Source organism: Triturus cristatus, chromosome 9, assembly GCF_964204655.1.
Source record: "Triturus cristatus chromosome 9, aTriCri1.1, whole genome shotgun sequence".
NCBI classification, from domain to species: domain Eukaryota; kingdom Metazoa; phylum Chordata; class Amphibia; order Caudata; family Salamandridae; genus Triturus; species Triturus cristatus.
Genome location: NC_140592.1, coordinates 1,276,784,227 through 1,277,072,584, shown reverse-complemented (window position 1 = coordinate 1,277,072,584; position 288,358 = coordinate 1,276,784,227). Strand labels below are relative to the sequence as shown.

Below are 288,358 nucleotides of genomic sequence, written 5' to 3'. Positions count from 1 at the left end.
TGGTACCGAAATTGACAAATAGAGTCTATACACAAGAAGACTTTGAGTGTTTTTATGTTGTCGACAGATTGGCATTACGGTTGAATGCTGCACTAACCACGAGGACTCACACAAGGAGCCTAATGGTGACCTCAATGATTGAGCTGGTACGCGAGGCCATGGCTCCACGAGGGTAATTTAGTAATTTTCTATAGATCCAACAGAGAGAGATCATGTTGATCTAGGAAGAAAGGGTGAACATAATGGTAAAGTGTTGTGTGTGTTTGTTCATTTTTACTTTTGGCAGTCTCCGAATGTGACTCTAAGAAGTGTCCCTATCGTGTGCCAAGCGACTGTTGTTGCCCTGACGAAATCGCCAGAAAGACTCCAGGCGATGAAACATGTTGGCATGTAAGAACGGTATGCATATTCTGCAACCTTTTTAAGCATTGAAGTAGGTGCACTCCTAAGGCGGAATAAAGTTTGAACCTATAGAGGGTGTACCTTTTTCACTTTTTATTCTTCACTATTAAGTCGCATCACTTGCCTACGAATTTTTCGTTGGTTTTATTTTGTGGACACCTCGTTTATTACTTTAGAGCGTGATGGCTACCGATGATGAGAAGAGTGGGCAGAGCTGACGAGTACCAGCCAGCAGGCTCAATTGGGGTTGCGCACGTGAGGTGCCATCACGTCTCTCTCACATTTTTTCACATTTATGTATCTATTCACGTTTCTCTCACAAGGTAATTGAATTGAGAAACTCCTGGTGTACTATACATGAGTTTAGACACTTTGACGATCATTTGGGAGACTGCTTGGAGTAAAATCTTTTACCGTTTTTAAAAAGTGAAGGTGGCTAACTAGTTGGTAACTACCCAAAAATTTTCAAATCAAGGGGAGTATAAAATACCTATAAGGTTTGAACCAATTTGTATGGCCTGTAAACCTTCGGAAACCTAGGTCTTCGTAGTAATAGATTGTCTGAGTGGAGGGCGACCTGGTTTTTTTTTTTTTTTTTTTTTTTTCCCCTCTACAGCTCCTTACTGTATACATCGGATACAACAACACAAGGCATCAGACACAACAACACAAGGCATCAGACATAACAACACAAGGCATTAGACAAAACAAAACAAGGCATCAGACACAACAACACAAGGCATCAGACACAACACAAGGCATTAGACACAACACAAGGCATCAGACACAACAACACAAGGCATCAGACACAACACAAGGCATTAGACACAACAATCCTCAAACCACCAAGGAGCTGTAGAGGAATTACAATCAGGTCGTCCTCCACTCAAATTGCTAAACAACATCAACAAGACCTGATATGTTCGGGCACTTAATTCTATTTACTTTCCTTTCTGCGTAAAAATGGGAGTTTACTTTGTCCTTTCAGAACAATCCTATATATAGTGTATGTGTTGTCCCTACTCATACTGGCCCTCTTTACTTCTTTTTATTTTTCACATTTAAAAACCCAAAATTAACCAACCTCTGAGTCACCAGTCACCGTGTTCAAATAAAGTCCCCTGTACTATAACAGGTGTGTACCCCAAGAAGGTACGTCAATCTTAATGAGAAAATGTGAAAAACAAGATAGCACCTCACGTGCGCACCACCAGAGGAGCTTGCTAGTTATTTATTGCCAGAAATGCTCACGTCTCTCATCATCGGTTGCTATCTTGTACAAAACAAACAGTGTGGGTGTCCAGAAAAAGAGTGGAAAATGACCACAACCTCCAAACAATTACTCTGTCCCTAACAAACCAAAGTCAAGAAACTGGCTTATCATTTGAGAAGGCTGACAGGGCACTCATCAAAACAAACTGAGATCATGGCATTTTTAGAATCGACAACAGAATCAGCCCTGAGTGAGGGCTGATATGGAAAATCCATGGTGGATATCTGGCCCCGTCTCTGTACCTCATTAATAGATCACTTTCAGGTAAAAACAACAACATGGGGTAACCCTATCAGGCCAGCAAAAACCAGGTGGTACTCACACAGGTTACATCTCCAAAAGAAGGCACTTAACCAAGCCCCAAAGGCTATTTACAAACAACGAAAGTGTACTTTTAAATATTCTAAATGGTGCTTACTGAATCGCTTGAGAAGAATATGTAGAAATGAAGTTTGGAAGGCAAAAAGGCTACATCATGAAGAAATATGGACAAAGTTGCATTACGCCATTCAACATACAATTTGAAAGTATTCTGGGGACCTATCAACGGTCTTGAATATGGCAACAAGAGAGCAAATATCTGCCAATATTTCTGAATCTGAATCCGAATGGACGTCCTTTATCTTCAAACTGCACGGGGTTTCTTTAATAAATGATACAGGACCAAACGCCGAGCAGTATATGCCAGCCCCTCCAACCAATACAAAGGAAACGGATATTCTCATGAAGAGGAACCACTAGTAATTGAGTCTTTACAGGAGGAGACGGTAATAACAGCTGTTAGTAGGATCGGATCAAACGGGGCGCCAGGCCCTAACGGGATCCCCAATGCCATTTTCAAAGTTAAAAGAGAACTGTGGTCAGAAATCCTAATCCCACTGTTTAAAGAAGTTGTAACATCCAAATTGGTCCCAGAATCTTGGCAAGGAAGCATAATACAGCCAATCTACAAAAGTGGCCCACCTGATAACCCGCAAACTATTGGCTAATAGCCTTTACTGAAGTAGAAACAAAAACCTTTGCTACATGTCTACTTAAAGACTTGGAAGAGTGGTTGTAGGAAAGTAATATCTGCTTTCATGGTCACTCCCACTTTTTGCTGGTGTCATTATGTTTTACTGACTAGTCTGACTGGGCTCCTGGTAATCAGGACCCCAGTCTCTGTGCTTCTTCCATAAATTGGACATGGTGAGTGCTTAGGTACACTCCAGATTGGCTACTAGTGTACCCTTGTAAGACCCTAGTATATGGTACTAAGGTACCCAGGGCATAAGTACCCCAGGGGTCTCTCATGGGCAGAAATACGCATTATGCCTCCCATGGGGGACAACTCAAACTGTGGCTACAGACCTGCCATTGCAGCTTGTGTAAGCTGATGCTAGCACCACTTGCAACAGATATAAGTTTCCTCCTTGTACCTGAGGGGGAAACAACCTTTACAACGCAGTCATTGCAATGCACTACCTTTACAATGCAGTCATTACAACGCAACATCCTTTACATCGCATGCCATTACAATGCAGCCATTACATTGAATGTCACTACAACCCATGTCATTACAACGCATGTCACTACAACGCATGCCATTACAACACAATATAAGGTAAGTAATGGGAAATAGTAATTTTTACCCTTACACTATCCAACACTTACCCTACTGTTGCCCTAAAAGTAATATGTGTTATAATGGTATGCCTTGTAATGGTATGCATTGCAATGGAATGCGTTGTAAATGTAGTTTCTAAAAATGCATTGTGATGGCATGCGATGTAAAATCATGCGTTGTTATGGATGTTGCGATGTAAAAACTGCGTTGTAAAGGTATGCGTTGTAAATGTTTGCGTTTTAACAACATACATTCATCTGAGGTCACTGCGCTTAAAACTTATAAGTCACCCCTAAGGCAGGCCTTTCAATCCTGAAGGCAGGGTGCTCGGTTATAAGTTTGGTGCCCTTCGTACATACTCCAGTTGAAACCAGTTCAGGGAGACTTTGGCTCCCGCTCTGGCCTAAAACTGGATAAAGGACATAGGAATATCCTCCCCGCTGTCCAGCCCCTCCTCCGGGAGGGACCCCTGAATCATCCCAACCCTTTCTTTAGGGTACTTAAGGGCTTACCTGTGGGTGGTCCCTAGATTAATCGTGAGAAATGATTCAGATCCAAAACCACTTAATCTTCAACCGTCTGGGCACTTTAGACTTCGTTGGACTTCGGTTTGGGATCCTAAACTGCAACTGGAAAGACTCCTGCTGCTCCTTGTTTTGTCGTCCTGCCAGTCTTTTGCATCGTCTGTGCTTGTGCTCCATACATTTTCTTCTTCAGGCCTGTGGACATCCAAGACACTTGATGGAATCTCACTTGAAATGAAGGAGTCACTTCCCTGCATCTACAGGCACCGTAACAAAGCTGACCCGTCTGCTGTTCCTGAGCTCATACGGACTCTGAAAGGTTCAGCAACACAGGTCATGGTTCTGCAACTCCCTCAAGGCTTGCACTGTCTTCGCAGCAAGTTTGAATCCAGTATCCCTTGTCGGAACTGCTGGAGCAGTACCCCTGTACACAGCGTCGACTTGCCATTGCAAAGGCTTGTTGTCTTTCTTTACCAGATATCTCCGGGCTCCAAGAAGCTCCAGCCTCAAGCATCTCCTGCAGTCAAGATCTTTGCCTGCACCGCATTCTTTCCACCGGGGCCTGCATCCTTTGGTGAGCTGCTCGAGGTCCTCTTGCGACTCCTGTGCCTTTGGCCCGTGGGTCATCTTGAGGGTCTTCTTTGGCTCCAGTGGGCTCTTCTGCTTTGTCGGGGCCTGCTCTAACTTACCTGCTCATGGTGAGTCACTTGGAACTTGATGGTCCTGACTGGCACCTTCTTCGATGGGTAAAGACCCCAAAATCCTTGATAATCTACAAATCAAAGTTTTTAAAACTACTTTTAGAATCCTGAGAAATGCAGGGCACGCTAATATTAGACTAGTATTCGGCCTAACACACCAAACCTTAGAGAGACAATCGGTTTAAAAAAAAAATGTATACTCATTATTTTATCTGATTCCGGCACTCTTGTAACACTTTTAAGTCCCAGCCTTTTGAACATTTGGATAGAAATAAAACTGGTTTTAAAGAGATACAAAATCAATCAGCTAATTTCTTATCATCTATATTGGATAATGAGGAAATAAAAAGCATGATTGGTCAGTCAGCAACTTGTATAACAAAACTGAGCCCTAACTTTACGTAACTTCCTATTTAAAACCACATATAAGAGATACATTTCTCAAGCTAAGATTTGGCCGTTATCTGACAAAAGACTATGTGGTCTTTTCAATTAAACATTTATACATATTGTATGTATCTGCCTCCCGCTGCGACAGGAGAGGCAAACACTGATAAAATTGATCTTTAATGAAAATGGGGTTGGAATGTGTCGCCATGCAATTATATTTTGTCTTTAAGGGAATTCTATTTGTTAAATAATCCAATTTATAAAGTATATTCTTATAGCAGAAAAAATGTTAAAGAAGGTCTACGAACTGTCCTCTGGATAGAAGTGGTGAGCAGTCTCAACCTGTGTCCATACATTTACTTGTAGAAACCAAGTCCCGCGACCTCCGCTCCTAGCAGGTCCAGCAGGTCCTGGTCTCAATCCAGGACATCGGACCACCGGTGCATTAGCTGCTGCTCAGTGAGTCAGAGCTGAGAGTGGCAGTACACTGTCCAGTGCACCCTCGCCTAACATTGCCAGCACTCCATGAGTCTGTACCCAGACCCAGGCCTGCCGCCTGCTGCCAGGGTGGAGAGGAGGTGGTGCTGGCCTGGCAGTTCCGGCTGGGCTGTTCCCATGGGGCAAAGGGTCAAGACTGATTTGCATATGGCTGGGTTCAAACTGGAATGGCATGGTGAGCACAAAAACGATGGATTTAGGCCCAGATCTCTGTACTGGGGTGAATGTATGACATTGTTCTGCATTCTGTCCATCAATTCTTGTTTTTGCATTTGTCACCCCAAGTTGGACAGGTAAGCCCAGACGTGGGTCCCGTGCTCTCCATGCCACTGGAGTCAAGCTATCCTGGCTGAAGAGGGGTGAAACCCCGAAACCGGTCCTAGGATTCTTGTTTCCAGTCCAGGGAGGACCAGGCCTGGCAGTTCGGCCTGGACTGTTCCCATGGGGCACAGGGTCAAGACTGATTTGTATATGGCTGGGTTCAAACTGGAACGGCATGGTGAGCAAAAAAACGACGGATTTAGGCCCAGATCTCTGTACTGGGGTGAATGTATGACATTGTTCTGCATTCTGTCCATCAATTCGTGTTTTTGGACATGAAAGACCAGCACTGCCACCACCACTTCAGAAAATAAGGCCCGGGCTGCACCCCTTCCTGGTGCAGCCTTCCCCAAGGAAGGCAGTTGCTGCTCCTTTTTTTTGCAACCTTCTCTGCCAAGGCGCTAGGGGGGAGTGGAGGAGAGATTAAAAAAAACAGGAAAAACAAGAAAGGAAAGTAAAAATAAGAAAGTAGAGCAAAACAATTAACAGCCTCATGCATCAAGCCAAAATCCAGTCGGTAAAATACTGATTCGCTAATAGCTCCCGGTATTGAGTTAAAAATACCCAATCCCAATGCATCAACCCAAAAGCAAAAATCGCTATTTAAGGAATCCTTAAATAGCGATTCCTTAAATAGCGATAGCATTTAAGGAATCCCAAATTGAGATTCCTTAATTTAAGGAATCTCAATTTGAGATTCCTTAAATGCAATGCATGAAAGTTAAAAAATTAGCGAATTCGCTAATAGGGGGAGCAAATTACCATGAAGATGAACTGCATGGTAATTTGCTAAAAGTTTGAAAAATGCACTTTTGTGCATTTTTCAAAGTTTCATGTTACGCACACACATGCCCTTAGAGCATGTGTGTGTGCAACATATGTGCACATATCATTTTCAGGGGTGCAATAGGGTGTCATTTTGACACCCTTGCACCCTTGAAATTGCATGAGCAATTTGCGAGAACCTACTGGTACTCGCTATTTGCTCATGCAATCTCCAATTCATTCCTATGGGCATGGAGGCCCATAGGAATGATTGGGATGGCATTCCTTAATTGCTACTCGCAATTTGCTAGTAGCAATTAAGGAAAGTTAAGGAATCGCTATTTGAATAGCGATTCCTACATGCATAGCCTTTTGCTATTCCTTATTAGCGATTCCTTATTTTTCGCTAATAAGGAATCGCAAATGGCATTGTTGATGCATGTGCCCCTAAAAGTACAAAACGCGCAAAAAAACACACAATAAACTAGAAAAAATTTAAAATACACAGTCAGAAAGACAAAAAGTGAAATAATAAATAAAATTCAGGGGGAAAAGTTTTATAAGAGAAGGATTAAATAGATTGAGATAGGATGAAAATTTAGGCCCCAGCACCATAAAAACAGAGTGAGACACAAAATGGACTTGTCCATGCAAACCGCGTGGTGCAGTTCACACAAAATGTATGCCCGAGAACACACTTCGTGTTAACGTATGGCATAAACGTCACACAAACGGGCAGGACAAGGGAACTCTCTCCGATCGCTGAACTCTGCGTAGCGCTGCAGAGGTTTTTTGGCATAGCGAGACTATGCACACTCTGCACGGGCCTATTCAGGAGGGGCTGCAAGTTAGAGGAGAGATAGACGAGCCATATGCTGCTTCAGGAGAGCCTGCGAGATGGAGGAGAGATGGACAAGCCATAAGCTGCTTTATGAGAGGATGAAAAATGGAGGAGAGATATGCAAGACATACACTGCTTCAGGAGAGGTGGAGGAGAGATAGATGAGCCAGGTACTGCTGCAGGAGATGCTGCAAGCTTTAGGAGAGATTGATGAGCCATGCACTGCTTCAGGAAAGGTTGTGAGCTCAAGGAGACCTCAACGAGCCATGCACTGCTTCAGGAGAGGCTGTGAGCTGGAGGAGAGATTGACGAGCCATGCACTGCTTCAGGAGAGGCAACAAGCTGGAGAAGAGCTAGCTGAGCCATGCACTGCTTCAGGAGAGGCTGTGAGCTGGAGGAGGGATAGAGAGCCATGCACTACTTCGGCGGAGGGTGCGAGCTGGAGGAGAGATAGATGGGCCATTCACTTCTTAAGGAGAGGCTGCAGGCTCGAAGAGAGATAGACAAGCCATGCACTGCTTCAGGAAAGGCTGGGAGCTGAGGAGAGATAGACAAGCCATGCACTGCAACAGGAGGGGCTGCGAGCTTGAGGAGAGATAGATGAGCCATGCACTTCTTAAGGAGAGGCTGTGAGCTCGAAGAGAGATAGACGAGCCATGCACTGCTTCAGGAGGGGCTGGGAGCTGAGGAGAGATAGACGAGCCATGCACTGCTTTAGGAGATGTTGTGAGTTGAAGGAGGGATAGACAAGCCATGCGCTGCAACAGGAGAGGTTGCGAGTTGGAGAAGAGATAGACGAGCCATGCACTGTTTCAGGATAGGCTGCGAACTGGAGGAGGGATACAGAGCCATGTGTGGTATCTTCCTTCACTCATTTCTTATGATGTAAGTTCTATAGAACATAGAACTTAGAATGTAAGTATGTTCTCTTCTGTCAGTTATTGCCTGGTAGCTGATGGATGACGTGTTATTAATAAACCCTCATGAATTAATCAAACTTGTGTCATATATTGATTAGAGAAACTTTTCACTGGCGACGAGCGAGGGATGAGAAAAGGAAGGGACACCTCAACATCAAGCTAAAGAAGATTTTCCAGGATTGGTTACCATGTCATGGTGATTTAAGAAAACTTTAGTCGGAACTGTGAGGAGATATGATCTCATGATCACTTGTGTTTGGCAGGAGGATCGGACCCGCAAGATACTGTAGAAAAATAATTTTATTTAAGCGGACGAAGGATTTTGAAGGGCTAGCGGTTGGAGTACACTGCACGTGGACGCCGCGAGTTCAAATAGTTGGTCAGCGCGAGGAGTTCAAATAGTTGGTCAGAGCGAGGAATTCAGTGTGAGCGCATAAGTGAAATAGCCACGAGTCAAGCATTGTGTGCTCGGACGACACGCGCGCCAAGGCAGATTGTTTTCAAACGTGTGTGTAAGCGAATAATTTAAAATACATTACAGCGGGAGTTTTAAAAAGAGAAATACTACGTACTGCATTGTTGGAGAGTTGATCACAGCAGTTCTGTGTGAAAGCTGCGAAGCTGACGGAAGAATCGGAAGTGTTCATTGGTGATTTGGTGTGTCGTGCGTGAAGATCATCTGTGACGGGCACACCAGGATGTTTATCTGAGCGTGTTACGTGAAGATCATCGGTGACGCGCACACCAGGAAGTGCAGTTGGGAAGTGTTTAAAGAGAAATTGATGTGTGTTGTGTGAAGATCATCGATGATACGCACATCAGGATGTTGATCTGAGCGTGTCATGTGAGGATCATCGGTGATACGCACACCAGGTAGTACACCTTTGAAAATTAAAAAGCTGTCACGCTAGAAATACTGGTGATACACACATCAGGAAATGAAATTGTAGAAAAGTTGTGTATCACGTGATAGTCAAAAGTGACATGCACATCAGGAGGAGCATTGCTGGTAGTTCTACAGTTGTCTAGTGGGCATTGTTGGTGATGCACACATGAGGAAGTGATATTAGGCAACTTTAAAGGAATTGTAATTCTCTTTGTAAAAAAAATATATATATTAATGCTGAAGGAAGTATTTCAAAGTAAATTATATATCTATATGAGTATTACTTATTTAGTTAAAGTACATGTAACCATTATAAATATATTTCAATGTATGATTTAAGGAAGTTTAATTTTCTTTAAAATTTAGAATAAATTATATAGTATTAATTTTTCTTTTTTTTTGCTTTAATGCATTTTAGAAATACAAAATAAGTCATGCAAAATGTAACTGCTCCACCGTTTTTTTTTACTAATCCTGGTGAGCCACTTGTTAAATGGAACAAGTGGAAAAAGATTTTTGCACATTATGTAAAGGTTTGTGGAACAAATGTAAGTGCTGAAAGAAAATATTTTTTGCTTTTACACTGTTTAGGTGGCGAAGGTCAGGAAGTCTTAGAAGATGTACCTGATTTGACCACAGAAGAACAAGGGAATTAAATGAGTATGAAATTTGGATTCTTCAATTAGACAAACATTATCTGTCTAGGCTCAACACCATTATGGAAAGGTATCATTTTGGTTTAAGAGAGCAAGGAAAAGAAGAATCTGTAGAAGATTACTTAACTGGGTTGAGGAAGTTAGCTGCTAGCTGTAGGTTTGGGGGAGCCATTGAAGAAAGAATATGAGATCAATTTGTATTGCAGTGCAGGGAAGGTACAATACAGGAAGAATTATGGCTTAAAGATTAACCACTCTTGGAAGAAGTAATATCCATAGCAAAAAGGGTTGAACACATGCTTAAATGTGTTAATGAACTAAAGTGTGAAAAAAGTAAGACCCCATCAGCTCTGGAAGAGGTAGAGGAAAATGTTTGCTTGGTAAAAACTGAAACAGTATTGTCTAAAGGAATAGAAAAAGAAGATGCTTTTAAGACTACTTTTGAGTGTTTTCGTTATGGGAGGTCAGGACATAAAGCTAATTCAAAAACTCGTCCTGTGTTGAGTTTTGTCTGTCATGGTTTTGGGAAGAAGGGACATTTCATTAAGTTTTGTAAATCCAAACAAAAGAAGTTTCAAAGTAAAGATATAAAAGAAGTAATTTGTCAGGTCAGTGAGAATAAATCTACAGATCATCCTATAGGAAGAGTAAAGATTGATGGGGTTGATCTTGAGATGAAATTTGACTCTTGCTCTCATCACACAATAATTTCTAAAGAAACTTTCTGGAAATGGAAAATTACTCTTAAAAGAATGGATGTAAAACCAGGAGGTTATGGAGGTCAACCCATTAGTATGTTGGGGTACTTTGATGCTTGTAATGAGATGAAAGAGAAGATGATAGTTGGCAAAATGTATGTGTCTAAACAAGGTAATGGGTATAGGTGATGGGTTACTTGGTTGGCCACATCAACGTTTGTTGGGGGTTACTTTAAATCCCAATGCTGATCCACAAGTACAAGTTCAAGGTGTGGAAAGTAAGTCAAACAATTTTGTGACAGAATTTCCTCTTTTGTTCAAAGATAATTTAGGTTGTTTGAAAGGTTATAAACATAGCATCAAATTAAAAAATGGAGCTGTACCTTCCGTGGCTAAAGTTAGGAGAATTTCACTTGCTATTCAGGAGAAGGTGAAACATGAATCAGAAAAACTACTCAAACAAGATATCATTACTCCTGTGGAAGCTTCAGAGTGGTTGGCGCCAGTTGTGGTCCTGAACAAACCCAATGGTGATATCAGACTTTGTGTAGACCTTAGATCACTTAACAAAGAGGTAGTTGTGGATAAGTTTCCTCTGCCTAATATGGATGAAATTATGTCTACTTTGGGTGGTGCAAAATTCTTTACAACTTTAGACCTTATGCAGGCTTATCATCAAATAGAACTGACGCAGAGTTCACAGGATCTTACAGTATTCATCACTTCAATGGGGGCTTTCAAATATAAGAGAATGCCGTTTGGCCTGGTATCGGCAGCATCAGTTTTTCAGAGGGTAATGTCTTCTATTTTGAAAGGTATAAAAGGAGTCAAATATTATCAAGATGATTTACTTATTTTTGGTTTGACTCAACAGGAGCATGATGTTAATGTGAGACAAGTTTTATAGAAACTTGAAAATGCTGGTCTCACTTTAAAATTTGAAAAATTGAAGTTTTCAGTAAAATAAGTAAATTATTTAGGTCATTGCATTACTGCCACAGGTATTATTCCCAAGAAGGAACTAGGTGATACTATTTGTAATTTGGCATCTCCAAAAACCAAAGACGAGGTTATTTCATTCCTTGGAATGATTGAATATTATGCTAAATTTGTAAACAACTTAGCGAGCAAATCATGTAACATGAGATTGTTACTTGGTAAGAATAAAGAGTTTATATGGTCAAGTAAATGCCAAAATGAATTTAATGAGTTGAAAAAGAATTTAAAACATGCCCCCAGTTTGCAATCTTTTATTCCAGCAGAGGAAACTTCAATTGTTACTGATGTAAGTTCTAAAGGGCTTGGCGCTATTTTAAAACAATCTAGGGATGGAAAAGAATATCTTATTGCATGTGCATCAAGGAGTCTACGTGGAGCTGAGATAAATTACTCAGTAATTGAAAAGGAGGCATTGGCTATTTACTGGGCACTTAATAAGTTTCGAAATTTTGTTTGGGGAACTTGTTTTAAGATATGTTCAGATCATAAACCGTTAAAAGAGGTATTTTTCAAAAAAAGGTTTAGATTTTTATTTCTTCTAGGATAAGACGTTGGGTAATTAGTCTTCAGGAATTCAACTTTGTGGTAGAATATCTTCCTGGTGTTGATAATACCACTGCTGATTGTCGTGTCTAGTTTCTGATGTAGAAGAAGAAGATTTATTGGATGAGGTTTTGGATGATGAGGTGAGTGTATGTGAAATAACCTCTGGTGGAGTGGAAAAAATAACTTAAAAAAGATAATAAACTTATGAAAGTAATGAACATGATGCAATCTCAAGTTTTATTTGACAATTCTTTGTCGAAGATTTGGTGCATCATTCATGATGAATTGTCTGTTGATAATGGTATTTTGTCAAGAGGTACTAAATGAATTCCTCCCATATCTTTAATAAAAAGATTCATTGAAGAAGCACATGCAGGTCATTTAGGGATAGTAAAAACAAAGGAAAGATTGAGAGCCAGTTTCTGGTGGCCTGGTATGGATATTGAAATTGAGAGGGAAGTTAGAGAGTGTTTAAAATGTAAAGTAAGTGATAACATTCTTACTCCTCGAACTTTGCCCATGGTCTGCCAATAATCCATGAGATGACATTGATATTGATATTGTTGGTCTTCTTAGTGGAGAGCATCGTACACCTTATTTAATAGTCTTGATTGATCTGTATTCCAGATGGGTTGAGGTATCATGTGTTTCTGATGTGACTTCTGCGTGTGTTATATCTTTTCTTCAGGATGTATTTAAAAGAAAGGGTTTTCCGATAAGTATTTTGTCAGATAATGGTCCTCAATTTTGTTCTGGGGAAATGAATGATTTCCTATTGTCATGTGGCATTACACATAAAAAGTGCTCAATCTATCATCCAGAAACTAATGGTGCAATTGAGAGATTTAATAGGGTGATAAAGGAAAATATTCAGCTTTCAAGAGTTAATTCATTGAATTGGAAAGAAGAGTTGCAAAAATGTATTTTAGCTCATCGTTTTATGCCTCACACCACTACTCGCAAGTCTCCTTTTGAGTTATTCAAAGGAAGGACTCCTAATACAAGGTTGTGCCCAAGTTGGATGTCTTGGGATAAAGGTATAAAGGATAATAGTGTTGGTATTTGGAGAAAAAGAGAGGAAAGTTTACAACTAAAAAACAAATTGAATTTTGATGTAAGAAAAAGGGTAAAACCAGTTGTTGTGAAAGAAGGTGATTTAGTTTGTTTTAAAGCTCCTGTAGGTTCTATGACATGGTCTAAATTCACTGTTCCTTTACGTGTAACTAAGTGTTTAAAAAATGCTGTTAAACTATAAAATGCGAAAATTTGGAATTTAAATCTTGTTATTCTTAGAGCAATCCCTGACAAAACTGTACTTGGAAATATTTCATCTGATGCCTCGGAAAACTTTTCTGACTCAAATCCAAGACGAAGTTTTCGCAAGACAACTGTCCCATTTTATTTTAAAGAATATGTTAAGTAATCTCATTTTGTTTTCTGAAATTGTATCATTTATCTTTATGTATGTTTATGTTTATATTATTTACACATCTTAATATTAGAAGGGAGATGTGTGGTGTCTTCCTCCACTCATTTCTTATGCTGTAAGTTCTATAGAACATAGCACATAGAATGTAAGTATGTTCTCTTCTGTCAGTTATTGCCTGGTAGCTGATGGATGAGGTGTTATTAATAAACCCTCATGAATTAATCAAACTTGTGTCACATATTGATTAGAGAAACTTTTCACCATGCACTGCTTCAGGAGAGGCTGCGAGTTGGAAGAGGAAAAGATGAGCCATATGCTGCTGCAGGAGAGGCTGCAAGCTTGAGGAGAGATCGATGACCCATGCACTGCTTCAGGAGAGGCTGGGAGCTGGTGGAGAGATACTTTATCAATTACCATGCACTGTTTGTGGGGTGGGGGCATGGATGTCTTCAAGCCCCTGTCAGCGGCAGTCTTCTTCAGACAGGCTTTTCCTCTCTTACCTTTTCTGCGCATAGCCTGCCATTTTAATGTGATATTCTGAAGAGCACTCTTACAATTTAGTAATAAAGGATTTTTATGAGACGCATTTACTGAAGCAACATGACTCCACTTTGCACTCTCAGCTGGCAAAGCCACGGTCTGTGGAGGGGGGGGGGGGCAGCGCACTGTCAAGGGGATGTTCTGATTGAGAGGGTGCTGGTCCTGACCCCTCCTACTCCAGCACTTGTGATGGTGACGTAGTAATCCTACTCTGCTTATGTGCAACATTGTAGCCATCTGTGTTCTGCTCCTTTCCTGTCCCTGTAGGAGACTGGAGTGATAACTGAAGGGAAGAAAGGCCTCAGTAACGGGCACGAGTCGCTGCTGAGGTCCCACGGGGTTAGTCAATGCAGCACATAAGAATCAAGCCAGGTCTTCTGCAGCAACGATAGGGGGTAGTGATTGGATAGTTTTTAAGAAGTGCTTCCTTCAAAAACTAATTGGCAGCTGTACACTCTCTGATTTATTAAGCCTGATGAAAGTAGTTTCCACTGTTGTAGTGAAAGCAAGAGTTTCCTTGCCCTTGTTGTGGTGCTCCACATGTCCCGAGATCTTCAGAGACTGTTTCTTGTTGAACCTGCAAGGGTTGTAGTGAGAGGTAGGCTTCTCCCCTCTTCAATTCAGGACCAAAGTCAACATTCCCCACCCAACAAGACTGGCTGGGTATACAGGATTACCTCCCGTCCCTCCCTCACCTTCCTTCTTTACAAATGAGGCTCCGCCTCCCTCTAGACCTACTCCCAGCCCAGAAAAACTCCACCGGCCCCCACCTCCACCTGTTCTTTTTTGTCTCCCTAGGTGAGACTTACCGTTCGCTTTCTCTCTGTGGCGGTGCCGGGGAGTCTTTAGATTGGTTCTCTCTGTCGGCGGTGCCATCGGTAGTGTTCTCCCAGTGTGCTGTGTCTCCACGGTCTCCTCATGGTCGAGGGGTGGAGCACTTGCACAGGAAGCCGTGACGGAGTCGGCAGTCCTCCTGCAGCTGGGCTGTGTTTCCGGCTTGAGGCTGCAAGGCAGCCTTTATGGTGCACATCGATTGCGACCCAGTAGGCCAGGTTTTTGATCCGTTATTTATTTATTTTGGGCATATTGTAATTTTCTACTGATTGGGAGAATTTTTAGTGGTGATTTTTATCAGTTGCCGGCATGGTCGATTCTCAGCCATATAGTGGGGTTGCTGAGCAGTGACTTCTGCAGTATGTTGCAGTCATTGGTCGCAAGAGGTTGTTTAAAAGGAGCAACCTGGTGTCCTTTTCTTCTTCATCATTTTCTGATGGATCTCCAGTCGCCCTGAAGCGCCCTAGAAGCCAGGGCCCAGTGGGGGCTGAAGTGCCTCTCATGTCTAAAGAGGCGGTGCGGGCATGATTGAGGCTGCTTTGATCAGAGCTCTGCAGGCTCAGACGGTGCCTTCTGGTCCATCCCTTCCTCGTCCATTGGATCCCATGGGTGACTTATCCGCATCAGATGGTGAGGGTCCTTCTACCGCCTCTGGCGGAAAGTATGTCTCCAGGGAGGAAATGTGGGACATTCTGGCTCATGTACAGGACGATTTCGGTTTTCCTCTGTTCCAGCTAGGCGAGGACTGTGGGACTCCTTTTCCTCAGTTCACTAAGCCCTCCAGGTTGGACATGCCCTTTCATGGCCCAGTGAAGTAGATAATGCTGAGAGAATGGCGTGAGGTGGACAAGTTGATGGTACCTCGCTTTCATCAGAAACTTTACTTGTTGAAGGGGGACAACTCCTTACCTCATAATGTACAGTTGGTCTCTATCCTGGCCACGCCGATTGTCAAGATGGCTATTCTGCCTGAGGATTGCACCCTGACAGTGCGCATCCCAAACATCAGATTAGGGCAATTCCCTATGGAGAAATGTTACGGGCGCGGCGTAATTGTAGTGAGGACAACCAATTCAGGGAATGTATAAAGGATATGGAAAGGAGGTTCACCCAAAGGGGCTATGATAAAAGAGACCTAGAGGTGGCTACACAGAGGGCTCTCAAGATAAAACGCGCATCCACCTTAAACCCCAAAAAAACTAAAGACAAGTCTAATTTGATTAGGATGATAACGGATTTTAATCCTATAAGTTCAATTCTCTATAGGAGTATGCACAAGCACTGGCATATCCTGAAGGCGGATAGGACCCTACGGGAATTTCTGTCAGACAAACCACAAATCACATACAGAAGAGGGAGAACGTTGGGTACAATTTTGAGTCCAAGCTACCCGAGAGAGGCTGAGAAGGAACAATGGCTTACCCAAATGAGTAAGGGTTTTTTTAAATGTGGCCACTGTGGGATGTGTAAACATGCGAAAGATAAAACTAAACAATTTCAGTATAATGGTAAACAAGTATATGATATTGTGACTAATATTAATTGCAGTACTAAATTTGTTGTATATGTAATTAATTGTACGTGTAAGCAAATATATGTGGGAAGCACAATAAGGGCTCTTAAAGACAGGATTGCTGAACATTGGAGAGCTGTAAAGAACAATGATCAAAGATATCCAATTGCTGAACATATACAAAACTGTACTTCGCAAGGTTTACATAAATCATTTCAATTTTGTGGTATTGAGCATGTTAAGAGGGAAGCGCGTGGAGGGAATAGAGAACTCGCACTGCGGAGGCATGAGGCAAGATGGATCATGCGCTTGAGGGCCGTGGAGGATGGTCTTAATTATGACCGTGAGTTACAGTATTTCCTAGGCGAATGAGAGATTAATGGAGGGGTCAGTATGTGAAAAAGAAAAAATGATAAGCAGATTTAGTGTTGGTTTGTTGGAGTTGCGATGTTTCCTCGAGTTGGTAGTTATTTTCTAGCTGTATGTGTCATGCAGTTCCTAGTAAATTCTGCATGGGTACATATGTCCATGTTATACTGTATTAGTGACTAGTAAAACGGAATTAAAGAAGAAAGATGTATAAGCTTTATTTAACTAGTGAAGAATGGGAAGTTGTCACTTAACGTGTGATAGTCAGGAGTAATTTGGGTCGTTTCACTTGGTGTTTAGAAACACCACATTTAATTTACTTGTTGCTACAACAACAAAAACGATTTACTCCGGAAATGTATTAAAGTTGCCTTGATAAGACAGGCATTACTGTTTAGACCGTAGCATGGTATACGATTATGGTGAATTTAGGTACTTAAATTGTAGGTATGGCGGGGTTAAACTAAAAATAGTAATGGCCACGAATATTTACGTGGATCACTGTATATATTCGATTTAAATGATAGGCCTGATTTGACAGAGTTAGTAGCTCTTTGGTTTCATTTATATGATTGAAACCTATCCTAAATGGCGCCCGAAAAATGCGTGTTTGGTTTCACTCGATACCATTGAAACCTATCCAAAATGGCGCTCTTTAAACTACGGAGGAGTCACCTCGTTTATGTTGCTGGTGTGGATAAACAGGGGTAGGAAACGCGACGCGAGTAGACGCGAAGAGTGTTCCTTATCCGGGGACGTTGTCAGTGCAAATAGTAAGTAAGAGTAGACTTTTATAAAAGACCATTGGGGGGTGCCGTTTAGTATTGTTAGGATTCTAACCAAGAATCTGGTGATTATCATTATTCATAGGTCTCCGTACTTCAGAGACTTGGATGTACAAATTTGACGAATACTGCAAAAACAATTGCGCTAATGGTCACGAACAGTGTTCAATGAAAGCAGGTGAGACTATACTTCAGTCGTTTTGAGACATGTGGCCTGACTGACATAATATCTTGTAGTGCAGTGTCATTTAGAGCATAATTTGCTTTTTAGGTAATTGTGGATAACAGAAAAAGACCATTAGGAAGGAATTAAGGACAATATTGCTATCAAAGTGCATTAAGGTATGTTATATTATTAAGAATATTTTGTGTTTATCCTCGCCAGCCTTGCCTCTTGTGTTCCGCAGTGTGTTTGACTAGGTGTTTTTTGTACTTTTTGGAACTTAGGAGACAGTTACAAAAGATTAAGGTACCAGTTGGTTTTATTTAGAGGCATGAATATTTGGTGTGGTTCACTGTTGGGAGAATGGTGCCATCACGAAAGTGCTTAGTGTTCACTGTTACAATGGTGGATGATTTTCTGGAGTGGATATTCAATCGATGGGTCTAAGTTTTTAATATATTAATTATATGCAAATATGTGATTATAATAATAGTGTGAAGTCACACAGCATGTTTTTTCTTTTGCACATGGAAATAATGTGGGCTATTGGACATGAAACAAGTGAGTTTCTATACTCCAATGTATATTATTTATTGCTTCCAGCCCTGAGGAAGTCACATGGGTTAATCCCTATCGACGAAACGCGTTGGGAGTGGAAGAATGTTATGAATAAAAGAAGTTTGGAGATTCAAATGAAAATAAAAGAAGAAGAGAAGCCCACATCAATGTGTATTTAGTTTTGTGACAGTAACAGGAAACGTTGTTGGTTAATTTGCGAGTGCTTCGACACGAGAAAATACCTGGCCAACTGGATCCTGTTGAGTTGGTCTCTGGCGTCTCAGAGTCCATTGTCTCCTCTACCAATGAATGTCCAGATTCAGGAGGAGCTCTCCTGGTGGCTCTGCCAGCGTCATCTTCTGACCAGGATTTCCTTGGTTCCCCCGGCTCTGCTTGTGGTGACTTCGGATGCCAGCCAGTCCGGGTGGGGGGCATGGCTGGGGTCATAACTAGTTCAGGGGTGCTGGTCCCTGCTAGACTCCCAGAGGTCTTCGAACTGGAGAGAGTTGCAAATGATTTGGCTGGCCCTGAGTCACTTTCAGGACTCTCTGCCGGGCCATTGGGTGTTGGTTCAGATGAACAATCTGGTAGCGAAGTCCTATGTCAACAGGGAGGGTGGGACCAGGTCCAGGTCCTTGAACTTGATTGCCAGCAACATCTTTCTGTGGGCACAGGTCTGGGTACTGAGTCTGTCTGCTCTGTACATTCAGGGGGTGGAGAATGTGCTGGCTCCTTCCCAGTTTGTTCTACCAGTTGGTTGGTCGGTGGGACCTCCCTGTGGTGGATCTGTTTGTGGACACGGAAAATTCCAAGGTGGACCTGTTTTGTTCTCTGGGCCGGTGTCCCATGGCTCTGGGAGTCGACGGGTTGACCTCTCCTTGGCCTTCTGTATGGTATCCCCCCTTTTCGGCTTCTACGGGCCTTTCTAGTTCAGGTCTGAAGGGACTGTGCTCAGGTGGTGTTGATTGCACCCTGTTGGCCTAGGGCAAATTGGTTTCCTCTCCTGGCCCGGTTGTGGTGCTACCGGGAGTGGGTCCTTCCTGTGGTTCCGTCTCCTTTGATGTTTCTGGCCCATCCCATGCGCACCTTGAAGAAGTTACTCTTGGCAGCCTGCCGGCTGAGCAGCAGGGCTTAGCTGGTTTAGGGGTTCCTGACCATTTAGCTGCTACGTTTCAGGCTTCTCGTAGATTCTCTACTCTTCTATCCTATGCTGGACATTGGAGGGCCTTTTCGGCCTGATGTGCTGTTAAGGAGGTTGATCCCACGGTGGCTGACCTCTTTTTGGTGATGCAGTTCCTACAGGATGGGGCTCATCTGGGGTTGTCAATGACGTCTCTTTACGTGCAGTGGGCAGCCATTCAGGTTTTTCTGGGCTCTCGGTGTCATTTGAGGGATGACGGGGCCTGAGGCCTCGGTTTTTTCAGGGTCTGTTGAACTTGTTTCCTCAACCTATTAAGTCCTTTCCTTCTTGGAACTTGCATCTTGTCTTGGATGTGCTTTCGGGTCATCCTTTTGAGCCACTTGAGGGTCTTGAGTTGAAAATCTGACAAGACAACTTTTGGAATCCTAAGTTGTGAATGATGGAAGAATTATCTTTCAGTATTGGCTTGTTTTAATGGGACGAAGCCCCCAAAACAGTCATAGGAGAGTTATGGCAAACTCAGTCGCAGAAGGTTTGGCTCTTCCACTTTCATAGATGTCAAGGTGAATTCTTGGTTGAAAGTTCACTCCTGCTTATTTCCAAACAGGGACCACCGCTCACCGACACCTATCTGTCATCTCCCCCCAAGTACAGTTTGAGAGGCTTGAGAGCCAACAACTAATATATGGATCATCCGCTGTCAGAAAAAGAGGCAGTGGCACTTGTTGTGTCAACAGAGCAGGTCTTTCATGAGTAGCATCCTGTTTGACAGCTGTTAATGAGGAGGGGGCTGAGGATTCGGAGCCATTTGTTTATGGTAGGGCCCTCCAATCCGTGGCATGTCACACATCTTCAGGGTGTGGGAGGGTCTTCCAATCCATGGCATGTCACACCTCTTCAGGGTATGGGAGGGCCCTCCAATCCGTGGCATGTCACACCTCTTCAGGGTATTGGAGGGTCTTCCAATCAGTGGCATGTCACACCTCTTCAGGGTTTGCGAAGAGGGGTGACTGAAAGTTAGTGAAGCTTGTATCAGGCAACAGTGGTAGATGTGATTTTTAATGCGTTTTAATCCATGCAGTGACTTAGAAATATTTCTAGAATTATTTCTTGAGATGTTTGAAATAGGAATCCATGGGGCAGATTTACAAGAACTGGCGCATCTCTACATATTAGCAGAGATGTGTCAGTTCATTTGCGGTACATAAAAAAACCCTTGCGCCCCCATGGATTCCTCGCATTTACATTGCAGCGCACTGTGGTGCAAGGATAGACAGCTGCTTGACGCATCTTTTGGCATACAGGCAGCGCATTGCTGGAGTTGTGTTGCAAGCACAACGCAACTCCAGCAATGGTTAGGTATGCCTATTCCTAACATGCTGCGTCACTCCTTACGCCTACTTCAGATTTCACTGCGTCACTTTTACAAGACTTTCTCACGTGTGAACGCCCACCCTGCATACATTATACCTGACGCAGGTATAAAATAGCGCAGGGCTTTACAACGTGACGTATTTCCCTAGATGCATCACGTTGTAAACATGTCGCAACGTGGCGCATTGTTTACGATGCCGCTGCATCACAGAAGTGACGCAACAGCAGCGTAAAGTTGTCGCAAGGGGCTTGTAAATCTATCCCCATGTTTGTTAATGATTTTTATTTATCGTAAATACTATAGTGACATGCACCTGGTGCCATTAGTTGTTCACAAGCTAGACTTTTAAAAAGAGTGTGCTTTAAATCCCTGCAGACTTACACAATAGTTGCTTGTGAATTTACAGGGATCAGGGCCCACTCAGCCATGAGCTGCCCATGTGTTTTAATCTGAGCATTCTGCAGCCTGACCTTGCTGTTACAGCTACACCTAAACATGTAACAAGGAGATGGCCGTAATGCGATTAGGAATCTCAGCTCATGGTGATAATTTGCTCTGCATTCCAGTTTATAGTTTTTCAATCAACTTCTACTCTAGGCTGAGGTCTGTCCTTTGCAAATCATTCGATAGGTCAGAGCACAGCCCAGAGTCATTACCAATAACTGAGATGAATTCTGGAATTCCTCCATCACTTTATTGTTGGGAAACTTGAGTGCTGGGGTCATCATGTCTGTGAGGAGAGCAGAAGAGCTTTAGGCTCCATCAATGTCTCCCCTACGAGACCTTTAGGGTGGATTGAAGGATTCTAAAGGTGAAACTCTTGTTCCTACCACAGTTGGTTGTGGAATTGGAGTACCTCTCTACCTGCAATCTTCCCTCTGCTGCCTATTTCAAAGATGCAGAACACGTTCCTTGGTTTCCAGATCCTAGGAGGACGCTGATTGGTTACAGAGAGTGGTCCAAGGAAATAGAGTTCACTCAACTATTTGTTTGTCACATAACAACAAAGCAGGGTAAATCAGTAAGAAATCAAATGATTTTTGCATGGGTCACCTTCTGTCTGAAACTATTGTGACTTGGCCAGCAAAGATTCTCCTGGAGCATTTGGGGCCAACTCCTCAGAGGTAGGGGTGGGCGGAATTTGCGAAATTAACTTTCGCAAACTATCGCGAAAATGCTGAAAATCTCTGCAAACACGCCGGAAATATCGCAAAGACGCGGAAGTTTTTTTCCCGCCTGTTCGCGGTATTTTTTGCGTGTTCGCGGCTCGCCAACTTACCCATGCGGTTGCTCACGGGCGTGGCCATCTTGTTTTCACTTGTCCCGCCCTCTCGCAATGCTTACTTCCTGTTCCGGGTCGCGCAATGCATGTTCGCGCCCGTTCGCAGTAGATATTTCCTGTTCGCGACCGCTTTTACTTGATCGCGTTGCTTTTTGCTTGCTCGGGGAGAAAATATCGCGCGAACTTGCACACGTGGTCGCAATGGGCGCGGCCTTCTTATTTTTCACTCTATTGCATGTTTCTGGGGCCTGATTTTGAATCCTCCCGACATCTTTTCAATCCTTTGTTTAAAGCCACTTTTTTTTTATCTTTCTTATTTATTATTTCTCTAACGATTTTCCTGCCTCTATATTTTTGGTTTTTGTCTACTTTTTTTTGTTTTTTAGCTACTTTTTCTCTCTTTCTATTGCCTGCTATTTATTTCCTTTACTTCTTTAATTTTATTACCTTTTCTTTCCCGCCCCGTCCCAGAACCATGTCAAAGGGTAGGGCTGGTCGCCGCAGCCAGAGCCGCGACCGCCTTCCTTGCGGAAGGCGGCGCCCACAAGGGGTGTAGGCACAGGCCTTATTTGGGGAGGTGGAGTTGGCTGCACTCATTTTCTTTGTGCAGCGCCACCTCCCATCAACCCTGGCAGCAGGTGGCAGGCCTGGGTCCGGGTACGGCCTCCGGGAGCGTCGGCAGCGGTGGGGGAAGGTGCGCCGGGCAGTGTTGCACTTCTCTGGGGTCCGGCGCACCCAGGCGCAGCTGACGCACCGGTGGTCCGACATCCTGGACCGTGAGCAGGACCTGCTGGACCTGCTAGGAGTGGAGGTCCCGGGGCTTGGCGAGTAACTATTTAATTATGACTACTTTGTGTCTGTTGTTCTGCTCTGTGTTATATATTGCGAATATCTTTTTTTCTTCCAACCAGCTAGAATGTTGCTGCTTACATTCCAGGTTAATTACGTTTAAAAGTCTTCTGTGATTATGACACAGGTGCTCTTCTGCGCTACTACTAATCTTGTTTGCAATTTTGCGTTTGCGCTCGCTTAGCGTGATTCTGTAAGAGTTTATTTTAGAGAAATTAAGTTACGTAATGCTACAGTGACTCTAGTCCACTCCTTACTTTGTCCTGTCACTAAGAGATAGGGGCGGATTGATACTTAGGTTTAGGTACTTTGTATGAGTTTCTAATTTGTTAGTGGTATGCGTGATGCCCCCTCAGTCACGTGACGTGCTGCTAGTACGCCAGTCTTTATTAGAGCCTTTTCTAGTTTGTTCAATGAGTGGTGGTAATTGGCTTAGCACTAGCAGAACATCAGCATCAATCAATCAACCCAAAATTTGGTGTATACAAAAAATGTAGTCATGTGTCCTCCATTTGACCATATGCATTGTTGAGGAATAAATGAAGTGGAAATGCATACTTAATGTACAATTGGCATGCCTGGAATAAGTGGGCTAGGTCGGGTGGTACGTCGTACTTAGGCTTAGTTGTAACTTAGTATTCTGGAATCAGAATGGAAGACTGGATTACTGTTAATAAATAGTAACTTAAGTAGTCGATCTGCGAATCCCCCGATACTACTTGTTGACCAGATGAGATCGGTCAATTTAGTTATTGCAATTGTTGTTTACATAAGTGTTTTTTGACCGTTCTTTAAAAATATTGTATTTGTTTGACACCATCCATCAATGTTTGTCTCTTTCTTATATCTTTCCTGTCCATCAGCACCCAGGGGCAGACAGACAGAGAGTGGGCAGTCGGCGGGACAACAGTCCGAACACCACCACCAGGTGTGTCGCCACTAGTCACTGCCCGGCTGGAAAAAAAATGTTGATTTATTGGTAAGGTAAGTGTGCATTGTAATGTTTTCCAAAGTATCGGGCAAGGCCCGGTCTGTAATTGTAGATGGAAAACCAAAGGGGATATTGAGAAACAAAGTTGAAACAAATGCACAAGTTATGGTGTAGTGCAACAAGAACACTTTCCGAGGTGGCATGTATGCATCATCTCTACTCTAGTCTGTTTCCAGCATTGACCTTCAACAATAACAGGAGAGAGCAGGCCCACAGTGACAGGCCTGACGGCACGTTGCTTAGCAGTAGCACATCCTACGTTTAGACTTTAGAGTATTTTTTATTTTTTTTTAAAGAGTTGGACAAAGGCAAAGCACATTATCCATTCCAAACATAGCATTTTACAGTTTAAGTTAGTAAATCAATGCACCGCAGTCATCCCACCGCTACACTCTATTCCACTTCTACACAGACATTTGGGTCTGCTGTGGTTGTTGTTGACGTGTTTACCTTTAGGCTTTTAAGTTTTATGCCACTCATGAAACGTCCTCCTGACTTCATCATCATCTCCAATACTTTTACTGACTGACTGTGAAGATCGGCCTGCAGTAGAAGTAAAATTGTTATTACACAACAAGAGTAGAAATATTATTGACTTGAGTCAGTCTTTAGTGTGTACAGAAAGATAGATTACTAGTACACTTTGACTTCACTTTGTGCACAACTAACAAACAACGAAAACACAAACACCAATCGCTCAGAGTCAGGTGTCCAATGCATGCCATTAATTGTCATTACCTGTTCCTTCTCATCTTAAGTTAATGGGCCGTCTATTTCGCCATCATCATCATGGACGGTGCTGTTGTGTCAATCATACTCATTGCACAGATTGAGTGTGTCCCCTTCCTGTATTGAATTAAAAGCAATGTATCACCAAGCTGCAGGAGAAGTACACATTTCTTATTTGCAAGAAGGAGAAAATTGAATTCACCTTGAGTTAAGTTTAGTGTGTTCTGTAGAAAGATGATTAGTGCACAATTACATAACTTCATGCACAACAAAATCATTCAGTCTGCGACTCTGCGTCCAATGCATGGCATCAATCATTACCTGTTCCATCTTATTTTCAGTTAATGGGCAGTCTCTCTCGGCTCTGAAAGGAGGATAGCTATAGTAGTCATCTGATTCATGCTCCACTTCTTTTGGCATGACTAGGAAAGTTTGAATTTGTTCTTCTAGTATTTACCATCATCCAATCATCATTCATGAGGGCAATGGATTTGGGCGGGAGATTCAGTATGATGGAACGGAGGAGCTGGATTCAGAGGACTGTACTGTCGAATTGCAGACACCTGAAACTTGTATATTAAATAAGAAGACGGTGGTAATGGATTTGTTGTGATTCACAAGTTTGTAACCGGAACGACAGACACACAAATAAAGGGGGGAAAAAAGGGAGGAAGACAGTAAGTGCAAGCCTAATTGTCAGGGAAGTATAGCTCGTCCTCAAACTCTGGGGGGTCAGCCAGTAGTAGGTAATCATCATGTGACACACTACTTCCGTCACCTGAGCCGCTGTCCTCATCTTCCTCCATTGCTTCATGTATTGTGTATTCGGTGGTATGAAGTGCTGATTCATTTTGATCATTGTTAACCTCTCCACGTTTTTGGGCGAGAGACTGGTCCTTCTCAATGTTACAATGGAACCAGCAGCACTGAAAACACATTTGGAAGAGACACTTGCGACAGGGCAAGCCAGATAGCTTTTCGCCAGCCTGCTGAGCAGTGGCCATTCTGACCTTTTCCTATACCAATACTGCAATGGGTTTTGATCAATGTACACCTCTGTTGGGTCGTCCAGATAGGCCTGTACCATCCGCTCAATGTTCAGGGGTGCTGCTGGTAAGCTTTCATGCTCTTTTCTCTGTCTATCAGCACTGTGCTTATTAATGCCTAACTGTACATACCAATCGTCTAACGATTATACTGGGCCTAATGATCCAGTTATTGTTGCTGTTGTTAATAGTGATGCTGAGTGTTGTGATCCAAACGCACTGCCCTCAGCCGACAAAGTTGCACTTGATCCTGCATGCCCTGCTGCAGTGCTTCTTGTGGGTTGATCTTGCGGGCTTTTAATTTGTTTTCCAACTTACTGGCTGCTTCAGCTATACAAGTTTTGTAGCGGGCAACATCAATCTCGGAAAAAGCAAAGAATGTCTTCAGTCCAAATTTTGCACGTGGATCCAGAATTGTGGCACAAATGTAATGTTCTTGTGACAACATTTTATTTTGTATCCTTACATTTTCAGCTAAGCGCCGGGATAAGCTCTCCACCAAGTCATGGGCTTCCCTTTTGTCCTCTACACCTTTGTATGATTCAGACACATTATTCAGCTGATGCTCTAGCATTTGCAATAATGGGATTGCTTGGCCCATTGAACAGTCCTCCTTGCTGACTTCACTTGTGAAGACCTCAAAAGGACAAAGCATCTCAGTCAGGCATTTAATTAGGCTCCATCTCAAGGTTCATGCCTTTAACAGTAGCATCCCCGCTTCTGTTCCAGACATATTCATGGAGTGACCTGTACTGCTCATACAGACGATCAAGCATGTAATACGTTGAGTTCCAACGTGTTGCCACCTCCTGGATGAGTGCCTTGACTGGCATCTTATGTTCACGTTGGAAGATCCTCAGCTGCTTCCGAGCTTTAAAAGAATGGCTGAAATGAGTGCATATTCTTCGGCAGATGGCCAGTAAATGGCTGACTATGGGTTATTTTTTCAGAAAGTCTTGAACTATAATGTTTATGCAGTGCGCCAAACACGGAACCCTGAAATAGGAACCAAGATCCATGGCCTTAAGTACATTACTGCCATTGTTTGTGGCAACAAAACCAATACTTAGTCCTCTTGGCCGCAGCCATTTCAAAACCTTGCTGCGAAACTCGTCTAAAATGTTTTCAGCCGTATGAGATTTCTCCATGGCGAACATGGCTACAGTTGCATGTTTCCGAGGCCCTTTAAAAATCGCAGCTGTGTCAACAGCACCTCGTGCAGATAGTTGATCTTTAACCCCCACAAAAGAGATCCAGTGTGCAGTGATACACATGTAATCTGTGGCTTGGCAACTGGTCCACATGTCTGTTGTCAGGTGGATATTGTGAACAGCACTCTGCTGCAAAGCTTGTCCAACCAATTCCAGCACACCATGATGTAGTGCCGGAACAGCAATTCTTGCGAAATAGGACCGGCTGGGAACCTTCCATTTAGGGCAGATGGCTGACACAAATTCAAGGAAACCCACCCCTTCCACAAATGAAAAAGGAAAAAGGTCCAGTGCTAACATTTTAGCCAGCTTCGCATTGTACAACATTGGGTGGTTGCGTTGGAACTGCCCCTCCAACCTAAACATGCTCTCAATGGTAGGCTGGATTACTTTCATTTGTGGTGCTGTTTTCATTAACCCACTTAGGCTCAACGACACAGTATGTCTCATTGCGGTACTCGGTCGCCTTGGTGTCTCAGCCTGACTCTGAGTATGGCTCTTACTGCAGTGCCACTCAGATGTTACTGAGGAGGATGTGGGCGGAACCACTGCACTACTGGGGACAGGGCTAAAAATGCCTCCCTCTTCTTCACCTTCCACCGCAATAATATCTCTCTCTGATTCTTCCTGACCAACTTCAATGGGTTGAGTTTTTCTACTTTCTTTTAACTGAAGTAGGTGATTCTCCCACACGATAGTGTGGTGTATTCTGAGATGACTTGCTTGGCCTCCGGTACCATAGTTTGTACCAAGCTTATCCCTCCGAACACCTTGCCGACAAATTGAGCATATAGCAACGTTTTCCTCCTTGGTGCTAACAGAAAAGAAGTCCCAAACTGGGGAGGAGAACTTTCTGGCACTGCTGGATGTGCCACTTTCAATACCAGATGAACTGGAGGGTGTGCTGTGACCCTGTGCACCTAGACTGTGACTTTTACTACCACTACCTACTGAGATGGTTGAGCTGGATGTACGTCCCTGCCGGGCCTTGGAAAATATGGCAGCTGGAGGTAGTGGTGGTGTAACCTGTGTTGGTGATATCCGTGCTACATCCCGCTCAGTAGCAGCCTTTCTGGATAGGGTGAGAATGTTGGTCTCCAATCCCTTTGGGGCGGGAGTAATGTGCGTGATGACTGGCTCGTCTTCATTAACAACATCACCCCCCTCTTCTACATCTACCTCCATAACTCTAAGTTTTTCTGGGACCTTCCTTTTCAGAAGCATTGTCTTGTGGCATATATCACTCTCAGACTGAGCTGGTGGGTGCCAAGTGGCATCACGATCATCAGAAGCGGGGCTTGAAGAAGAAGATGATGGACTATGCCTCCTTTTCCTTGCTGGTGGTCTGGAAGACAATAGATCTTCTGAAACAGTGGTTTGACATTGCTCCACTTTGTCTGCAGGAAGCTCGATTTCCTGAAATGCCCCTACGTCAGGAGCAACAACTACTATGGTGCACTGATGCGGCTGCTGCTGCTCTTGTTGCGGCTGCTGCTGTTCTTGTTGCGGCTGCTGCTGTTCTTGATGCGGCTGCTGCTGTTCTTGTTGCGGCTGCTGCTGTTCTTGTTGCGGCTGCTGCTGTTCTTGTTGCGGCCGCTGCTGTTCTTGTTGCGGCCGCTGCTGTTCTTGTTACGGCCGCTGCTGTTCTTGTTGCGGCTGCTGCTGTTCTTGTTGCGGCTGCACACTTATCTGCTGAGTTTGCGCCTGTGTTGATTGTGTACTACTTCGCGATAATGACATTTCTTCAACATCGCTGCTCGTTAGTAGACTGGCTACCTCTGCGACACTAAAGCCCTTGGGCCTAGGTTGGTGGGGTTGGACCGCTGGTGCTGAGGTGCTGCTCCCAGCCTGGTTCCCGGACAACGCTGCTGCAGGCGTAACTTTTTTGGTGCCAAAAAAAACATTGTCCAGCACACCACCAGTCGTGGTTAATGGCACTTCCTTTTTCTGTTCCTTCTTCTCACCGGCAACTTTCATGGTACTGGACCTGGTACCTTTCTTTGGGGCCATCTTCTTCAGATGTCAGGCAGGATGCAGATGCACAACAAGTTCTGGTCACACGTGGACGTGATGCGCAGCAGGACTTCTGTCTGGCTGGCAGTACAACGGGTAGCCGGGTGATGCTGATGACACCTCCTCCTCTGTCTTTTGTTCACCTAAAAGCAAATAAGCCAGGAGAAGAACATCAGTGAAATGTTGCATTTGTTGTTGTGGTTCAGGTACTTAGTGCTGTACTAGTGCAAACAAAAGATAGTCTAGCCATTTATGACTTTTTTTTTAACAAGGGCAATGTTATACTACTGTGTACAGTCACACACTACACTCTCAGGAAGGATAGGAAAGTTAATAAGAACCACCAAAATAAAAATGTAATGGAAGGTGGGGTGGACCCTATTTGCCATTAAATTATTTGAGCATCTCAGCATCCATGGAGCTGCTGCTGGCAAAGGGGGTGGATGGATGGAAGCAGTTAGCAATAGGAAAACCATGAAGGCCTATATGGCAAAAGCAGGACACTAATAACTCCCAACACAAAAAAAGGCCACCAGCCACATGGACACTCACAAATAACAAACAAGCAGGGGGCCTGGGAAACACCAGGAGCTGACAAAAGGCCTATAAAAGCCAGGTAAAGAATGCATGCTAAAGCACACTGCTCTGCCTTTTTAATGCAACAAAATTCAAATACGAACATTCACAGGCCCCAGAAAGGTCTGCAGGGTGCATGCATTGCACACCAACACACACCAGACACACACAACAAAAGCATGTCTTTAAGACAACCAACATCAGAAAGCCCACCCCAAAAAAACACACTTCCCCATCTCAATCCAATACCATCCATGCCCTAAATGATGTCTAAATTCAACAGACCACACAGAAAACACTTGATTAATAAAGCTGTGGCTACCTGCTCTGATCCTAGTGGATGAAAGCAGGCATGTTGGCAGACAAGGCCAGGCAAGCTTGCAGGCCTAGGCTTCAAAATGGCCACCAGCCACATGGCCAGGCCCAACAACATCAGAAAGCCCACCCCAAAAAAACACACTTCCCCAACTCAATCCAATGCCATCCATGCCCTAAATGATGTCTAAATTCAACAGACCACACAGAAACCACTTGATTAATAAAGCTGTGGCTACCTGCTCTGATCCTAGTGGATGAAAGCAGGCATGTTGGCAGACAAGGCCAGGCAAGCTTGCAGGCCTAGGATTCAAATGGCCACCAGCCACATGGCCAGGCCCAACAACATCAGAAAGCCCACCCCAAAAAAACACATTTCCCAACTAATTCCAATGCCATCCAGGCCCTAAATGATGCTTGAAAATGAAATACATTCAAAAAACACCAAAGGAACAGTTGCTTCATCATGCACACACCCATGAGGTCATGACTAGCTCGGGCCTACTACTGACTACTACTACCCACAACATTTTAAACAAAAAGGAATGATGATAGTTACCAACAATAAATTGTAGTTACAACAACTGCAATGCCCACAATCAAACAGACACAACAACCACTTACTTGTAAAATATCCAAATAAAAAATCCTCAAATCCAATTGCAATGATGCAGCAGACAAAAAGAGTGATCTTTCCAGCTCAAAATCCAAAGGCAGAATGAGCAGGAGATGGACAATGCACTGGGAGGAGCCTGCTGGACAGGAACAGGAAGTTGGAGATTCTGTGGCACTTCCTCCCTCTCCCCACCTTTTTAAAAAAGGACTCCTTGCACAAAAAAGGACAGCCAAATGTCAATCTGAGGAGTTGTTTTCATCCAAAATCATCATTTGCAGAAGGTTTCATGCTGCTAGAGCTGATATTCTTCTCCAAATTGAAAATTTTACATGTTTGAGTTCTCGAGCGTCACATTACTTCAGCCGGATGTCGATGGCGTGTCCAAAATGACTTGATCGCGTTTTCTCGCTCCCTGTCGCGTTGGATATGACGTGTTCGGGGTCTCTTTCTCCTTTTCGCGTTCGATTAGACGTGCCCGCGTCCTCACGCTCTCGCTCGCGGTGGAGAATGACGTGTTTGAGATCTCAATCTTCTCATACTCTCGCGGTGCATGATCGCGAGAATAAAGACGTGATCGCGTGACAAATGACGTGATCGCGCGACAAATGACATTAATGCGGGCGCGAACTGTCGCGAGACAGCGCAAAATGGCTACCAACAATCCAACATCTCTTGGAGAATGTGACCGGGTCGGGAAAACTTGTCGGCGAACGCGGGGATTCAGGTAAGGCGATCGCGGGCACGCGAGAATGTATTTTTTTACAACGTGAGCAAGAAAAAAATTACCGCTAAGATGCGGATTGCGGAAATTTTGACATTTTCGCGCTTTCCGCGGAACGCGAAAATGCCAAATTATCGCAATTTCCGCGAGCAGAACGGAATTTTGGCCCAGGCCTACTCAGAGGAAGAGCTGTTTCACCCTCTTCAGAGGCTTAACAATGACTGCTGTTTGTCAGTCTCCAAGTTGGGCCTTCACCCCAGCTTCAAAAACCGCTCACTTTGAGACCAGGTGGAATCCTAAATTTCCCCCTGTTCATCTGTCCTACTCGGGTGAGTGTGAATTGTACATACATTTTCTTAACTGAGTCAGGTGTCTGGGAAGAGGGTTCTCATGAGAGCTTTGCACTGTGACTCCTCTGCTGTGTGACAGTCATTATGTGCTATAACATGCACCCTTCTTTGTCTCCTCCAGCCCACTGATAAAATCCAGGAATGTCGTCCTGTGTTGGCTGTACTGCAGATTGAATAAAAGCATTGGAGCTCCAGTGGGTCAAGTGGTCAGACGGTAGTTTGGAGGCTAAGCTTGAACTTGTAGCCAAGGTGAGTCCTGCCTCCTGGGAGACCCCCTCTTTTCCTGATCTATCTGTTCAGACAGAGCAGAATCACTAAATTGGGCTGCACCAGATGATCGTTGGGTACCATCCAAGTATCTTTTCTCTTACACAAGGCTAGGTTTGTGGAAAGACACTCTTTCTTTTTCTATTTACATCTTCAATCTCATGAATTCAGAAGCAACAGCAGCCGTGAACGCATATATTCAGCAAAAGAGATTACTGCCGCTTCCTTGACACTTGCTTTTCAAAGACATCAAAAATCAGCAGCGTTGCTAAGGCAAGATGGCTAACCTTTAACCTATGTCTAGAACATTCCACTGTGGAGCAATGTGGGCACCTTACACCTACATCAAGATCATCTGGCAGTAGAGCATTGTTCGTACCTTTCACCTATATCTAGAACTACCCGCTGTGGGGCAATGTGGGCAACTTTCCCCTTCATTCAGAACACCCAGCTGGGGCAATGTGGGCACCTTTCACTTACACCCAGAGCACCCCAGTGTGAAGCAATGTGGGCACCTTTTACCTACAGGTCCATATCCCTGTGGGAATATGGATCACCTTAACAATGTGGAGGTTTCTCCTTTCATCTGCATGAGCCATCTGAGAGGTCTGTGGTCAGTTTGGACAAGGAAGTTAGCACCAAACAGGTGTGGTCTCAGCTTCTTCAGGGACCAAACCACCGCAAAGGCTTCCCTCTCTATGGCACTCCAACCCTGATCTCTGGGGAGAAGCCTCCTGTTTATGAAAGCATCGGGTTAATCATTGCCATCATCATTGGTCTGGGATAGGACCATTCCTATCCCATGTTCAGAAGCATCTGTCTGAACTATGAACTGGTTGGAGTAATCTGAAGCTTTTAGAATGGGTGCTGAGCACATTGCTTCTTTCAGGGTGTCAAAAGCCTTTTGCCAGCTCACTGTCCAGTTTACCTTTTTGAGCTCCTTTTTAGAGGTCAATTCTGTGAGGGGGCCACAATGGACCCTTATCCCTGCACAAACCGCCTGTAATACACAGTCAAGCCAAGGAATGCCCTGACTTGGGTCTCGGTGGTTGGAGCTTCCCAATCAAGAAATGTCTGGATTTTGGGCTGAAGTGGTTGAAATTGACCTCCACCCACAAGGTGGTCCAGGTATACAACCTTGCCCTATGTGGCACTTGCTTGCCTTGATAGTGAGGCCTGCGCTCTGCAGAGCCTCCAAGACCTTTAGGTGGATCAGGTGATCCTGCCAGCTGGAGCTAGAGACAGCGATATCATCAAGATAGGCAGCACTATAGGCTTAAAATCCAGCAAGGACGTTATTCACCAACCTCTGAAAGGTGGCAGGGGCATTCTTCAAATCAAAGGGCATCACAGTAAACTGGAAGTGCCCCTCTTGAGTGGAAAATGCTGTTTTTCTTTTGCTCCACAGGTCAGACATATCTGCCAGTGCCCTGATATGAGATCAAAGGTACTCAGATATGTGGCTGCCCCTAAACTGTCAATGAGCTCATCAGCACTTGGAATTGGATGGAAATCTGTCTTGGTAACTGCATTGAGGCCCAAGTAGTCCACACAAAACCTAATTTATGTATTTCCACCCTGGGAATGAGGCTTGGGGACTAACACAACTGGGCTGGTTCAGGGGATCTCCGAGGGTTCAGTGACACTCGACTCCAGCATCTTACTTACCTCCACTTTGATGCTTTCCTTAACATGGTCAGACTGCCTGTATATTTTGTTTTTGACAGATAGGCTGTCACCAGTGTCCACATCGTGTGTATACCAGTTAGTCTGACCAAAGGTCAAGGAAAAGCGCTCAGCAAACTGAGTCAGGACTTGCCTGCAGTCAGTCTGCTGTTGAGCAGTGTGGGTGTTTAAAAAGACCACTCCATAATCTGACGCATCTTTAGGGTTGTGAGAGAGGAGGTCAGGGAGTGACTCGCTCTCTGTCTCCTGTTCCTCATCATTAACCATAAGTATGGTCACATCAGCCCTGTCATTACAGGGTTTAAGGTGATTTAGATGTATCATCCTCTTAGGGTTTCAACATGTGCCAAGGTCCACCAAGTAGGAGAGCTCCTCTTTTCTCTCAAGGATAGGGTAGGGTCCAATCCATTTGTCCTGGAGGGCCCTGGGTGGCACAGGCTCCAAAATCCACACCTTCTGCCTTGGTTGGAACTCTACCATGGCAGCCTTTTAATCATCAAGGTTTTTTTTGTTTTGTCATGTATTTAGCCATCCTAGAATAAAGGCCAAGTACATAAAACACAATTCCTTGTGTTGGTTCCCTCCAGGGAGTCCAAACAAAAGTTTAATGGGAGAAACCCCTGCTCCCTTTTGTGGCACCTCTCTGTAAGCACAAAAGCAGGCAAGGTAGTAAACCATCTCATTTCTTTCTGTGTTTTTCAGGGAGTCCACCAATCATGCCTTTAAGGGTCATGTTAAATCTTTCAACAAGCCCATTTGTCTGCGGATGGTATGGTGTAGTGAACCTATAGGTCACCCCACACTGAGCCCACATATGTTTCAAGTATGCAGAACATGAAGTTTGTACCTCTGTTTTATACTACCTCCTTAGGAAAGCCAACCCTAGCAAAAAATACCTAAGAGGGCCTTGGCCACTGCAGGAGCAGTGGTGGTCCTTAGGGGAATTGCCTCAGGGTATCTGGTGGCATGATCCTCTACTGCCAAAAATAATTTCTTCCTGTCACTGTTGGAGGGTCAAGGGGACCATCCATGTCGATTCCTACCCTTTCAAAGGGTATCCTAACCACTGGAACAAAAATTAAGGGAGCCTTTAGGTGGCTGCTTGCCTTGCCATTGGCAGGACTGGTGGCACAGGAGTTGCAAAACTCCTTCACTTTCTGGGACATTCCTGGCCAGTAGAAGTGGTTGACTAACTGACTCCATGCTTTTGTCTAGCCAAGATGCCCACCTAGGGGAATGTCATTGGCCAATGCTAGGAGAATCTCTCTACACTTCTGAGGCCCTACCACTCTTCTAGTGGCACCAGGATTGGGGTCTCTGGCCTCTGAGTATAGGAGTCCCTCCTCCCAATAGGTCCTTTGGAAACCACTGACACTTCTCTTTTCCTGATCAGCAGCTTGCTGCCTCAGGCTTTCAAGAGTGGGACAGGTTCTCTGCCCTGGGCACATTTTTTCTCTAGAGGATCCTCCTGGACGCAAAAGCTCCCCCGTGTTAGGCCCGAACTCCTGGGACTCAGTTCCCTCTGGGGCTGACACGTCTTCTCTCTGAGGAGAGGGGGCTTGATCTGGTGTCTGTATAGAAGTTGGTTTCCCAGGCTTCTGCCCTTTCTCTTGGAAGGTTGGTTCATAATTTCAGGCTCCAACACTTCTTTATCACTACGTTTTCTATATTGTGCTCTGCTTTGTACACATGCCCAGGTATACCCAGCATGGCTGCATGGGTTTTTCTTTCTACCTCAGCCTATTCTGTGTACTCCAAATCATTTAGAAGCAGACATTTTTTAACCTGACTGTCAGTGTTGAGGACTGTAAAGGTCTGTCCCAGCAGATATTTGGCTCTTGTATATATCACGCCAGGTTATTAGGAAGGACAGCCAGGGTAATTACATCCACCCCTCCCTCTGAGACTAGAGTTGCCACAGTGAACACCTTGACATGATCAAATCTCACCTGTGATCCCATCTGGAGACTCCCACGTGCATTTACTGCAGGTGTAGTTGAGCCATTCTTTTTATTTTAACAGTTAGGGTCTCCAGTTCGGTGTCCAGTTGTCTTGCAATCAAAACACCAAGCCTTCTTGAGATTCATGTTTTTACCTAGGTACCCACCCTTAGACTGTAATGAGTTTCTGGGCCCAACCCTCCTGATCAGGTTTTTGGGGACCTGAGGAAGAATAATTTTTGTTTATATCTTTTTGGTCACCATCTTTCCCTTGGGGGTTCTTTTTGGCATCTGTTTGTGGTCTCCTCCACCAGTAGTAGTTTTGGTCACCATTGTTTTTTGACCCAATGGTCTACCTTCTTCCCCAACTTTAGAAGAGAAAGTGGACCAAAGTCTACCAGATACTGATGTAATTTCCCATTGCAACAATTACTCAAATGGTGTTCCTTCATAATTAAATTGTAAAGCGCTTCAAAGTCATTCACAATGTTACCCTTTAACCAACCACCTAGTGTTGTCACTGAAAAGTCAACAAATTCTACCCAGGACTGACTCTGGGTTTTTCAAGATTCCCTGAATCTTACCCTATCATTCCTATGCTCTTCAGTGGTGAGTCCAAAGCCCTGAATCGGAGTACCCTTCATGAGGTCATAAGACTCAGCATCTTTTTCAGGCAATGTCAGGAGTATATCCCTGCATTTCCCTGAGAATAGTCCCTACAAGAGAGGAACCCAATCTTTTTCTGACTACTTTTCTACCTATAAAGGCTCTCTCAAATGCAGTGAACCATTTCATAATGTCATCACCATCCGAATATTTAGGAAGAATCCCTTTGAGGAGTTTAGAGTCATAAAAACCTTCCCTCTCCCAATTTTCTTTATATATTGCACAAGATATAAGTTCTAGGCCTATCCCTCTTCTTGGTCATTCTATTTCCAGGAACTGAGCTCCTAAGTTCAGTCTTCTGGCCAGTCTTTCTAAACTGAGGTCCTTCTTTGAGGGAGCCTCATCATCTTCTGAGGGGAGGGACTCAGCCACCTCCTCAGTTGGATCTGTGGTAGCATTCGCATGGAATGCAGCCACTATTTCTGGGTTTTCTCTCTCAAATACAGTCAAAAGCCTTTTAAGCTTTTCTATGGTTCCATTAGAGCCAGTTTTGACACCATATGCTTTACAGAGAGCCCTTAAGTGAGCATCGGACATGTCCTCATAAGGGGTCAGGTCGAGCTCTGTAACATTTCATATCGGTACTCTAATATAGGTCCAGGGAACATTGTACACTTTCCCTATATCATCTCCCCGTTATTTCATATGAACGAGCCTTATAAGGAAATAACTCCAAATAAGGACAGAATGCCTTATAGGGACATCACGCCTTATAAGGACTGCAGCCTTTTATGGACTAAACCTTTCACCTAGTTCCATGCCGAGGGTGGGTTTTTCCCAATCGATATTGCTAAGACGTCATCCTTAGCACATATGAATAATTGATTAGTACACTCTCCAGGAGGTATACTTCACCTCTCCCATCGACGCACAAGGTTTAATCCCCAACGTTATCCTCATACTAAACAATGGGTAACACAAGTACATAGACTGTATAAATACAGCACCTCTTCCTATCAGAACACAGGAGGGAACTGAGACTTCAAGGCCGACACACTGACCAGAGACGCTGCAGCTCTGGCATGCCACCACTCCAGCTGACAGTGGTCTGATGATCCCTTGAGGGGTGTCCAGCTTAAATCCAGGACAAAGTCCCATACTCTCACTATTCAGGTATAGGGTTCTGACAAAAACCTAGTGGGATTCTTGACTCACAGGCTCATAAGCTCTTAGGCTCTTAGACTTAGGCTCTTTCGCACCTACTCACGTGCTAGGTACACTCAGGTACATCTAGTCAGGCATCTTAAGAGTACGCACTTTATTTTATAAATGCATTTCATATTCATGTATGTGTTCATGACTATTGAAAAATGGTAGAACAATACTATTCCTTTTTATTCACTGTACTGCTGGTTCTATATCTCTGCTACTGTGTTACAGTTGTAACAGCGCACTTATTTTACATGAGAAGAACAACGGTACAATAAATTCTTATTGTAAAAATGCTCAACTGTTTCTTCTCTGTATCTCTCTGAGAGCAAAACAAGCATGCACGAGTGACTGGGTGAAAAGTAGTATATTGTTTCCACGAGTCTGAGGTTATTGTGTTCTAAGGTTGCCAAAAACGAATCTCTCTGATAACAGAAGATTCTAGTGGCACTGCGAGCTAGCTAATGGAAACCATAGGCTAACATATGCGTCGGGGTGCACGGAGTCAGTCTGCCACCAGACCCACAGTATATGTTATCCGTAAACAGCGTAGGTCCTGCATGACAGGGTACTATTAGGACTACAATATAGGGCGCCCAACATGGTATATTGATGGGTGCACTTACTCATCTGAGTAGCTCAGTCGTGCTTAATCTCAGAGACCCTACTTACAAAACACCAGAGACGTCTGGAGTAGGTGGGAAGAACAACTCCGCCACAGCTGAGTAGGCGAGATATCCTATGTATTGGCTGTTGGTTAATCAAGCTTGAAAGGAAAACTTCCCAAAATTGTGCATAAAACCTTTTTCCCCCTTTCCTTGGAAAATAATTCAGTGTCTTAAACATGATGGCGGACGAGGAAGGAGATTTAAACCAAGTACCTAATCAGACTGGTGAGGTCGATGCGTATGCAATAGAAATTGCACCCAAAGTAAGACAGACTTTAACAGTTAAACTACTCAAACATGGGTTACAGCCCAGAGGAGGTGTAGTAATATTCGTGACAGAGGCGCGCGAAGATTTAAAAACAGAAGTATTCTACTCATGGGTTATATTCCCCGCAGCCGATGCTGTAACAAAACCCTTTCATTATTACATACATGATGACATTCCAGCGGTCTACACTCCTTTTGAGGAGACTGAGATTCCGCTTACTTTCCAGGAACATATTTTCTGGTTTAATGGCGCCCTACCCCAAATAAAAACAAGAGCAAGGCTAGGTCCTATAGGGATTCTAGGAGCAACATGGCCGATATTAGCGACCTATGCACCACATCCAGACGGATGTATGACGTTACAACGCACACTTTTACAACGCATGCCCTTACAACGCATTTTTTACAACGCATAATCCATTACAACGCATGACATTACAACGCATGACACTACAACGCATTTTTAAAAACTACCTTTACAACGCATTTCCATTACAACGCATACTACCTTTACAACGCATACCATTACAACGCATAATATTAAATTGCATTTAAGGTAAGTATTAGATAGTATAGGGGTAAAAGTTACTTTTCTAACTCCAGGGGGTGCAACAGTAGGGTAAGTGTTGGATAGTATAGGGGTAAAAATTACTATTCTAACTCCAGGGGGTGCAACAGTGGGGTAAGTGTTGGATAGTATAGGGGTAAAAATTACTATTCTAACTCCAGGGGGTGCAACAGTAGGGTAAGTGTTGGATAGTATAGGGGTAAAAATTACTATTCTAACTCCAGGGGGTGCAACAGTAGGGTAAGTGTTGGATAGTATAGGGGTAAAAATTACTATTCTAACTCCAGGGGGTGCAACAGTAGGGTAAGTGTTGGATAGTATAGGGGTAAAAATTACTATTCTAACTCCAGGGGGTGCAACAGTAGGGTAAGTGTTGGATAGTATAGGGGTAAAAATTACTATTCTAACTCCAGGGGGTGCAACAGTAGGGTAAGTGTTGGATAGAATAGGGGTAAAAATTACTATTCTAACTCCAGGGGGTGCAACAGTAGGGTAAGTGTTGGATAGTATAGGGGTAAAAATTACTATTCTAACTCCAGGGGGTGCAACAGTAGGGTAAGTGTTGGATAGTATAGGGGTAAAAATTACTATTCTAACTCCAGGGGGTGCAACAGTAGGGTAAGTGTTGGATAGTATAGGGGTAAAAATTACTATTCTAACTCCAGGGGGTGCATCAGTAGGGTAAGTGTTGGATAGTATAGGGGTAAAAATTACTATTCTAACTCCAGGGGGTGCAACAGTAGGGTAAGTGTTGGATAGTGTAGTGTAATATTATGCGTTGTAATGGTATGCGTTGTAATGGTAGGATGCGTTGTAATGGAATGCGTTGTAAAGGTAGTTTTTAAAAATGCGTTGTAGTGTCATGCGTTGTAATGTCATGCGTTGTAATGTATTATGCGTTGTAAAAAATGCGTTGTAAAGGTAGTGCGTTGTAAAAGTTGCGTTGTAAAGGTTGTTCCCCCATCCAGACATTGACACAATGGCACATGATGAACACAAAGAGTTGATAAAACTCTACAGAAACATGACACATTTTGTTTTTTTAGGACACTTGCGGTCCAACCAACAGTAATTATACCTACTGCCGCTCCAACACAGAGCTCAGGTACTAAAATTACTCCACAAACATTACATGCGGTAATGGGCAAAGTGCCCACAAAACGTGAACAAATTCCTTTCTGGGTAGCCCCTGAAAATAACCCAGTTAGAAGCAGTATTCCCAAATACCACACCATTTGAAAAACACAGAATGTTAACAATCTGTTTGCCCATGGGGATTACACCACAGTTAGAGGATTACACCTGTGGGGATACAGTCTTTGCTGCCATACATACCAGAACAGATGGTATTCGTTCATTAGCAGTAGTACCAGATGTATTAAGGCAAATACAAAATAACTATGGAGCAGAACCTGCCCTGAACTTAGGGATGAAGTTGTTAAACAACTACGATCAGGTATCAGCCATAATACTAGCTAACATGAAAGGGGAAGCAGCATCAGTGGCAATCTGCCAACGCCTGAGGGAGGTCTCTCCATTAGAACAGGAGAATGAACTACCCAAGATAATTGACCCTGCATATGCAGATTTAGGCAGGGATAGTTTGGGGGAAAAGCTTTGAAACCTCAACTTCAGGACAGTCCTGAAAAGGACACTTTTCAACAGACACCTACTTCTTCTAAAAAGAAGTGGGATAAAAAAGAAAATTCTAAAGACAAGAGATCTCAGGACCGAGGTAGGTCTCCTCAACAGGAGCACTCTGAAAAGAGGTACAACCCTAGGAATAGAGACAATATTAGGAAACCTGACAGTTATCAGGATACTGATACACGTTCCTCTCGTTCCTTTCAGGGCTCGAAGAAAGGCTCCGAAAGAGAAGGACGGTCAGAACACAGAGAGGTGCGCACACAGTCCAGAGACAAGCAGCGCGCTCAAGACTTTACTTCTAAAAAAGAAGATAAGCAAAATCCAAAACCTCAATTTAAGAAAAAGAAAGTTGCTGGTCTGAAAATCAGACATGCCCAGAATTCTGAGGACACAACTTCTGAACGGGGAATGGGCTCTGACAATGCTAGACAGTGCGGCAGAAGTAACAATAGCTCACCTGAACCTGACGGAATTTCTGGTGACAGCGGAGTTGAATGATTACATCACGGTGGAAACACCAGACACCAGGGTAAGCGTCCCACATAAGTTATATGAAGTAACACTCCGGCTGAAGGGGGACAAACCCAGGAAAGTAAAAGCTCTTTTTTGGAAGAACTTATCATCTGGTTATGACATCCTGTTAGCAGAACAAGATTGGCCGCCAGCATTTGTAATGGAGTGCCCCAGGGGAGAAAGTACGATTTTTCCTGCATTTTCCAACTGCGTTCCCGCTCACCTAAAACAGGCATATGCACATGAGTGGGCAGTAGCCCAAGCTCCAGCATTGTACAAAAATCACGCAGGGTGCGATGAGAACTCAACCTACCACGTGATCCAGTTAAAAGTTTCACCTACTGCTCAGAGGCAATATCCAATAAAGCAAGAAGCTAAAAAACAGGACAGGGAGATCTTAGATCAACTTGAATACCAAAGGGTCATTGAAAAATGTACCTCTCCAATGAACAATCCTTTGTTTACTGACGCTAAACCCGACAAAACATATCGTCTAGTATTAGATTATAGACATTTAAACTCATGCACAAAGACATTTGCTGTCCAAAATGCAGAGTGCCGCCTTAATGAATAACATTGTGCGCAAAAAATACAGAACCACACTTGATATCTCAAATGGATTTTTCTGCCAAAATATAGCGCCTGAAAGCAGGTATCTAACATCCTTCAGTGCGTTAGGGTGTCAGCCACAATTCTGTCATCTAGCACAAGGGTATAAAAGCAGCCCAGGTGTATTTTCAGCAAGATTTTTCAAAATTTTGATGAAGAAGCGTTGTCCTATGTGGATGATATTTATCTGACTGACAACAACTTGGAGAGACACTTGACCAGGGTAAGCACCATTATTATAGGATTTGCCACAGTGGGCTACAAGTTCAACTTTAAAAAGTCGAAAATCGCCCACCTCAATGTCCTATTTTTGGGATATGAGTCATCAAGTGAAGGCAAAAGTCTGGCAGCTAACTTTTTAGAAAAGTGTGCGATGCTCCAGCCTCCAAAATCATTGAAAAAGTTACAATCAATACTAGGATTCCTAAATTTCGGCACGACATATATAATTTAGATTACGCACAGAGGGTAAAACTTTTCTATGAATTAATTGAACCTGACTTTTCAGCCAGAAATCGGACACAAGAACATACTCATATTCTTTGTTTACTCCAGGAAGACATGATTGCTTTCAAACACTTACAGACAAGCGTAAACGTACGCCACTTAGTGATCCGAATAATAGCGGGTCATCGCTGAACATCCAAATCTCCGAAGCTGGTATCTACATCGTGTATTAAAAGGAGCACACTGGGAAGAGAGTCTAGTGATTCTCCAATAGGTATGCAGAAGTGAAAGTAGATCATTGTAATGGTGTTTTTGTGGGATTGTGGGCGACCAGTTAGACTTATCAGAGGGTAGTGCTAAGCATTTGTTGTTACACACAGAGGCAATAAATGAGACACACACTCACGAATAAATCCAAAACCAATTTGTAAAAATAAAGACTCTTTTTATGTATTTTAGAAACTATAAAAACAGTTCTAGGCTAAGTACTTTTTGAGTTACGATTTTTAAAGAGTTTGGAAAATGTATCACATTTGTGTAAAATTACGCACCATAAGAATCAATGAGACGAAATAGAAAATTGCATATATAATCAGGCAACCTTTCACAAAGTTTACCTTGTGGTTGTAGGTCGATGTCGGACCAGGTCCAAAGTTCCAGCAGGAGAAGTTCAGGAGCTTCCCAGATAGGGATGAAGCAGAGTGCTGGGGGTCATGGAATCTGGTGCTCAAAGACGAAGGGGGTCACTTGAAAATGCACTGCACAGATGGACTTACAGGTAAGTCTGGTGGATCTCCTACGAGGGAGAAGGTTGCAAGAGCTTGAGGACCACAGGAGCAGAGCGGGAGCCTTTACAACGAAACTGTTACAACGCATGCCTTTAAATCGCATGTTGTTGCAACGCAAAAGGTGTGCAGCAGTGGGTAGAAGGTGTTGGATTTAACTCCAGCACCTTCCCTACTGTTACACACACTGGAGTTGGAATAGAAAATTTATCTATTCCAACTTCCAGCGCCCCCCGACAGAAAGTTGGAGTAAAAGTTTGCGTTGCAATGGCATGCAATGTATTATCATGCTTTGTAACGTCACCTATTCGAGCAGAGCTGGTTGTTCAGTGCTGGGGCTGGTGGGGCCAGGGGCAGAGCCAATTGGTCAGCCGTGAGTTTTGCATCTTCAGGGTCCTTGTGGTCAGGAGCAGGCAACTTAGAGAGGTGATCTCAGGACAGCTGAGCAACTCAAGAAGTGGGTCTCGCACGTCTCGGCATCCCTCGATGGGTGCTTGCTTCTGGTGCTTTGGGAGTCTGGTGTGGACTCTTTTTGGTTTTTCCCATTGAGGGTCCGGTAACTCAGGTCTTGGTACTTCCAAACTTGGTGGAGAGGCAGATCTAACCCTCCACAGCTGTTGTACCTCTTCTTGCTTTTATGCTGCGTCGAGGTCATCAGGGGGCAGCATGTCGACAAACCAGGCTTCATGGTGTCAGTGCCTGCAGTGTGCAGGAGAGTGATAACTTCACTCTAAGGAAGCTTCTCTGTGATTTCCTAAAGGCTGGAGGTGCTCCAGGGTTCTTGGAGTCCTTTCAGGCTTCTGGACGGCACGGCATCAGCGATTGTCTAGTCCTTCTTGCAGCTGGCAGGGTTTGGAGTCTTTTTCTTCTGCAATAGGGCTTCAGTTCTCATGCAGCAGGTCTTCTTTTGACCAGGTTGGGCCGATGAATCTGAGGTTCAGATCTCAGGGGGCCACCTAAATACAGAATTTAGGGTCATTACAAGGGGAGACTGGTAATAGCCAATGGGCTACCTATCTTTAGGGTGTCTAAACTTTCTAGTGACCACTTTACTTTTTGTGGCAAGAGGCACTACTCTAGCCTTGATTGGAGGTTTTCTCACCATTTCAAGATGGTGGAATTTCAGGAGAGGGGGGTCACCACACCTGACACACCCTGGGGGTGGTGCAGGCTGAGGGGGGCCTCCTCCTCATTTTCCTGCCTTTCCTCCTGATAAGAGTTGAGCAGGGAAGGGGGCTTGGCCTCCCCCACTATCTGGGGGTTCCTGGGTTGGATTTCACAGGTGGCAGTGCCTTTGAAGCTTCCTGCCTTTGAAGGCCATCCTGTCCTAGAGGAAGTGTGAAACACCCGGCCCAGAGGAGGTGTTGTTTCTGTCCTCTGAGAGTTCTGGCTCCCACCACATGAGGTCAGAAACATGTCTGGTGGTGGCATGCTGGTGAAAACCGGCCAGAGACCCCACTAGTGTTTGGTAAGATTTCAGGGGACCCTCTAAATGGATCTCCTGTGTGAATTTATTAATGAATCCAACACTAGCATCAGTGAGGGTTTATTAGGAGAAGATGTTTGGTACCACAAATCTTAGAAATCAAATAAGCCATCATGGAGCTAGGAAACTCGTGGTGACTAGTATAGAGCCCATGTATTCTTTATGGCCTCCCTGTTCACTTACAACATCAGAGAATGGACTGGACATTATAGGGGCATATCTGCTCACGCTGATATGCCCACACACAGGATATTGTGCCCTCTGCCTTAGGGCTAAAGACATACAATAGAGGTGACTTACCTATATCTTAAGCAGTGCATAGTGAGGCATGGCACACAGGGCTGTGCACCAAGTCAACTCTTTGGATTTTCATGAACCAAGACATGCACCGTGCAATGGCAGAGTGCAAAGTCTTGGTGAGGGGTCCCTGGGTTGGCATAACCAGGGCTCTAGCCACAAAGGACCCTCTTAGGTACCCATGCACTAGGTACCAGGGGAACCACTTATGAGGGACTTACAGGGGTAGCTGAAGTTGTGCCTATCGTAGTACAGTGTTTTGGGAAAGAGATCTGGCAGTGGGAGCCTGATTAGCAGGGACCCAGTGCAAAAACAGTTCGAAATCACATCAGGCAAAAGGCAGAAAAGTGGGCTAGCCACGCACTTTCCTACACCACCTTAATGTGGAGCAATGTGGGCATCTTTCACTTACATCCACAACACCCCCACTCCAGGACAATGAGGGCATTTGTCAGCTACATCCAGAACACCACACTGTGGAACAATATGGGCACCTTTCACTTACATGCAGAACACCCCACTGTGGAGCAATGTGTGCACCTTTCACTTACACACGTAACACCCTGCTGTGGAGCAATGTGGACACCTTCACTTACATCGAAAACAGCCCCTGTGGGGCAATGTGGGCACATTTCACTTACACCCAGAACACCCCGCTGTGTGGCAATATGGGTGCCTTTCACTTACATGCAGAACACCCCACTGTGGAGCAATGTGTGCACCTTTCACTTACACCAAGAACACCCCGCTGTGGGGGAATGTGTGCACCTTCCACTTACACCCGGAACACCCAGGTGTGGAGCAATGGCACCTTTCACTTACCCCCAGAATACCCAATTGTGGAGCAACGTGAGCACCTTTCACCCACACCCAGAAAACCACACTGTGAATCAATGTGAGCATCTTTTATCCAGAATACAACATTGAGGGCCAATGTGGGCACCTTTCACCAACATCCAGAATACCTCGTTGTGGTGCAATGTCGGCACCTTTCACTTACATCCAGAACACCCCGCTGTGGAGCAATGTGTGCACCTTTCACTTACACCAAGAACACCCCGCTGTGGGGGAATGTGTGCACCTTTCGCTTACACCCGGAACACCCTGCTGTGGAGCAATGTGGACACCTTCACTTACATCGAAAACAGCCCCTGTGGGGCAATGTGGGCACATTTCACTTACACCCAGAACACCCCGCTGTGTGGCAATATGGGTGCCTTTCACTTACATCCAGAACATCCGTGTGGAGCAATGCTTGCACCTTTCACCTACATCCAGAACACCTCACTGTGGAGCAATGTGGGCACCTTTCACTTGCACTCAGAACAGCCCATTGTGGGCCGATGTGGGTACCTTTTATTAACAGACTCTTATCTGACCTATATTTCTTTAGTGTGATCTTTTAGGTTCAAAATTGCCAACTACCCAACATCACTGTCCAAAACATCAGAAATGTTTTGTACAACATAGTACCCATGAGGAGCGGCCCCTGAAAGGCAACATCATCATACACAACCGCTGTTTAAGACCTTTCAGTTGTTGAAACAATCCCTTTCCAGACAATCTGTGGGACCCCTCATAGGATGGAATCTCTTCTTCCTTTTATTATGAATGAGAGTGTATGAAAGTAGTGTGACTGACAAGTGTGAGTCTGTTTGTGGGGTGATATTACTGTTTTGCAATGAATTCTATTTTGCTTTGTCTAAAAAGCAACAAAGTGTATATATAATGTCACGTGTATTAATGTATGATTTTGTATAAATAATGCCTATATAAAAAAGAAAAGAAAAATAATGTATCTCAAAAAAATATAAGAAATGTTTTTGTGTATATATGAAGAAAGAAAATGTATTGACAAAAAGATGACAGAATGATCTATATACAGAGATATAAAAGAATGAATGAATAAAAATGTATCTGATAATTTCTGATGTTTTGTACAGTGATGTTGGGTAGTTGGCAATTTTGAACCTAAAAGGTCACACTAAAGAAATATAGGTCAGATAAGAGGTTTTGTTGTCTGTTAGCCCTTGTTCTTTCCCCCCTCCTCTTGGACCTAGAAGTATTTCAGTGGGGGGCCTTTCTGTTTCTTTGGTACCTTTTACTAACACACAGAACACTCCGCTGTGGTGCAATGAGAGCACCTTTCACTTACATCCAGAACAGCTGATATTGGAGCAATGTGGGCACCTTTCACCTACATCAGAAACACCCTGCTGTGGAGCCATGTGGGTACCTTTCACCTACCCCCAGAATGCCCCTTTGTGGAGCAATGTCAGCACCTTTCGCCTACATCCAGAACTCCCCCGCTGTGGGGCAAAGTGGGCACCTTTCAACTAAATCCAGAACAGCCCACTGTGCAATAATGTGGGCACCTTACACCTACATCCAGAACTCCCTGCTGTGGAATGATGTGGGTACCATTCATTTACAAAAAAACACCCCACTACGAAGTATTGTGGGCACCTTTCACCTACATCCAGAACACCCCGCTGTGCAGCAATGTGTGCACCTATTATTTACATCCAGAACACTTAACTGTGGAGCATGTGGGTACCTTTCACCTACACCCAAAACATTGTGGTATGGAGCAATGGGGACACCTTTCACTTACATCCAGAATAGCCCACTGTGGAGCAATATGGGCATCCTGTCTTACACCAAGAACAACCCACTGTGGAGCAATGTTAGCACCTTTCATTTGCACCTAGAACACCCCGCTGTAGAGCTATGTGTACAGCTTTTGTTTACATCCAGAGCACCCCTCTGTGGAGCATGTGGGTACCTTTCACCTACACCCGAACATTGTGATGTGGAGCAATGTGGACACCTTTCACTTACATCCAGAATAACCCACTGTGGAGCAATGTGGGCACCCTATCTTACACCAAGAACACCCCACTGTGGAGCAATGTGAGCACCTTTCATTTACTCCTAGAACACCCCGCTGTAGAGCAATGTGTACAGCTTTTGTTTACATCCAGAGCACCCCTCTGTGGAACAATGTGGAGCCCTTTCACTTACACCCAGAACACCCTGATGAGGAACAGTGACGGCATCTTTCACTCACATCCAGAACACCCTGCCATGGAGCAATGTGGGCACCTTTCACTTACATCAGAACACCCTCTGAGGAGCAATGTGAGCACCTTGCACCTACATCAGGAACACCCTGCTATGGAGCCATGTGGGTACCTTTCACCTACCAGCAGAATACCCCACAGTGGAGCAATGTGGGCACCTCTCGTCTACATCCAGAACATCCTACAGTGGAGCAATGTTGGCACCTTTCACCTACATCCAGAACTCCCCCGCTGTGGGGCAAAGTGGGCACCTTTCAACTAAATCCAGAGCAGCCCACTGTGCAGCAATGTGGGCACCTTACACCTACATCCAGAACTCCCCGCTGTGGAACGATGTGGGTACCATTCATTTACATCTAGAACACCCCACTGCAAAGGATTGTGGGCACCTTTCACCTACATCCAGAACACTCCACTGTGGAGCAAGGTGGCAATGTTTCCACTACTTCCAGATCACCTCACTGTGGAGCAAAGTGGGCACCTTTCAAGTGCACCCAGAACACCCTTATGTGGAGCAATGTGAGCAAATTTGCAAATTTGCATGCGCATTTGCAGTCCTCGCAAGACGTACAATGTCGGGGCCTGTGACCTGCGAGGAGGAGGGCGGCGAGGAAGAGAAACCGTGGCCAGGAGAAGGGCAGCCCGGAGACGCCAGAGCAAGTAAGTGGTATTATTTTCTAAACTATTTTTGAATGTGGGAGGGTGGAGCGGAGCGGAGCAGAATTCCACTAAGTTTTGTTTAAACTCTGTGGAACTCTGCGTAGTGGCACCCTGCCAACTCCACCCAGGGTTATTAAAAACCCATCATCTGACCACAGAAGCTCAAAAACTACTGGATCATCTCCCTTCTCCCTTTTCCGGCCAAGGGCCTGGAGAAGGCTGTCAACAGACAGCTCACAATGCATCTCAAACAGAACCTTGTTTGCGGCTCCTCCCAGTCTGGCTTCTGCAGCAACCACAGTGCGGAGACTGTACTGATCGCAGCCACCAATGACATCCAAGCACTCTTCGACTGGGGAGAGATGGCAGCACTGATCCTCCTCGTATTCTACCATACACTGATCGTAAGTCTGCACCATGTCGCATCCAAGGGGACGTGCTCAGTTGGATTGCCTCAATCCTCACCTGAAGAACACAGAAGGTTCGCCTACCACCTTTCACCTCTGAACCCAAGGAAATTGTGTGCGGTGATCCCCAGGGCTCCTCCCTGATCCCCAGGGCTCCTCCCTGAGCCCCGCCCTCTTCAACACCTGCATGACCCTCTTGGCCAACATCGTCAGAACCCACGGACTTAACATCATATCCTATGCATGACACTCCTCTCCCCTCTCTTCCTCCAAAGACTCTACCAACACCAGAGAAAACTTCCACAAGTGCATCACCAACTGGATGAAGGACACTTGCCTGAAGCTCAACACAGAGAAAACAAAAGTACTGATCTTTGGCAACAACACCACCCTCTGGAATGCCACCAGGTGTACCTCGAAGTTAGGATGCTCTCCCACGTCGACCGGCCATGCTAGAAACCTTGCCATCATCCTAGACAGCAAGCTTACCATGAAGTCCCAGATCAACTCTGTCGCCTTTGCTTACTTCTTCACCCTGTGAATGCTACAAAAAATCTTCAAATGGCTTCTGTAGGACACTGTCACACAGGCCCTCATCACCAGCTAACTGTAATATGGCGACACTTTCTACTCAGAGAACGCCGTTCACCTCCTACAGAGACTTCAGACCATAGAGAGCACCGCAGCCAGACTCGTCATCGACCTCCCTCGACGAACCCACATCATCCCTCACATCAGATAACTCCACTGGCTCCCAATACAAAAGAGATGCTAATTCAAGCTGCTAACCCACACATAAAAGGACCTACATAACCAAGGCCCTGCCTACATAAAGCACCGCCTGAACTTCCACCAACTGTTGAGGCAGCTACGCTCTGTGTCCTCTCTCTTGCCCACACTCGCCGCATCCACGGAAGCAGAAGTGAAGGACACCACTACTCCTACCTCACAGCAAAGACATGGAATGACCTCCCCTTACAGCTCAGGACCTTCCCTTCTCTACTAGAATTCACAAAGCACTCAAGACCCAGCTATTTAACTGAGCCCCTTGGGCCTGCAAACGCCTGGATTCCCTTGCGGGTGATAAGCAGCGCTCTATAAATCAACTCATTGAGTGATTGATTGAAACGTTAATGATGGGGGATGGTCACGCGTCGTGCAGGATGGCGGTTCTGAGCTGAGCTCCGCACAAAGCGAAGCTCTTCTTGATAGTTTAGCCATTTTGGGCAGCGTTGGAGGCGAGACGACATCGTCCTGATGCCTCTGAGTGGTCGGAGCAGCATTTGGAGCCGCTCCGATGTTCTCTGCAGTCCTGTGTGACTGGAGAGCCAAAGTCTCAAGCTCCACACAGAAGATCTTGAAAATCGTAACAGACGTAATAACCTTCGTCTATATGGTTTATCAGAGAATCTGGAGGGTTCAGACCTGCTTTTCCTTAGGAGGTTCCTGCCAGAACTTTTAGAAATTCCGTTAGAACCTTCATTGAATATCCAACGTGCGCATCGTCTTGGACGTTTTCAACCAAACTCTTCGAGACCCAGAGGATTTATAATGTTATTCCTGGAATTTACAGATCTCATGCATGTTCTTCAGGCAGCAAAAGTGAAACGTTGCCTCATATGGTCTGGTCACATGGTTTATCTTTCACAGGATCTCTCCAATGCCACTAATGCAAGAAGAAAGGAATTTTTGGCTCTCTGCCCTCAAATGGGATAATCCCATATTCGCTATGGCATTTTGTACCCTTGTTTGTGTAAAATTACTCATGAGGGTTCTACTCGTTCATTTGCTGATCCTGTTAAATTGAAGTCTTCAGAATATTTCATTGAGTTCTGTCGATGGTTCTATTCAACGTCCTTAATCTTTTTGCATTATTCTATACTTGGTTCCTTATGGCTGTTCATTTTCTTACTTTTTAATATTTTTCTCTCTGTCGTTCCGTGTGTTCTCTGTGCTGATGCGCCCCATGCTCAATCTGTTTTCTCTTCATCTTAGATCTGGATTTCTTACCTTGATCTATTCCTTTTTCTTACTACTTCCTTCTCTTTCTCTTTTCTTCACTGTTTGTTCTTACTTTAAATTTTTCATGATGCTTGTGCTCATTTGCGTCATTTATTGTTGTGTACTTTGTTTTTCATATTTTTAAATAAATTGTGTTTTTTTTATTCCAGCCGTATCCCTGAAGTGTATGATCCCCATTCACGTACTACCTACCCCTCCTCCCAATATGTGTAGTGTTGTCACGTGGAACGTTCGTGGTCTGGGACACCCGGTTAAAATACAAAAAGTACTCTCTCATTTGTCTAGATTGAATTCCCATGTTGCGTTCATACAAGAAACTCATTGTAATGATGTGGAATCTCTTAAACTAAAAAGACAGTGGGTGGGTCGAATTGTTTATTCTCCAGCTTCTAATCGTAAGGGTGGTGTTGCTATTCTTTTTCATAAGTCTTTAAAGGTACACATTTTATCTACACAGTGCGATGTTGATGGATGCTGGGTAATGGCTAAGGTTGTCATTCACAATAAAGAACTTGTTTTACTTAATATTTATGGGCCTGTTAAGCCAGATCCAGACTTTTGGAATAGTATTAAGATCTTACTTTCCTCCTTTGATAACCCTAACATTATTGTTGCTGGTGATTTCAACCAATGGTTAGACCCGTTTTCGAATAGACAGTCTAAATGCAAATTTAATCACGATAAATCCCACAAATCTTTCCAATCTGCCATTGCCTCACGTCCATTATTTGATCTTTGGAAGACTTGTAACTCTGATTCCTCTGAATTTACTTTTTTCCTAATGTCCATAATACTCGTTTGAGAATTGATTATATTTTGGTAAGTAAACCCTTACTCCCTTCCATCCAATCTTCCGAGATTGGGTCTGTTTTTATTTCTGATCATGCTCCTGTCCTTTCAGTATTTGACCTGTCCTTAAATACTCCAAAATTTGGTTGTTGGAAATGTAATAATTTTTTGTTGTCAAATAGTAACTTCATTTGTGAAGTCACTGCCTTTTTTAACGAGTTTTTAATATTAATAACCCCTTGGACACTTCTTTTCCCAACACATGGGACGCTTTTAAGGCTTCTTTTCGGGCCTTCACAATTGCGTTCTCTGCCGGAAAGAAGAAAACTGCCAAGGCCAAGTATACTTCTCTATTGCAACAACTCAAGTCACTAGAACGCACTTATTTTTCTTCTAAATCCCCTTTGACTCTTCATGAATTAATTAAGGTCAAATCTTCTCTTAACAAACTTGCCACGGTTGATGCTTGCAAATTCCTTCTTAAAATCAAGTTCAAATACCATGGGATCCAAAATAAAGTTGGCAAAATGTTGGCCAATTTTTTTAAAATTACATCTGAACGTAAAAATATTGGTTCTATCCTTAATGAATTTACCAATAAATAGGTGTCCTCTGATGAAGATATTTCTAAAACGTTTCAAGATTATTACCAATCACTCTATTCTGATGACACAACCCCCTCTAATCAGAATAAACTCACCTTTTTAATGGCCTTCCCAAACCTCCATCTCTGTTTGACACATCTGATTCATTAGAAGCAGAGATTACTATTCAAGAAATATTGGATGCCATTAAATCATTTAAAAAATCTAAAGCTCGTGGTCCTGATGGCCTCTCAGCTGAATTTTTTTCAATTGTTCCTTCTATTTTTGCTCCTAAACTTCTTGTTCTATTTAACTCCTTTCTTGAAGATTCTAAAGCATCCGGTTCCTTTATAGAAGCCTTGATTGTTCTTATTCCCAAACCTGATAAAGAACACACCCTATGTAAAAATGATCGCCCTATTTCTTTAATCAACTATGACTGCAAGATATTTGCTAAAATCCTTTCCCCTCGACTTGAGAGTACTGTCCCATTATTAGTTAAAACGGATCAATCTGGTTTTGTTAAGGGCAGATTGGCTGCAGGCAATGCTCGAATGTTTTCCAATGTTATCTCCTTTGGCAAAAAGTACCAGTCCCCTCTTGCAGCATTGTCCCTAGATGCCGAAAAAGCTTTCGATTGTATTAATTGGCAATACATGTTTAGTACCCTTCAATGGTTTGGTTTCTGGTCCGAAATGTATTTCTTATATTAAATTGTTAAATTCTGCCCCTCATGCCAGTATATTTGTGAATAATCATTTCTCCAAATATTTTCCCTTGTATAGAGGTACTCGTGAGGGCTGTCCTCTTTCACCCCTGTTATTTATTCTGTGTTTAGAGCGCTTCCTCTAACGCATCTGTGTTAATTCACATATTTCAGAATTTATTCATAATTTGACTGAAACCAAATTATCAGCATATGCTGATGATATTTTGATTTATATGTCTAATCCCATCTGTTAGACCCTTCCAGTTTTTGTCGTTGTGCCTCATGTGTTTTTAATGGTGTTGGCCGCTCAGAGCACTGTGCCACTGCCAACCAGTGCCACAGTGTAAGTGCTCCCTATTTAAAATGTATATGTTGGTTGGATTCCATGATTGGCTTATTTGGCTTACTGTCAGACCCCAGTAAAGTGCACCAGGAGTGCCCAGGGCTTGTAAATACAAATGCTGCTGGTGGGCTCGCAGCACTTGCTGTGCCACCCACAGAAGCGGCCTAGGAAAATGTGTCTAGGGTCTGCCATTGCAGAACCTGCGTGCAGTCTGGTACTGTCATGCTGACTGGCAAGTGCACCCACTTCCCAGTCCCTAAACCTTCCCTTAACTTCATATTAGTCACCCCTATGGTAGGCCCAAGGGCAGGGTGCATTGTAAGCATAAGGTAGGACAAACCCTGATGTGTGTGGCATGTCCTAAAAGTGAATTACAGCCATTTTCGTTTTTCACTATTATAAGGCTACCTGTTCCCATAGGCCAGAATGGGCTGTTAGAATTGTTACATCCTATGATCCTAACAGACCCAGGGAACATGGTAGAAATTCGAGTTTAGTATGCCTGAACTCAGAATAATAAAATACATCTTTTAGTAAAGTTTATTTTTATATTCTGTGTTTGCAAATACCACTTTTAGAAAGTTGGTATTTGCTTGCCTAACCATGTCAGCCCGCCTCTGCAATGATGTGTATCTGCCTGTCTGGTTTGTGTGAGTGACAGGGCTGGGGAAACCCAGAGGGGCAGGGCTAGGTAGCCTGGTGGTGAATAGAGAGATTGACATCCAGATGGGTGGGAGGAGTGCACCTGGACTCTGAATAGGGCTGTGCTCTGCCACCACAATGCTGGCTCCACCTCCTGTGGAGCGGCTGATGTCTCTGCCCTGCACCCTGAATAGAAAGGCAGAGTCATGTCAACAAAGTGCTCAAGAACTGGTTTGGACTGGGCAAAGGCCCCTCTACCCCAGAGGAACAAAGGAATTAGGGGTATAAGTATTGGGACCCTGCTCCCAAGAAATTAGATCCTGCTTGACAAGAAGAACCTCTGCCTGAGGAGAAGGAACCGGGAAAGCTGTAAGGAGGAGTACTGTCCCTGACCTGGGGGATTGGCCTGCAGTGGTTGCCTTGCTGCTGAAAGGAGAGGGGAAAGACTACAAAGACTTTATTTCAACTTGTGCTTCAAAAGATCTCCAAGGGCTTGGAATAGAGCTTGCCTCCTGCTGAAGTCTCAGGAACAACAGACTTCACCCCCCAGCTCCCCAAAGTTCTTTGGAAGTGCCTGCTGCTGTTGTTGGGCGTTCTGAGAGACTGCGTGTCGCAAGGAGCTGGAAGCGCGACTCAAGAAGGAGAAGCGTGCCGCCGTCGGAACTGCTGTCGTCGCATCACGTAAAGGGTGTCACCGCTGCAGCATCGCATCGAGCGGAAGCGTCTCGCATCATCCAAGAAGTGTCTCGCAACGCCGAAGAAGCGTGTCGCCATCACAGCCATCGTAGCTGACGCATCGCACCGCATCGAGAGAAGAGTCTCGCATCGAGGAAGAAGCGTGTCGCCATCGCAGCCATCGTAGCTGTCGCATTGCACCGCATCAAGAAAAGCGCCTCGCATCCACGGAGAAGCGTGCCGCCGTCGGAGCTGCTGTCGTCGCATCGCGTAATGGGGTGTCGCCGCTGCAACATCGCATCGAGCGGAAGCGTCTCGCAAACGTCGGAGAAGAGTGCCGCTGCCAGGGCCACTGTCGTCGCATTGCGTAAAGGGTGACGCCGTTGTAGCTGACGCATCGAGTCGAGCCTTCTCGCAACATCGGAGAAGCGTAACGCATCTGGAAGATCTTCACGTCTTTATTTCTTTGCACCAAAAACTTCATCGCATCAGCATCGTTGCAACACTTTCGTTGCCCTGCGTGTCGCATCTAAGGTACATTGACATAAAGTGTCGCATTTAAGAACTTAAGAGAACTAAGCAAAATTCTACCATCTAAAGTAACAGTATTGTGTATTTTTTTTTTTAATGGTCTTGTGGTAACTCTATATAAAGAATCCTTATTTTTAATATAAAACCTGTGTGGTGTCCATTTGTAGTGTTGTCACTTGGTTACTGTATGTGTTCACAAATGCTTAACCTATAACGCTCTGAGATAAGCCTTGTTTGCTCGCGCCAAGCTACCTAGAGGGTGAGCAGGGGTTATTTTAGGAGTGTAACCCCTTACCCTGACTGGAGGAAAGGTTCCCTGCTTGTCACAAGTACCTACCTGTGCCAACCAGAGAACCCGGATTCTAACACCATCTCTCCCCTACCTCCCTTTTTACATGAAGTTCAATTGTATTCTAGCATTTCTGGATACGAGTTAATTTTTTCCAAAACAGAGATACTTCCTTTGAACTCCCATTGTTATCAATATATGTTCGCAAATACTAACTTTACCTGGTGTCCTACAAAAATAAAATACCTTGGTGTTTGGTTCTCCTCTACTCTTTCTAATACACTAAGTTATTTGTTTAATACATAAATTACCAAATTACAGAAATTGCTTTTTTCTTGGTCTCCTCTCCCCCTAACATGGTGGGGTAGATTAGACACATTTAAAATGATAATTGTTCCCCATTTCCTTTACACATTTTCTATGTTACCTTTTTGGATTCCCGTTTCATATTTTTCTAAAATTAATTCTATTTGTATCAAATTTTTATGGAGTAAAAAACATCCCTGTATTGGCCCTATGAAACTTAAACGTCCCAAGTCTGAAGGTGGTGTACGCTTCCCTGATTTTAAACTTTATCACTCTGCATTTTTAATTAGACAGTATTTTGCCTTAATTCATGATTTTGCTGATGAACCTGTACCCTGCTGGATTACATTTGAATGCTCCTTATTGAAGGACTTTTCTTTCAAGAATATAATCTTTATGTCTAACTGCACTTTTATATCAAACAATCCTATTTTGAAATTTTCCCAACAATTATTGTATAATACTTTTTCAGCTGCTTTTGACTCATACCAATGTTTTTTATCGTCTACTATTTGGTATAATAAATTCATTACATTTACAAGTAAATAGTTCTACTACAAACACTGGAAGGCAAAGGGAATTATGTTTATTTATCAGTTGGTTTCTCAGAACTCTGTTATTCCCTTTTCCCAATTACAATCTCAGTATGATTTACCTAACTCGTTTCTTCATGAATACCTTTTATTATCAGATGCATTACAGTCCTATTTAACAATTAGTAAGTTCCCCCTAACTTCTCCTTCTCTTATCCCAACCACTCCCATTTATAGTGTTGCTCGTGACCTCAGACCTAAAGCTGCTTCTATTTATAAGATGCTGTTGACTCCTGTTCCTGCACGTTCTAAATCACATACGGAATTACTTTGCGAAGCAGAATTATCTGTATCTCTTACTATTCCCTCATGGGATAAATTTTGGCTTAAATTATTTAAAACCTCTGGTGCTGCCCGCATCACTCAATCTTTATATTTTATTTACAGTAGAGCTCTCATTACTCCTGTATGTATATCCTAGTTTTCCCCTTCCTCCTCTTCCCTTTGCTGGTCATGTTCTGCGTCCACTGGGACCTTGATTCACCAATTATATGAATGTCTGAATGTATTTACATTTTGGCAATCTATTTGGTCTAAATGCATGAGAATATTTCAATGTAATATTCCATTATTAGTGCACAATGTTTTTTTGGTTAATGCCTCACCGGCTTTTGATGTTTCTCCTCCTACTTCTTTGTTGCTGGATCTTTTTATTGCCCTAGCATTTAAAGTAATTTTGTTTTGCTGGAAAGATAATTCTCAACTATCTTCGTTAACATGGTGGAATTATATTTGTGATGAACACAGAATTTCTAATGTTTCTGTTCTATCCTTATCTCAGAAAATTATATCTGATCTACTGTGGTTACCTTTTACTTCCTTCCTCTCCTCAGATGCACCTGCATCTCAGTCGGTATCTTAATCTTGTTATATTTTTTCTCTTTCCTTTTTATTTATTCATTTCATATTTTGTGCCTCACTCTTTCCTTTTCTTTTTTCTTTTCTTCCTCTTTCTTTTCTCTTTTTTCTTAAACCATTCACACATGTTTTTTCCATAAAAATATGCTTATATCATATTTGTAAAGTGTTCATTTGTTTGATAATGTTTTTCTTTCTCTAAAAATTAAATACAAAATTATTTTAAAAAAAAAGAAAGGTTAGTGATACTTAAAGACAGTTCAGAAGACAGCATATCTGCTTGCCATGTAGATTTAAGTTTATATTATGTGGTTTCAAAGGGATGGCCTTTGCTACCAACATTTGTCACTTCTGTGATCTTGTCCTGCGAATATGCAAGATTGAGGCACGTGAAACGCACCAATGTAAAAAGAGCTGCTTTTACCGTCTGAGAGTGTACAAATATTAAAAATAAGTCTCATTTGGGCCTTTTGACCGTGAAATGTTGTAATAAAGAAGTTGCGCAATATGATGAGAAATCAAGATATTGTTTTACCCTTGTGTGCACATGGCTAGAGCCGCTCACGTTTATTAATGATCTCTTTTAAATAACTCAGTGTTTGAGTATAAAATGACAACAATTGTTCCAATTTTTAATAGTATTGCATTCTGAGGCAGCACTGGGCCACATTCTTACAAAACAAAAAAATGCCACGGACTGCCATCTCACCCTCCGCCTTCTGTCTCACAAACACGCGCTCCCATTACAGGGTTTCTCACCAAATTTTGAAACTTATTTCCCACCAGACTTTTAGTGACTGACCAGCACCACAGTAAACAACTCTCAGACTTATGTATTTTGTTTGGAAATTAGTCAAATAGTTTTTAGATTACATAGAATATGTTTAAAATGATATTAGCTGATAATGTGCCATTAATTGCCCTGCGAGCTCTTCCTGGACCTCATGGTCATGCGCATAGGGAGGGTGTGGTCCAGCTAGGAGCTCAGTCAGCTGTCAAGAGGCAGCCTAGATTGGGATGATTTCTCTTTTTATGGAGGGATCTCTCAGATTTGAGATATGTGGGCACCAGAGTGGGATTCCTTGGAGGGGGAGAATGAGGTGCAGGGGGCGACAGGTGTGATAGTGGGGTTTGCTGGCAAAAACATAAAAATATGTAAGTGAAGAAATATCTGCAACAAACTATGTTTTCTTTGTAGCTGGGTCCATAGCCATGGCTACTCTACAAACACTCACACAGATTGTGAAAGGTTTGAATGAAAATACTAAAAGAAAGCGGTTAATAGAAAAAGTGAGGACTTTTAATGTTGGCCTAATATGTCCCCAAGAAATACACATTGACTATAAGGTTCTGGTAGGTACAACACTGCAAGTCTCTATTTGCAGCGTCCCAATTTATTTGTGGTATTAAAAAAATTGGCAGGTTCTAAGGGTAGTTTGGGACATTGTGCAACTTCAACGAGGAGAAACACAATGAGCACCGAGCTCAGTTTAGGGTCCTCGTTTGGATGATCCAGGGGCACTTGGTTTTCTCTTGGTTGCAATTTGGATGGCTTTTAAATCCTCATCGGTTGTGCCAAAACAGGGCCTCTTTTTTAAGACTTGTGGAAATATCTGTATTATCTGGTGGGAGAGGTGTGGCGCAGCGGCCAGAGTGACTGACTCCGGAGCACAGGGCTCATGGTTCGATGTCCGGCGGCAGCTCAGCTCAGCAGCATGTGACTCTGGGCAATAGCTCACTGAATCTCCCCGATGGCCTCCAGCACCTTGAAACCTTAAGGGGGGATAAGTTCACACTTTCCAAATAAGGATTATTATTATATTCGATTATTATTATCAAATTGATGGTGCACCGTGGGCACTGGCGACCGCAGCTACAAATTTGACTCCTATCCACATAATATTCCTGTACTGACCTCTTTCTAGCTGGGTAGGAGTTATTAATGAATGTACAATTCAAAACGTATCCTAAAATTGCATCCAAACATAACAACCTCTGGTTAAAACGTACAGCTGAGAAGCTGCAGACTTCCTTCTGAATGGATCTTCGACAGATAATTGATATTAAACGCCCAATATATGCTGTGGATGCAGGGACACAACAACGGAAGTGCAGCTTAGCACATTGCATGGGATGCCTTTAAAGCTTGAATCTGAGGGGTTACACTAAATTATTCAATCAGGAAGGAAAAGTCTCACAAGAACAAATTAAGCAAGCTTATCTATCTTTAGAAGAAGGTGGAATGACAACAAGTGCAGGCTGCTCCTGGCAACGATCCAGCTGCTTTATATAACAATATTACAAGAACAGCTCGTTACAGGAAACGTTGCTATTTCAAACTAATTATTACAACAGGTCAGCCAGAAGATTTATGCTTAATAAGCAGAAATTGTGTGAGCGTAGTAAATTAGTAGGCAACATCCTAGCAATGAAAATGAGAGAAAGTTTCTCAAGAAATATTATAAATTCAATTCAGAATGTGCAGAGAGACCTGGTTCATGGATCTGGTGATATTTTAGAAGTGCACCATGAACACTACAGAAACTACAAAAAGAAGATTTTTATCCTTCTGAAGATACTATTCTTTCATATTTTGAATATTTTCAGAAGTTGATCACGATCTGAAAATGCGATTGCGACACTACCGGCAGGAAAAGCAATCGGAAAACAAGGAACACTGCTCACATTTTTCAAACATTTTTGCCCTAACTTTATGCATTTTTGTTGCCACTTTTTAGTCAGACAGTAAAAAGGTCTTAATGTTTACCCAGAACCATGAACACGGACATGTTACTTTTCCAGAAAAATATATATCTGATGAACGACCCTAGCTCGTATAGACCCACATCACTGGCAAACTGTGATGCAAATATTTATTCTAAAATCATTTCCTATGAATAAGCAGAGTGAAGGCCAAGATACTCTCAACTAGGGGTGGGTGTAACTCACGTAATTCTGTGTAGCATTGTTAGACGGACCGGGAGGGTCGGCCGAGGACAAGGGGAGAGGTCTCCGGGGAGAGCCGTCTCCAGCGATCGTACAGATGAATAACTTCCCCCCCACAGATATACACCACACAAGGATAGGATTTAACGTTCTTTATAGGTGATTTCTTAAGGTACGATGAAATGGTACAAGGAGGTCTGGACTCAGGAGTCCCCTCGATTCTAGTCTCTTGGTTTGGGAAAAGGGGGTAGCGGGACAGTCTGGTTACCAATCTGGTAGCTGAGATGGTATGGTGGATAGCTCACAATCCTCGAGCTCGGTGTTCTAGCTTGGACGGGCCGCGGCAGCGCCAGCAGGTCCCGGTGAAGGTGGTCGTTACACGGTCCGCGGCAGCGCCAGCAGGTCCCGATGAAGGTGGTCGTTACACGGTCCGCGGCAGCGCCAGCAGGTCCCGATGAAGGTGGTCGTTACAACGGTCCGCGGCAGCGCCAGCAGGTCCCGACGAGGATGGATGATGCAGAAGGCCGCGGCAGCGCCAGCAGGCAGGACGATATTTCACAAGGCAGGGCTACGGCAGCGCCAGTAGTCCGTCAAGGCTGAGTTCTTCTCGGTGTCTCTCGACTCCAGGATACAACTGCCTTCCTGCTCTGGAGCTGCCCTAGTTATAGGTCTGGCACCCTTTGATGTCCGGACCCTCGCACTTGGAGGTCGGGGGGTCCGGGATGAGGGAGTCCAGACACCCAGCAGGGGGTGGAGCCAGCGCCTGGGGGAGCTGGAGGGCGATCGGCACCTGGCGGGGGAGAGCCATCGACACTTCTTTCTCCCATTGACCTGCCAAGTGGTCCGTTCACCTCCTGGGTGGATGGTGGTGCCGGGATGTCGGGGCCGGGCCAGGCCCAGGGTTAGGGTCGAGCTGAGGCCACGCGGCCTCGTGGCGCAGTGTCCAAGATGGCGGCTGATCCGGCCGGGGGAGCCGGTAGTGGTTCGGCCCCATGATACATGGCTGTCCGGGGGCAGGAGTTCCGTTGGGAGACGGGGTGCGGGTTGCCCTTGTGGGTAACACCTGGGAGTCCGGGGCTTGGGCCTTGTCATGCGGGGAGGGAGCAAGCCCTTCATGTGGCCTGTCCAACATGCGTCCCCCCCAGCTGAAGGCGGGGAGAGTCACCCATCCTCTTGGGGACTCTCCTCGTCGAGGCGGAAAAAGCGTGACAGGCCATCTGCGTTGGCGTGGTCTTGGCCCGGTCGATGTTCCACAGTGAAGTCCATCCCCTGCAGGGAGATGGACCAGCGCAATAGTTTTGGGTTTTCCCCCCGCATCTGCATTAGCCACTGCAGGGGTCGATGATCGGTTTGCACCCGGAAGTGGGTACCGAAGAGATAGGGCCGGAGCTTTTTGAGGGCCCACACTACTGCGAAGGCCTCCCTCTCGATTGTGCTCCAGCGCTGTTCTCGGGCCAGGAGGCGTCTGCTGATGAAGGCCACCGGCTGGTCAAGACCCTCGGGGTTCAGCTGGGAGAGAACCGCCCCGATGCCGTGGTCGGAGGCGTCCGTTTGCACAATGAATTCCCGACTGTCGTCGGGGGCCTGGAGCACAGGGGCGGTGCACAGGGCGGCTTTCAGCTTCTCGAAGGCCGCTTGACAGTCGGGGGTCTAGTTAATCTTCTTCGGGTGGTTTTTGGACGTGAGACCCGTGAGGGGCCCCACAATGCTGCCATAGTCCCTCACGAACCGCCGGTAGTAGCCGGTGAGTCCCAAGAAGGCTCGGACCTCGGTCTGCGTGACTGGGGGTTGCCAGGACTGGATGGCAGCAATTTTGAGTTGCAGAGGGGCCACCAGACCGCTTCCCACCTGGTGTCCGAGGTAGGTCACGGACCCCTGACCAATTTGGCACTTGCCGGCCTTGAGTGTGAGGCCGGCCCGCTGGAGGGCTTGCAGGACCTCTCGGAGGTGGTGGAGGTGGTCGGACCAGTGGCGGCTGTATACAGCGATGTCGTCCAGGTAGGCGGCGCTGAACTCTTCGAGCCCCGCCAAGACCTGGTTCACCAGACGCTGAAAAGTAGCTGGGGCATTCTTCATGCCGAAGGGCATGACCTTGAAGTGGTAGTGGCCATCGGGGGTAGAAAAGGCGGACCGTTCTTGGGCCCGGGGTGTGAGACCGATCTGCCAGTAGCCCGCTGTCAGGTCGAAGATGCTGAGGTAGCGGGCAGCCCCCATGCGGTCGATCAATTCATCCGCTCGGGGGATGGGATGAGCGTCGGTCCTGGTGACAGCGTTCAAGCCCCGATAGTCGACGCAGAATCGGAGTTCAGGAGTGGTGCCGGGGGCAGCGGCTTTGGGGACCAGCACGACCGGGCTGGCCCAGGGGCTGTCCGAGGGCTCGATGACCCCGAGCGTGAGCATCTTGGACACTTCCTCTTGGATGCAGGCCCGCACCCGATCTGGTACGCGGTAGGCCCGGTGTCGGATAGGGGGACTGTCCCCAGTGTCCACGTCGTGCAAGCACCAGGGGATGATCCCTGGGGTGACGGAAAACAGAGTAGCAAACTGCAGCAGGAGGTCCCGGCAGCCCTGGCGTTGCTCTGGGGTGAGGGCATCGGAGAGCCGGACCCCGTCCATGGAACCGTCTTTCTCCTGAGTCTTCAGGAGATCAGGGAGAGGCTCGGAGTCTTCTTCCGCCCCACTGTCTGTAGCCATCAGGAGGCTGAGTTCCGAGCGCACAAAGTGGGGTTTGAGTCTGTTGGTGTGGAGGACCCGGAGGGGGTTCCGGGGAGACTCCATATCGATGAGATAGGTGACGGGGCTCTTGCGTTCGACCACTTTGAAGGGCCCTGTCCACTTGTCTTGCAAGGCACATGGTTCGGTGGGGGACATCACCCACACTTGTTGACCAGGTTCGAATTCGACGGAGGAGGCATTCTGATCGTACCATTTTTTCATGTCCTCCTGACTGGCCTCAAGATTCGCTTTTGCCATTTCCCTGAATCGCCGGGTCTGATTGCGTAGTGCCAGGAGGTACTTGAAGACGTCTGGAGGGGTCTTTAGGGGGGCCATCTCCCAACCTTCTTTGACTAGGCTGAGGGGCCCTCGCACAGGGTGCCCGTACAGGAGTTCGAAAGGGCTAAAACCGAGGGACTTCTGGGGAACTTCTCGATAGGCGAAGAGGAGGCACGGAAGTAGTACATCCCACTGGCGACGGAGGGGCTCTTCCAATCCCCCAATCATTCCCTTGAGTGTGCGGTTGAATCGCTCAACTAGTCCGTTCCCTTGAGGATGATAGGGGGTCGTGAATCGGTAGGTGACCCCGCACTGTTGCCAGAGGGACTTCATATTTTTCGAGATAAAGTTTGTGCCTCGGTCGCTGACGACTTCTCGGGGGAAGCCCACCCGGGAGAAGATCCCCATTAGGGCCCGACCGACCACCGGAGCTGTTACAGTTCGCAGGGGCACAGCCTCGGGGTAGCGGGTGGCGTGGTCCACCAGTACCAGGATGAACCGATGTCCTTGTGCTGTGCGGGGGTCCAGGGGCCCCACAATGTCTATTCCTACCCTCTCGAACGGGGTGGTGACCACTGGGAAGGGTTGCAGAGGTGCTTTGAGCTTGCGGCCGCTCTTCCCGCTGGCCTGGCACGTGGGGCAGGACCGGCAGTGGTTGAGGACGTCGTTTCGCATCCTCGGCCAGAAAAAGTGGGTCACCAGGCGACTGTAGGTTTTGTCCTGGCCCAGGTGTCCAGCCAGGGGGACATCGTGGGCCAAATTTAGCAGGAAGTCTCTGAAACGGAGGGGCACCACCAGCACTCGACTGGCCCCTAACTCCGCGATTCTTTGTTCACTGTATAACAGGTCGTTATCCCAATAGACCCAATGGGCTCCGGTGGAGTCCCCTGCGCTCTGGGCGATGGCTTGCTGGCGGAGTCCCTCGAGGGAGGGACAGGTCTTCTGCTCCTGGCGGAACTGTTCCTGGGTGGGCCCCCCTTCTTGACGCCACTGAGCCAGGCCGGGAAGGTCCTGGGGCTGGGCGACTCCTTCGGGGGTTGGCTCTGGGGGGTCGGTATAGTCGGTGTCCTCTACTGGAGCGATCGGGGGAGGAGGTGCAGGCCATTCTGGTTCTTCTGGTCGGGGGATGGCACGGGCGGCCATGGACCGGGTGGTTACGCACGCCCAGTCCGGGAGGCCCAGCATCCCCAGGTGCTCTCTTCTTTCGACGGCGGCCCACGGGGAACTCTCAAGATCGTTCCCCAGGAGACAGTCCACGGGGGCATCATCCCGGACCGTCACCTTCAACATGCCGGAGACCCCTCCCATTCGAAGGGGACGCAGGCCATCCGACATAGACTCTCGGAATTGTCGGCTGAGCGGACGGGGCAGAGAATGTTCGGCAGGATCTGCTCTGGTTTTACCAGGTGACATCGGACGGCCGTCACACTGGCCCCTGTGTCACGTAGGGCTTCGGCCCGGCGCCCATTAATGTTCACCCACTGGCTATATTTTCTGGTGTTGGCGGGTAGGGGAGCCCGCGGGACCATGTCTTTTCCCCCTAGGCACGCTAGAACCATGGCGGCCGGTTCCCACTCTTGTTGTGCCTGCTCATATTCTTCTTGTTCCTCGGAGATTTGTTCTCCCCCCAGGGCGGCGGCAGCTACCTGGCGGGGTTTCGGCGTTTGGTTCTGCGGGCAGTTCGGGTCATTGGCGTAGTGGCCGACTCGCTGGCATCGGTGACACGTGACGTTGGCTCGGAACCCCGGGCGCATCGGGGGTTGCCCCGGCCGGCCGGGGGCGGGGTGCTGGCCGCGGGAGTGGCCGGGACGGTGTCTCTCCCTCGCCCCTGGCCTCCTCCTCCTCCTCGGGGACGGTGCTGACCTTGGTTGTTCCGGTTCTGTTCGTGTGGCCCTCTCCGGCCCACTCGGGTGCTTTCCCACCGGTCAGCTTCGGCGGCGAGTTGCCGTGGGTCAGTCAATTTACTGTCGAGGAGGTGCTGCCTGAGCTCGACGAAGCAGTTGTTAGACAGGTGCTCCCACACCATGAGATTAAAAAGTTGCTCGTAGGTCGTTACGTGGCTTCCCTTGATCCAACCCTCGAAGGCTCGGCTGAAATAGTTGACATATTCCACCCAAGTTGTACCCGGGATCCGGGTGCAGTCTCGGAACCTCTGGCGGTACATTTCGGGTGTGAGCCCATATCGGGTGAGGAGGGCAGCCTTCATGTGGTCATAGGATGACATCTGATGGTCTGGGAGCTGCAGTAGGGCATCGCGGCCTTCGTTGACGAACCTCCCCCATAGGCCGGCTCCCCAGTCACTCCGATCGATCCGGTGGGAGGTCATGGCGATCTCGTAGGCTTTGAACCACTGTTGTATGTCGTCCTCTCGGACATACTCTCGGACAACATCCTTGGGGATGTGGACTTTCTTTTCGGTTGCTCCCGGGGTGCTCGGTCGCTCGGGCACCTCCGGTTCTTTGTTCTGCTTCCGTAGTTCTATTTCTGCCAGTTTGCGCTCGTGTTCGAATGTTAGTCTTTTTTCTTCGAGCTCTCTCTGCCTCTGTTTTTCTTCCCGTTCTTCTCGGAGCCGCAGATGTTCTATGTTCAGTTTTTGCTCGGCTAATTTTAGTTCACCGTCCATTTTGAGTCGTGCCATTTCCAACTCATGTAATCTGTTTTTTTCTCTTTCTTGGATCTCTTCCTGCGAGAGGCCCGTTCCTCGCTCCTCGGGAGCCGTGGCGTTCCTCTCCGATGCTGCACCGTTTTGGTCTGGGGATCCGGCGACCCCGGTTTCCGCCCACGACTCAATGGCGTGCTTAAAATCGTCTTTGGTACTCAGGCCGGTGGTAGCAATGCCTAGTTCCATGCAGAATTGTTTCAGTTCACGATGGCTATACTCTTCCAATTTATCCATCTGGAATTTCTCGGTGGATCCGCTCTCTTTGGTTGACATCGTGGTTTTGTCGTGGGGTGAGCTACTCTCTGTACGATTACGCGTTGATTCGGATCGCGCCGCTGGCCACCAATGTTAGACGGACCGGGAGGGTCGGCCGAGGACAAGGGGAGAGGTCTCCGGGGAGAGCCGTCTCCAGCGATCGTACAGATGAATAACTTCCCCCCCACAGATATACACCACACAAGGATAGGATTTAACGTTCTTTATAGGTGATTTCTTAAGGTACGATGAAATGGTACAAGGAGGTCTGGACTCAGGGGTCCCCTCGATTCTAGTCTCTTGGTTTGGGAAAAGGGGGTAGCGGGACAGTCTGGTTACCAATCTGGTAGCTGAGATGGTATGGTGGATAGCTCACAATCCTCGAGCTCGGTGTTCTAGCTTGGACGGGCCGCGGCAGCGCCAGCAGGTCCCGGTGAAGGTGGTCGTTACACGGTCCGCGGCAGCGCCAGCAGGTCCCGATGAAGGTGGTCGTTACACGGTCCGCGGCAGCGCCAGCAGGTCCCGATGAAGGTGGTCGTTACAACGGTCCGCGGCAGCGCCAGCAGGTCCCGACGAGGATGGATGATGCAGAAGGCCGCGGCAGCGCCAGCAGGCAGGACGATATTTCACAAGGCAGGGCTACGGCAGCGCCAGTAGTCCGTCAAGGCTGAGTTCTTCTCGGTGTCTCTCGACTGCCTTCCTGCTCTGGAGCTGCCCTAGTTATAGGTCTGGCGCCCTTTGATGTCCGGACCCTCGCACTTGGAGGTCGGGGGGTCCGGGATGAGGGAGTCCAGACACCCAGCAGGGGGTGGAGCCAGAGCCTGGGGGAGCTGGAGGGCGATCGGCACCTGGCGGGGGAGAGCCATCGACACTTCTTTCTCCCATTGACCTGCCAAGTGGTCCGTTCACCTCCTGGGTGGATGGTGGTGCCGGGATGTCGGGGCCGGGCCAGGCCCAGGGTTAGGGTCGAGCTGAGGCCACGCGGCCTCGTGGCGCAGTGTCCAAGATGGCGGCTGATCCGGCCGGGGGAGCCGGTAGTGGTTCGGCCCCATGATACATGGCTGTCCGGGGGCAGGAGTTCCGTTGGGAGACGGGGTGCGGGTTGCCCTTGTGGGTAACACCTGGGAGTCCGGGGCTTGGGCCTTGTCATGCGGGGAGGGAGCAAGCCCTTCATGTGGCCTGTCCAACAAGCATAATCAAACACTGTAGGAAAGAGCCTCTTTTGACATGGCGATCCCCACTTTTTGCCTGATGCATGAAAGTGCACTAGGCCCCTGACTGAGAAGGCACGCAGCCCGGCTGACCTATCTGCTCTGCTCCCGAACTGAGTACTGATGAATCAGCTGTGCTCCAATGGTCCTGAGGTCCTTGCAAACTGCTCTTTTGAGCGGGATCCCTCAGACTTACCTGTAAGTCCCCTTGTGCAGTGTGTTTTCTGGTCGCCCCCTTCTCCGTAGTGCGCCTGCTACCAACAATCTCAGCACCCTACTCCCGGGCGAATCCGTGGCGCTCCCGATGATTCGCTTATGGAACAATGGACTAGGTCTTGCTACTTACCTAAATCCAGAAGGTGAACCTTAAGATCCAACTGTGTGATTTTATGCGCATTTTCCAATTTTGTCCCATAAACTTCTATAGTGCGTAATAGCACACAAGGGTGTGCTCTATTACGAACTTTGAGAATTCATATCTTAAAAAGTACTTACCTTAGCATTAAGCTCTTAGGCTGGAAAATTATATAAAATCAATGTTATTTTTACAAATTGGTTTTGGATTTATTCTTGAGTGTGAGACTTATTTATCGCCTCTGTGAGTACAAAAGATACTTAGCACTGCCCCCTGATGAGCCTAACTGCTCGCCCACACTACCACAAAGAGAGTGTTAGTATTATCCACTTTAACCTCTGTGTACCAGTAAGGAATCCATTGGACTCTCTGTGCAGTGTACTTCGCTTTAGTTCACTATATCGAGAGCCGGCTTCCTACAATCAGAAATACCCTGAATTACACGAGAAGAGACATTCTGAGTTTGCAGCTATTTCTTTGTGCAAAAATGCCCACTTGGGTCCAAAATGGATGGGAGGATGCAAATTTGCGCTATGAAATACCACTAAATGTAACTGAACATATACAGGGAGCATGAGTAGTCACTCACTAAAGGTTCTCCTGGGGTAGGATTTTTCCGCAAATTACTACCGGCATTTAGCACTATTCTCTTAGCACAAAATGCACCCTGTCTTCCAAAATGCACGTGAGGGTGTATTTTGCACTAAGTGCTACATTTTGCAGAACACGAATAGCGAGTGCGAACGGTCGCTGGCGCTCACTAAATATGCTCTCATAGTTTGATTGTTTCCCCCAAATCACTCTTTATTACGCGAGGAGGAGTATTTGCATAATTATTGGTAATTCCGTATCAAAGAGTTTACCGAAATTACTCCGGCGTAATCGAAATTCTGCTCAGGCCTGAAAACAGGAGTTTGTTCTTGGTAGAGGAACTATAGATCATGTTAACTGAGCTATTATGTCATTCAACACTGCCTCGAACAACTGAGCAGAAGTCTCCGGGCCAAACAGACTTCAGCTGCCAGACTCACACTCACACTCCCGCTGCACCAAGTAGGGCAAGAAGCGCTCTACAAATCTACTGATTAATAATGATAATAATAAGGGCATTTATAGAGCGCATGGCTGCCTCAAACGGAGGGTCCCGGCGCTAGGCAGACTGGCAGGGAGGGAAGAGCGGAAGGAGTATGGGAGACTAAGTTTTCAGCGCTTTCCTAAGAGCCTGCCCCGACTCCTGCTTACAAAGAGGCATGGAGGTCCAGAGAGAGGCAGTTCTCACTGAGAAAGCACGTCCCCCTAGCCTAGCCTTAAAGAAGCGGGGAATCCTGAGCAAATTCTGATGATTAGATCTAAGCGCCCTGTCAAGGTGATAGTGCTGGAGTCTCTTTTTCAAGTAGCCAGGTCCACGATTTCTGGTGGCTCTGAAGGCTATGGACAGAGCCTTAAACTCAATTCTCCTTCTGACAGGCAGCCGGTGGAGGCTACGCAGGTGAGGGGAGATGTGGTGAGGGAACGGAGCTTTCCTAATAAGTCTGACCGCCGCATTCTGGATAATCTGCAGTCTGTGGATCAAGTATGCCGGTAGACCAATATAAAGACTGTTTGACTGGTCCAGCTGGGATGTAACCAGCGCGTCGACCAACATCTTCCGGCAATCCATAGGCAGGAGATGAAGAAATCTCCGCAGGGCTCTCAACTTCCAGAAACATGCCGAGGAGACTTGACAAATCTGGGCCTTGAAAGACAGGGTCATATCAAATTTGAACCCCACGTTCCTGACTGAATCGACTGGAATCAATGGGGGTTGAGCTCTGACGGCCAACAAAGCTCAGAAGACAGAGGAGCAGATTGATTGAAAAACAATACCTCAGTCTTGTCGGCATTTAATTTCAAGCTGCTATTTGTCATCCAAGCCGAGATATTAGTCAGGCAAAGCTTACATTTGACAAAAGCTGCCTCCGTTTGTTCTCTAAAAGAGAACACCAATTGGGTATTGTAGGATACCACTTTAACTCCCTGTTAGAAAGGGTAGACGGACCGGGAGGGTCGGCCGGGGTCAGGAGGAGAGGTCTCCAGGGAGAGCCGTCTCCAGCGATCGTACAGACAAGTAACTTCCCCCCCACAGACAGATACCACACACGGATAAGGTTCAGGGTTCTTTATAAGCACTTCTTAGGGTACGGTTGAATGGTACAAGGAGGTCTGGACTCAGGGGTCCCCTCGATTCAAGTCTCTCAAAGCAGGGTAAGGGGTAGCGGGACAGTCTGTCTACCAGTCAGGTAGTTTGGATGAGATGTTGATTAGCTCACAATCCTCGAGCTTAGTTGGTACGGGCCGCGGCAGCGCCAGCAGGTCCCGGTGGAGATGGTCGGTACACGGTCCGCGGCAGCGCCAGCAGGTCCCAGTGGAGATGGTCGAGGTACGGTCCGCGGCAGCGCCAGCAGGTCCCAGTGGAGATGGTCGAGGTACGGTCCGCGGCAGCGCCAGCAGGTCCCGGTGAGGATGGTCGTTACAACGGGCCGCGGCAGCGCCAGCAGGTCCCGACGAGGATGGATGTTGTAGAAGGCCGCGGCAGCGCCAGCAGGCAGGACGATGGTTCACAAGAGCGGGCTACGGCAGCGCCAGTAGTCCGTCAAGGCTGAGTTCTCTCGGTGTCTCTCGACTCCAGGATACAACTGCCTTCCTGCTCCGGAGTTGCCCCAGTTATAGGGCAGCCGCCCTTTGATGTCCGGACCCTCGCACTTGGAGGTCGGAGGGCCCGGGATGAAGGTGTCCAGACACCCAGCAGGGGGTGGAGCCAGCGCCTGGGGGAGCTGGAGGCGATCGGCACCTGGCGGGGGAAGAGCTCTTGCCACTTCGTCCTCCCATTGACCTGCCAAGTGGTCCGCTCACCTCCCGGGTGGATGGTGGTGCCGGGATGTCGGGGCCGGCCAGGCCCGGGGTTAGGGTCGGGGCTAGGCCACGCGGCCTCGTGGTGCAGGGCCCAAGATGGCGGCTTGAACCGGCCGGGGGAGCCGGTGGGGCTGGGCCCCGTGATGAGTAGAGGTCCGAGGGCAGAAGATCCGTCGTGAGACGGGGTACAGGTGCTTTTCGTGGGTTATGCCTGGTGGGCCGGAGCTCGGGCCCTGTCGTGCGGGGAGGGAGCAAGCCCTTCGTGTGGCCTGTCCAACATGCGTCCCCCCCAGCTGAAGGCGGGGAGAGTCACCCATCTCCTTGGGGACTCTCTTCGTCGAGGCGGAAAAAGCGGGACAGGCCATCCGCGTTGGCGTGGTCTTGGCCTGGTCGGTGCTCCACAGTGAAGTCCATTCCCTGCAGGGAAATGGACCAGCGCAAGAGTTTTGGGTTCTCCCCCCGCATCTGCATCAGCCACTGCAGGGGTCGATGGTCGGTTTGTACCCGGAAATGGGTACCGAAGAGATAGGGCCGGAGCTTTTTGAGGGCCCACACCACTGCGAAGGCCTCCCTCTCGATGGTGCTCCAGCGCTGTTCTCGGGCCAGGAGACGTCGACTGATGAAGGCCACCGGCTGGTCATGACCTTCGGGGTTTAACTGAGAAAGGACGGCTCCGATGCCGTGGTCGGAGGCGTCGGTCTGTACCACGAATTCCCGACTGTAATCGGGGGCCTGGAGCACAGGGGCGGTGCACAGGGCGGCCTTCAGCTTCTCGAAGGCCGCTTGACAATCGGGGGTCCAGTTAATCCGCTTTGGTTGGTTCTTGGACGTGAGACCCGTGAGGGGCCCCACGATGCTGCCGTAGTCCTTCACGAACCGCCGGTAGTAGCCGGTGAGCCCCAAGAAGGCTCGGACCTCGGTCTGGGTGACGGGGGCTGCCAGGACTGGATGGCAGCAATCTTAAGTTGTAGCGGGGCCACCAGCCCGCTTCCCACTTGGTGCCCAAGGTAGGTCACAGACCCTTGGCCAATTTGGCACTTGCCGGCCTTAATTGTGAGGCCGGCCCGCTGGAGGGCCTGTAGGACCTCTTGGAGGTGACGGAGGTGGTCGGGCCAGTGGCGGCTGTATACAGCGATATCGTCCAGGTAGGCAGCGCTGAACTCTTCGAGCCCCGCCAAGACCTGGTTCACGAGGCGTTGAAACGTGGCGGGGGCATTCTTCATGCCGAAGGGCATGACCTTGAATTGGTAGTGGCCATCGGGGGTAGAGAAGGCTGACCGTTCCTGAGCCCTGGGTGTGAGGCCGATCTGCCAGTAGCCCGCTGTTAGGTCGAAGATACTGAGGTAGCGGGCGGCCCCCAGCCGGTCGATCAGCTCGTCTGCTCGGGGGATCGGATGAGCGTCGGTCCGGGTGACAGCGTTCAAGCCCCGGTAGTCGACGCAGAATCTCAGTTCAGGTGCGGTGCCGGGGGCAGCGGCTTTGGGGACCAATACAACCGGACTGGCCCAGGGACTGTCCGAGGGCTCGATGACCCCGATTGTGAGCATCTTGGCCACCTCCTCCTGTATGCAGGCCCGTACCCGATCTGGTACGCGGTAGGCCCGGTGTCGGACAGGGGGACTGTCCCCGGTGTCCACGTCGTGCAAACACCAAGGGGTGACCCCGGGGGTGAGGGAGAACAGGGTAGCAAACTGCAGCAGGAGGTTCCGGCAGCCCTGGCGTTGCTCCGAAGTGAGGGTGTCAGAGAGCCGGACCCCGTCCACGGAGCCGTCATTCTCCTGAGTCTTCAGAAGATCCGGGAGGGGTTCGGAGTCCTCCTCTGCCCCACTGTCCGTAGCCATCAGGAGGCTGAGTTCTGAGCGCACAAAGTGTGGTTTGAGTCGGTTGGTGTGGAGGACCCGAAGGGGGTTTCGGGAGGTCCCCAGGTCGATGAGGTAAGTGACGGGGCTTTTGCGCTCGACCACTTTGAAGGGCCCCGTCCACTTATCTTGCAAGGCACATGGTTCGGTGGGGGACATCACCCATACTTGTTGTCCAGGCTCGAACTCAACGGAGGAGGCATTGTGATCATACCACTTCTTCATGTCCTCCTGGCTGGCCTCGAGGTTCGCCTTGGCCATCTCTCTGAAGCGCCGGGTCTGGTTGCGTAGGGCCAGGAGGTATTTGAAGACGTCTGGAGGGGTCTTTAGGGGGGCCATCTCCCAACCTTCTTTTACTAGGCTGAGGGGCCCTCGCACAGGGTGCCCGTACAGGAGTTCGAAAGGGCTAAAACCGAGGGACTTCTGGGGAACTTCTCGGTAAGCGAAGAGGAGGCACGGGAGTAGTACATCCCACTGGCGACGGAGGGGCTCTTCCAATCCCCCAATCATCCCCTTGAGGGTGCGGTTAAAACGCTCCACTAGTCCGTTCCCTTGGGGGTGATAGGGGGTCGTGAATCTGTAGGTGACCCCGCATTGTTGCCAGAGGGACTTCATGTATTTGGATATAAAGTTCGTGCCTCGGTCGCTGACGACTTCTCGGGGGAAGCCTACCCGGGAGAAGATCCCCATTAGGGCCCGGCCAACCACCGGAGCTGTCACGGTCCGTAGGGGCACCGCCTCGGGGTAGCGGGTGGCATGGTCCACCAGTACTAAGATGAACCTGTGTCCTTGTGCCGTGCGGGGGTCCAGAGGCCCCACGATGTCTATCCCCACCCTTTTGAACGGGGTGGTGACCACAGGGAAGGGTTGCAGAGGGGCTTTCAGCTTCCGACCACTCTTCCCGCTGGCTTGGCATGTGGGGCAAGATCAGCAGTGGTTCAGGACGTCGTTCCTCATTTTCGGCCAGAAAAAGTGGGTCACTAGGCGGCTGTACGTTTTATCCTGGCCCAGGTGTCCAGCCAGGGGGACATCGTGGGCCAGGTTGAGCAGAAAGTCTCTGAAGCGGAGAGGTACCACCAGTACTCGACCGGCCCCCAGCTCGGCGATTCTTTGCTCGCTGTATAGCAGGTCGTTATCCCAGTAGACCCAGTGAGTTCCGGTGGAGTCCCCTGTGTTCTGGGCGCTGGCTTGTTGGCGGAGTCCCTCGAGGGAGGGACAGGTCTTTTGTTCCTGGCGGAACTGTTCTTGGGTGGGCCCCCCTTCTTGACGCCACTGAGCCAGGTCAGGAAGGTCCTGGGGTTGCGCGTCCCCTTCGGTCGTCGAGTCTGGGAGGCTGGCCTCGTCGTTGTCTTCTACTGGGGCGACTGGGGGCGGGGGTGCTGGCCATTCTGGTTCTTCTGATCGAGGGACGGCACGGGCGGCCATGGACCGGGTGGTTATGCAGGCCCAGTCCGGGAGGCCCAGCATCCCCAGGTGCTCTCTTCTCTCAACGGTGGCCCACGGGGAACTCTCGAGGTCATTCCCCAGGAGGCAGTCCACGGGGGCATCGTCCCGGACCGTCACCTTCAACAGGCCGGAGACCCCTCCCCATTCGAATGGGACGCAGGCCATTTGACACATACTTTCAGAGTTGTCTGCCGAGCGGACGGGGCAGAGAATGTTCGGCAGGATCTGCTCGGGCTTCACCAAGTGACAGCGGACGGCCGTCACACTGGCGCCTGTGTCACGCAAGGCCTCGGCTCGTTGTCCATTAATGGACACCCACTGACCGTATTTCCTGGTGTTAGCGGGTAGGGGAGCCCGCGGGACCATGTCTCTTCCCCCTAAGCACGCCAGGACCATGGCGGCCGGTTCCCACTCTTGCTGGGCCGGCTCATACTCCTCTGGTTCCTCCAATGATCGCTCTTCCCCTAGGGCGGCGGCAGCTACCTGGCGGGGCTTGGGTGTTTGGTTCTGCGGGCAGCTCGGGTCATTGGCGTAGTGGCCGACTCGCTGGCATCGGTGGCACGTGACGTTGGCTCGGACCCCAGGACGCCACGGGGGGTTGCGCCGACCGGCCGGAGCCGGGGTGCTGGCCACGGGTGTTGCGGGCAAGGCGTCTCTCCCTCGCCCCTGGCCCCCTCCTCCTCCCCGAGGACGGTGCTGGCCTTGGTTGTTTCTGTTCTGTTCGTGTGGCCCCCTCCGGCCCACTCGGGTGCTTTCCCATCGGTCAGCTTCGGCGGCGAGCTGCCGGGGGTCAGTCAGCTTACTGTCGAGGAGGTGCTGCCTGAGCTCGACGAAGCAGTTGTTTGACAGGTGCTCCCATACCATCAGGTTAAAGAGTTGTTCGTAGGTGGAGACCTGGCTCCCCTTTATCCAACCCTCAAAGGCACGGCTGAAATAGTTCACGTATTCTACCCAAGTTGTACCTGGGATCCGGGTGCAATCTCTGAACCTCTGGCGGTACATCTCGGGTGTGAGGCCGTAGCGGGTGAGGAGGGCAGCCTTCATGTGGTCGTAGGACGACATTTGGTGATCTGGGAGCTGCAGTAGGGCATCGCGACCCTCGTTGATAAACCTCCCCCAAAGTCCGGCTCCCCAATCACTCCGGTCGATCCGGTGGGAGGTCATGGCGATCTCGTAGGCTTTAAACCACTGTTGTATGTCGTCTTCTCGGACATACTCGCGGACAACATCCTTGGGGATGTGGACTTTTTTCTCGATTGGCCCCGGGGTGTGTGGTCGCTCAGGCACCCCCAGTTCCTTATTCTGTTTCCGAAGTTCTATTTCCGCCAGTTTGCGCTCGTGCTCGAGCGTTATTTTTTTCTCCTCCAGCTCTCTCTGTCTCTGCTTCTCTTCTCGTTCATCTCGGAGCCGCATGTGCTCGAGGTTGAGTTTCTGTTCAGCTAACTTGAGTTCCCCATCCATCTTGAGTCGTGCCATTTCCAACTCGTGCAATCTGGTTCTTTCTCTTTCTCGGATCTCCTCCTGCGAGAGGCCCGTTCCCCGCTCCTCGGGAGCCGTGGCGTTCCCCTCTGGTGTGATGCTGCTTTGGTCGGAGGGTCCGGCGACCCCAGTTTCTGTCCACGACTCTAGGGCGTGTTTTAGATCATCTTTGGTACTCAGGCCGGTGGTAGCAATGCCAAGTTCTATGCAGAATTGTCTCAGTTCGCGGTGGTTGTATTCTTCTATTTTATCCATTTGGAATTTCTCGGTGGAGTTGCTATCTTTGGCTGACATTGTGTTTTTGTCGTGGGGTGAGCTACTCTCTGTACGATTACGCGTTGATTCGGATCGCGCCGCTGGCCACCAATGTTAGAAAGGGTAGACGGACCGGGAGGGTCGGCCGGGGTCAGGAGGAGAGGTCTGCAGGGAGAGCCGTCTCCAGCGATCGTACAGACAAGTAACTTCCCCCCCACAGACAGATACCACACACGGATAAGGTTCAGGGTTCTTTATAAGCACTTCTTAGGGTACGGTTGAATGGTACAAGGAGGTCTGGACTCAGGGGTCCCCTCGATTCAAGTCTCTCAAAGCAGGGTAAGGGGTAGCGGGACAGTCTGTCTACCAGTCAGGTAGTTTGGATGAGATGATGATTAGCTCACAATCCTCGAGCTTAGTTGGTACGGGCCGCGGCAGCGCCAGCAGGTCCCGGTGGAGATGGTCGGTACACGGTCCGCGGCAGCGCCAGCAGGTCCCAGTGGAGATGGTCGAGGTACGGTCCGCGGCAGCGCCAGCAGGTCCCAGTGGAGATGGTCGAGGTACGGTCCGCGGCAGCGCCAGCAGGTCCCGGTGAGGATGGTCGTTACAACGGGCCGCGGCAGCGCCAGCAGGTCCCGACGAGGATGGATGTTGTAGAAGGCCGCGGCAGCGCCAGCAGGCAGGACGATGGTTCACAAGAGCGGGCTACGGCAGCGCCAGTAGTCCGTCAAGGCTGAGTTCTCTCGGTGTCTCTCGACTCCAGGATACAACTGCCTTCCTGCTCCGGAGTTGCCCCAGTTATAGGGCAGCCGCCCTTTGATGTCCGGACCCTCGCACTTGGAGGTCGGAGGGCCCGGGATGAAGGTGTCCAGACACCCAGCAGGGGGTGGAGCCAGCGCCTGGGGGAGCTGGAGGCGATCGGCACCTGGCGGGGGAAGAGCTCTTGCCACTTCGTCCTCCCATTGACCTGCCAAGTGGTCCGCTCACCTCCCGGGTGGATGGTGGTGCCGGGATGTCGGGGCCGGCCAGGCCCGGGGTTAGGGTCGGGGCTAGGCCACGCGGCCTCGTGGTGCAGGGCCCAAGATGGCGGCTTGAACCGGCCGGGGGAGCCGGTGGGGCTGGGCCCCGTGATGAGTAGAGGTCCGAGGGCAGAAGATCCGTCGTGAGACGGGGTACAGGTGCTTTTCGTGGGTTATGCCTGGTGGGCCGGAGCTCGGGCCCTGTCGTGCGGGGAGGGAGCAAGCCCTTCGTGTGGCCTGTCCAACACTCCCCATTGCTCAACTAAAGTCGTGAGGGGGGCCAGATAGACATTGAATAACGTAGGACTCAGAGCCGACCCCTGGGGAACCCCACATGCGAGGGGTTTTGCTGAGGAGACATAAGGACAAAGAAGAACCTGCTGGGACCTGCCCTCCGAAAACGACTGGAACCAGGCATGCGTGGTTCCCCTAACTCCCAAATGCTGAAGTCTCTCCAGCAGAATCCGATGAAACACTGTATCGAAAGCTGCGGATACGTCTAACAGCACGAGCATTGCGGAGTTGCCCTGGTCTAATGCTACCCGTACAGCATCTGTAACTTCCGACATAGCTGTCTCCGTGCTCTATCCGAATCTAAAGCCAGATTGGGAGTCATGGAGGCAGTTGTTGGATTCCAAGAAGTTGCAGAGTTGCTTCTGGACTTTTGTCTCCAAATTGTGCCAGACTCCTATTAGCGCAGATTCCCCACATATGCAGAACCGGAGCCAGCGGCCGGCCTGCTCCTTCCTCGCTCCCAAAGCCCCGAACAACATCCCGCTGCGACTCAAAGCAGCCTGTGCAGTTAGTGAATTTCACAAAACACTGAGGACATGGCTCATTGGACGCATGCCTTTACAACGCAGTTTTTACATTGCAACATCCATTACAACGCATGATTTTACATCGCATACCATCACAGCACATTTTTAGAAACTACATTCACAACGCATTCCATTACAACGCATACCATTACCACGTATATTACTTTTAGGGCAACAGTAGGGTAAGTGTTGGATAGCGTAGGGGTAAAAATTACTATTCCCACTCCGGGGAGTGCAACAGTAGGGTAAGTGTTGGATAGTGTAGGGGTAAAGATTACTATTCCCACTCCAGTGAGTGCAACAGTAGAGTAAGTGTTGGATAGTGTAGGGGTAAAGAATGATTACTATTCCCACTCCAGGGAGTGCAACAGTAGGGTAAGTGTTGGATAGGGGAGGGGTAAAAATTACTATTCCCATTACTTACCTTATATTGCGTTGTAATGGTATGCGTTGTAATGACATGCATTGTAATGACAAGTGTTGTAATGACATGCGATGTAATGGCTGCGTTGTAATGGCATGCAATGTAAAGATGATGCGTTCTAATGACTGTGTTGTAAAGGTAGTGCGATGTAATGACTGCGTTGTAAAGGTTGTTTCCCGGCTCATCAACTATTCTCGGCCCAGGCTCAGCCCACGCGGCTCCCTCTTTTCGGTGCCAGGATACTCTCCCGAGTGAGTTGTGGGCTCTACAAATTCACATCACATAATAACATAACACAACACAACGTAACATAAACCTAACATAACGCCACCCCTTTAGAGGCCTATGGAAATGCCCTCAGCACTGATCCGCTGCCTGCACTTACCACTGTATGCTGGGCAGGTCGAGAGTCGAGACCTCAAACCTTTAATGGTGCTCGGCGGCGCCGGCTTTAGCGATGGTGGCTCCCAGTGTGACTATAGTCGTTAGCGCCACCAATGACCTCCTTCTCCATGAATTCCCTCACTACCAACCTTTAAGAGTGACCCTCAAGTCTCCATAACAACTCTCTCGCACATGCTTTCCTTTTTTTTTACAGCGCTACTCATACCAGTGTAGGGTGTCAGAGCACTTTACCATAAATCACACGCACATTACACAGAGTCAATGAATAACACGTGCATAAATCAGTGTATAGGAAATGTTATATAAGAAAGGGGACTACAAGGTAAAGGAGTCTCATATTATCCATATTGGTGGGCAACATAGCTTAAGAGTGCTTGGTCTGGAGAAGTAAAAATTCTGAATTTAAAACACGCCACAGTGGTACGGGGTGGTCTTTACTACTAAGAATTGATTTCACCCCAAATGAAACTTTTTTGCAACATTAGGATGATGAAAGATGTGGGAAGAAATCCTAGCGCTTTACCCTATACCTGGCAGTTTCCACGCAGCTCTTGGATGAAAGCTATTAGCTCACTGTTCTATATTAGGATTTTAATGTATAAATTTTAAGTAACGAAAGGATCTTGTCGATGAAAGCAGTAACCCACTGAACTATTTACAATATAAGCACTTCGATGATCGGCATGGTACACCTGCTTTGCTTAGCAGCAGGCATATTAACCCTCTGCGCTACTTTATGATGAGTCAAAACTTCCACTCGACAACACTCGCTTGCTCCCCAGCAGGTCCATTAATCGCCAGAGTTATCTTGGCATTTTTTTCGTTGCCTGTAAATTTCTGGAGGCGAGGGACGCTGCAGCAGGTGCTTTTAAATCCACAATATATATGACAACACAGTGGTGCCTGAAGTCAGCACCCGGTGCGGTGGCACCAATTGCACCGCCCAGAAGCCGGCCCTGGTGCTCAAGACGTCTGCTTCAGAGAAGGTCAATGTAGGTAGATCAAACTTGGTGTGAGGCTTTGCAGCTGCGACACATGCACTACACAAATTATGCAAGTGGAATCAGGACACAATACATTTCCCAGAGTTCCATAGGACTCTCCCGAGACTTTGTTTCAGCGCCTGGAATCTTGTTAGTGCCGCTGTTACACATATAGAATGTTCATCTTTGATGCACTGGGTATCAGTTTATTGTGTTCCATGCCAGGCCATCATGATACTGTGTTTCTGCAGCTGGAATCGTTAGAGCCGCTGTGACACATATAGAATGTTCACCTTTTATGCACTGGACATTGGTTTGTTGTGCTCCATGCAGCCATCATGAAACTTTGTTTCTGTGGCTGGAATCTTGTTAGTGCTGCTGTGACATATATAGAATGTTCAACTTGGATGCACTGGGCATCAGTTTGTGGTGTTCCATGCAGGCAATAATGATACTCTGTTTCTGCTGCTGGAATCTTGTCAATGCATCTGTGACACGTATAGGATGTTTATCTTGGGAGTACTGACCATCCATTTGTTGTGTTTCATGCAGGCCATCATGATACTTTGTTTCTGAGGCTGGAATTTTGTTAGTGCACATGTGACACATATAGAATGTTCATCTTGGATGCACTGAGCGTCCGTTTGTTGTGTTTCATGCCAGTCCATCATGATACTTTATTTCTGCAGCTGGAATCTTGTTATTGCCGCCGTGACACATATAGAATGTTCATCTTGGATACACTGGGCATCCGTTTGTTGTGTTCCATGCAGGCTATCATGATACTTTGTTTCTGCGGCTGGAATCTTGTTAGTGCCACTGTGATACATATAGAATGTTCATCTTGGATACACTGAGCATCCATTTGTTGTGTTCCACGCAGGCCGTCATGATACTTTGTTTCTGCGGCTGGAATCTTGTTAGTGCCGCTGGGACATATATAGAATGTTAATTTTGGATGCACTGGGCATCAGTTTGATGTGTTCCAAGCAGCCCATCATGATACTTTGTTTCTGGGCTGGAATCTTGTTAATACATTGATGACACATATAGAATGTTCGTCTTGGGTGCACTGAGCATCCGTTTGTTGTGTTCCATGCAGGACATCATGACAATTTGTTTCTGTGACTGGAATCTTGTTATTGCCGCTGTGACATATGTAGAATGTTCATCCTGGATACATTGAGCATCCATTTGTTGTGTTCTATGCAGGCTATCATGATACTTTGTTTCTGCGGCTGGAATCTTGTTAGTGCCGCTGTGACATATATAGAATGTTCTTCCTGGATACACTGAGCATCCATTTGTTGTGTTCCATGCAGGCCATCGTGTTACTTTGTTTCTGCGGCTGGAATCTTGTTAGTGCCGCTGTGACACAAATAGAATGCTCATCTTTGATGTGCTGGGCATCCGTTTGGGTTGTTCCATGCAGGTCATCATGATACTTTGTTTTTGCAGCTGGAATCTTGTTAGTGCCGCTGGGACATATATAGAATGTTCATCTTGGATGCCCTGGGCATCAGTTTGATGTGTTCCATGCAGCCCATCATGATACTTTGTTTCTGGGCTGGAATCTTGTTACTACATCGATGACACATATAGAATGTTCGTCTTCGGTGCACTGAGCATCCGTTTGTTGTGTTCCATGCAGGACATCATGACAATTTGTTTCTGCGACTGGAATCTAGTTATTGCCGCTGTGACATATATAGAATGTTCATCCTGGAAGCACTAGGCATTCGTTTGTTGTGTTCCATGCAGCCCATCATGATACTTTGTTTCTGCGGCTGGAATCTTGCTAATGCATCTGCGACACATATAGAATGTTTATCCTGGATGCACTAGGCATTTGTTTGTTGTGTTCCATGCAGCCCATCATGATACTTTGTTTCTGCTGCTGGAATCTTGTTAGTGCTGCTGTGACATATACAGAATGTTCATCTTTGATACACTGCGCATCCCTTTGTTGTGTTCCATGCCAGGCCATCATGATACTTTGTTTCTGCAGCTGGACTCATGATAGTGCCGATGTGACACATATAGAATGTTCATCTTGGATGCACTGAGCATCCGTTTGTTGTGTTCTATGCAGACCATCATGATACTTTGTTTCTGCGGCAGGAATCTTGTAAGTGCCGCTGTGACACATATAGAATGTTCATCTTGGATGCACTGAGCATCCGTTTGTTGTGTTCTATGCAGACCATCATGATACTTTGTTTCTGCGGCTGGAATCTTGTTAATGCATCTGTGACACATATAGAATGTTCATCTTGGATGCACTGGGCATCCGTTTGTTGTGTTCTATGCAGGCCATCATGATACTTTGTTTCTGCGGCAGGAATCTTGTAAGTGCCGCTGTGACACATATATGCCACTACGAGCGGCACATGAGTTCCGAAAAGGGTTATCACTCCTACCCTCTAATGCCCAATAAGAGCTCGTCGACGCCTCTGACAGGTGTATCACCAGGTTCTAGTGCCCTGTCCCTTTCAGTGCGCATGTCGGTATCATCCAGGCCTCCGAGAGATTTATCACCACAGGTGGTTTGTGTGTCGACATATGGGACCGAGACTTTACTTTTAAGATATATTTCTGTCCTATTTATCACGCAACTCCGGCTAAGAGCTCGCTACATGATTGCTGAGACCACAACCCCCAGCATTCTTTGCGTTCTAGACGCACGTTTGGTTTACGTGTTGCATCATCGCGCCTCTGCATGATGATTGGTCCGATGCCCGGTGCGTCATACAGATGACCCTTATGAAGGGCGGGCTTACTATGTTCCGGTTACGCTCGGTACAACTAGGAAGAAGGTCCGGGGTAACGACGGACAGGTAAGCCTGTTCTCTGGTCATCAGCACACAACCGCTTGGTCTCTTTACTAAACCCTATCCTAGAGACTGGGCTTGGAGTCATTTCTGGCTGTATTCAGATGCATGCCTCGACATTTGCCTGTTGTCGGTGACTTCATTAGCATTTATGTTATGGACATGCTCACTTAAGATCCTGGTTAATTCGTTTTCCAGTAGAATAGTAGCATGGTTTTGTCTATTTTGGAGTTAGTCAACATACCGAAGTCTGTTTATTGGTTTTTTGCTTTTATGGTCACACAGCTTTTTGCTCACACAGTTGAATATACCATCCTCTGTTGTCTATGGCATTAGCTAGTTCTTTCTCCCCCTTTTTCTTGTCTTCTAGAGCGTTGCCTCACGCCCTGAGTTGTAACCAGGAGTGTAGGTGCATCCCTGACTTTTTGCGGGTAAGAAGACAATGCAGTTTGTACGCATGACAAATGTTTATGGATGAGACATTTGTATTATGTCAAAGAAAACGTAGTAGATATGTTCAGCACATTCATGTATTATTATTCTGTTTTGCCTCCAGGTGATTAAGTTACATCACTACGGTGCCACATATCCACAGATAAGTAGGTACTTTGGTAGGTTGTATTGTTCCCTTTTATCTCACTCATCACTTACTCACATTTTTGCAGTAGTGTTACCTTTTGGTCCTGACGAAAGCCACTGTCATTGGGTAGACACAGGTTGGCTGAAACATGTTGACCCACGAGGGCGCGTCCCCCTCATAATTTCTGCTGTTTTTAGCTTGGTGTCATTGGATACAGAATAAAATTTATTTTCCAATGATAATCAATTTTAAACCACTTTTCTATTCCACACACTGCATCTAGATAATTCGTCCTCCCAACTACAGGAATCAAAACATCCCTGAGCTCCTCCTTGTTACAGTAATCGAAGGAGTTGTAGCTCTATAACCACACCAGGTGTGGTTATGGGAGGTCCCAGATGATGAAGCATGCCACTTCGGTGGGTGATGGGACTTGGCCCTCTTTATGAGGACTCCTTTCATGTTTGAACGTGCTGACATGTCGCTTCTTTTCTTTTGAGAGATTGGTTTAGACCCGCAGACTCTACTTGTTGTGTTAGGTTTGTGTGTCTACCCATGAACTCTCACTCTCTCATTCCAAGCCCATGACCCGGTGTCAGACGTGCCACCAATATGTGGTCGCTGGGTTTACTCCCAGCTCTAAACGGCTACAATCCTGGAAGTTTCCTCCATAAATAGAAGTAGGCTCGTGAATTCATTCCCATCAGCCTGAGACTCGTGGCGGTTTCTCAGCACTTGGGGGACACACAGCCCCTCTGCTGGTCTCCGCAGCGGGATCCTGCCTCCCTGCTACGCTTCCTGCGTGTATCCAGGGCATTAAAAGAAATGTACACTTACACAGCGCTCGATTGCCCAGGGCGTCTTGGCGCTTTCCAAGAGATACTGCAATCCCTGACAGCCTGCCCTCTCCCACGCTGTCCTAGCAGCATCTCTGGGTCTGCGCTGAGCGCATGGCTCCCAGCAGACACCACACGACCAGGCCTTGTTTCTGCCCCTTATTTATGTTTCAAGAGCGCCCAATAATCTCCGTGGCTGAGCCCATCGGATGCTATTGATCGGCGGCCATTGATCGATCCCCCAGCATGCATCGGGCGCCTGGCGCGCTTGGCAGGTTTAGCTCCTGACATCTGCCTGGCTTGTTGGGCGCGAGCTCCAGGCATCGATTCATCGTGCGCAGAGAGCTCTCGAGTGCCTGGAGGCCCCCCCGCGCCGGTGTGGCACATTCGAGGAGCCTTTTGTCATCTCCATTGAGAGGCGCATCTGACACCTGCCAGCAGCGCTGTAATTAGCCGGCCACTGCCGGAGCTCCTCGGGTCGCAAGGGTGCCCTCCAGATGCAGCGTGCCAAGTGGGCGCTCGTTACAGCTCATCTCCCGGCAGAAGGAGGCGGCAAAAAACATTTTTAGAGTTGTTATAACCCCCCGCTGAATGCCACACAGCAAATGTGAAAAGCCTTCAGCGCAGCTTTTTCTTCCAAATTTACAAAAAAAACGGAAGAAAAGCAGCCAAGAAGCAGCAGCCTCGCGCCAGCCGTCAATGGAAATCTGCCTTTTGGGTAATTGTGCTCCGGGCTCCATCAGCCTCCCTCTCCTCTTCAGAAAGAGCCACAAAGGCCGCTGAATAGCGGAAGGCAAGGTTCCCACAGTCACGGGCAGCAGAAAGGCCCAGGGTGACGGACAACATCGGGGATGGCGGCCCTGGCTCTGAAAGGGCCGCGGAGAGGGCCCCGCAGGAGACAATCGGCCTTTCACGGGACAGACAGCTGCCCCCGGACGGGCCTGTAGGGTGCAGGTGGGCCTGTCCACCTCAGCCAGTGGCTGGGAAAGGACCTGTGGGGCACAGGTGTGCCTGAGGCCGGGGCCTGTGGGGTGCTGGTGCGCCTGAGGCCGGGGCCTGTGGGGTGTAGGTGCTCCTGAGGCCGGGGCTTGTGGGGCACAGGTGCGCCTGAGGCCGCGGCCTGTGGGGTGCTGGTGCGCCTGAGGTTGGGGCCTGTGGGGTGCTGGTGCGCCTGAGGCCGGGGCCTGTGGGGTGAAGGTGCACCTGAGGCCGGGGCCTGTGGGGTGCTGGTCCGCCTGAGGCCGGGGCTTGTGGGGTGCAGGTGCGCCTTAGGGCGGGGCCTGTGGGGTGCAGGTGCACCTGAGGCCGGGGCCCTCCTGTCCACCACGGCCTATGGTGGGAAAGGACCTGTGGGGGACAGGTGCGCCTGAGGCCGCGGCCTGTGGGGTGCTGGTGCGCCTGAGGTCGGGGCCTGTGGGGTGCTGGTGCGCCTGAGGCCGGGGCCTGTGGGGTGTAGGTGCACCTGAGGCCGGGGCCTGTGGGGTGCTGGTCCGCCTGAGGCCGGGGCTTGTGGGGTGTAGGTGCGCCTGATGCCGGAGCCTGTGGAGTGCTGGTGCGCCTGAGGCCGGGGACTGTGGAGTGCAGGTGCACCTGAGGCCGTGGCCTGTGGGGTGTAGGTGCACCTGAGGGCGGGGCCTGTGAGGTACTGATGCACCTGAGGCCGGGGCCTGTGAGGTGCAGGTGCACCTGAGGCAGGGGCCCTCCTGTCCACTGCAGTCAGTGGCTGAGAAAGCACCTGTGGGGCACAGGAGTGCCAGAGACCAGGGCCTGTGGGGTGCAGGTGCGCCTGATGCTTGGGCCTGTGGGGTGCAGGTGCACCTGAGGCCGGGGCCTGTGGGGTGCAGGTGGACCAGAGGCCTGGGCCTGTAGGGCACAGGTGCACCTGAGGCCAGTGCCTGTCCACCGCAGCCTATGGTGGGAAAGGACCTATGGGCCACAGGTGCGTCTCAGGCTCGGGCCCTCCTGTCCATCCCAGCCAGTGGTGGGAAACATCCTGTGGGCTCAGGTGCGCCTGAGGTTGGGGCCTCTTGTCTACCACGGCCTGTGGTGGAAAAGGACTTGTGTGGCACAGGTGCTCCTGAGTCCGGGGCCTGTGGGGTGCAGGTGCGCATGAGGCTGGTGCCCTCCTGTCCACCTGAGCCTATGGTGGGAAAGGACCTATGGGCCACATGTGCGTCTCAGGCTCGGGCCCTCCTGTCCACCACAGCCAGTGGTGGGAAAGGACCTGTGGGGCACAGGAGCACCTGAGGCTGTGGTCCTACTGACCATCATGGCCTGTGGCAGGAAAGGACCTGTGGGGCACAGGAGCACCTGAGGCTGTGGTCCTACTGACCACCATGGCCTGTGGCAGGAAAGGACCTGCGGGGCACAGGGGCACCTGAGATGGGGCCCTCCTGTCCACCACGGTCACTGATGGGATACGACCTGTGGGGTGCAGGTGCGCTTGAGGGCGGGGCCCGTGGGGTGCAGGTGCACCTGAGGCCGGGCCTTTGGGGTGCAGGTGTACCTGAGGCATGGGCCTGTGGGATGTATGGGAACCTGAGGCCGGGCCTGTGGGGCACAGGCGCGCCTGAGGCTGTGGTCTGTGGGGTACTGATGCACCTGAGGTCGGGCCCTCCTGTCCACCACGGCCTATGATGGGAAAGGACCTGTGGGAACAGGTGCGCCTAAGGCCGGTGCCTGTGGGGTGCATGTGCGCCTGAGGACGGGGTCTGTGGGGTACTGGTGCACCTGAGGCCGGGACCCTCCTGTCCACCACGGCCTATGATGGGAAAGGACCTGTGGGCACAAGTGCGCCTAAGGCTGGGGCCTGTGGGGTGCATGTTCACCTGAGGCTGGGACCCTCATGTCCACCACGGCCTATGGTGGGAAAGGATCTGTGGGGTACAGATGCACCTGGGGTGCAGGTGCACATGAGGCCGGGGCCCTCCTGTCCACCACGGTCTATGATGGTAAAGGACCTGTGGGGCAGAGGTGCGCCTGAGGCAGGGGCCTGTGGGGTGCAGGTACATAAGAGGCCGGGGCCTGTGGGATGTAGGTGCGCCTGAGGGTGGGACCAGTGGGGTACTGATGCACCTGAGGCCGGTGCCTGTGGGGTGCAGGTGCACCTGAGGGCCCTTCTGTCTACCACGGCCTATGGTGGGAAAGGACCTATGGGGCACAGGTGCACCTGAGGCCGGGGCCCTTCTGTCCACCACAGCCAGTGGCTGAGAAAGGACATGTGGGGTGCAGGTGCGCCTGAGGGTGGGGCCTCCTGTCCACCATGGCCAGTGGTGGGAGGGAGGTAGAAGAGGACCCGGGTGCACCTGAGGCCGTGGTCCTACTGTCCACCACAGCCAGTGGCGGGAAAGTCCTGTGGGGTGCAGGTAAGCCTGAGGCTCGGGCCCTCCAGTCAACCACGGCCAGTGGTAGGAGGGAGGTAGAAGGCCGTATTCCTACTGACCACCATGACCTGTGGCAGGAAAGGACCTGTGGAGCACAGGTGCACCTGAGGCTAGGGCCCTCCTGTTCACCACAGTCCCTGATGGGATATGACCTGTAGGGTGCAGGTGCACCTGAGGGCGGGGCCTGTGGGGTGCAGGTGCACCTGAGGGCGGGGCCTGTGGGGTTCAGGTTTCCCATAGGATTGTACGGAGCTCGCGGCTGTGTTCTCACACCGCATGCGTCCCCCATGGGTCCCCTGTGTCACTACCTTGGGTGGTTCCTTGGGGTCCCAGCGATTCTACGTACTCTAGGCACTGTGTCTAGTCAAGTCGTGGTTTTTATCCCACTTTCTTAGTATATGGTTTGGTCTCCCCCTGGGGCCCACTGTGTATTGTGCTATTTACTGTCTTTCTAGTACTTTAATATTGTGTCTCTTGTTCTCTAATCTCAAAAAGAGGTTAGTAGAGAGTGTTTAGTAATAAATACATATATTTTATACATACCTTGTGTGGTTCTCCTTTCATTTGGTCATTCAGGAGGTTATAATCTGGTAAACCAAGCTGCTTTACATTCCTTCGAGATTTAGCCTGAAGGCTGCTCTCCATAGCTACCACTAGGATAGCTTTCAATAAAGGTTGTCTTTAACCTACTCATCAATAAGGGTCGTTTGGATTGGTGCAAGGTGCCCACTTTAACTAGTGAACAGCATATACCAGGCCAACTTCCTACATTGGTGGCAGTGGTGGGATTCAAGCTTGCTATTGCTTTACCAGATAATCTCATTGAGTGACTAACTGAAAACCACTACAGGTCCTTAGGTACATATAAAACAAGACTAGAATAAAGTAAGTTCTACTGAACTTAGAGATGGGTAAGTCAAGGGCCTAGGACACCCTTTCTCCAACTCAAATGAGTTTAGTAGTTCCCACTAGGTTAGGTAGGTGCCACACCACATAACACTAGTATGTCTTCTAAGCCAGAAGCCTGTGCGGCTCTGACAACTAAGTATGACCATATCCCATTCCAAGAATTGAGGAGTATGTGTACAGCTAGGAAACTGAAGACAGGGAAAAATTCACGTACCTAACGCCTCATAGAGGCTTTGCTGTTGGATGACCTCAGAAAGACCCCAGGGTCTGATGAGGCAGGCAATTTGGGTGGGACAGCATAAGAGGAAAGGGCAGGTGGTGAAAACATCCAGGACCTAGCCTCTGAAGCTGACCAGGAGGATCTAGAGGATTCTAACCTGGACAATCCAATTCTTCCTGAAGGTGAGGGAGAAGGCCTCAGTGGCCCTCTCTTTACCCCAACTGGAAGGGTTAACAGTTTACCAAGAAGATAAAGATCTCCTTCTCAGGAATCTAATCATTCTGGTACCTTTGTAGGGAGCTCTGTTTCTCATAGGACTTCTTCTCATAAAAGGGAGTCCTCTTATGAGAAGAAGTGCCAACTGCTTGACTTTGAGAGAGCTAAGCTCAGAATCAAGAGAGAGCAATTGGCCTTGGATAGGGCATCCCTGGAGTTTCAGAAAGCTTCTAAAATGTTGGGGCTAGAGCCCCATGGTGACAGTAGCAGTGTCTCTAGAGGCAGAGAACATACTCATCACCACATGATGGGTTTGGCTTGACCGCTGAGCAATACAGGATTAAGTTCAGAGATACCCAAAAGGCACAGACTTAAGACTTGGTTGACTTTGTAGATTGTGCTACTAAGGCTCTGGAAGGCTGGTTACTTGGCAGTAAAGTGTGTGATTTTAAAGGATTGTACAATTTAATTTTGAGGGAGCAGATCCTTAATAATTGTCAAAATCAGTTGTTGCATCAGTACCTGGTGAACTCTGATCTGGCCTCTCACCAAGAATTGGGCCAGAAGGCAGACACATGGGTCAGAACCAGGTTGAGGCAGAAGGTTCAGAACCAAGGTGGTGACTCCAAGAAGCAAGAATCTAAAAACGCTGATAAGGGTGGGGAGAAGGGTAAAGACCAGAAGTCTTCTGAAGGGCCCCAAAAATCTGCATCTGGTGGGGAGTCACAATCCAACAAGGGAAAAGGCCAAAAGAAACCCTGGTGTCAAATCTGTAAACAGAAAACTCACTGGACAAGTGATTGTAACAAGTCCAAGGACTCAACTCCAGCCACCATTGCCCCTAAGCAACTGTTCCCCCTAGTACAGCTACAATAGGTGGAGGCAATGTTCAGAATAAGGGTGTAGTAGGTTTAACCCTGGGATATGAGGTGGACTCTGTCCTAGTCAGAGTTCCTATTCAGGCTGTACTGATCTGTGATGGAGGCATGGATATGGCCTCCTTTGTGAGTCCCAGTAATCTGGGCAATTACAGACAGCAGCCTTTGATAAATGGAAAATAGGCCTTGCCATTCAGGGACACAGGAGCAAGTGTCACAATGGTGACAAAAGATCTTGTGGCTCCTGAGCAAATCATACTTGGTGAGATGTACCAAGTGACCAATGCTAGTAATGTCAGGACAGACCATTCCTTGGCAGTTGTTAATTTCACCTGGGGAGGGGTAACTGGCCCTAAGAAGGTTGCGGTAAGTGCAGACCTCTCTGTTGAATGATTGTTGGGCAATGATCTAGAAACTTCAGCTTTAGCTGAAGTGGAGCTCAAGACTCATGCGGAAATGTGGAAATCCCTGCAGATGTGTTTGCTATGACCAGGTCACAGGCAAAAATGTCTAACACTGAACAGACCCTGGATCCTGGAAAAATGGACCAGGTGTCTTCCCCCCTGACTCAGAATCCAGATCAGTCTCTTGAGGGAGCTGATCTTAGTCCTGAAGAAGGAACTGTCCCAGATGAGCTTGAACCTGATCAGGTTGAGTTCTTGGGGACAGGAGGCCCTTCCAGGGCAGATCTGAGCCAGGAGCAGCTGAGCTGCCCTTCTCTTGAACCCCTCAGACAGCAAGCTGCTGCTGAGGCTGCTGGGAGTGCTAGTGGGTCCCATAGGATCTACAGGGATGCTGGACTGCTATACTCCGAGAGTGGAGACCTCAAGCCTGGAGCTACCAGGAGGTTGGTTATACCTCTGAAGTTTAGGGGCTTCCTATTGACACTGGCACATGACATCCCATTAGCAGGTCACCAAGGCCAAAACAAAACTTGTCCCTCACTTTCATTGGCCTCATATGTCTGTAGACACCAAGGAGTTTTGTTGCTCCTGCGTCACCTGTCAAGCCAGTGGTAAGGCAGGTGGCACCACAAAGGCCCCCCTGATGCCACTACCTGTGGTGGGGGTTCCCTTTGAGAGGGTTGGGATTGATATAGTTGGTCCCATGAATCCTCAAACTGCATCTGGGCACAGATCTATACTGGTGGTGGTGGACCATGCCACTAGGTATCCAGGGGCAATTCCCCTTAGAACTACCAGAGCACCTGTGGTGGCAAGGGCCCTCCTGGGAATCTTTTCCAGGGTGGGTTTCCCTAAGGAGGTAGTATCACACAGAGTTGCAAACTTCATGTCTAGTTACTTGACTGCTATGTGGAAGAAGTGTGGAGTAAATTACAAATGTACCACCCCTTATCACCCACAATGCAATGGGTTAGTTGAAAGGTTCAACAAAACCCTCAAGGGCATGATTAAAGGTCTCCCAGAAAAGCTTAGGAGCAGATGGGACATACTTTTGCCCTGCCTTCTCTTTGCCTACGGAGAGGCTCTTCAGAAGGGGGTTGGTTACAGCCCATTTGAACTTCTGTTTAGACATCCAGTTAGGGGTCCATTGTGTCTAGTGAAGGAGGGATGGGAGTTACCTCTCGAACCCCCTAAACAGGATATTGTGGACTATGTACTTGGTCTCCGCTCCAGGATGGCTGAGTACATGAAGAAGGCAAACAAAAACCTTGAGGCTAGCCATGAACTGCAAAAGGCCTGGTATGACCAAAAGGCTGTGCTGACTGTTTACCAGCCAGGGCAGAAAGTATGGGTGTTGGAACCTGTGGCCCCAGCAGCCCTCCAAGACAAGTGGAGTGGCCCCATACGATAATTGAGCAAAAGGGAGATTTTACCTACCTGGTGTACCTTGGAACTCCCAGGAGCCCCCATAGGGTGCTCCATGTCAACAGGCTCAAACCATATGTTGACAGGGCAGACATGGGCTTGCTCATGGCTACTGATGAGGGACATGAGGAAGAGAGTGATCTACTCCCTGACCTGCTCTCACAGAATCCTGATGATGGTTTTTTTGATGGTGTAGCCTTGGCAGGCAGCCTCACTGTCCAGCAGCAAACTGATTGCAGAAAGTTCTCAATCAGTTTAGACATATGTTTTCACTGACTCCAATTCAGACTACCTGGTGCACTCATGAAGTGGACACTGGGGCCAGTCTGCCTGTTAAAAATAAGATTTACAGGCAACCGGACCACGTCAGGGACTGTGTTAGGGCTTAAGTCCAGAAGATGTTGGACTTGGGTGTGATTGAACTCTCAGATAGCCCTTGGGCTAGTCCAGTAGTCTTGGTACCCAAACCTCACACCAAATATGGCAAGAGAGAGATGAGGTTTTGTGTTTACGACAGAGTTCTCAATGCAGTCACTAGGACTGATGCCCATCCAATCCCTAGGGCAGATGAGCTTATAAATACTTGGGCCTCAGCCAAGTTTCTGAGCACATTTGACCTAACAGCTGGCTACTGGCAGATCAGACTAGCTGATAAAGCAAAGCCAAAGACAGCATTTTCTACCCCTAGTGGGCACTACCAATTTGTGGTGATGCCCTTTGGTTTGAAGAATACACCTGCCACTTTTCAAAGGTTGGTGAATAAAGTCCTTACAGGCCTGGAAGCCTACAGTGCAGCTTATCTAGATGATAATGCTGTCTTTAGCTCCACCTGGGAGGATCACCTGGTCCACCAGAGAAATGTTTTAGGGGCCCTGCAGAAATCAGGCCTAACTATCAAGGCCACCAAGTGCCAGATAGGGCAGAGTCAGGTTGTGTACCTAGGCCACCTTGTGGGTGGAGGCCAGGTTCAACCATTGCAGCGCAAAATCCAGACCATCATGGACTGGGTTGCTCCAACCACCCAGACTCAGGTCAGAGCTTTCTTGGGCCTGACTGGGTACTATAGCAGATTTGTTAAAGGCTATGGATCCATAGTGACCCCTTTGAATGACTTACCTTCTAAGAAAATGCCAAAGAAAGTTCAGTGGACAATCAGCTGTCAAAAGGCATTTGATGACCTGAAGCAGGCCATGTGCACTGCTCCTATTCTTCAAAGTCCTGACTACTCCAAACAATTCATTGTCCAAACAGAGGCATCTGAGTTGGGGGTAGGGGCTGTGTTATCACAATTGAATGATGAGGGTCAGGATCAGCCAGTAACTTTTATTAGCAGAAGGCTGACCCCCAGAGAGAAACGTTGGTCAGCTATTGAGAGGGAGGCCTTTGCTGTGGTTTGGGCTCTGAAGAAGCTGAGGCCACACTTGTTTGGCACTCACTTCATTGTTCAGACAGACCATAAGCCCCTCTTACGGATTAAACTGATGAAGGGTGAGGGGGGCGTGGCTTGCATGCTGATGGCGGCGGATGCTTGAGCTCGGAGCTCCGCGCCGGCCCGTTGATTTATCCGTAATATTTACGGCCCTGACCTCGGGAGCGCATCACGGAGACTCCCTGCCACAGAGAGAAGCCCTGGGGAGTCGATTGCAGCCCCTGCCTGTTCGAATCGGGGAGTACAACTGCAGCGGCAGACTTGGGAAGTTTCCGGCCGAAGCAATCATGATGGCGCCGTGGGGAGAACCGAGTGCTAGCAGCTTGCCGTGCTGCTGAAAGCACCACAGCGAGAAGCCCGCAGACCGACCGAAGGTGACCGAGTGGACAGAGCTGACACTGCGCTGCAGAGGGCACCCTATGGAGTGCTAAGAGGACTCTGCAGCGCTGATACCCGTAGCGGGCCCCTGATGAGATCGGCGGGGGAGCTCAGATGCGCTTAGGCCATGTGACGCCGATTGTGGATACCGAGTGGAGGTGACCTTTGGCTCGTATTAGGTTGGCCTGATCGTCATGCGGGAGGACCCTGAATGAGACCCTGGATCATTCTTGGCACCTGCGGATGAGTGCTGTCCCCCGCGCACTAAAGAGAATTGGACATTGGGGCCGGGGGGGACTTCCCTCCTGATATCTACTGCGTGCTGCCCGGTGGCGCTGGCTGCTTGGGGAATATATGTGGGCCCTGTGCTACTGCGACTGGCCTACCGGGAATCAGACCTAGACTGCCCAGATGAAGTGCGGGGCCCCCTTCGGCCCCCGGGATCTTTAAGTTACGACCAGGGCGGCTGCCTGCTCTCCTGCCTGGGACAATCTGTGCACTGGGACCACTGCTGGTGCTAGTGAGAAGAGTGTACCCTGGGAGTCCTTGCAGCCCGGATAACTCGGGCCCCACGGAATCCTGCTGGATTTTTGCTGGACACTGGCTTGGTGCTTGGCGCGGAGGGGAACGGTGCTGAGTGCAGTGTATGGCCTGGCCTTGAAGGGGGTGTTTTAACCCTAAGCTGCGTAATGGGGAAGCCTAGAGGGAAGCAGATGCTGGCCCTGCCGGGTCAAGAAGATTTGGGGCAGGAGGAGCGGCGACCGGCTTCACATGACGTGCCCATCGAAGCAGGGGTGCAGCAGCAGCTGGCTCAAATACTCCTGGCTATTACAGATACAAGAGAGGCCCTGCACCAGGACATTGCTGCCGTGTCGGTGAGGCTGGGGCTGTTGCGGGCCAAACACACCAAGCTGGCGGATAGAGTGGAGCAGGTTGAAACATCATTGGCCACCCTGGAAACAGCACATAAATCCCTCGCTGAACAGGTGGGAGACGTCTCTCATAGACTCTTAGTGTTGGAGAAAAGAGCCGAGGACGCTGAGGGACGCAACCAGAGGAACAACATAAGCGTTTTGGGTCTGTCAGAGGGGGCGTAGGGGACCAATATGGTCCAGTATCTGGAGGACTGGCTCTGCGACACGGTGGCACCGGAGGGGCTGACACAGTTCTTCACGCTGGAAAGGGCTCACCGAGTTCCAGCCCGCCCGCTGGCGCCGGGCCGACCTCAGCAGCCGGTGGTGGCCAGACTCCTCCACTATAGGACAGAGACCTTCTGCAGAGAGCACGCACCTCTGGTCCCTATACGGTGGATAGCTGTAAGGTTTCTATTTTCCCAGACTATGCACTGGAGGTCCAACGACGCCGTGTGTCATACCTGGCAGTCAAGAGAGCCCTGAGGGACGAGGGTCTTCAATACTCCTTCATGTTTCCGGCCCGACTTCAGATCATTCTTGATGGCACAACACACTTTTGTGAGGACCGGTCGGAAGCATGGGACTGGCTAGAAACCTACAAAACAGGTAGGAGGACGGCTGCGGAGCCTGGGGCGTGTGCACCTTCGGAGCGGCTGCCTCAGCGCCACTGGAGGTCGCGGCGGCACCCTGTCACTCTGAAGACACCCAGCTCTTCCCAGACGGAGAAGGAGAGGACTGAGGGGAATCCAACTGGTTTTCCTTCAGGAAACTCACATAGCGCCAAAAGAGGATGTGGCAGGTTTCTTGCACGATTTATTCTGCCTTTGCACGGGGCGTCTTGATATGGGCCCGGGCAGGCATCCCTTTTCAACCTACTTGTCAACTGAAAGATCCTGAGAGACAAGATATCCTAGTGGCGGGCCGGCTGAATGGCAGGGATGTGGTGCTGGGCAGTATAAATGGTCGAAATACGGAACAAGCGGACTTTTTTACACAATCCTTTGGGAAATTCGCTCGACTTTTGACCGGGTCCGTACTCCTGGGTGGGGATTTAAATTCTGTTACGGATGTACTAATGGATAGGTCTCATCCCCCTCTCCCTGATGCACCTATTCATAACCTCTCAAGGATCAGGTTAGATTGGCAGCATAGATGGGGACTGATAGACACCTGGAGTGCGCACCACCCGACCTCTCGGAATTATTCGTTTTTCTCTGCTATACACGACCTCCATGATGGGCTTGATGCGAGGCTTTGCTCTCCTGACATACATAATGAGGTACGACACAGCGAATATCTCACCAGAACGCTGTCAGATCATGACCCACTGCTGTTATGTGTAAACTTGTTGCCAGGGCCTAAAATCCCGACATGGCGCTTAAGCCCAGAGCTATTCGAGGATCAGGCATTTCGAGAGGTGGTGGGGGCTGGCATCACTGATTATTTTCGGGACAACACTGGTACCGCCTCGTTCTTAGCTGTGGAGTGGGATGCTTTTAAGAGTGTAATAAGGGGGCATTGCATCGCGCATAAGCTGGGAGTGCGTAAAGTATTACTACAAGATTTAGAGAGGCCTGAACATCCAGATCACCAACCGGATTTAACAGCAGCGAGGTAAGAGGTTGCAGTGCAGGTGCTTTGACTATAAAAAATATGTTACGCGTGCACATGCAGAGCGCGATAAGTCTGGGGCATTATTGACATGGCTAGCTAACCCAGCGCGAACGGGGGACGCTCATTCTGGAACTTCATGCTCCGGATGGGGAAGTCCATTATACTCAGCGGGGGATAAATGACCAGTTCTTTGATTATTATACTGATTTGTATCAGAGCAAGGTGGCGCCTAGTGAGGAGGCCATTCAAGATTTCCTGGAGGCGGCAGATCTTCCAGCACTAGATGGTGACCGGGCTGAGTTGTTGGGACAGGACATCACATTGGGAGAGGTCCACGGCGCGATTAAACACATGGCCCGGAAAAAGACCCCCGGGGTGGATGGCCTGCCGGTGGAATTCTAAAGCACGTACGTCGGCCTTTCGGCCCCTAGGCTGGTAGCATTATATAATGCTGCAAGAAGGGCGCGTCTTCTGCCTGCTACCACTCGTGAGGCGGTAATTATACCATTGCTAAAGCCGGGGAAACCTCCCCATGACAGGATGGCCTATCGTCCATGGTCAATCCTGACTACAGATTATAAGATTTTAAGCCCGATTTTGGCAACCCGACTGCTCCCATTTATGGTTCACCTGATACATACGGATCAAGCGGGGTTTATACCGACCCGGAATACGGCCCAGAATGTACGGCGCCTTCTTAGTATTTTAGATGCTGATACCTATCACAAAGCCTCTGCTTCTGTATTGGCAATAGATATTGAGAAGGCCTTCGACAGTTTTAAGTGGCCCTATTTGTTTCAAGTTATGCAGCAGTTTGGTCTAGGGGAGGCCTTTGTGAATTGGACGGCTCTTTTGTATCGCCAGTCCACAGCGCGGGTGAAGACAGGAGGGATGATATCGGATGCCTGCACCATGGGTCGGGGAACGAGACAGGGCTGCCCCCTTTCCCCACTGTTGTTCGCACTGGCCATGGAGCCACTGGCGGCCCGGGCCAGGACAGGCCTGCATTATTTGGGATTACGGGTGCGCAAGCAAATTCATCATATCGCACTATATGCCAATGATCTCCTTATGTTTTTGTTTGGCCGACACAGAGGGCGCCCTTCATGGCACGAAGACTTTACTGGGGGACCTTAGCATGATTGCTGGCCTTAAGGTAAACTGGGCGAAGACTTGTTTGTTTCCTACTGCGCTGATGACAGAAGGCCCAATATCTATGTAGGGAATACAATGGGAACGTCAATGCATGACGTACCTTGACACTCGTATTTACCATACCCAATCTGACCTATTGGAGGGAAATGTGGGCAGGGCCATTAGAGGGCTTAAAGGCTGTATCGAGTTTTGGGGCACACTTCCACTTTCGGTAGCTGGACGGGTGGCCCTCCTTAAGATGATTGCACTCCCCAGACAGTTGTACTACTTTAGGACCCTACCTATTTGGATTCCAGCCTCTGTTTTTGAGCAACTTCAGTCGATGGTGGTTGGGTTCCTTTGGGCCCAGGGAAGACGGAGAGTAGCACTCAACATGTTGATGAGACTGAGATCGGAGGGCGGCTTAGCGGTCCCTGACTTCGAAACGTAATATTTGGCGGCACAGTTGCAGTGGCTTACTCAGACCGTAGCGCGGACGTTCCGAGGCTCAGAAGGAGTAGAGGGGAATCAGGTTGATAGACAGATGCTCTCAAGGTTACTATTGCAACTGCTGATCTCTGCCTCCACTCTCACTCGGGAGATGGCGGCATTTAAGCTCTGCTGGAACAGTAGTCAGCGGCGAGCACAAATAGGGCGGCCGTATGCCCCTGAGATTCCGTTGACGGTGTGCGCTGCTTTGTAGCACGGTGGTAATTGGGTGGCACTGACTGCCTGGGCGGAGGGGGGGGGTTGGCCACCATGGGAGATCTATATGAAGATGGCGTTGTAATTCCTTATGAGGTATTGCAGGACAGGTATGAGTTGGCTCGTGGAGACTACTTATTGCATTTGGCGCTTATAACGACCATCCAAGCACATTGGAAGGAGGGGCTCAGAGAACCACCAACCTCAATGGCTTGTCAATACGTAGTTCTAGCAGCTGCACCATCAAGGCGGTTACATGTCTGTATCGCTGAATGACGCACAAGAGACTAGCCCCACTGATATTGCTCCGACAAAAGTGGGAAGAGGACTTAGGCGAAGAAATTCCTGAGAAAGCGTGAGCGGGACTGGTGGAGCGCGCATGGAAAAGCACCAGGAATTCGCGCTTCCAATTGGTGCATTTTTTTATCCTCCATAGGGTTTATCTTACACCAGCAAAAATTAATAAATATTTTAATGTGAATTCAGCAATGTGTCCGCGCGGTAACACGGTGGGAGCAGATTTTTGTCACATGATGTGGAGCCGTCCTCAACTTGGGACATATTGGGAGGAGCTAGTAACACTTTTCCACGATGTCACGGACAGAGATATAGAATCCACTATAGGTCTCTGCTTGCTGCACTGGTTCCCCACACTTCCAAGAATAAGGTAACGAGTAAGTTTATCGATTTGGGGCTTTTGCTGGCGAAGAGGGAGATTACAGCTCAATGGAAGGCCAAGAAAGGTCATAGTTTTCGGAGATGGTGAACTGAGCTTATTAAATGGGCGGAATGTGAAGGGTCCACGAGATTGCAGTTGGCGTCCCGCGCTAATAGCGAGAAGGCGCTAGAGATGGCGAGAGCTTGGGAGGCGCTAGTACAGTTATTAAAAATCCCAGATACGAACTCCGATGAGGAATCGGGTGTGTCAGATTTAGATGCGCCACCCTGAGGGGCTATATCTCTCTAGGAGGAAAAACTCACTGTTTTTTCACATGGGAGTTACCTCTGACAGCAGAGAATTTCATTCTTATTTGATGTTTTGTATTTATTTACTATCGACACAGCTGTGACTTGTTACCAACAATAATCACATATAGCTGTAACGCCAATGGGGAGGGGGGCGGGATAAGAGGGAAGGAAGGGGGATTGCATTTTGTAATGTCAGGTTCATGGCACGAGGATGGATATTTTTATATGAAACTGGCAAATGGGTTCCATTTAGCATTACAACGATCCGTGCTTGGCAACTCCTATGGAGTGTGGTTTCTTATAAATTATAAATTATAAATGACTGTCAGATATGTGCGATATTTCTCAGTTATAGTTCAACCTCATATCATGATACTCGGACTGTAATTATATTCTTATATTGATTGTAATTGTGTTGTGTGATTTAAAGCAATAAAAATATATTAAAAAAAAAAAACAGATGAAGGGTGAAAACCCCAAACTTTTGAGGTAGTCCATTTCCCTACAGGGGATGGACTATACAGTGGGACATAGACCTGGGAGTGATCATGCCAATGCAGGTGGACTCTCAAGATAGTTACACTTAGAACATGAAGACTCAACTCGTCAAGGTTAGTCCAATGTCCTTACGTTTGGAGTAGGGGTTGTGTAGGAGAGTAGGATCTGCTTCTTATAGTTACCTGCACTTTTTGCTGGTGTTTCACTGTTTTCGACTTAGTCTGACTGGGATCCTGCTAATCAGGACCCCAGTCTATCTGCTTTCTCTCTACATTGATTGCATGTACTTTAGGTACACTCCAGATTGGATTCTGGGGTACACTTATAAGTAGGGCTCCCGGTTTTATGGTATTTATTTTTTTAACATTTCCGTCTGTATTTATCCATATTAATTTTGGGCTATTTTATCTGTATTTATCCATATTTATTTTTGTTTTTTTGTGTTTTGCGTGTAAATGTAGGTGTCAAACTGTATATTTCCATATTTATTTACCTGATAGACGCACACTCATACTTTGATATCTGTCGTGTTTTAGCTATTTAAGCTGCACATATTACATAACAATACATCCACTGGTAAATACTAGCATGATACCACAAATGTATACTGACACATGCTGTTATTTAAAGAAATTTCATTCTGTTTTTTAATTTCCCATGCTCTCCATCTGCTCAGCTGTTGGGCTATAATTCATGAAAGTCAGCACGGAGAGTCCCTTAAAAGCAGCACAATTTTCTGTATTTATCCACTTTTAAATATAAATGCAGACAGAAAACACATTGTTTTCTGTCTGTGTTTATCTGTAAAAATCTGTAAAAACGGAAAACAGGGAGCCTTACTTATAAGACCCTAGCATATGGTATACTATGTACCTAGGGCATAGGTACCCCAGAGGCCTCTCAGGGGCTGCAGCATGTATTATGCCACCCCTGGGAGATCATTCACAATGACACCACAGGTCTGCTACCCAGACAGGCTTTAGTATTGGGGCTCGGTGGGTGCACTCTAGTGCTTTCATGTCTGCTCTGGGGGCACATTTGGTGTCCCTGTACATAGTCCAGCTCAAACCGGTTGCAGGGGCTGCTCTGGTGCGAAACTGGACTACCATGGCCTACGGTGGAAAGGACCTATGGGGCACAGGTGTGCCTGAGGCCGGGGCCCTTCTGTCCACCACAGCCAGTGGCTGAGAAAGTACCTATGGGGCACAGGTGTGCCTGAGGCCAGGGCCTGTGGGGTGCAGATGCGCCTGAGACTGGGGCCTGTGGGGTGCAGGCACGCCTGAGGCCAGGGCCTGTGCGGTGCAGGTGCACCTGTGGCTGGGGCCCTCCTGTCCACCACGGGCTATGGTGGAAAAGGACCTATGGGGCACAGGTGCGCCAGAGGCCAGGGCCCTCCTGTCCATCAGAGCCACTGGCTGGGAAAGTACCTGTGGGGGGCAGGTGCACCTGAGGCCGGGGCCTGTGGGGTGCAGGTGCACCTGAGGCCAGGGCTTGTGGGGTGCAGGTGCACCTGAGGGCGGGGCCTGTGGGGTGCAGGTGCGCCTGAGGGCGGGGCCTGTGGGGTGCAGGTGCACCTGAGTCTGGGGCCCTCCTGTCTACCACAGCCTATGATGGGAACGGACCTATGGGGCGGGGTGAGCCTGAGGCCGGGGCCTGTGGTGTGCAGGTGTGCGTGAAGGTGGGGCCTGTGGGGTGCAGGTGCGCCTGAGGCTGGGACCCTCCTGTCCACCACGGGCTATGGTGGAAAAGGACCAATGGGCCACAGGTGCACCTGAGGCTCGGGGCCCTCCTGTCCATCACGGCCAGTGGTTGGAAAGGACCTGTGGGGCACAGGTGCACCTGAGGTCTTGGCCATCATGTCCACCACGGCCTGTGGTGGGAAATTACCTGTGTGATTATTGTGTTAAACAAAATAAGTTCCTCCTGAATTATTGGTCAAGTGCTAAGAAGAGTAGGCAGTCAATGTTTGATATGTTAAGGGTTTGGCAGAAGGAGGCAAAGCAGCGGCGAATTAGAGAGGAGAAAAATATTAGGAAAAAACAGGCGCAGATGATTACTCAGAAAGCCATGGCTTATGATAAAGCGACAGTAAATAAAGGCATTGAGTGTGCAGACAGGGCATTTTGGCTGCAAGTGGAGAAGAGCTATGTTGTTCAAGACGAAGGTGATGCTTTTGTTGAAGATTTGTTAGATACTCAACCCCGACCCCTTATGCTCCTCTTCCGATATATCCGACCGTTCCAGCTTCCCAGGCACCGGCGTCAAGGGAGTTGGCCCCGGTTCTTGGCCCCACTAGTCCTCCTCCTCCAAATATTTCGAGTCTACATTTGACACCTTCTGGGTATTATACTGCTTTACCGATTTCTGGGTCGGAGGATGCTAGCTCTCCTTCAGTGGCACCTGTTTCTGCTCTTTCTGGTTCGACTTTCTTTACTCCCTCTAGTTAAGATCGTGCATTGATGGTGCCTGTCTCTTCATCCGCTCTTTCACCGGTGGATGCTTCACTCCCCTTGATGCAATTTGACAGAACGCCTGTGAGTGGAATGTCTCCGGGAAGTCGAGCGAAAGTGCAGGAACGTGTGAGAAGGGTGTTGGCGCGTTCTGTAGTAAGTGATCGAGAAAAGGAGATGGTGGCAAATCAGGCTGCGCAGTGGATTCGAAACCCGACCTTTACGGTTGAAGATGTATGGAGTGTGATGAGACAGTATGAACCGCTTATGCAACAACTTGCACTTAAGCATATGTGTACAACTCTGATGTGTTTGTGGGAGCAGCGCTTTAACGCTGAGATCCCAAGGGAGGTCTGTGAGATACGAGATGAAGTGTATGGATCCGGTATGGATCCTGCTGCTGTGTTGACTAAAGTTACTATTTTGTTAAAATATCGAGGTAAGATACTTAAAGAGGGTTCTACGGCATTAGCGCAGTTCCCTATGAGAGAAGTTCACCCTATATATCACCCCGAGACACCAGAAGAGAGAAATACAGCGGGTGATATTGTTTGGCCCCGGGTGGGGGCAGGGTTCCAAGAACAATGGGTTTACATCCCCTGGAAGAGAAGCAAAGTACTCTCCCTTAAAAATCAGTTACCAGATGCCAGAAAGAATCCCACTGCTTATTATAAGGATCTGACAGAAGCAGCTAACTCGACAGTTATGACGTTAGCCGACATTATGTTGTTTTTTGGGTTACTGGTACCGGTTGATATATGGAAACAGGTGCACTTGGTGGATCATGTGGTAGAGTTAGGAGCAACATGGGATCAGATAAAATTGTGGGATCAAGAACGTAAGACAGGTTAGAAGCCAAGAGCGGAAGTGTTAATGGTACCTGAACAAATTATTACATATATGTGTAGGAGAGTGGATTCTGACTAATGGTTGCCCCCAACTTTTTGCCTGGTATTTGAGTGGTTTTTGACTAGTCTGGCTGGGATCCTGCTATCCAGGCCCCCAGCCTATCTGCTTTCTCCCTAAAACTGATGTGACGTACCCTAGGTACAAACCTAATTGGATGCTGGGCATGCCCTACCAGTCCCTTGTAAATGGTACCCTAGGTACCCAGGGCATGGGTCCCCCAGTAGGCCTACCAGGGCTGCAGCACTTATTGTGCCACCCTGGGACAGCCACACAAACTGACACCACCAGACCACTACTGTAGTCTGGGTAAGGTGGTGCTAGCACCCTTTACAGGGATGTAGGTACCCTATATCCCACACCCTTACAACACATATACTCTCATAGGTCACCCCTATGGCAGGCCCTGGTAATCCTACAGGGCTGGGTGCTGAGGTATGTGTGAGGGGGGACCCCTACGTGAGTAGGACCTCTCTGCAACCTTCGTAAAATCGTTACTGGGTTGTTTGTAGTGTAGCCATATGTTGGACAGGCCTCACAGACGGCTCGCGCCCTCCCCGCTCGACAAGGCCAGGACTCCGGGCCACCTGGCATAACCCCGCGACCAGCACCTGTACCCTGTCCCCCGACGGACCCTCTGCCCTCGGACCCCTACTCATCACGGGGTCCAGCCCCACCGGCTTTCCCGGCCGGGTCAAGCCGCCATCTTGGACCCTGTACCACGCGGCCGCCTGGCCTCCCCTCGACCCTAACCCCGGGCCTGGCCGGCCCCGACATCCCGGCACCACTATCCACCCAGGAGGTGAGCGGACCACTTGGCAGGTCAATGGGAGACCGAAGTGTCAAGGGCTCTCCCCCGCCAGGTGCCGATCGCTCCCAGCTCCCCCAGGCACTGGCTCCACCCCCTGCTGGGTGTCTGGACACCTTCATCCCGGACCCTCCGACCTCCAAGTGCGAGGGTCCGGACATCAAAGAGCACCAGCCCTATAACTGAGGCAGCTCCGGAGCAGGAAGGCAGTTGTATCCTGGAGTCGAGAGACACCGAGTGAACTCAACCCTGACGGTCTACTGGCGCTGCCGTAGCCCGCTCTTGTGAACCATCGTCCTGCCTGCTGGCGCTGCCGCGGCCTTCTGCAACCTTCATCTTCCTGGGACCTGCTGGCGCTGCCGCGGCCCGTTGTACCGACCATCCTCACCGGGACCTGCTGGCGCTGCCGCGGCCCTCTGCAACCTTCATCTTCCTGGGACCTGCTGGCGCTGCCGCGGCCCGTTGTAACGACCATCCTCACCGGGACCTGCTGGCGCTGCCGCGGACCGTTCATCTTCCAGGGACCTGCTGGCGCTGCCGCGGCCCGTTGTATCGACCATCCGCACCGGGACCTGCTGGCGCTGCCGCGGCCCATACCACCTAACCACCAAGCTCGAGGATTGTGAGCTCATCACCATCTCATCCGAATTACCTGATTGGTAAATAGACTGTCCCGCTACCCCCTTCCCTACCTTACGAGACTCTAATCGAGGGGACCCCTGAGTCCAGACCTCCTTGTACCATTTTACCGTACCTTAAATAAGTGCCTATAAAGATCACTGAACCTTATCCGTGTGTGGTATTTGTCTGTGGGGGGGAAGTTACTTGTCTGTACGATCGCTGGAGACGGCTCTCCCCGGAGACCTCTCCTCCTGACCCCGGCCGACCCTCCCGGTCCGTCTACCTTTTCTAACATTGGTGGCCAGCGGCGGGATCCGAATCAACGCGTAATCGTACAGAGAGTAGCTCACCCCACGACAAAGCACGATGTCGACCAAAGATAGCAGCTCCACCGAGAAGTTCCAAATGGAGAAACTAGAGGAGTACAACCACCGCGAACTGAGACAATTTTGCATAGAACTTGGCATTGCTACCACTGGCCTGAGTACCAAGGATGACCTAAAGCACGCCCTTGAGTCGTGGACAGAAACGGGGGTCGCAAGACCCTCCGACCAAAGCAGCGTCACACCAGACCAAAACAGCGTTACACCAGAGGGGAACGCCACGACTCCCGAGGAGCGGGGAACGGGCCTCTCACCGGAGGAGATACGAGAAAGAGACAGTCAGACTGCACGAATTAGAGATGCCACGACTCAAGATGGATGGGGAGCTCAAGTTAGCTGAACAGAAACTCAACCTCGAGCATATGCGGATTCGAGAGGAGCGAGAAGAAAAACAGAGACAGAGAGAGCTGGAAGAGAAAAAGATAACGCTCGAGCACGAGCGCCAATTGGCAGAGATAGAACTGCGCAAACAGCATAAGGACTTGGGGGTGCCTGAAAGACCACACACCCCGGGACCAACTGAGAAAAAAGTTCACATCCCCAAGGATGTGGTCCGCGAGTATGTCCGAGAAGACGACATACAACAATGGTTTAAGGCCTATGAGATCGCAATGACCTCCCACCGGATCGACCGGAGTGATTGGGGAGCCGGACTTTGGGGGAGATTTATCAACGAGGGTCGCGATGCCCTGCTGCAGCTCCCCGATCACCAAATGTCGTCCTACGACCACATGAAGGCTGCCCTCCTCACCCGCTACGGCCTCACGCCCGAGATGTACCGCCAGAGGTTCAGGGATTGCACCCGGATCCCAGGTACCACTTGGGTGGAATACGTGAACTATTTCAGCCGGGCCTTCGAGGGTTGGATCAAGGGAAGTCAGGTCACCACCTACGAACAGCTCTTCAACCTCATGGTATGGGAACACCTGTCAAACAACTGCTTCGTCGAGCTCCGGCAGCACCTACTCGACAGTAAGCTGACTGACCCCCGGCAGCTCGCCGCCGAAGCTGACCGGTGGGAGAGCACCCGAGTGGGCCGGAAAGGGCCACACGACCAGAACAGAAGCAACCAAGGCCAGCACCGTCCTCGGGGAGGAGGAGGAGGCCAGGGGCGGGGGAGAGACGCCTTACCAGCAACAACCGTGGCCAGCACCCCGCCGCCGGCCGGCCGGGGCAAACCCCCGTTGCGGCCTGGGTACCGAGCCAACGTCACGTGCCACAGATGCCAGCGACTAGGCCACTACGCCAACGATCCGAACTGCCCGCTGAACCAAACGCCCAAGCCCCGCCAGGTAGCTGCCGCTGCCCTGGGGGAGGAGCAGTCGTTGGAGGGTCCCGAGGAGTGTGAGCCAGACCAGCAAGGGTGGGAACCGGCCGCCATGGTCCTGGCATGCTTAGGGGGAAGAGACATGGTTCCGCGGGCTCCCCTACCCGCCAACACCAGGAAATACGGTCAGTGGGTGACCATTAATGGACAGAGAGCTGAGGCCTTGCGCGACACCGGCGCCAGCGTGACGGCCGTCCGCTGTCACCTGGTGAAGCCCGAGCAGATCTTGCCGAACATTCTCTGCCCCGTCCGCTCGGCAGATAACTCTGAAAGCATGTGCAAGATGGCCTGCGTCCCGTTTGAATGGGGAGGGGTCTCCGGCCTACTGAAAGTGACGGTCCGGGACGATGCCCCCGTGGACTGCCTCCTGGGGAATGACCTCGAGAGTTCCCCGTGGGCCACCGTCGAGAGAAGAGAGCACTTGGGGATGCTGGGCCTCCCGGACTGGGCCTGCATAACCACCCGATCCATGGCCGGCCTGGCCGCCCCCCGATCAGAAGAAACCGAATGGCCGGCACCTCCGCCCCCGGTTGCCCCCGTAGAGGACAACGGCGAGGCCGACCTCCCAGACCCGGCCCCCGAAGAAAACGCGCAACCCCAGGACCTTCCGGATCTGGCTCAGTGGCGGCAAGAAGGGGGGCCCACCCAAGAACAGTTCCGCCAGGAGCAAAAGACCTGTCCCTCCCTCGAGGGACTTCGCCAACAAGCCAGCACCCAAGCCGCCGGGGACACCACCGGAACCCACTGGGTCTACTGGGATAACGACCTGCTCTACAGCGAGCAAAGAATCGCCGAGCTGGGGGCCAGTCGAGTTCTGGTGGTACCGCTCCGCTTCCGAGACTTTCTACTCAACCTAGCCCACGATGTCCCCCTGGCTGGGCACCTGGGCCAAGATAAAACGTACAGTCGACTGGTGACCCACTTTTTCTGGCCAAAAATGAGGAATGACGTCCTGAACCACTGCCGATCGTGCCCCACATGCCAAGCAAGCGGGAAGAGTGGCCGGAAGCTTAAGGCTCCTCTACAACCCTTCCCGGTGGTCACCACCCCGTTCGAGAGGGTGGGGATAGACATTGTGGGGCCGCTGGACCCTCGCACGGCACAAGGACACAGGTTCATCTTGGTACTAGTGGACCATGCCACCCGCTATCCCGAGGCGGTGCCCCTACGGACCGTGACCGCTCCAGTGGTTGGCCGGGCCCTGATGGGGATCTTCTCCCGGGTAGGCTTCCCCCAAGAAGTCGTCAGCGACCGAGGTACGAACTTCATATCGAAGTACATGAAGTCCCTCTGGCAACAATGCGGGGTCACATACAGATTCACGACCCCCTATCACCCCCAAGGAAACGGACTAGTGGAGCGGTTCAACCGCACTCTCAAAGGGATGATTGGGGGATTGGAAGAGCCTCTCCGTCGCCAGTGGGATGTACTGCTCCCGTGCCTCCTCTTCGCCTACCGAGAAGTACCCCAGAAGTCCCTCGGCTTTAGCCCCTTTGAACTCCTATACGGACACCCTGTGCGAGGGCCCCTCAGCCTCGTGAAGGAGGGCTGGGAGTTGGCCCCCCTAACGACCCCTCCAGACGTCTTCAAATACCTCCTGGCCTTACGAAACCAGACCCGGCGCTTCAGGGAGATTGCCAAGGCGAACCTCGAGGCCAGCCAGGAAGACATGAAGAGGTGGTATGACCACAATGCCTCCTCCGTGGAATTCGAGCCGGGGCAGCAAGTATGGGTAATGTCCCCCACCGAACCGTGTGCCCTGCAAGATAAGTGGACGGGGCCCTTCAAAGTGGTCGAGCGCAAAAGCCCCGTCACTTATCTCATCGACCTGGGGACCTCCCGGAACCCCCTTCGGGTCCTCCACACCAACCGGCTCAAACCGCACTTTGTGCGCTCCGAACTAAGCCTCTTGATGGCTACGGACAGTGGCACAGAAGAAGACTCCGAGCCCCTCCCGGATCTCCTGAAGACTCAAGAGAAGGACGGGTCCGTGGATGGGGTCCGGCTCTCTGACGCCCTCACTACGGAGCAACGACAGGACTGCCGGGACCTCCTGCTGCAGTTCGCTGCCCTGTTCTCCCTCACCCCCGGGGTCACCCCCTGGTGTTTGCACGACGTAGACACCGGGGACAGTCCCCCTGTCCGGCACCGGGCCTACCGCGTACCAGATCGGGTACGGGCCTGCATACAGGAGGAAGTGGCCAAGATGCTCACGATCGGGGTCATCGAGCCCTCGGACAGTCCCTGGTCCAGTCCGGTCGTACTAGTCCCCAAAGCCGCTGCCCCCGGCACCGCACCTGAACTGAGATTCTGCGTCGACTACCGGGGCTTGAACGCTGTCACCCGGACCGACGCTCATCCCATCCCCCGAGCAGACGAGCTGATCGACCGGCTGGGGGCCGCCCGCTACCTTAGTATCTTCGACCTAACGGCGGGCTACTGGCAAATCGGCCTCACACCCAGGGCTCAGGAACGGTCGGCCTTCTCCACCCCCGATGGCCACTATCAATTTAAGGTCATGCCCTTTGGCATGAAGAATGCCCCCGCCACGTTCCAACGCCTTGTGAACCAGGTCTTGGCGGGGCTTGAAGAATTCAGCGCTGCCTACCTGGACGATATCGCTGTGTACAGCCGCCACTGGTCCGACCACCTCCGTCACCTCCAAGAGGTCCTACAAGCCCTCCAGCGGGCCGGCCTCACCATTAAGGCCGGCAAGTGCCAGATTGGCCAAGGGTCTGTGACCTACCTTGGGCACCAAGTGGGGAGCGGGCTGGTGGCCCCCCTACAACTTAAGATTGCTGCCATCCAGTCCTGGCAGCCCCCCGTCACCCAGACCGAGGTCCGAGCCTTCTTGGGGCTCACCGGCTACTACCGGCGGTTCGTGAAGGAATACGGCAGCATCGTGGGGCCCCTCACGGGTCTCACATCCAAGAACCAGCCAAAGCGGGTCAATTGGACTCCTGACTGTCAAGCGGCCTTCGAGGAGCTGAAGGCCGCCCTGTGCACCGCCCCGGTGCTCCAGGCCCCCGATTACAGTCGGGAGTTTGTGGTGCAGACCGACGCCTCCGACCACGGCATCGGAGCCGTCCTCTCTCAGTTGAACCCCGAAGGTCAGGACCAGCCGGTGGCCTTCATCAGTCGACGTCTCCTGGCCCGAGAACAGCGTTGGAGCACCATCGAGAGGGAAGCCTTCGCAGTGGTGTGGGCCCTCAAAAAGCTCCGGCCCTATCTCTTCGGTACCCACTTCCGGGTACAGACCGACCATCGACCCCTGCAATGGCTGATGCAGATGCGGGGGGAGAACCCAAAACTCTTGCGCTGGTCCATTTCCCTGCAGGGAATGGACTTCACTGTGGAGCACCGACCGGGCCGAGACCACGCCAACGCGGATGGCCTGTCCCGCTTTTTCCGCCTCGACGAAGAGAGTCCCCAAGGGGATGGGTGACTCTCCCCGCCTTCAGCTGGGGGGGACGCATGTTGGACAGGCCTCACAGACGGCTCGCGCCCTCCCCGCTCGACAAGGCCAGGACTCCGGGCCACCTGGCATAACCCCGCGACCAGCACCTGTACCCTGTCCCCCGACGGACCCTCTGCCCTCGGACCCCTACTCATCACGGGGTCCAGCCCCACCGGCTTTCCCGGCCGGGTCAAGCCGCCATCTTGGACCCTGTACCACGCGGCCGCCTGGCCTCCCCTCGACCCTAACCCCGGGCCTGGCCGGCCCCGACATCCCGGCACCACTATCCACCCAGGAGGTGAGCGGACCACTTGGCAGGTCAATGGGAGACCGAAGTGTCAAGGGCTCTCCCCCGCCAGGTGCCGATCGCTCCCAGCTCCCCCAGGCACTGGCTCCACCCCCTGCTGGGTGTCTGGACACCTTCATCCCGGACCCTCCGACCTCCAAGTGCGAGGGTCCGGACATCAAAGGGCACCAGCCCTATAACTGAGGCAGCTCCGGAGCAGGAAGGCAGTTGTATCCTGGAGTCGAGAGACACCGAGTGAACTCAACCCTGACGGTCTACTGGCGCTGCCGTAGCCCGCTCTTGTGAACCATCGTCCTGCCTGCTGGCGCTGCCGCGGCCTTCTGCAACCTTCATCTTCCTGGGACCTGCTGGCGCTGCCGCGGCCCGTTGTACCGACCATCCTCACCGGGACCTGCTGGCGCTGCCGCGGCCCTCTGCAACCTTCATCTTCCTGGGACCTGCTGGCGCTGCCGCGGCCCGTTGTAACGACCATCCTCACCGGGACCTGCTGGCGCTGCCGCGGACCGTTCATCTTCCAGGGACCTGCTGGCGCTGCCGCGGCCCGTTGTATCGACCATCCGCACCGGGACCTGCTGGCGCTGCCGCGGCCCATACCACCTAACCACCAAGCTCGAGGATTGTGAGCTCATCACCATCTCATCCGAATTACCTGATTGGTAAATAGACTGTCCCGCTACCCCCTTCCCTACCTTACGAGACTCTAATCGAGGGGACCCCTGAGTCCAGACCTCCTTGTACCATTTTACCGTACCTTAAATAAGTGCCTATAAAGATCACTGAACCTTATCCGTGTGTGGTATTTGTCTGTGGGGGGGAAGTTACTTGTCTGTACGATCGCTGGAGACGGCTCTCCCCGGAGACCTCTCCTCCTGACCCCGGCCGACCCTCCCGGTCCGTCTACCTTTTCTAACACCATACCATATACTCTTAACCGCATTATAAGTTATCGCGTCATCGCTGTAACTTGGGAATGGCTACAAAGAACCATATCGTGTTTGGTGTCAAACATGAAGGAATCATACCCCCAGCCCAGCCATGGGCATGAGGGTACGATTCCTCCTTGCTAGGAGGGTGATATGGGAAAAGCGGTAGAATTTAGACACCAATTTAAAAGTGCACATGTACCACAAAATGGCTACTGTCCGCCACCTACACGACTCTGGCTGGCTGTTGCTGGGGAAAACCCCAGCCTCGCCATCTGGACAATAGGGCTCCTGTGGCAGGGAGGTGCCAGCACCTCCCCAGACAGGATATGTGGATTGGAACAGGGTGGGTGCACCAAATGTCCTTTCAGAGTTGCACGTAGGCAGCTGCAGAGCCCCAATTCTGCATACACCGCCTGGAACCGGTTCAGGGGCATCCTGCCCCTCGCCCAGGCGGGAAACACACAAAGGGGAGTGGGTGTAGCCACCCTTTCCCGCCTCTACTCTGATTGGTAGGCTCTATTGGGGACCATCCCCTAATCTTGGGGATATATGGGAATAACTTTGCCCCAGAGCCTCAGATTCGTCCAGAACTTAACAGAACTGACCTTCGACGAGCTGCTGCCCAGCTGACTGAAGAAATCTCCCTTGGGATAAAGGAGTTATCCCCCTGCTTGGCAGGCACCTAAAAGACTGCAAGATACCCGGTTGGAACTTCGCTGCTCTCACGAACTTCGACGCCTTCCATCAACCTTGAGGTGGGTCTCCAGTGCATCCCAGAGTCCTGTGAGCGTGCCCAGCAGGTCTGAGCACCGTAGACCACGTGGGTGCAGAGATCCCTGCATACCCCAAGACCCCGGCCACCTCTTGCATAGCACACGACCCCGACCAGTGGGGAAATTGTGCTTTGGCCCATTTCTGAGCCAACCTTCAAGCAGCATCCGTGCCAAAGCTCAGCTCCCTAGTCCGCTCCGGTGGCCCGTGGGAGCCCTTTTACGCACTCCATTTTGCTGCCTTCCGCGGTCCCTTGTCTCTCGACTTGTGGGCCCTGACGGAGAACAATCTACCTTTCCAAGAGTTTCCCTGGTTGCTCCAGGCCTGCTCTGCGCTTCCTGCAAAGGAGAGCACCCTCAGACCTCTTGGGTCTGCACCAGCAGCTGCTTTGTACATCTTGCGTGGGTTGCGGTTGCCAATGCTTAGTGGATCCAATCGGGACACTAACACCGCAGCGACCCTCATCCGACGTGGGACAGTTGCCCTCCAGAAGCTGGTCTTCCTTGAAGCCTCCCGGAGCCCGTGACTGCAGAGCCCAGCTATACCTTCCTCACCTGAAGCACCCGACATCCACGAGCTCCTTCCTGTGAGCTCCCTGGTCACTGTGCCGTGACCCAGACTCTGTCCCCTCTGCTTTCAGGTCCTTCTCTACATTTCCTACATCTTCAATCTTCACGACTTCAGCGACGCTTTCAGCTAGCAGCAGTTTGGACTACTTTTCCATTGAAAATAAGCCCGCGACCCGACACCAGAATCGACCTATGCACCCGGCTTCCCTGGGGCAGGTAACAGTGGTACTTCAGTACTCCCGTGGTGGTGGGCTCTCCAAAGCTTTAAGTCTCAAGCCTTAACTTTGTACTACTGCTAGAAGTGTCTTTAAACTTTAAATAGTCAACCGCGACATTCTCCATAGGCTAACATTGCGATCCCGATAGTAGCTCTTTGCACTGCACGCGTCTCCCGTGGGTCCCCTTCCTCTTAAATGTGGGTGGATTCTGAAGGGGCAAGCGATCCTGAATGCCCTAGGCATTGCCTGTAGAACTGTCGTGGTTCTTATACCACTATTTTAGTATATGGTTTGGTCCCCCCCTGGGGCCCATTGATTTCTGTGCTATTTATGGTGTTTATAAATGCTTGTTTGAAGTGTAACTTTGCCACTAGCCACATAAAGTGACTGTGGGATTCTGTCTAGAATAAATACATATATTTTATATATATACCTGTGTGGACTACTCTTTCATTTGGTCATTCAAGAGGTTATTATGGTAAAACAATAAGCTTAACACTCCTTCAAGACTTAGCCTGAAGGCTGCTCTCCACAGCTACCACTAGGATAGCTTTCTTTAAAGGTTGTCTTAAACCTATCATCAATAAGAGTCGAATTGGACTGGTGCAAGGTGTCCCTATAACTAGGAACAGCATATGCCAGGCCAACTTCTCACAATATGCATTCGTTTATTGCTCCTAAGAAAGTGGATTGGGATAAACTTACAGCATGTTGTCAAAAGAAAGACGAGAGTGTGTCAGATTTCTTTAACAGGTATGAGGGAGTGTTTTCGGATTTTAGTGGTCAGGATTTGTCAGTGGATGGTGGAATCCGGCTGTTTGTCGAAAGGTTTGTTAATAATTTGCTTCCTGAGATTGCAGCCCGGATGAAAGCAGCGGAAAGTACCTGGTCCACATCTACTCCCTCGGGAATATTGGGTATGGTGCAATATTATGAACATTGAGAGAACGAACAGAAAGAGGTTGCAGAAAGAAAGGGGAAGGAGTTGAAGACAAAGGTGTTGTTACAGCAGGTGTAGGGAAGTAGTGGGAGAGGAAGGGGTCAGCCGCGAGAGCAGCAGCGATGGTCCGTACCACAAGGTGGTGGAACGAGTGCTCCATATGTACCTGTGGGACCTAATCAATGTGCGTATTGTGGGCAGGAGGGGCATTGGCGATATGATTGCCCCATATTGCTACAGGCTGGTGGGGTCCCTAAAAGAGGAGGTTTTCGGGGACGGGGTAGAGGAGCAATAAACCAGAATGGGAGAAGACCAGAACGAACTGAGAGAGTTGAAAAGGATCAGAATTACTTTGATGATCCTAGAGGACGGCAGTATTGTCGTGAGGATTATGATGTAGATGAAGGAACAGGGCGGTCCATCCATAGCTAGGACAGTGACGGACAGGGTAGGGGACCAGTTTCGGTGAATGTAAATCAACGTGGACCTTATGTTGCTGCGGGTTTGCTTGGTACTTTTCAAAAGTTTTTGGTTGATACGGGTGCTATGAACAGCTCCGTTTCTCCTCCGCTGGTCCCTGGGCAGCTCTGTCTGGCAAGAATAATGTTTTGGTGGGATTTTCAGGTACACCGGTTGTTAGTCTCATCTCTAAGCCCCTTGCTTTGACAAACGGTCCGTTTTCGGTGAAATCCTCGTTTCTTTTGACTTCAAATTGTGGGGGAAATTTATTGGGGTTTGATTTGTTGAAAAAGCTGCATGCAACCATTTTTTGTTCCTCAGACGGTATTTACATGACGGTTGGACCTGAGGTGGCACGAGCGAAGCAACACTTTGCAAAGACACCCCTCTTCCTGTTGAGTTTAAGGACGTGCCAAGTACGTTGTGGACTACAGGTGATATGGACGTAGGACTGTTACAGGTACCACCAGTGTCTATTAAGGTTAAAGACAATGTTTCTCTGCCTCGTACTCCACAGTATAAAATATCGCAAGCAGGAGAGACTGCTTTGTTAAAAATGATAAATGATTTAATTGCGTCTGGTGTGGTGGAGGAAACGATTTCTAATGTGTGTAACAGCATTATTCTTCAGGTTCTTTAAAAGGTCCCGACAGATTCACCTGATGCCCATCCAGATGTATATCCATTGATAATTGATATTAGGGAAATTAATAAAATAGTAGTCCCACTGTTAGAACTGGAGGTCTCTAGTTGGCAGAGGTAGGTACCGTTGACCAAATAGGGACCCTTGCTTCTAGTCAGTGTAAAGGGGTAAACTCCTAAAATAAACCCTGCTCACCCCCTTGGTAGCTTGGCACGAGCAGACAGGTTTATCTCAGAGGCACTGTGTAAAGCATTTGTGAACACATACAGTAACCCAGTGACAACACTACAGATGAACACCACAACAGTTGTACATTAAAAATAAATATTATTTATATAGACTTATCACAAGACCACAAACGACAAAAATCAACAATACTGTACTTTAAAAATGGTAGAAATAGCTTAGTTCTCTTAAGATGGTAAATGCAACACTTTAAGTTCAATGTACCTTTGGATGCTTAACGCTATAAAACGAAAGTGTTGCAGGGAAGGTGATGCATCAATTCCTTACACGAAAGAATGGTGATGCGTCGGGTCCCTACTGATGCATAGGGGATGCGTCGGTTCTTCTCGGCGTGGGGAGGTGATGCGTCAGTTTCTTACTGTGCTTCTGTGGCGATGCGGCCCGCAACGCCGTGATGCGATGAAGATCCGGTGCAATGAAACAAAAATGGCGACTTCTTCTTGATGTGACACAATGTGTGCACGCCCGACGGCCGTACGGTAACTCAATGATTCTTCTGAGCCGCGACAGGCCCTGCGACACGCTTTTCCGGTAATGCGACGGCGTCTGATGCGACGGCAACTCTCTTCTCCGCTGATGTGAGACGCTTCGGCGATGCGACAGCTGCAGCGGCGGCACCCTTCTTCAGTGATGCGACGACAGCGGCGGCGACACGCTTCTCCGATGATGCGACGGCGTCTAATGCAACGGCGACACTCTTCTCCGGGGATGCAAGACGCTTCTGCGATGCGAAGCGACAGTTGCAGCGGTGACACCCTTCTCCAGTGAGCGACGACAGCGGCTGCGGCGGCGACACGCTTCTTCTTCGTGAGTCGCGCTTCCAACTCCTTGCAACATGCCGTCCCTCAGAAGGCCTAGCACAACAGTAGGCACTTCTAAAGAACTCTTGGGGAGCTGGGTGGTGAAGTATATTGTCCCCGAGGCTTCAGCAGGAGGCAAACTCCATCTCAAGCTCTTGGAGATCCTTCACAAGTTGAATGAAAGTAGCACAAAAGTCCTTTCTCCTTTCTTTGGCAGTCAGGCAACCAATGCAGGCCAATCCCCCAAACAGCACTCAGCTAGGGATAGTCTCTTCCTTAGTTTCTCTGGTTCCTCTCCTCAGCAAAGGTTCTTCTTGCTTCCCAAAGTGATCTAAAGTTCTGGGGTTTGGGTCCCCTCTTTTATACTCATTTTCTCGTTGTTCTCTGACGGCAGAGAGGTCGTTGCCTAGTCCAAACCAGTTCTAGTCAGTCCTGGAGCACTTTGTTGACAAGACTCCTTCTTTCTTTTCACAGTGTAGGCCAGGGACATCAGACGCACCACAGGAGGTGGAGCCAGCATTGTGGAGGGAAGGCACAGCCCTCTTCAGGTCCCAGGTGCAACTCCTCCCACCCATCTACATGCAGATATCTCTATTCAGCCTTGTGCTGACTCACCCTGTCTCCTGGAATCCCCATGCCCCTGTCACTCAAACTCCAGAAAAGGAATACACAACCTAGCAAGGCAGGCTTGGATCGTTAGACAAGAAAATACCTACTTTCTAAAAGTGGTATTTTCAAACACAGAATGTTAAAACCAACTTCACTAAAAGATGTATTTTATCATTCTGAGTTCAGGCATACTAAACTCAAATTTCTACCTAGTTCCCTGAGTTAGTTAGGATTATAAGATGTAATAATCAAACTGGCCATTCTGGCCTATGGGCAACAGGTAGCCTTGCAATAGTGAAAACCGAAAAAGGCTGTAATTTACTATTAGGACATGCCATACACACCAGGGCATGTCCTACCTTATACTTACAAGGCACCCTGCCCTTGGGCCTACCATAGGGGTGTCTGATATGAAGAAAAGGGAAGGTTTGGGGACTGGCAAGTGGGTGTACTTGCCCAGTCAACATGGCAGTACCAGACTGCACACAGGCTCTGCAATGGCAGCCCTGAGACACACTTTTACAGGCTGCTTCTGTGGGTGGCACAATCAGTGCTGCAAGCCCACCAGCAGCATTTGGTTTACAAGCCCTGGGCACTCCTGGTGCACTGTACTAGGGTCTGACAGGTAAACCAAACCAACCAATCATGGAATCACTAATTCATACATCAATTTACCATAGGGAGCACTTGCACTGTGGCACTGAATGGCACTGGCACAGTGCCCAAAGCTTCTAAAGCCAGCAAAAACACATGAGGCAACATCGAAAAATCGAAGGGAGACCCACGCCAATGGTGCCAGGTCTAATACCAGCAATTTCCTGTTGTTCCCGATATTACTTCAATTTTGACTATGATCCCTCCTACAGCTCAGTATTTCTCTGTGATAGATTTGAAGAATGCGATCTTTAGCATTCCGATTCATCTGGATTCCAGGTATCTTTTTGGACTCAATTTATCTGGCCACAGCTTTGTTTTCTGTTGCGCTACTCAGGGGTATACTGAAAGTCCTAGTATATATAGTCAAGCCTTGAAAGCACAATTGGACTCGCTAGTACTCCCGGCTGGTTATGTATTGTTGCAATATGTTGACGATCTCCTTGTGGCTTCTGATACTGAAGAAAGATGTAAGGAAGCCACGGTTAAATTGTTAATGCATCTGGCACAAAATGAACATAAAGCGTCCCTTTCTAAGTTTCAGTATTGTCGACATGAGGTTACGTATTTAGGTCACCTACTATCGAAGGAGGGTAGAAGATTGACCCCTGAACGTATTTCGGTAATGAATAAGATGAGCGTGCCAAAGACACAGAGAGAAGTGCGAGGGTTTATTGGAATTACCTCATACTGTCGTCATTGGATCCCCAAATATTCTTTGATTGTGAAACCCCTTCTTTATTTAACTACGAAAGATGTGTGTGAACCCTTGCCGTGGACGCTAGAGTGTCAGCATGCCTTCGAACAGCTGAAGCATGCACTTTGTTCTGCTCCTGTCCTTGGTACTCCTGACTATAGGAAGCCCTTTGTTTTGTATGTACACTAAGTAGATGGTTGTGCGTTGAGTATTTTGGTACAGGCTTTTGGTGGTAAGTACCGGCCCTGTACATATTTTTCTGCAGTCCTTGACAACGTGGCCAGAGCGCTCCCGAGCTGTCTGAGAGTCACTGCTGCGGCGACAATTGCAATAACACAATCGGCAGGGCTCGTTCTTGACACTGACCTTACAGTCATGGTACCCCATTCTGTAGACACCGTATTAAATAGAACGCAGATGCAGCACCTAACCAGTGCGTGTCTGATGGGATATGAGCTAACTTTGTTTGCTCCACATGTCACCATGAAACGATGTGTCACTCTGAATCCAGCCACGTTACTACCCCTCCCTTCGACGAGTCATTATGCAGATGCGCATGACTGTATGTAGAGATCAGAGGAAGAAACGAAGGGACGGGTAGACCTGACTGATGTTCCCTTATCTGGACCCCAAGGGGAACTATATGTCGATGGCTCCTGCCTTAAGCTAACAGATGGCACTACTTCTGCTGCAGATGTGATCACCACATTGCGCACAGTCGTAGAGACTTCTCGCGTCCCATATCAATCTGCCCAGGCTGCTGAGTTAGTAGCCCTGCCAAGAGCTTGTGAGATAAGTGAGAATATGGCTGTTAATATTTACACTGACAGCCAGTATGCATTCGGAGTCGCTCATAATTTTGGGCGGCTCTGGGTGAAAAGGGGGTTCCTGACATCCCATGGGTTGAAGATACAGCATGGCCCGTTGATCCATAGATTGTTGTCGGCTTTAACGTTACCCAATAAGCTGGCAATATTAAAATGCAATGCCCACAAGGTAGTTACAGATGATGTGGGTAGGGGCAACGCATTTGCGGATCAAAAAGCTAGAGAAACTGCTAGATCAAAGATGAGTAAGATGTTTGTGACAGGACCTGCTAGGTGGTGGGTACCTGATAATGGGATGTGTGAGAACACTGTAAGTAGTGTTAAGGACATACAGAATGAAGCCACAGCAGATGAACTGGTTGTATGGCAGGAAAGGACAGGGACTGATTTGTCTGACAGCCGAAGATGGCTGCTGCCCAATGCATATATTTTCCCAATTGTTACTATGGCTCATGGTCCAGCTCATATTAGCGCAAAAGGAATCTGTAAATTGTTAGACCCAGTGTGATGCAAAATGATCTCATCCCCAAGGTAGCTGCCCATTTAGTGAAATACTGTATGATTTGTTTAAAGCATAATCCTGGAAGAGGTACACCTGTGCCTTCTGGGAATTTCGCACCACCCTCATTTCCCTTTGAGGTTCATGTTTGAAGGCTGTCGGCGGGTCGAGGGACTCGGCGTCTTACGTGGGCCAACGATGAAGTAACTTTGAACGCTCTGGAGTTTCACCAATCGTAGTGAACGTTTGAGATTGTCTTAAACATTTGGATTCTAAATACGATCTGTGGACTATATACAGTTAAAGCTTTTTGTGAAACACTCACTTTAAGTATGGGATTTATTGAAGAATTCTTCTCATGTAACTTGAAGAAGAATTACCGTATGAGTGCGAAGCGAATCAAGTAGCGATCGTGGCACGTCAGTTATCTGAACAAGCTTGAACCATTTCTATTATTGCCCTGAGGAAGCCCTATGTTGGGCGAAACACATTGGCTATATTGCTGCTGCTGTATATGATCGTCTTGCAACATTAAAAGAACATATTATGTATCAATGACAAATTTGGACTGAATTGTCTATTGTACAGTCTTTGCATTTTTGAGTGTTGCCTCTGTGTGTTCTTTATAGGTTCTCCAAATGGACTTCATTGAGCTAGAATGAGTGAATAATTTGAAATACGTCCTAGTGGTGGTGTGTGCTTTCAGTAAGTAGGTGGAGGCGTACCCTGTGAAGGAAAATACTGCTAACGCAATGGCGAAGGCACTCATAAAAGCGTTCTTTCCTCGTTTCGGTTTGCCTCGAGTGATCTGGAGTGACAACGGAAGCCATTTTAATGCCCGAGTTATGCAGTTGGTGTGTGAAGGGTTGAATATCAATCAGAAGTTTCATGCGGCAAATCACCCCCAATCTGCAGGTCTTGTTGAGAAATACAATGGAATCATTAAATTAAAGATTGCTAAAATTCAGGAGAGCACTGGCCTTAAGTGGCCGGATGCGTTACCATTAGCCTTTTGTCCACAAGAATGACCGCACACGCGAGGACTAGACTGTCTCCCTATGAGGTAGTCTTCGTTCTATTCATCAGCAGATTGAGGAGTCACTACGACCACTTCCAGAGAGCCCTGATCATACGTTGAAACCCGGAGACTGGATCCTGCTTCGTAATTTTGCGAGGAAGAAGGCTCAGGAGCCCCGGTGGTACAACCCAAGTCAAATCCTTTTCGCAACGAGGACGGCGGTGAAGGTAGATGGGAAGAACATTTGGATTCACGCCAATCATACTAAGAAAATACCGCTGCCACTCCCTTATGATCGATGGGTTCAAGAAGGAATGGGAGATCATGAATGTGAGCACGTCCCAAGGTCTGGGAGCTCCGTTGAGCCTGATCCTCCGTTGCTGTTTACTGATCAAACAGTGCCTGGGTCTGTGCGATATGATCTACGCCCAAGACAAACGAAGAGCACCAGAGGGAAATAGAGAGTTATGAACTTGAGATTATGGTAAGAGCACAATATCTGTAGTGCCTGCCACAAAAGAGAGACACTGGTGCACTGCTTTGGGACACTGAGACTTTCGAGTGAGCTGTGGGTATTTGCCCGGAGGGTACCCCAACTGATACAAAGAGGGATTGGACAATTGAGTAGGCCTAGACTGTGAGGCCCCATGCGGAGGAAGTTATCTGTTACAGTGTGATGGACCTTGATAGAGCTTCTGGGTATATCGAATATTCTGATAGTTTGCACAGTGGCCAGTTTCATCCTCTGGTCCTGGAGGGTCATTTCCAATTGATGGCGTGAAATATTTTAGGTGATGGTGAAACCAAGGGATTTCAGCAATGGCAAAAGCAGGCCTGGGAAGGGGGCATGGTCAAGAGGCACCAGTCATGCTGGAGGAGATAGTCATGCTGGTGTATGGTGAAGCACCGGGACCCTGTGGGGGCAGGAGTTGTCCATGTTTTTCATTTTCTGTATGCAACGGCAGCAGCATGGTTGGCCTACAGAATAGTGAATACCTCCAGGTCGACAGACTCTACAGGTGAATGAGACCCCGGTGGGGAAACACCCATGGATGTGTAAACTGATGAGGGGAGTTAGGCTTTCGAAGCCCCCAGAATCTAGATATTCCAATCTCTGGGATGTGGATAAGGGTTTGAATCTGCTGTTATCAAGGGAAGACCACAAGTTTCTATCTAGGAACGAACTGTCTACAAAATTAGCTATGCCAATATGTTTGGTACCATGTAGAAGGGTACCTGATATCAGGGCATTGGAATTTTCTTGGCATATATGCTTGCCAGATGAAGTCACACTTCCCATTGTCAGGAGAATAAAGACAAACACCAGAGCTATTTCATATCCGTCTTTCGAAGACAAACCAAACTTGTGTGTGGTTAGATGTGCGAAGGCCTCTGAGAACATGACAGTGGAAACTGTTTTCAGTTGGCAGGAGAGAGGCAGCTACTTATAGCCATGAAGAAGCCTTTCAAGGCAGTGTCATCTCCATCCATCACTGGCAGGATAACATGAATTATCCAGGAAGTGGGGATAGAAGTGTCAAGTTTGGAGCGCATTCAGCAATTGGTGCAATGGCTTCCAGAGCCAAACTCAACCTTTAAGACATTCTATTTCATGTCCGTATCAGAGGCAGCATCTTTGGCGGTAAATACCCTTTGAGCAAGTATAGCCCTCACCTTGGGTCCTATCACAGAATGCAAAATGTCCTAGCTCTCAAGGCTGGATGCCGTGATTGGTGGACTGCATGGCTATTTTGTTGCTTTTTTACTTCCCTGTGTTTTTGGGAACTGTAGTTGTATTATTATTAAAGAAGTTGGAAACCACTGTTATATGAAATAAAGGGAAGAGAGACATGGATGATCCTTGCCTCCTTCTCCTTAATAGAATTGAAACTTTCCTTCTTGAATGCAAGGATGTGTAGCATTTACCGCACATGTGCAGCGTTACCCAATACAATAACCATGTTGACACAAGTTTCCAATCCGCTAGTGAGATGCTAATCCGCTGTATAAATCAGTGCATTCTATTTCTGTCTAACAAACGTGCTATTGTGACCTTAGATTAATCAATCAATTAATCCAAGGATTTATAAAGCGCACAGCTACTCGCAGAGTGTCTCGGCGATGGGTAGGCTAGATGCCGGCGGGGACACAAGAGACAGCCTACAGATAGGCAGATGGGAACAGCCAGGTTTTAAGATTTCACCTGAAACAGCGTTTATCCTTCACAGCGCACAAGTCTAGGATGCTGATATGCCGAAGCAGCATTTGTCTCTGTTATAGTCTCGTTCATCAGTTTAGTGGAAGGGAGTGCGGGAATGAACTGAGTGCGCGGCAGATGAGAGCACAAGCAGCTAATCTCTTTGTCGTGAGGAGCATGCACCAGTCTTTGTCGTGAGGAGCGTGCACCAGTCTTTGTCGTGAGGAGCATGCACCAGTCTTTGTCGTGAGGAGCTCTTTGTCGTGAGGAGCGTGCGCCAGTCTTTGTCATGAGGAGCGTGCACCAGTCTTTGTCGTGAGGAGCTCTTTGTCGTGAGGAGCGTGCACCAGTCTTTGTCGTGAGGAGCACTTTGTCATGAGGAGCGTGCACCAGTCTTTGTCGTGAGGAGCGTGCACCAGTCTTTGTCGTGAGGAGCTCTTTGTCGTGAGGAGCGTGCGCCAGTCTTTGTCATGAGGAGCGTGCACCAGTCTTTGTCGTGAGGAGCTCTTTGTCGTGAGGAGCGTGCACCAGTCTTTGTCGTGAGGAGCGTGCACCAGTCTTTGTCGTGAGGAGCGTGCACCAGTCTTTGTCGTGAGGAGCGTGCACCAGTCTTTGTTGTGAGGAGCATGCACCAGTAAGCTTTTACTGCGTGTGCTTGGCTAACGATTCATTTAAACTCCACCGGAGTCACTGCATCGGCACCAAATTCTTCATCATCTACTTCGGCAGGTGGCCTCCATGCTTCAGCCACAGTTTCTTGCTTAGAGATTCTGTTTTTTGGAGCCATATTAATGCTTTTAGGGGAATTACTGTCTAAGTTGCTCGAAATGTGAAACACTTCGCCTCAGTCTGTACTAAGCCACTAGTCGACAACGGTCGTGACTGGTCACAGCAGTAACTCTTCAAACATGGATGTATTCCTCATGAGACAACCCGTGGTCAAGGACAGCATCTACGCCACTGACCTTCTTCAACTGTGTCCCAAACATGCAGTGGAAGCCCACATTCTTTTGAAAGCACATTGAAGATAGTGATGGAGCAGGGTTTCGCAAAAATGAAACCTGCTGGATCATGTACCCCCATAATATGTACTAACAGTAAGTAAATCTAACATGCACCCACATAAACACAGGGGAATCGCTTTGCACATGTTTTAAACTAACCCGTCATCACATTGTATTGTAATAACTGTGGTGTTTTTGAAGAAACAAAGAAATTGCATGAGTAGGTCGCAAGGGTTTCAGTATTTGCATGTTGCATTCTTGCTTCTAAAGTAATGGTTAATGCTGCTTGCTTGCATATTTGCCAATGCTAGGTAACATTAACGGTGAGTAGAGATCCGTGGGAGGTAAACAGTGATGGTTTCATTATCACGTAATTAATAAATATTCATTTCTATCCACTTTCGTGTGCTGAGTGAAGACGCAATTTTATTAATCTTAGCCGAAGTGGGAGGGGGGATTGCTAGGAGCGAGCTCGTTCTGCCATGATGGAGAGCAAGGGACGCTGTGTGCAGAAGATGACATAAAGGAGTGAAGGCCAGTGCATGCATCGCCTGCCAGTTACTGAACAGGAGCGTGAGACCGGAGACGTCCCAGCGAAAGAACTGTGTTTTCTTAATAAAATAATACAAATTGTTGCAAGTACATGAACATTTTAATAAAGTTATGAACCAGACCCTGGGAAAGTTTGCGTACAAAAGAAATAGTGAATAAAATGCAGACTCATCATGGTATGACCGAACCACCTCCCCAGCCCACCAATCAGAGTGCAAGTTAGAGCGTAAATGCAACATTTGTACGGATGACATGTCAATTTACACTATATATTTAGGGACTTTAAGGGCGGGGTTCGACAGTAGGGGATATTGCTGTGGGGGTGCTGCTAGAGAGAGAGGAGAGGAAGATTCGCCGCTATCCGTCGGTTTCCTGAGAGGCCTAGCGGTTCCCATCTTATCCTGTACCTGTCCAGATTCTCCACATCTTCCTGACGATTCCTTTGGGAATCTTGGTCATCCCTTGGGACCAGGGGGTGGTTTTCCCAAATGTTCCTTCAGTCTACTAGGTTCGTATATAGCTTAGGTGTCCTTTGAAATTTGTTCTTGAATTCATGCATTTGAACGGAACCTTTTATCTCTCCACCTATTCACTCCATCAACAATGAATGATTATGTATTTCTTTAGAGGAATCTATTGTCTCTTCATCTATCTTTCTGTTAGGTAGTATATCTGTTTGACATAAATCAATGTATGTCTCTTACTCTATCCACTCCTTCATTGTACAATGTCATTGTGAATTTGACTCAAGATCTATGTATTGAACTGTCTTTCCATGAGATTTGGTGTTTAATTCTGTAATTGTGACCTGATGCACTATGAGCATTTACTTTGAAATCTTAGGTAAAATTAATTTATTAACCCTACCAAGAGTCTGAATTATTTAACAAATGTTTAGTCAGACTAGTCTTATCATTGCCATCAACTATTCAACTAAGTGACCCATCGATCAAGTATTTGAAGAGTTGATAAATAAATAGTTAGTTAAGGAACGATATAAACGAACACTCGAAACAAATTGACCCCGGCGCAATTAGGGATTTTTTGGGTTGAATGTGTATGGGCCAATGCAGTGATTTGTTGTGTATTGATCCCTGATCAATGGATATTATTGGCGCCGGATCAATAGCATATTTTATAAACATCTGGTAGGTCTTTAAATGGAAAACAAGCACTGGCCATGCCAATAGGTATGGGCACATTTAGATGAGTGTCTTCTACGTTTTAGTGGGTGTGCGCGAGATGGAATAATGGTTTGTATTTATCACAATGTAGATTAAGCAGTGGTGGCTCCTCCACTGAGCAGAGGAGCGCCGCCCCACCGCTTTTAGAAGTCAGAAATGAAGAAAAAAATAAAATAATAATAACTGGACGTTAATATCATTTTATTTGTTCCTGCGTCTTACGGGGCTGCCCTGCTCTCAGAGCAGGAGAAGGAGCCGTGGCACTCTGTAAAGTGCGCATGAATGTTTGATTGGCCCTCTCAGGCCCGCAAAACAGTCATGCACACTTTGCATGTTCTCCATGCTTAGGTCCCCATTCCCCATCTGAGCGCCGAACCATGGCTCTCTGACCAATAACAACGTTGCAGCATTGTGATTGGTCAGGAGAGCCTGGCTGCTTCTTCTTCTGGCTGGAGCAGAGGGACGACGATGAGGGACAACGCAGATAGATGTGAGGAGGTACGTTTTCTTTTTTATCCCTCACCACCCCCGATCCATGCCAGCCGCTACTAAGATTAAAGTAGTTACTGAACCCTCACACGGAATGTAATGAGCAACAAAAAGAATTTCCAAAAGCCTGTTACAAAGAACAGTATGACATGGGACGCAGACGGGCCAAAGTCTGATACTAAGAAGGACTCTCTGGGTGCTGCAGTAGGTTTGTGACCCTAAGTGACAAGAGTATGCCCAGGTGTGGGTCCCGTGGTCACTGCGCCACTGGATTCAAGCTACCCTGGCTGATAAGGAGTGTTACCCAGAAACCGGTCCCAGGATGCTTGTTTCCGGTCCAGGAAAGACCTGGCTTGGCAGTTCAGACTGGACTGTTCCCATGAGGCACAGGGTCAGACTGATTTGCATATAGCTGTGTCTGAACTGGGGTGGTGAAGTGAGCTTAAGAATGATGGAGAATTCAACCCTGATCTGTGACTGGGGGTAAGTGTTTGAAAGGTTTCTCTGCTCCGTCCGACAACTCGTTATGTCTGCTTTTTTTTTTCACCCTAAGTTGGCAGGGTATGCCCAGACGTGGGTCCCTTGCTCACTCTCCCACTGGAATCAAGCTAGCCTGGCTGATGAGGGGTGTTACCCCAAAACCAGTCCCAGGAAGCTTGTTTCCGGTTCAGGGAAGACCTGGCTTGGCAGTTCGAGCTGGACTGTTCCCATGAGGCACAGGGTCAGACTGATTTGCATATAGCTGTGTGTGAACTGGGGTGGTGAAGTGAGCTTAAGAACGATGGAGGATTCAACCCAGATCTGTGACTGGGGGTAAGTGTTTGAAAGGTTTCTGTGCTCCGTCCATCAACTTGTTATGTCTGCTTTTTTTTCGCCCTAAGTTGGTAGGGTATGCCCAGACGTGGGTCCCTTGCTCACTCTCCCACTGGATTCAAGCTAGCCTGGCTGAAGAGGGGTGTTACCCCAAAACTGGTCCCAGGATGCTTGTTTCCGGTCCTGGAAGACATGGCTTGGCAGTTCGGACTGGACTGTTCCCATGAGGCACAGGGTCAGACTGATTTGCATATAGCTGTGTGTGAACTGGGGTGGTGAAGTGAGCTTAAGAACGATGGAGGATTCAACCCAGATCTGTGACTGGGGGTAAGTGTTTGAAAGGTTTCTGTGCTCCGTCCATCAACTTGTTATGTCTGCTTTTTTTTCGCCCTAAGTTGGCAGGGTATGCCCAGATGTGGGTCCCTTGCTCACTCTCCCACTGGATTCAAGCTAGCCTAGCTGAAGAGGGGTGTTACCCCAAAACTGGTCCCAGGATGCTTGTTTCCGGTCCTGGAAGACATGGCTTGGCAGTTCGAGCTGGACTGTTCCCATGAGGCACAGGGTCAGACTGATTTGCATATAGCTGTGTGTGAACTGGGGTGGTGAAGTGAGCTTAAGAACGATGGAGGATTCAACCCAGATCTGTGACTGGGGGTAAGTGTTTGAAAGGTTTCTGTGCTCTGTCCATCAACTCCTTATGTTTGCTTTGTTCGCCCTAAGTTGGCAGGGTATGCCCAGATGTGGATCCAGTACTCGCTACTCCACCAGATTCAAGCTAGCCTGGCTGATGAGGGGTGAAAGCCTGAAACTGGTCCCAGGATGCCTGTTTGTGGTCCATGGAGAACCTGGCCTGGCAGTTCGGGCTGGACTGTTCCCATGGGGAGCAGGGTCAAGACTGATGTGCATATGGCTGGCTCTAAACAGGAATGGCAAGGTGAGCAAAAACAATGGACTTAACCCAGATCTGTGACTGGGGGTAAGCGTTTGATTGGTTCAGCTTCCTGTCCATCTGTTCTTTTCGCAGTTGTCTGGGAAAACAGCAAAATGTATAGACTTGGTGAATCTGTTTCTGCTGCAAGTATCTCAGAATCTATGGACAACACACAGGGATGAACCAGACTCGCATGCTGTTCTCAAATTGTTATTGTCCATGGGTGCGGGGAGGACCCTGGTGAACTGGTTTTATTCGGCTCTTAACAGGATGATTCGGAATCCCCCGACTGACCTTGCAGACAAATGGGAGGGAGTTTGGGGTAAGGATTCATCAGACAGGGAATGGACTAAAATGTCAGCATGCCCACAGGCGTGCTCATGCAACACACGCCTCAAATACATTCAATTCAATGATCTCCATCAAACGTACCGAACTCCCAAGACACTCCCCGCAATCTATGGGGGGGAGGGCAGGCGGTGTCCTTGGTGGGCACTGGTGGATGCAGATTTCTGCCACACGACTTGGTCGTGTGCATATGTCCGGGAGTTCTGGGTATCTGTGTACAGAAGTTAAACAGATTACTCCCCCGCACTGTGCCGTGTACCATGGAGGTTTGCCGGCTGGGGTCCTTCCCTGTGCTGAAGATGAAGGAAGTGGGGAATCGTTTCATTGGTTTGGCCCAGATATTACCAAAAAGGCGATGGGAGTGGTGGTCTGTGGCACCCAGGTGTGAGGCTACCGTCAAGGACTGGGTTAGGTCAGCAGAATTGACACTTCGGAGGCAGAGGGCGGGGGGGCGGGGGTGAGAAGGCAGCCCATAGCGCCTCTTTGGATGGAAGTGCTAGACGCCTTCGAAAGTCCGGAGGGCCGTGGTGGGTCGTCCTCCTCTGATACCCCTGGGTCCAAAGGGGGCACACTGCAGTTTAATAGTCTATAGACCCCTGTTGGGGTTGTCTTCGCGTCCATGTAACGATGTGAAAACTCTGTGAGACGCAGAAGAATGAACTCTAGGGTTCGTGGAGCTCGGCATTGGTTCTCCTTGTGGTTCCTCATCTGATGGGGGGGGGGGGGGGAATCCATCGATCCGGCACTATGGACCACTGCGACCCAACTGTTTGATTTGTGTAGTTATGGTTAATGTTTTCTGGTTTTTTTGGACTAGACTGTGTTTATTTCTTACCAACTGGGGGGTGACCCACCTCCTTGTGCCACTGTATAGGTGTCGAACAATCAGTATGGAGATGCTCTTTGGATGTAGGGGAGAGTATGCAATCTATATAGACGTGGGGACGTGAGTTTCCAGATGTGTTACTGCATTGTAAGTCCACTTATACTTATGTGAAATCTAATAAACACATATATTTTTTTAATCTATGGGCAAGACCGAATGATTTCAGCATCAAGAGATGGCATGTTAGCAAATGCTGGGTAATGGCGTCGACGCTTCCCCGTGATGCCTTGCAATAGAAGCACACGTTAGAGGCTCGGAACTAGACATGACATGGGTTTTCAGGCTGTCAAAAAGCAACGTAAACTTACAAGACAATAAGCATTGCTTTAGGAGTTCACATCAGGCAACACCGAATAGAGGCACTAGCCAAAAAATAGTGGCACTCAGCAACATATTCCAGACTGCCCTTAGAAAGAATTACCGCAAATAAGGAAGCCGTCAAAACGCTTACCCCAATTTATTGCAAATGGCTCAGAGCAGTGAAAGAGTTTTATAAAGTTATTTTTAGTTTTTGTTTTGTACAAAAATATAAATGTAACATTTCTATGAGCACCTAGAGTTCAAACTTGTATTGTGAACACATCATTTAAACAGGAGGGTTCCAACTAACAAATAACAGATGCACCATCAGTGGTACCACTATAAATGTTCAAGTTCAAGCTTTAACCAAGCACGAGTTGGATTTGGAGAATACTAGATTGAAAATGCAAATCCCGAGTCTGCAGGTGACTTTTGTTTTCTGCTCTCTGTAGGGACAATAAGCAGATGAGTTTCTTTCCTATGAGTCCGCTTTTTTGAAAAACAACATAGAAACTTTAAAGTGAAAGAAACTTTTTTTATGTTCACAATATTCCAAAACTGCTCTGCATTTTCACAAATCCTGTCATCTGATAGAGACTTCTAGCCGCAGATTTCTTACCTTAGAATATTCCTCAAGCATCAGACTGGATCCAGAGATTCTGAAGCAGTACCCCTGTGCGCTGGTAAGTGGCGTTGTTCGGCTATGCACTGTCCATGCCGGAGGTGACGTGTGCGGTGCCTATATGGGCACCACCCCAGCACGCTGTCATCAGTTCTTTTCATTTTGCACTAGTTAGTGCAGATCCGAGAGACCAGCTCAAAGTCAATTAATGATTGACCTTTTCTCGACCTTTTGTCGAAATGTTTTCATCTCCAGATGTGCTAGGGATGCCGCCTAAGAAATGTAGGGGTTTCAAGCCATGTGTTGCCTTTTACAGGCAGATGTCTGTGACTGACTCACACTTGGTGCTTGGAGCGAGACCACAACTCCAAGACCTGCAAGGACTGCCGTGCCATGCACCCGAAGCAGCTGAGAGATCGTTCCTTCAGGCTTCTCGCCACCTGACATCAGAAGACCCTGAGAAGCTCATGATCCAGGTCACGTGGAAGATCCTGGACCAATCTCGATGATATTCGTCTCGATCCATGTCGTCAGGCAAGTCACATAAGAGGAAGAAGTTGTAGAGGTCTTTGCCTTCATTGTACTTGTCCAAGTTCTGGGTCAAGGCACAGGAGTGCCAGCACACTAGGCCTCGCTCCTCCGCAGAGCCTGTGCCAAGATCTGCTCCGCACCTCAGTGATTTACCCAGAGCCAGAGCGACCCAGGCCCAGTTCAGACACCTTTATGAGGCCATGCTCTTCATTTTTGTGTGGCTCAGCCCCTCTGGAATGCCTTGAGCCCCACAGGTTCTGGAGGGGTCCCTACAGCACTCCTGCTGGTGGGTTCACCCTTGGTGCCAGTCAGGACCTTGGATCCAGTGCTGAGTCCAGAGCTGTGACACCCGCAAGACTGCGACCTTCCCCGGAGCCCGCTCTAGTAAAGACACTCCCAGTGCTGCCGATGCACCACGGCGGCACAATCTCCATTGCCATACCCGACTCCTGTCACGGAGCAAGACAGGCGTCATCCGACGCCAGCTCCAGAGCCACCTAGGACTATGCTCTTCAAGTTGAAGCCAGTACCCTTTTCATTTGACAGGCCTGGAGAGGACGACGAATGGGAGGTGTCTGATGATCCTTATGGATACCCATAAGGATGCTTGTTTCCGGTCCAGGTAGGACCTGACCTGGCAGTTCGGGCTGGACTGTTCCCATTGGGCGCAGGGTCAAGACTGATTTGCATATGGCTGGGTCCAAACTGGAGTGGCGAAGACAGTTAAAGAATGTTGATAGATTCAACCCAGATCTGTGACTGGGGGTGAGTGTCTGAAAAGTTTCAACACTCTGTCAATCATCTCCTTGTCTTTGCTTTGTTTGCCCTAAGTGGGCAGGGTATTGCCAGACATGGGTCCCTTGCTTATTTTGCCACTGGATTCAAGCTAGCCTGGCTGATGAGGGGTGAAACCTCGATACCAGTCCTAGGACGCTTGTTTCTGGTCCAGGAAGGACCTGGCTTGGTAGTTTGGGCTGGATTGTTTCCATGAGGAGCAGGTTCAAGACTGATTTGCATATGGCTGGGTCCAAACTGAGGTGGCATGGTGAGCAAAAATATAATGGGTTGGGATGCTACCCCAAGCTATTCCCAGTGGACAGACTTATTCAAGCAACCTCCCATCACCTTTTGTGTGTTTCAAGTACTGCCCTGTGTCACTGTGTCACAGGAGCCAAGGTTTGCCCAGCTGATGAGCCCATAATTAGGGCCAAACCGATCCTGGGTTGATTGTGTTCCAGTTCAGGGAGGACCTGTCTTGGCAGTTCGGGCTGGACTGTTACTATGAGGAGCAGGGTCAAGACTGATTATCAAATGGCTGGGTCCAAAATCAAGTTGCATGGTGAGCAAAGGAATGATGGGTTGGAGTGCTACCCTACACTGGCTTGGTCTCCTTCTAAAGTGGCTCTGGAGCCTCCTTTGCAATGGTGGTGTGAACAGCGGCTGAGGTCTTAGACCTTCAGCTGTCCTTGGTGACAATCAAGATGAAAGTCTGACAGAGGTGCTTCAAGCGGGACTTGTCCCTCCAAACCCTTACTCTATTTAATTCAGCCCTTACCCATGTCCTACTTGGGGCCTGGTCCAAGCCCTGCACAGGGGTTCCTGTGCATACTCCCCACTCCTGGGGACCCCAGTTTCCTCATCCAGTACCCCACTCCAGAGCTTGGTGGTCAAAGCCTTCAGTTTCTGAGTCCACCCTACGGTGTTCCCTACCACTCCATTGGATAGGAAATCCAAGAGGCTGGGTTCAGACTGCAGGGTCAGAAGAAATAGGGGGTAAGATGATGCCATTGACATTCTATGGTACCCAATGAAAACGATCACTGAAACCGGTGAACTATACACAAGTGGGACAGACAGAAGCTCATGGGGAGAATATTCTGAAAATAAAGTGGAGGAGCTCTTTAAGATTTACAGGCCAGAGGGTCCGGTGACCGTGACCGAGCCAAGGACATCATTCTATCCGCGGGGAGCTGTGAAGGAGGAAGAGGAGAACGTGAGGGACAGGCAGGGAGACTTCCAACGAGGGAAGACTCAAGAAAATGAACTAACACACTTGGTGGCGGATTGTCTGGGTGATCTTTTTCCTCATGACCCTTTCTCACAACAATAATCACTGAACAACAGGCCAGAGTACTTACCTGTCTGAGGGTCATTCTGCGATGGTGGTCCCGGGCTCCAGGAGCTGGAAGAAGAAGGAAATAACAAGCAAAATTATTGCTCTCCAAGTGGTGGGCGTGCGATTAGCTGTGCTCCTACCGATGTTGTGGCTCCGCACGGGAGCCACAACATCGGTAAGAGCACAGCTAATCGCACGCCCACCACTTGGCGAGCAATAATTTTGCTTGTTAGGCCAACCCGTACAGCAACCGCCCAACCCCAGGGGGTCTCGCAACTGTGGGTCCCCCACTCCGTTGGGTCCCTTTGGACCCCTTCTGGTGACGTACAATGTTACTTTCACCTATCACCGTAGTAGAGACTATTTAGAGCACCTTCTCACCACGGTCCTGAAGAATTGCCAGTGACCCGCTAGGGGCTTTCGGCAAGAAACATGTCGACCTTTTGATACACCCCTGTGGATCATTATTATCCCGACAGGGTCCACTTATTTTAATTAGGTTGGTATACCACTAGATTAAAATTGCTCCTTGTAGGCAATACCAAACCTATTTTAATCCACTACACCCTTACTCACTACACTTGTTGCACTTACCCCCACGCACCTATACGGCTGTCTCTTAAAAGATCTCCGAAAAAGAGCCCCTACGCAGGAGCCCGTCGGGCATTGCAGCACCGGCCCGATGAGGAGCACAGCCCCAACATTGTTCCTAGCCTTTTCGTGGCCAAAGGTGTTGATCCCATTGACCACGTGGGGCCACTAGCCAGAGGTCGACCCAGTCCACCACTACCAAGGCAGCCTCCAAAATCCTTCAGTTTGCCCTCATACCAACATGGGCATCTAGGGGGGCATGAAATGCTAGCACCTGCACCACTGGCAGTCAATAACATCTGGCAAGTAGGTTTTACAAATAGTCCAAAGGGGCTATTCCAGCCCCTTTCTGGACACCCCTCCACCCATGCCACCCACTTACGCCCAGCAGATGGAGAACCATCTCTCCTTGCTCCATCACTAAGTTTTGGCTCTTTTGGCCAAGGGAACCATCAAGAGGGTGCTGGCATCAGACATAGGTCGTGGATGCCATTCTCGCTATATTCTGGTGCCCAAGAAAGATAGAGGACTCCGCCCTACCCTAGGCCTACACCTTCTAGACTTCTTACTGAGAGAGAAGTTCAAGATGATCACCTTAGTTCAGGTCCTGTCTGCCCTGAACCCTAGAGGCTGGATGGTGGCATTGGACTTGCAGAGTGCGTATTTCCACATACCAGTCCTGCCTGCCCTCAGACGTCAACTGCAGTTTACTGTGGGTCAGAAGCAATTTAAGTTTGCTGTGCTCCCCTCTGGCCTTAACAGCGCCCCTCGGTGTGGTTGCAGAATCTCTACAGAGGTTGGGGGTTCCAGTCCTTTCCCTACCTCAACGATTGGCTGTTGAAGGTGGGCTCGCCCGAGGCAGTCGTTTCCCACCTCAATGGCTACAGCGAACCTCCTGCATTCACTGGGGTTCACTATCAACGTGCAAAGTCACACCTGACTCTTTCTCAGATGCTCCCTTTCATTGGAACTGTTCTGGACACAGTGCTGTTTTGGGCGTATCCTCCTAAACAGCGAATCTGGGATATTCCGTCTATGATGCCGATGTTTCAGCCTCCATCCTCACTTGCAGTGAGACTGACTCTGACGCTGTTGGGCCTCATGGCCTCCTGCATCCTGCTAGGGACAATCCCACCACCATGTGGTACTGCAACAGACTAGGGTGGGGTCATGGACCCTTTGTCAAGAGGCCCTGCATCTCTGGACATGACTAAAACATCAGGGCATTTCCCTGGTGGTTCAACATCTGGTGGGCTCTCCAAATGCCAGAGCTAACAAACTCAGCCATTAGGGCGTGCTAGCTACACTTCGGCACTGAACGCAGCAGTCTTGTGATGTCACTGAAGCCGTAAAGCATCCCAGTCTACTTATTTTTCCTATTCAAGTGCAGTTATACCTTCAAAATGCCTTTACTCAAGCAGTCAAGTTTCAAACCATGTAAAAACGGTGATTGCCAGAGAAATGTTGTGGCCCCCACAATATCTGCCTGTGGTGCCTGACATTCAATCTTGATGTGAAGGCTTGGAAGTTGTGTTGGAGGATGCATCCCATGGCAATTAATGAATAAGAGGCAAAGATGTTCATGGTAAGAGCACAAGACTAACGCAGATGGTGCCACATGTCAAGACCAAGTTTGAGGTCACAGGATCACTGCCCACATCAAAGTCATTCAAAAAGAAGCATGAGAAAAAGAGGAGGTATGAATATGTAACAGAATAAGGTACATTGTTCCTATAATGGGTCATAGAACAGAAGGGGACAAAAAGTGCTATGTACAAGGTCCACTATGAATACAGGTAATCCTGCTGATGTTATACTGCAGGGAAATTGTTCCCTTTGGAACTAGGTCCCTCACACACCCAGCCAGCAGGTGTCATGCTTCATCATTGGGCCTGCTCCTCGTCGGGTCAGCGCTGCAATACCCGACGGGCACCCAATGAGGGGCTCTTTGACGGAGATCTTTTGTTCCATGCCGTATGGTGTTGTGGGGGTGAGGGACCTACAAGGTGTAGATGTGATGTGCTTGTGAGTGCACAGGTTAAAACAGGTCAGGAAGTCCAGTGCAAGACCTTTATCCACGTTGGGCTCCCTACCTGATTAAAAAATAGAGAGTGTATGGCAGCTATATGACCATAGTGGATCAAAAATGTTTGCGCCCTACTCTTGCTATCGAGGTCAACATGTTTCATGCCTAATTGTTAGGGGGATCAGTGGCAATTCTTCAGGACCATGGTGAAAACTATCTAACACTGTGATCAGGTGGAAACACCTACCTATCACATGAAGAGACCGCGGGAAATTTTTTACCCACAGGTATAGAGGACAATCTGGAAAAAGCGAAAAATCATACTCAAACCCAAGTAGGTTAGTACCGTATAAACATAGTGGCAGTAAAAGTCTCTCTCAACACCGTGAACTGTATAACTATAACCCATGGTGTGCACAGATGTGCATAATAACATCACTCAACTGTAATAATGTCATCAACACTAAACTATAGTAATGACTTAAGTAGAAAGGTTAAAATGAGCATATAGTCAAATATCATAAAAACGGGAGTCACAAAAAAACACAGAGTGGCGAAGGGGAAGGCAAAAGGGACTCACCTAGTCTTCAAAAGAGTTATGCCTCAGCAGTTGCCGGCTGATCAAGGACACACATGATGGAGTGTCCTAGAGAACAGAATAATGGACGAAAAATCAGATAATTAAATTATCAAGAGGAGTCTACTCAACCCTATTGCTCAGGACATACCAATGGTAGGTAACGGGGAAGGTAGTTGTCTAATCTGGCACTTATCCGCGCATGTTGAGTTCAATGAGGAAGGATTTAAGTGAGCACCGTAGCACTGGAAGACATATCTCTCCCCCATGGGCCCGTCAAGGGAAACCCAAAAGATAGTGAGTGAACCTAGCGGCTGGTGGAGAAGCGTGTCCCCGTGTCCGTAACTGGCTCAACATGTAACTGACTCCGTGGGGTTTAACGTGCCGACTGTACTAGATCAACCGCCTCACAGCCCGTCCTATTACCTCCAGTGTCACTGACAACACGGGCTGAGACCGCTCGTGCTTTCCTAGGCCTCACCTTGTTTGCAGTGTTTTCCGTACTGTGGACCTACCCTTACATTGCCGGAACTGGTCGGTGGTGTCCAACTACGTAGGGACATTTAAAATATCCCCCGGTTCCTGGTTATGGCGGGGCTAGAAGTCATTTGGTTATAAGTGGGCGAGTCATTGGCAATCTGTATTCAGGGACGCCTACCCAGGGAATTCTGTGTCAGCCATCTTAGAACGAGCAAAAAGCCAGAACATACTATATGTATGGTTTAATTTGCAACCGCCACCATAATTCATCGAAAAGTAAGTCACCAGGATCCTACAGCTTCACCTAATCTATCATTGACTCAGGAACCGACTAACGACCCAGTGGAGGATTCAGTGGATATGACTCTATCTGACCTGGCGCCGATCCCAAAGACGCTACCGCCTGCAGCCCCAACTCTAAGGTCTCAGCCTGTTCACGCCTACTTATAGTTCCCCACTCTTGGGACAGATTTCTACTTTGCCTCCGGTTACATAGGCCACAACTCCGGCACCACTCCAGCCATCGGAATCAACGCTGATCCTAATGCCACCCCCATTAAACATCCCATCCTCATCACTTATGGCGCCGATTCCACGTCTCCATCAGCACCAGAGTCAATGCCTATGGCACAACGGATGACACTGATGGTGCCGCAGATTATGCCACCGGCTCTATTAACAAAGCCTCCACTAACACAACCACTATCACCTGCAGCGGAACTGACTCCACCGGCATCACAAGTTATTCGACCGGAGTCTCTGTCTTTGATGGACTTGCCACACCACCAGTGGCGACTCGCCGAGGGAGTGCTACAGGGTGGTGGGCGGGGGAGGGACAGGGTGGGGGATAGTTGAGTCCTAAATACGGTGGACAGGAGTAAGGTAAGTAATTAAATAAATAAAACAATTTACCTTCCGCACGCTGCATTGCCGAGTTGGCGAGCCACCACTGCACACCACTCTTTATGAGACGCTCTAAGATTAATGGGAGAAAGTAGGTTTTTCTTCGGGGATCCCGATCCTCAAGAACGGCCCAGGGCCAATGATGATAGGGAAAGACAGTCTACACTGGGCTAAGACTTTGCAGGCCTCAAGGGTGTCAGTGGGCCTGATACCTCTGAGGAGTGTCAACTTTTCTCCCCGACTGATCATCTGCCCAAAGGAGATACTAAAGGCCTGAACAGGGAGATGCTAACGGCATGTTGCGAGAATGAACTTCAACCTCCTCTTGAATTGGTGGACGTCTGCGAGGTTACGGATCACTACAACCGCACAATGTCTAAAATAATAGCTAACATTGCCCCTTTAAAACTCAAAAGAATACAAGATAAAGATAAAAACCCATGGTTCAACGGTTCTCTTAATGAAGAAAGATGGAAGCTCAGACTAACAGAAAGGAAATGGAGACAGCTCCCATCATTCCCACATCTAAAGCAGTTAAGAAAGACCAGGAAAGCCTACAATAAAAGCGTACTATAATCAAAAAAATACTTTTTTAGAAATTAACTCGATAACGCAAAAAACAGAAGGAGAAAACTCTTTGGTCAACTACAGGATCAATCAAACAAATTGGCCAAATCCTCCCACCTAACAGCTCAATCGGTTTTGAGCTGGGAAGCCTTTTCAGCATTCTTTACAACCAAAGCTAGCTCCCTGGAGAGAGAACTCAAGGATACCGCTGATAAACTCGTGACTCAAAAGAATACTCAAGCGGAGCAGCCAACCCAACCTGCACAAGCAGTGCCCAAAATAATGCCAATCAACCTTCAAACAATATGATCAGGAAGACATTGGCAAAACTTTACAGACCTTAAAACCGAACAACCATTACAATGATCCTCTTCTTGCAAAATGTTGGCCTACGATCAACCACATGGTCATCCCTAGTTGGACTAAAATAATTAATGCCTTGCTTTCCCAAGGTTCCTTTCCTGACTGCCTAAAAACGGGCCAGGTCATCTCTCTATTAAAAAACCTACTGAGATCCCCTCGGACCCAAACAACTTTAGGCCGGTAACAAACGTTCCCTTACTGGCCAAGGTGTTGGAAAAATGTGCTCAACAACAACTGAACATTCACATCACAGAATTCAGGCTACTAAACGACTGCCAGTCGGGGTTTAGACCCAATCACAGCACGGAAACAGCAATTATGCACATAGTGGATGACGCTCTATTTGCTCTAGACCGCAACTACACCTTCCTACTAGTCCTTCTCGACCTATCTTCAGCATTTGACACCGTAAACCATGGCAAATTATTAGACCGACTGGAGAATAGGATGGGTTTTTTGGGAACAGTACTAAAATGGTTTTATTCCTTCTCAGAGAACAGATCGCAAAGATTCCTGGTGAACCACAATCTTCATTCGTCCCATGCTGGGTAACCTATCTGAATGAGGACTCACTGCCAGTGGCCGGGACGCTTCAAGAAGGGACAGGAGAGGTGTCCCAGCAGGTCGTTGGTTTTTCGTCGCATCCCTGGATCGATGGTGGTGACTGCGGCTCAAGGTGAGGCTGGGCCTTTGTTTTCGAGTGTGGCCCAGGTGGCACTGCCGATGGGTGAGGGCTCGGCTGGCTGGAGTGCCCGACGAGACTTGGTCCAGGTGCGGACCTGGAGTTAGCTTGAGGTTCTCGCCCAGGCTTGAGAGACTGGGGCCTGCACTGCACCCTCACCCCCCTGAAGGCACAGCAGATACTGTAAAAACATGGTTGGTGGGGCACTGACCTCTTGTGATTTAGGAGATACGCTGCTATAAATGTTTTACACTGCAGTTAATATGGCACTTTAAAGTTTAGTGTATATACTGCATATAATTGTATGATAACTACCACCCTGCCTTATGCTTGATTCCGGACTGTGCCTCGGCATTTCTTCTTCAGCCTGAGTCCTGATTGTATCTCGGAATTTCTACTGTTCAACCATGCGCCCACCTTACCCCACCCGGAATTCGAATCTTGTGTGCTACAGACCCAACTCCTGGTCCATCAACTACCCAGACAAAATGACCAGCAATGCAAAAAAGAACTTCAAGCATAGTACTCTAAAACAACACCCGGAAACACTCATTGTAGATAACTACCACACAGCGACCAACGTCAACACGAAAACTAACTTCATTTTCTACACAAATCGCCCGGCTAAATGGAAAACCACCTTCTCTCTTCACCTTCAATTTGCCAAGTCAGTAATCATTCCCTATGGTGAAAAAATCTCCACTACCATCTCCCTGACCTTCAAAGGGGAATTCACCATCTCCATCTACAGAACTCGAACCATTCTCATACAGGCCACCGACCCGCACCGCACCACTTTTGACTGCCACTTCCCCACACTTCTTTCCTCGTTAACTCAACTGAGCCGTCAAACCATATCTCTCCAACCCATCATCACCCTTACTAATAATGGGGAACCGATCCCATCTCCCTGCCCTGAAGAACCTCTCCTCAACTCATGGACATCCACCATCACTCACTATAATCACACTACCCCTATCATTACTCTCCGCCGCCAAACACCCACAACTATTACATCTACTGAGCACACCAGGAACAACAAACTCACAATTAACAAACACCACAAGACCGATCTAGATCTGGACAGCTGGGACTCTAACCTCTGCTCTCCCGCGACCTAAATTCCTACAGGCACTCCCCTCTCAACCCCTGATAATCTGAACCCTCCCTCACAAACTACCTCTACCTCCAACACAGACCCTTTTCCCCGACCCTTACTTCCCCCATGTCCAACGTCATCTCGAATCCAGTGGTCACTCTCCCCCCTACTACCACTGCACACTCCCCCCTCCGATGTCCCACATCCGCAGACACAACCGGTCTCCACCAATTACCTCACTGACAACCCGCGCGACATCCTCATGGCCAACGTCGTCACAAATCCTATAAACTTGTTTCCCCCTATTATCACTACACGCTCCCCCTCCGCCGTCGCACACCCACATACACAACCTGCCTCCACCGCTAATCTCATTGACATTCCCCGGAACTCTGACTTCTTACCTAGAATTTCTCTCCCTCCTCACTTGGACAGTAGACCCTCTACTCCTCCTTTGAACCCCTTGAATGGGAGCATTACTAATCCGGCTGCCCGCGTCCAACGTCTCCCCTCTCCTTCTCAACAGGACCAAGCCGCCGTGCTCCCTCTCCCCGGGTAGATTTCCTCCCACCCCACTCAATACCGCTCCTTTGGCCCAACAGTGCGCCCCTCGTCCCTCCAGTCCATCAGCGAGTCAGGCACTTTGACCCAACCGGGATCGCCAACCCTTTTCGATACCGAAACCTGATGAGATCAACGACTCTTACCTCGCTTTAAGCCAGAAGTCAGCCCCTTCCCCCATCCCTGTTATTATCGGCACTAACAGAATCCCTAAAAATGGCCACTCGCCTAGACCTCCTGCTCAATACTCCTCTATCCACCTTACTCCCCCCATCATCGAGGCTCCCCGTCCTCTCTCTTGCCTGCTCCCCAACTGCAGATCATCAGTACAACACGCCACAGACATTGCTGAAGCTCTACTCGCTGAAGAAATTGACATCGCTTTCCTCACTGAATCCTGGCTGAATGCCCACTCCACCCCCATTCTTGACATTCTCACCCCTCCAGGGTACACCATCATCAGACAAGACAGACCGATCAAAACGGGGGGAGGACTAGCCATCATCCACAAGGCAGGAATACAGATTACCAAACTTAAACCTGCAGAATAGCTATCGTTTAAATACCTGGGTATCGAACTCACTGCAAAGGGCACCTCACCCATCAAATTCCACACCATCTACCATCTTCCTGGAGAGCGTACCCTTTTCCCCGAAGAACTAACAGACCTAATATCACGGTTCTCCATGACAGACACTAAAGACATGTTCCTGGGTGACCTCACTATCCACTGGAACGACCCAGAAGACTCCACTGCCCAGAACCTTTCCAACCTACTTGAAATATATAACCTCAGACAACTCTGCAATAAACCAACTCACATCAAAGGTGCAATACTGGATGCGATCATTACCAACAATGATCTGCTCTCTCTGAGCGCGATTTCTCCCATTGACTGGTCCGACCACCACCTCATTCTGTTCAAGATTGATGCACTTGTCTTCCACCAACCTATTCTTGATGGCAAACCTAAACACTGGACCAGAAATATCAAAGCAATCCCTTTATCCGAACTTGAATCCAGGATTCATGCCCATCTTAAACTCCAACCCTCATCATCGACGGCCGATGACCTCACTACACACTTTAACTAAAAAATGACAGAGGTTTTAGACCAAGTAGCTCCTCTCAAACTCAAACAATTGAGGCGAACCAAATCTAAACCCTGGTTTAACGTGGATCTGAATGAGGAAAGGCGTCAACTCAAACAAACGGAAAGGTCTTGGAGACTAAACCCCTCGACCTTACACCTAGCGCAACTTAGATCTGTTCGGCAAGCATGCAAAAAACACATTTTCAGTGAAAAGGCGTCTTTCTTCCGCAGCCAACTAGATCTGGCAAAAAACAGACCGAGAGAACACTTCAACATTGTCAAAAGCCAAACTAACTGCACTCCCTCTCAAGAAATCAAAGGTACCAATGAGCATTGTGAAGAAATTGCCACCTTCTTCACTAATAAAGCCTCGAAAATTGATCAATCCTTCATCCAAACCTCTAACCCTCCTTCCCTCTTAACGTGCCCCACTCTAACCACCCCTGATCATTCAGAAAGAGTTCTTACCAAGGACAATCAGGTCTGCCTCCAGCTAAAAAACAAGGCGCATTGGTCCGACTTTGAGCTAATGTCGGAAAATTAGGTTTTCAGTAGAATTTCTAACCTAAAACCTTCCTCCCACACTATGGACCCCATCCCATCCACAATCATAAAAGAACTTAACCACAACATTTCCCCTTTCTGGACATCTTTTCATGGAGCCCCTCACAATCATCTTGAAAAAAGCTGGAGTGAATTACCACCTTTACGCTGATGACACCCAAATCTATTTCAAAATCAAGTCTCCCAGCGACATCCAATACCTCAATGCCACTCTAACCGAGATCCAAACTTGGTTCAACGCTAACCACTTAAAACTCAATCCAGATAAAACAGAACTAATCCTATTCTCTCCAAAAAGCAACCATCGTCCAATCCAAGAGTGGCTCAAGAATCTGGTCGCCCTAAACTGCCCCATCGTCCTATACAACTCAGTTAAGTCTCTAGGCATCACCCTTGACAAGAACTTATCTTTGGAGGCCCACATCAAAAACTCTGCAAAAAGTGCTCTTTTCTCTCTAAAACACCTCAAGAAATTGAAACCTTTTCTTCCCCATGATGACCTCAAGACAGCAGTCCAATCCCTAGTTCTCTCTAAAATCGACTACGGGAACGCCATCCTAACAGGGACTCCAAAAGCTCACCTAGCCCCTCTAAGGGCAGTGTTGAACATGGCCGCTCGACTCGTATCTGGAGTAAAAAGATTTGATCACATCACTCTAGCTCTCAACTCCCTCTACTGGCTTCCCATGGAAGGGAGGTGTATTTACAAACTGGCCTGCATCACACACAAAACCCTTCACTCTCCGGCCCCTAACTACCTGAACAACAACCTGGTAAGAGCAGGTCAATCCAGATCGCTGAGAAGCTCCAACTCACTCCTTCTTATTCCTCCGAAACTGAAAAAGAAAACCACACAATACCGATCGTTCTCTGGCAACACTCCCAGGATGTGGAACGCTCTCCCTAGAGTCCTCAGATGCAACCCCTCCTTCTCCTGTTTCAAAAGGGACCTGAAAATCCATCTCCTTAACAAATACTTTGCGGACGAACGTCAACTAACCTAGACTTCAATATCCGAGTTTACTCCTCTCTCTTGACATTCAAGGATAGTTGGTGACCGGACTGTGTTAACCACCTTATCTACCATGCTGTATTTATTTTTATCCCTGGTTTTTGCTTCCTTACTGCCTGCCTACTATGTACTGCAATTTCCATCTGTTTTTCTTTACAGTATGTATGTAAAGCGCTCTGATACCTACGGGTCAAGCTAGCGCTATATAAAACTTTTAAAATAAAATAAAATAAATACTTTGGGAAACCTTTATTTTACCACACGGATGAGATTGAGATTTTTTTCTTCTTTCATTGTTTATTTCCTCAGCAACAGGCACGCTTTAAATAGTATACCATTGCGGATGTATATTAGCACTTTGTTCAGCGCCTGGCAAGGTTGTATGGTACTTTAACATTTAACACTTTAACACGTTTTTTTACCACCTTGCAATACAATCTACTTACACACTAGTTCAGTTTATTAACAGTTTGTTATATGGCTTCTGGGAATGTATGGAACCTTTCACCTCCTCTGCCATTCTTAGCAGCGAAGGGCGAGCCAATACTTAAATGGAAAGAATGGAAAGAGCATTTTGAGAACTATGTTTCAACCTTTGAAGAAGATGAAGATTTAACTTCAAACAAGAAGAAGAAAGTTTTACTGCACTTTTCGGGAGCATGTGGCCTGAAAATATACAACCAAATACAAAAGAAACCCACATCTGATGAACAAAGTGATGTATAGAAAAATGCGTTGGAAGATTTAGATACTTCTTTTAACCCCACAGTGTGCGTGTTTGTAGATAGATACAATTTTTTTCATAGGGAGCATGGCGAGAACGAGCCTGTAGAAGATTACGTAGCAGCTTTAAAGAATCTAGCACTAACTTCTAGATTTGCCAAATTGCATGGCGAGTTTATTTGGGACCAGATGGTCATGCATGCTGCCAATTCTAACACACAAAACAAGTTATGGACTATGGGTGAATCCACACCACAAGAAGTTCTTGATGTGGTAAAAAAAGCAGAATTAACTGGGAGGTGTGCCACGGCTGTTTTTCCTAGTAAGGAGGGAGGTGAAAAAATTGTTGTTGCAAAGATACGGCCAAACGATGTGTAAAAAAACACAACTAAAGCCCGTGGCAAAAAAGATGACAATATTGCAGGCCGCTCTAATCAATCCACGTACAAGGATAGGGGTACCTATTGCTTTAGATGTGGTCACAAAGGACATTTAGCTAATGATAAAAGATGTCCTGCGAGGAATCAAAGGTGTTCGGGTGTGGTGTGAGAGGACATTACCAAAAGGTGTGCAGAAAACAGAAAGGTAGAGGAGTAAACTTCCTCTCGCAAGATTTGAATGAGTCAGAAGATTCAGATGATGAGAGCTTAAATATGTGTGTTATATGTGTAGATTAAGGTGTTTTAGAAGTCGAGGAACACCTCAAGAAAAAGCCTAAGTGTGACGTTAACATGTGGGGTGTAGTTGTAACAGTTACAGCTGATTCTGGCTCACCTTACACCATCATTAATGAAAAAGTTTGGCAAGAAAAATGTGTACCTGTATTATGCAATATGTTGGAACCTGCTGATACTTGTCCTAAGACCTTTACTGGGGAGGACATACAAATGGTTGGCAAGAGGATTTTACTGTTTGAGGTTATTGACAGGCGTACTGTGTGTAAATTATGTCGCAGTTGCAGGACCTTCAGTTTTGGGGTGGGGTGATCAAAGAGAATTGAAGATTATCCTTGACCCCAATAGCCCAGATCCAGTGTTGTTAGAACAGGAGTTTGACACGTTGGAACGAGATATTTTGAAAGAATATCCTGGGGTATTCTCTGGTTCCATAGGTAAATTGAAAGGGTTCCAGCATAAAATTATTTTGAAGGAAAAAGCTGTACCCCAGATCCACAAAGTGAGGAATATACCCCTAATCTTGAAAGAAGAGGTCAGGCAAGAACTAGAGAAACTTTGTTCGTAGGGCGTGATAGAAAAAGTGGAAACATCTGAGTGGGTGTCTCCATTGGTGGTAGCTCGGAGGGCGAATGGAAAAATCTGTTTATGTGTGAATATGAAAGATCTTCACAAGAACATTGTTGTGGACCAATTTCCTCTTCCCAAAATAAGGGAAATTATTTCGATTACCAAGGGAATGGAATGGTTCACAGCCATTGATCTTACCGCTGCTTACCACCAGGTACCATTGTACAAGGACAGTCGCAGTTTAACAACTTTTGCCACACCCTTTGACTGCTTCAGGTATGTGAGGGTACCTTTTAATTTAGCTACAGCAGCAGCCATGTTCCAGCATTTAATGTACGAACTATTGAAAAATGTAAACATTTTTACCTTTTTCCAAGATGATCTACTCATTATGGGAGCACCAAGAGTGATCATGATAAAGCTGTCAGAGAAGTGATGGGTATTTTGAGTACCAGAGGTTTGACTTCATTTTAGAAAATGTAAGTTCATTAGGGAAAGTGGTATCTACTTAGGTCATGAAGTATCAGTGGATGGTATAAACCCCAAGAAAGAGGTGCTTGCGGCTATAGTAAAGTCACCTGTACCAGGTAACAAGGATGAAGTCAGAGCATTTTTGAGTTTAGTCTAATTTTACTCAAAATTTGTTCCAAATTTTTCAAGTGAAACTTATAACATCAGCCAACTCCTTAAAAACAAAAACAGGTTTGTGTGGGGCCATGAATGTCAACAGGAGTTTTCTTTAATTAAACAAGAAATGTGTTCGCCTTGCCCTTACAAGGATTTGACCTTGCATTGAAATTTGTGGTTACTACAGAGGCGAGTTCTAATGGTATAGGCGCTGTTCTCACACAGATAAATGACCGTGGTGCAGAGTGCGTGGTGGCTTTTGGATCACAATCATTAACACCCACTGAGGATAAATGGTCAGTGATTGAACTGGAAGCCCTAGCATGTGTGTGGGGTTTGGAGCACTACAGACCATTTATTTGCTGCAGTCAAGTTTTATTGATTGAGAAGCGATCACAAGCCACTCACAAAGATCCTTTCCACTAAGGGCCTGTATAACGCATCTCCCAGACTAGCGAGATTGTCAGTAAAAGTTTTAGATAACAAGTACAGTGTGCAGTATTTACCTGGGGAAAAGAACAAAGTTGCAGATTTGCTTAGTTGGTTGCCTCCTCCTGTGATCAGTGTGCCTGATAATGACATCGAACAGTACAGTGTAGCAGTTGTGGGAGAAGAAATGGAAGTTATTTCAGCTGAGTAATGGTGCAAAGAGTATGAGGAAGATTCAGTTTTGAAGGAAGTCAAGACCAGAATTTCGGATGGGTGGCCCACACAGAACATGGTGGCAAGAAATTTAAAAGCATTTTGGGAATTAAGGCATGAATTGTCTGTAGAAGGTAATTTTGTGTTGAGGAATGGCAGAATTGTTCCACCGGAAAACTACATGCTAGAGTTGTAGATTCATGCCATGAAGGGCATTTAGGTATTGCTAAAACCAAAAGCTGCATAAAAGAGTTGTATTGGTGACCAGGAATGGGGATGGCCACAGAGAGGACTGTGAGAGACCGTGTAGCCTGTATAAGTTCTGACAAGAGCCAAGTCACCTTTAGGCCTCCTTTGGTTCCCATCAGTACCCCAGGAATGCCTTGGGAAAATGTAGGAATAGATATAACAGGACCAATTCATGTTGATGAAGCACAAAGGTATATCAATGTTGTGGTTGATCACTTTTCAAAATGGCTAGAGGTGGAAGTGGTGGATAAAGTTGATGCTGGAATTGGTATCGGAATTTTAGACAACATTATTCTCAGGGAAGGTTTACCTAAATCGGTCGTAACAGACAATGGCGTACAATTTGTGGCAGAAGTGTTTAATTTTTTTTACGTAATGGTATCAAGCACTATACCACTTCGCTGTATCATCCTGCAGGAAATGGTGTCGTGGAAAGGTTTAACACAGTGATAAAAGGTGTGATTCAGTTAGCAAAGAAGAACAACCTTAATTTGGGAGTGGAATTGTTTCGCACTATTTGGGCTTTTCCTTGTGCACCACCACAGGTCATTCACCTTTTGAATTGATGAGAGGAAGAACCGCGTTTTCCAAAGACAGCATTGGTTGGAAGCCTAAAACCAAGAGGGTGTCTTGGGACAAAACTTATTATGACAGAAAGCATGGATTCAAGCAAGTGATTTACAGATGGGTGATGTAGTGAAAGTAAAAAGATCTGGAGTCTTGAGGAGTGGTCTGAGCAGGGACTTGAGACCACAGAGTAGAGAAGGTGTTTTGTAATGCCGCACTTTTGCGCAACGGTAAAGTATGGCACGAGTTCTTTGTCTCTGTAATAAGGTGGAAGTCTGTGATGGTGGTAAATTTGATTGTGTGATGAAAAAGGAGGGAGCAGTGAGGAGAATGAGATGTGGTCTCCCTTGGCCCTGAAGGTGAGGGTGCAGGTTCACCGGTGGATGGTAATGGTGAGAGTACCGCACCACCAGAACTTTGCCTTCTCTGTTGCTAGTGGAAGAAGCTGTGAAATTAAAACTGGAACGTTTGGTAGATTAGTGAAGAAACCTACCAGATTCAGTGATTACATATGTGATTTAGGGCCATATGTAGGTACCTAATTACCGGTCGGTAACGGCCGAAATTCGGTAAATATCCCGTTACCGACCGGTATTTAGGCAATTGAGATGTAGATGGCTGGATTTCAGGATTCGGTAATTTACCAAATCGGAATTTTAAGAAATCGGTAAAATACCGATTCGGTAAATTACCGAATCCTGAAATCCTATGTAGGGGGCACTCAAGTGAGTGCATTTTTGGTTTCTGGATTGGTTATTTACCACCAACTACAAGTTGATGGTAAATAACGAATACCTTTTCAAAAGCAATTTTGTGCTTTTTGAAAAGTGCCCTGTGGCAGACATACATGCCCTTAGGGCATGTATGAGCGCCGCATGTGCACACATGCACGATTCAGGGGTGCAACAGGGTGTCAATGTGACACCCTGCCACCCATGAATATGCTCCCCCTATTACCGATTCGGTATTTACCGAATCGGTAATAGTGAATGGTTTCCCATTCATTCCTATGGGCCTCCAGGCCCATAGGAATGAATTGGAAGGGATGCATTATTACCGATTCGGTAAATACCGAATCAGTAATACCGAATATTATCGATTCGGTAATAATTACCTAATGTTTACCTACATTCTATTTACCGATTCATAAATACCGAATCGGTAAAATTCGGTATTTATGAATCGGTAAATAGAAATTATCTACATATGGCCCTAAGTATTTATCTGTCCTATCCTTAATGTTAATGTGTTAATCTCAGTATATTGTTTTTGATGGAATGTATTTACCTAATACCTCTGGAAAATTGTTTACTATTAATTTCAAGTTTCATTTATTTATTTTGTTATTTAAAAAAAAAAAGGAAGATGTTTTGTGACGGCATTGGCACGGGCTGACTTTGGTTCGTGCCTGTAACATAGAGAATGTTATGAGGTCAGAGGAGGACGGTTGAGAGCGGAGGACTCGGCCACTCTGACTCCGCATGCGGTGCCAGCATTCTTCCAATAAAACTTGACTTCAAAGAAAATGGCTGCTGGTCTTTACAAATATTGCCCACCCTTGTATTACCCAGGGCCCACTCGGACAGGTGTGATGTGCATTGGTGCAGATGGCACCTTTCTTTGGTTTGGAGACAGTGCTTTAAATGGGCCGGTACTCACCAGTACTGAGTACAGGCACGTCCGAATTTTTTTGCAGTCAGTACTGGCACTTCTCTGTAGCCAGGGAGAGTACCGGTACTCTGATCCATGGCATGGCAGGCTCAGGTTAGGTTTCTCCTCCAGTGCAGGGCAGAGGCCGCTCTGCTTCGGAGGAGCTTGTAATTAACTCAGCTGAAGCAGCCTTTTGCAGAGTTGCTGGTGAAGATTCCAGCAGCGCTCGTTTGAATGTCCCCAAACTGCAGGGGGTTGAGAGGGCGTGTGTCACGCTGTGATTAACAGGACAGGGTCTCTAGACAGGCCCTGCACTGTCAATCAGGTGCACAGCGACCATACGGGTGAAAGTGCCATAATGACTTTTAATTTTTGTAGTTAATCTGTTTTTTTTGCCATAACCGCATTTCTCATGTTTTAATATGTGCTGCAACTGCTACAGAAGTCATTATGGATCATATTGTGCCCTTAGCCCCGCCCCTAGCCCCGCCCACTTGCCACACCTCTATTTTAATGAGTACCTGCACTTATTTCTCCCCATTTAAAGCAGTTTGGAGATGCAACAGTGATTTGTTACTGGTGATATTCAAGTACATCTTACTGGAACTGCGGGCCTCATGTCATTGACTGTAGATGTACTAAGTGTATTTAGTTTCACGTCTAGCTTTGTTTGCTCTAAAGAGGATGTAAAGTATGTTACATCACTTCCTGTGCCATAATAGGAACAGGTGCCTTATGATGTCACTTCCTGTGATGTCATGAATGTTACATAATGTACCCGGAAAGTTTGAAATCCAGAGCGGCAGTCAGAGCGGAGTCTCGTGTGCCCCAGTGTCACTGGTGAGAGTGGGGGCGCAGGGCCCCTATAAACCTTCCCTTTAGGGCCACCGGCGCAGGGCGGGAGAGGGTTTCCTCATCCTCCTCTCCCGGCTCAGCCGCACTGCGCCTGCGCGGATAGTGACGTCACTGCGCCTCGCCGGCGGCTTGCACCGCTCTGGCTACGTCACCCGAGCGCGACGGTTTCCATGGTCCCCGCTCAGCGATGGAGGCCGATGCGGCGGGGAGGGAGATCCTCGGGGAGACGCTGCGGGCCCTGGAGGGCTGTGCGCGGGAGGTGAGGAAGGCAGGGGCCCCGGAGGGCTGAGTGTGGGAGGGCAGGGGGTCTGGAGGGAGACCCTGCGGGCCCTGGAGGGCTGTGCGCGGGAGGTGAGGAGGGTATCGGGTCTGGAGGGCGACCCTGCGGTCCCAGGAGGGCAGGGGCCCAGGAGGTCTGTGCGTGTGAGGTGAGGAGGGTCTCGGTGGTTCCAGAGGCAGGGGGCCTGTAGGGAGGGCCTGTAGGACTGTGCAAGGGAGGTGAGTATGGCAGGGTCCCCCGAGGGCTGTGCATGGGAGTTGAGGAGGTCAGTGCTTCCCCTTGGCCAGGGTGTTGGGGATGCAGGAATGCATCCAGCCCTCACCCCCCCCCCGAACTGTAGACCTCAACCACCTTCGAGTCCTCGATTAGTGGTTTTATAATGCCCTCCCCTCCGGTTATTGCACAAGCACCAGAGCGGCACTGTGCAGCAGCCGGGAGGGGCAGAGCTCGCCCACCTGCTAACAGACCAGGAGGGTCACACGAGGGACTGCCTTATTCAGGGGGCTGCTAGGACTGCATCATTCTTTAGCTGGAAGGTGGACATGGAAAAATATGCACGGATCCTTGGTTCTGTGAGAGCTGCGTTGGTCTTTGAGGTGGGGGTGGGCACCTAAAAGTATGTAGGATCTCTGCGGGCTTTTAGAATGCTGGGGCGGAAACCTAAAGGCATACACGATTCATGGGGCCTTGTAATGTTACATCTGTCCTTGGGATGGACACCTGAAAATATCTAGGATTTCTAGGTGTCTTTCAGGGTGGCATCAGTCCTTGTGGTTAAGAGGTGAATGTATATGCTATTTTTGGCGTCTTGTAGTGCCACCACAGTTGTTGATGTGAAGGTAGAGACGTAGAGGGACGCGGATGTCCTTTGGTCTTTGAAGCTGCATTAGTCTTTGACATGGAGGATGGTCACCCTAAACTATGCAGGATTCATGGGTATTCTGGAGTTGCATCTGAAGTGGCACCCGAAGGCATGCAGGATTAACCATTCTAGTGTGACATCTGCGCTTGGGGTGAACACATAAAGGGGTGTGGGATTCTTGGCATCTTGTATGGCTGCATCAGATGACATGACTGCATGCACTTACCTCCTTTGGCTCTTGAGGGCTGCATTAGTCCTGGATGTGGAGGATGGTCACCATAAAGTATGCAGGACTTGTGGAGTCCTCGAGGGCTGCATCGTTCCATGGTGTCAATGTGGATGCTTGGAGGTGCACACTGCAGGCCTCGAAAACTCGACTTGGCCACTCACTGTGGTGAGTCGGATTTTTATGAGGTCAAGTGTTATTTAGCACCTATTCGTCCGTTCTGGCGAGTGAATTTAAGCCGGAAGGAACAGGTGTTCTGTTCATTCTGAAAGTGAATGAGCAATAAAGACTCCTTTTAATCTTTTTTTTTATCTTGACACATTTGCTGTCTGTTCAAGGAGAGGTCAAATGTCCTTTTTTAGGTCGAGGACTACCGGTCTGCCGGAGGCAGAACCGGAAGTCGGAAGATTTAATGTTTCCTAGAGTGGCTATTTAGCCCGCCTCTCTTTTTGCTTCTCCTCCATTGGCTGGCTTCCTAAACGGAGGCCCGCCATTGGAGGAGAGAGCCGTCCCTCCAAATAGGCTCCGTCTTTTTCAGATTCGGGGGCGTGTTCTTGCTGTTCTTTCCACTTTTTAGCCACGCCCTTTTAGAACAGCAGGAACACGCCCCCGAATCCGAAAAATTTTCGAAGCTTCCATCCGCCATTTTTTTGCTATAGTCTGGCCGTGAGGATCCATCCGTCCAGCGCCGTGTTGTTGTGCTGGTGGCGGCGCTGCCGGGGCAGGCTTCACCGGATGGAGTGAGCAGAAGAGCTTAGGGGTGACTTCAGCAAATAATTCTGGGCTGCTGATTCTGTTTTGGTGGTCTCTGTAACACGTGTGGTTTTGTGGCAGTTTGCAGCTCGGCGACTTTTGCGTTGTGATAGCCTGATTACGGTGACTGCTGCGACTTACTTGACTCTCTTGGTTTAGGACGTCTAAGGCATGGGGGCTGTCACCGATGACAAAATTATCCGTAAGCGGCTCCTAATCGATGGCGACGGTGCCGGTGATGACCGACGCCTCAGCCTGTTGGTTAAGTCTTTCGTGAAGTGGTGTCACTCCGACTCTGAGGACGGGGACGGTGATGACCGACGCCTCAGCCTGTTGGTTAAGTCTTTCGTGAAGTGGTGTCACTCCGACTCTGAGGATGGGGACGTCTCCTCCCAGCAGATGCTCGCCACAGTCTCGCAGTGTGAGACAGTGGGCGGTGAACACAGACCAACAAAATGTACTGCAGCGCACTGGGGCTAACTTAATCACATTCTGTATCTGTCATTCTATGTATAGGATTAACACTTTTGGTTATCTGTTAATCTTTGCACCCATTTATCGCATCCTTGGGATATGTACAGCAATTCATGCCATCCATGCCCCCCCCCCCCGACGTGATATGTTCCGTCACCTTTGAGTGCCTCCCAGTCTAGGAAGATTTTTTTAGCAGCCCCACACAGGGCGCGCCTTTCATAGTCTTTTTTTCCCTCGCTCCTGCTAAATTCCAACATCACTGTGAGCGTATGCATTTTGACACATACGCCCGTGTAATTGACCGGTTCACACCGGCTTGAAAGAAGAGCAGGATTCAGTCTTCCCTTCGACTTTTACGGACATAGACGGTTTCTGAGCAAGCGATAAACATTATCCACGCCAGTTTATTCTCTGCGATTCGCTCAGTTGTTTTTAGCGCATTTTCAGTCTAATCGCACACATAGTAAATACTGGCAAAGAGATATGGATACGCGTCTATTTGTTAGATTATTTTGACACGTACGTTCGTGATATTGACAGGTCTACACCTGCCCATCTGCAGAGCAGGATTCGGTCCTTTCTTTCACTTTTGCTTTTAATGACATGTGACGGTTGCTTGTCAAGCGGTAAGCTTTCACCACACCAATTTTATCTCTATAAATGCGCTCAGCTTTTCATCATCCAACACATAGTGAACATCGGCGTGAGACATGGTCGCGCTTTCATTTGTCAGTCTATTAGATTGTTTTCAACAGCAGGACCAGGCTCGCGCACAGCGTACTCAGCGCTAGCTTGACCTCTGACCTCACTCTCTATTTCAATACCTCACTCTCTCTCTCTATCACACTACCTCACTCTCTCTCTGCTAATGCAATAGGTATCACATATGCAAAAAAAAAAGCTAATGCCAATAGAAATGACAATGCCATTTAATTAGGGATACAAAAATGATAAAAAAATAATGAGCAATACCAATAGCTCTACCTATAATATTGCCGAGACCATTGCATTGTAAATGCCTGTTTAAACTAATGGTTGCTTGTCTTATCCTGGAAAATGGTATTTACTTTTCTTACTGATATTACACCTAGAGGTTTTTGTCCAGTGAGCTGTCTGACAGGCATTGTAAAACAAAAAGCTGTAAGATTACAGGTTGTTTTTTCTAACACATTTAAACTGAGTATAAATAAATAATACAAGTATTTCAAATATATCAGGAATTACAAAATAACTTTTTTTGTAATTCAGAAGTGTGATGCATACAAAGATTTAAATAGGAGCACAACAAATCAGAATACTTTACTTGGTGATGTGTAAATGAAAAATACTTGCAGAAATTTGATTTCCAAAGATTGAACACTATATAATTTTATCAGCAAAACCACGTCAGTGGGAAAATTGGGGCCATTTCAATAGAAAATCTGCTGATTGCAGATAAGTGTGCTACTGCAGGTGTGCATTTATTAAAAGTAATAGTTTTTCAATATGATTTGAGAAATATTCCTGCCCCTGCCATGATGACAATGCCGTTAATTAACTAAGAGGCAAGTCAGCGCTCGTATATGTGGCCAGATTTGTATTCTATAGGGAGCACAAGTTTAGTCTATTAAGTCAAACAAAAGAGTTTTTTGTACAGCAGACATGCTGAGCTCCCATATTTGAAGGTGCTCTCACATGTGATCATAAAGAAAACGGCGGCTTAGTGAATTTGAATATTTTCCCACAATCACAACATTTGAAACCAGTTTATTGGTCAAGAGCATTCCAACTAGGTCGAGTAGGTTATTTAAGTCACTGGATCTGTTGTGATTTTTCGAAGCCTACAGCATTACTTTTATCTGTGACAGCTACATCAGTCTTTGGGGTGGAGTGGGAATATTTGAAGGTATGCACCACCCTTGGTGTCTTGTATGTTGGCATCAGACCTTGAGGTGAGAAGTGGGCACTTTGAACCTATGCTTATTGTGAGTGTTCTTCTATGGCTACATCATTGTTTAGGGTGAGGACGGGCAATTGAATGTGTATAGGATTCATTCAGTTTTAAAGAGCCGAAGGGCATTACCCTGCCGTGCTATCCTTCTAAACAGAAATTGATGCATGAGTGCACCAATGTCCTAGAGTAGTGGAGTTTTCCTCCACGGCCATGCTTTGCAGTACATTATTTCAACATGCATAAGTCCGTTCTTGCTCCTGGGGTTTTTACCATGTATAGTGGCACTTTAAGGCGGAATGTGACTTAGAAGGCCTTGCGTGTGGTGGTCCTGTTCAGTGTTCTGATTGGTGTGACAGTTAGCGTTGCTTCACTATTAGGCAGTAAAGTCAGGTTATAGGAGTCATCCAAAAGAACTCGCCCAGACCTACCCTAACTGCACTGTTCTGCTTGTTGTGAATCGTGGCTGCTCCTGGTAGGGTAGTGACAACGATTTGTTTCCATTGGCAAGTTCTGCTCTCACGCAAACAACCACTGTCCTTTTTAGGTCTCGCCTGACCCAGCGCTTGCGCTGGTCTGGCAAGACTTTAAGTAAGGGCTTCAAAAAATGCTACCGCGGGCTACAGCTAGCAGTGCATGTGCGCGGGCGCGCGCTTGAGCAGAGGCGCCATATGGCGTGATTACTGCTGCTCGCGCACATGCACTGCAAGCTGTGGCCGGTGGTAGCATTTTTCCCCCGGTCACATTTATGTGGGCTTCAAAAAATATTACTGCCGGCTACAGCTTGCAGTGCATGTGCGCGGGCGCGCGCTTGGGCAAAGGCGCCATATGGCGTGATTACTGCTGCGCGCCCACCACTCGCGCACATGCACTGCAAGCTGTGGCCGGCGGTAGCATTTTCCCCCGGTCACATTTATGTGCTAAAATATAGCGCCAAACACCAATTTTGCATTGCGCCTCCTTGAACACAAGGCCAGCAGCCTGCTTTGTATACACCAGCATAGGTGTGTGAGCCCCTCCCACAGCCGGCTCGCCTTCATGCTCTGCGCCGCTGGAGTGCTCACGCCTCTGGCGGGGCTTGCAGGGTTGCTGTCCTCCTGCCCCGCCTTCCGTGCCTGGTCATTCCGCCCTTCCTTTCTGGCGTCTTCACGTCACTCGTTCGGTCTCCTGCACCTTCAGAAATCACCCGCAAATAATCTTTCCTCAGAGCAAGGCCTGCCACCACTTGCTCTTCCCATCCTGTAAACAATGTGTGGATTACATGGAGCATCCCTGCGCTGTGAGATGACGACAACAACAAGAGGTTGTCTCTGCATCAATCTGAGAATGAGCAAAGCCTCTGAAAGCCCTGTTGCCAATCAGACGTGAGCTGCAGGTGACATACAACACTTTGACTCACTCCGCCACTTCTCCATAAACAGTGCCAGCATTTATGACGTGGAAAGTTTCTATATTGCATACCAGAAATCAATAAGGCTCCTAGGTATCGAACAAGAGGCTATTTTTGTTATCCGGCAACTCAGTGGTACCAGTTTGTCGAACTAACTCATGCAAAGCGCATTTGTGCTGGTCTGCCTTAGCAAGTGTTATTTTTTTTTTCAAGTTGGCCAGCAAGGTGTTACTGCTGCTTAAAGGTGTGCTCGAAGACATTAACATTTATATGCAGCATTGTGAAATAGATAATTTATCAGCGTACACAGCTACACTGTGTTATTTAGAAAGTGCCAGCCGCTATTCTGTCTTTTTTTTTTCTCTCTCTTCCAGAGCTTATGTGTTTTTAGCACGTTCTGGTTTTGCCTCTAGCGATGAGGCCTTGTTCTAATCCACACTAAACTCTGAAGGACACGTGTGACCATCCTTGACTGAGATGACCTCCTATACTTGGCCTGACAGCCATGTTTTACAGGTGGGGCAATGGGAGAGGCAGATGTGGGGCACTGGGTGTGAAATTTGAAGGGGGTGGCTGCCCTCAAATAAACCACAAGACAATATCTTAGGGTGGACTTGTTCTTCTAATGATATTTCAGACATCTTATGAGCTTCTCTTCATTGAGTATTCCATCAGATAGATTTAAACTATTAGCATTAGGCAGTGGTTCTGTTGTTTTCATTTTTTTTATGTTATGCCAATGTACGTGGACATCATGCATAAAGATAAGAATCAAACAAGCATTGGCATAGCCAATAGGTCTTGCCTTAGGGACCTTATAAGTATTTAGTTATGCAGCACAATATCCTTGGTGCAACAACATCAACTGTTGCATGGCTAAACACTTATAAGGTCCCAAAGGCGAGACCTATTGGCTATGTCAATGCTTGTTATAGGATGACCATCGTTCCATAGAGCTGTGCGGACTTATAGACACCTGCTCGGAGCAGAGCTGGGGCTGCTGCTTGTTGTGTGACACATGATGCATCACGATCCATGCATTGCTTGGTTGGTGTAATATAGCAGCGTGTCTGGCTGGATGTACCTATTGCTAATACTTCAGCTGACAATCCACCTTTTTTTCAAAGCTTCACCTTCCAGAAGATATTGTGACCTTTGCAGTCAATTGGACAAAGCTTCAGGATGTTCCTGTGCCTTCTCCATCACTACTCAGCCAGGCCCTGCTGCAGCACATTCAGGACATGCAGGTATGTGTTTACATTTCCAGGAATTACAAATGACTTGATGAGTGATTCTCTACCGATTCTTCTCTGTTCAAGGGGCTGTAAGCGTCTAGCAAAATAGATTCAAGCATCATTTCTCAATACTTTTTTTGTAATTGTGTATACCCTGTGAGAGAGTGCGGTCTGAAGAGGTAAACTGCAGAATGAAGACCACATTTAAGACGAGCAGCAATGCGAACTAAAAGACTCCATAAAATAGCACAGCTTAATTCCAGTAGAACAGCAAGGTTTTAAAGAAGGACATTCAACTCTATACCCTGTTTTGGCTTATGGGGGCTTGCTTTTACAGCGATAAAGCAGCATGTTAATTTGTTCTGCTGCTTTCTGGGATTCCGGGAAGCCTTTGATTTTCCTTTTCTTTTGCGCCCAGGGTATTGCTCTGGAAGATGCAGACGTAAATGTTGATTTTAAAGGATTTCTTTTGATGTAACGCAACCATTCTAACTGGGCATGGGTGGCAATTCCAGGTGATACTGAGAGTCCCCTTTCAGAAAAAATCCGTACCTATTGCTCAGATAACAGAATAACTAAAAATACGGATAATATAAGCAGTTTACTTGGTTCATAGTGGAGACAAAAGTTCAGGAAGGCGATACTTATAAATACTTACGGATGCATTACCCAAAAACCTGAAATGGAATTTGCATCTACAAATGAGTAAACAGTGTCTTGGTCCCATGTAATGGTCCTGTGGAAATGTAATAATGGTTTTGCAGACCTTACTCCTTAATCATTATTTAAAGCTGTGATTCAGCCTCATATTTCAAATGGTGCTGAATTATTTTTTTTGTGGCCGGGAAAAATCAGTGTGATCAATTAGAGAGCAACATTTTAAGCCATCTACTATTAAGGTGCCGGCAATTCGATTAGGCAGAAAATTAATTTTAGGCTGCCTATGGCCTCACTACAAATGCTGTGTTTTTGGCATCAACTTTCAATTCACCACAATCTGGAATATTATTTTATTGAAGTATTAAATAGTGTATGAAAATGGGTGTCTTACATGATGAAATAGACAACCGCCTTGAGGATGCAATATTCACAGGACACAGTAAATCAAGCAACACCACTAAATTATCTAAAGTGAATTTAGTAACGTGTTCATTGTCCAATCTTCTGTCACATCAAGTCTGTGTCCATGGTTCTAGGCGTCCAACAGAGAGTTCATTTTAAATTCATAGTGCCTCGCAGGATGTCTGGTGCCTTCATGCTTTGGTCTTCCTGATTCCATCACAGGCCAAAGCCTTGTTTCTATTTGAGTATGGTGCCGAATAATGTGTATTCGGTTAATATCTTGTGTATATATTTGGTTGTAGTGTGGTTCGGCTTGTGTAGCCAGGGATCTTAACCAATTTAGAAATGAGTGGTTTGAAGTAATGTTGGGTGAAATAAATGGGACCGATGTATGTGTCCAATTGGTAATGCTAGCAGAGGGCGCGGATGCCAGGCATGTCCTTGCCGACTCGGCAGCGCTGCAGCCTGGTCCAATCCATCCTTGAGTAGGGTGCCTGTTTCCAGTGCTTGACTACTGCACGCATGTGTATATTGTATACAAGGCATGTCAGCGGCGTAGGAACAATCATTTGGGGGGTGTGATGCTATGGTCAAAATCAATGTTTTGTGGGTTTTCAATTGTAATTATAATTAGGACTCCCGGTTTTATGGTATTTATTTTTTTGCCATTTCCATCTGTATTTATCCATATTTATTTGGGGGTTTGTGGAAAAATTAAGCTGAAATTAGTATATTTGCACATTTATTTAACCGATAAATATGCGCTCATTCTTGAATGTCTGCCAGGTTTCAGTGCTGTGAACACCAGCAAAAGATAAACCAGTGCACTTATATGAAAATATGCACATTTTAGTATCAACCTTGTGCATATCTACTGCTGTTAAAGCCTCTTTAATAAAATTCCTTTCTTTTTAAACCCCACTTATGTATCAATCCACACATCTATTGGCCTGACAGTCATGGCAGACAGTATTTAGAAATACTCAAAAAGCAGCCCAATTTCCGTATTTGTCCACATTTACAAATAAATACGGACAAGAAAATGAATGTTTTCTGTCTGTCTTTATCTGTAAAAATCCGTAAAAACTGAATCCTTCATTATAATGTTCTTGCAACAGTGGCTTCCAATACTTTACACATAAAAGTGATGTGCCTAAAATGTTTTTCATGTTCAGAACTTGCAGACATTACATTCTTGCCTTTAAGACAGGTCTCGAGTATTGTGCAGGCTGGAAAGTAATTTAGTATGGTTTTGCTTTAAAGCAGCGCTATATCGTAATGTTTAAAGCACCCCTCTATGGCACTCTTCAAATCAGCCCTATATCGTAATGTTTAAAGCAGCCCTGTTTAGTACGGCTTAATGAAGCCCTGTACAGTGCTGTTTAAAGCAGCCCCGTACAGTACTGCATGAAGCAGGCCTGTACAGTACAGTTCTTTGCAGTACTGCTTGAAGCATCCCTGTACAGTACTGTGTGAAGCAGCCCTGTACAGTACGGTCCTGTGCATTACTGCTTAAAGCAGCCCTGGACTGTACTGTATGAAGTAGGCTTGTACAGTAAAGTGCATTACTGCTTAAAGCAGCCCTGTACAGTACAGCCCTGTGCAGGACTGCTTAAAGCATCCCTGTGCAGTACTGTTTAAAGCAGCCCTGTACAGTACAGCCCTGTGCAGTGCTGCTAAAAGCAGCCCTGTGCAGTACTGCTTAAAGCAGCCCTCTGCAGTACTGCTTGAAGCAGCCCTGTGCGGTACTGCCTGAAGCAGGCCTGTACAGTACAGCCCTGTGCAGTACTGCTTAAAGCAGCCCTGTGCAGTACTGCATGAAGCAGGCCTGTACAGTACAGTCCTGTGCAGTACTGCTTAAAGCAGCCCTGGACTGTAATGTATGAAGTAGGCCTGTACAGTAAAGTGCATTACTGCTTAAAGCAGCCCTGTACAATACGGTCCTGTGCATTACTGCTTAAAGCAGCCCTGTGCAGTACTGCATGAAGCAGGCCTGTACAGCACAGCCCTGTGCAGCACTGCTTAAAGCAGCCCTTTACAGTACTGCATGAAGCAGGCCTGTACAGTACAGCCCTGTACAGTACGGCTAAAAGCAACCGTGTACAGTGCAGTCCTGTGCAGTACTGGTTAAAGCAGCCGTGTACAGTACAGTCCTGTGCAGTGCTGCTTAAAGCAGCCATGTACAGTACAGTCCTGTGCAGTACTACTTAAAGCAGCCCTGTACAGTACTGCATGAAGCAGGCCTGTACAGTACAGCCCTGTGCAGTACAGCTTAAAGCAGCCATGTGCAGTACTGCATGAAGCAGGCCTGTGCAGTACTGCATGAAGCAGGCCTTACAGTACAGTCCTGTGCAGTACTGCTTAAAGCAGCCCTGGACTGTACTGCATGAAGCAGGCCTGTACAGTACAGCCCTGTACAGTACGGCTTACAGCAACCGTGTACAGTGCAGTACTGGTTAAAGCAGACGTGTACAGTACAGTCCTGTGCAGTACTGCTTAAAGCAGCCCTGGACTGTACTGTATGAAGCAGCCCTGTACAGTATGGTCCTGTGCATTACTGCTTAAAGCAGCCCTGGACTGTACTGTATGAAGTAGGCTTGTACAGTAAAGTGCATTACTGCTTAAAGCAGCCCTGTACAGTACAGCCCTGTGCAGGACTGCTTAAAGCATCCCTGTGCAGTACTGTTTAAAGCAGCCCTGTACAGTACAGCCCTGTGCAGTGCTGCTAAAAGCAGCCCTGTGCAGTACTGCTTAAAGCAGCCCTCTGCAGTACTGCTTGAAGCAGCCCTGTGCGGTACTGCCTGAAGCAGGCCTGTACAGTACAGCCCTGTGCAGTACTGCATGAAGCAGGCCTGTACAGTACAGTCCTGTGCAGTACTGCTTAAAGCAGCCCTGGACTGTAATGTATGAAGTAGGCCTGTACAGTAAAGTGCATTACTGCTTAAAGCAGCCCTGTACAATACGGTCCTGTGCATTACTGCTTAAAGCAGCCCTGTGCAGTACTGCATGAAGCAGGCCTGTACAGCACAGCCCTGTGCAGCACTGCTTAAAGCAGCCCTTTACAGTACTGCATGAAGCAGGCCTGTACAGTACAGCCCTGTACAGTACGGCTAAAAGCAACCGTGTACAGTGCAGTCCTGTGCAGTACTGGTTAAAGCAGCCGTGTACAGTACAGTCCTGTGCAGTGCTGCTTAAAGCAGCCATGTACAGTACAGTCCTGTGCAGTACTACTTAAAGCAGCCCTGTACAGTACTGCGTGAAGCAGGCCTGTACAGTACAGCCCTGTGCAGTACAGCTTAAAGCAGCCATGTGCAGTACTGCATGAAGCAGGCCTGTGCAGTACTGCATGAAGCAGGCCTGTACAGTACAGTCCTGTGCAGTACTGCTTAAAGCAGCCCTGGACTGTACTGCATGAAGCAGGCCTGTACAGTACAGCCCTGTACAGTACGGCTTACAGCAACCGTGTACAGTGCAGTACTGGTTAAAGCAGACGTGTACAGTACAGTCCTGTGCAGTACTGCTTAAAGCAGCCCTGGACTGTACTGTATGAAGCAGCCCTGTACAGTATGGTCCTGTGCATTACTGCTTAAAGCAGCCCTGGACTGTACTGTATGAAGTAGGCTTGTACAGTAAAGTGCATTACTGCTTAAAGCAGCCCTGTACAGTACGGTCCTGTGCATTACTGCTTAAAGCAGCCCTGTGCAGTACTGCATGAAGCAGGCCTGTACAGCACAGCCCTGTGCAGTACTGCTTAAAGCAGCCCTTTACAGTACTGCATGAAGCGGGGCTGTACAGTACAGCCCTGTACAGTACGGCTTAAAGCAACCGTGTACAGTGCAGTCCGGTGCAGTACTGGTTAAAACAGCCGTGTACAGTACAGTCCTGTGCAGTACTACTTAAAGCAGCCATGTACAGTACAGTCCTGTGCAGTACTACTTAAAGTAGCCCTGTACAGTACTGCATGAAGCAGACCTGTACAGTACAGCCCTGTGCAGTACTGCTTAAAGCAGGCCTGTGCAGTACTGCATGAAGCAGGCCTGTGCAGTACTGCATGAAGCAGGCCTGTACAGTACAGTCCTGTGCAGTACTGCTTAAAGCAGCCCTGGACTGTACTGCATGAAGCAGGCCTGTACAGTACAGCCCTGTACAGTACAGCTTAAAGCAACCGTGTACAGTGCAGTCCTGTGCAGTACTGGTTAAAGCAGCCGTGTACAGTACAGTCCTGTGCAGTACTGCTTAAAGCAGCCCTGGACTGTACTGTATGAAGCAGCCCTGTACAGTACGGTCCTGTGCATTACTGCTTAAAGCAGACCTGGACTGTACTGTATGAAGTAGGTCTGTACAGTAAAGTGCATTACTGCTTAAAGCAGCCCTGTACAGTACGGTCCTGTGCATTTCTGCTTAAAGCAGCCCTGTGCAGTACTGCATGAAGCAGGCCTGTACAGCACAGCCCTGTGCAGTACTGTATGAAGCAGGCCTGTGCAGTACTGCATGAAGCAGGCCTGTACAGTACAGTCCTGTGCAGTACTGCTTAAAGCAGCCCTGGACTGCACTGCATGAAGCCGGCCTGTACAGTACAGCCCTGTACAGTACGGCTTAAAGCAACCGTGTACAGTGCAGTCCTGTGCAGTACTGGTTAAAGCAGCCGTGTACAGTACAGTCCTGTGCAGTACTGCTTAAAGCAGCCCTGGACTGTACTGTATGAAGCAGCCCTGTGCAGTACTGCTTGAAGAAGCCCTGTGCAGTACTGCTTAAAGCAGCCCTGTGCAGTACTGCACGAAGCAGGCCTGTGCAGTACTGCATGAAGCAGGCCTGTACAGTACAGTCCTGTGCAGTACTGTATGAAGTAGGCCTGTACAGTAAAGTGCATTACTGCTTAAAGCAGCCCTTTACAGTACGGTCCTGTGCATTACTGCTTAAAGCAGCCCTTTACAGTACTGCATGAAGCAGGCCTGTACAGTACAGCCCTGTACAGTACGGCTTAAAGCAACCGTGTACAGTGCAGTCCTGTGCAGTACTGGTTAAAGCAGCCGTGTACAGTACAGTCCTGTGCAGTGCTGCTTAAAGCAGCCATGTACAGTACAGTCCTGTGCAGTACTACTTAAAGCAGCCCTGTGCAGTACCGCATGAAGCAGGCCTGTGCAGTACTGCATGAAGCAGGCCTGTACAGTACAGTCCTGTGCAGTACTGCTTAAAGCAGCCCTGGACTGTACTGTATGAAGCAGCCCTGTACAGTACGGTCCTGTGCATTACTGCTTAAAGCAGCCCCGGACTGTACTGTATGAAGTAGGCCCGTACAGTAAAGTGCATTACTGCTTAAAGCAGCCCTGTACAGTACGGTCCTGTGCATTTCTGCTTAAAGCAGTCCTGTGCAGTACTGCATGAAGCAGGCCTGTACAGCACAGCCCTGTGCAGGACTGCTTAAAGCATCCCTGTGCAGTACTGTTTAAAGCAGCCCTGTACAGTACAGCCCTGCGCAGTACTGCTTAAAGCAGCCCTGTGCAGTACTGCTTAAAGCAGCCCTCTGCAGTACTGCTTGAAGCAGCCCTGTGCAGTACTGCTTAAAGGAGCCCTGTGCAGTACTGCTTAAAGCAGCCTGTGCAGTACTGCACGAAGCAGGCCTGTGCAGTACTGCATGAAGCAGGCCTGTACAGTACAGTCCTGTGCAGTACTGTATGAAGTAGGCCTGTACAGCACAGCCCTGTGCAGGACTGCTTAAAGCATCCCTGCGCAGTACTGTTTAAAGCAGCCCTGTACAGTACAGCCCTGTGCAGGACTGCTTAAAGCAGCCCTGTGCAGTACTGCTTAAAGCAGCCCTCTGCAGTACTGCTTGAAGCAGCCCTGTGCAGTACTGCTTAAAGCAGCCCTGTGCAGTACTGCTTAAAGCAGCCCTGTTCAGTACTGCTTAAAGCAGCCCTGTGCATTACTGCTTAAAGCAGCCCTTTACAGTACGGTCCTGTGCATTACTGCTTAAAGCAGCCGTGTGCAGTACTGCATGAAGCAGGCCTGTACAGCACAGCCCTGTGCAGTACTGCTTAAAGCAGCCCTTTACAGTACTGCATGAAGCAGGCCTGTACAGTACAGCCCTGTACAGTACGGCTTAAAGCAACCGTGTACAGTGGAGTCCTGTGCAGTACTGGTTAAAGCAGCCTTGTACAGTACAGTCCTGTGCATGAAGCAGCCATGCACAGTACAGTCCTGTGCAGTACTAATTAAAGCATCCCTGTACAGTACTGCATCAAGCAGGCCTGTACAGTACAGTTCTGTGCATTACTGCTTAAAGCAGCCCTGTACAGTACAGTCGTGCATTACTGCTTAAAGGAGCCCTGTAAAGTACTGTTTAAAAAAAAAAAATCCTATTGCCAAAGCATGTAATGTTAAAAAAAAAAAAAGCAAAGAACAGTTAATAGTGTTAAGGAGCTTTGGTACACTTGTAAGCCAGTCTGCTAAATGATGCGTGATAATGTCACAGGAATCTGTTTCTATTTTATTTTGATTGTGTTCCCCTTGGTTTTTGGTGCATCTATTTTTTTCTTAGAAAAAGAGCGAGAACGTACATAATATGCTCTTTCTTCCTGAAGACACGTAGTGGCATGCTTTGAGAAAACAAAATCTGCAAGGTTGGCAGGGGTGGCGCAGTAGGCAATGTAACATACACTGTCTCCACGCCATTGAACGCACACGCCCGAACACAGCTTTACTCTGACACACATACCATTGCACGCAGACACAGTTGCCCATGAAGCAAAGGAAGATTGTACTGTCCCTGCTGCGCCTGTTTTATGTGCATAAAGGTAGATGCATTGTTGCTGACTGCCCTTTTACCCTTCTTTGTACCCGAGAGGAGCTTGCTCTGCTGCTGCTTGTTATTGAAGCTTGGCCTCCTGTGTACCCGAGGGGAGCTTGCACTGCTGCTGCTTGTTATTGAAGCTTGACCTCCTGTGTATCCGAGGGGAGCTTGCAATGCTGCTGTTTGTTGGTGAAGCTTGACCTCCTGTGTATCTGAGGGGAGCTTGCACTGCTGCTGCTTGTTATTGAAGCTTGGCCTCCTGTGTACCCGAGGGGAGCTTGCACTGCTGCTGCTTGTTATTGAAGCTTGGCCTCCTGTGTACCCGAGGGGAGCTTGCACTGCTGCTGCTTGTTATTGAAGCTTGGCCTCCTGTGTACCCGAGGGGAGCTTGTAATGCTGTGGTTTGTTAGTGAAGCTTGACCTCCTGTGTACTCGTGGGGAGCTTGCAATGCTGCTGTTTTTTAGGGAAGCTTGACAAACTCATTTCACCATCCGAAATCCTGAGCATTTACCTTGTCTGCACTGTTTTATCTTGTGCAGCAAATGATGGTGGTTACAAGTGTTCTCCTTACAACACGTAAAAACCTGGATTCTCAGAGTCTTAGTTTAGCTCCTCCTGAGTCGGGCAGGGTTTTGGGATGGGTGCAATGAGGGGCTGCTGATGGACAAAGATGAGTAATAGAACCATCCTGAGGCAAACACGTTCACACTTAATAAAGGGAGAGGGAGTTTTGACACCGTTGAACACCATGCCGTAGAGAGAGAGCCATGGGTAGCAATGTGAGCTGCGCGTAGCTGTTTACATAGGACTGTCAGTTTGTGAGTTTCCATTGTGTACATTGGGTCATCACACAGTGGAACTTACAAACGCTGAATCTGACTGTTTAAATGGATAGCAGGAGGTGCCTGATTGTATTTAAGGGAGCGGTGTTTAAACCACAGTGAAACAGTTGTAATGCTTTGTATGGCTCTTGCTAGAGCCGTCTGTCCTTGCGATGCTGTAGACATCAGTTGCTGAGTGCCTGAAGTCACTCACTATACAATGAAGGGATCCTATCAGTTAAAAGCACATCCTATTGGCACGTCCCTCACTGTTGCCTTTCGGATGGCCCCTGTCTGTCACTTTCCAACCACAATCCACAGTAACCCCATGACGTCATGCTTTCACAGAACCTTTCAAACAAGCTTTTGGTTAATACACAGTTGTGTGATGCGAGTATTTGTCCGTGTTACGCTACAACTGTCAAAAATGTCAGTTTCGTACATTATTGCTTATTCCTGTCCTTACATGTGGGATATGATTCGTTCTTTGATAAAGTTGGAATTTCTATCATTTCTCTACTGTATGAAATCTGTACATTAGTCACTCTTTCTCGCGCTGCCCTTAAATATCACACCGGCTTTGTCTGTTGTGCACAAAGCACTTTCTCTATTTTTACATTGTGTTCATGTCCGCTCGCTCATCTGGCGAAGGCCCTTGTCCTCCTCTGAGACTGAAACGCATTGTGGAGTTGCTGTTGCGTGTTCTAAATAAAGGAAGAGTGGTGGGATCTCATGCCCAGTGCTGCTGTTCATGCCTCTTCGGAGGATGAGAGACTTTGGAAGATTGCAGACTTGGGGCTGAGTGACATCAGGCGCCGGCCTGAGGTAGGCAGGAAGAGGAGTCGGATGGGACAGGATCACAAGGGTGGAAGGAAGGCCCAGAACCTTCATACGAACAGGCGGCTCCTACAACCCTCCAAAGGCAGATTGGCATGGAGGTTGCAACAACTCGAATCTGCTCCTAATAGTACAGAGTTTAGGAGTCGTTCTTCAGCACAAGAGCACCACACATGGCTGCACCGCTTGGCACAAGAGACGCCAAGCCATGCCTGGCGTGATCTGCATTGGCCTTTCAGAGAGAGCGTGCTTTTGATTTGATTGAGAAGGCTAAAGTTGGTTGTCACCAAAGTAGAGTTGCAACGAACAGTAATCAAATGACACTCGAGCATGGCACACAGAACGGATGCTGTGGAATTCATAACTAACACACAAGCCCCTGGCTTTTTGACCTTTAATTGCAGCCATGCTGCAAGATTTGAGGAAGAATGCATTCCCCGTGGTGATGTGGCACCCCAGTTGTATACTTCTGTACACCAACAGTAAAGTGTTCTGTACTCTAACTACATTAGAATTAATGGTATACAAGTTGTTGCGCTAACTTTTTAAGAGTGGGATGGGATTTGAGGCAAAGGCGATCTGATGAAGTGAAAATCCAAGGGCTATCCTCCTGGGGTGTAAGAGGAAAACATTTTAGGTGAAGGAGTTCCAGTTTGGTCTCAAGACTTGGTTTACTTGCACCCTAGAAGAACATATAAATCTGATCGCAGGAGGAAAGGGTTGTGCGAAAGCCTTCCTCTGATTTACCATTCGTGGTCGCCATAGCCCAGTTTAGCCCTCATTGAAGACTTTGCGCAGCGAGGATATGTCTTTTCTTAGAATAAGTGCTCACTTGTGATCAAATGCAGAATTTATCCAGCACGTGTTGTTTTAAAAGGAGGAGGGGCGGTAAAATTGGCATTGGTTTTACTACTGATTGTTGTCATGAGCTAATACAGGCGATCGTGTTAACGGATTCTGTGTAATCGGAAGAGCTGAAGACAATATAAGCATTTAGCACCCAATCACAAGTATTGCAGGTCTCAAGGCCCTTCCCACCACTTCCAGCACTTTACCCAGAAATTAACAGGTAAATGCTGATTCATGCAGAATCAATTGTGGAAAGCCCTCCATTCTATATCGTATTCCATTTTCCATGGGAGACTGAAAAGATGGCGTTTGCCTACCCGCTACATACGTCCTCCCCATGCACCCACGCGTGTCAGCCTATGTTAAATGAATAGGAACAGAAGTGAAACTAAGAAGTAATCGCAAAGCATGGTTGTGAATTGACTGTAGGAATGGGAAGTTTGTGTAGGAATCTACGTGTTGTTCATGGTGGAAAGCAGTTCTTTAGTTGTGGGAGGCGAAGTACTTTGCTTGTTTATTTAAACTTTAATATTTGGGATTGACACGTGTGGTGAAAATGCAAAGGCTTGTTGTTGGGCGTAATGCTTATTCTAGAAATCTGAAAATACCCCCTGGGGATCTGACTTAAGATCTCATCACATCTCTGGCCACAGGGAGCGGCTGTCTGGGCCGAGGGATTCACTCCTATAGAGACCAGGAACGTTTCCCCTCTGACCAGGCCCTGTCTTTATCCTGTTAAAGAGGCAGCTGAATAATGAACTATTCAAGGGCCTGCGCCTCCGTTCGAGCTCAGTTGGTTAAGGGAGGGCTCCTATACTAAGGCAACGCTTGGCCGCTGCGGGGGGCCGAGAACAAAAGGCTGTCTCTTTAAATTCTGGCCAGCAGTGGATGTCTCCCTTGCAAGGGCAACACCCTCCCATCATGACACTCCCGACACGCGCAGCCAATCCCTTTCACTAGAGGCGGCTCGTATGTAATGCACGTAGAAATCTGTGCACGTTTTCTCCTTGTGTTCATCACAAGACCTTTAAAACCTTTCCTTCCAGTCCTATCGGGCGCTTATGTTCTGTTCAAAGGAGCTCTCCACGTTCGAGGCAAACGCTCTAATATCTAATATTTAATGTGAGTGTTTAGCTAAGTTGCAAGCCCCTCAACTGTGAGTGAGAAGAAGAAAGAAATGTGGCATGGGGTACAGGGAGTTGCTGGCATCACACAAGATGTTCCAGGGAGAGCGCGCGTTCTTGTGTATTCAGGTGGTATCTGTGGCTGCGGCTGAAAAGTGATAAACTGAGATTTAGAATCCAGATAAGACCCGGTGCCAAATGTCCTCCGAGTCTGGCTGCTTGAAAGCGGGAGACTTTCCAGCTGACTACCTTCTGACTTTGGCCTCAGCTAGGACATGTTCTTACTGCAGGACCCGTGCCAGATTGAGGCCATGGAGGGCAGCTGCCCAGTGGCACCAGCACCATATGCCACCAGATTGAAACCTGCTGCCTTGCTGCTAGATACAAGAGACCACTGAGGGCAGCTGCCCAGTGGCACCAGAGGCCACCAGATTGAAACCTGCTGCCTCGCTGCTAGATACAAGAGACTACTGAGGGCAGCTGCCCAGTGGCACCAGAGCCCACCAGATTGAAACCTGCTGCCTCGCTGCTAGATACAAGAGACCACTGAGGACAGCAGCCCAGTGGCACCAGCACCAGAGGCCACCAGATTGAAACCTGCTGCCTTGCTGCTAGATACAAGAGACCACTGAAGACAGCTGCCCAGTGGCACCAGCACCAGAGGCCACCAGATTGAAAGCGCCGGGACACTCCTTGGAGTAGCCGTGCGCTATACAAGTCACCCATTAACATAACATAACATAACACCAGCACCAGAGGCCACCAGATTGAAACCTGCTGCCTTGCTGCTAGATACAAGAGACCACTGAGGACAGCTGGCCAGTGGCACCAGCACCAGAGGCCACCAGATTGAAACCTGCTGCCTCGCTGCTAGATACAAGAGACCGCTGAGGGCAGCTGCCCAGTGGCACCAGAGCCCACCAGATTGAAACCTGCTGCCTCGCTGCTAGATACAAGAGACCACTGAGGACAGCAGCCCAGTGGCACCAGCACCAGAGGCCACCAGATTGAAACCTGCTGCCTCACTGCTAGATACAAGAGACCACTGAGGGCAGCTGCCCAGTGGCACCAGCACCAGAGCCCACCAGATTGAAACCTGCTGCCTTGCTGCTAGATACAAGAGACCACTGAGGGCAGCAGCCCAGTGGCACCAGCACCAGAGGCCACCAGATTGAAACCTGCTGCCTCGCTGCTAGATACAAGAGACCACTGAGGACAGCTGGCCAGTGGCACCAGCACCAGAGGCCACCAGATTGAAACCTGCTGCCTCGCTGCTAGATACAAGAGACCACTGAGGGCAGCTGCCCAGTGGCACCAGAGCCCACCAGATTGAAACCTGCTGCCTCGCTGCTAGATACTAGAGACCACTGAGGGCAGCTGCCCAGTGGCACCAGAGGCCACCAGATTGAAACCTGCTGCCTCGCTGCTAGATACAAGAGACCACTGAGGGCAGCTGCCCAGTGGCACCAGCACCAGAGCCCACCAGATTGAAACCTGCTGCCTCGCTGCTAGATACAAGAGACCAGCCGGACAAGGAGAACAGGCTTTATCGGGGCCTCTGTAATCCATTCGGCTGTAGTTGCAAACGGGGCATTTTCATGTGGTAAATCTGATGCTAAGGAGCTTGGCCGCGCTGCAGGACCGCTGCATTGTTGGAAGCTGTTTATGGCGGATGAATAGGAGAACAGTTGGGGTTGTGGGGGCAGCGTTGGCACCCAGAACCTGGGGCACTGACCAATATACTAGCTGCAGCGGTTCCGTGAAGAATTTTTATATATATATATATATATATATATATATATATATATATATATATATATATATATATATATTACGCGTAGGTCGTTTTGTTGTTACCTGATGCACTTTGCATGTTGAAAACCTAAGAAGAAACAAAGAAGCCAATAAATATTAAGTGAGCAAACTTGAAACTAACCTGGATTTCCTGCTTGGAGTGCTGCCTTTCTGTGACTCTCTGGGACTTGTTGATCATTTTTGAGGGTTTTACACGGAAAATATATATATATATATATATATATATATATATATATATATATATATATATATATACCCGTTATAGTTAGTGCAGGCAACTATAACTCACGCGACCGCAATCCTCTGCTGATGCTAATACTGTATTTAGACACTTATTTGCCCATGTCTTCTTCCATACATTTTTAGCTATACATATATTACAAATATTTTTTTTTCATAAAGACACATATGTCATCAGCAGAAGATTGCGGTCGCGTGAGTTATAGTTGCCTGCACTAACTATAACGGGGGAATTTCATTGGTTTTTTATCAGTAAAATTTCCGCTAACTATAACGTGTGTGAAACCTATGGTTTTTTCAGTGAATTTTGCATTTTTTAAATGCTAAGTTACTTTACGCCATTCGTGGCGTGCGCGCCCACTTAACGCAGTTCGTTCCCTGCGCGCACGGTGCGCTTCGCGCACCGTGCGCGCACAGTGAGCACGCGGTGCGCTTTGCGCGCCGCGCGCCCACTTTACGCAGTTAGTGCCGTGCACGCACGGTGGACACGCGGTGCGCTACGCGCACCGCGTGCCCACGTTACGCTAGATGGGCCATGTACGCACGATGCGCTTCGCGCACCGTGCGCACATGGAGGACATATGATGCACTTCGTTTTGAAAGGTAATATTTTAATTTTTCGTATATGTTATAAGCCATGCACAAATGGTGCCCTTCGGGCACCATTAGCACACGGGGTGGAGAGAGTGTGGATAATTTTTTTTTTTATTATTATTTTTTTTAATATTTTAGTTTAACTCATCTTTAATAAGCCATGCACAATTGGTGCGCTTCGGGCACCAATTGCACACGGGGTGGGGAGAGTGTGGATAATTTTTTTTTTTTATAATTTTTTACCGTACGCGTACGGTAAGCGTAATCGGCGAAATTACCGAAAAAATAAAAATTCCGTTTTTGGCCTTGGGGTATCTTTGGGGACTCCCTAAACATTGCTATGTGTGTGGGAGCTGTCTAAACAGCCCCTTTACATGTTTTTGTGCTTTAAATTTTAAACATCACTCTCAGTGCGAGAGAGAAAATGGCGGCCGCCGCTTCCTGGTTTCGGCCAATTCGATTGTTTACTAAGATCTAAGAGCCAATCAGAATCGCGCTCGCGCACGCCACCGTACGCGTACGGTAAGCGTACCGTAAGCGCACCGTAAGCTGGCTCAGATATATATATTGATTTAAAGGCTATTTTCTCAGAATCTACTGAACAGATTTACACCAAACCTACAAAAGGCACTTCCTTGACCTGAGGACTACCTCTCTGCCAAATTTCTAGTAATTCTGTTCAGCCGTTCGGGCTGTAGCCCTGTCTAAAGGTCCTATGGAAAAATGCATGGGAAAAACGCGTTTTGGGACCCCCCCTTTTATCTCAGCCCCCGCTTGACGAGTCCCCCCGAGACTTTCAGGGTAGGAGCGGAGCATAGCGCCCCACCTATTTTGAAAAATTCGCGAGGATTCGTCGACCGGCGCCAAAGTTATTCAAAATAGAATGTTGCGGATTTCCTATGGAAACGTGGTCCTAACTATAACTACCTACTGGCGACCGCCAGTAGGTAATATATATATATATATATATATGAAAAAATTAAAGTGCGAGTAAAGGTACCCACAGACAAAGCAACTTCGTGTTATTAAAATTACGCATTGCAAAACACAGAAAAGATAACACAATACAAACATATAACATGGTGCTCATGGGGTTACACGTAATCCACATATAAAAACAAACATGAGTGTATACAAACCCACATTGGCAGAGGAATAATGAACAGGAATCCACACAATGACAGGATCCTTAATACAGTGACTGCGCCCTCTTTAATTGCCAAAGAGACCGTCAATGGCGTTTCGACCTTCTCACACAAGCGTCATCCTCATGACACCAGACATGGTTTTGAAAGGAACCATCAAAGTATTTAGTATAAGTGAGTTAATCACATCGAGAGGACCAACGGCTCAGCCAATGATGTAGCCTCTCTGAAAAAATTAGGACTCGAGGTTCATAAATCAAAGCAGGAAAGTCGATAAATTTCAGTGAGACACGATGGCTATTCACCAGGTCTAAGGAAGTGATTTCTTCACCATTCGCGAGGTTCTCAGCCAGCCAACCAGACAGCAGTTCATCACTGCGTATAGGGAGAGAGGGGCTTGAGGTAAAGTGTATCCATCAGAGATGGAGGTCGGTGGATATCCATCTTCGATGATGAAGAAGAACGTTCATCAATAGAGGCTGATGGTGACGACAGAAGGTGTACTTGTCTTGCTGGTGTAGAAGTGGACCTCAGCTAGGCCTACCAGTGCAAGGGGTTCGCCCTTCTCTGCACAGAGTCCTCAGACCAATAGGAAGAAGTTGGCACAGAAACTGGAATAGAAAATAAAAAGTTTAATAAACCTCATGAGGTGGAACTACATTCACACAGCACCCTTCGGTATTGAATGAAGTAGCACACCAAACAGAAGGAGCATGGTCCTTTTATACCCACACAGGGGCTTAAAAGTGGGCGGTACAAGTACAGCAGAAGATTTTATGTACATATAAGGTCATATAGAAATGCACTGTCGACAAGTAGGAGGAGTTAACAGTTTGCCAATGCTAGTAAACACATCCTGACAGTTACATACTACTAACAGCTGCAAGGACAGCTGAAAACTCACTGGGCATGTGCAAAGGTGGAAGATGCTAAATATAGTTCGTTTCTAGGGAGATTACAAGAGCAGTCAACATTGAGGGAGGACAAAGCACATGGTGAGCACATGGCAAACAAAATGGCTGTCAGAAATACTAAATGGATTCCGCAAAATGGACAAGATAGCCTCTAAATACAAGATGGATTCCGCTAATGCTAAAGCCAATCGCTGCCAATTTACAACACTGGAACCCTGAACGATGGCCGCCACTGGGGGATATGAACCAGCAATACAGTTAATATTGGTTTAAAAGTGGTTTCCTAGAATATAGCAGTTTTTTTTACAGATAAAGATAAGCCAGCGTTTTGGAAAATCTGCAATCTGATATTATATGCATCCAGGAAACTTGGCAGACAGCACATACAGATTTAGAGAATTATTACACTTTCAGTAACCTAGTTTCTACCTCAAGTCGAAGCCATGCTAGTGTGTGTGGGGGGGGGGGGGGGCATTCTTTTTAAGTAATAAGTACAGCCGTCCCATAAGTCCTTTGAGCACACATCTAACCTCTTGCAAGGAATAACCAGAATTGGCAAAGCCAATAGGTCTTGCTTTTGCAAGAGTTAGAGGTATTGGCGGTGTAACTGACAATGTCTTTGACCCATGTGTTGTGGAGTGGAGTTGGATGTATGTGGTGTGAAGTGGAGTGTGTGTTCTATTGGAGTTGTGGAATTGTGTAGTGTGAAATTGTGTGCAGTGGAATTGTGGATGGTAATTATGTGGTTTTGAGAGTATTATGAGGGATTGTTTGCCATGGAGTGTAATTATGTGGAATGGTATTTTTTGTTGTGGAGTGCTATGTAGTGGAGTTTAATTATGTGATGTGCTGTTGAATTTCGTTGCATGATGTGGAATTCTGTTATGTGGATTGGATGTGTCTGTTGAGAGGAATTATTTAGTTTGTTGAATTATGTGATGTGGAATGGAAATGCGGTAAGTTGAATTGTGTGACGGGGAACTGTGTGGTGCTGAGTGAAATAATGCTGATTGGAATTATGTGGCATGGTCTGGTGTGTATTTATGTAGATTGTTGCTATGTTATGTTAATTCCACTTGTAACGCGCTCGGCTACTCGATAGTGTCCCGGCGCGCAACCCAAGGGGAAAAGAGAGACAATCAAACGAAGAGATGTGTTTTGAGCTTTCTTTTGAAAGCTGCGAGCTCCTGAGTAAGACGAAGGTCGAGGGGGAGAGCATTCCAGGCCAAGCTGGCTTTAACCACCAGAGAACAGACCCCAGCCCTCTGGAGTTTATAGCGCGGGACCGAGGCCAGACGTAAGGACAACGAGCGCAAGGCCTGCGCGGGGAGATAGAAAGAGAAGCGCCACTGAAGATAGAGGGGACCCTGACCGTGAAGAGCACGATGGGCCATGACCAAGTATTTGAACTTGATCCTGGCCACAACGGGTAGCCAATGAAGAGAGTGCAGATGAGAAGTAACACTCTTCCTTGATGAAATACCCAGGAGCAGTCTGGCCGCCGTGTTCTGGACCACCTGCAACTTCTTGATCATATACCCAGGGGACCCCACATAAAGAGAGTTGGCGTAGTCTAGCCGAGAGAGAATCAAAGCACAGGTGACTGTTACTCTGGCTGCCTGCGGGAGAAGAGGAAAAACATTCCTAAGTGTTTTAATAAGACCAAAGCAGCAGCCAGCAGTTTTCCTGATATGGGTGGAAAAAGAGAGATTCTCGTCGAACCAGACACCCAAATTCTTGGCGGGCTGACCCTCAGAGAGGGGAAGAGGAAGCTCCTGTGGCCACAGCTGTTCACGGAAATCGGTAGGGCAAGTGCCAAAAAGCAGGATCTCTGATTTCTGCTCATTGCACTTGAGCTGGGTGTCCGCCAGCCAAGTGAAGATGGAGCGAAGGCACTGTTGGGGCGCAAGGACCGAACTGGAAGCCTTATCCCAAGTGAAGAGCAGCTGGGTGTCATCAGCATAGGCCAGAACCTTAGCCCCAAGAGCTTCAGCCAGATGGATCAGAGGTGTACCATAAATGTTGAAAAGCAAAGGGCTAAGGGAAGAACCCTGCGGGACACCCGTGGTGACCGAGTGGAGGGAGGAATAGAAGGGAGGGAGCCAGATCTGCTCAACCCTTTCCTCCAAAAAGGACCTAAGCCAGCCCCAAACGGCCCCCGACACACCAATCTCCGCGAGGCGGGTCAAAAGAAGGTCGTGCGGGACCGTATCAAAGGCTGCCGAGAGGTCGACCAGAATCAAAGCTGCCCTACCCCCTATGTGAAAACATCACAGATCAGATGAGGAGGTAAAGTTAGCGTGGGACTGCAAAGAACTGATTTTCACAAAACGCTCAAGACAGTCAAATGCAATGCATTAGGGGCTACAAAATGTATACGCAGCACAATCTTAACGTATCTAAAACCAATGCGCTGTTCTAAAAGTGTCAGTTGTGATTAAACTGCAATTAATCCTAAACACAGAGGTGGCAGAACAGGTCCTGATCGATGGAACAGCAGGTCCTAACAGTAAGATCAAAGTGCCCTCCAACACCTGGTGGGGTGTCGTGCTTCATCATCGGCGCTTCTCGTTAGGTCGGCGCTGCAATGCCCGACGGGCCAGTCACTGGGGGCTCTTTGACGGAGATTTTCTGAACATAAAGCCTTATGAGGAGTGCGAGTGAGGGGGTGAAATAAGGTGGGGAAGAGGTGATTTAAAAGGGTCTGCGGGAACCAAAGAGATTCTAATGGAATAGTGGTCCCTTGACTCACTGAAAACAGAGACGCTATCTGAGGTGATAATGTACCTTAATAGCGATAGTGTGTGTAGAGTATGGTCCACATGTTTCATGCCTAGTGTTCCAGGAGGTCAATGGGATTTCTTCAGTAAAGGTTGATACCTACCCTATAAACAAAGACTGTGGGACCCGAAAGGAAACGTGAAAAAACAGGGTTCCCACTTAAAAGATAAATACTGCACCTGCTGCGGTGCAGATAGGCTGACTGCCTCCAGAGATCAGGTGAAAGCACCGCCTGGGTGAGGCAGAAGATGGCGCCTAGCTGCGGATACTTGCAAAGGGGTTGTCTTGGTATAGTTGCTCTGCCGACCTTGCTGTGGGAAACATCACAGATCAGATGAGGGGTAAAATCAGCTTGGAACTGAATGCTCATACAGTCAAACCGCAATGCATTATGGGATAGACAATGTATACGCAGCAAAATCTTAACCTCTCTAAAACCATTGCGCTGTTCTAGGAGTGTCCGTTGTGATTAAACTGTGTCAATGTATCCAATGCTACAACACATGACACAACGAGACATTAACTCCCGCTCAGTCCATTGCCGGAAAGAACTGGGAGGTGGGTAAGGGAAAGTTGAGCGGGTACTTTAGGGGGGTCTAAAGAGTACAGAGTTGATTGTAAAAATGACACTTGAAGAGAGTGATGGGGTGATTTAAAGATAATATGAGAAGGCGATAAAGAGAGACGGGGCCCCTGAGGAGATTTTGACACGAGTTCTCGGTAATACGGAACCAAATATGTACTAAGCGTATACAATAGGTCTCGAAAGTTGCCCTAAAAGCCTGTTATTCACGCCAGAACCAAAGCCGTATGTTTAAGACGGTGATGCAGCTCTCTCGATGTTACCTGACACCATATGTAGTCATAAGAGGGGGGGGGCTCTTCCATCGTGACGTCAGGCGGTGTGCTTATATCACAGGAGTGCTATGCGTGCATCTTGAGACAACGACGTTAATCCATATTCATACTGACGGCCAGCTACAGAGCTGCACCGGCGCTGCACCGGTTTACGGCGGCAGAAAACAAACACACAGGGTATAACCGCGCGAGTCAGCCATGCCACAATAATGGAGATCAACCTGTCCGTGGTGTTTTAAAAGAGGCCATATGACCATTACATTCGAACCACACTTAAAACCACCACATTACCATATGTTTAATTGGGACTTTCAGATAAAAAATGCTGTAATGCAAGACACTGCTTTCTTGAATCGCAGGTAATGTTCACTTTGCCAGCTCAGTAATTGATGGGTGTGCTGCTTGAGTTAACCAGAAATACTTATGATTTATCGCTGAAATGTGTATGTATTTGTCTATCCTGAATGGTATCTGCAATTGTTTGTTTTGGTGAGCAGACAAATCGTGCTGGTTTGGCCTTCATGTTGTCTTTGCTGAATTCGTGGACAAGCTTCACACAGATAAACATTCCCTCCGGTCCGATAGCCAGTCCACTCCTACCTCTCTTACCAGTCCTCCCGCTGCCCTTTGGAAACTTGCGTTAAACTACCATCCTAAAGCAGTACTCGTTTCAAGTTCAAAGATATTGGAAGGTAAAAAGACAATCAACGCCCTGGTTTCAATGATCAATAACACTTCAAAACGCTGAAACCCTGAACTCGATGTCGCGATGGTACAATAAGCGCGTTTTAAATCAGATGAACATAAACTGAGGTTACCAGATTACTAAATCGTTGGCTCCCTTTAGCGACATATCCTACAGTTGCATTATTGGTTCGGGATTTTTAAAGCAATTGGATTGACGTTAACAAACTTGAAAATGTGACTTGCAATAAAGAAAGACCTTAATGTGAAGGTGGTTGGGATGGCAGGGTGACATCCGGTAATACAAATTCAAAAGGTCACTGCTAAACCTGCATGAACTCCGTCAATGTCGTGCTAAGCCATCTTCAAGGGGCGGGAGGTAATGGGTTCGCTTTTTTACGCTGCTGCAAGAACTGATCATGACAGACAATTGTTCTACTCCGTTACTAAGCACAAGGCTGAGATTTCATCTGGCCATCCCTTGGGAGCGCGGGTGGATGTACCTGAGCAGGCCTTGGGTGAACAATGATCTATGCCCCCGCCGTGGAGGCTCTGGCCACACTGAGGGCAGGCCGGGGTATAACGGATCAGAAGGTGGAGCCCAGGGCACCTACCCAATGGCCGCGGCCTGTACTCCCGACATCTTCAAACACATGGCAAAGAGACTGGCAGGGAGACTATTGTCAACACAAAAGCACACAGTGCCTGCTGTTTTGTGCACCAGGCAGTCTCTAGGGAGTTATGTCTTGGTTCTACCACTATGCTCAGACTCCTGGGCACCCCTAAGGGTGACAGGTGAAGCAACTCATCTTGGAAGTCTCGTACTCTCCTGGAAGAAGGGCGGCACGCGCTAGCATGAGCGAGGTGGGCTAGGCCAGACACTAAAGCGGCCTGTTACGGGCAGCGCTTTTTCCTCCACTCCAGCAAAATCAGGTAGGTTGACACAACTGATGCCTGCGAGAAACCTCGCGCACACAAAGAGGTGATGTACGTGAATAAATAAATAAATAAAGAGGAAGCCTCCCTCAAGCAGAGATGATGTCACTGCACCAGTGGGAAAATGAATGGCATTTTTTTAGAAGAAAATGTTAATGCCAGGACAGAGGCATTTGCTTTCAGTCATGCCCGTGAATATCGGTACAAAATCACCCTGTACCTCCATCCACCTCTCCGCAGCTCTCACTTACTGAGGTTGTTGCTGTGTTATGGGCTGAACAAAACCAAACCAGCTCGGCCAGCCAGTGACGTCAGCGCGGCAGCGAGTAAGTGCTGGGCACGATAGGGCATGTAGTCCCTGCAGCGGTGGTGTGGCAAAAGAAGCACGTTGAAAACACACAAGGAACTGCATGTCCCGGCAGGTAGTGCTCACGGCACTTAACAGGGCGGCAGGGCAGATCGGGTGCTTGAAAGTGGGCGGCGGGGGACAGGCGCCCCAAAGCTCGTGAAGCAGCCTCTAGCATTTGACTTTGGTCTTTGAATGAATAGTAAATGTAATGAGATAAGTACAGGATTTACTCTGCCCTGTTTACAGAAACGGACCCCTGAGCAAATGAAAACATGTAGTGCTCGTGTCAAGTGCTCTTAGACAGAGGGAAAAGTAGTCCCTAAACATATGCTGCAGTGGAACAAGTGGAAAAGAACAAGTATTGGAGTGCTACTCTGTGGGAGTGAGCAGCTGACGAAAAGGAGGGACAAAAAGGAAAGATTAACCACTTGGAAGAGAGGATTTTTAAAGGACACTTAAACTAACAAATGAAAAGCAGAAGACCGTCTGTAAGCCGAAATAGAAGTATCTACAAAGTTTAGGAAACAGGTCTTGAATGCTCGACCTAAACATTAATACAAATCATGGTCTTGATAAAGATGATTTGTTATTAATCATACCCCCCAGCATTTTGCAATTTTGTGAATTTTGCAAAATTGACCAGGATCGCGATGCCCGCAAATTCATGCCCAGGTGCTACAAAAAAAACAGAACTGTTGCTTCCCTGATTTAGTTATAGTTTTATGGCCTTCTGGACCTGAAGATGGCAATCTAAAGTTTCCTTTTACCTGTTCCTGAGACAGCCACGCTGAAAGTTTTACTTTCAGAAGGAATAGGCAGGCAACCCCCACCCAAGGGCTGTCCCCTGTGGAGATGAGCGGATTGAGGCCTGGCAGACAGCAAATTCCTTGCTGAAATACGTACCAGCGTTTGCCTGCCTGCCATGGGCATGAGCGTGTGGCACAGCTTGCTTACAGCCTCCTGCCCCTGAGCCAAATCTTGTCCTACTGGCAGTGTCGAGGAAGACTGTGTGCTAAGTGAAGAGGCGCTTATCTTTTTTAAACACCATTGTTGGCAACAATTGCGCGCGCACACATTTGAAAAATGCAGTGGCATCACATGTGAAGTAATGAACCGTGCGGATTTGTTTAAGAGGATTACCCTATAGATCATATACTTTGCATGAGTGGAACATGAATGAAAAGTGAATGCTCTGTAATGTTACTCCTGCTCTGTAAACAAAACAGCAGTGTTTGTTTATTTACAAAACATTTGCCTTTCTTTCCTTTCCTACGAGCGTGAAGTAATTGCTCTGTAGCTGTCCCCCTTATAGACGGAGGGCCAGCAAATCAATACACTGAGGCCAATCAAGGTTCTGGTTTGACCCAATGATAAACGTTCTAAGAAAAAAATGTATTTCTTTAATATTTAGTTGTTTTTCTCTTCAGCGCATTACATTATTTTGCCGCTTTGAGTAACATTGGTCAAAAGTGTTAGTTTCAGAATCCTTTATGAACCCTCCACCTCCTCACAGCGATACCATCAGCGAACCAAGAGACTGGTCTGTTGTCACGTGCCCTCTACATGTGATCTGTGTTATTACAGATAGGTCCACATACACGAGAGGTCTTGCTATAGTGCACATCCTGCGCTGATGTTTGAGGGCGCGCTCATATCTGTAATGAATGAATATAAATAGGGTTCAGTGAAAACGTATTTGCTCAGGATCGCACAATGTGGTCAAACAGGAAGCTGGAGCAGTATTCCAGATGATTACAGCAAACATGAGGGGTTTGTGTACAGCTCGCATCCTGAGCACACATTTGAAGGTGCGCTCATATCTGGTAATGAACAGTAAGAAGGCCCTTGAAGACTTCTATGGCAGAGAATAGCTTACATGAGTCTTACTTACCCGGGTTTCGCCATCATAGAAGCACCATCTTGGATGGTTGTCTAAGGCTCCTTGTGGTGGTGTGGGTCCACTCATACTACATCAGCAGAGCAGCCTTAGTCATTCACTAACCTTTCCTTAGGTTGGTAAAGTCTTTCCTGGAAGACTGAAACCAGTTGGTACTGCCTGATTTCTGCTCTGATCACATGGAGCTCAGTTGTCGTTCCCCCTGAGGGTCAGTATTGTCCATGTTGTTGTTTAATATCTGTAGATACCCTTAGCAAAGTTACTTAGGGCCCGATTATGAGTTTGGCGGTCACATAACAGACGGTGCAACGCGCAGTCCGCTGTGAGACCGCCAACCCCGTGGGGCGACCGCCTCCTAGATTATGGGCCTTGTTAGGAGTTTGGCTGTCCAATAGACTGCTGAACCCATGACAGCGGACCTGCCAGACTGGTGGTCCGCTGTCTGCATTAGGATTGTGACGGTTGGACCGCCACAGGACCTCTGCTGCCGCCAGGGATCCACAATCCCTGGCGGTGGTGCGACGGTTTGAGCCCCTAATGTGCTGGCAGTGCCAGTTCGGCACAGCCAAACATATTAGGAAATTTCTCACCGCTGCACTTTTTATGGCGGTGCGACTGCCATTAAAAGTGTGGCAGTGAGGAAACAAAGGGTGGCCCTAGTGCCTTTGCGACATGGGGTGCATGTAGTGGGGCTATCCTGTGTTCCTGCATGGAATGAAATACACAACATTGTGCATTTTGGTTCGTGCAGGAACATGATTTGGCGCGCCGTCTGTTTTGGCTTTGGTGGTGTGGGAGCGTGTGGTAGCGTGGAGGCCTCACTTGCACACCACTAAAGTCATAAGCCCATAAGAGTCTGAACACCACCACGGGTTCAGCGACCTATGGACCGCAAAACTCGTAATCCACCCTTCGTCTATCCGGGGCACTATTTTACCTGTTGCAGAACGCTCCTCCTCCTTGTAACCAGAGAGAGTACATTTCCTTTGGTGATGGTCTCGTCAAATCCGATGAAGCTTGACCTGGCAACGACAGTTCTTCTCACCACCCAGGAAATTGTCACTTGGATTACCTCCTCCTGCTCTCAAGTGATGGGCCCTCTGCCAACACTTGCCTCCTCGGATGAAATGTGGACATCGAGGTGACTCCAGGGGGTCTCTGGATACTGAGATGGCCTTAGGGGCAAACGCCCACATCTTTCAGCTGGAGGTCTTAAGAGTTCTTCCTTTCATTGAAGATCCTTACCGTGTGCCTGTGATTATTGCTGTAATCAAGGCTTGACTGGATTAAGGCACGTACATGTTTCTTGGCCTTCCCAGAGAAATGTCTGAACTGCCCTCCTCTGGTGACTCGTCTGTCTGCACCTAAACATCCCCCTACCGAGACTGTTCCATTGGCTGCACGTCCGCAACACGGTCACTTTGAAAGCCACAGTCATTGTACATGATTTCATGATCAGCTACTAATTTTCTGATGGAGTAAGTCTAGCACCAGCTTGGCACTGGACATGGTGCCCCAGTGACCTCTAGTGGCTGGTAATAGTGGCGTTTAATGTGCTCCTGAGAGGGCAGACACACGGATGCAGCAGTACCACCTAGTGGCCTTCAAGAGAGTGGCATTGACTAGGTTACTGGAGTAGGCTGGCAAGACTGTATGCCACAGGGGTCAGTCTGCTGCTCTGGAAGGCTTTAATGGTGTGATTGTCTGCTTCGTTCCCCGGCCACGTCTGGGGCTCAGCCGCCAGGTTACATATGAGGTGCAGGGAACTTGCACAGCTCGAGCAGGCTGACTCTGAGCCAGAGGTGACTGGATAGAGCTGTGTGAATATTCAGATCTTTCAATTGACGCCTCCTCCACTGATGAGTACGAGCCCATCATAGACCCGTCACCTGCTCTCAGCACGTGTCCAGTGATGTGTGTTTCAGTAAAGTATCCCTGTTCTGACATCCTCCCTCTCTCGTGACACATCCTCGCAGATGCCGCCCACCTCTTCAGCAATGCTGGAGTGGCCCGGTAGCCCCTGACGCACCTCGCTGTGCGGCACTTGTGTGCAGGGGCCTGGCATCTCTGCCAGGCTTCGGCTGAGTGACATCGCGGGTACTCGACGAGGCTGGAGCTGCCTGCCCTGAGTGGGTGCGTGAATAACGTCTTAATGAAGAGGCCTCAAGCCTGACACTGGGCCCTGATGTGGGCTCTCCACAGGCTTCCAGTGAGGTTTCCTCATCTCGCCAGCAGAGAGCCAGCGCCTGCGTGGAAAGGAAGCCCCGCGGCCTACCCCGATGGACAGATCTAAGGCTGAGCGCTGCCCGAGCATCCTTTGGTCTGTCTGCGAGAGATGCCAGACTTCAGGCTGGCTGCCAGAAGGAGCAGCTCCTGGTGTGAGGGGATCTCGCCTCTTGATGGCTGCTGACATAAGCACGACTCTCCATCCATTGTCTGGCATGGGGAGGCACTGAGACTGTGCACAAACGAGCCTTTCCATAGCTGGCAAATTCGGCCTTCCTGTACCAGGATCCCTACACAATCCTCTCAGACTCCTGTATGTGGCGTTACCGTTTGCACATTAAAATGATGTGGTATTACCAGATCATTTCAAGGCTCTTATCAGCCAGGCTGTTTCACATATTGGAGACACCTGCATCACCTCACAGTGGTATTTCCACACCGCAGAGTAATACAGGGTGTGCTCAGAAATATCTACTTTGTCGGGAGAAACAGGAGATTATGGGTTGCTTAAGTTCAGGTAATTTCCCTGCGTCCCCAGCCACGTGTTGAGTTTTATATTTCAACCGTTTCTGAGGCCTGTCTTGAGTCCAGCACAGAGGGAGTCTCCTGTCCGCCTCTTTAGTCCTTGTGCTGAGCTGGAAAGCAAAAGTTGAACCTATCCTACCAGGTGTGCCCAGCCCAGCAGACATTCACAGGATCTCTGAGGCTCGCTCAGTACCTGTGCTGAGCTGAAAAGCAAAAGTTTAACCTATCCCACCAGGTGTGCCCAGCCCAGGAGACATTCACAGGATCTTTGAGGCTCGCTCAGTACTTGTGCTAAGCTGAAAAGCAAAAGTTGAACCTATCCCACCAGGTGTGCCCAGCCCACCAGACATTCACAGGATCTCTGAGGCTCGCTCAGTACTTGTGCTGAGCTGCAAAGACAAATGTTAACCTATCCCACCAGGTGTGCCCAGCCCTCCAGGCATTCACAGGATCTTTGAGGCTCGCTCAGTACTTGTGCTGAGCTGCAAAAACGAATGTTAACCTATCCCACCAGGTGTGCCCAGCCCTCCAGGCATTCACAGGATCTTTGAGGCTCGCTCAGTATTTGTGCTGAGCTGCAAAGACAAATGTTAACCTATCCCACCAGGTGTGCCCAGCCCTCCAGGCATTCACAGGATCTTTGAGGCTCGCTCAGTACTTGTGCTGAGCTGCAAAAACGAATGTTAACTTATCCCACCAGGTGTGCCCAGCCCACCAGACATTCACAGGATCTTTGAGGCTCGCTCAGTACTTGTGCTGAGCTGGAAAGACGAATGTTAACTTATCCCACCAGGTGTGCCCAGCCCACCAGACATTCACAGGATCTTTGAGGCTCGCTCAGTACTTGTGCTGAGCTGCAAAAACGAATGTTAACTTATCCCACCAGGTGTGCCCAGCCCACCAGACATTCACAGGATCTTTGAGGCTCGCTCAGTACTTGTGCTGAGCTGGAAAGACGAATGGTAACTTATCCCACCAGGTGTGTCCAGCCCACCAGGCATTCACAGGATCTTTGAGGCTCGCTCAGTACTTGTGCTGAGCTGCAAAGACGAATGTTAACCTATCCCACCAGGTGTGCCCAGCCCTCCAGGCATTCACAGGATCTCTGAGGCTCGCTCAGTACTTGTGCTGAGCTGCAAAAACGAATGTTAACTTATCCCACCAGGTGTGCCCAGCCCACCAGACATTCACAGGATCTTTGAGGCTCGCTCAGTACTTGTGCTGAGCTGGAAAGACGAATGGTAACTTATCCCACCAGGTGTGCCCAGCCCACCAGGCATTCACAGGATCTTTGAGGCGCTCTCAGTACTTTTGCTGAGCTGGAAAGACGAATGGTAACCTATCCCACCAGGTGTGCCCAGCCCACCAGACATTCACAGGATCTTTGAGGCTCGCTCAGTACTTGTGCTGAGCTGAAAAACAAAAGTTTAACCTATCCCACCAGGTGTGCCCATCCCAACAGACATTCACAGGATCTTTGAGGCTCGCTCAGTACTTGTGCTGAGCTGGAAAGACGAATGTTTAACCTATCCCACCAGGTGTGCCCAGCCCAACAGACATTCACAGGATCTTTGAGGCTCGCTCAGTACTTGTGCTGAGCTGGAAAGACGAATGTTTAACCTATCCCACCAGGTGTGCCCAGCCCACTAGACATTCACAGGATCTCTGAGGCTCGCTCAGTACTTGTGCTGAGCTGGAAAGACGAATGTTTATCCTATCCCACCAGGTGTGCCCAGCCCAACAGACATTCTCGGGATCTTTGAGGCTCGCTCAGTACTTGTGCTGAGCTGAAAAACAAAAGTTTAACCTATCCCACCAGGTGTGCCTATCCCAACAGACATTCACAGGATCTTTGAGGCTCGCTCAGTACTTGTGCTGAGCTGAAAAACAAAAGTTTAACCTATCCCACCAGGTGTGCCCAGCCCAACAGACATTCACAGGATCTTTGAGGCTCGCTCAGTACCTGTGCTGAGCTGAAAAGCAAAAGTTTAACCTATCCCACCAGGTGTGCCCAGCCCAGGAGACATTCACAGGATCTTTGAGGCTCGCTCAGTACTTGTGCTGAGCTGAAAAGCAAAAGTTGAACCTATCCCACCAGGTGTGCCCAGCCCAACAGACATTCACAGGATCTTTGAGGCTCGCTCAGTACTTGTGCTGAGCTGAAAAGCAAAAGTTGAACCTATCCCACCAGGTGTGCCCAGCCCAACAGACATTCACAGGATCTTTGAGGCTCGCTCAGTACTTGTGCTAAGCTGAAAAGCAAAAGTTGAACCTATCCCACCAGGTGTGCCCAGCCCAACAGACATTCACAGGATCTTTGAGGCTCGCTCAGTACTTGTGCTAAGCTGAAAAGCAAAAGTTGAACCTATCCCACCAGGTGTGCCCAGCCCAACAGACATTCACAGGATCTTTGAGGCTCGCTCAGTACTTGTGCTGAGCTGCAGTTTCTCATCTCATCAACTGGCGTCACTTTCATATGTAACCAATAGCATTCTCCAGTGCTGCACATGCAAGAAGTAAAACCAAACGGCTTAAGGCCCTTAATTTTGATAAATTGCAAAGACTTCATAGGGTCCACACCCTTTAAATAAGGCATCGGTTGTGGGAATAAACTGCTTTGCAGCCATTGGAATATTGTTCTATATTTTTTTTGGCCCTATAATTTATTTTCGGTATAAAAATGTACTAGGAATAACCTGCTGCCTGGCCCCTGCGCTCCTTTCACAGATGCCATCACCGACCTTATCGCACCCCACGCCCTCACCTCCATAGACTACATCCCACTTTGGGACCTGAACTTCCACCTGGACGACACAAATATTGCCTCCCTCCTAGATAACCTACCCAACATAGGACTCAAACAACTAGTCACTGCACCCACGCTCACAGCGGGACACACATCGAGCCAGTCTTCGCCGAAACCGCGTATCCTGCAGCCACATCATGAAACTCCGCTGGGCACATCACCACTGCATTCACTTCTCCTTAAAAAAAAAAACACCTTACACAAGCAGGCCCACCGCCTCCCCCGTAGAAGCTGGAACAAACTCACCGAAGACCAGCTCATCCCTGCCCTCATCAGCACCCCAACTCCAACTACGCAAGACACTAACACCACAGCATGCAACCTCTACCGCTAGATCACAAATTGCGCCGACATGCTCGCCCCCCCTCCCCCTGGAGAAAGCCACAGGAGAAGTTGCATCAAGAAAGCTAGTTGGTACACCCCTTTGCTCCAAGAATCCAAATGCTCTGGCCGGTGACTTGAAAAGACATGGAGGAACAACAGAACCCTGAAAACATGTGCCGCTTACTGAGCAGCCACCACCGCACACCACCATCTCATAAAATCCACAAAGAAGAAATCCACCCAAGACAGAATCCTCACCAACGCTCACAATACCAAAAACTGTAATCCATCATCAAAGAATTTGGCAAACCCTGCAGTGAAACAGACGTCTCACTCTCCCAAGATCTCTGCAACAGACTCCGCACCTTCTTGGACCTTAAGATCAAGATGATCTACGACCAATTCGAAAACCATGTCCTCCACACCGCTCCTGCTCCCCTTCCAACCTGCGCCTCCCGACAAACACTGCTCAATTGGACCCAGCTCATGGCAGAAGACACCTTGAACGCCATGAAAAGCATCCACTCCGGGGAACCCTCAGACCCTTGCCCACCCCACATCTTCCACAGAGCTGCCTCGGCCATTGCACCCGAACTACGTCGGACAGTCAAATGCTCCCTCGAGACCACCACCTTCCCCTAGGACTTGAAACACATAGAGGTCAACCCTCTCCTGAAGAAGCCCTCTGTAGACCCAACGGACCTTAAAAACTTCTGGCCCATCTCCCTGCTTCCATTCACAGCCAAAGGCCTCAAAAAGGCCATCAACACCCAGCTATCAAACTTCATCGAAGCTAATAACCTCCTAAACGTCTCCCAATCCGGATTCCACAGCACCAAGACCACCCTACTCTCCGCCACAGGCAACATCTGCTCCCTGCTCGACCGGGGTGAACGGCAGCTCTCATCCTCCCGCACACTAGTCACCAGACTCCACAATGTCTGTATCCACGACAAGGCCCTCAACTGGATCATTCCTCACTGGCAGAACTCAGCGAGTCAAACTCCCGCCCTACCTCTCAGAACCAACAGAGTCCAACTGTTGAGTGCTCCAGGGCTCCTCCCTCAGCTCTACCCTCTTCAGCATTACATGGCCCCCCTCGCAACCATCGTCCGAAACCACGGGCTCAACATAGTCCCTTACGCCAATGACACCCAGCTTATCCACTCCCTCACCAAGCACAACTTCCAAGAAGAAATGAAAACTGGCGCCACCTGGATAAAGAACAGCTGTCTGAAACTCAACTCGAGGAAACCGAAGTCCTCATCCTGGGCTCTGTCCCCTCCGCATAGGACGTCTCCTGGTGGCCTCCTGCCCTAGAAAATCCCCCCCACCCGGACAGACCACGCAAGAAAGCTGGGCATCATACTGTACGCATCGCTCACAATGAATCGCCAGATCAACGCCGTATCCTCAACCTGCTTCAACACCCTCCGCATGCTTCGAAAGACGTTCAGATGGATCTCATCCGAATTCCAAAAATTGTCATGCACTCTATCATCAGTAACAGACTGGGCTACGGCAACACACTGTATGCCAGAATCAACCAGAAACTCCTTCGCAAACTCCAGGCTGTCAGGAACGCCACTTCCAGACTGATCCTCGACATCCCCGTCGCAGCTACATCACCCAACACCTCCGCAATCTCCACTGGCTCCCAGTCGAAAGATCACCTTCAAACTCCTCACCCATGCATACAAGGCCTACACAACACCGGACCAACATACCTGAACAACCGCCTCTCCTTCCACGCACCCAAAAGACACCTCCGATCAGCCGTCCTCTCTCTGGCCACCGTCCCATGCATCTACAAAACCAGAACGGGGGGAAAGTCCTTCTCCTACCTCGCAGCCAAGGCCTGGAGCGGCCTCCTCCTCTTCCTCCAGCAAGTCCCCACACTTCCCAAGTTCATGGAGGACCTCGAGACCTGGCTCTTCAGATGACCCCAGTACTCACCAGTGCCCATCTTCCCCTCCCAGCGCCTTGAGACCCTCACTGTGAGTAGTTGTGCTATACCAACCCTGATTGATTGAGTGAATGAATTGTCACAAATCCAGAATTCCTTCTCACGGAAAATGAATGCACTTTTTCTACTTTTATTCTTACTTTCAGCGCTGGTCAAGACCCTCTATTTTTTTTCTTCCATTTGCAGCACATAATGTTATTGATGACATATAAAAGTAGTGTCCCAGTTCTCCATAAACGTGTATACTTTGTGCTTCCATATCTAAACATTCATATAAAAAAAGTAAAGGTATTTTGTTTTTTTTTTTTTCCCCCCTCCTTTGCTCGCTGCAACAGATTCTGCTTCGTTTTCCATTTAAAGTACAAATTACAACAAGAGAAACTATTATTTTATATACTTTTTCTTTGTTGTTCTATTGATTTGATTGGTGTACTAATCACCCAAGAGGGTGTTCAAGGGTTGGGCAAGTGTGTAGATGTGTGATCCCAAAGGTGCTTCAATCAATCAATCAATCAATCAGGGTTATATAAAGCGCGCTACTCACCCGTGAGGGTCTCAAGGCCCTCATACGCAGAGCCAGGTCTTCAGCTTCTTGCGGAACTCAAGGAGTGAGCTGGAGGCTCTGTGATATATTGAGGGTCAGCGTTTCATGTCTTGAGTGCAATGTAGAAGAATGAGCGACCTCCAGTTTTGCGGATGCAGTCAGTTTGTACGAGTGAGTCTGAGGCAGAGAGTAGGTGTCTGGTGGGTTGGTAAAATTGTAAGCGGCTGTTCAGGTATCCTGGGCCTGTGTTAAGTAAGGCTTTGTGTGCATGAGAAGTTTGAATTAGCTGTACTTGTGACTGTGGAGTTAGTGAAGCTCTTGTGTGGGTGCTGCGTGGGAGATGGAGTACGAGTCATGCTTTGGTGTTCTCGATGGTCTGGAATCTGTGTAGTTGTTTGTAGATACTGGCATAGAGAGTGTTGTCATAGTCCAGCCTGTTGGTGATGAGTGCTTGTGCGACGGTCCATCTGGTATTCTAAGGCAACCATTTTCAGGTCTTTCTTAGCATGCATAGGATGTGAAAGCAGGAGGTGCTCACTGAGTTAACTTGAGCTGCCATGTTGAGCTTGTCATCTAGGATGATCCCTAAATTTCTTGCATGGTCTGTGGGTGTTGGTCCTAGACCCGACGACCACGAGGTGGAGTTCCATGGGGAGGTCTTGTTGCCGAAAACCAGTACTTCCATGTTGTCATAGTTGAGCTGCAGGTAGTTGGTTCGTATACAGCCTTCTACAATGGGCAAGCAGTTGGTTAAGTTGGTCCTGGGGTGATTGTGTTGTCCGTCAGGGAGAGAATGAGTTGGGTGTCATCGGCTTAGGAGAAGACAGTGATGTCTTATGATTGGTGTCCTCTATCTGTTGAAAAGTGTGGGGCTGAGGTACGAACCCTATGGGACTCCGCATACCAGTCTCTTGGTCTCTGATGTGAAGGGTGGCAGCCTGAACTCCTCGGTTCTTCATGTGAATAAAGATTGGATCCATTTGAGAGCAGATCCTTTTATGCCAATCTTGTGGAGTTTTCTGATGAGGGTGTTATGAGAGACTGTGTCGAAGGCCGCGGAGAGGTCAAGCAGGATGAGGGCTGCTCTTTCTCCTCGGTCCAGAATGATTCGTATCTGGTCAGTGGCCGCGATGAGTACTGTTTTGGTGCTGTGGATCTTTCTGAAACATGATTTAGTGTTGTCTAGAAGATGGTGAAGTTTGATGTGGGTTGTGAGTTGCTCGTTGATCCACTTTAGCTGGATAGGTGAGCAGGGAGACGGGTCGGAAGTTGCTCAGTTGATTGGGGTCAGCTGTGGACTTCTTTATGATGCCTTTCACTTTTGCAAGTTTCTATTCATCTGGAAAAGTGGTGGATGTGATGGAGGTGTTGATGATGGGGATCAGGGTGGTGCTTATTGGTGATGTTCTCAGGTTGTAGATGTAGTGAGGACGTGGATCCATTGGGGCCCCTGAATAGATGGTATGCATGATTGTAGCTTTGTAGTTTCTGGTGAGGGTTGTCTATTTGTCAGGTGGCCGTCTTGGCTGCTGGGTAGACTAGCAACACGTACTCTGGGGTTGAGTTGGTTTGCAAAGTTGCTGTAAATGTTTGCGATTTTGTGACAGAAGAAGTTGGATAGGTTGTCACATAGTTGTTGAGAGGCAGCAATATTGTTGACAGCGGCTGTGGGTGAGGTAAAAACCTTAATAGACAAACAATGTGGACGAACCCACTGTAAGAGGACGGCTCACTTGTATACGAGTGCCAAGAAATCCTTTTGTTTGTTAAAAGACCCCTCACTCACCAATCTTCATCATTGGGGTCCCAACCGGGTAGTCGAATACCACCTGGTTGTGCTGCGACGCCTGGTTACTGTGATATGTGAAGGAAGTGGTAAAAGTAAAAAATATCTCTGGGAATCCTTACTAATTAGACTTTATTCTTAGCGACCCAGTTGCAACATCCAGGACCACGGCGAGACCAGAATGGGTGCCTTTGGCGGGTGCTCCGTCTTGATGAATGTATGACTACAGACTGGCGCTCCTCCTATAAGCTACTAACAGCACGTAGCCAGTGTTTTTTTACTCGTGGGTCCGTAAGTATACAGACACCACTCACCAAACACATCTTAGTGCGTGTGTTGGAAATCACCATTCACGTGGCGTACTTTTGCCACTCCCTCACATTACACACCTATGCACTTGGTCCTAACGAAAGCCCCCCACTTTTTATGGGGCTGAAACATGGCCTATTTTCAGGGGAAACGAGGAGCATTTTCTCTCCTCAGTTGCCCGGTCCATCCCATTTTAACCTTAAAAAATCTAATTACTAAGGATTCCCAGAGATATTTGTAACTCTCGACACTTCCTTCACATATACCACGACACCAGCTCCACTGTAACCAGGCATCGCAGCACAACCGGGTGTTATTAAACTACCCGGTTGGGACCCCAATGATGAAGCATCCCACCAACCAGGTTGGTGGGTGAGGGTCTTTTAACAAACCAAAGGGTTTCTTGGCACTCGTATGCAAGTGAGCCGTCCTCTTACAGTGGGTTCATCCACATTGTTTGTCTATTACTTATCCTGGGGATAGGGACGTTCCCCTACATTATCCTCGCTGTCTCCTTGTTTACCCCCCCCGAGGTAAAAACCTTAACTATCAAGAAAATCTCCTCGGTGCATTCCACTAGTGTTTTTTGTCTTGGTTTCTCTTATTTGCTCGTGATAGCACTGGAGTGCAGCCTTGTAGATAATTCTGTATTTGGTGTCGTGGCTGGCTTTTCATTTCTATTCTAGCAGTTTACAGTGTTTTTTGGTGTTTCGTAGATCTTCTGTGTACCAGCTGGTCTGCTTGTTTTATCTACTATGGTTGTTGGGTTTGATGGGTGCCAGGGTGTCCGCGCAGTTCTTGATATAGTTGTTCATGTCCTTGTCGAGGTTCTCTGTGGGCCTAGGTTGATCCGGGCTTAGGGCGCTGAGCCTGCCTGCTTCTGTGATTTGCCCCAGCTGCGGCTTGGAATGCTGAAGCTGGACAGAGTGACTTGAGGTGTGTTGATTTGGAAGTGGATGATGGAGTGGTCGGTCCATGCGAGTGGTGTGGTGGAGTTGTATTTAATGCTGTGCCAGTCTGTGTCCTGGGATGTGTGTTGGTTATGGGATGAGCTGGGTTAGTCCGATGTTGCTCATGGTTTCGAGGAGTAATGTGGAGCAGGGGTCAATTCGGCATTCCAGGTGAAAGATGAGGTTTCTGAGGAGAATGTAGGTGTTGGAGTTAAAAGTGAGGGAAGCAACAACGTTGGTGATAAGGTTGCTAAAGGTGGCTCGTGGTCCAAGTGGCCGGTAGGCAAGGGTTCCTTACAGGATGAAGATTTCAGAGATTTGCATTGATGTGGTAGCATTCTCTGGTGATGTTGTGAATTTGATGGATTTTTTGTAGATGATATGAAGTCCTCCTCCTGGCGTGCGAAGGCGGTCCTGTTGGGCGATCTTGTAGCCCGCTGGGATGGCCATGGCGATATTCGAGAGCCGATGAGGGGTTGAACTACGTCTCTGTAATGAAGAGGATGTCTGATGCAGTGCTACTCAGCAGGTCCCATATTTCGATTTTGTGTTTGCTGAGAGACCGCTTGTTCAGAAGCATGAATGCGAGTGGGTGTTGACGTGCGGGATTGCTGTGGACAGCAGTTGGGGGGGGGGGGGGACGGCACCCGAGATCTAGCTTTCTAAGGAGTACTGTGGAGTTTTGGTGGGCAGTAAAGACCCGAGTTTCTGGTGCTTGGTGCAGTCCAGACACAGACCGGTGCAGAGGGGCACGCCTTTGGAGTGTCTGCTCCATGTCAGTGTTGCAGCTGCCGTTAAGTAGGTCATGGGAGGGGTGCAGTGATGTAATTTCCTGTACTGATGGGTTATCTTAAATGAAGTCCTCTTGCTTGGCTTGTTCTTTTAAAGACCGTTTTGGCTTGAAAACGAGTCGGCTCACTTTCTGTCCAGATGGACAATGGGAAATGTTGTGATCTTACTTTCTGTGTAGATGGATGATGGGAGATCCAGTGATGTCCCTTCCTGTGCTGATGGGTAATGACTTCCTCTTGATGGGGTTCTTCTTTTAAAGACCGCTTTGGTGGGAATACCAGTACTGTCACTTCCTGTCCAGATGGATGATGGGAAATTCAGTAATGTCACTTTCTGTGTAGGCGGATGAAGGGAGACACAGTAATGTCCCTTCCAGTGCTATTGGGTGAAGAGAAATGTAACGCTTTTCAGACGTTACATTTAATTTATGCTCCATCTTTCTGATATGACTGCTTCTTAATGTTTTCTGATGAGGCAACAAGTCAGGCTTTGATGAAAGGTCCACTATCTGACCTGCTACTTTTTTGCTTTGAAAATGTAAGTGTAATGTTCACATCCTGACCCATCTGTAAGGTACAGACCTGCTGGCGCTTCATGATGGAGTTTTCTCTGCTAGTTTCTGGCTCTGCTACAGTAGTAGGAAACAGACTTTGCTGTCACTGTGCCATGATCATTGGCTGGCTATTCATTGTTAGCTGTGCTCTGGGGGTTTCAGTGTTGGTCTTGAAATGGGTTGTTCTACAGCGAATTTATGGAGTTTAATGCTTTTATTGAAGCTTGGTGAGATGACATTTAATGATGATTAATCTCCTGTTTTATCTGTTCAGTCATTTTTAGATAAACTTAAGGCTTTTGTAAACGGTGAAGAGGCGTGTCCTGCTGAAGATGTCCGCAGAACAATCCATGGCGATCCCTGTGTAAAAAGCATAGAACCCACAGAAGGAAACGGGGGCGAGACTCCTGATGGAGCACTCTCTGGCCCTTCAGATGGGAGTGACCCCACAAAGTCTCTTGCTGAAGGTTCTTGCAGAGCAGATTTGTGTGTGGAGAGTGAAGAAAACACACAAGGAAGAAAGCCAGAACATCTAGAGGAAACATTTTCTGTGTGTACAGCTGGAAGCATCACTATTGAGTGCCCTACTGAAGATTGCAGCAGACCAGAGTGTGGGGTTGGTTCTGCAGAGAGTGCGGAAGTCATGGAAACAAGCAAGGCTGCCTCCCCTGGGCGGGAAGACGGGAAGGATGCCTTAGAGTGCCCTGCTAAAGATGCCAACAGAACAGACTCTGAGGATTCTTCTACAAGAAGTGCAGAGATTCACAAGAAAGTACCCCCAGAACCTACTGACATGCAAATCGACATTGAGTGCGCTTCTGAAGATGTCGGCAAAACTGCTTCAGAGAATTATTCTGCAAAGAGTGCAGGGACCTCCGAAAGAAAGAGCACCAAGATTAATGGGAAGGTACATGTTAGTCCCTGTGGTGAGCAAGACCCCATGACGTGTCCTGCAGAAGGTGCCAGCGGAACGAATGTCATGGAATGCCGTGCTACAGCAGGAGGAGGCACAGAGTCTGAGGAGAAAATACCACCTGGACCTTCAAACATGAGGGATTCCTTGGAGTGTCTTGATGATGCCAGCAAAAGAAACATTAGAGATGCCTCTGCAATGAGTGCAGAAGCTACAATAGAAAGCAAGACTGAGGGTTGCAAGAGAGTATCCTGTGATCTTACGGACGGGGGCGACGCCATGGAATGTCTTACTGAAGATGCAAGCACAGTAGGCATCAATGATGCCTCTGCAAAGAAGGCAGGAACTACAGAGGGAAGCAGGACCCAGACTAGTGAGGAAGCTGCAGCGGGGCCTCCAGGAATGAGTGGTGCCATGGGTGCGTCTCTTCGCTTCGATCAAGAAGTGGTCCAGATCAAGGCACAGAAAGCAGAGGTGAGTGAAACATGGGGACCCAGAGATGACAACCTCCCTCTTGACCACTCCTTCACTGTTGTAGTCCAACTGCACAATCAAGTTACTTGCTTTGTACACTTGACTCTGCACAGGTAGCAGGGAATGAGTAGTCCAGGCTCACTCCAGGAAGCAGTAGAGTGCTTGTAACTTATATACTTCACAACAAAATTAATTGCACTCAATTTATTTCTAGTCTGAGCAGTTTCTTTCTATAATTTGCAGGCAGAAAATGAGTGCAGTGAAAATTAAGACCACACACCTCATGACAGTAGAATACATACCACGGGTATGGGGGACACGACGGATTTTCCATGAAGACTGCTTGGAGGCATACTCCTCTGTAACATTATTGGCAAAAAGGCTTATGTGCCTTTCCTGGTATCACCAGCCACCAATCATCTTATCTCCCCATGTCCTCAAGAATTATTGGGGTACACTCTGGGTTCACACCCTTCCTGCAGAGCCCAGGACATTGTTGTCAGACATCTGTATAAAACATGGCACACCTCCAGTTGACAGCAGGATCCAGGGTCTGGTCAGACAGAGGCAAGTTGGGAGCAGGGTGATTCACAGTCATGCATACACGTTCAGCTTCTATTGTGGCATGTGATGGTGTCAGGGGGACTTTGTCGTACCTCTTAGTAGCATCAATGAAGGTTGAAGTGAGCTTTAGTAATGTGCTTGTAACACCATTAGTCCAAATAACGAATATTCACCCAACAATTAGAGCCTGCTCGAACTGAAGTATGAACAGCTGGCCTTTAAACGCAGTGTCAGAGGGTGACAACGGGATCAACAGTAAGTACAGAATTATATTGTCAGCAGACAGTTGCTGCTATGTTGCCTTGAGGGTGTAATTGATTGGGTCAGCCTCCACCCCTGCAGCTCAGAGAAGGTAGAACATGAACCTTTGGTAGGTGCAGTCTCCTCCGCAAATACGTCTTGTACGCTTTCACTCTGTTAGCTACATTCATAAATACCCCCTTCTGTATGTGTTCTTTACCTTTTGAAAATTATGTATCTGTCTAGAAAAAAACACATTCTCAATCACAATGTCATCCCTATAGTCAGAAGGACTGTCCATTGATCAACATCGAGTGTGAGTTTTGGCATTCCACCTCCACATGCACTTTGATATTGGGGTACATTTCGTTTAGGGCCACTGGAAAAATACGTCAAGGTAGTGCCAAATTATGTGGCAAAGATAAACAAATTAGGCGGCGTAATGCGCCACATTTTTGGACAATATTGCATAATTTTTACACTTGTTAACACTGAGCATTGGTCGTACCTTATTAATAACATAATGTAACGTGTATTTGCAGAGCGCGCATTCACCCAGAAGGGTATCGTGGTGCTGGATAACAGATGTTTGTTACCCAAATCAATGGTACTCATTAGTGCACTCAAATTTAGCAATAAACAAAACTTTGACCTGTCAGCCATTGCAAAAGGTCTTCCACTGCGCAGCAAGACGTGTTGCTGTGTTTATAGTAACTTTTTAACCGTTTGAGGTAGAAACTAAAATATTTTTTTGTTATAATTGACAGATTATGTGGCAGATGATAGATTATGTTGCAAATGTAGAAAATCTGTAATTATGCAAAAAATATTGCAGCCGCACAATCTCATAATTCCAGTGGCCCTGGGTAAATCATAATAAAGTGGACCGAAACACATCTATCTGCATATGTTTGCTCGAATGTAACTAAAACACTATGGGGACTGGTCCTGATGGTCACCAGTCCTCGCAAAGAAAGTATTTGGTTCGGACAGGGTTTATCAATACTATGAGGATTGAATCCGTTGTTGTAGCATGGGTTGAACTTGCCCACACACACTTTCTTTCTCTCATTCCTTCATGGGTGCTTTGTCTTCCTCCCGATAGCATACCCTCTCATGTATTTATCTTCTGTATTTTCCTTTCAGATTGACCGGCGCATAATGGCGTTTATTGAGCGGAAGCAGGCTGAGATCAACAAGAACAACGTGCGCGAATTCTGCAATGTGATTGATTGTAACCAAGGTAGTGCCAGCTAAGCGGAGGGGAGTGTGTGTGAGGGGTTGTGGCTTTGTGTTCAATGGTTATATTAGCTGTGCATGTGGGGTCAGGCCTGGGTGCTCAGTGGTCTTATCGATCGATAGTGTGCACAAGGGTTTGCCGCTGTGTGCTCCATGTCTTACCGACCTGCTCAGGGGTAGCTATCTCTTGCTCGGGTATTTACTGGCAATGCGACTGAAGTATTACTACTGTGTGCTTTGGAGCCTTACCAGCTGTGTGCGAGGTGCACTGCTGTCTGCCCACTAGTCTTAATGGTCATGTGTGCGGGGGTTGCTATTTGCTCAGCAGTTATACCAGCTGTGTGCCCGAGGGGTTGCTTCTAGTTGCCCAAGAGTCTTACTGGCTGTGTGTGCGTGTGGTTGCTGCGGTGAGTCTTACTGGCTGTGTATGCATGTGGTTGCTGCGGTGAGAGTCTTACTGGCTCTGTGTGTGCATGGTTGCTGCGGTGATGCTATTTGCACATACTGAATTGTTGTTTTGCACGGAACTTTTAATTGCTGGAATTGACTCGATCTCGTAGCGCGGAGCCCATCTTAGAGTGGGATCACTCTGATTGGGTCAGCGCTTTAGACCGGACAAACGGCATTATAAAACGCGCCACGGCGCGACCGCGCCTCGCTGTGAAGGGGGGAGAAAGAAAGAGACATTGCTGCTGGCTAAATTGTTGCTTTCATGCTTTTTAAACATTTTAACATAACTAATGCTATTTGCACATACTGAATTGTTGTTTTGCACGGAACTTTTAATTGCTGGAATTGACTCGATCTCGTAGCGCGGAGCCCATCTTAGAGTGGGATCACTCTGATTGGGTCAGCGCTTTAGACCGGACAAACGGCATTATAAAACGCGCCACGGCGCGACCGCGCAGCGGACGTGCGCAGCGGGCGCGCCGGCGGCGCGCCGAAGGCGCGCCTAAGGCAAGCCCGTCTGCGCCCGTCCGCGCCAAGACCGCGACCAGCGCCGTGGGCCATATGCAAAGTACAATAATGACCTACTCACGGGAGGAACTCATGGTACTAAATACTGGTGAGTGTCTGTTGCCAGTCCCATTGTTTGATCACGATACAGCTGGCCCCAATTGTTGCACCACATGTGGCTTAAAAACATCTTTCTATCCATCTACGTGTATTACCAACACTATGTGCAATATTTTTACCAGTCAGCCAGCCTGCCGCACATACTGTGCTGATGTCCCACCATCCCACCCAACCCTTAGTAATATCTTAGTCAGCACGAATGAACTTAACTGCGTCCTACTCAATACAAGGTCCATGTCTAAACACAAATACGAACTAGAGAATCTCATATCTTCAAACACCCCAGATCTGATTTTCCTCACTGAAACATGGTCATCGGTCTCCTCCGCACCAGATTGGCAAATAGCAATACCCCTAGGTTACTCACTGACACAAGTAGACAGGACCTCAACGGTTGGAGGAGGTATCGCGCTTATCTATCGCTCTCATCTACAAATTGTTTCTAAAAAAGAATCCACATTAGAGGCTGAAGCCATGTCATTTATTGTGAAACTCAATAACTACGAACTTCTATCCGGTCTCCTGGTATATAGACCCCCTGGAGCAAGAGCTCCTTTTACTAAATCCCTTCAGACCTTCTTAGAATCTTGCTTTGACACCGCAACAATCACGGTCCTGGGCGATTTCAATTTCCATTTAGATGATCCTAACAACTCTGATTCATCTAATTTAATAGACAACTTGGCAGGTTATGGCTTGCGGCAAATTATATCACGGCCCACCCACGTAGCGGGGCATACACTTGATGGAATTTTCACAAATAATCATAAGATTGAGGTGAAAGACATATTACCGGTTCCCTGGTCAGACCACTCAGCAATATACTTCAAAGTGAATCTACCTTTGGCTAAAACTGGACGGAAAATTCGCTCTCGGCTGATCAATACTCGCCCATGGAAGGATATAAAAAATGAGGATTTGGCCGATATTCTGACAAATTGCCCTCCCCATGTGGAGAACAGTGATGAAGGGGCTACCAATTTTGACTTGTGGATCTATGAGGCCATAGATAAATTAGCCCCTGAGAAACCTTCTCAACCTAAAAAACGATTACTCACATCGCCTTGGTATACAGCTGAGCTTAAGCGAGCTAAAATCATTTGTAGGCGGCAAGAACGTATATGGAGACTAGACTATAGCCCCATATCAAAGAAGGAATACAATTTCACTCTGGAAAAATACAAATTATTAATTAAACAAGCCAAAGTGACCTACTTCACTAATAAAATCCTAGAGGCAAAAAATTCTTCGAAGGAACTCTTCAAAACAGTCACAGCATTAATTAAGAGTCCTAATGACACTACCTTCTGTCCTGATCAAAACTTTGTCGACAATCTTGCCATCTTCTTTCAACGTAAAATTCATGATGTCTACAATGAACTCCAAAAGCTACAGACTGATCCTAACAAACACATAGACAAACCCTTAGAGGAATGTCCCTCGCTGAACGGTCTCTCCAAATTTTCATCTTTCAGCATAAAACAGGTCAATGATGTATTACTTCAAATGAAGTCTGGCTCTCCCCTAGATCCGTGCCCCTCCTACATATACCATCTGGCCCCTATGGAGATAAGTGCCTCACTGGCTGCCTTGTTCAACAAAATCACCAGCACAGGTGTCTTTCCGTCAAGCTGGAAAAAGGCCTGTATCAGGCCTATTTTAAAGAAGTCTTCACTTGACCCACAGGATACCAAACATTATCGCCCCATATCCTGTCTCCCTTTTCCTTCCAAAGTTTTAGAAAAAATGGTTAATCAGGAGTTGATGCAATTTATTGACTCAAATAACTTACTGGATGCAACGCAACACGGTTTTAGATCACGCCACTCCACAGAATCAGCCTTAATTATGGCCACGGAGGAAATCCGTAGAGTCATGGACAGTGGAGGCAGGGCCACCCTGGTCCTTCTTGATTTAACAGCTGCTTTCGACACTGTTAATCATGAAGTGTTACTGGACAGATTGAACGTAATAGGTATTAAAGATTCTGCTTTGGCACTGCTGCGCTCTTTTCTTGATTCAAGATCACAGCAGATTCACTGGGAGGGACTTCAGTCTGCTGAACTCTCTCTCCCCTGTGGTGTTCCCCAGGGATCAGCATTATCCCCTACGTTGTTCAACCTATATGTTACGCCATTGGCTAGCTTAATTAAAAACAATGGCCTAAAATTAGTGTCATACGCCGATGACACCCAGCTGGTGGTGTCATTGACTCAAACTGTTGAAGCTACTGCGGAGAGATTTAGAAGCTGTCTTTCCAGGGTAATGAGATGGATGAGCTCAAACTTTCTCAAACTAAACACCGAAAAGACAGAGGTGCTGGAATTCGGCCAAAAACCATCCATCTGGAATAACCTCTGGTGGCCTCCAGAGGCGGGCGCTTGCCCCGCCCCTGCACAAAAAGTCAAGAATCTAGGCTTCTTGGTGGACAAAGACCTTTCACTAACCCACCAAGTCAATCAGGTCACCTCTGCATGCTTCCTGATGATCAAAATCCTTCGCAAAATCCTGCCTTTTATCCCTCTGCCCCTAAGGAAAACTGTAGTAGGAGCTCTGGTCCTATCTCGCATAGATTATTGCAATGCACTATACTCTGGGATAGGTGAGCGACAGCTCCTAAAACTTCAATCTCTACAGAATGCGGCTGTAAGAGTACTATTGAACCTCCCAAAGCATCATCCCACTTCAGCTTGTATGAAGAAGCTACACTGGCTCCCTGTACGTAACCGTATTCAATTCAAGACCTTATGCCTAGTGCACAAAGCAGTCCATGGTGGAGGTGCTGATGACATAAAAACATTATTCCCTCTTTATGTTCCCAGTCGTACTCTCAGATCCACGAACATGGGCCTAGTTGACATCTCTAGATTTAAAAGGGCCCGATGGGGTGGTAAAGCCTTCTCTTTTCAGGCAGCTAGCCTATGGAACAGGTTACCAACCGAATTACGTCTGACAACAAGTAAGACCCTGTTTAGAAAGTCCGTGAAAACTTGGCTATTCACCAGGCCGTAGTTTCTTTCCTACATCTCTCTTCAGCTCAGCGCCAAGACGCCTCGGCATAAGTGCGCTTAATAAATACCTCAGTCAGTCATGGTTGCTGCGGTGAGAGTCTTACTGGCTGTGTGTGCGTGTGGTTGCTGCAGTGAGTGTCTTACTGGCTGTGTGTACACGTGGTTGCTGCTTTGAGAGTCTTACTGGCTGTGTGTGCACGTTGTTGCTGTGCACGAGAGTCTTACTGTCTGTGTGTGCGCGTGGTTGATGCGGTGAGTCTTACTGTCTGTGTGCGCGTAGTTGCTACGGTGAGAGTCTTGCGTGTGGCTGCTGCTGTGCGAGTCTTACTGGCTGTTTGTGCGCGTGGTTGCTGCGGTGAGTCTTACTGGCTGTGTTTGCGCGTGGTTGCTGCAGTGAGTCTTACTGGCTGTGTGTGCGCGTGGTTGCTGAGGTGGGAGTCTTACTGGCTGTGAGGGCGCGTGGTTGCTGCGGTGAGTCTTACTGGCTGTGTGTGCGTGTGGTTGCCGCAGTGAGTTACTGGCTGAGTGTGCGTGTGTTTGCTGCGGTGAGAGTCTTACTGGCTGTGTGTGCGTGTGGTTGCTGTGGTGAGTCTTAATGGCTGTGTGTGCAGGTCGTTTCTGCAGTGAGTCTTACTGGTTGTGTGTGCGCCTGGTTGCTGCGGTGAGTCTTACTGGCTGTGTGTGCGTGTGGTTGCTGAGGTGAGTCTTAATGGCTGTGTGTGCAGGTCGTTGCTGCAGTGAGTCTTACTGGTTGTGTGTGCGTCTGGTTGCTGCGGTGAGTCTTACTGGCTGTGTGTGTGCGTGTGGTTGCTGAGGTGAGTCTTGCTGGCTGTGTGTGCGTGTGGTTGCTGAGGTGAGTCTTAATGGCTGTGTGTGCGTGTGGTTGCTGAGGTGAGTCTTAATGGCTGTGTGTGCAGGTCGTTGCTGCAGTGAGTCTTACTGGCTGTGTGTGCGTGTGGTTGCTGCGTTGAGAGTCTTACTGGCTGTGTGTGCGTGTGGTTGCTGCGGTAAGACTCTCTGGCTGTGTGTGCCGATGGTTGCTGCAGTGAGTCTTACTGGCTGTGTGTGCGTGTGGTTGCTGCGGTGAGAGCCTTACTGGCTGTGTGTGCGCATGGTTGCTGCGGTAAGACTCTCTTACTGGCTGTGTGTGCGCGTGGTTGCTGCGGTAAAACTCTTACTGGCTGTGTATGCAGGTCGTTGCCACGGTGAGTCTTACTGGCTGTGTATGCACGTGTTTGCCACGGTGAGAGTCTTACTGGCTGTGTGCGCGCGTGGTTGCTGCGGTAAGACTCTTACTTGCTGCTGTGTGTGCGCGTGGTTGCTGCGGTAAGACTCTTACTGGCTGTGTGTACAGGTCGCTGCTGCGGTGAGAGTCTTTCTAGTTGTGTGTGCACATGGTTGCTGCAGTGAGCCTTACTGGCTGTGTGCAGGTGGTTGCTGCAGTGTTGCTAGCAGTCTGATCAGCAGTGTGTGTGAATCATCGCTGCTTTGTGTACCCAAGAGCCTTACCAGCCGTTTGTGCGAGTGGTTGCTGGTGGGTGCTCAGGAGTCATACCGACCATGTGGAATGATTTGCTGCTTTGTGCATAATAGCCTTCTTAGTATGGGAGTAGTCACTGCTGTTTGCCTAGGAAAGTTACCAGTCGTGCGTGCAAGGCGTTGCTGCTATGTGCTCTGGTGTCACACCAGCTGTGCGCGCACAAGGGTTGCTGCTGTGGGCCCATGAGGGTGGCTGCTGTGTGCCCAGGTGTTGTCCGCCTATATTCCTCCCTCAAATCTAAACTATTTTCTCCAAGCCTGTTTTTTTGCTGTGGAGAGGGGAGATAATAATGGTTTAACTGCCTATCATGTTTGTATTGCTTAATGTATACGCAGGGTTATTTCCTAAATCCTGTAGTTCTTGCATTGATTGTTGGACCTGCTGCAGTGTACCAGTACCAGTATCCATCTGAGTGCCTGCATTTCTGCAGCATGTTACTTACGTTGAGCACTAAGGCAATCATTCTCACCTCCTGCAGTGCGCTGTTTGCACCAGTATGCCATGTGAGTGCACTGCATGCACCAGGTAGCCCTATGAATGTCCTCACAGGATGCAGTGTGCCCCAGCACCATTATTCCATGAATGTTCTGTCTTGTGCCAGTGCACTCCTTGCACCAGTATACGAGGTGGGCGCACTCTTCCAGGGTTCACTCCTCGCGCTACTTGCCCATGATAGGTATCACATCATCCATTGCGGTCCTTGCTTCATATACCCCATGAATGTCCACCTCTTGCTGCAGTGTGCATCTTGCACTGCGCATTCCATGAATATCCTTGCCTCTTGCAATGTACGGTTTGCACTAGAATCCCGTGTGAGTGTTTGCCCTGCTGCAGTGCACTTCTTGAATCCGTATCAATGTGCGTGTCCTCACCTGCTGCAGTCGCTGATTGCACCCTGTACCCTTTACTCCATAAATGTTTTGTCCAGTGCTGCAGGGCTCTGTTTGCACCAGGTACCCCATATGCAGGGGCAGTTTCTCCTTTAGTGATTTGGGGCTCTGCCCCTCCCTAATTAGCGGTCCAAATAAACATTCAATCTGTCAACGTTCAGTTTAAACTCAAGTGTTTAAGCTGAATGATGACAGATGAGAAATCCTTATTCTCAAAGCTTGACTTCTCTCTCGGTGTCCACCCAAGAGAAGGTCAAGCAGCGAGGTACTCTCGGGCACCTCAAATGTAAGTGCCTCTGTGCGGCTCTCTGCGAATGACTCAAAACCATAGGGTTTGCATTCCAACATCCCCTTAGTGTTAAGTGTCTGGAGCTGGAACGCCATGGACTCCAAGCCATAGGGTTTGCATTCTAACAGCCCCTCAGTGTAAAGTGTCTGGAGCTGGAATGCCATGGACTCCAAGCCATAGGGTTTGCATTCCAACATCCCCTTAGTGTCAAGTGTCTGGAGCTGGAATGCCATGGACTCCAAGCCATAGGGTTTGCATTCTATCAGCCCCTCAGTGTAAAGTGTCTGGAGCTGGAATGCCATGGACTCCAAGCCATAGGGTTTGCATTCTAACAGCCCTCGGTGTAAAGTGTCTGGAGCTGGAATGCCATGGACTCCAAGCCATAGGGTTTGCATTCTAACATCCCTTTAGTGTCAAGTGTCTGGAGCTGGAATGCCATGGACTCTAAGCCATAGGGTTTGCATTCTAACATCCCTTTAGTGTCAAGTGTCTGGAGCTGGAATGCCTTGGACTCCAAGCCATAGGGTTTGCATTCTAACAGCCCCTCAGTGTAAGATGTCTGGAGCTGGAATGCCATGGACTCCAAGCCATAGGGTTTGCATTCTAACATCCCCTTAGTGTCAAGTGTCTGGAGCTGGAATGCCATGGACTCCAAGCCATAGGGTTTGCATTCTAACATCCCTTTAGTGTCAAGTGTCTGGAGCTGGAATGCCATGGACTCCAAGCCATAGGGTTTGCATTCTAACATCCCTTTAGTGTCAAGTGTCTGGAGCTGGAATGCCATGGACTCCAAGCCATAGGGTTTGCATTCTAACATCCCTTTAGTGTCAAGTGTCTGGAGCTGGAATGCCATGGACTCCAAGCCATAGGGTTTGCATTCTAACATCCCTTTAGTGTCAAATGTCTGGAGCTGGGATGCCTTGGACTCCAAGCCATAGGGTTTGCATTCTAACAGCCCCTCAGTGTAAGGTGTCTGGAGCTGGAATGCCATGGACTCCAAGCCACAGGGTTTGCATTCTAACATCCCTTTAGTGTCAAGTGTCTGGAGCTGGAATGCCATGGACTCCAAGCCATAGGGTTTGCATTCTAACATCCGTTTAGTGTCAAGTGTCTGGAGCTGGAATGCCTTGGACTCCAAGCCATAGGGTTTGCATTCTAACAGCCCCTCAGTGTAAGGTGTCTGGAGCTGGAATGCCATGGACTCCAAGCCACAGGGTTTGCATTCTAACATCCCTTTAGTGTCAAGTGTCTGGAGCTGGAATGCCTTGGACTCCAATCCATAGGGTTTGCATTCTAACATCCCTTTAGTGTCAAGTGTCTGGAGCTGGAATGCCTTGGACTCCAAGCCATAGGGTTTGCATTCTAACATCCCCTTAGTGTCAAGTGTCTGGAGCTCGAATGCCATGGACTCCAAGCCATAGGGTTTGCATTCTAACATCCCTTTAGTGTCAAGTGTCTGGAGCTGGAATGCCATGGACTCAAAGCCATAGGGTTTGCATTCTAACATCCCTTTAGTGTCAAGTGTCTGGAGCTGGAATGCCATGGACTCCAAGCCATAGGGTTTGCATTCTAACATCCCTTTAGTGTCAAGTGTCTGGAGCTGGAATGCCTTGGACTCCAAGCCATAGGGTTTGCATTCTAACAGCCCAGTCTTTAGCTGAACATCACGTCAGTCCCACTTTTCATCAGTTGCCACATAGTAGACACCAACTTGCATGATATGACCCTATGCCCTGGAACGTTTCCGTGCCCTAGCGCCCATAATTCTGTTTCCTGGTACTAGAATTTCATGGGTGCACCAGCGGTACAGAAGTGCCCAAACAGGCGTTCACTGGGATCTGCAAGGCAGACTACTCTGCTGCAGAGATAAATGTTTATTTTCAAAGTTAACAGAAAACGAAAGGCTCCCTGACAAGAACAAAAATGTAAGCATTTTCTTATTCAGCCAATCCCAGAGGAATGCTAAGTAGTACGTTTGGATTGACAGTTGAAGTATTTGCTGTTCATTTCGATTATCCAGCACATATCACAGATGTATCTTTTGAAGGTAGTGGGGTGTATATTTGTTTCTTGCTGGACAATACAAACATGGAAAAGAACAATCACACAGTCCCCCATCACTTCAATAATACCCGTTTAGCTGCAGACCCTGAGTCTTTCTTGCTGATGTTTAATTTCTCTACCAGTAGCAAGTTAAATGTACAGCTGAAGCCCTGGATGTTATTCTCGTAGAAGTTTTCACTGTTAGTTTCGAGGAGTTATAAGTATGACCTATTGCTTCAAAAGATCTTTATGCAGATATAAACTAACGAAGCAAAACACTGTGAACACATGTAGTGCTGGAGTTGGCACATTGTGAGTGTAATTGGGCCACTTGACATATTGGCTGCTCTCTTTGCCATCCAGCGCTCTCACTACAATGTTTCCCTTTGAATTTCCTGTTGCCCTACCTCTCTCCCATTCATCTCTCATCCCGATGTATCCCCTCCTTGTTTCCCTCTTTGCTTTTTTTCTTTGTCACCTTTTCCTTCCCCTGAAACCTTTTGAAATCTCCATAGTGTGTTCTCTCATGTCCCTCCCAAGTGCCTTCCATCTTTCTTTCCTCCTCTTCAATTTTGTAACTTTCTACATTTTACGTAGGCCCTCCCCCTCTTATTGTGACACTGCCCTCCCTCCTTTATCCATGTACCATTCTTTTTATTGTATATTCTCTCTCCAACTTCTCATTTCCAATTCTCTTCGCTTTGCGAGAGCGGTTTTTCGTGTTGCAAACACTCCATACTCTATTTGCTGCCATTTCTCTCATATTGACTTGTCAGCTGTAGTGTACTGTTGTGTCTCTGCTGCTGCCCTCAGATACCCTGCTAGACGCACGCTCTCCTGTGCACCCTGCGTCTGCCCCCCAGGTACCTGCTGCAGTGTACAACTGCTAGCACAGACCCCCTGGACTCGCATGCTCCTCTCTGCTTCTGCCCTTGGTTACACTGCTAAGAGTATGCTCTCCTGCTCACCATGCATCTCCTGCCAGGTACCCCCTGCGGCGTAAACCTGCTAGCACAGACCCCCCCGGGCGCAAGCTCTCCTGATCCACTCTGCTTCTGCCCACAGATACAACGCTAGTAGCACACTGTCTTGTGCACCATGCATCTGCCCCCATGTACCTGCTGCAGAATACACCTACTAGCATAGACCCCCCCCCCCCCCCCCCCGGCACACGCTCATCTGCTGTACTCTGCCGCTGCTACTCTCCTTTGCATTATACATCTTCCCCCAAGTAGCTGCCGCAGTGTACACCTGTTGGCACAGACCCCCCTGGGCCAAGCTCTCCTGCTGTACTCTGCTGCTGCCCTCAGATACTGCATTAGGAGTATGTTTAGTAGGTGAATTGCCAAACACCCCAGGCTTTAAAAATTCAATGCAAGGTATAGTGACAGGTATATGTGAAAAGAGTGCTGTCATGAAGCATCTGGTTTTGTGGTGAAAACATGGCACCCCACATTTGGAAAACATGGACACTGTCACTTGAAATGCTGCTGCAAACATTTCTTACCAAATTCAACAAAGATTGGAGAGATGTTGTTTGTATTTGCAGTGATTCAGCTACGTATATGGAAAAGTTGTGCGTTGACCTGTAAAAACTGACACCTGACACGAAGTGCTTCCCTGTACGAGATCCTTGCCACTTGTTAGATGGTATGCTGAGAGCATCTTTAGAAGCTTCAGAGTTAATGAACATCCCAACTTGTGTCCTTAAGCTGATGGTTCTCAGTCCTAGAGGCTGCGAATGCTGTATTATCCATGTGGGGACCGTTTACTCAATTTCTGCTGAGTGATGATACCAAAGGCAAGAAATGAGGATCTTCGGTCGCATATTGATAGTAATGTGAAAGAAAGTCCACTCTACTGCATTCTTAGACTTTTACAGGAAAGCGTGACTGCTGTAGTTGACATAAATAAAACACTAGAGTCTGAAAACACCCTTGTCTGCCAAGTGTTCAGCGTTAATTGGTGTAGATGTGAAACATTTCCTTGAGAGTAGGCTGGGCGACACTTTTAGTGACCCTGGCACTGTAACATGTTCCATGGTAGAGGGCTTGCCACTTAGTAAGAAAAGAAATATTGAGGAGCAATTCAGGAAAATTTATTTTATAATGCATGATAAATGGCTTGCAATGATTCATAGAAAAGTCCCTTCACAGACCACGGCGTTTGAAGTCAGTGAAGCCTCACTGTGGTTCTAGATCCCTTCCGAAAAGGGGAATTTTCTCCAACCTTTTGAAAGTACTGCTTCATTTTTGACAGCTTCACTAACTCTGAGAGCATTTGCGCCCAGTTCAACGCATATGTTGCAGAACCTGTCACAGAAAATAGCAATCTTCAGGTGCCCCAGTATTGTCTTGGAAAGCTATGTTAGTTGCCAGAGTTAACAAATTGTGCACTCGCTGTTATAGCATTGCCCGTCTCAAGTGCCAATGGCGAGAGGGCCTTTTCACAGATACAAGTTCACATGGGAAGGAAAGAGCGAGCTGCATGTCCAAACATTCATTGGAGAAGTATTGTATGGTGGACTATAATAAGTTTGATTAGTAAAATGTGTTTGGACCTTATATAGACTGTACGTACACTGTCTATATACCATGAAGTATCAAAGCAGAAAGCAAACGATGATGAATGGAAAATGCTCCATAAACACTGGAAAAAACTGTTTCTGTTGCTTTTAATGGTGTGAAAATGTGTAACCATTGATAACTACTGTTTTTAAAGTATAGAAATCACTGGGGGGGAAAAACACCAGAATTTACTACAAAAAGAAACTGAAAACAAGAAAACCTATGTATTCTGCTTCTGTTCCCAGATGCCTACTTCATGGGAGTGAGGTCAATTTCAACACGGTGTGTCTGCCCCCGATATCCCTGCTGCAGCATGCCCCTGCCATTGGATGTTCCCTGTAAATGATTTCCCATACTGCTTTGTGCCCCTGTGGGAAAAGCCTCCATTGTCAGTACATGCAGCTGCTTCGTGCATGCATATACGCTCCCAAAAGTCTGGTGAACCTGACTGGTTTAAAAACCCATAGAGACTGTTCAGGAGAAGGAAGGGTAGCCTTTTATTGTTTGATCATTATTTTCATAAGGAATCTTCTTGTAATTTGTTTTCAGAAAACAGTTGTGCGAGAACGGATGCTGTGTTCACTCCGTATCCTGGATTCAGGAGTCATGTCAAAGGTCAGTTCTCTGCTGATATGTGTATGGCGGAGCAGTACAATGGCAGTTTATAGGCATAGGACTAGTGAGATGATGGGCTTTACTGGGGTACTGTTAGTGAGCAACTTAATGGTGGCAATGAGTGGAGGACTTGAACTCTGGGCCGACAGTGTTTAGATTGAGACCTGGAGTGTTGTGTGTGGCTGGAGTCTCAGGGAGGCTGTGTGTGGGTGAATGTCAATGCTGGCAGGAGCTTTTGTGGATATATATATATATATATATATATATATATATATATATATATATATATATATATATACACACACATATATACACATATATATATATAATATGATCTCGTTCTTGCAGTAATTGGTTTGTCAAGTTGTCACAATTTAGTTTGTCCTATGAGATTGGGCATTAGGATAGGTTTGCTGCAGGAAATGCATAGTCAGTCGTTGGTGGCACTTCAATGGTGAACATAGTTGGATCTAATTAGCTGCTCACCATCAGCATAATCACTTACTGTTATTTTGTAAAAACGTGCTCGCATCTTGGAGCTGGTATTATGGTTTCTAGTGCAACATTTTTTCATGATGCAAAGGATTATCTCCTTCCTTATAGTTTCTCGAGTGGTAAATACCTATGGGCCGCAGACTCGGCCTGACTTGGCCTCGACATCCAGCACCAAAGCCAGTACACTCTCTCGAGATTGTGGGAACCAGGCTGTTGAGGAAAGGTTGCAGAATATTGAGACTCACCTTCGCTTACAGTCAGGTTTGTATGATCTGCTTTTAATTTAATGTACTGCGCAAATGTCATTGCAGTTTAAAGAATGAGTTTGATAACACAAGGGTCTGTGTCCATGTTTGGCTGTTCCAATAGATTGCTTCTTTATATTCTCCCCTTAAATATTCAGAATCCCTCAAACCTTGGTTATGAGATGACTACCTCTGAGGTCTGTTTTACAGTATGACCCTGTTTTCTTTGGGCGGGGGGTTCTTATTCAGCGCACACTTGTCAAAGCTTCATGGTGCTAAGAGATAGAAAGAAGCAAATAAGAGCAAAGTTATTTATAAGCACTGGAAAAACTCCATCACCATGATTTGAATTGAGTAAATACACACAACCACTGATTTTTATGAAAACTTTTTTTGTAGTTTTATATAGCTAATTCTCGACCCATAGGTATTGGAGCAATTCACACGAGCACCAGTTACATTACACCAGGTCACTTTCATTGTTTAAAAATTTGATCTGATAGAGACTTCTAGCCGCATATTGCTTACCTTCAAGTATCCTCAGGCATCGGACTGTATGGGGAAGATTTTGGAGCAGTGGCCCGGAACGCCAGTAGATTGCAATGTTTGGATCTGTGTCTGCGTTAGAAATGACGTGCTCAGTACCACATTCGTTCTTTCCTTTCGCCCCAGATAGAACTGATCTGGTCTGAGCAACCTCTGTAGTTTTTTTGACTAGTCTTTTTCATCTTTGTTAGCTCTTCTTGTTATTTTCATCTCCTGGAGTGAGGATGTCACCGAAGAAACTGGCCGGTTTCAAACCATGTGAGGCCTGTCACAGGCAGGTGTCGTGACAAACCTTCACTTGGTATGTTTGTGGTGCCTGGAGCCGGGACATGACTCCAAGCAGTGCAAGGACTGCCGTGCTATGCTCATCAAAGCGCTGAGAGAGCGATCCCTCAAGCTCTTCGCGACCCAACTTTGGTCAACTCTGCAATGCTTAAGGTCCAGTTTTCATGGGAAGGCCTGGGACAGTTTGCGAGGCCCCTCTCGACATTCATCATTGCATTCAAAGTCATCGGGAAGTCACACAAACACAAGAAGTCCTAACGCTCTTCGACTTCACCTCGTCCGTCAAAGTCATCCGACGAGGGAGAGTCAATACTGGAGGCCCCACGAGACAGTGGAGCCTGATCCTGGGTCCACTCTGCGACACTTTTGACGGAGCTAGAGCATCCCCCCACCCAACAAAAAAAATGCATGAGGCCATACTCGTCATCTTTGGGCGTTCTGGCCTCTCTGTGGCACCTTCTATCCCTTTGGGCTCAGGAGGACCCCTACTTGATCCACTCTGGTGGGTTTACCCTTGACACCAGTCAGGCCCCTAGGCCCCTTGGATACATTGCTAGATTTGAAGCAGCGCTGCAAGAGAGACCAAGACCTTCCGGGACACCCCCAGTACCACCAATCTCCATCGTCATCCCCGACTCTGACACAGAGCTGGTTGGGCATCATCCAACGCAGTTCGGCACTGACCGAGAACATTTTTCCCTGAGCAGAGCCTGTTCTTTATTTGATGGGTAGGCCTGGTGAAAGTTACACTTAAGTGGGGTCTATAGGCCCTAATGGAGATGAACCAGTTGAACAGAACAACTGGTATGAGGAACTGAGTAAGGCCAGTGGGGTTGACACCTCACCTGACACCGGCCCGCTTTCCCCTCCTACTGTGGCTACAGAGGAGGGATCCTCGTTTTGCAATGGTGGTGTTCGGGCCAGCCGAGGTCCTGGACCTTAGCCTACCCTCTGTGGCAGTTAAGACTATTTATTTTGACAAAGGTACTTCACCCGGGAGTCACCCCCTTAGAGCCCTTACCCCCATTCAATGAAGCCCATACGGACCTCTGTGGGTCCTGGCCCTAGCCCTGCACAGGGGCGCCTGTAAATAGGATGATACACGTTACCATAGCTTCACTCCTGGGGACCCCAGTTTCCTTACCCAGCACCCCGCCCCCAGAATCCTTGGTGGTCGAAGCCTCCTTATCCCATATCCACTCTGGCACGTTCCCTACCACTCCACCAGATTGGGAGTCGAAGCGGATGGACACATTCGGTAAGAGAATTTTCTCTTCTACCATCCTGGCGCTGCTGTCCGTGAAAACCACATGCTTATTGGGCTGTTATTCCTACAAACTATGGGATTCGGTTGCACAAGTGCCACCTATGATCCCGGAGGAGACTGGGACCATACTCTCTCAGGCTTTTGCTGATCGGAGGATTGCAGCTAAGTTTACCATCCAATGTGCACTTGGCAAGACCGACTTGTTGGGCAGAGTGATTTCATCATCGGTGGCCTTGCTGTGCCATGCCTGGCTGAGAAAATCTGGCTTTTCAGGGGCTGACCAGGGTTCCCTCATAGACAAGCCCGTGGATGGTTCTCGACGATTTGGAGATAAAGCGGATTCCACGCTGGTTCCTTCAAGGACAGCAGGGCTACAGCTTTGTCCTTGGGGCATTTCTTGGCCCCTCGTCAACCCCAAACAGCCTTCCGTCCCTTTTGTGGCCATTGAAGGGGTCTCCAATAGCACCCAAACATACCCACTCACCATGTCCAGCAAGCTTCCCAGCCTTTTCATGATCCAGGGCGTTGGTCCCACAGTCCACTTGGGACAGACAAACAGCTGTCAGATTAGTCCACTACCCTTCTCCCCACCACCGGCAGCCATTGCCTCCATTCCTCTTTAGTCTGCCCTCAGACCATCATTGGAATCCATGGCAGATAGGATACGCCATCACCTCCCACACTGGCGCATTAGCATCAAAGGATACGCCATCACCTCCCACACTGGCGCAGTAGCATCAAAGGATACGCCATCACCTCCCACACTGGCACAGTAGCATCAAAGGATACGCCATCACCTCCCACACTGGCGCAGTAGCATCAAAGGATACGCCATCACCTCCCACACTGGCGCATTAGCATCAAAGGGTACGCCATCACCTCCCACACTGGCGCAGTAGCATCAAAGGATACGCCATCACCTCCCACACTGGCGCAGTAGCATCAAAGGATACGCCATCACCTCCCACACTGGCGCAGTAGCATCAAAGGATACGCCATCACCTCCCACACTGGCGCAGTAGCATCAAAGGATACGCCATCATCTCCCACACTGGCGCAGTAGCATCAAAGGATACGCCATCACCTCCCACACTGGCGCAGTAGCATCAAAGGATACGCCATCACCTCCCACACTGGCGCAGTAGCATCAAAGGATACGCCATCACCTCCCACACTGGCGCAGTAGCATCAAACGGTTTAGTATGCCACATTGTTTAAAAGGGCTACTCCCTCACCTTTGTGATAAGAATAGTAAAAAGACACCGTACTGTGGTACATTCCGGTAATCGACATGGTGTGTCACTATATTTAGTAAAGTGAAGGAATAACTATTTACTAGGAATAAAAGGCTCAGTCTCAGTTTCATGAGAAGTGTTCAATTAAAACAGAAAGTATTTGCTCTTGCCTTTTTTCATATAAATCAGGCTAAGTCTCAGTATTTCAAATAATGTTCAGATTACAAACCGGAGAGTGGTGCTAGGATTAACTTGTGTGAATAAGGAGTATTTCCTGAAAATCAAGAATGATCTCGAGAGTCCGCCTTAAATAGCACAGTGCTCATGCTGGTGCTGTTATTTGCCAATGCAGATTGTCATATGACTCAGCGGAACACATTGGGTTATCTCATGGTGCGTTGTTATCTCTTCATGAAAAATCAAGGTGTTCACAGAGATGTATATGTTACTGTATAACTAGAAACATGTCAGATGGATCAGTGAGTAGTTCTAAAACTTTATTAAATATAGTGACACACCATGTCGATTACCGGAATGTACCACAGTACGGAGTCTTTTTACTATTCTAATTGAGTCTCACAGATAAACTGGAGCTCTGCACGGGCCCGCGTCACCTGGGGCACCGCGTACAGAGCCAGCACAAGCTGACACCGAGCGAGGACTGGTGAGCAGCCATTATATGACCACGCCGTGACAAAGAACCTCTTCAAGTAAGACGTGACTAATCCCTTTACTTGATTCTAACAGAAACGGGTCTCCAGTGCTCTACGGCACCCCGAGGAAGCCCTGAATAGGGATATTAAAGGTATTTATGGAAAATGTTTCTTCGTAACGGGCATGTCACTTTTTTAGAATGTTGCACACACTGGGATCTTATTAGTTATTTACGGGTCCTTTTACCAAAAGCCGCACAATCCTTCCTATGATCGTTGAGCTCATAGCTTCTTTCCAAACATGATAAGATCAATAACGATAATGGTTCTCGCGCTAAATATTAGGGCAATTTATGAGAATTCTCGTACCCACTCGTAAGTGAGAATATATTCTTGTATTCATATAACATTTGAACGCGCATTGTGATAATTACTACTGGCATCACTTAAAGCGTCTACATTTTCTATTTTTTTGATTTCAAATTATCTTTATTGAAGTTTTATATAAGAACAGAGCAGGAGCTGGGAACATGACCGAGAGCACAATGTACATGAGATGGAGATTAGACTGATCAATAAACAAATGCCAGCAGTAGACGTACATGTTAACAGTGAAGTAATCACTTAATCACCAGCTCAAGAAAGGAAGGAAGAAAAGAAGAGTAAAGGAGAAAAGAGGAAAGGAAGCCCGGAAGGAGAAGAGAAGAGAGAGAAGAGATTGTCTAGCACCTCAATCCCGATACTCAATAAAACATAGTATAATAAGTATCCGGCCATGACAAATCCGTGAATGTGAGGCCCACATAGGAATATTCGTACAACATAATGAAATCAAGGCGGCTTATGAGTAGCAAAATATTCGTCCAGGGTAGACCATATACTCCTCGTGGATGATTTCCAAGGTGAATTTTGCAAGACAATGTTATCAGCCCCCCTGAGGTGAATGACCCAGTTCATCCAGCAATTGTAGGAGGCCTTGCTAGTGTCCTTCCAATTGGAGAGTACCATTTTAACTGCAGAAATAAACAGTAGATCAAGAAGAGCTCGGTCCCCCTCCGACTGCAAATCGTCCTGTAAAAAAGCAGTTACCACGGTCGGTAGGGTCCTGGGGAGTACACAGTTAAACAGATTAGTCAAAAATAGGTAGACTCTATCCCAGAAGGGTTTTACTACAGCACAGTGTAAAATAAGGTGAGCTAAATCTCCTCTGCCCTGATTACAATTCCAACACATGTCATCTTCCCGGATCCCCATGGAAAACAGCCTAGCCGGTGTCCAAAAGGTCTTGTGTAATAGCCAGAATTTCGTTTGCGATAGAACTGGGGAAATCTTGTTGCGTGAAACTGACTTCCATAATGGGGACCACGAATCTTCGGTTAGCTGATTAGCCGAGAGCACGTTCCAATAATCAACTACCTTAGAGTTAAGCTTGGAGGATTTTGGACGCAAAAGTTGGTAAATCTGGGAAACCTGATGGCCAAGCCTATTAAGTTTTATCGCAAATGAGGGTAACGATGGGGAACTAGGGGACATTCTGGATTTCGCAATGGCAGCCCTCACTTTCAGGAAGTTATAAAATTCAATATCAGCTAATTGGAATCTAGATTGTAGTTCCTTGAACATCAATGGGTATGCATTATTTTCCAATTGGTGTTTTGCACCAGGAATCAAGGAACAATGGTTTACCATTATAAAGGAACTTAGAGTTTAGCCAAATTGATTCCATGTTGGAGCCCTTCATACTAACATCCATGGCCTTATCTATTTTTAAGAGAGCTAATTTAGTGTTCTTAAAGATGGATCTAGAGTGGGTGGCGACAAGACGGTTGGCCGTGAGAATCGGCAGGTGGTGTATGTTCTGGAGGAGAGCCCCTTCCACTTCCAGCCACACTGGTATATAGTCATCAGGAGGAGAGACCCAAAGTAGGCCTTGCTTCGCCAAGAAGGCGTATTGGTAGAGACGGAAGTCAGCCAGGTTAACGCCTCCCAGTGTCTTATCCAGCCTCAATTTTCGAATGCTGATTCGAGCTCTTTTGCCGCGCAAAGGAAGGACGTTAAAAGAATATCCAATTTATGGTGAAAGGAGTCAGTTAAGATGAGTGGCAGCATACCTATGAGATAATTAACTAAAGGAGTGACCATCATCTTGATAGTCTCGATTCTCCCCCACCACGTGATGAATTTTGGGGACCAGGAATCTAAAAGTTTCTTAATTTTCTGCAGGAGTACCTTTTCATTTTGATGCAGGGTGTCCATAATATTATTACCAAATTCAATCCCCAAGTACTTAATGAAGCCCGACTGCCAAATCAACCCAGAGTCCCCCAACATGTCGCTAGTGCAAAAGACGTTTAATGGTTTGACTTCCGATTTGTCTCTATTGAGTTTATACCCGGAGTGTAAGGAATACACTGCAATCGTTTCCATTAGGGCTGTAATGGAGGAATCTGGACGTTCCGTAACTATCAAAATATCTTCCGCATACGCTGCCAATTTGACTCGCACTCCATTGATATCAATACCTGTGATATCTGTGTTGAGCTTGATGGCCTGAAGAAGAGGTTCAAACGCCAATAGGAAAAGTGATGGAGATAGAGGGCATCCCTGTCTGGTACCCTGATAAAGAGGGAAGGCCTCCGAAAGTGACCCATTGACAGCTATACGACCAGTCGGTTTTAAGTATAGTGACATAACCATTTTAATAAAGTCATTACCCAATTTAAAGAGGTGCAGGCAACGTTCCAAGAACGCCCAGGAAACTCTGTCGAATGCCTTCTCGGCGTCTAACGTAATGGCGACAGAGGGTTCAGATTTAGTCGCAGCATTTTCTAATACATGGCATAACAAACGTGTGTTGTCATTGGATAACCTGTGCCGGAGGAACCCCACCTGGGAATTACTTATCAATTTATGAAGGACCAAATTTAGTCTGACCGCAAGAATTTTGGTGTATATTTTGCAATCAACATTTATAAGCGAAATAGGTCTATAGTTTTTTGGATATACAGGGTCTTTCCCCTCCTTGGGAATAACGACAATGTTAGCTTCGGTCATAGAATCAGGCCTATGTAAAAACCTGTTTCATAACAGGACCTAATTGGGTTAAAAAGGATTTATAGAAGGATGCCGTGAAGCCGTCTGGCCCTGGTGCTTTATTTTCTTTCAGAGACCTGACCGTCTTTTCTATTTCCGAGCTATTGATTTCCATACCTAGCATGGCAGAGTCTTCCTCTGAGAGTTGTGGCAGGTTAAGATCACGGAGGAAAGCAGTGCACTTCCCATTGTCAAAAGCCTGATTATTCGAATACAGGTCCTGGTAAAATTGTTTAAAGGTGTTGAGAATGCCCTTGTGTGTCGTGTGGGTTTGGTTATTAGCATCCTTGATTGCAGAGATGACATGTTGATTTTGTCTGTGTTTAAGATAAGGAGCTAAAAGTTTCCCTGCCCTGTTGGCCTCGCATAAATTCAGCGCTTTAAATTTGTTAATCCACACCCCGGCACGTTCACTTAATATCCTATTGTACTCATATTTTTTCTGTGTTAAGGTCAATAATAGAGTAGAATCATTTAAGGAGGCTATGTGGGCAGTCTCTAAATCCCTAATTTCTCGTTCTAGCTGGAGTAAACCATGGTTCAGGCGTTTATTTATTCTTGTTTTTATAGCAATGACTAGTCCCCGTACAGTGGCCTTCAATGCATCCCAGTGTATATTTATATTAGTATCAGACACCTTGTTATGACCAAGATAGTCCGAAATGGCCTCCACAATCTTCTTTTTATCCTCCGGGTCTGATAAGACATCGTTGTTAAACCGCCATCGTTTGGGCGTTTGTTCCTTGTGACTACCTGTTAATTTAAGAGAGATGCAAGAGTGATCCGAAATCAACCTTGGGGCTATGTCAGAGGACTCAATGAGGCTGGTGTATGCCCCAGAGACAAGGATATAATCAATCCTAGAGTACGAATTGTTAGGGGCAGAATAGAAAGTATAATCCCTTGTGTCTGGGTGCTGGAGTCTCCAGGGATCTTTGAGATTAAATTTAGAGCAAATAGTTGTGAGCAGAGCGTGTGAACTCGTGGGTTGATAATGGCAGCCGGACTGCCTATCAATTACCGGGTCCAGGGGGAGATTGAAGTCGCCTGCCATTATTATAAGATCCTCCTGAGGAATACTATCTAGCCTGTCTGAAATGCTGGACCAATAGGAGGGGTCATTTGTGTTAGGACCATAAATATTGACCACGTGTAATAAGTCTTCGCCTCTCCTTAAGTGAGTGATCAAAAAACGACCTTCATTGTCGTGTGTAGAGGATTCTAGCGTGATGTTAGCAGATCTCGAAATCAAGGTTATGACCCCTCGTTTCTTCTTGTCTGCTGGCGAGCATGCCATTTGCGAAATCCAGTTACATTTAATGAGGCTATTATCCTCCTCGGAAAGCTTTGTCACTTGTAGGAGCACGATATCACTTTTGGTCTTGGCTAAATACTCTAAAACCTTACGTCTTTTCACAGGGTGATTGAGACCTTTGACATTTAGGGACACTATCTTCAAATCGTTCGAAAGGGCACATTGTTTGTTAGTGGCCATCAGTAACAATTATAAATGGGGAATTCAATAAGTATGGAGCATGACATAGAAACAAGTGCGAATAATTAACATACCACATTGTAGGACACATATGATAGACAAGCAAATCGTACATCCGCAACAGCAATACGACCTTGAAAGCCAGATAATCCCATCTCGAAAAATGCATACGGGATATAGGGCACCAGACAAGTCGAGCAAGTAGAAGAAGCCAGAGAAAGAGAAGAATGAAGTAGAAGGAGAAAGCGAAGGAAAAGAAAAGAAAGAAAAGTAGCTGGAGAGCAGCTAAGGAATCAACAATAAAGCACGGACCCTTTTTAACACAGTTAAAGAATTAGCCGGAGCTAATTCTATGGCAGTTGCACGTCCCCTGACCCCTCAAAAATGTCAAGACCTTGCCACATATTTTGTGGAAAAGATCGAGACTATTCTTGCCAACATTAATGTTCCGGGGAGGGATGACAGGAAAGTTCCTCCCTTAGAAAGCCTACCAGGAAATCGGCTTGTCTCCTGGCCATCCATCTCCCTGGACACCTTGAAATCTTTAGCCACCTCTATCAAGTCGGGCTCTCCATGTGACCCTCTCCCAATTAATATTCTGAGCCAACTGGACGACAGTGCTTTGGGGATTATTGCCGAGACATTAAACGCCTCCATTCATCTGGCAACCGTCCCAGCGTCCTGGAAGCGCGCCATGGTCAGCCCTCTGCTGAAAAAGCCGTCAGCTGATCCAGAGGTACTGGCCAACTATCGTCCGATTTCCCTGCTGCCAGCATTCTCAAAAATACTGGAGAAGCACATCCATGGTGTACTTTCAACTTACACAGAGAATAACAACCTACTCCATTTTTCCCAATCGGGTTTTAGGGCAGGCCACTCCACCGAATCTGCCCTCCTGGGAGTCACGGAGAAGATCAGGGGACTTTTGGACGACGGGCAAACGGTTGCTCTTGTTCTGCTTGATTTAAGCGCAGCCTTCGACACCATCTCACACAACAGACTGCTTGTCAGGCTGAGTGAGGATGGTGTCGGAGGGGCAGCGCTGGACTGGATTAGATCTTACTTGAGCAACAGGACGTTTCAGATCTCGTCCTCACAGGCCCAGTCGGACATTTTTCTGTCACCCCACGGTGTGCCTCAGGGCTCAATTTTGAGCCCGCTATTTTTCAATCTGTATCTCCGCCCCCTCGCCGATTTGGCAGAGCGGGTAGGTCTAGAACTTATGACCTATGCGGACGATTCGCAGATTATTTTTTCCCTTACTAACTCAGAATCTTCATCCCCCTCTGTGCTGAAACTAGGCCTTCAGGAAATTTTCAGCTGGATGTCTACGAACCAGCTAAAGCTCAATGGGGAGAAGACAGAGATTCTTCTCCTGGGGAAAAATAAAGATCTGTGGCAGGATACCCATTGGCCACCATCTTTGGGCGCCTTCCCCACCCCGGCTACCCAAGCTAGAAATTTGGGGGTGTGCATTGATGATTCATTATCAATGAAACAGCAGGCCAACAAAGTGGCTGGTGTCTGCTTCACGATCCTTAAATGGCTGCGGAAGATTATCTGGATGCTGCCTGTGGATACCCAGAAGACCGTAGTCAATGCATTAATTACATCTAGGCTTGACTACGGTAACATCTTATACCTGGGTTCCAATCTAGCCGTGATCAGGAGATTGCAGCTGGTCCAGAACTCCGCAGCCAGGTTGCTGTGCAAGATTCCTAGGACAGCAAGGATCTCGAAGCATCTGAGGAACCTGCATTGGTTGAGGGTAGAGAACCGAGTTCGGTTCAAAGCCTTGACATACATGTTCAAGATCAGGGCAGGAGCTGCACCAAAATACCTGCAAAAATTGGTTAGGCCCCATGTTCCTACACGCAATCTCCGTTCTTTAAATGGAGCAAATTTCGTGGTTCCCAGGTTCAAACTGGCCCGAATGGGGGGGAAATCTTTCTCCCATCTGGGACCAGTTCTTTGGAATTCCCTCCCCTTAGCCTTACGGAAGGAGGAGAATTTTGCCAGTTTTAAGAAAAACGTTAAAACTTGGCTTTTTAATAAATAATTGTGGTCCTTGACAGTTACTGCCTCTATGTTTTGACCTCTTAGCCCTGGCGCCGGGAAACCCTTTGTGGGTATCTGTGCGCATTACAAATGCAAAAAATAAAATAAAATAATAAATAAAACAATGAAAACATTGTAAACGTTAATGAAAACGTGGACGCTCTCAACCCAATCTCCCCTCCCTCCCCACCCCTACCGCAATACTTAGCATGTGGGAGGTGCGACAACAGAAGTGTCCACCCGCACTCCGGAGGAAACATCATGGTCAGATCATATACATACCTTCCCAATGTCCAACTATCAAACACCCTTCGGCTAAAAGTGCACGCCTAAATAGAAACAAATACAAATACCGCCATATCAGGTACCATCCCAACCGATAACGGGCTTGAACCAACAGCAAAGTACAACTGACTCATTACAGTGCGTCGGAACTTCAGAAGAAGACAATGATAAGTGGAGCAAAGGTGTCAGTGCATGCACTACACCGGGCCTGGCGAGGACTTCCTCTTACTGGCAGAGAGCTGTGATGAGTCCATGTCCTGGGTAGGAGGGCCTTCCAAATAATTCGCACGGTCTCTGGGATCGTTGAAAAAGAGTTGTCTTCCCCCATCAGTAATCTTAAATCTGGTGGGACCGACAAAGGAGAACAGGATACCTCTGATCCTCAGCTTGTCCCTTAGATTTAGGAAACCCTTACGTATGTCAACAGTAGGCTTCGAAAAATCTTGGGTGAAAATAATTTTGTGACCCTTCCAGGTGAGTTGATGATTTTTCCGGGCGTAGTTAAGTATAGCTTCTACATGTCGAAATCGCAGAGGCTTACAGATAATTGGACGGACCCCCTGCCTTGTTGAGGATTTAAATGAAGGGATTCTGTGTGCTCTGTCCAATTCAAAAGGCTGATCAAACGATATGCCCGTGAACTTAGGAATCCAGTCCTCTAGAAAGGCTAAACAGGAGCCTAGCGCTTCCTCCGACCCCTCCGGAACACCAAGAATTCGGAGGTTGCCTCTACGATTACGGTCCTCCAACTCAGCTGACTGCCTCAAGAGCATAGATGACATATTCTTCAGGGAGGTCGTATCATTGCAGGACTTGGTAACCATGTCCTCAACATCGCTAATCCTCTGTTCAGCTACCGAGAGTCTGTTATTCACCATGTTCATGTCTGCTCTAATGGCCGTGATCTCCAGCTGTATAGTGTCTGTGGTTTGTTTGGTTGATTTGGCTAACTCATGGACATCAGCCAGCTTTTTAAGGATTAGATCTAATGTACTATTGATATCTGGTTTCACTTTGATGGGTGAATCTGACTGTGAGGGTTCACCTTTATTTCTTTTGTGCAGCAACTTAGATTCACGGTCAGACATTTTGAAGGTTACTTAGGTAGTGGTATCAGTGAGATAATTAGTTGGTTATCACCGTGGTTAGCGAAATTGACTAGAGATTCGCACAAGCTCCGTGTTAGGAGAAATTATGAGGTGTGAGTAAGAAGATCCGGTGGGCCAGACGGCCTCAACCCTAGTATAATGCCGACAAATTACCAGGTGTGTTTGGCTTAGCCGACCGTAAGCGTTGTAGGAGTAAGTCGCAGTAAGTCGCAGTGAAGAGGCAGTTGTCCTAGTAGATAGTCAGCGGTATCCGGTAGTATGGCAGCGAGCAGAGATATGCCCGGCGAATAGAACAACCCAATCACAGCTTGGTGAGCAAGGCTTCCCTCCGCAATTCGCACTGAAAGAGCACAGCGCGCAGAGCTTGGTGTAATAGGGCTCGGTGTGCGGCTCCTACCCTCAGTAGATTCACCACAAAGGAACGCACAGGAGCCTCAGAAGTCAAGGACAGGATCCCAGCAGGGAGGAGAAGACAGGAGTGCCCAGGCCACTATCTGTTAGGAGACACTAGCCATGCCTAAATGAGGCGGCATTCGGGTGTTGGAGTCAAGCTGTGAGAGAACACCCAACGATTCACAAGCAGACCCATGATATGCACTAGGCTCGCGCTGGTCCCACAAAGATAACGATAGCATAGGAGGCAGAATTTTAAGGGACGTTAGTGTAGCCCGGACCCCCTCCGCTTCGCCGCCATCTTGAAGTCAGGCGAGCGGAGTTAACAGCAAACAGGTCGCCGAAGTGGCAGAAGGTGTTGAAATTACTGTTACAGCAGAGCGCCATCAGCGTGAGTGGGCACGTATGAATGACAGTCAATGGTGTACCTGCCGCGGGACAACAGATCCGCCGGACGGGAACCTTTAGCTCAAACCGTCAGGTAGGCGCCATTTTGTTGTTCGTGCAGCGCGTCTCGAGGCAAAATCCTCTGGAAAGTCGGCTCCACCGTCAGGAATAAAGGGCTCTTCAAACGCCAGCCATTGTACGAGGCGCTGCCATCACCACCCGATGCGCGATCAGTCGTTCGCAGGGCTCGGCAAGGACAGCATTTGCCCCGGTCCGACGGAGTGACTAAATCAGGCGGCCATCTCTACTGCCGTCCAAGCCACGCCCCTACATTTTCTATTTTTAACAATTAAATGCATATACTTCGCTTTGTCCTACCGACACTATTTTCGCACTGAGCAACCTGCCATAACTATTATGCTTACCTTACCATGGTTTTAAACGCCACTTTCCTCTGATAACTCCTTTGAATAAACGCTATTTTGTTCAAATAAATTAGTTGCCCAAATTTAACGCACCCTTGGTTGAGCTAAGCCATCTTGGGTTTTTATGATACGCAATTGTGAATGAAACAGGAAAGATACAATCACACCTTTTTCTTTCAGTTACAGGTACTAATGATCTGACTCTACTTAACAAGAGTGGTAAGTTGGCCACTTTAATAGGAGCCACAACGAGCTTCTAAACACAGATCGGTCCTGAAGAAATTCTCTAGACTGGACATGAAACATGTCGACCATTATAGTGCAGTAGATTAGTCACTGGATCTACGCATGCACCACTTTGCTTTTTAATTTTCCACACCACCATGTTCATTAATAAATGCCCCTTTACAAGGTGGTGTACGGAATTTTAACTCACTCCACATAAGCACTGATAGGCACTTTCATTTCTGGACCCTACTGCAAAACCAGTTGGTCTTCCTCCTGGTTGAGGTCAGCATGTCAACAAATCAAACCCAATGATGATGCTGTCACAGTACACAAAGGCGGAGAACCAAGATATACTGCCAGACGCCTGTGTACGTGTATGAGTTTTTTTTAGAAGGTTCTACAACGATTTAGACCCTGGTTACACAGGACAAGTGGTCAATTTTCCCCCTAAATGGAAGAATGACACAAATGCACTATTGTACTAGCTAAGCTCTTTTGAGTTTGATGGATGGTAGTCATAAAACCTGTGCATCAGGTACTTTGTTCACTCTCATTGGAATTAATACCTATGAAGAGCAGTTTAAAGAGAATGTATAGGAGTTCCAAGTGTCTGACATGAAAGCGATTGTATGTGGTGGAAAAAGGAGAGAGATCGAGGGCATGAGATGGATGAACATTGCATTCAAGAAGAGTGAAGTGTGCGGAAGTGTGTATCTAACTAACTAACCAAGGAAGGTTCGAATCTTGTAGGTAGACGGCACCAGAAGGATATGAATATTGTTTTGGATCCGAATGCTGATGAACCTCTTATGACGAAAGGAAGTTAATGTGCAGGAAAGTGATGCTGAAAATATATTCCTTAAGTTCTGATGTTTTCTCAGATAAATTTGGAATATTGAAGGGTTTCACCCTTAGAACAGTTTAAAGAGAAAGCTGTCCCTGTGGTGCATAAAGTAAGATCAGTGTCGTAGCTGATGAGAGAGCCACTGAAAAAAGAGTTGGATAAGTTGCTGGCAGAAGGAATCCTAGAACCAATTGAGTCATCAAAGTGGTTATCTCCGGTGGCAGTGGCTTGCGAAGGATGTTGAGGGAGTTGAACAGGAATATATGGGTGGACAGACTGCCACTGCCTAATATCTCTGAAATGTTCAGCATGATTGCTGGAGGAAAATGGTTTAGTGTTCTTGACATGTCATCGGCATTCCACCAAGTGGATATACATAGAGCCAAGGCCGCTAACTTCATTGGTTACACCTCTGGGAGCTTTCCGATATAGGATACCATTTGGCCTCACATCCGCCTCCGCTGTCTTCCAAAGAATGACGCAGAGTATTTTCCATGGCATGGAGATAGTTTTATGCTTCCAGGACGGCATCTTGGTGATAGGTGGATCAAAAAAGGAGCATGGTGAGGTGTTAAGATATGTTTTGTCGAGGATTGAAAAACGAGGACTGACCATCGAAAGTGAAAAATGTCAGTTGAAAAAGAACATTGTGGATTGTTCAGGCCCTGAAATTTCAGCGATGGGAATTAAGCCTAAAAAGAACATCAAGGCTGTATCTAAGGTGCCTAGGCCCCAGAATAAGAAACAGTTAGTCTTTTATGGGACTGGCAGAATACAGTTCTAGGTTTATATGCAATTCCACCGAAAAGGCTGAACACATGCGGGTGTTAAAGAAAAAGTGTGTATTTGATGGGAAAAGGAGTATGAAAGTGAATTTGTTGCGCTCAAACAGTCTATCATCAAGTCACTATCTATCTGTCATTTTAATGTGAACAACAAAACTGTAGTTACCACTTATTTCAAGTAACATCGGATTGGGAGCGGTGTCGTCCCAGAGGGTCGATGAACAAGAAAGGATAATAGAATTTGCACCCCGGAGATTGCTGGGACAGGAACAGCAGTATTCCACCATCGAGAAGAGGGAATTGGCATGTTGTTGGGGGATAAACCAATTCAATTCAATATGTCTTTATTTCGATTAAAAATCATAAAAGACGTTGACATTTAAAACCGTTATCTAATTTCATTTCCATAAAAAATTACATATTTATACATAAAAGATTAACACAGGAAGAATAGGTCCACAACGATAAAGTGCATAGGTATGTAATAAATAAATATTTTGAAATAAATAAATCTTCTAACGGTGGAACCGCATAATCTGTAACCATGGTTTCTGCTTATAAAATGGATAAATTGACCAGGACGATACACTTAAAACAATAACCTCATCTTTTTTGCGCGTATGGCCCATGTCCAACTTAAAAAATGTGGCAACTGCAATCACAAAAAAATGATTAGTTTCTGTTTTAAGACTCCTGAATGCTTCGTTGCCAGAATTGATGCCCATGGACAAATAGTTGGGTTTCAGCCACTTATGTCTAGGAATATTATAAACCGGGCAAATGAATAAAATATGTACTAAGGTTTCATTCTGAGTTAGACAAAATGGGCATTTACTGCTATTCGTGGTACACGATTTGCTGGTAAACGAATTAATTGGGAGTGAACCCACTCTAAATTGATGGTATAGTTTTCTGTCATTAAAAACAGTAATGAAATCCCAATACCCTTCATACTCTGTATCGTGTTTAAGCTCTAAGAACTCCCTTATTAATGACAGCCTAGTTATACAGGAGAAGCGCTTCATTTTAACCATGCTCCAATACAACTCCTTCTATTCCTTTTTTGAGGGAAAAACATTATCAGCGGGGTTATCCCACAAACGACTCATCCCCATCTCACTTAAAGAAGCTTTAGCCTGTCTCAGCCAGGAAATTTTGCACATACGATCTGCATCCCTGACTTCGAGAAGGCCTTGAGCATACAGGGACAGTTCAGGGGTAACCCAAAGCCTTCTCCAGTAGGCCACTGATCTAGATCGTGCTGTCCTCAATGAAATGGCAACCCAAATCTAAATACAGGGGCAACAATGGTGATGATTGGGGAAGACCCGTTAAGCCCCTTAAAAATTTATTTTGGGCTATCGCCAAAAGGGCTAAGTTGTCAAATCCCCATAATTCTGCCCCGTACAAAACCGAAGCGCTGATTTTAGAATTATAGATTTTTAGGACTGGAGCTACAGGCTTGGTGAGGGAAAGACGCTGTTCCTTTAATAGGGCACCAGACAATTGGGCGTGTTTAAGAACCAATTCAGACTCCCCAGGATATAGCGGCATGGATTAGCAAATTTTGCGGTACAAATATGGAAATTTAGCGGCACAAATATGGAAATTTAGTGGCAATTTTGCGGCGTTTTATTTGGCAGTTTTTCCTACAACAAACACAGATCTCTTTGTTTTTTGAGTTAGTTAACAAAATGAAGCTAAGTATATTTGGTTTATTTACAATGTAGACACTTTGTTTGTCTTCAGGACTACATATAGGACATAAACCTGTTACTGAATAAATGCCCACGGAACCTGTATGCTTGTCGTGTTAATCTTGGCCATGTATGTGCAGTTCTTCTGAGCAGTCCAAATGCAGCCCAATATTGTGCTGCTGATTATAATGCAAGAACAATAATGCCCGGATGGATTGCTCTGAGAGGGACCGTCGTCTGGCTGACAAAATAATTTTGTAGCTGCTGTTGCTCCTTTCATCATCTGCAGAACTGGTCACACAGTCCTTGTACACAGCTGCAAGCTGTGAAAGGACTGGAATGCGGTCAGCCATCCCACACCAAAAAAGGTCAGTGTCAATCACCCCAGAAACAGATGACTGTTCTGCTTCTGGGCCTACATGTTCAAAGTGGAGGCAAAGCTCCTGATCGGGAACTTCGCTGAACCCAGGGATGGCAGAATATGCACTCTTGTCCTTAGGCAGGATGCAGAGTCGTGCAGGATTGAAAAGGCGCACTTGCTTCAAGAACCCAATGCCCGGTTGGGCCTCCCCCATGTATTTGCCCGCCTTTTCCAGAGAATGTTCAAAAGCTTCATTGAGCTGGGCTGTTATCTTTTTTTTCTGTGTCAGAGTTAATTTAGCCCCTGCAGTCGTCTGTAGAAATGGTTGTAGTGACTCCAGAGTGAGGACTGAATTGTTTGTTAGGTCTATGTGAAGGTCCTCCAAATAATCATACACCTTCATTGTCACTGGTGTCTGACTCTGGAATAAGTCCATCATATGCAAAATGTTTTGGCATTTTTCGGCCACAATGTCCAATTGCACTTTAATGCAGTTTCTTTGGTCGCTGTTCAAAATCCTTTGCAGATTTTCAAGGGAATCTGGGGGAGACTTGCTGAGTTGCATCTCAGACTCAACAAACCCAGCATAGGCCTCAAAATGCTTGCAATGGTACTGGACAGCAGCAAATCAAGAATTCCACCGGGTACTGCAAGGATCAGGTGCCATCCGTGGTTTCATCCCATGGTTCTCAGCAAGATGGTGCAGGTACCTTCTCTTTCTGCTCCCGGCCATGTAAAAGATGCGCGAGAAGTACAGGAGGAAAACATTTAGCTCCACAAAAGGCTTCCTAAATGACTCTCCAATAAGGTTCATTATGTGTGCCAAGCAGGTGATATGTATGGAGTTTGTGTACAGATTTCTCAAAACAGTGTTGTATGCCTTGAGCATGTATGCCGCATTGTCTGTGTTCTGAAAGGCTATGCTGTAGTCTGTGAGCACCTTCACAACTGCTTGCGCTACAGTCCCATGGTTGCACTGTGAGAGGAACACTGTGTCTGCTAGGTGGGTGTGGATCTTGCGGCCACCCTGCGCAAAGACCACTGCAAATAACACATTCAATACACACCGCCCTTCGAGATCCGGTGTTTCATCAAATATAACACTGATCTTCTGATCTTGCAAGTGTTCTTTCAGCTCGTTCTTTGCTACCATATATCTCTCTGGGAGATAACGTTCTTGAAGCTGATGATTTCCAGGTATTGCTCCACCATTGCGTACTCGCTCATGGAGAAACTTGCGCAACACAGGGTGGTCGGTTTTGCTCAGCGGAATGTTCAGCGCTGTGCAGACATTGACCCACTCACTTATAATTTCCTGGTTTGAGGCACCGGCAGCTGTACTCTGTGAAAAGTGAGTTGACAGTCATCTGACGGGCACGTTTTGGCGAAGAGTGAGGGTCTGGATCATCTGAACAGCGCTTCAAGTGTTTTTGGGACTTCACATGCATAGCAACCGTGTGTTTCCGGATGTGGTCCACCGCCACATTGCACACACTGCAAAACAGCACACCACCATCAGCATGCATCACGGCGCTGTACTCTTTGGCCCGATCTGCTGCAGTTATATGGGTGGGTAGATGTGATCGGTGCTTCACAGTCTTCAAAGGCTGCATAAACTTCTCCATCGTGCTTTTGTTGTGTTGGCTTGCTGGCCGCTTGGAATCCAAAAGATCTCTGGCTTGTGGCACACTCGCGTTACTCACCTACAAATATATTTGTTGTTACTAGATGTGTTCCAAAGGGGAAAATGACATTGCAGTTGTTGGATGGAAAGTTAAGCAAACGTAGGTTAAACGTGGTTAGAAATGCATGTAACTCTGAAGCAAAGTTGCATACATGGCGCGTTAACATACAGGTAGGCAGAGGACCTTCGAAGGGAAATGGCACACTTGTGTGGGCCCGCTAGGCAACTTTTAGTCTGAGAAGAGCAGTGGGGGTGCGAGGTAAACATAAAAAACATAAAAAAACATACGGCTAAAGTGATTCCCCCCCCAAAAAACAACCGTGCCCCAAAGAGCCTACAAATAAAAAATCACATTTGGGCAAAAATGGGAAGAAGGGGAAGGATGAGCCTCCTGCAAAGAAAGTGAAACCTAACCGCGCGAAACAAATTTGTACAAGTGTAGTTGTAGGAGCACATATGCCCGGCGTTTACACTCGGGGCGGGGACCAACAGTGCTTAACGGGAGTCTAGGGGAAAACCCCAAGACAGCCCCAAACCAGCCCCAAGAAATACAAAAAACAAAATTACAATTATGAAACACACATGATCACGATGAATCCCATCACCAAACCATGCACAGCGCTCCCACCCATCGCAAGTAGGACTTCACAAATATTTAGCATATGTGGTATTCATCTCCCCGGAAGTATACAGAAACCAAAACTTACCAGTTCTGTGCAGCAGAAAGCATATATTAGTTGCCAGACTGCCCAATGGCTCTTAACCCAGCAGCTTCTTTCCTCCGGGACTCTACAAAAGAAGAAAAAAGTTACAGCTGGCTTTGCTAGCCCTTCCCATGGCACCTGTCCCACATCACTGACACCTCCCCCACTATGCTGCTCTAAAAACCACAGCACCCCCTTGTGCCCCTGGGCCCGTATGACCAGCTGGCCTCAAAAGAATGGCACCTGGACCTGCCGCACACCTTGCACGCGGCGGGGACAAATCTTACCTGTGCTCTGCACCGGATCTTGAACCAGCAGCTTATTGCCTCCGGGACTCTACAAAAGAAGAAAAAAGAAGAAAAAGGAGTTACAGCTGGCTTTGCTAGCCCTTCCCATGGCACCTCCCCCACTACGCTGCTCTAAAAACCACAGCACCCCCTTGTGACCCTGGGCCCGCATGACCAGCTGGCCTCAAGAGAATGGCACCTGGACCTGCCGCACACCTTGCACGCGGCGGGGACAAAACTTACCTGTGCTCTGCACCGGATCTTGAACCAGCAGCTTCTTGCCTCCGGGACTCTACAAAAGAAGAAAAAAGAAGAAAAAGGAGTTACAGCTGGCTTTGCTAGCCCTTCCCATGGCACCTCCCCCACTACGCTGCTCTAAAAACCACAGCACCCCCTTGTGCCCCTGGGCCCGCATGACCAGCTGGCCTGGGGGGGGGGGGGGGGGGGGGGCTGTTGGGGGCCCGCCGCGTGCCCTGTGTGCCGCGGGTCCCCAACAATTTTTTTTTTTTTAAAACAATGGCAGCCGGGGCCCGCCGCGTGCCCTGTGTGCCGCGGGCCCCCAACAACAAAAATTTTCAAATAAAATGGCAGCCGGGGCCCGCCGCGTGCCCTGTGTGCGGCGGGCCCCCAACAAACTTTTTTTTTAAAAACAATGGCAGCCGGGGCCCGCCGCGTGCCCTCTGTGCAGCGGGCCCCGGCAGAAATGCCACCCGAGGGCCCGCCGCACACCGGTCACGCGGCGGGCCCCCAACAAACGTATTTTTAAAAAAATGCCCCCTTGAGGGCCCGTCACGTGCCCTGTGTGCGGCGGGCCCCCAACAACAAAAATTTTCAAATACAATGGCAGCCGGGGCCCGCCGCGTGCCCTTTGTGCAGCGGGCCCCGGCAGAAATGCCACCTGAGGGCCCGCCGCACACTGGGCACCCGGCGGGCCCCCAACAATTCAGCCCACAGCAGCAGCTTACCTGGGCCTCCCGAGACGACGATCCACCAGCCAGGTCCAACGATGATGCTCCAGACCAGTGCTCCAGCAGCCGCTCCAGACCAGGTGAGTCAGCCAGCCAGCAGCAGGAAAGTGAAAGAACAGCACAGCAGGCAGGTGAGGGGTGTAGATAAACATCACCTCTCCTGCCTGCTGTGAGGACCCCCTTCTATTGGCCCCATGGCAAGAGCCACTGGGCCAATAGAAGGGCGGGTCTGGATGCCAGGATTTCGCGGGCACTTTTGTAAAAATCGCAGCATTTTTACAAAAGTGCCGAATTCGCGCTTTTTTTTTTGCAAATCGCGAAATCCTGGAGGGTCTGCCAATTGATCAATATGTGGTTTCCAATTGAGTTTTCTACCTAGAGTGATGCCCAAATATGTAAAAACATGGTTCTGCTCTAGGGTAACTTAATTCTTTGCAACAGTGCCCTTTATAATCTTATGTTTGTATAGAACCACAAAATTGGTATTCTCCACCTTGACTATAAGGTCGTGGTTCCGACAAAATTCCTCAAATCTAGCGATGGCCATCTGAAGACCCTTTTGGGTCTTTGAGATTATCAGAGTATCATCAGCAAACATGAGCAAAGGGATCTTCGTGCCTGCGAGGGTTGGGGCGTCGGTAGGATGATTCTTAAAATACTGCACTACCCTATTGATGTGCAGAGAAAAGAGGGTTGGTGCTAAAACGCACCCCTGATGAACTCCCATGCCGTCCCCAGCGTACCTGTACAAAATTAGAATTATGTAGTAAGATTAAAAAAGCCAATAAGTCCAGTGGCATACCCTGTTCCTCAAATGCTCTCCACATTTTGGTACGTGGTACTAAGTTGAAAGCCGACTTAAGATCTATGAAGGCGGCATAAATAGTACCACCTCCTATGATCACCACACGCCAGTAAATTAAAACAAACCTAAAAACCTGGTCAATAGTACTGGTGTGTGAGCGGAACCCCGCCTGCAATGGAGATAAAATATCAAATTCCTCGCTCCAGGCCTGAATTCGGCTCAGTACCAGCCTGGCTGTAACGTTTTGTATACAGTCAATGAGGTTTAAAGGCCAACAGTTGCCTGGGTTGGAGCGGTCCCCTTTCTTAAAAATTGGAAGAATTTTAGCTCCAAACCTTGTATCGGGCATGGGGGCCCCACTAGCAATGGCATCTGCAAGTAACTGGATGTAAGTTACCCAGTTCACTTGATCATGCAAGAGCAGATCGGCAGGGACGCAGTCCAACCCAGGCGCCCTGCCTCTCGGGACGGAGTTTAACGCCGACTCTACCTCTCGCCTGGTAAAATGCAGTGGGGAGTTAACAAGGGGCGTTACGAACTGTTCTTGGTCTTGTTCCGTTATGGCGAACTGGGCCTTATAATGAGATACCCACTGCGCGGGGGCTACGTGGTTCATTGGAATCTGACTAGATGTTCCCCTTCCCCATTTCACAAGATGCCAGAAAGTAACCCTATTTCTTCCTTTACTGGCCTTGAATAGCTCATCCCAGTATTGCTCGTCCCAGTCCTTTTTGGCTTTCTGTTGGGCTAACTTGTACCCCACCCTTGCCCCTTTGATGTTATCCCTGTTCTTAGATCTAACTGCTCTTGCTAGGGCTCTGTAAGCCTCGCTACAAGATTTCCCATACCATGCGGCAACCTTAGAGCCAGAATGTTTCGGGAATTTTTTATCCTTAGTAATAAAAATGCCTTTAAGCTTTTTAAACAACTCATTGTGGACCTGTGGAACCTTGATCTTGATTTGCTCTTGTGTTACACAACTTTGAAGATCAGCTGTCGCACTTACAACCAGCTGCCTCATCTGCTCCAATTGCGCCTCATTGTTAATACATTTGGACCATTTGACTCTCCTAGTATCATTATTCAGCTGCACTTTCAAGTGCCGTACAATCAGTGACAGAGAGTCCCTTCAGCTGTATTGATAGTACTAGGGGGTTATGGTCACTTTCCGACCGCTCCTGAACTGCCATATCTATTAACGATGGCCAGAGTTCCTTATTGAGAAAAATGAAGTCTATGCGACTACTTCTCACCCCGTTATTATAAGTGGGCGAACCCTGCCTGTCAGAAATGGTCGTTGACAGCCCTAACCCCTCGTTCCAAACATAGCACTTTAAGCTGCAGCGCAGCTGCGGTCCATTTCTTAATCGGTATAAGTGCCAGTGGTGGGATGTCCACTGAACATCCTCCTCTAAACTAAGGTTAACATCATATTACACGCGCCTTTGCGCTGGTCTAAAAAAGTGTCTAGGAGGGCTACAGTACTGGAAACTTTTCCACCTGGCAACCCTCTCGCGTAGACATTAATAATCAACAGATCTGTGGCATTTAACGTCTGTAATTTGATTATTAAAATATCCCTACTATCAATACACAATTCCTGTACCTTGTAACTATGTGACTTTCTCACCCGGGTTGTAAGCCCCCCCCCCCCCCCCCCCATGGGTCTCCCCCTCTGGCCCGCCTGTGCGGTTTTGAAAAAGTTTTAAAAAACCCTGTCGGAATACATTGTCTAAAGACCAGGTTTCCTGGAAGGTCATGATATCATGGCCTTCAATAAATGTTGACCATTCTACAGACTGTGTTTTGGGCTGCAGCCCTGCAATATTCCAGGAAACTAATAGGGAGTTCGGTTTTGGGGCACTAGGAGTTGGACTATGTGGTAACGACTGTTCATTGAATACATGACCATGACCCAAGGCACCCTCGCATGGAGTATCATTTGTCTGGGAGGGCTTACTGTCCCTAGCTTCTCCTGCAATGTTATCTCCTGCTTTGATATTTCCCCTCTTCGAAATAAACTTTGATGATGGTGATACCCCAGGGTCATGGATGTCTATTTCGGAATCAACCACGCAAGACTCCCTTCGTGCCAGTGTCGCAAGACTAAAGGAACTAGGGTTAGATTTGAGTCAGTCAATGTCCTCCATTGCGCCTAAAGCTTCAAATCTATTAAGAGTAGGGACTGCATAATTATAAGGGCCTAAGTTGTTAACAGGTTCCCTCATTTCACTCCCTCCATTGTTTGCACAGGTTTGATAGAAAAAGCCCAACGGAAATATAATATATTCCTTACTTAAGCTGCGTGACCCTGCCCTATCCAATATTAACCGGACCAGACCCAGGGACCTAAAACTTAAAACGTGTCAATCACCACCAAAAACCTTATGGGATTTACCAATCCAAGAAATTCTGCGAACCATCTTGAATTCTGAAAAAAGATGGTTCCCAACTCCAATCCTATTGCTCAACAGGTGTAAGGACTTATTCTTAAGAGAGGTCCAGCGTTCTTGGGCATAAGCTGGAAGCACTGGAACATTAGCCAGTACTATTGTATATGGTGTAGCTTCAGGTGGGAGGTGAAGTGACATGAGGGTATTCATAGCCCCGCCCGTGCTTTGCGGTCTTGCCTGAGGGCCCTGCGGCCGTTCCGTGTGAGCCGATATACTGCTTTGTGTGGGGTTTACCAAAGGGGTAATTATTGGGGGGACTACTCTAGCAGAGGGAGATCTTACTACTGAATTGGTATGTTGTCTTTTGTCAGTTCTATTCTCTTGTCTGATAGTGACTAGTTCTTCTTGCCGAATCCCACTGGGAGGTTGGGGGGCGTTAAAGATGTGCTGTTCAATTTTCGCTAATCTCGTATCTATTGCTGCCAGTTTCGACAGCAAAGGGTCTATCAGCGCTAACAGCTTTTCTTCAAGCCGGTTTAGAAAATCTACCTGGAAATTGAGGTGACTGTTCCTTGGTGGAAAAGATGTTTGAATCGCCAGCACCCAAGTTTGGAAGTATAGATACTGGATTAGAACCTGCCCCACTTCCTGTTAAGGCAGACTTGCGTTTTGCTACTTTAGAAGCCCGATAACTTGACTTGGCTATGCCCTGCGCTTTCTTTTTTTTTTTGTAATGGATCGCCACCAGAGGTCAGAGTGGACTTTTGCCGCCTGGTAAGTACCTTAGCTGGAGAAGCAGGCGGTGTAGATAAAGTACTCTCCAGACTGTGTACAGTTGATGGTCCTGCCTGCAAAGTTACTTGGGGTGCTTCGCTAATTTGGGAGGTGGAATCGGCTGTAGCATTAGACTCGAGTACAGAAGTGAGTGCTGATCCTATAAGAGGCCGTGGAGGTTCTAGCGAGAGTCTACGTTCTGTTAGTTGAATCTCGTGCATTAGCGCGGATGCAGCCCGGGAAAGGAACGCATCCAGAGTTCCCACTACTCCAGACCCTACACCCCCTTTGCGCTTACTCTTACTCATGGTGCCCTGACTTAACACAGAAGCACAAAGAGCCAACTCAATAGCGGTAGAGCAGCGCAAATTCTAGAATCACAACTGCCTAGTTTACTTGCGCGATTTATGTAGTTTGTGCAATATCAGGGGGATGGCCCAGCCTCTTCCGCCCCCTGACGGGCACAGATGAACCCGCCCTTGGTCCGGGCTGCGTCCCGCGCCATGGTGGGAGAGGCTGCGCTATAAGCACGTTGGCCACGCCTCCCTTCCTCACTCGCAGCAGCTGGGCAAAACAGCGATGCACTCTGGGGTCTGTAGTCCCCCCGGAGTGTGCGAAGCGGTGCTCGACCCACCAGGGGTCCCTTGATCCTTAATCTACGCCGCTGCTGGCTTCGTGGACCGCAGGTGAGCAAAAACAAACAGCCAAAGTCAAATGATCCCGCGCCGTGGAGGAAGAGGCTGCGCTATAAGCACGTTGGCCACGCCTCCCTTCCTCACTCGCGGCAGATGGGCAAAACAGCGATGCACTCTGGGGTCTGTAGTCACCCCACCCCCCACCCCGGAGTGTGCAAAGTGGTGTTCTTCTTGATCCTTAATCTACGCCGGTGCTGGCTTCGTGGACCGCAGGTGTGCAAAATTAAACAGCCAAAGTCAAATGATCCCTTGTCTTTGTCAATGCCGGATCTTTTGTTCTCTCAAATCACGCTACTGTCTGTTGTTCAAGAATCCTGTTTGTTCCGGAGCGGTCCTTTCATAGGCTGCGCGTCCTCTGACCCGTCACGGTTGAGTCTCCTGCGTCCGAATCCCAACTCTGCTGGTCTGTTTTCTCCCTTCAAACTGGGCTCGACGGTGGAGCTCGTGGCAAGAATCAACACATTTCACTTTTCCGCCTAAGCCACTGCTTGCCTCGTAGTGGGGGATAAACCATTTTAAGTACTATTTGTGGGGTTACCCTTAACTGTCTGAACTGACCTTTACCTCTGATGCGCATATTTAAGAGTGGTAAAGAATTAGAGGGAAACGCACTGGCAGTGGGGGGATTAGGTGGTGACAAGGAGGGCAGGAATTGCGAAAAAGGGGAAAGTAAATACTCTCAACCCTGGTGAGTAATTGGAGTAAAGAAAAATTTAGTTGTCTTGACGGATGGGAAGGAATGGAGTTTGGGAAGTCTTAGCAAAGTGGTTGGGCCTAATGGGTAAAGGGGGTGAAATAAATTATTCTTGATAGTTGTTTTGAATAGGTGTAGAATATTTATGTATATAATTTATCTGTTCACATTTGTATTCTGTAGGTGTTGGGTATATTCTTGAAGTGTGTGTGTGTGTGTGTGCTTTTGTGTGTGTTTAACCCACTGGCGGTCGCCAGTTATAGATATAGATAGATAGCTAGATAGATATATTCCCCAAAGATTGTCCACCAGGTGAGTAGCACTCGATCAACAGCTTTATTTATGATAGGCAGGGACGAGGATCCGCTTGTAGAAGCCGCTCCATAATGGAATTGCCTGACGCATTTCGAACCTCCATATGCTTAGCTTTCAGCTGTCTGGAGGTTGCAGTATTTTACTTGAGAAGATTGAATTTACACTAGTCTGTGTGTAAATTACCACACGTGCATATGCTCATAAATGCATGTGTAAACCCCACACCGTCTTGCCTGCTTTGGCTCTCACTCCTTCCCTCCTCGTCTTCTAGGTTGCCCTCGCATTCCACTCATGCATTCCCGCTAACAGGGTGCTGCATTCTATCTACAGCTGTCCATCTGCTTCTCCAGCCTCATGCCATGCATGCGGTCTGACCACCTATGCGGAGTCCACATCAAGTGTTTGTGTCAAGGTTTACATGTTGTGTTCTTAACGTTCTTTGAGACGTGTTTGATTATATTGTTTGCAGCTTGAAATATTTATTCTTGGTTAAAAAAAATTGTAAAGATTTATAATACACAGCCTTTGTGAAGTTTGCGTTCCTACAATTCTGATTGGCTCATAGGCTGAAGGAGAGCTGCTTTGTTGGTTGAGGCTGCAGTTTGGACAGTCACCATGCAACTGGTGCATCTAGTACAGGTGTTGGTTGGTGGAGTAACAGATCCTGTGCTGTCAGGTATAGTATGAGTGTCAGTATGGGACCCTGCTATTGGCTGGGCTGATGCCAGTCAGAAGGTCTGGAGCTACAAGGGGTCTTCTGCGTTGAGCAGAAGGCAGCGCTGCTCAGCTCCTCCCAACGATGTCCTGAGTTGCGCTGCACATTCACGTGCTGCTTCCAGGCAGCTGTTGAAGTACCAGTAGCTCACGAGTCGTGTTAAAGATCCCGGAGTAAAATGTTTACGATACTTGGAGGGCAGAAGAGGATGTAACTTTCAAATACTAGTCAACATAAATGGGCAGAGCCTGGCAAATGCTGGGGTCACACCAGTGTCTGCGAGTCGGTGCATCCGAGGTGGAAAGAGTATACGCAAACCAACATCATTGAGCGTGCTTAGGGCATCACCAAAGGAGGGATGAAGTCCAGAGAGGAAGTTGTGGAACCTACCTGGGTACAGTTTTCAAATGCTGAGGTCCTATCTGCCCTAGAGGAAAATATCATGGCCACGACCTGTGTACGTTTGTCATTCTGTGCACTGCTGGAAATAGTGACTGGACACATGAGCTGGAGAACTGACTCCTGGAAAGTACTGCTAAGCTGAGAGTTATGAGGCAAGCTTAATTAACCGGATAGCAAATAGACTGATTGCCCAGTCCCTCCCTCCATAAACAAACTGAAGGGACACCATGTTAACATGGTAGAGGTGACTTCTGCCAATCTTCGATAGTTTCTATTGGGTCCGAAGTTAGTGGAGAAGATAAAGGTCTGTGAGCCTCTTCCTTTGGTTTAAGTGGACCCCAAAGGTGGGGGGTCCTCCGGGAGGAGAGGATTGAGATCGGGGAGCATATTCCTGTGGTTCAAGTGGACCCCAAAGGTGGGGGGTCCTCCGGGAGGAGAGGATTGAGATCGGGGAGCATATTCCTGTGGTTTAAGTGGACCCCAAAGGTGGGGGGTCCTCCGGGAGGAGAGGATTGAGATCAGGGAGCATATTCCTGTGGTTCAAGTGGACCCCAAAGGTGGGGGGTCCTCCAGGAGGAGAGGATTGAGATCAGGGAGCATATTCCTGTGGTTTAAGTGAACCCCAAAGGTGGAGGGTCCTCCGGGAGGAGAGGATAAAGATCGGGGAGCCTCTTCTTGTGGTTTAAATAGAGCCCAAAGGTTGAGGGTCTTCCGGGAGGCGGATTGCAACTGCATGAAGAAGAGTGGGTTGAATTGGTGAACGTGAAAGGAAAGTGGTCAGTAGAGGGTGTTAGGGTACGTTGGGGGAGGGTGCTAGGGTATTTTGGGGGCGGGGGAGTGCCAGGGGATGATGAATAGGCTGAAGTATTTAAACTTCCTCACTTGGGCTCAGTGTGTGAGGGAGGTTTGAGTTTTTGCCTGTGATGTACCCGTTTGTGTGCAGGGGACAGAGGGATTGTATTCAGAATGGATGAATGGTTCGCTTTGTGAAGCTGATGTTTCTGGTCCTTTTGCTTGTTTGCTACCTGTAGGGGGCCCAGTACCTAAAGACATTTACATGCGACTCCAGAAGCTGGAGGAGAAGATCCTGGAGCTGGAAGGGCTGTCGCCGGAGTATTTTCAGACCACGGTACGTAATCTTATCCATCTGTACCCGTTGTCTTGCTAGAAGAAGCATGGCGCCTTTGTGTAACAACTTGTTTCTTTTTCCTGGCATTCCTCTTACTGTTGGTCATTCCTTTCAGAGTTTCCCCGGAAAGCGAAGGAAGACCCAGGCTGCGCAGGTAGGCGGCTAGCCCTGTGCATGGTTGTATGCGTTGCGATGGGGTCACTTGGAACTAAAGCTGTTTTGTCTTGTCACTTTGGCAGTAGGGCCAAATCATGCTGCATCCTGTTGGCTCTGTGCTCGAGCAGCAGACACAAGGCCTCCTGCTGGTGCTGCGTAGAGTTGTGTTTTTTGACCGCTGTGTTGTGCGGTCACATCCTCTCACCGCTAATGATACCTAGCACTTGCAGGTGCTCCTAACTCGAGTACTTGGTTATACAACTTACTATCAGGTATTTCTGCCTACTTCTCTGCCATGGTCGACAACACATTTTTCTTTTTATTCTCAGAGCTGTTCTTTGGTTGAACTTGATGAGAAGATCTCTGCACTCAGAGAGAAATTGGTGAGAAAAGCCAACAATTCAAGCTCCCGGGATGGTGACAAGCTACGTGTTTGAAGTTTTTGGTAGGATCGTTTGCTTATTCTGCGCAGGTCATTTATCTCTTAAGATCTAGGTCTACAGCCTATCTGAGACTGGGCAGTGAAACCAGTTAAAACTGAGTCCTGTCACCAAGCCAGTTAGTTAAGGCCTCAGAGTGGCTCACCAGCACCAAAGCCTCAGATGCAAGAGTGCCTGAAGACGCAAGTCGCTGATTCCTGGGACCTTTTTCCGAAAAACACGATTGGAAGAGTACGTGGAAGTTATTTGGAGAGAAGAACAGCAACAGTGGTGCTCCTAGAAAAGGACTTTGCTCTTGATGCTTTTCCTTAGAAGACGAAGGTGTGGAAATGGAGAATGGAGCGCTCAAGGCTAGCATGGCATTCCAAGCCCATGGCAAGATACTCCGAGGGCAAGCATGACCTGTTCCTTTGTATAACATGCAGAAATGTAAAGGTCAGTTAGGAAGATACTGGAGCAAAAGCTGAACTCTTTATTTAATGATGTGCAAAGACATTTAAGATATGTGCTGATAGCGATCATGAGGCCATGTGCTGGCACAATAGGATTTGTGCTGATAGCAGCCACGATACTGTAATGCAGTATCCGATGACCCACCTGTATGTGCCGTACACAATAAATTACATATTGCAGGCTACGAAGTGAGATGTGCAGATAAGTATGGCTTTACCACATATTTCATGGCTTGAGGTTTGTGCTGTCGTAGGGGATGCAAAAGTGAAGCACACATTACAGATCACTAGCATGCTTGTGCTTGATTATGTATTATAGTAGGAACTCCATACCTTTAAAACTGCATATCCTTGTTCTCTCCACAATCCAGTGCCTGTATCCTTTTCTCCTCATCCAGTAGACATCACTACAGCCCATACGCATAAGCGCGAGCCAAGTAGGAGCCTGTGGAGCTGGCTTTGCTTGGAGGTGTAATGTAATAGGACATGAGAGCCCATGCAGATGGTAGTGGGTGGGGGTGCCTGCAAGGACCAGCGGTTGGAGGAGATGCCAGTGCTTGCAAGTGTGATATAAGTGACTCTGAGTGCCCCTGCAAGTGGTAGTGGGTGTGGCTGCCAGTGCCTGTAGATGTGACATTGAGTGTAGGTGCATGCAAGAACCAGCGGATGGAGATGCCACTGCTTCCAGGTGTGATATAAATGGCTGTGAGTACCCATGCAGGTGGTAGTGGGTGTGGCTGCCAGTGCCTGTAGGTGTGACATTGAGTGTAGGTGCATGCAAGAACCAGCGGATGGAGATGCCACTGCTTCGAGGTGTGATATAAGTGACTGTGAGTACCCATGCAGGTGGTAGTGGGTGTGGCTGACAGTGCCTGTAGGTGTGATATTGAGTGTAGGTGCCTGCAAGAACCAGCGGATGGAGATGCCACTGCTTCGAGGTGTGATATAAGTGACTGTGAGTACCCATGCAGGTGGTAGTGGGTGTGGCTGCCAGTGCCTGTAGGTGTGACATTGAGTGTAGGTGCATGCAAGAACCAGCGGATGGAGATGCCACTGCTTCCAGGTGTGATATAAATGGCTGTGAGTACCCATGCAGGTGGTAGTAGTGGGTGTGGCTGCCTGCAGGAAACAGCGGGTCAAGATACCACTGTTTGCATGTGTGATGTTTCTCACACACAAGAAGTGGGGAGAGGCACAACACAACAACTACTCGAGCCTCCCTAATCACAACTGTAACACACAGAGGAGTAGTGTGTATGAATCTCTGAAAGAGAGGCACATGCTTAGTGAAAAAATGCTGCCCACACTCACAAAATTGCAACATGCTTCATCTTCAGGCTTGCTTCAACACATCCCTGCGCAGACCAACGCCTGCGGTGGAGCACAAGGGAGGGGAAGGCAATACAAACATATAAACATAATAATATAGGTAATAGATCATGGCATCACAGAAGGAAAAAGTGCAGTGAAGATTAAAACTAGTTCAGTGGTATCTTTTGTAAATAATTTATTCCTAGGTCCACTGACCAAGATTAAAAATGTGAAGGATGGTGGTGACAGGAAAAGTATTGGGAGTTCCTTCACCCCTCCTTACTGCCCAGTTGTCGACATGTTCCAGCTGCTTGACTCGTCCCTACTATTACAGGACACCACAGATCCCAGTATCTTAAAATCCCTCAATACCTTGAGTTTTAAGTCCCCAGAACCTGTTGTATGCAGAGAGAGGTACCCACTCACTAACTCACTCCAGTTAATCGCGTTTTACATTAGCCATGCTTAAACTGGCGAGTAAGAGACCCCCTGTAGTCACACTTACTCCAAGGGTGGTGCTCCGCCTCGACCTGTTGTCGTACTCGCCGTGTAGATGTGTGATGTAACAGTGAGTGCCCATGAAGGTGGTAGTGGGTGTGGCTGCCTGCAAGAACCAGCAGGTGGAGATGCCACTGCTTGAAGGTGTGATGTGACCGTGAATACCCGTTCAGGTGGTACTGGAGGAGGCTGTCTGCAAGAACAAGCCAGTGGAGATGCCACTGCATGCAGGTGTGATGTAAGTGACACTGAGTCCCTATGCAGGTGGGTGTGGGTGCCTCCTAGAACCAGCGGTTGGAGATGCCACTGCTTGCTTGTTTGATGTAACTGTGTACGCAACTAGATACTGGGTGTGGGTGCCTGCAAGAACCGGCGGGTGGAGATGACACTGCTTACAGGTGTAATGTAAGTGAAAGAGAGTGCCCGTGCAAGTGGTAGTGGTTGTGGGTGCTTGCAAGATCCAGCCGGTTGAGATGCCACTGCTCTCAGGTGTGATGTAAGTGACCATGAGTGCCCATGCAGGTGGTATTGAGTGTGGGTGCCTGCAAGAACCAGCAGGTGGAGATCCCATGTCTTGTAGGTGAGATGCAAGTGACAGTGATTGCCCTTGCAGGTGGCACTGGGTGTGGGTCCCTGCAAAAACCAGCGGGTGAATAAGCCACTACTTATAGGTGTAATGTAAAAGACAGTCAGTGCCCGTGCAGGTGGTACTTGGTATTGGTGCTTGCAAGAACCACTGGGTGGAGAAGCCAATGCTCTCAGGTGTGATGTATGTGACAGTGAGTGCCCATGCAGGTGGTATTGGGTGTGGGTGCCTGCAAGAACCAGCGGGTGGAGATGCAACTTCTTGCAGTGGAAATGTGACAGTGAGTGCCCATGCAAGAACTAGCGCGTGGAGATGAGGCACTGGTATCAGCACATTTGTAAATTGAAGTATGAGTCTATAAGGGCTGCAGGTATATTAACCACCTCCAGTGCATTGGTCTGTTGGCCCTGGTGATCAGGTTGCAAGGGGTCTGTGACCGTCTGTTTGCGACTGAAATTGCACCCAAGTAATTTGTGTTAACTGGGAAGGAGGTATACCCCACACAACCCTTTTTTTCGAGGCAATACAGTGGTATTCAGGGAGCGAAGGAGAGTGGTAGATGTCAGGAGTGTGTTCTACTGTGTGATATAGTTGTTGTACTCTGTCCAGTCCACTATGGGTTGCATGTGGAGAGGGGAGTATGTGATGAGGTGGGGTAGGACAGGAGTGGCCCAGCATGAGTGGATGCTGTGGCATTCAGCCTGGTTATGGAAAGTGAGCTGCAGGGATGTCATTCATTTCTGGAGAAGAGTATTCATGGTCAGGTGTGAGTGACAGAATTATGGAAACAGAGGGCTGTATTGCAGAGATTCTAGGTTGATGAGGACTGAATGTGCACATTGTGGTTTGAGGAGAGGTTTGTTTTATTGTTTTACAGCTTGATGTGATGCGGTCTATGTGCCTGTGATTGCATGGAGAAGGTGTTGAACTGGGGTGAGCGGAACTGTGGCTGTTTTGTGGGGTGGGTGTAGAATGGGAGTGTGGTGATGATGGCGACGGCAGTGGTGGCTAAGGATGAATTGAGGTTGGTGAAGTGTGTGAGTAATGATTTGCCGTATGGCGGATAGATATTGTGTTCAAGGCATGGATGGGGTAGTGTGGTGTACCACAAGTGATTGAGATTTGTGGGAGAGTGTAAGATGTATAGGGAGAGAGTTTTTTTTGAGTGGGTTCTTGGTCTATGTGAATGCTAACATTTTGGAGGGTGAGGTTTGGTCTCAGTTTGTGAGAAAGGCGTGACAAAGTTCACGTGGATGTGGTGGGAGTGTTTAGTGTGTGTGCAGGGTGTTCTGGTTTATGAATGCCCATTGTTTGAAGAAGGGTAAATGGGAGAACTATGAAGATGAGAAAGATGAACGTTTTGGGGCAGGCCTTTTTTGTTAGTTGGTTGCCCACATGATGAGAGTTTTGACTACAAGAACGCTATCCCCACAATGCATGAACAGTCCATAACTGTTTCTCTTGCTGAATTAAATTTAATATTCAACCTAAAACTAAAAATATTTATTATTGATTCTTGAGTTAGATAGATTTTTTTTATTTTCCTTATACTTTACCACAAAGTATAGGGATTTTTTTTTTTTTACTCAATAAATATTTTCATACAGTATACCATCGGCAGATGAATCTCTCAATGGTAAAGTATGGGGAACATTTAAAAATTGTATTTAGCTCAAAGATAAATATTGCAACTATTTTTAAAACAAACACTGATGTAAGTTCATTGTATATATTTACTTTACATGTAGAACAAATTAAACGTATTAAGTACCCACTCAGGAAGGGTAATTTCAAAGTCTTTGTTGCATCCAGCAATACACAAAACAGCCCCTTCTGGACAAGCCACCAACCAACTCATTACCCAGGCCGCCCCAAGATTCAGTATGATGTTCAGAAGACTCCATATGATGCATAAGAATTAAAGGGTCAGATGTCAGGCCAATACAAGACAGGTTGCAACAAAATGCTACCACTATAGTAAATTCATTTTGAATTGCAACTTTAATGGAAATATGTTACATTTAATTAGAATTTGTATTCTGAAGTATAAATTAAATAATAAATTCCCCCCCTAAAGGAAAAAATATTTTTATGTGAATTAATAATTATTAAAAGTGATGAATGGAATTGTCTTAATAAAATGTATTCTTAAATTATTTTATTTGTTATTCAAAATAGGTCATTAAAGTACTTTATAATTTAATAATAAATATGTACTGTTTTTATTTATTTTTAACATTTATATGTATTTATATTTGTAACTATTTTAAATATAACTCATATCTGAAAGAAACAGTTCGCTATAGATTCCTTACCTTAGAATTACAGGCGTCAGATTGGATCCGAAAAGTTTTTCGTCAGCAGTAACTTTGCGCGTCAAATTGGAGTCGGTTGGCTCTGCGTCCGTCGTTGGCATCGTGGTCACCGGGATGACGTTGCGGTAGCTACTTAAACTCCGCCCTCACACGCTGACGTCAGTTCTTTTTCTGCCCCAGCCAGCGCAGATCCGGAGAGAGCGGTACCTCCAGTCATCTTTTGACTGAACTTTTTGAGCGACTTTTGTCGATGTCTTTTTGAGTCCTACCGACTCTTGGTGCACGCAGGGATGCCCGGCTTCAAGGCTTGCGGTTCCTGTACCCGACTGATGTCGGTGACGGATCCGCACCGCGTGTGCCTCTTTTGCCTGGAGCGCGACCACGACCCCAAGTCGTGCTCAGACTGCCGGACCATGGCTCCAAAGTCTTTGCTGGAGCGGTCCCGAAAGCTTCTTGAGCGCCGGCAGTCCGCTCCGCGCCGTTCGACGTTCCAGTCGACAGGGAGGTCGAGGGACAGGTCGCAGAGCCATCACCACTAGTCATCCAAGTCTTCTCACTCGGTGTCCGGTAAGTCGAAACACAAGAAGAAGTCGAAGAAGCATCGTCGCTCTTCGACTTCTCCTCGTTGGTCGGCTGATGCGACGAGGGATGCGTGCGGAGCCTTAAGGGCCAACTCCGAGTTTCCCTCCCTACCCGGAGCCCGGAGCAACCCCTGCCCAGCTTTGTCAGTTTACGAGGCGATGCATGCCAACTTTGGGCAGCCAGACTCCACCGGCGCAGGACTCGGTTGGGGGTCCTAGGCCTTCTCTGCCAGCAGCTCCGGCACTGCAGGGTCCCCATGAATCCAGGCCTGCATCCGTATCGGCGCCGGTTGACCTCATTACACCTCCACCGGTGCCATTTCCTTCGGCACCGCACCCGATGCTGGTTGTGCCCCTGGCCGGCGTCGACCCCGGCCTCCATCCTGATGTGGACACGGAGCCGGACCGACGTCGCCCGACGCCGTATCCGGCGCCGAGAGGTGTCTTTGTGCCTCTGTTCACTCCTGGGGTCCCTTTCAGGCCAGATTCGCACCCAGAGGACGAGGAGGAGGACTGGGAGGGGTCAGGTGACCCTCTGACCGACCAGTTGGATTATGCACTGGACTGGAGAGAGGACCTGGGGGATGCCAGTGGTCTCGATACCTCGCCAGACCTTGGCATGTTGTCTCCTCCTACCGTGGCTATGGAAGAGGGAGCTTCCTATGCAGTGTTGTTGCGTAGGGCAGCCGAGGCTCTCCACCTCGAGCTCCCTACAGTGGCGGTCAGTACTAACCTCCTGACAGAGGTGCTTCAACCGCAAGCGAGCTCTTCGGAGCACCTGCTGCCGTTTAATGAAGCCCTAGCCGACATCCTTTTGGGCACCTGGTCCAGGCCCAACACGGGGCTCCCGTGGATAGGATGATTGCCCGACGCCACCGCCCGGCCCTGGGCGACCCCGCTTTCCTCTCCCAACACCCCACACATGAGAGATTGGTGGTCCAAGCCTCTACCTCCAAGAGTGCATTCCCTAACGTTACACCAGATAGGGAATACACGAAGCTGGATCATCTTGGGAAGAAGTTTTTTTCTTCCGGCAGCTTGTGTCTGCGGTCGGTAAACACCGCATGTCTATTGAGCCGTTATTCCCACTCTGTGTGGGATATGGTTGCGCTGGTGCTGCTTCAGTGTCCGGAGGAGGCCCAGACCGTACTCTCCCAGGCTGTTGCCACAGGGAGGGAAGCAGCGAAGTTTACCATCTGTTGTGGACTGGATACCGCTGACTCTAGACAGGACGATTTCAATGTCTGTAGCCCTTCAACGCTATGCCTGGATGAGATCGACTGGCTTTTCTGGGGGTATCCAGAGCACCCTATGGACATGCCCTTTGATGGCCGTCGCCTTTTTGGCGACCAAGCAGACAATGCTCTAGAGCATTTCAAGGACTCGCGGGCTACGGCCAAGTCTTTGGGCCTCTCCAACCGCCCTGCACAGTCTGCTGTTCGCCCCTTTCGTGGCTACAGAAGGGGTGCCCCAGTACGTCCCACTCAGGGCCACAGGCCGGCGCAAGTGCTACAACCTTCGCGCGGCCAGGGACGTGGGAACCACTGCCGTGGTTCTGGGGGCCAGCAAGCAGGCCAGTACACCAACAACTAGCCCCCCCCCCCCCCCATCTGCTTCCGTCTCCAAACCTTCCTAGTCCGACATTTCAGGCCCATCAATCGTCGGTGGGCGGCAGGATCTGCCATCACCTCCCCCACTGGCGCACCATCACATCGGACAAGTGGGTTTTGCAGATAGTCCGAAGGGGCTACTCCCTCCCCCTTTGAGCCTTCCCCGCCCAGCCATGCCACCTCAATACCATCGTATGTCAGAGGATCATCTTGGCCAAGGAAGCCATTGAGCGCATTCCTGCCCCAGAAGTAGGTTGTGGTTGCTATGCCCACTACTTTCTGGGACCCAAGAAGGACAAGGGCCTGCGTCCTATCTTGGGCCCCAGGAACGTCAACTGCTTCCTCAGGAAGGAGAAGTTCAAGACGTTTACGCTCGCTCAGGTCTTGTCTGCCCTAGAGACTTAGTGGTAGCTTTGGACTTGCAGGATGCTTACTTTCACATCCCCGGCCTGACGGCCCACCTGAGTTACCTGTGGTACACAGTCGTCCACAAGCACTTTCAGTTTACCCTTCTCCTCTTTGACCTTACCAGTGCCCCTCGGGTGTTCACGAAAGTGATGGCGGTGGTCGCAGCTCATCTGCGCAGATCAGGGGTTCCAGTCTTCCCCTATCTCCACAACTGGCTGTTGAAGGCGGGTTCGCCCCAGGCTGTCGTCTCCCATGTTCAGACTACAGCCGACCTCCTGCATTCGCTGGGGTTCTCCATCAACGTGCCGAAGTCACACCTGACCCCCTCTCAGAAGCTCCTGTTCATCGGAGCTGTTCTGGACATGATGCAGTTTTGGGTTTATCCTCCCAAACAGCAAGTCGACCATGCCAGGTGGCATATGCAGGCTCTGCAGTGGGACCTGAAGTTCCAGTGGGCGCAGCATCAGGGGAATCTGTCTTGTTGCGTCCAGATCTCTGAGGGCACTGCACGACAATTGCAGTGGTGGCTCACGAACCAGGATTAGGTCAGCGGCACATCCCTCTCCCTTTCCCAACCAGAATAAGCAGTGATGACAGACTCATCTCTTCTGGGATGGGGTGGCCACTTGGGAGAGGCGGAAATCAGAGGCCCCTGGTCTCCACATCAACCTTCTGGAGCTTCGGGCGAGCCGTTTTGCACTCAAAGCATTCCTTTCCTCTGTCCGGGGAAGAGTAGTGCAGGTGTTCACGGACAACACCACCGCCATGTGGTACTGCAACAAACCAGGCCGGTGGGGTCGTGGACTATGTAAGGGGGCCCTCCGCCTCTGGACATGGCTGGAACATCAGGGCATATCCATATCCATATAGTCAAATGCAAAAGCATTGAAATTATTATTACATCAAGCTGCAGTTCAACTAGTCGTTGCTAGGTGTCAATTCAAATGCTTTTGCATTTGACTCATGAGGGACACCTAGTAACGACTAGTGGAACTGCAGCTTCATGAAAGGGTCTCAATGCTTTTGCATTTGACTCGTGAGGGACACCTAGTAACGACTAGTGGAAGTGCAGCTTGATGTAATAATTTCAATGCTTTTGCATTTGACTCGTGAGGGACACCTAGTAACTACTAGTTGAACAGCAGCACTTTGTAGAATTATTTTGATATTGGATACTATAATATTCACTGCCCACTGCTAATCTCGTCCCATAATGCTTTGCAGGGCCTTTGGTTGGAATTGTATGTTTGCCCATAACTGTGCTTGGGATGGTCCTAAGAGGATGGGACCACCACCGAATCGTTCAGCAAGATGTGCTCTTTGTTTTTGTTTTTCGAGGCATCTGCTTGGCTCTCCCCCTAGGTTAGGGAGGATCCCAAAATCATCACCTCTCTCACTGCTTGCTAAAATGTTATTTTACTTTTGTGAAATGACCATATGCATGTTAAAACGGAGATACTTGTTCAATTACCAAAAGTATATGAGGTTTCCGTTTAATTGGGAGTCCAACCAGCGACATGGAGTTTTTGTTCAGCTTCGTGGAGTTCCGCATAGTAGCACTCCGCCAATTACGCCCACCCTTACTTGTGACCAGGGTGTGTGACCCTTACTTGTGACCAGGGTGCGTGTTACGGTTTTTCAGCTGTTGATTGGAAGCCATTTGAAAATCTTCCTCGGTATCTTCAGAGTATGAAAACATGAGGCATTGACTGCATTGTTTGTGTTCGGCATCTGGGTCCTGGGCATATTATCTGTGAGGGAGAGAAAGAGTTGTCTTTTTTTAACATAGGAGAGGACGTTGAAGTGAGACCGGATGATATTGGCTAGAGGGATCATGTATGCGTTAAAGAGGGCTGGGCTCAGGAAGGATCCTTTCAGAACTCTGCAGATGAGTCACGGTCGTTGGAGGTGTACAGTACCAGGCGGACAGACTGGGTCCTTCCAGTCAGAAAGGAGACGATCCATCGGAGTGCATGTCTTTGGATTCCGATGTTGTGCAGGCATTGGAACAGGCTGGAGTGGAAGACCGTGTCAAATCTCCTTTATCCAAAGTCGTGCAGTTGTCATCTGTGGCGGCGATTAGGGAAGTTTCTGTGCTGTTGTTCGGTCTGAAACCAGACTGAATTGTGTCGAGGAGTTGGTGGTCGTAGAGTTATTCAGTGAGGTGTCTGTTGATGATATTCTTTAAGACCTTACACTCGAAGTTTGTGAATTCCGAAAAAGTAGTCAACTTACTCAAAAGTGTAAAATTACTCAAAAGTGTAAGTTACTGTTGGAAACCGGGCAACCGGGTTAGCAGTCACCAGGTTCCCAGCACAGTGGTAGCTTGGCTCGAGCGGTTGGGGGTCAGGCACCGTGTTAAGCGTACGTCACACCCTCACAATAACCATGCGTTCATCCGTTCCAAAAACGACACTACACCGTAAAAATTATGGGAGACAAGTTGAAAATATATATGTCTTTATCTTATTTTCTCTTAGTTGCAGGTTTCATAACATAAATACAATACAACAGGATTCTCCTTTAAAAGAGCAGGTCAAATAAACAATGCTACTTTGGGATTTCAATAAATAGGTTCAGGTCCTCATTAAGCAAAGAATAAATAGATGTGCAATAAATACAGACGGCAAATAAATACAGTCAGACAATAAATACAGTGCAAGAATAAATTAGTGGAAGACAATAAATAAAGCACCCTCAAATAAGGAAAAGCAATCAATGACAGTTACAGATCAGATCACTTTCATGAGGTCACTTGATCTTACTTTGCCCATACACAGCTTGTGGTCATTTGGATGGCATGGGGGTGTCCCACCTAGATTGGTCAAGGCTGGGGCCTAACTGAGGCAGAACCAGGGTAACCTAAAGATCTGGCCCTACAAACTACACAGCCCCTCACAGATGTCACTGCACCAGTCTCAGTTCACCCCTGGCACTCCCAGGCTGGTTCTAACACCCCTCTAGCCCCTAGAATGGTCTTTTAGGGCTCCACGGGGCCTCAGACGCCCCCTCTACCACTTACTGCCCTTTTCACGATGATCGGCTCCGCTCGACTCTATGTCGCTGGGCGATCTCGACTCGATGTCGCTGGGCGGTCTCGACTCGATGTCGCTGGGCGGTCTCGACTCGATGTCGCTGGGCGGTCTCGACTCGATGTCGCCTTCCGGCGTCGCAGGGACACGGCCTCCCCGCTTCCGGGTGTCTCCGGAGTGCGATCTCCACTCCCGACCTCCGGCGCGCTTCACCTCAGTTTCCGGCGACTCCGGTGGGCGGACTTCACTCCCCCGTCGACGCCTCACCTCGACCTCAGGTGACTCCCGACTCGACCTCCGGCGCCTCTCCACGACCTCCGTCGGCGCCCTCACTCGACCTCGGGTGAATCACCACTCGACCTCCGGCGCCTCTCCACGACCTCCGTCGGCGCCCTCACCTCGACCTCGGGTGAATCTCCACTCGACCTCCGGCGCCTCTCCACGACCTCCGTCGGCGCCCTCACCTCGACCTCTGGCGGCTCCGGGTACGACGTCTGCTTTCTGTCAGCGCCGCTTCTCTACCTCAGGCCCCAGGTATCCAGGCTTCTCGACGTCAGGACTCCAAGAGGACACCACTGAACAGGTCAGGAACTTGCTGTTCTTCCTCTTTAAGGCCTGTTTCAAATGTTCAGTTCCTTAAGATGGTTCTTCTGGTCTTGGTCCCACACAGGGCTTTAGGCTGGGCTTGGTCAGTAGGGACTAGCATCAAGGGTGGGTTTCTGGACCCCACTCCAAGCACTGGTTTCCACCCCTGCTGCCTTACTCCGACCTCCTTCTATATCTGTGTCCTCTCTCCTCTCCAGTCAGATGCCAACTGCCACTCTGAGATGGCCTCCCAACATTCTAAACTGCCTCCCACTGTCACAGGGTTCTAGAATGTTACAGAAGGTTCTAGAAACCTCCAGTGGGTTCTGGTGATGTCACAGGTGACAATGGATGGCCACCATTTTGTGTCTCAGGCCCTCAGACAGAAGTTCCAGGGGTAGGGAAAATGGCTCCCTGACCCTGCATCAACACTAAAAAGTCTGGTGGTTCCCAAAAAGGAAAAATTATAACAGGGTTTGAGGCAGAAGTGGGACAAAATAAATAATGATGAGGAGGGACCACCCAAAGGGCTGACAGGTCTAACACGCGTCCCCCCCAGCTGAAAGTGGGGAGAGCTACCCAACCCCTTGGGAGTTTTCATCACTAAGGCGGAAATACCTAGAGAGACCATCTGCATTGGCGTGGTCCACTCCAGGCCGATGTTCCACCTGAAAGTCCATTCCCTGTAGGGAGATAGACCACCTTAGCAACTTGGGATTCTCCCCCTTCATCTGCATCAGCCACCGAAGGGGTCTGTGGTCGGTCTGAACTAGGAAGTGCGAGCCAAACAGGTATGGCCGCAACTTCTTCAGAGCCCATACCACGGCAAAGGCTTCACGCTCTATTGCACTCCACTTCTGTTCCCTGGGAAGTAGTCTCCGGGATAGGAAGACCACGGGTTGATCCAGACCCTCTTCATTGAGTTGTGATAACACTGCCCCAATGCCATGTTCCGATGCATCCGTCTGGACAATGAACTCCTTGGAAAAGTCTGGGGCCCTTAAGACCGGGGCCTCGCACATGGCTTGCTTCAGTTTCACAAAGGCCTGCTGACAAGCCTCTGTCCAGACTACCCTTCGAGGTTGCTTCTTGGACGTAAGCTCCGTGAGGGGGGCCACAATGGTCCCGTACCCCTTCACGAAGCGGCGGTAATATCCGGTGAGGCCCAGAAAAGCTCGGACCTCAGTCTGAGTCTTGGGGGGTTCCCAGGCCATGATAGCCTCGATTTTCGCCTGGAGGGGTTGCACCGCTCCCCTACCCACCAAGTGTCCAAGGTACACTACCGACCACTGCCCGATCTGGCATTTACTGGCCTTGATCGTTAAACCAGCGTGCTTCAGGGCCTGGAGAACAGTTTGCAGGTGACGCAAGTGATCCTCCCAGCTGTTACTGAAGACGGCAATGTCGTCCAGATAAGCAGCAGAGAAACTCTCCATTCCAGTGAGGATCTGGTTCACCAGACGCTGAAACGTGGCAGGTGCGTTCTTGAGCCCAAAGGGCATCACGCAGAACTGGTAGTGGCCCTTGGGCGTGGAGAAGGCTGACCTTTCCTTAGCTCCATCAGTCAGAGAGATCTGCCAGTACCCGGAAGTAAGGTCAAAGGTACTCAGATATTGGGCAGCTCCCAGCCGGTCAATCAGTTCATCCGCCCTTGGAATCGGATGAGCATCAGTCTTGGTTACTGAGTTCAGTCCCCGGTAGTCCACACAGAACCTCAGTTCCGGTTGGGCACCCGGTGGTACAGCTTTTGGTACGAATACCACCGGACTGGACCAGGGGCTGCTGGAAGGTTCAATCGCTCCAGCATCTTAGTGACTTCACTGTGAATGCTGGCCTTCACCTTGTCTGTCATCCGGTAGATCTTTGACTTCACAGGTGGGCTGTCTCCTGTGTCCACATCATGGACGCACAGGTGAGTCCTACCCGGAACAAGGGAGAACAACGAAGAGTACTGCCCCAGGACCTGGCGGCAGTCCTCCTGCTGTTCAGGAGTTAGGGACGGGGAGAGAATCACTCCCTCCACCAACCCATCCTTCTCTTGAGACGCAAATAAGTCGGGGAGAGGCTCGCTTTCCACGTCCTCTGCTCCGTCAGTCACCATTAGCAATATGACTTCGGGCCTCTCATGGTGGGGTTTGAGGCGGTTGGCGTGCAGCACTCGTAGGGGCTGGCGAGGGGTCTTCAGATCCACCAAGTAGGTAGCCTTACCCTTCTTCTCCAACACCTCAAAGGGTCCTGACCAGCGATCCTGGAGGGCGCTAAGCTCTCCTGGTTCGATCACCCACACCTTCTGGCCAGGCTCCAACTCCACCGGGTGAGCATTGTGGTCATACCACGCCTTCATCACTGCTTGGCTGGCTTCCAAGTTGTCAGAAGCTTGCTTCCACAACTTAGCCATTTGGCTCCGGAAGGCCAGCATGTAGCTCACCACGTCCTGGGGAAGCTTTCTGGGAGTTCTTTCCCATCCGTCTCTCACCAGGCTGAGAGGTCCACGCACAGGGTGCCCATACAAAAGCTTGAAGGGGCTGAAGCCCACTCCCTTCTGTGGCACTTCCCTGTAAGAAAACAATAGACAGGGTAGGAGGACGTCCCATTTCCTCCGCAGGCTTTCAGGCAGACTTCTGATCATGCCTTTCAAGGTTTTATTGAACCTCTCCACCAGACCATTGGTCTGGGGATGGTAAGGAGTGGTGAACCGGTAGGTCACTCCACACTCCTTCCACATGGCCCGCATGTATGCTGACATGAAGTTGGTCCCCCTGTCAGACACAACTTCCTTGGGAAAACCCACTCGGGTAAAGATTCCCATCAGGGCCCTAGCCACAACAGGTGCAGTAATGGTCCTCAGAGGTATAGCCTCTGGGTACCGTTGTGAGACCGGCCTCGTGGCGTGGGCCCTCCCGACCAGCAAGTTACACTACAACCACGCCGAACCTCGTGGGCACGGCCTCCCGGCTTCCGTGGACCAACATCCTGAGGGCCGACCAGATCCCCAACACGCATGCCTGGCCGAGGGAGAACGAAACCCCCCCCCAACCAGACCGAGAGGCGCCGACCCTGTCACACCTCTGGTCTCTCCCCCGAGGGAGGTTTCGATCGACCACCAGGCTCCCGGTGAGCGGGCGCCTCGCCTGCTGAGTGTCTGGAGTCCCTCCCAGACCCACCTGGACAGATCAAGGGGCCGAGCGACAGGAAACCCCGACACACCGCCCCCCAGGCACCAGACCCCTCTCCGCGAGGACTCCGGACTTCAAAGAGGAGGGGGAGTATAACAAGGGGTGCTGAAGGGACGAGAGGCAGAGAAGACCTGGACTGACGAGAGCCTGCGGACTTGGTCGCGGCTCGATCGCTCCCCGAACAGAAGAACGCTATCCGAACTCTGAACCATCTGAGCCCTGCTGACGCTGTCGCGGCTCCTCGAACTCTGAACCATCTGAGCCCTGCTGACGCTGTCGCGGCTCCCCGAACTCTGAACCATCTGAGCCCTGCTGACGCTGTCGCGGCTCCCCGAACTCTGAACCATCTGAGCCCTGCTGACGCTGTCGCGGCTCCCCGAACTCTGAACCATCTGAGCCCTGCTGACGCCGTCGCGGCTCCCTGAACTAAGACCCTCCAGTGCCTGCTGAGTGACTCGCGGCCGCTCCTCCAAGAGAATCGGCAGAGATCGCCGAGAGAAGCAACATCCCCTCAGCTCGAGGATTGAGAGCTGGGCGCCGGATACCTCACAGAGACACTGATTGAAAGACTGTCCCGCTACCCCTTTTCCCTCCCATCATAAGATCGCTGCCGCTTGTGGCATTAATCCTGCACCTGCCTGCCGGATCATAAAGATCCCTGATAACCACCGATAAAAGCTTATTATCTTGCAACGATTTACTGTGTGGTGTCCCTCTATCCGCAGAAGAGAGAAGCGTAGCGTGTGCGATCCTAGGTGCGAGACCCTTCCAGGAAGGGCCTCCCTGCTCTTGCTCGGCCTAACTCTGGGAAAGGTGGGCCTCAGGGTGGTCAGGAACACATTCCGCAGCCTCCCCGGGTAACGCCTTCCAACAACCGTGTGGCATGATCCACCAGAACCAGGATAAACCTGTGACCAGCTGTAGTAGGCGGATCTAACGGACCCACAATGTCGATGCCCACCCTTTCAAAGGGGGTGCTAACGACAGGAAGTGGTTCCAGGGGAGCTTTCAGCTTCACCCCTGTTTTCCCACTGGCTTGACAAGACACGCATGTCCAGCAGTAGGTGTCTGACGACACTTTCATTTGAGGCCAATAAAAGTGCGGGACAAGCCGGGCAAAGGTCTTGTCTTGCCCCAGGTGTCCTGCCAAGGGGATCTCATGAGCCAATTCCAAGAGAAAGGCTCGGTAACGTTGAGGGACAACCAAGGCCCGTGACGATCCGTGCATGGGTGCCTTGGGTTCACTGTAGAGGAGGCCATCCTCCCAGTAAATGTAGTAGTTCCCCTCAACGTTCCCTGCTGCCTGGGCTTCGGCCTGTCGCCTCGGTCCCTCAAGGGTAGGACACTCCTTCTGGCCCTTGCAGAATTCCTCCCTGGTCGGCCCTCCCTCCACGTGCCACTCGGCCGGGATGGGTAGGTTCTCCAGTTCGGTAACATCCCCCTCCGCGGACTCCTGGTCCACCACCTCCGGTGGCCTATCCGTCACACGGGGCGCGGATGCCGAGGCAGGCTCCTCCTGCCCTCGGTTCTTCCCTTGGTCGGCAGCCGGCGGTGCCTTTGTTCCAGGCTCCCGCCTAAACGAACTCCCCCTCCGGGTAGTCGCAGACCTTGTGCTGACACAGGCCCAGTCAGGTGTACCCAGCATCTCAGCATGAGTCCGGTATTCCACCTCCTTCCAAGCATTATGCTCCATGTCATTCCCCAGCAGACAATCGACTGGCACGGCAGGGCTTACGGCAACTCTAAGCAACCCTGCAACCCCTTCCCATTCAAATGGAACCTCGGCCACCGGATAGTGGCCCATTCTGCCATCAGCCATCGCGGCAGGGTGGAGTACATGGGGAATCACCTGCTCTGGAGACACCAGTTGGCTACGTACCATAGTCATACTGGCTCCTGTGTCTCTCAGAGCCTCCCCTCTTTGGCCGTTGATGGTGACCCACTGCCCATACTTTGTGGTATTTGCGGGCACCTGGATCTTAGGAACCATCTCCCGTTCTCCCAGGGACACTAAAGTGACACCCACCCACTCCCTTCCCTTATCTAAGGGCATCTCCTCCCCGAGCACTACACTAGCTACTCCGGGGGCCTTTCCTCCGATGGGAGGGGTGGTCTTTTCGGGCACTTCACATCTCCCTTATAGTGTCCGACACCACCGCACTCGAAGCAATGGACAACCCTTGGCTGCTGACTCGGGCCAGGATTAGGGTTTCTGGGTGGGTTAGCCCTAGGGGTGAATCCCGTTCCCTTCCCTTGGAAACTATTTTGGGGGCCTTAAGAGAACTCAGTTTTCTTTTCCCGTCCCTCTTTCTTCTGGGGGGCGCCCTGTCCGGTCTTTTGAGAGTCCCCTCCAGTCCCCCTTGTGGACACCCGGGTACTTGCCCAAATGTCCGCCTCTTCAGCAAGCTTCCGGGGTTTGGTCAGCTTGCTATCCACCAGGTGTTGACGCAGTTCGGGGAAACATTTTTCGAGCAGGTGTTCCTTCAACATCAAATCAAACAACCCCTCGTAGTCCCTCACCTCGCTGCCCTGTATCCAACCCTCTAATGCCTTCTTTGCATAGTCCAGGAAATCCACCCAATTCTGTGTGCCCAGTTTGTGGCTACCCCGGAACTTCTGTCTGTACTTCTCGGGTGTTAGTCCAAACTTCCTCACGAGCGCCACTTTCATGGTGGGGTAGTGGGTCTGCTCATCCTGCTCTAGGGCCAATAATGTATCCCTGCCAGCTGGAGGCATGTATTTGTACAATCCCCCTCCCCAAGGGTAGGTCATCTGGAGACGCGGACTCGGCGCGTCAAACGCAAGGAACCCCTTGCGTTACCTACCAGGAACTGCAGTGCGCTATCCTATGAATCTGATAGGGTAGACCGAGCTGCAGGTAAAATCTATAAGAATGCTGATTATAAATATGTTGTACAGCTTACATGTAGATAGAATATAATAGGTCCTGATGAATCGCCAGAGTAATTCTCAGATAGAGCGAGAAACATGTTGACCCCAGATGAGGCAGTGTTGACAACCTAGCACATAATTCTAGGCATCTACACTTCACCTCACACAATTTTTAACTAGGTAAGGAGGCTTCATAATAAATTGATTGAGATAGCACTCCCTTACCTATTTTAATATTTCCACACTATACATTTTCATCTACATCACAATAGAGCCCTCTACTCCCACCTCACCTAACGGCTGTCTGGATAAAAAGATCTCCACAAGAGCGCTCCCTAAAAGAGCCCGTCAGGTATTGCACCAGCCGACTCGACGTAGGAGCAGCCCGATGATGACACTTTACATCCCGATGGGTGCGTGAGTCACGACACCTAGACGGTTGTATGAGGGCTCCCATATCCGACTTGTTATTCACATCGGTTATCTGTACACGTTCTGGTCCGTCTCTTTAGCTCAAAGGAACAGCTTTGGTACTTCTTTTGGTTGACTAAAGCAAAGCAAACCGAAGGAGATGATGGGCGGAGCCCTGAAACCGTTCAGGTGAAAATGGAGGAAAGGATGTATCCAAAGGTGAAGCCATTACTATAATTATTTACCTCTATATCAGTTACTCCCTCACAGACTTCTTTGGTCAGAGTTCGTTCAATCCATCTCACTTTAGGCTTGGCACGTTTACACGGGACACCCAAAGTCAGTACCATCCCAAGTGCCACATTGTTTGTGCCATTAAGGACATTAGAATAAGTCCCATTAGACAAAAAGAAAACCCCTGGGTGTGCATAAATTGGTCTTATCATAATCCACTGCAGAATATCGGAAATTCTATCCAAAGGTACTGGGGTCTTCTGAATTTACTAAAAGGAACGTGGTCTTATGCAACACAATTCCTGAACAATTTATGTACAATGAAGTACCAGTACTGTTGACAATTGGACAACAAGCACGATAATAACCAGCTTCTCTGGGAACTGTCAATTACTTGTAATGCTAACCCACCAAAGTTATATTTTCTCTCTCAATATCAAAATGATCACAGTACGTATTATCATCACAACCAGGATAACCCTCCCCCTATGCTTTTCAATAATAAAGGCATGGCCCTGAGTAACCAAACCCAAACAGTCCTTTCTCTTCTACAAAATCAGGTGCCTGAGTATATGTACAATTCACAAGTGATAAAGAGTACGCCGTCCACAGACTAGTGACCAATTGAGTGGGGTAACAAGCCGTTCCTTCTCCAAAGAACCTCTTATGTGTCTCTAAGAATACATTGTTTGGGGCTGCTCTTCTATTTCTTGTGGGGGAGATAACCTTACTCTTACGTAAAACCCATGATGCGCCACATAATATGATTAACAGCAAAATCACGAGGGCAACACATTAACTTTTGTTTACGGGTCCACGCCATATTGTGCTCGGCAACAAGAAGCACTGGCTGCTCTTCTTCAGCAACCAACCTACCAAAAGTCCCGTGCGCTCCATGCCACTGGAGTCAAGCTATCCTGGCTGATGAGGGCTGAAAGCACGTAACCGGTCCTAGGATGCTTGTTTCCAGTCCAGGGAGGACCTGGCCTGGCAGTTCGGGCTGGACTGTTCCCATTGGGCACAGGGTCAAGACTGATTTGCATATGGCTGGGTCCAAACTGGAATGGCATGGTGAGCAAAAACACAATGGATTTAGGCCCAGATCTCTGTACTCGGGTGAATGTATGACATTGTTCTGCATTCTGTCCATCAATTGTTCTTTTTGCATTTGTCACCCCGAGTGGGACGGGTATGTTCAGACGTGAGTCCTGTGCTCTCCATGCCACTGGAGTCAAGCTATCCTGGCTGATGAGGACTGAACGCCCGAAACCGGTCCTTGGATGCTTGTTTCCAGTCCAGGGAGGACCTGGCCTGGCAGTTCGGGCTGGACTGTTCCCATTGGGCACAGGGTCAAGACTGATTTGCATATGGCTGGGTCCAAACTGGAATGGCATGGTGAGCAAAACACGATGGATTTAGGCCCAGATCTCTATACTGGTGTGAATGTATGACCTTGTTCTGCATTCTTTCCATCAATTGTTCTTTTCGCACCATTCTGCTATATGGCATCTAACAATTTACAAATGCCTTTAGCACTACTATGAGCTGGACCGTGGGCCATAGTGACCACAGGAAGAACATATGCATCTCGCAACATCCATCTCTGGATTTATCAATCCAACATCCTTCGTCATTCAACTGTGCTGTACTTTCCTGCCACACTGCTAATTCTTCTGTCGTGGCTTCACTTTGTATCTCCTTTACACTTTCAAGAGTGTCTTCAAACATAACTTTAGGAACCCACCTAGCTGGACCTGCTACTAACATTCTTTTCATTTTTGTCCGAGCCGTTTTATTAGCTGTCTGATCGGCCAAAGCATTTTCCATACATACATCATCGGTGACCTTCCTGTGAGCACTACACTTTACTATTGCCAACTTCTTGGGGAGTGTCAAGCCAGACAAAACCTCAATATGAGTTGCCCATGTTGGATTTTTGTGCCCTGCGAAGAAAGGAACCCTCTGCACAGTCACCCAAAATGATGCGCGACCCCAAAGGCATACTGGCTGTCAGTATAAATATTGGCAACCAGTCCCTCGCTTAATTCGCAAGCTCGAATAAGGGCAGCAAGCTCAGCAGTTTGAGCCGACTGATAAGGGACCTGTGATGTCTTTACTACTGTACGCAGTGTGGTAATAGCATACGCTGCAGTTGTAGTGCCATCTGGTAATTTAAAACAAGAGCCATCAACATATAGTTCTCCTTGTGGGTCAGATAAGGGAACGTCTGTCAAGTCTACCGTCCTTTCGTCTCTTCTTCCATCCGGAAGATGTAATCATATTTATCAACTTCATCATTATCAGAAGGGAGGGGTAGTAACGTGGCTAGATTCAGAGTAGCACATCTTTTAATGGTAATGTGCTTAGCAAACCATGTCAATTCATAGCCAGTAAGACGTGCACTGGTGAGGTGCTGTGTCTTTGTCTTATTCAAGTGTGTCCACAGCATGTGTTACCATAACCCTCAGGTCAGTACCAAGCACAAGTCCAGCTGATTGATTGAAGTGGCCACAGTCGTGACCGCTCTTAGAAAGCTCGGGAGGGCTCTCGCAACAAGATCAAGCACTGCAGAGAAATAAGCATACAGCTGTTGCTTATCTACAAATTTTTGTGTTAGAACAGAAAGGGCTCAACCATCCATCTCATGGACGTACAACACAAACTGTTTGCTATAGTTAGGTGTGCAAAGTACTGGAGCCGAACAAAGGCAGTTTTCAATTGCTCAAAAGACTGCTGACATTCAGGCATCCAAGGCAAAGGCTCATGCACTTCTTTCATTGTCAATGCAAGCAAAGGCTTAATTAGCAAAGAATAGTTAGGTATCCATTGGCGACAGTAAGAAGTGATAACTATAAAAGCGCGCACATCTTACTGAGTTTGTGGAGCGGGCATTTTAAAAATGGTACTGATACGTTCCGGGGTCAACATCCTACCCTCCTTCGACAGTAGGTGACCCAAATAGGTGACCTCCTGTCAACAATACTGAAATTTAGAAAGGGAAACTTTATGTCCATGATGAGCTAAATGTAACAATAACTTAACTGTACTGTCTTTACAACCTTGTTCGGTGTCAGAAGCAGTGAGGAGGTCATCAACATACTGCACCAATACATTACCTGTGGGAAGCGAAAGGGAATCCAACTGACTATTTAAAGCCTGACTATAGATCCTCGGACTCTCAGTATAGCCCTGAGGAGCTCGACAGAATCGAAAGCTTCTGCCAGCTAGTGTAAACCCAAAAAACTTCCTGCTATCCTAATGAATAGGAATACTAAAGAACGCATTTTTCAAATCACTGACAGAAAAGAATTTAGCAGTGGAAGGGATCATTGTCAAAAGTGTGGTAATATCTGGAACCCCTGGAAACTGGGGAACCACTATTTTATTAACTTCACGCAAATCAATCACAAAACGGTAAACATCATCATGATCATCAGAGGATCCCTAAGGTGTCCGTTTAAGAATTCGAAGGATGGGACTATTAAAAATATTGGCAGAAGTCTCTTTAACCACACCTTTTTGTATTAAATCCTGAATAATTTGCAATAGGGCTCGTTCTCCCACTTGTGGTATTTTATACTGAGGAATACGAGGCAAAATAGCATTAACTTTGACTTGAATCGAGACAGGTGGTACATGCAATAGTCCTACATCTGTATAACCAGTCGCCCATAAAGTAGATGGCACATTAGGAAATTCAACAGGAAGAGGATGAGACAGACACTGTTTAGTACTCGCATTTGGGCCCATCGTCATATAAACACCCTCAGGGGAAGAATAAATAGTAGCATGCAATTTCTTCAACAAGTCCAAACCCATCAAATTCTCACCACAATTAGATGTCAACAAAAATGGAGAATCCACAGTAAAAGGACCAATAGTCAATGCAAGGGATCGTGAAATGGGGCTTACAACCGGTACACCTGAAAAATCTACCGAAACATTATTATGGCCAGATAGAGCCGCCCCAGGGACCAAAGATCGAGAAACAGAACTCTTTGTTGCACCTGTATCCACCAAAAATTCCTTAGTTGAGCCATACAAATCTGCGGTGACATAAGGACCACGTTGATCTAGAAGGTATAGGAACTGGTCCCCCACTCTGTCTCTGGCTATCTTAGCTATAAGGCATCCCTGTTGCGTCATTCATATCGCAATCATCATGGTAATACTGTCCATCACGAGGGTCATCAAAAAAATTGGTATCAGAACGGCCCTGTGAGACTGCAGCACCACGACCTCGTCCACGAGGACCTCACCCTCTAGGAACCGCCACCTTTCGCAAAAGCACAGGACACTCGCTATGCCAATGGCCCTCCTCCTTGCAAAATGCACACTGATTGGGCCCCAAAGGTGTCATGATTGGCTGTCTGCTAGTGCGCTGAAGCTGTCTGGCAGGACCACCACCCCTGCTTTTCCCTTTGAACACTTGCTGCAACAACACCTTCGTCTTTAAATCCTTATGCTTTTTTATCTGTCCTCTCCTTCTCCTCTTGGTCACAGTGTTCATAATATTGAGCCATATTCAAAATAACAGAGGGGGAAGAGGTAAATCAAGTACTCTCAGATGCCTGTAAATGAGTCACAATTTCAGGAAGCAAATTAGAAACAAACCTATCGACAAACAACCAAACTCCTCCCTCAATAGATATATCCTGCCCACTATAATCCAAAATGGTATTTTCAAACCTATTAAAGAAATCACCCACTTTCATCCTCCTTTTGTCTACAAGCCGTCATCTTATCCCAACGTACCTTCTTCGGTGGAATAGGAGAATGCATATATGTAATAATGTGACCCGGCAAGGCAAGTATCTTGGCTCGAGGCTCATCACCTGGCTTTCTTTCCTGATCCCATCCTTTAATCACATCCCATGTACCACCCAGCTCCGCAACATGGTCTTGAGTATGGACCTGTCTCCAAATATCAACCGGAACAAGAAGGCCAAAGAACGTTTCAATATCAGCAAGGGTCATTACAGTAGAAGAGGCAGCCTCTGTCCGTTCTTTATAATTAGCAGTAGGATTTTTTTCTAGGATCAGAAAAATGAGTCTTAAGAGCTAAAACCTCACTTCTTTTCCACGGAGTATAAACCTACTGTTCTTGAAAACAAGCTGCCACATCCGGTCTGGTGACAGTACCACGCTGATCTGTTAACTCTGGTATTTCTGGGTGATATAGGATGACCGTCTCGCATCGGAAACTGGGATACTGGGGTAGGACTCTTCTCATGCAACCTACCCCTATAGGCGATCAATGTCGTAATATTCCCGAAAACTTGGCCGGGCTCCAGACCACTGTCCTATACACGATCTTTGATATCAAATAGGATTTGCGGTGCATCATCCCCAAAATGTTGCTGCCATAGACCAATCAACGTAGCACATGTGTGCTTAAGAGCATGCTGCTGTACAAAGGGCTCCAAATCTTGCATAACTGTCCAAATATCCTCCACACTATAAATGGGATTACAACCCCACTGCGCAGCCTGATTGGCTACTACCTTCTTCTTACCCCACCCCGGATCGCACCAATGGGCCCATTCGCTCCTTAAATCTCGTCCAGTCTCTATCCTCAAATCCACTAACTGGTGTTTCACTACTTAAAGATATCGGGGGATGAAAAACCAGGGAAGGAGAAGTGACAGAAGTAATGGATACAATTGTCGCTGGTGCTTGCACCAGAGGCGAAAGAGCAGCAGATATAGGAGTCGAGACAGTAGGTGTGCTAACGGTCATAGTTGCCACAGATGGCGAAGACAAAGAAGAAGCAGGGTGTGCCGTGGCCAAAGCCATTGAGACGACAGCAGTAGACACAGGAGCGGTTGGAGCCATCGTAGCAGGCTGCTGTGATAATGAAGGAACAACAGGATATATCCTCTGCGGGGCACATGGTGGCGGGGGCCGAGTGTCTAACAATTCCTCCACAAAAGTATCATTTTCCTCTTGGGCAAAATGAGATTTATCAATCTATAAACAAAACCTCCTATCTGCACATTAAACTCCTGTCTCCTGTTTTTCTTTGTCATATGCTGCAGCTTTCTGAGTCAATGTCTGCATTCTCCCCTTTTGTGCATCTTTTTCCATCTTCATTCGTCTTTGTTTAGCTGCTTTCTGCCATGTTCTGAGAGAATCAAACATCGACTGCCTACTTCGTGTCTTAAACAACTGTTCCTGTAAAAACCTAATCTTTTGCTCATCAAAAGTGCCCGTCAATGGCCACTGTAACTTGGCGTTGTCCCTCTTATATTTGTGCCATAATGTACTAAACATGATAGGGCCAAGACCATGCTTCACATACATATCAAAATTCAGAATGCTTTCTGGAGGCGCCGGCTGGGCTTCTTCTAATCGAGCATCTGCAGAACAACAACGGCAAAACAAAGAAAAAAACGTACTTACTTCAGGCATCTTCCAAAAAGAAAACCGGTTCGATAATTATGCCTGGCAAAACAATTCCAAATGCTTTCATCAAAATGGTCCTCAGACCGTATGAAACTCAAACCGCAATGATACCATAGTCACAAAGAACCAAAACAAACTCGCCTGATATGAGTAGCAGAAACAAATTTATTCTCCACTGCCGACTCTTCCGACCAAATGGTAAGATCCAAGGGTTTCGCCATTCAGGACTCCAGTCGGGATGACGACTGGGCGAGGCACCGTCTGGCTAGACCGAAGGGGCAGCTGCGAGTACCAGGAAGTCTTCGTGCTGGGATCCCTGATCCGTCAGTCCAACCCAACGATAGATTCGATCTACCCACCCCCCTGCCCGCAGAAGGGGATGGATCAGTCACTTGAAGGAGTCCCTGTTCGGGCGCCAACTGAAGGAAGTGGCCCAATTTGTGTCACCTGGGTCACTCACCACCACCTCTCAGCCTTCCATACCAAGTGAAGAGTTGTTTAGACAATAGAGAATACAAACCAATATCTGTTTATTCAGGTACACTCAGAGTGGAGCCCAGTCTGCCCAGTCGCTAGGAGTGCTGCATCAAGACTGACATCAGCAAGCATAGGGATATATTATGTACATTTCAGAACCGTTGAAGACACGCCCATAATAGAATTTTCCAAGCAGATGCAGCTAAACAAAATTAAGTTAAGAGGATAGGTTTCGATTCTAAGGCCGGGCACACACTATCTACTACTCAAGATCGCTCTGCCCGTGCCCGACACTACACAAGTGGGAGAAGGCCTCTATCTAGTGGGAAAGGTATGCACTAATAAGGACAGTGTATTCATTAGTGAAGCGAATCCCAGCCTCGGGCAAATGAAACCCAACTGAGGCCTCTTCTCAGAAATGACGAAAGATTAGTTTTGATTATTACTCAAAAAGGCGCCCGCATAGAAAATGACGCCGCGAATGCTAACTTTGATAGAACAATGCGCAAACATGAATTTTTCTATTCTAACACCCCTCAGAAGGCCTCCACTCAGCCCATGACAGATGAATATCCCTGACATATTGGGGATGCAGGGGCCCCTCTTCACATGCTCCACAGGAGACATATCTCTGTACATGCAGGGACTCCGTGACTACTACAGCTTCAGGGGTCTTAGCGTGTGTCTGAGGGAGGCCCGCCTGTGGAAGTGAGTTGTGTGTGAGTGAGGCATGTGACTCTACAGGAGGCACATCTCGTTACATGCAGGGACTCTGACTTCTACAGCTTCAGGGATCTCAGCGTATCCCCGAGGGAAGTGAAGTGTGTGAGTGAGGCATGTGACTCCACCAGAGGCGCAGCTCAGTACATGTAAGGACTGTGACTTCTGCAGCCTCTGAGGTCTGGTTGTGTGTGTTAACCAGGTCCTCCTCTGGAGGTGTGCCTGTGTGTGAGGCATGTGACATCCACAGGAGGCGCTTCTCACTACATGCAGGGGCTGTCTTCTGCAGCCTCCGATGGCTCAGTGTGTGCCCTAGCGAGGCCTCTGGAGATGAGGCTGTGTGTTAGGCTTGCGAGCCCCACAGAGGTTGTCTCAATGTGTGACCCATTGAGAGACCCTGCACTGGCAGTGAGGTATGCGAGCCCCACAGAGGCTGTGTTAGACCCGGCCTCGTGGCATGGCCATCCCTGTCCCCGCACCACATAACCTGACCCACGCACCTCATGCAGCCCCCGAGCACACGGCCTAGCCGATCCTTCCCACCAGACCACACACACACCCGACCGGACTTCCCCGTCCGTGGCCTTCCTCCTTTCGGCCACACCGGGCCCGCGTGCCCACTCCATGCACCATGATGGCCGCCCAGCCCCAGCGCGACCCTGGCCTAGAGGCGCCACTTCGGCTGGAGGACATCGCGCTCCCATTGGGATGAGAGAGGGAGGAGCAGTTTCCATCGCACCTCTGAGCTCCCCTGGGAAGGTGGGTTTCGATCGGCCCTCCGGCCTCCCCGAGGGCTGGCTCCACGCCTGCTGGGTGTCTGGGACTCCTCCCGACCCGGCCCTGAAAGGATCAAAAGACAATGGCAGGAAACCCCGACAAGCGACCCCCAGGTGACAAGACCCCTGCCTGCACAGACTCCGGACATCAAAGAGGAGTCGATCTATAATAAGGGGTGCTCTGGGACTATCCGGCATATTCGCCTCTGGAAACACCTGAGCCCTGCTGAGTGACTCGCGGTTCCCTGAAGATCGTAAAACCTCCGAACTTGTGCTTGAGCCCTGCTGAGTGACTCGCGGCTCCCTGAAGATCGTAAGACCTCCGAACTTGTGCTTGAGCCCTGCTGAGTGACTCGCGGCTCCCTGAAGATCGTAAGACCTCCGAACTTGTGCTTGAGCCCTGCTGAGTGACTCGTGGCTCCCCGAAAGATCGTAAGACCTCCGAACTTGTGCTTGAGCCCTGCTGAGTGACTCGCGGCTCCCACAGACGCTCCTGGTCCCGCCGGACCCCGACGACGACAAGCGTATCCCCCAGCTCGAGGATTGTGAGCTGCGCGCCGGGTACACCCCTGCATTTGATCCATATCCCCAAAGACTGTCCCGCTACCTCCTACCACCCCGAGACTCTGTGAGCCTGTGCTCTACTTGTATATACTTGCCGTGCTGATCATAAAGATCCTACGACTCCGATCTGATAAAGATTTGTTCTTAAGAACTCACGGTGTGGTGTCTCTTTGTCGTGTGGTGCCGAGTGTACGATCCTAGATACGAGATTCCTCCCCTGAGGAGTCTCCCGCCAGTGCCCGGCTACGATACCTCGAGGGTTGGTCTCAGGATAGTCAGGGCCCCCTCCGGGCTCCTCTGAGGTCGCCTTCTAACATTGGTGGCAAGCGACGGGATTCGGGCCCATAATCTAGAGATCGTACCGTGAACTGCTGACGCACTACCGACAAAGATGGCAGAAGGAAACGCCACCAGTACCGTGTTCCAGGCGGAACAACTGGAAGAGTACACACACAGAGAACTGAAGCAATTCTGCAAAGAACTAAAAATCGCTACCACTGGTCTCAACACCAAAGAAGATATGCAGAAGGCACTGAAAGCTTGGGTGGATTCTGGACCCCCCTGCCCAGAAGGAGCGGTGGAGCCCCACGACGAAACTGGACCCTCCCAAGGAGAACGCAGCAGCAACCAGGTGCGAAGCTTCGTACCAGACGGGGGCCTATCCCCGGAGGAACTCGCAGACAGAGAAAGAAGTCGCCATCACAAACTCGAATTGGCCAAACTTAAAATCGAGGGCGAGTTGAAATTAGCCGAGAAAAAGCTAGCAGTGGAACAGATGCGAGTGCAAGGAGAACTAGAAGAGAAGAAACTCCAACGGGAACACGAAGGAAGGAGACTTCAACTGGAGCACGAACGCAGCTTGAAGGACATCGAGCTAAAAGCAAAAAGCGAAGAAGCGCGGCCCCCGGGAAACCGAGAGGTGGCCTCCCCGGCAGAGCAGAAGGTCCACATTCCCAAGGATGTGGTCAAAGAATATTACAAAAACAATGACATCCAACAGTGGTTCAGGGCATACGAGGTCGCTATGACCTCCCATCGGGTCCCGCAGAAGGATTGGGGGGCCGGGTTGTGGGGACGGTTTCTGAGCGAAGGGAGAGACACCCTGCTCGACCTACCAACCTCCATGCAGACCTCCTACAACCACATGAAAGAGGCCCTCCTCACAAGGTACGGCCTCACCCCGGAGATGTACCGCCAGCGGTTCCGGGACTGCAGGAAGATCCCGGGCACCACCTGGGTGGAGTATGTAAACTTCTTCAGCCGTGCATTCGATGGGTGGCTCAAGAGCAGCAAGGTAACCACCCTAGAAGAACTAACCGACCTCATGTTGTGGGAACACCTGGCTGCGAACTGCGCCAGCATCTGCTCGACAGCAAGCTCACGGATCCGAGAAAGCTGGCTGTCGAGGCGGATCGCTGGACCAACACTCGGGTCTCCCGGGGCCCCGTAGGAGAGTACCCCCGAGCCAGTCAGGGACCACCCCGCCAGAGAGGGGGGGGAACCAGGGAGGGCAGAGAGAGTCCCAGTCCAGTCCCCCGAAAACCCAACCTCTGCCTTTCCCGGCACCTCCACCAGCTGTATCCGGCCCCCCCGTGAGACGGGGACACCGGGTGACCATCACTTGTTTCCGTTGTCAGAAGCCCGGGCATTACGCCAACGACCCTGAATGCCCCATGGCCCCACACATCACCCCGACAGCACCCCCCGCTAGACAGATAGCCAATGTAGCACTGAGGGAGGAGGTTGAGGAGATCGTAGAGTGGGAACCCGCCGCCATGGCCCTAGTATCATTAGGAGATAGAGAAATGGTCCCTGGAAGCCTCCTGCCCTCCAACACGAAGAAATATGGGCAGATCGTAACGATCAATGGCCACCAAGTAGAGGCCCTTCGTGACACCGGGGCCAGCATCACCGGTGTCCTCAGTCATTTAGTCAACGAAGACCAGGTCCTCCCCAACGTCTTTTGCCCGGTAATTTCCGCTGACAATACGGAAAGTCTGTGTAAGGTAGCCCTGGTGCCTTTTGAATGGGGAGGGGTGGTCGGTAAACTGAAAGTCGCAGTGAGAACCTCCCAGCCAGTCGACTGTCTCCTGGGGAACGACCTGGAAAGTTCCCCCTGGAAACAAGTCGAGCGCAAGACCCACCTAGGGATGATGGGTCTCCCTGAGTGGGTGTGCGCCACCACCCGATCCATGGCAGCCCGACTGATCCCCCTTGGGGAAATCGAAGACGCCCCGACCACAGAAGACAGGATGGTCCCCGCCGAGGGTCCCCACATCCCCCCACAAGGAGGGTCGGTCGCCAGCGACGAACCCCCACCTTCCGACTCCGCACCGGTCACCGAGGTAGGCGATCTGCCTGAGTTGGCCCAGTGGCGCCACGAGGGGGGCCCCTCCCGAGAGGAGTTCTGCCGGGAGCAAGCTACCTGTCCTTCCCTGGTCGGGCCCCGGCAATAAGCAGCGGCCCAGGCCGCGGGTGACCAAACTGGAACGCACCGGGTGTATTGGGAGAATGACCTTTTGTACAGCGAGCAGAAGTCGGTGGAGCTAGGATCCGCACGGGTGCTGGTGGTACCCCTGCGCTTCCGAGACCTCCTCCTGGGCTTGGCCCACGACGTCCCCCTCGCAGGCCACTTGGGCCAGGACAAAACCTACAGTCGCCTCGTGACTCACTTCTACTGGCCCAGAATGAAAGCGGATGTAGAAGCCCACTGCAAGTCCTGTCCCACGTGCCAGGCTAGTGGGAAGAGCGGAGGAAAGCGCAAGGCTCCCCTCCAACCCTTCCCTGTCGTCAGTACCCCTTTTGAACGGGTCGGGATCGACATCGTGGGGCCCCTGGACCCCCCAACCTCCCAAGGTCACCGCTTTATCCTCGTCCTGGTGGATCACGCCACCCGATACCCTGAAGCCATACCCCTGCGCACCGTCACAGCCCCCGTGGTGGGCCGGGCGTTGATGGGAATCTTTTCCCGTATGGGTTTTCCCCGCGAGGTCGTGAGCGATCGCGGTACGAACTTCATCTCCAAGTACATGACGTCCCTGTGGCAACAATGTGGATTGTCCTATAAGTTCACCACCCCGTACCACCCCCAAGGAAATGGCCTGGTAGAGCGGTTTAACCGGACTCTGAAGGGGATGATCGCGGGCCTGGAAGAGCCCCTCCGGCGTAAGTGGGACGTCCTGCTCCCCTGCCTCCTGTTCGCCTACCGGGAAGTTCCCCAGAAATCCTTGGGGTTCAGCCCCTTTGAGTTACTCTACGGGCACCCCGTCCGGGGGCCCCTCAGCCTGGTCAAGGAAGGGTGGGAGGCGGCGCCCCGAGCCCCCCCCCCGAGATGTGTTCCAGTACATCCTGACCCTCCGAAACCAGACTAGGAAGTTCCGAGGGCTGGCCGAGGCCAACCTGGAGGCGAGCCAGGAAGAGATGAAGCGCTGGTACGACCAGAATGCCACTCTGGTCGAGTTCCAGCCGGGCCAGCAGGTATGGGTCATGGCCCCCGTGAAACCTTGCACCCTCCAGGATAAATGGACCGGGCCCTTCAAAGTGATTGAGCGGGAGAGCCAGGTCACGTACTTGGTGGACGTCCAGTCACCGCGGGTCCTCCACGTGAACCGCCTCAAGCCTCACTTTGTGCGGACGGAACTGAGCCTCCTGCTGGCCACCGATGACGGGGCCGAAGAGGAGTCGGATCCCCTCCCTGATCTCCTGTATACCAAAGAGAAGGATGGCTCCGTAGAGGGAGTGAACCTCTCCCCATCCCTCACTTCCCAGCAACGTGAGGATTGCCGCCAGCTCCTAGGGCAGTTTTCCGACCTATTCTCTCTGGTCCCCCAAGTCACCGACTGGTGTGTCCACGACGTGGACACCGGAGACAGCGCACCGGTGAAACACCGAGCCTACCGAGTCCCTGATCGGGTCCGGTCCTGCATTCAAGCCGAGGTCTCGAAGATGTTGACCTTGGGAGTGATCGAACCCTCAGACAGTCCCTGGGCCAGCCCCGTGGTCCTGGTCCCGAAAGCAGCTGCCCCCGGTGTCGCCCCAGAACTCCGCTTCTGCGTGGACTACCGGGGACTCAATGAAGTCACCCGAGCCGATGCCCACCCCATTCCCCGAGCCGACGAGCTCATTGACCGACTCGGGGCTGCTCGGTTCCTCAGCACCTTCGATCTCACCTGCGGCTACTGGCAAATTGCGCTCACAGAAGGAGCCAAGGAGCGGTCCGCCTTCTCCACCCCGGATGGGCACCATCGCTTTCGCGTGATGCCCTTCGGGATGAAAAATGCCCCGGCCACCTTCCAGCGACTGGTAAATAGAGTCCTGGCCGGGCTGGAAAAGTTCAGCGCTGCCTATCTAGACGATATCGCAGTTTTCAGTTCCGAATGGAGTAAGCACCTCCAGCACCTCCGGAGGGTGCTAACCGCCCTGCGCCAGGCAGGCCTCACCGTGAAAGCCAGCAAGTGCCAAATTGGGCAAGGTTCGGTAGTCTACCTGGGGCACCAGGTCGGAAGCGGCCAGGTCGCCCCCCTACAGCCCAAGATCGACGCCATCCTAGCCTGGGAACCCCCCACTACCCAAACAGAGGTCCAAGCCTTTCTGTGCCTCACGGGCTACTACCGGAGATTCATCCGGGGGTACGGCAGCCTAGTCAGTCCCCTCACGGAACTCACGTCCAAGAAACAACCCAAGAAAGTGCAGTGGACCTCTGCCTGCCAAGAGGCGTTCGATGCCCTGAAAGCGGCCATGTGCACTGCCCCCGTCCTCCAGGCCCCCGACTACTCCAAGGAGTTTGTGGTACAAACGGACGCCTCCGAGCATGGAATTGGGGCCGTCCTGTCCCAGGTGAATGACCAAGGCCTAGACCAGCCCGTAGCCTTCCTCAGCCGAAGGCTGTTGCCCAGAGAACAGAGATGGAGCACCATCGAGCGCGAGGCGTTCGCCGTAGTCTGGGCCCTCAAGAAGTTACGCCCCTATCTGTTCGGCACCCATTTCAAAGTCCAAACCGACCATCGCCCCTTGCGATGGCTCATGCAGATGCGAGGAGAAAACCCCAAACTACTGCGGTGGTCAATCTCCCTCCAGGGGATGGATTTCACCGTGGAACATCGCCCGGGTACTGACCACGCCAACGCCGATGGCCTCTCCCGGTTCTTCCGCCTCAGCGAAGAGAACCCCCAAGACGATGGGTAGTTCTCTCCGGCTTTCAGCTGGGGGGGACGCGTGTTAGACCCGGCCTCGTGGCATGGCCATCCCTGTCCCCGCACCACATAACCTGACCCACGCACCTCATGCAGCCCCGAGCACACGGCCTAGCCGATCCTTCCCACCAGACCACACACACACCCGACCGGACTTCCCCGTCCGTGGCCTTCCTCCTTTCGGCCACACCGGGCCCGCGTGCCCACTCCATGCACCATGATGGCCGCCCGGCCCCAGCGCAACCCTGGCCTAGAGGCGCCACTTCGGCTGGAGGACATCGCGCTCCCATTGGGATGAGAGAGGGAGGAGCAGTTTCCATCGCACCTCTGAGCTCCCCTGGGAAGGTGGGTTTCGATCGGCCCTCCGGCCTCCCCGAGGGCTGGCTCCACGCCTGCTGGGTGTCTGGGACTCCTCCCGACCCAGCCCTGAAAGGATCAAAAGACAATGGCAGGAAACCCCGACAAGCGACCCCCAGGTGACAAGACCCCTGCCTGCACAGACTCCGGACATCAAAGAGGAGTCGACCTATAATAAGGGGTGCTCTGGGACTATACGGCATATTCGCCTCTGGAAACACCTGAGCCCTGCTGAGTGACTCGCGGCTCCCTGAAGATCGTTAAACCTCCGAACTTGTGCTTGAGCCCTGCTGAGTGACTCGCGGCTCCCTGAAGATCGTAAGACCTCCGAACTTGTGCTTGAGCCCTGCTGAGTGACTCGCGGCTCCCTGAAGATCGTAAGACCTCCGAACTTGTGCTTGAGCCCTGCTGAGTGACTCGCGGCTCCCCGAAAGATTGTAAGACCTCCGAACTTGTGCTTGAGCCCTGCTGAGTGACTCGCGGCTCCCACAGACGCTCCTGGTCCCGCCGGACCCCGACGACAACAAGCGTATCCCCCAGCTCGAGGATTGTGAGCTGCGCGCCGGGTACACCCCTGCATTTGATCCATATCCCCAAAGACTGTCCCGCTACCTCCTACCCCCCTGAGACTCTGTGAGCCCGTGCTCTACTTGTATATACTTGCCGTACTGATCATAAAGATCCTACGACTCCGATCTGATAAAGATTTGTTCTTAAGAACTCACGGTGTGGTGTCTCTTTGTCGTGTGGTGCCGAGTGTACAATCCTAGATACGAGATTCCTCCCCTGAGGAGTCTCCCGCCAGTGCCCGGCTACGATACCTCGAGGGTTGGTCTCAGGATAGTCAGGGTCCCCTCCGGGCTCCTCTGAGGTCGCCTTCTAACAGGCTGTCTTAATGTGTGCCCGATTGAGAGACCCTGCTCTGGCAGTGAGGTGTGCGAGCCCCACAGACGGGCTATCTCAATGTGTGCACGATTGATGGACCCTGCTCTGGCAGTGAGACTTGCGTGCCCCACAGTCAGGCTGTCTCAATGTGTGCCCGAGTGAGGGACCCTGCTCTGGCAGTGAGGCTTGCGAGCCCCACAGTCCGGCTGTCTCAATGTTGTGTGCCCGATTGAGGGACCCTGCTCTGGCAGTGAGGCTTGCGAGCCCCACAGTCCGGCTGTCTCAATGTTGTGTGCCCGATTGAGGGACCCTGCTCTGGCAGTGAGGCTTGCGAAACCCACAGTCCGGCTGTCTCAATGTTGTGTGCCCGATCGAGGGACCCTGCTCTGGCAGTGAGGCTTGCGAGGCCCACAGTCAGGCTGTCTCAATGTTGTGTGCCCCGATCGAGGGACCCTGCTCTGGCAGTGAGGCTGCCCTGGACAACTCCTAGACCCAAGCCTTGCTACTCAGTGGGGTTCTGTTTACCCTGCAGCCTAAAAGGATCACCTGGGGGTCAGTGCTCGGCAGAGGCCCCGAGGCTCGTGCCTGCTGTGTACCTGATGATTAGTCCAAGGGGAGGTAGGGGGGAGCGGCTCTCAGACTGGATTTAATGTAAAGCACCAGCAGGGCGCCCTCAGTCCAAACCTCTCAGATCCACAGTTTATAGTCCATGAGAGCGCAAAGGGGTCATTCAGGTGCCGGCTCCAGGGGTAAGAGGAGTCAATGTGAACTGAAGTCAGGTAAGCGCCTCCATGAAGGGGCTCAGAGCTTCACTTGTCCTCTCTTTAAAGAGGGGCCCGCACATGAAAAACATTACAGCATCCAGGATCGTCAGCTCTGCAACCCTTCAAAGCCAAGGCCCTGTGCGGAGCTAGCTTCATGCAGCCAGAGCCGAGCCTCTGCTTTAGGGGGGTAACCCTGGGGCCACAGATGCAGGCACCCAAGGATGCCGTGGACGCAGAGCACCAGACAACTGGCACTCCTGCCTGTTTCCTAATACTCCCTCAACTGCAGAGGAACACTCAGCAGTAGTGTCGGCTCTTCCGGAATACCGCTCCCCCAATATGTGCCATAGGGGAGGTAAGCAAGCTGGGCACATTCCAACCAGGCCGGTCCTAGGACGTTTGGATCCCCGGGAAGAAAGAGAATGTGTGAGGCCCCCTTATTTGCATAGAATGTGAAATCACAAAAAATTACATGCTACGAAGTGCCATCATTTGACTTTTGTTGAGCGACTTTGCAAGGAGCAACTTTCTTGGTGCAGATATCAATGCAAAAACAACAGTTGATGGACAGAATGCAGAACAATGTTATACATTCACTCCAGTACAGAGATCTGGGCCTAAATCCATCGTTTTTTTGCTCACCGTGTCATTCCAGTTTGATCCCAGCCATATGCAAATCAGTCTTGACCCTGTGCCTCTTGGGAACAGTCCAGCCCGAACTGCCAAGCCAGGTCCTCCCTGGACTGGAAACAAGCATCCTAGGACCGGTTTCGGGGTTTCACCCCTCTTCAGCCAGGATAGCTTGATTCCAGTGGCATGGAGAGCACGGGACTCACGTCTGAGCATACCCGTCCCACTCGGGGTGACGAATGCAAAAACAACAGTTGATGGACAGAATGCAGAACAATGTCATACATTCACCCCAGTACAGAGATCTGGGCCTAAATCCATCGTTTTTTTGCTCGCCATTCCAGTTTCAACCCAGCCATATGCAAATCAGTCTTGACCCTGTGCCTCATGGGAACAGTCCAGCCCGAACTGCCAAGCCAGGTCCTCCCTGGACTGGAACCAAGCATCCTAGGACCGGTTTCGGGGTTTCACCCTTATTCAGCCAGGATAGCTTGATTCCAGTGGCATGGAGAGCACTTTGCAAGGAGCAACTTTCTTGGTGAAGATATCAATAAAACTAAAACCTAATTATTAACACTAATAAAAATAAGCGCATACATTTTACATTTCATTTAACTGGAAATACATTATATTAGTCACACTAGATGGAAAGGTTTGGCCTAGGTCTTTCCAAAACATATAAGTTCACTCAAACGTTAAGAGTTTGTTCCAGATTAGTGCATTAGATCCGTATAAGTGCATGCAGTATTTATATGGCTCGAACCAAGCCGAAAGGCTGCTAAGCACTGTACAGGGTCCAAGACACAGTCAACATGTGATGGGAGGAGTAGATGAATGTGAATCGTGACTGCATCATCACTTTGTTTTTTTTGTTGTTGAGTATGCGCTGTTCCCTAAATTAGAGCCTACTACGGACTCCTCGTATGGATATGGGGAAACATTCCAGATCCTTGAGGCATAGATAGGAAAGGCCTTTTTCTTGTTTGTTTCTCTTTTTAGCACATCATCAATTTCTGACGTCTGAAGGTGTCCTTACTGCTGGTGTTGGAGAGACACTGGAGATGTCAAGCTTGTCATTCAAGAAGGCAGGGGTGTCTGTTGTACAGTGAAAACCTGGCCAAAAGTAGCGAGCACTGTACAGGGTCAATGACGAGCATAAAGTCAAGGAGCGATGAGAAAGGTAGCTGGTTTGTGGACTGTTAATGCCCTGAGATAGCTTTGCAGATAATGCAGCTGAGCTTGAAGATGGTGTGGGCCAGCAAGGAGGACCTGTGGAGTTCCATCACAGTGATATTGTTGTGTCTTAGTATGTAGCCAGGCAACATGACAACATTCCTTCCATAGCAACCAGGATGCTTTGTTCTGAGTTGGCTGGGAGAGAAGAGCTGGCAGTTGCAGAGAGAGGACCTGTCTGTCTAGGGGTTGTGCATGTGAACTTGCAATAAAGTTCTTCTTACAGATATCTGTCTGCGCTTCTTAAAAGTGGCGACAAAGGTGGGATGATAAAAGCAGATGAAATTTAAGCTTGCAGTCACCAACCCCTAGATGAGTGATAATCATCAAATTATTGAGACCAGCGAAAATGGACTGCCTGAATACAGCACAAGGTCAGTGAAATTGCGATTCTCCTATTAACATGACTAGGGAATCTGGATTTCATTAAAGACACGGAGGCTATCATTATGCATTAATCTTTTAATGCAGATCACAAGCAGCCACACTACACCACAAAGAAAAAACAGTTCTAGAATGCGGTGAGCACAAGCTATAAATGGCATGAGGGGCAAACAGACTGCCTCTTTTAAATGAAACGAAGCAACAAAAGTTCAAAGGAGAGATTCAACTTGATCTTGAAACTGAAGGTGGAGAGAGTTCCGAAGCGGGATAAAGATGAGAGCAGGACATCAGGTGGAGTTGTCTGAAAAGAAAGATGAGAATTTAAGAATGTCATGAGCTACCGCAAAAGGCAAAATATAAGCATATGCATACGGTAATAAACAGTGCAAAGAGCACTCCGTCCAAGGGAGGAACTGGTGGGATAATGATAGCCTCCGTGTCTTTAATGAAATCCAGATTCTCTAGTCATGTTAATAGGAGAATAGCAATTTCATTACAAGACCAGAGGCTACATTATGCATGTTGGTAACCCTGAAGGACAACATCAGACATATGCTCAATAGGGTTACAGTAGTAGTGAGCGAAGGTTGAAGCATTGGACCAATCGGCCGCTTTAAGGATATCATTCAACTTACCGCCAGACCAAAAGGATTTGCTTGCCATAGCACCTCTGAGAGAATGGGCTTGGAATTTAGAAAGGTCAATACCAGCTAGATTCATAACTGACTTGACCCATCTAGCAATGGATGAGGAGTCAACTGGTCTAAAAGGTTTAACAAAAGAGATAAGGAGTTGGTTAGCGCCTACAGGGCGAAGGTCTTTCATTCTCATGTCATATTCTTTCATACAGTCTACGACACACAGCCTTTTGCAAAGATCAAAACGAGGATAGAAAATAGAGTCTGACATGGTTTTAGTCCTTCTAAATATATCAAATTTAACCCCAAACATATCATAAGATCTATATGAAATATCGAGGCATTTGGCATCGGAAACTCTACGACAAGAGATTAGACATAAAAGAGTAGCAAGTTTAAGCGAGAGGCATTTTCTGTTGAGATAAGCATTATCGGGTCAAGAAGAGAAAAGGTCTAAGATAGCTTTAACATCCCACATGGTCTGGTATTTAGGTCTAGGAGGTCTTTTCAGTCTAATGCTTTTCATAACTCTACAAATAATAACGTTCTTACCTACCGTCTTATCATTGACAAGGGAATGTCCAGCGGAGATTGCTGATCTGTAGCAATTAATAGATCTATAAGATAACCCCCTGTCAAATTGTTCGACAAGAAAATTAACTATATTGACGATAGGCGTTTCCACGGGATCCACGTTCCTCTCCATGCACCAACAAAACCATTTTTTCCAAATGTTATTGTATCTATAGTGCGTTCCGGGTGCGCATGATTCTCCGAGGAGAGTGAGAGCTGATGACGAAAGGCCAGACAATTCGTTGGATTGCCTGACACTTTCCAAGCAAGAAGGTTCAAATTCCCTCAAATGATTAGGTGATGATCTTCTCAGTCTGCGTTGGAAACCAGACCCTTGCTCGCTGGAATGAGGAAGGGGATGTCGCAGGACAGTTCCAGAGTAGTCGGGAACAATGCCTGAGACGGCCAAAATGGGGTTATCAGAACCAAGGAGCATTGGTCTTTTCTGACCTTCTGTAGGACCCTTTGGATCATAGCAAAGGGAGGGAAGGCGTAGCCCTGAAGGTTGGACCCGCATTGGAGGAAAGCGTTCACTGCTAGAGCGCCCGGGTCTGGCATCCAGCTGAAATATTTCGGAAGTTGGAATGTCAATCTGCTGGCAAATAAGTCCACATCCAGTGGACCCCAAAAATGAAAGAGAACATTGAAAACATTCACGTTGAGTTTCCAATCGGTGAGGTCTGAAAGGAATATTGAGTTCCAATCCGCAGATAGGTTCCACTTTCCGGGAAGGTATTCTGCCTTCATAGAGATCTTGTGTTCTAAGCAAAACATCCAGAGTTTCTTGGCTAAAGCGTACAGGTCTGCAGATTTGGTACTGCCAAGGCGGTTGATATATGAGACTGCGGAGATGTTGTCCATCTTCAGAAGAACAGATCTCCCTTGAAGTGAGTGTTTGAAGCTCATTAGTGCGTTTAGGCCTGCAGTAAGTTCTAAGAAATGTATATGATGGGAAGATTCCGCGAGAGTCCAAGCGCCACCAGTGTTTTGCTCAAAGAGGCGAGCACCCCAACCGTGGAGGCTGGCATCAGATTCCAGAATACATTCCGGGGCAGAGCCGAAGATTGCTTTTCCATTCCAGGCATCCAAGTTCTCCAGCCACCATGAAAGTTCTGACCTGGCTTCCTGATCTAAGGTCACAAAATCTCCGTACCAGAGACCAGACATGAGAGCCTTCCCTTTTAGTCTTTGAAGGGCACGGTAATTCAGAGGACCCGGAAAGATAGCTTGGATGGAGGAGGAAAGTAGGCCTAGAAGTCTGGCTAATTCTCGTAGGGTTAGAGATTCTTGCCTTAGAACATACCTGATCTCTTTTCGAATTTTGGCAATTTTCTTGGTAGGGCGAAGGAGAAGGCAGCTCGAGGTTTCTACAGTGAAGCCCAGAAAATCTAGTGTCTTGGAGGGAGTTAGAATAGATTTTTCCCTGTTTATAATGAAGCCGAGAATTTCGATAAGCTCCATGGTAGTATTGAGGTCTTTTAAAATTTGAGAGTAGAGCTGAGACACGATGAGGATATCGTCTAGATAAATGATAAGGCAAATACCCCTCTCTCTCAGAAGAGAGACAATAGTCCTCATGATCTTGGTATAGCACCAAGGGGCAGAGGAAAGACCGAAAGGAAGAGCTTGGAATTGGAAAAGGCGCTTCTTCCAGATAAATTGGAGAAAGGGTTGGTGTTCTTGGGCCATAGGGATGGTAAAGTAAGCGTCTTTTAAGTCTAGTTTCACCAACCATTCTCCTTTCAAGAGAAGGTCTCTGAGGAGGTGAATGCCTTCCATTTTGAAGTGCCTGTAAACTAGGTACTTGTTTTCTTCCCGAAGGTTTAGGACTGGTCTCCACCCTTTTTCCTTTTTTTGAACGAGGAAAAGAGTGCTGACAAAGGTTTTTAAGGACCATGAAACTTGTACGATAGCTCCTTTTTGAAGCATTGAAGAGATTTCCTCTTCGACAATCTTCTGATGTTCTTCGGAAAGTGTTAGAGGTTCTGGGAGTTGTGCTTGAAAAGGAATGTCTATAAAGTCTATTTTGAAACCCTGAACGGTTTCGAGAACCCATTTGTCTTGAGTTAGAGATTCCCATATGTGGTAAAAGTATTTTAGTCTGCCCCCTACTTGGGAAGAAGAGGAAAGAAGAGGAAGACTTACTTTGAAGGTTGGCGTTGTTTGTATTTCCACGGGATCTGTAGCCTCTGTTTCGTGGACCTCTGCCTCGTTGGGGATAGAATTGCTGGTTGGATGGGTAGAAGCCTCTACCAGTACCTCTGAAATTTGAGAAGGGCCGTTGGTTGCCACGTCCGGAAGAGCGGCCTCTTCTTCCAGCCTGTCCAAAAAGGTTGGTGTTGAATACGCGTTTCATGTTTGCTTGAGCCCTATCAAGGGCAGTAAAGGTTGCAACGCATTTACCTATTGATTTATTCATGTCCTCTCCGAAGAGGAGGCCCTTAGGATTATCGGAGGGTTCTTTTTCGGCTATATCACCCAGTTTAGGGTTGATCTTGGTGAGGATGGTTCTCCTTCTTTCGATGTTGAGGCTAGAATTGGCATTGCCGAGTACGATGTCTCTTTGGCTCCAGCCTCGAATGAGGTTGACATCAAGGGGGGTGTTGGAAATGTGTGATTCTTCGGCTAGGTCTAGAATCCCGGTGAGTGGGCCGAGGATGTCAAGTAGGCGGTCCTGACAACCTTTAAGAGCTCTCTCTAGACCTTTTCTAGGGTCCTTCCCCAGTTTAAATAGGAATTTGATCAGGTCAGGGTCAAGGTTAGGGGTTTGTGAAACCTTATCTTGGATGGAGGGTCTTGGACACTCGGATTTCAAAGTGTTTCTAGTCTCTCTTTCGAGAGAGTTTCTTAACCACCTTGTAATAAATTTAGAAACATGTTCCTGAGGGAACCATTTTGAGCTATTGGGATGGGAGATATTGAGGGGCAAGAACATTTCCTTTCCTAGGGGGTTGAGGATAACGTTTTTTGAGGAAGAAGGGGGGTCGAGATCACCGGGGTTGTTGAATTTGAGGTCTTGGTCATCTAGGTTCAGTACGAATTCATCATAAGGGTTAGTAAACCTTGCTTCCTCCTCCTCAGTCAGAGACTGCATCATTCTGAGTAGTATTAGAATTTGTGCCGCGAGGGACACCCATCATATTTGTGCCGCTGGGGACACTCATCATATTTGTGACGCGAGTGACACCATTATCATTTGAGGCGCGATGGCCTCCCATCAACAGTGAGGTGCTAGGACCTCCCAAATCAGTTGAGGTGCTACGACCTCCCATAGTGCAGTCAGAAGGGTGATCACAATTTTTTGATTTTTTGCTTCTTTTACTGTGAGTACTGACCTCGTCGGGGAGATCACCGTGGACAAGGGAGAGAGATCTCTTAGAAGAGATCACTTCTTTAAGAGTAGAAAGCATACAGGAACTCATTTCTTTCTGCAGGAAAAGTTTAAATGAATCATTGTCATGAATGGGAGAGCTGAAAGTAGCCTCGTCTGAATCAAGTTCTGACCTACTATATTGGAATATTAGCCGTGTTATGGTTGGCCTTGAAAAGATGTGGAAATAAATAATTAATTTGCTTAAAAGTGGTTGATCTCTCTTTTTTTTTTTTAAGGTGATCAAGGAAAACTTATTAATAATGGTGGCAAGGTTTAAATAGTGGTATTAGCCTCTGTAGTCGGAAAGTAGTAACCCCCTTTTAAAAAAAAAAAAAACTAAACCGAATGATCTCCGGCAGCAGCTGATGATAGCGAAGTAACTGAAAGCTTCGCTCGAGCTCAGCTGCTGCCAGAGAAGCGATTAGAGGAAAGGCTGTAGGGGGAGGGCTAGCGTGACGGCACCGTTGCTAAGGTGCTTTTCTTTGAGGGGAAGACGCGCTCGCGAGGACGGAGCGAGCGTGTCGGAGAAATTGTAAAATCCTTCAAGTAAAGCTTTGGGGTTTTAATCCTGCGCCAGAAACAGTATGCAATTAAAGAAACAAAAGCGGGATGGCGGCGCGAGGCAGATGCCGGTGGATATGAGGGAAGGGAGTTCGCTCTCCCTTCGAGAAAGCTAAGTCGCGAAGAGGTATTTCCTACGGGAGGGGGTGGGGAGGAGCGGATAAGGTGACAACCTTAATAGGAAGTCGTTGGGAAGGGGTGAGGGGGGGGGGGGGGGGAAGAAAACCCAGGATCACCCACAAATGCTAGGAAACAAGCTATGAAGGTAAAAGCGCTAGGAATAATTATATATAAAGGGCAAAGAGGAAACAATTATGATAGAAATCAACTGTACAATGGCATATCAATCATTACAGTTGTCTAAATCTAAACAAGAAGAGATGTTACTTATCTGCTTGCGAGCCACATTTAAAAGAGGCAGTCTGTTTGCCCCTCATGCCATTTATAGCTTGTGCTCACTGCATTCTAGAACTGTTTTTTCTTTGTGATGTAGTGCGGCTGCTTGTGATCTGCATTAAAAGATTAATGCATAATGTAGCCTCCGGTCTTTGTAATGAAACCCAATCAAAACTATTGAGACCAGCATTATTTTTATTATTAACATTATAAGCGTGGAACTGATTGATGACTGCTGGTGCTACAAACGTGAAGAAGACAAATGAAAGCATATTTTATGCTTTGGAACTGACTAATGACTGTTGGTGTCAATAGTGCTGAGAAGACATATGGAAGCTTATTTAAAAAAAGGCTCCTATATCTGCGCAACAATATTATTGAACGGATGGCACTGAATTACATACATTGCTGAATTATTCTGCAGTTGAGGAATTGAAAAGCATTGTTGCTGGAATGAAGCTGTTGATATGTGTGACCTTATGCGCATGGAATGAAGTCTTTTCCCTCATGTGATTTTAAATAAAAGGAGAAAAAAGAGTGCGGAGCGTGAAGTGAGTGGAAACCCTGACTTGTCAAAGAAGATTGCCAACGTATATGCCTCTGATTCACTGTGCGCATTGAACGAAGACTTCCTGGCAGTGCGCGTGTGAATTTAATTAAAAATAAACACACCAAAGAGAAGCATGTGTTTGTATCTCCTGCCATAATTGTGAGTGTGGGCTAAGCCTCCCTTGCTGTGCGCGCTGATCAGGGGTGGACACAGCGTGCGTTTGTGGCTCCTGCAACCAAAGCAAACTCACAGCAGCTCTACAGCTCTTACCTGAATTGTCACTCTGAGGTTCCAATCAACTGACTCAAGTTTGGCTGGTGTGGCTTCCTGTACACGTGGAAACAAAAGAAAGACTAAACCCTTACAAGCTGTATGCCCACAAAGATAACAGAATACACTGGTCCTTTATTTTAGATACAATGAGTAATAAATACTAAATTGTCATTGCATGCAAATTAAGGACCACAATAATAACCAGACCACGGTGACAATTTGACAACGGTGACTACTTTTATTGTCTTAGTTTATTACTTTAATGAATATTCAATACTGTTGTTTAGTATACATATATTTTCATTACGTGTCATTTTACTAGTGTATAATTTAAGAAAGCTTCCAAATGGATGTGTCATCCATAACTGCTCCACCCAAATTTTTACAAAATCCAGGAGAACCTCCCTTACCATGGGAAGATTGGATAGAGTCATTTGACACATATTTAGAGGCTATTGGTGCGGAGGATTTTGTAGCTTCGCGCAAAGTGGCCATACTTAAACACAATTTAGGCATTGAAGGCAGAAAAGTATTAAAAACACTACCTATTAACACAGAAAAGAAACCCATAATAACTAGTGGTAAAACCAACGACAGTGAAGATGAAGAATAGGTAGAATTTCAGCAGGACACAATAGATAACACTGACGAATACATTGAAGTAATAAAAGCATTAGAAGAAAACTACAGCAAAAAAGTTAGTATTGTAGTAGAAAGACATACGTTTTTTTCTCGGTCACAGTTGCCAGGAGGATCTGTAGAACAATATATTTCTGTATTAAGAAGATTAGCCGTCACTTGTAAATTTAGAGACCTTCATGAGGAGATCATAAGAGATCAATTCATCAATAGAACAAACAACATCAAAATACAAGAAAGATTACTAGACATGAAGGATCCTTCTTTGTCAAAAACCATTCAAGTAGCAAGGCGCATTGAAAACACTTCCAAATATGTTAAAGAATTGAGTGCAGAGAAACCTGTATCGAATAAAGTGTGTGTGGTAGAAAAAGATTCAGTCAAAAAGAAGGAAAACAACACTCGCAAGGCTCTCTTTCACCTCCATGGTGCAGGAGCCCTCCTGTGCAGCAACGCCCCCTCCCAGACACTGACAAGCATCTCTTTCACCTGTATGGTGCAGGACCCCTCCTGTGCAGCAACGCCCCCTCCTAGACACTGACAAGCTTCTCTTTCACCTCCATGGTGCAGGACCCCTCCTGTGCAGCAACGCCCCCTCCCAGACACTGACAAGCATCTCTTTCACCTGTATGGTGCAGGACCCCTCCTGTGCAGCAACGCCCCCTCCTAGACACTGACAAGCTTCTCTTTCACCTGTATGGTGCAGGACTCCTCCTGTGTACAACGCCCCCTCCTAGACACTGACAAGCTTCTCTTTCACCTGTATGGTGCAGGACTCCTCCTGTGTACAACGCCCCCTCTCAGACACTTGACAAGCTTCTCTTTCACCTGTATGGTGCAGGACCCCTCCTGTGTACAACGCCCCCTCTCAGACACTGACAAGCTTCTCTTTCACCTGTATGGCGCAGGACCCCTCCTGTGCTTCAACGCCCCCTCCCAGATGCTGACAAGCTTCTCTTTCACAGCTCATCAAGGGCTTAGAGACTGAGAGTTGCTTGCTGTTCCAAAGAGCCCCCTCTCCTCTAGTCGCGCTACACATGCCTGTGAGGCCCAGATGAGAAGTTCCCCTTCGCTAGGCTTCACATTGCTGGGGTATAGGTGCGAGGCACAGGTCTGAAGGGACACTCACGTGATGCCCAGTGTTGGGTGGGCTGAGCCCGGGGCCCTGGATAGCTCGCATGCTGCCCATGCCTAGCGTCGGCCCTGATTCAATCACGTGTCCAGTGCACCCCCAACTTCACTGGCTGCAGACAGACGATGAGTGCAGCTGACCCCTCCCCCCGAAGTGCTGTTACCTCTGGCATCTTTACATCCCATCAATCCATCAGCTGCTGCTCGCTGCATCTGGTCTGCCCGAGGGTGTATGGAGGCACGCCCTCCGGTATTTGATGAGCAGCCTTGGCATTGGCACCCCTTGAGCAGAAAAGCCCTAAACAATCACCTGGCTTTTTGACGAACTCGAACAAGCTTCTTGTTCACTGAAGTCATACCTACGAAGAGGTGAGTGACTGAGGCCACATTGATGACAGCGGGCTGGTGAGTAGGGTGACCACCTCGCTCCAGGTCTCCTGCCCTCAAACGTTCACCTACAAGCCATTAATTTGAGGTGTGTTCGCCTAATTACTTCAATGGAAGCGAAACAAGACTGCAACACCCAGAATTCACGAGGCAAGTACAGTGGAAGAGGCCCTCATTGGCTTCAAGAGAGATCTGTCTGTGAGTTTATCAGGTGTGATTAGTGTGTCATACTGATCTCAGTTTTAAGTCCTCACCACCTCCATCCAGAGGGTAGCCTTGGGTGCTCTGTTCACTGCCTGGTCACTGCCCTTGCTGAGTCAAGTGTAGAGAGTGCCTTGGTTATCCAGTTGGAATGTGATGTGTATTCAGACACCCCTGCTGCCCAGTAAGCATGTACTGCCCATGTCCCGGGGGAACGGCCATACAACCTAGCTCTGCTCTTGTATTCTCTCATCTGAAAGTGCTTAAACAAGAGTCCCTAAGAGAGTCTTAAAAACCCTTGACAGGAGCAGCCAAAAGGCAGGTCATTTATGCTGATGGGAAGACACCACCACCCCATCCCCACCACTAGATAAAGTCCACAGGGTGGGTTTCAGACACGCCTAGAAGAACTGGCCCCCAAGCCTAGCGTTACCACTTTGTAAAGATCTACTCTTTAAACATATATGTGCATGTCCCCATCATAGAGCCATTCCCCTGAGGAGGGCAGTCCCATGGGCCTCACTTTCCAGATCATGTCCACACCAGGTGGGATGCAGTGAGCAGGCTGGATCCAGTGGAACCAGGAGACACGGGGTCCAGTCCCGGCTCCCCTGCGTGATTCAGTGAGATGCTCCTTGGTAGTCGCTCTTTCTCGTAATCGCTCCTATTCGTCGCCAAACATTACGGACACTTGAAATCAGCCCAATCGCTGTTTTTTGTGGGCGATAAAACACTGCACTGGAACCAGGCGACCATTGGCTACTGCCCCGGGGGGAGAGCACCCCGCTTCATGGACCACTCACTAAGGTGTACCCCAGTGGAAAGGCGGAGCTTGAAACCACAGCCCCACATTGTGTTCCTGGTTCTCCTCCTTGCCCAACCTCTTGTCCCTGGTTCCCTTATTTCACTTTATTTGAGAACTTTGAAAGAAGCTTTCATGCAGGGAAGGAGCAGTGCTGGCATCCCTGGGACAGCGCCCACCCGTGCATGCGTCTCATTCATACATGTTATGTCATCCTATGCGTATTTATTTGATGCTCTAATCACGTGTGGGGGTACGCAGGCGCCTCGCAGCTGGGTAGTTGGAGGACTCTCTGGAGCTTCAGCCTCTTGAGGACCTCAAGGACCGATGCGGAGGCTCATGTTCCGTGGGAGATTCTTCAATGCTTTGGTAGAGATGCGGGGTACGCAGGCGCCTCGCAGCTGGGTAGGTGGAGGACTCTCTGGAGCTCCAGCCTCTTGAGGACCTCAAGGACCGATACGGAGGCTCATGTTCCGTGGGAGATTCTTCAATGCTTTGATAGAGATGCGGGGTACGCAGGCGCCTCGCAGCTGGGTAGGTGGAGGACTCTCTGGAGCTCCAGCCTCTTGAGGACCTCAAGGACCGATACGGAGGCTCATCTTCCGTGGGAGATTCTTCAATGCTTTGATAGAGATGCGGGGTACGCAGGCGCCTCGCAGCTGGGTAGGCGGAGGACTCTCTGGAGCTCCAGCCTCTTGAGCACCTCAAGGACCGATGCGGAGGCTCATGTTCCGTGGGAGATTCTTCTATGCTTTCGGTAGAGATGCTGGGTACGCAGGCGCATCGAAGCTGGGTAGGCGGAGGACTCTCTGGAGCTCCAGCCTCTTGAGGACCTCAAGAACTGATAGGGAGGCTCATGTTCGGTGGGAGATTCCTCAATGCTTTGATAGAGATGCGGGGTACGTGTGCAAGTGAGAGTCTGGCCGAGCGGAGGTGTCTGGAGGGACGATGGAAGTGTATGCAGCTGTTGAGGTATGCGGGCTTATGTTGTGTAGCGCGTTGTATGTGTGTGTGAGGAGTCTGAATTGAGTGCGTTTGTGTGTGGGGAGCCAGTGGAGTTCTCTGAGGTGTGGTGTGATCTGGGAGTGGCACGGGAGGTTGAGGACGAGTCTTGCAGCGGCGTTCTGGATGCTCTGTAGTATGTTCAGGAGCTGTTTGGTGATTCCAGCATAGAGTGCATTTCCTTAGTCAGGTCTGCTGGAATGGGTGCCTGTGGGGCGGTTTTCCTGGTGTTCTCTGGTTGCCACTGGAAGATTTTTTGTGTCATCCTCAGGATGTGGAAACATGTGGTGGCCACAGAGTTAACCTGGACTGTCCTATCAAGGTTGTTGTCAGAGAGGATTCCTAGGTTTCAAGCATGGGCGGTAGGGGTGGGAGTGGCTTCTCATTCTGCTGCCACCAGTTGGAGTCCCATAAAGACGTTTTATTTCTGAAAATCACAGCGTTGGTCTTGTAAGAGTTGAGCTTCAGGCAGTTGGATCTCATCCAGGTGGCTACTGTGGTCATGCAGGTGGCAAGTTGGTTATTTTCGTGGATATCTCGCCCGTAAGGGTGAGTATCAGTTGTGTGGTGTCTGCTTAGGAGATAATATTGATGCTGTGTGGCCTTTTGATGTGGACCAGTGGAGTCTTGTAGATGTTGAATAAGGTCGGGGTTAGAGAGGATCCCTGTGGGACTCCACCGATGAGATTCTTGGCTTCCTGCGTGTAGGCTGCATGGTGCCTTTCTGGGTTCCTCCAGTTCAGCAGGACCTGATCCAGTTGGGTGCAGGGCCATGGATGCCTGCCTTGTGAATTCTTCTGATCAGGGTGGAGTGTGACACTGTTGAAGGCCGCCGAGAGGCCGAGCAGTCTGAGGGCATTCATTGTCCCTCGATCGACGATCATCCTGCTGTCATCAACTGCTGCTGTGAGAGCTGTCTCGGTGCTGTGATTGGATCTGAGGCCTGATCGGCTGGTGTAGCCTGAGGTGGTCGGTGAGTCACTTGTTGATTGGCTGTGTATGGTAGTAGAGAGCTCGGGCGGTAGTTTGCTACCTTGGTGGGGTCTGCCGAAGGTTGTGCATGGTTATTATTTAATGATAGTTACATTTGTAAGTGGGAGACCATAGCAGGGCAACGACTGGCACTGTCTCAGATTAATTAAACCCTATAACATGGTATTTAGCAATGAAGAAGGCTCAGTGAGTTGAACGCTTATTGCTGATACAGGCAGTGAGTTGAGTTCACAAGGTGAATTCACAGCAAGGCACACTCAGCCTTCCATCCTCCTTGGATCTGTCACTTGGGCGTTCTAATTTGGCTAATTGTCACATGCCTTATATACAGCGCTTAAAACAGTATCAAGAGTTCTGTGAAAACATTGTTTTCGTTTTTATTTAATCTAATTTTGTCATAATACAGAGTTTATTTACACATATATTTACTACTCATTATGGTGCTTCAATTGTAAAGGGTGATACTAATTAAGAATAAAAGAAGAGAGTGGTCAAAGAGAGCCCCAGCGAGAGAACCATCCCCTAAGAATATGTGACGATGAGGTGACTTGGAATTAAAAAACACGGTTATTGGTACTCAATATAGGATGTCCAATCACGCAGTCTTTAAATGAGTTGAAGAAAGACCCGAAGGTCCCGGAGCTTCACTCGATGGAGTATCCTTTTGTTGTAGCCAACGACATTTCAACCCCACTCGTGATGTGAGGGTCTCCTCAGGACAGGAGTGGTCTGGGGACTAATGAATGCTGTGTTCTTTGTAGTCTGCTAGAATCGGATATAGAATTTCAGGTGCCGGAGTCTGCGTTAAAGATCTTTCTCCCAACAATGATATCTTCTCTTCAAGGTACCGATGTGCCCAATTGTTTATTTTCATCAATTACAGTTGCCGTGTTGGCTATCTCATCAATAAGCAGAATTAATCTGCTGTCCTCGTGAAATACTCTATTACAGAGGATGGTGATTGGGCAGTGCTGTGATAGAGCCTTCCTCCCAATGAATGTCGCGGCACAGGTCTGTGCCTAGGGAGGCTAAGTGTTTTGCAGATTGACTCTACATACGGAATTGATTTCCCCGCCACTTCTGGATTTTTTGGACCTCGAGCAGACCAGTGCCGCGAGATTTATTGGGAGGAAACTTCTATCAGAACACTCCTTACGTGAAACTAACCGGCCTGGGTGTTTGCATGCACCTAACCGGCCTGGGTGTTTACATCCACCTAACCGGCCTGAGTGCTTGGATGCACTAACTAGCCTCAGTGGTTGCATGCACCAACCGGCCTGAGTGCTTGGATGCACCTAATCGCCTGAGTGTTTGCATGCACCTAACCGGCCTGGGTGCTTGGATGCACCGAACCGACCTGAGTGTTTGCATGCACCTAACCGGCCTGGGTGCTTGGATGCACCTAACCGGCCTGGGTGCTTGGATGCACCTAACCAGCCTGAGTGGTTGCATGCACCTAACCGGCCTGAGTGTTTGCATGCACCTGACCGGCCTGGGTGTTTGCATGCACCTAACCGGCCTGGGTGGTTGCATGCACCTAACAGGCCTGGATGGTTGCATGCACCTAACCGGCCTGAGTGTTTGCATGCGCCTAACCGGCCTGGGTGTTTGCATGCACCTAACCGGCCTGGGTGGTTGCATGCACCTAACCGGCCTGGGTGTTTGCATGCACCTAACCAGCCTGAGTGCTTGGATGCACTAACCGGCCTTAGTGGTTGCATGCACCTAACCGGTCTAAGTGGTTGCATGCACCAACCGGCCTGAGTGCTTGGATGCACCTAATCGCCTGAGTGTTTGCATGCACCTAACCGGCCTGGGTGCTTGGATGCACCTAACCGACCTGAGTGTTTGCATGCACCTAACCAACCTGGGTGCTTGGATGCACCTAACTTGCCCTGGTGCTTGGATGCACCTAACCGGCCTGGGTGTTTGCATGCATCTAACCAGCCTGGGTGTTTGCATTCACCTAACCGGCCTGGGTGCTTGGATGCACCTAACCGGCCTGAGTGGTTGCATGCACCTAACCGGCCTGGGTGCTTGCATGCACCTAACCGGCCTGAGTGTTTGCATGCACATAACCGGCCTGGGTGTTTGCATGCACCTAACCGGCCTGGTTGTTTGCATGCACCTAACAGGCCTGGATGGTTGCATGCAACTAACCAGCCTGGGTGTTTGAATACGCCTAACCGGCCTGGGTGTTTGCATGCACCTAACTGGCCTGGGTGGTTGCATGCACCTAACCGGCCTGGGTGTTTGCATGCACCTAACCGGCCTGAGTGGTTGCATTCACCCAACTGTCCTGGGTGGTTGCATGCACCCAACTGTCCTGGGTGGTTGCATGCACCTAACCGGCCGTGGCGTTTGCATGCAGCTAACCGGCCTGGGCATTTGCATGCACCTAACTGGCCTGAGCGTTTGCATGCACCGAACCGGCCTGGGCGTTTACATGCACCTAACCGGCCTGGGCGTTTGCATGCACCTAACCGGCCTGAGCATTTGCATGCACCTAACTGGCCTAGGCGGTGCCATGCACCTAACCGGCCTGAGTGTTTGTATGCACCTAACTGGCCTGGGTGGTTGCATGCACCTAACCGTCATGAGTGTTTGGATGCACCTAACTGGCCTGAGTGTTTGGATGCACCTAACTGGCCTGAGTGTTTGCATGCACCTAACCGGCCTGAGTGCTTGGATGCACCTAACCGGCTTGAGTGCTTGCATGCACCTAACCGGCCTGAGTGTTTGCATGCACCTAACCGGCCTGGGGGGTTGCATGCACCTAACCGGCCTGGGTGTTTGCATGCACCTAACCGGCCTGGGTGTTTACATGCACCTAACCGGCCTGAGTGTTTGCATGCACCTAACCGGCCTGAGTGGTTGTATGCACCTAACCGGCCTAAATGTTTGCATGCTGCTAACGGGCCTGAGTGTTTGCATGCACCTAATGGGCCTGAGTGTTTGCATGCACCTAACCAGCCTGGGTGTTTGCATGCACCTAACCGGCCTGAGTGGTTGCATGCACCTAACGGGCCTGGGTGTTTGTATGCACCTAACCGGCCTGAGTGGTTGCATGCACCTAACCGGCCTGGGTGTTTGCATGCGCCTAACCGGCCTGGGTGTTTGGATGCACCTAACCGGCCTGAGTGGTTGCATGCACCTAACCGGCCTGGGTGTTTTCAAGCGAACAAATCTAGATAGCGCTTCTAATAGAACGCTCCCTTAATTCTTAAAGAGAAGCAGTCATATTCAAAACTCTTTGAATAAATAAACAATGAAAGCAGCATTTTTCTTGCTGCATGGAAGATAACATTAATTATAGACTCCTTAAAAGTAATATATTGTGATTCTTTCAGTAATTTTCGGGAGGCGAAGGGCCTGATTTCGAGTTTGGCAGACAGATTGCTCTCTCACAAACATGACAGATATCCCGTCCACCTTATTAAATGTACATTAAATCCTATGGAACTTGTGATGATGCAGGCGGAATATCTGTCATGTTTATAATGTAGTAACCACTGCGTCAATCTCTAAACCAGGCCCTACGTGTAGCCAATAAGTAGGGATGGGTAGAACTTGTGGAGTTTTACCGCACCGAATTCCACGGAGTGACATAAAAACTCTGTGAGATTCCGTGGATTTCCGCCAACGCGCAGAAAATATGCATGTCACGCTGCTCGCCTGCAATTTTCCACCAGTAGCTCGGACAGCAGCGAAAAATCAGTGCAAACTGCACCATGCATTGCACAAGAGCGCGCAGGCCTTTGAGTTGATTTTACGGCCGGTCATGTATAAAATTT

General features: G+C 48.4%; 1 protein-coding gene and 1 long non-coding RNA gene across 3 annotated transcripts; one reads left to right on the top strand and one right to left on the bottom strand.

Annotated features, from left to right (window-relative positions):
• Positions 1-147,535: 147,535 nt before the first annotated feature.
• On the top strand, positions 147,536-237,206 carry MBIP (MAP3K12 binding inhibitory protein 1). Of its 2 annotated transcripts, none has more exons than XM_085627457.1 (9): positions 147,536-147,689; positions 154,473-154,592; positions 191,333-192,445; positions 194,396-194,492; positions 206,455-206,520; positions 207,124-207,276; positions 235,874-235,971; positions 236,087-236,125; positions 236,457-237,206. In XM_085627457.1, exons 1-9 carry the CDS (start codon positions 147,618-147,620, stop codon positions 236,562-236,564), a joined length of 1,866 nt encoding a protein of 621 aa, XP_085483583.1. In that variant the 5' UTR covers positions 147,536-147,617; the 3' UTR covers positions 236,565-237,206. The 2 variants fall into 2 exon arrangements, with proteins under 2 accessions (XP_085483583.1, XP_085483584.1); XM_085627458.1 differs by lacking the exon at positions 147,536-147,689 and adding an exon at positions 153,818-153,861.
• Positions 169,909-279,463, bottom strand: LOC146799763 (uncharacterized). Its single transcript, XR_014968966.1, has 5 exons — positions 279,407-279,463; positions 227,325-227,373; positions 227,082-227,130; positions 226,798-226,879; positions 169,909-170,469 (listed from the first exon to the last, which is right to left on the bottom strand). It is a non-coding gene; the product is annotated as an uncharacterized LOC146799763 (long non-coding RNA).
• Between the last annotated feature and the right edge of the window lie 8,895 nt (positions 279,464-288,358).

What these genes read in the sequence shown, in the direction of transcription:
- MBIP (XM_085627457.1), top strand. Translation starts at nt 147,618, where the DNA reads ATGGAGGCCGATGCGGCGGGGAGGGAGATCCTCGGGGAGACGCTGCGG. An exon ending in TGTGATTGATTGTAACCAAG is followed by an intron (nt 194,493 to 206,454) that starts GTAGTGCCAGCT and finishes ATTTGTTTTCAG; the next exon opens with AAAACAGTTGTGCGAGAACG. An exon ending in GGAAGACCCAGGCTGCGCAG is followed by an intron (nt 236,126 to 236,456) that starts GTAGGCGGCTAG and finishes TTTTATTCTCAG; the next exon opens with AGCTGTTCTTTGGTTGAACT.